Source organism: Natrix helvetica, assembly GCF_964273705.1.
Source record: "Natrix helvetica genome assembly, chromosome: 1".
In the NCBI taxonomy this organism is placed as follows: Eukaryota; Metazoa; Chordata; class Lepidosauria; order Squamata; family Natricidae; genus Natrix; species Natrix helvetica.
The window spans coordinates 255,823,156-256,067,548 of record NC_138548.1 but is presented as its reverse complement, the minus strand read 5'-3'; the positions used below and the strand labels follow the sequence as shown (position 1 = coordinate 256,067,548).

Sequence of the window (244,393 nt, the reverse complement as noted above, 5' to 3'; positions counted from 1 at the left end):
TCTTTTATTCTCAACTTCTGAAAACGGATACAGTTTGCAAAGGTAAGGGCCATATTTTCAAAGTATTAACCAAAATATGACACTTAGTAAGGCACATATAAATAAAGTGAACAGAGCTATAAAAGTTTACACCAATTAAAGAATTAGGAGAAGAAACTGAATAGAACATTAGAAACAAGAGCATTGCATTTTTACAAAGTGATAGCTTTGGCCTTACAAAGATTATAAAATTCCCACATTCCAAGTTGCCAACATCAAAGAAACTATATTAAAGCTTAGTTTAGTATTCTAATGTGGTCAGTATACTGATGTGCTTTAAAAAAAGTTGCCTTAAACAATGTTTATTCATACAGTCCATTTAAGTGCTTATGATACTGACACTACAATTGGTTATGGCATAGCTGAGCATTCCACATAATTACCTAAGGACGAGTACAGTGTTCACAATGAATGGACACGGCATTTCTAGACCTTCACAAAACAAAGCACTTGAGAAGCTTACTACAATATATGTATGTATGTATGTATGTATGTATGTATGTATGTATGTATGTATGTATGTATTTGTGTTACATACCTATTTCCCTGGCTCAACTGATAAGGAACAGAGCCCGTGGCTTAGTGGCTAAAACTCCTGCCTAAGATATATACAGCCCGGGTTCAAATCCCAGTAAGGGTATGGCTAGCTGATGAGAGCTAATTAGCTCGAAATAGATCTATCCTAGTCTCCCTTTATTTATTTATCAGTACAAATATCTCACACACACACACACACACACACACACACACACACACATATATATATATATATATATAAGACTGAGCAAACATTCAGAATAAGAACTATGGTTTATGCACCTTCCTTAAGCTCAAATGAGGGCTAAGGATCCTGTAAGATTTAAAGGCCACCCACTTTTGCTGCTGACACAAGTATTTGAGAGTTCTTGATCTTTTCTTGGCAAGATCTTGGATTCTGGCATAGCTGAAAAACTGGAAATTGGGAGAGTATCTCAATCCAATCTTTTAGGTACAAAAGCACCTAAAAGGAAAAGGATGCCAAGGTGACTAATTCCTTATACTTGGGAGTTCCTAGTGTAGTTTGTTGGACCTCTAAGCATGCTAATTAAGGCTGCTTAGTGCTTCAGGATTAATAGCAATAGCCCTTACCACTTCACAGTACTTTACAGCCCTCTCTAAGTGGTTTACAGAGTCAGCATATTGCCTCCAACATCTGGAACCTCATTTTACGCACCTAGGAAGGATGGAAGGCTGAGTCAACCTTAAGCCTGGTGAGATTTGAACTGCTAAATTGCAGCCAACCAGCAGTCAGCAGAAGTAGCCTGTAGTATTGCACTCTAACCAGTGCGCCACCACAGCACAACCTTCAGAAAGTGCTTCAGAGCATGCAGGTGCATGAATACAATATTAGCCTGCAGCATTTTAGAATATTGTCCACCCACCCCCAACAATCTTGTGATGATTTAAAGGTTTTGCAGGGAGGTACTATATTCACACTCCCTTGAGTTCCAAATCATTTTACAAAGATAACATCCGAAGTGCTGCACAGCCTTTGTGCCTATCCCATCTCTGTTCACTAAACAAATAATAGGCTCTTGTGGGCTCAGTGTGGGCTATGAAACCTCCAAGCAATTCCTAATTTGGATATTTGCTCATCAGAAGCAATTTCCAAGTAGAGTGCTCAGACAGTAGCATAGGTAAATTTCTCTGGAAATGTACCCTTTGGCAGAAGATGCAATTAGAAAGCTGCCACTGAAATCAGTATCTCATTGCTTTCTTTTGAATGATCCTAATCAGCACATATTCAGGACAAATAGCGGCCGGGGGGGGGGGACACACCAGAGAAAATGAAGGGGTAGAATCTTTAAAATTTCATGTACTTTGGAACTTTCAAGTTTAAAAAATATAACATGAGAAGACACATGAGAAGGAGGGGGTTGTGAGGTTGTGTTTTTTAAAGAAAAAAAACAAGTAATACTAAGATTTATCACAACCAGATCTTCAGGTATTAGGCGTTCTTCAGAAACTATTTATTTAACAGTTTTACTTTTCTCCAATTATAAATTCTCCCAGAATCAGGGGTGGACTGTTGGGGTTTTGCAGGGGTTCGGGAGAACCTCTAGGTAAGATTCTGTGCAGTTTGGAGAACCCCCAAATCCTGCTCCTGGCTGGCCCACCCACCCAGCCCCACCCCTCCCAGGAGTCCCCACGCAGCCCATATTGGATGCAGGTAAGTACAGGGTGTGCACAGAGGCTCAGGGAGGGCGAAAAATGGGCCTACCGGAGCCTGGGGAGGCCATTTTCGCTCTCCCGGAGGCTTGAGAAAAACCTCACCCACCATGGCGACCCCCACACAGCAACCAGGCAGAGAACTCCTTGCTAAAAATTTTGAAGCCCACCCCTGCCCAGAGTGACATACATAAGCTTAGTAAAATCAAAATAGCCTATAATTTCAGTTTTCAGATCTAGAGCAGATCTGTCTAAGAGGGAGAGAGAAAGAAAAGAGGAACAGAAGAATCAAATCAAGGCCACACTTCTTAAACCAGCATATTCTTGCTATGATTAGTTTCAAATTGAAATACTCAGGAAACAGCAATGTCAGATAAGGGCAGGAAGGAGCTGATGGAACAGATCTCTCCTCAGAGCTTGTAGAATAAATTTCTTTCTTTAGCCTGATAGGAGGGACCTTTCCTATGCTTAGATTCTTATTAAGTAATACTTCAATCAAAGAAATTTAACTAAAGAAACCCCTTTGAGGCAAACTCCACAAAGCAGCTCCTCACTTTTAGGCATATATTGGACCCGAGAAGCCATGAGGAAATAGCCTTTTTCCTGATGTTCAGCAATCTTCTGCAAAAGCGAATCTCCACCAGAGTGAAGTAGCTCACCCTGACTGCTCTTGATTGCTGATATCAAGTCAAAAACTCTTGCTTCTTCACAAGAAACCACTGACTTGAAACAAATCATTCCAGAGATCATAATAGAGGATGGCTCCATAGAGTGAAATGGTGCTGTTTTACATTGGCCTACCTCTTATTCTGCCATTCAGAAAGGAGCCTGCTGGGAAGAGGGCAGAAGCCATTGAATAAATTGACATTAGCAGTGCTTTGGAGGTGGCTGAGGGCCTGGTAATGTTGGAAGATCCATTTATATGTGATTAATGTTTTGGACTCCCCCAATGCCAGGCTCCTAGGATCTTCTCTATAGTTCATATAACCAACTAGCCATTTAATCATGGGGGGGGGGGTTTGCCTTCAGCTGTATTCTAGCCATTTTCCTGTAAGTATTTTCAAAATAGAAGGGAAATATTTAGAACTCCATGTACATTGGGAAAGTACGTCAATAACCAATTGTAAATAAAAACAGCTTTAGTATATGTTGGGACAGGTGTGAAAACCTCATACCCTCTCAAAAGATGAATGTGACTAGATATCCTTAATAGTGTGAACATTACAGCTTGGAGCATCTAACAGCTAAGGTGCACCTACGTTGAAAGTATCACTCTTTGTACAACTACAATTAAACTGTCTGATGCCAAACACAGGAATCTGTGTCAGGATCTTGCACATGCCATAGAGATTATACCTTCCAAATGTCTGCTTTGCAGTTACTACACAACGTGGAAATTATCTCCTTATTGTTTATACTATAGATGTACTTAATGCGATTTTGAATTCTTTTTGTAATATTTTGTTGCTTTTTCCCCCTTTTTTGAAGTTGCTCATAACTTGGTTGAATTGGGTGACCACATAAAAGTTTTAAATAAAGAAAGAAATATTGGTTAGACTGAAGGGATGTTTTGGCTTTTCCTTTATGGATTTAACAAAACAATGACATGTTGGCAGTCATTACCAGCTGCTATTCCTCCAGGCATTTTAGGCAGTCATGTCAAACACAAAAATCAATAGGTGCTCAAACAAACCTCTATGGAAACTTCCAAAAGGGGAAAGAAGGTTTTATACAGATAATCCTCATTTGCAGTTATGTTTGTGATGAAAAAGTAACATCACGATGGTGCAGTGGTTAGAGTGCAGTACTACAGGCTACTTCTGCTGACTGCCAGCTGACTGCAATTTGGTAGTTCAAATCTCACCAGGCTAAAGGTTGACTCAGCCTTCCATCCTTCCGAGGTGGGTAAAATGAGGACCCAAATTGCTGGGGGCAATATGCTGACTCTGTAAACCGCTTAGAGAGGGCTGTAAAGCACTGTGAAGCAGTGTATAAGCCTAAGTGCTATTGCTATTTATGACCAGTCCTCAGAAGTATAACCATGCAGACCTGTAAGGCAAAGAAAGCTTAAGTAACATCATAAGAATAGTCACAGTTTCATTTAAGTGACACCTTCATTTAACAACTGACTTGCTGTACCCAGTTGTGATCACTAAAATGCATATAAAGCATCATGAGGCTTTATTCAAGAGCAGACGATGCCGTAGGAGGTGTGCAGGGGAAGAGGCAGGAACTCTGCTGCTATCCTAAAAAAGGAGACAGAAATGAAGAAAAAGGGGTGCTTAACTCTAGTATTAATAAGGCTTTAAGATAAATGAAAGGATCAGCATTGCTTCTCAATATCTCAGCACCTTCACATTCAATTTAGTGTCTTTCGGGGTCAACCTCTGGGATAGACAGGACTAGAAAATCAGCTCCATAGGAAGACTAAAACTATACTTTGTTGAGATTGGCTATAATAGCAGAATCTTGTAAATCTGAGTATTCTGCACCTACCCTCTTTCTTATACTCCAGTGAATTAGGGAGATATCTGCCTGAGTCACTTCCAAATATTATCTTGTTTCCCAGGACTTAAATAATGTCCCAGCCCCTTTGTCTAAGGTTCTTGCATATTTTCCTGCCCCTTTCTCCCGATCCTTTAAATCATTGCTCTGAGAATTCCACAAGGAGTTTAAAAACAGTAGAATGGCATATTTAGAAAATATATAGAAAAAAATATAGATTGTTATTAAGAGTTTTACATAAAAACTATGTCAAGTAAAGAGGGAGGGGGGAGGTGCAGAAACAAAAGGTAAAAAGAAATAGGAAGAAGCTTCTGATATTCTTTGCAACAAATATAAATAAAAAAGATAATTAGAAAATTATCTCTTGCTCAATGATTACAAAAAAGCTCACTTTTTTCTATTATCAAGGTTTTTTTTCCTAATCATCAAAATCACAGGTCACAAGATTCCCCCCCCCCCCCCATCCATACAAAAAGTATTTAAGGAGTTTTCAATCAGCCTTAAATGTAAGTATTGGTTTTTTTCCTCTGATCAAAGAAGTTAATTTAGCAATCTCTGCAATTTCCATCATCTTCATCACCCATTCCTAATGGTTATGGAAGATTTACAGCAGAAAATTATCTGCATAAAAATGGAATTCGTTCTACTGAATACACATTCCATAAGTACATGTTCCTGTGACAATGTAAAACAAGTGAGGTAACTTGATAACTTCTATTTCAGAGTCTGTCTGGTTTCATCTTTCTTCCTCCAGGCTTATTAATAAAATACTAAGGATAACATGCTCCACTGTTCAAGCCATCTTCATCTCAATGCCATCAAGGAATTGCTTTCCCAGCTATTAGCAGGGGACTCATTTCATCCCATTTCTTTTGCTACCTACAGGTTTTATTCCTGCTGTGAAGGCTATGAGCCAACTTTACTGTTGTTAAAAAACACACTGGGAGAAGTAAGTGATTTAGTTCTGAATATCTCAAAAATTCTGGGGTAGTGGGATCTTCCATCTGTGGAATAAAACAGAACCCATCCAAAGCCATATGCAGCAAGTGTATTCTGGGCTAAAAACAAAATTCTGTGCTTAAAATATTAGCATGCATTCATTTACTTCTATCTAAAAATGATGCCCAACTCTCTCAAAAGTCTGCATGTTAAATCTTTTTTTTATTTTTTATTTATTAAACAAAAAAACCACACACAAAAACATTCTTCCTTACATCTTCCAGAAGGCATGTCGATTGGTTACAAATAAATTTCGTGCGTTACTACAATCATTCTTTATACTTCATTCATATTGAATTGTACATTTTAAATCAAAAATCTTTATACCATCAATATACCATCATTCTCATTTAACTATGCCTGTTAAATCTTATTACATCAGGATTTTCAAATAATGCTGACGATGGAGGTAAGTAGATTTCTGAGAGCCTAATGGAGGTTGGTGGAAAGACAAGGACTAGAGAAAAGATAGGGGGCTTTATAAAACAACCACAAAGTTTTCACATAGAACTGTTTATTGTTGTTCCAAAAATAAAACATATTGATTGTCAAAACAAAAAATGTGTGTGTGTGGGGGGGGGGGGGATACCATTTAATCAATACGAACAAGTGAATGAATATGTTCCTATCAGAGACATTTTCAAAGGTAATAATTTCTACATTGAATATCTATTTCCTGCCCAATGAGGAGGAAGGAAAAGCATTCCAAGAGTTGTTTTGCCAAGTTTGCCACCAACTGTGAATGCCAACTGCTCAAAAGGAAATTGCAGGCAATTCTTATATGACATATATTTCTTTTTGCTCACAGCTTTATAGGGAGAGGTGTACATCTCAGTCTCAAATGCACACTTAGAAGCACTAACACCTGGACAGGTTTTAAGTTGCTTCCAGTCCTAAATTTAAAGGATGAACATCATGCTTGGCTATTAAGAATAGAGTGTTTCAGATAAAAAGCCTCATCTCTGAACATTCTCTCCAGTGAGCATTGCCTGACATCCTCTTAGATTGCCATGGTGGCGAATATCTATAGCTCGGGTATGGGATGAGGGTGGAAGTTCTTTCGCTAAGCTTCTGGATTGGTTTCTAAATGTTTCATTGCCAGGCTAGGTAATATATTCCGTGGAGTTTAGGGGATGTCAGTGTCTGTGTTTTTCTATTTTTAAAGACTTCATGTGGTCAGTAGGTCTTGTGATGGGGAGGTCACATCAGGTGAGGGTTCCATCCATTGTTCCTTGTCTGGACTTCAGGTGCTTTGGATAATAGGTTGACCCCCTTCTCTCTCTGTGACAGCCCCTCAAATATTGGAACACTGCTATCATGTCACCCCTGGTCCTTCTCTTCACTAGACTAGACATGCCCAGTTCCTGCAACCGTTCTTCATATGTTTTAGCCTCCAGTGCCCTAATCATCTTTGTTGCTCTTCTCTGCACTCTTTCTAGAATCTCAACATCATTTTTATAGTGTGGTGACCAAAACTGGATGCAGCATTCTATGCGTGGTCTCACTAAGGCTTTATAGAGTCGTATTAGTACATCACATGATCTTGATTCAATCCCTCTGTGGATTGAATGTCTTGTGGTGGGTCCAATATGGGTCGCATCAAGTGAGAGTCTTCATCTCTGCAGAAGATGTTACCCAGCCTATTAATGAAACATTTGGAAACCAACCCACAAGTTTGGAGAACGAACCTCCACCTTCATCCTCTTGGATGCCAGAGAAAGATCTGATTTTGGTTTGCGAGAATTTCCACCTCCAGTGTTATTTTGTGCTTCTATCTTCAACCACTTGAGTATTTCTAACCTTTGATTATGTTTTTTACTGATTGCTTTTTAGCCTTTGTTACTTGGAATTGTACGTATTCTTTTACTATGTTAGTCACACTAGAAGCACAAATTACTTATGAGGCTTAAAATTTCAGTGGATTAACTTACTCAAAACTGCTCCCCTAAACCTGTATACATCAAAAGGGGATACTGTAGCCCCGTCCCTAATGTTCTGCTCCAGGGTGCCCTCATAAAGTAATAGGAAGATCATAATCACATGTTTTTAACTACATCTTCACATTGCTTGGTAACCCCGTCTTTTCACTGGATGTTTTGAATACCATAAGATTTTAAGTGGTCTTCTGTTATCTTTCATTTTCTTAAGTGTTCTTGATTATCAGGAAACCTTATGCATTTGTTCACATCTTACTCCCATTCAGGTATGTGGAGCATTTCTTTCCTCTGACTGGAATGAAAGAAAAAAACGGGGAGGAACAACAAGCTTCTTTGGAACAGGAGAATGCTTTATTTTTACAGTAAGTTTAATTTATTTCTGTAGCAATAGCATGTAGACTTGTACATTGCCCCATAGTGCTTCACTGCACTCTCAAAGTTGTTTATACAGTCAGCATATGGCCCCAAACAGTCTGGGTACTGATTTTGTTGATCACAGCAGGATGGAAGGCTGAGTCAAGCTCAAGCCCCATCAGGATCAAACTCCAGGCTGCGGGCAGAGTTTGCCTGCAATACTGCATTGTAACCACTGCCCCACCAGGACTCCATGGAGGAGAATATATTGGTTTATAAGTAATTTCTTTCAGTTTCTTTTATGCATTGGTCAGTCTGATCCAAATCTAACCCTCAGTATAACCCTCCAACCTAAGGTATGATGAAAATTAGAAAATAGAGTTCATATGTATTTTGGGGCTTCACATGAATCCTACAAAGAATGAAAACTGTTGCGTTGTTCCAAAATAAAACTATGTCCCTGAATGCCTTCCTAAAAGATGTGAGCCCTCCCCACAACATTACTTCATTGGATGTTTTTCTACAGTCACTTCCAGTGAAGTGCACCACGTTACGTTATGTATCTTCCCCTACAAACATAGAAATTGCCAGGCCCATTCCATTAACTGCTAATCTAGTTGATTCTCCTGAATCCATAATACCTGATAATTTTTCCTTCTCACAACATACTAATGTTCCAACTTTGAAACAGATAACCAGCTTAAGCCAAAATATAAATATAAAGCATAAAGGGGGGAGTCATTTTTTTGGGGGGGGTCTGATCTTGCTCTCTTCTTTCTGGGAAAAGGTCCCCTTCACTCGACCTAAAGAGCCACTCTCTGCCTACGTCTCAATCTGTTGCGTGAAGTGGCCAGAGCTTAACAAAATAAGAGAACAATATTTTTGAATGGTGTTTTCAGCAGCAAGGACAATAGGGGATGTGACAGTGACGGAAGGTTGGAATTTTTGGATAAAATAAAATGGGTTACTTTATATATTTGATAATTCCAAATCACGCCATAGCATGCCATCAACAAGTGGATGTGTAACATCAGGGACTTAAGTGCAGCCTGTGTATCTCTGCTTTAAAGCTTCCTATCCCTACAGAGTCCTTGCCAAATGTACCAAATAGTCACAATTAGGATATCTGTTAGAGTTTTTCTTAATCTGGTACAGATCATAAGCAGACAGTCTGAATTTGTTTTTGTTTTTTCTCTACAAAAACTGCTTTATTATTCATAATTAAACTCCTATTCTTTACTTGTAACCTTAATGCTAATTGTATGCTTGCTTCTAGTTTCCCACATTTCTGAATCTACAGGCTTCCCATTACTAAAAATTTATAGTAATGAGATGATTTTGTCCTAATTTATACTCTTTATCTCTAAGTTCTACCTCAATGTTCCTACTTCTATGTTTGTAACACTAGGTCTCCTTGTCTTAACTATTTCTTTAAACATTTTCTTTTTCCCCTGTCTTCAGCTCTTGTAGCCAGCCCGAGTCCTTTGCATGTAAAAACCCTTTTCTCTCCATAGATTTTGTTACGGGCTTTTCTCTCCCCCAGCTCTTACAGTCTTTCTGAACCTGGTTTGTAATCATGCTTGGGTTTATAGACACTGATCAGCCTTCTGTCCTTCTCTGTCTCTTAGCTGATCTTGCAGGGCCAAGAATGATAGTTTTCTTTAGCTTGAAGACCACTGTTTTGTCTTAGAGGCTTCTCTTTCCCACTTTTCTGATGTCTTTGGGGTTTGATTTCTTTTTAGCTAGTGTACCCTTGTTGGGTTTTGGTTCTGACTCCAGAAATCTTCTCTAATTAAGGAGAAGATAGGGCTGTTTTAACTCTCCTTCCCAGGCTACACCAAAACTCTGGATTCATAGAGGGAAAAGAAATGCCTATTTATTCTGGGTGGTGAATTCCAAAATATCCCTGACTGATATTATCTTTTCTTAAAAGGTACATCCTAAAATGGAGCGGTATGAATGGGTCTTCATCAAGAAGCCAGAACAAGCGAAAGCTCTACCTTGTCCCCAACACCAGCGTTCTCCATCTCCCTTTTCTTTGGGGAGGCACAGAACAACCAGCTCAAATCATCTTACTGTACCAAAGTTAGAAAGAATTCAATACCGTCTCTCTCCCTTCCTGGCAATTAGACACTTCAACTTGCCTTCCAAAACAGCCTCCATGTTTATGTCTGGAAGCCAGGAAGGCATCGTCATAGGTAATTATGCAAATAAACATCATGGATAATCTGTAGAGCACTACACACATTTCCCCAGATCAAATTTTGGTGCTGCTTATTTAGCATATAAATTCAACCACAGCTGAGCTGGGATGATCAACACCTACATATATTTTGGGGTAGAAAAAGGACATAAAGGAGAAGGTCACTATGGTAAAAGGTTATGATGAACTTTTGGCAAGGTTTTTTCTACCAAAGCATATGAAAGAGAAACGTTCATATGGAACCCGTTAAATCATCATCATCATTATGACCATCATCATAATCATCATCTCAACATACTAAAAAGTGGGACTTTCAATAAAATCCTTTGTTCCAGGAGTATTGCTATGTTTTCTCCCCCTTCCCATTTTCTCTTTTCTTTCTTCCTTAATCTGTCACTTTCAAATCCACCTGTCTCTGCGCATTTGCTCTTGACTACTTTTCTCACTCCTCCACAACATCTCACATGCTTGGCCTTGTTTCTTCCTTCTAGTTCCTAGCTCTTGCTTCCACCTACTCCCCTTCATCTAGTGTTGAACCAGCATGTCTGCCTCAAAATCTAAACATAGCTAATGTTGTGAGTTGCTTGGCTGACTTCTGGTTATTTTAAATACTTCTACTTTTTTTTTCTCCTGCTCTCATCTTACTCTTTGCTTATAAATTTGCCAGCAGACTCTACCTGAATTCAGCATTAGAGGAAGTGAAAGAAAATTAATACCTTTTCTATAAATGAGAGCAATACAAATGTTCTCTGGGGCATGAATGCAAAGCCTATCTCTCGTCGTGGCTCCTGCTTCAGAGGAAATCAGGCAAGCTATTGTTGTTGGTTTTTTTGTTAGGTGCTTGGTGATTTCTTATTAGCTGGAACTCCCACCTTACTCCTTGTCTCACCTTGCAGAACTTAATATTCTCTTTCTTGGCAAATGACAATGTGCCACCATGCTTTACCTGCTCTCTTCTGAAGTTTCACTAAATGCTGGCTTGGCCGCACTGCTTCTTGTTCAACAGACTGCCTGTTTTCCTGGCTGTGAAAAGTAACTGTGGGAAGGGAGTAGCTAAGAAGGAGATGATTCTAGATGGAGAGAGCACTGGTCAGTTCAAGGAGAGGAAGGTGAAACACTTGCTGAGGACCACAGGGTGGCATGAAATTGCTGCTTACGGTAGAGTCAGCATAAACCTCATGAAAGAGGTTTATCTCAAGCCACATTCAATTTGAATTTTCAAATAGAAAAGAAGTTGAGAAACACAATTCAGTGAGAATTAACGAAGTTCAGTCTTTTCTGTAAGAAGTGGATTGTTTAGAGTGAAAACTGAAGCTGCTAGCCAGTATATAACACTGAGATCTGATTATATCAGCAGAAAAGATCAGGGCCCATCAATTATTTTATGAGTTCATTTCATTAATTGGTTCTAGCTTTTAAAGTTCCAAATGCCCCTGGACCTGGCTAATTACAGGGCAACCGGCTCAGTTCTCTGCAGAACAGGCTTGAAAAATGTTGGTGTTCACAGGGGCATCTCATCATATTGCAATGCCTCTAAATTTTTTTCGTATGACATATTAACTCACAATATTACTTAGTTAGCTTTGATGAATTTGCCCAGTTGTAATTTTTTTATGAATACTGCCCCTAATTGTGAAAGATATCTTTATCTCTTGAGTTTTTAAATTAATTTTAAGCCATTTTTAAAAACTTGGCTTTATGGTTTGTACATTGTTTTACAATTTTCAGACAATTATACAAGTTGTGTCATTTTTATTTATTTTTATTTGTTGGTAAGTTCTTCACACAGAAAGATGGTACTTAAATAGCTATAGACAATTACGGATATATAAGAGGAAAGGGATTGATTTTTTTTTTCCGTTAAGGATTTTAATTAGTTGAAATCCTTAACCAAAGCATGATGATGTTATTCACTGATATCAGGCAAACGTAAGAAATAGAAGGCAACACACACACACACACACACACACACACAAAACTACCTAGTATGGATGGAATAATAAACCTTGGTGGCTTATATTCACCAAAAAGACTATTATGTACCTTGCAGAATAAGCCCTGATCTAAACAAGAATTTTGTGCTCATTGATGATGTAGTACTGGTGGTTATTGATCAGCTTGTTCTGCAGTACATACATCCAGAGAATACTGTACTGGGGTGGGTTCCTGCCAGTTCTAACCTCTTCTATAGAAGAGGTTCCACAAATCTACAGTGCCACTTAGAACCGGTTCCAGCTCGCTCCCTCCGCCCATCCTCACATCATCAAGATGAAGAGCGAGAGGAGGAATTCTGGGAGTTGAAGTCCACAGGTCTTAAGGCTGTCAAGTTTGAACACCCCTGGGTTTTTTTTTCTAAAGGGTTAGGGGTGGAAGGATCTTGTAACTTGACAGCTTTAAGACTTGCGTGCTTCAAATGCCAGAGTTTCTGAGCCAACATTTTGGTTGCTAAGCAAGAGCGTTGTTAATTGAGTTTCCCCAAATTTTACAAGCTCGCCACGCCCACCCAGTCACATGGTTGGCAAGCCACTCCCACCTAGTCATATGGCCAGCAAGCCACTCCCACAAAGGAGGCCACACCTACAAAAGAGGTTCTAAAAATTTTGAAACCCACCACTGTACTGTACTGTTCATGACAGCCACAATACATGACTATATTAGCAAAGATAGAACATAGAACATAAAGCAATAGAGTTGGAAGGGACATTGGAGGTCTTCTAGTCCAATCCCTTGCTCGAGCAGGAAACCCTATATCATTTCAGATAAATCGTTCTCCAGTCTTTTTTTTTTTTTTTTTTGAAAGCCTTCAGTGATGGAGCACCTACAACTTCTGAAGGCAAATTATTTGCTCTCACTGTTCGGAAATTTCTCCTTAATTCTAGGTTGCTTCTCTCCTGGTTAGTTTTCAACCATTGTTTCGTGTCTTGTCATTTGATGCTTTGGAAAATAATTTGACCCCCTCATCATTGTAAGAGCCCCTCAAATATTGTAAGAGTGCTATCATGTCGTCGTCCCCCAGTCCTTCTTTTCACTAGACTAGACATACCTATCTGTCTAGTCTAATTTATACCATTTATATCTAAAATTGCCATTTTTAGACATTTTTATGTATCTATAAAGTCATCATTTTCATGACGATATAAAAACTGTACCATGTCTAGTATAACAACACACCCATCTTCAGTTCAAGTCAATAACTGTTTAGATGCAAGTAACAGGGAAAGAGACCAGGGGCAATATCTAAAAACTCTGTTCCATAAGGTGGTGAAAAACATTTCTTAACCAATCATGTTGATTTTTTTTCCCCCTTAGGGGGAGGCGGAGGCCAGGCCCTGTATGTTGATGCTAATCTGAATCATGGAAGAACAGAACACTGCGAAACATTTGACAACCCACCTCTCTGCCAACAAAACTTCCAGGTCCAGCTACTGGAAGTTTGGGGATTTCAAAACCGTTGAGTTTCCTTTTCCTCCATATGATGGACATTTTTCATTAAGATGCCTCTCCAAAGCACTGCATGTCATCAGATGATGACTGAGAGATGGACATCTAAGCAGCAGGATTAGATGTTTAAATATTTTGGGTAGTTGCCCGTTAATACAGTCTTTTTTGGCCAGAATCTCTGGAGCATAACCAAGTACATATTGGATGATTTACATTTAGGTATAACTGTTCTGCTTGGACAGGATTAATTTTGAAAGGATTAATTTTGAAAAAAAAAAGTATGGAATTCCCACTGATCGTATGCCTGCTTATTCTGCTCATTAGATGAAATGTATGAAGCCAGAGATTATCCAAGAATGTTAATATATAGTTCGAATGTGCAGAAAAGGTCCTATGTGAGAATTAAAGAAGAGCTGAAGTCAGGTATTAAATTGGCCGAACAGTACCAAGGTATTCAGGTAGTCCTCAACTTATGACCACAATTGAGCCAAAATGTATGTTGCTAAGTAAAAAAATTGTTAAATGAGTTTTGCCCCATTTTGCAACTTTTCTTGCCACATTTGTTAAGTGAATCACTGCAGTTGCTAAATCAGGAACACAGTTGTTAAGTGAATCTGGTTTCCCCATTGACTTTGCTTGTCAGAAGGTTGCAAAAGGTGATTACATGACCCCTGCAACCATCGTAACTGTGAGTCATTTCTCAAGCATCCAAATGTAAACCATGTGACCATGGGGATGCTGCAACGGTCATACGTGGGGAAAAGTGGTCATAAGTCACTTTTTTCAGTAACTTCAAACAGTCACTAAGTGAACTGTTGTAAGTCAAGGACTACCTGTATTGTACCTTGGCAACTGGTGCTCATTGGAACTAACAGAGTAAAGGAAAGGGAGGTCAATAATTGCAGAATTAGTTGATTTTAATTTTGTTTCTATCTCCTTCACTGACAACCCTGAAGATACTTGAGCACTGCGGTACAATTCTAGTAATGGGAACATTATTAGAACATTTCCAATATTTCCTGAAGTGTTCACTTTTGCACTGGGTGCAAAGTGACCCTAAGAAATAAGGTACAGTGGCATTATTATGATATATAACTTTTATGAACTTGTTCTGCACACCTGTGCAACCCCAAATCTGTGCTTTACACTCAAGGCAACGAGTTAAGATCTTATCCCTATTGTCACAGAAAGACTTCAGAATATTTTGAAGGTGCCAGAGAACCTCTTACAAAGGAACTAAGACATCCAACTGAATGGGCTATTTTTAGACTACATGCTTTTATCAGCATGGCCCCTGAGCATCGCATCTGGCATGTATTACATTAAGAAATGTCAGGAAAAGATTTCCTGTTTAAAAAGAATAGAATTTTCCTTTCATGAGTTAATGCTTTTACATGAGAGACACAAACAGCACAGCCTGTCTGCCCAATTCACCTGCTTTAAAGATGAAAGAAAATAAAATTGTCTTTGGCCTTTTGGGTCTGCCAGTCATTTCATATTTCAGTTTTCTTTCAATCTTCAATGATGCATAAATGTTGCTGAACAAACATGGCTCCTGCCGTCAGAGATGTGCATTTAAAGGAAAGAGCAGCATAGTATGCCTGCCATCTGACACTTGCAAACATCATTGGTATTCAAAACATAGTAGCAGTGTATACACGACTATTCAAGTAAATGCTTAGAACATGTTGACTGTTGAAGAACATGACATATAATAAGTTTTAGAGTTTATCCAATAAAACAGTACTTTGTGCATTGTAAACCAAACATGGTGCCAAGGGAAAGTCAATTCCAGACCATGAAAGTTTATTCCACAATAAATTGCTTAGTCTTTCAGCAGTTACAAGAATCTTTCCTGTTCATTTGTTTATTTGTTTTATCCCTGGAAGATTTGTTTGCTGTCTATTTTTATTTTTCAACTTATAGTTCATGTTCTTGTGCTTCCTCTGCCATTTACTGAGCACATAACTGATCAATACATCCCAAGGCGACATTTTCAGAAAAGGAGAAAATGAACTACACTATAACAATGATGCCGTTTGTCTGGCCATCACTGAGGCTGTGAAGGCTTCATTGGTGTAAGATTTCAATCCAGGGATAACTATTAATAAAGGAAACCATCAAATACGAGAGAAGAGCTCCAAGAAAAATATGGTATCCAAATAAAGCATCCATTTCTGTTCATTTTCTAACAAGTGGCCATGATCTCAACATGGTCATCCTCGAGCAGAAAGATTACAAAAATCATTTTATTGTGAAACAACTGAGCAAAAATTCAATTAGTGTGCTCACATAATGGGCATATTTTAGTTATTGAATTAACCCATTTTCTGAGTTTCCACTGACATCAAGATGAACATTACTAATTTTTTGAATATTATGCAAAGGCAGCCAATAAATCTTTAAGGGACTGTTTAAGTGTGCTGTGGGAACACTGCTACTATTTAAGTCAGGAATATTTTGGCCTGAGAATTTTAACTTGGCCTTTTGAGTATCCTTCTATGTACTGGTCCAAATAAAGATAAAGACATTAATGCCTATAATTTTACCATGTATTTAATTATTGTTCTCTCCCTCATATTAACAATTACAATGTTTGAGGCATATTTGCCATTTTCTCTATATTTGTCAGTTTCAATCCACTATCACCCTCATCCCTTGAAAGAAGGGACTAGCTATCTAATAGTTAGTCAGAGACCTAATTCACTGATTAAGCATGGCAGGATCTGCCTCCTTCCTCTCTAAGGCCAAGTCTACTCCGGTGTCTTTCCTGGTATTTCATGATTTCACATTATTTTAGGTTTGCAGTTATCCAAATAGAGCCTGGGAAGAGGGGAAGACAAACCAACCTAGGTAGAATCAATGGCATGTTTAATGCATTTGATACCTGGGAGGGATCATTTTTAACACATACGCAAACACACCTCTTCACTGCTGAGAGCTACTTTGGTGTAGTGGTTAAAGACTAGGAGATGGAATTCTGTTTCGGCATTGGTCACAAAGCCAGCTTTCTGGGCTTTTCACTTTTCTCATCCCCAGGAAGGAGGAGCTGGTAAGCCACTTCTGAAAAGGGCAGGGGGCAATTGTCAGGAGTCAAAACTGATTTGAAGGCACATTTTTTTTCCTCCATCACTTTTCTGCTGCTGCTGGCTTCCAAACACCTGATCAGCAGGCAGGGAGCAGCAGCTGGAATCCACAGACCAATTTGGCAGCACCCTCCGTCCCACCAACTGCCTCCAGCACCCTCCGTCCCACCAACTGCCTCCAGCACCCTCCGTCCCACCAACTGCCTCCAGCACCCTCCGTCCCACCAACTGCCTCTGCCTCTGGCAAAGTCCTGAAGTGAGACCCATTCCATTCCTCTGGCAATGACTAGAAGACTGATGTTCTTGCAGTCAATATACTAAAAAGAGATGAAAGCAAAACCAGAAGGGGAAAAAAACCCAATTAGCCTACCTGTAGCAATAAGCAACAAGATAATGGTAAGAATATTCAGTGACTTAAAATAGAGGCAATAGAAGTAGACTAGGTATTGGTAACATGGACCACATATTTAATGGGCTCCATTTCGTGCTGACACAAGGATGTGGGTGGGCACCTTAACTTAGAGATATGGGGGAAACCCTAAATAGTCTTAGTCCTGACAATGAATACTATATGAATCTTTCTAAATGCACAGTATTGGCCCTTCTGTAGGCTGGCTGATGAGTGATTTTTAAAAGAAGTACAGTTGTGTTTTTGGAATTTTCAGAAAACAGTTTCTAAATTAAAATACCTGGTCGATAACAGCAACATCTTTTAATTCAGTGAGCACTGAGCTCAGACATGTTGGGACAACTGAATAGGAAAGAAATCTAAGCAATGTCATCTCGAATGCCTTAATTGGGGGGAGGAGGGTATTTTTAGTCTCTCTCCTTCCATGTAATGTTTAGCACTTTATCTCTCCTTCTTTTTCTTCTTTTCCTTCTCCACTCCTGGCAATTGCCTGGAGAAGTTCCTGCAATTTTTCTCAGAACAATTTCATTTGCCATTGCCTCCTTTCTAGGGCTGAGAGAGAAGGACTGGCTCAAGATCATCCAGTTGACTTCATTCCTGTCAAACGACTAGAATTCACAACCTCCTGTTTTCTAACCTAATGCCTTTACCACTAGACCAAAGTGGATCTTAAAACATGTACCAAATGCCCCTCTATAATTTACATTTTGTCAGTAAATATAACCACCTGTTGCTGTCAGCTGCCACTCACTGCTGTTCTTTTATGACTTTCTTTCCTTAGCATCAATGCTAACAAACAAATCATGGATGAAAGGAACAATATTATGCTCTCCTTGGGTCTGTTGCATTTCAAAACCATTTGCTCTGACGAAGCAAGCAAGGATTCTTATGCTCATTTGACAAGCAGAGGAACTAAACAGGGGAAACAGAGTCTTGCCCAGTCAGCCTCCAATGTCACTTTGAATGAATCATCAATTGATCAAGACATCAACTCATAATAATAGTTCCAAGGCCTGGTCAGAGAAGAGATGAGAAATTCAGATTCTTCAAAGCATGCAGAGATTCCTGAGGCAAAAATGTTCCCTTCATTTGAACAGGTCTAAATGCTTTCATAAAGTAGGGCACAGGCACAGGCATATGCCAGCATTTAACAAAGATAGCACAATTGGATGCTTGCCCTGCCTTAGGAAAGGCAAGAAGTGGCAGTTTACCCAAAAGTAGGACAGCCAAATCAAAAGGAGGACTTGATTCTCTTTCCCATTGTTGCTGGGAGGGAGGGAGGGAGGGAGGGAGGGAGGGAGGGGAGCTGAATGGAAGCAGGAGAGAAAGAAAAAGAGAGCAAGTGAAGACGGGGAGATACAGCATACAGCTATTCAGGGCAAACCATTCCTTCCATATGAGTGCTTATTGTCATGTGAATAGAAAAAAGCCAAGGGTATCTTCTTCCTGACTGTTAAGTATAGTTAAGAGCCCAGCAAAGTGCTTTGCTACCTTCTAAGATCCCATTAGCAACCCTTTGATAAAACTCCGTGCAGCTCCTACGAACATTTTATGCTGACCTTCCCTTTTGAGAAGATTGCTAAAAATATGGAGAAAACAGCAGCTTGACCAAGGTGGTCTATTTAGAGCTTGATCAATATGGCGAGCCTCAGAAGCTGCAGCAGGCCCCAAAGTCCTAAGGTGCATTAGGTAGGAGCGCATGGCATTGATCTGGGGAATCCTGCTCCAGAGGTTCTCCAGGTGACCTCCTGAGCCCGAGAAAAATGATGAATTCATGTAAAAGGGTTTTATGGCTAGCCAGCTAGAAAAGCACAGAATAGCTTTTCAAATAATACGCTAAGTTTTTTTGTTGTGGTGGTGGTGGTGGGGAAACTTACAGTAAAAGGAAGCAATGGAACAGAAATTCCTTTTAGAGACAAACAGCCAAGGCCAGCAATGCATTAGAGCTTTGGGAGCTGTAGACCTAGTACTTCTGGACAATGGTGAAATTCATTTTTTTAACTACTGGTTCTGTGGGCGTGGCTTGGTGGGCGTGGCAGGGGAAGGATACTGCAAAATTCCCATTCCCACCCCACTCTGGGGCCAGCCAGAGGTGGCATTTTCCGGTTCTCCGAACTACTCAAAATTTCCGCTACCGGTTCTCCAGAACCTGCTGAATTTCAGCCCTGCTTCTGGAAGATATATGATCCAACTGCTGTTTCCTTTGAGAATAGCTTCTAGAGAAAGCCAGAGAGTTACCATCCCTATTTCAAGACAAAATATGTTCTTTATGCTTGGGTAATGGTTCTTCTAAGCTATAATGTAATGATAATATAATGGTTTTATTTTATAATGATTTCATTCACTATACACTATCATGTAATGGTTTTATTTTGCCTGTTCTGTCATTTTATATCTGATAATTTGAATGCTTTTAATATTTATTATGCTGTAAACCATTCAGTCATTTTAAATGAGATGGACAGCAAATAAATATAACACAATAAATAAATAAATAAATACATACATACATACATACATACATACATACATACATACATACATACATACATACATACATAATGGTTCTGTTTTAGCTGTGGTTTGTAAACCATGCTTATGTCTTTGCATGGTGTGCTATATCAACTGCCCTTGAAGACCATTGAGAAGCTACAGATGGTCCAAAATATAGTGGAATGGGCTGCAATGAGTGTGCCATGCTATGCCCATGAGTGCCTGCTGCTTTATGAGTCCCACTGATTGTTAATGGCTTAAGGATGCAATTCACCTAGAGAGAACATTGGTCCTGATTATTCAAGAGATTGTCTATCTCCATTAGATTCTGTCCATCCAATATGATTGGGCCAAGTGGCCATGCTTCAATTAAACGATGCCATATATTAGGATTCAGGAACTTCTCTATTGTAGCATCTGCCTTCTAAAACAGTATCAACCTGGAAGATCAGGAGTTTCATCCTGTCAGCTGCTGTGCAAGTATTTGAAAACCTGGCTTAGCTCCTAGGCCTGAAGTTGGGCTAACTGAAGATCCTGTTAGTTTTGTTTTCCAGAAGTAAATTCCCTTTTATTTCATTTTATTGTTTCCCACTTGTGAAACATAAGCTGCCAGAGTTGCTGGGAATTGGGCAACCTCTAAATCCAATAAAATACACAATGTGTGTAATAAACCATAAGGAAGCAAACTGGTTTTTGTACCACAGATGGTCCACAATCTGCCTTAACCCCTAAGTGATTGGTTTTATTCTGGTTTAATGTTAAATGATTCTGGTTCAGCATTTTAACATAATCCCAATTAAGTCTGGTTTACCCAATGAAACAAAAGTAAGTAAACTATGGCTTAATGGAATTTAGGGCAATGATCATACAGCTAAATCATGTCTAAAAAACTAGCACTAATGATATTTTGGTAATGCAGGAAAGCAAACAAACTCAGAGAACACCAAGGACCTCTCACAACACACAAAGCCTAGAAACAGCCTGTTGGCTGGGTTGACATAGGGTGCTGAGATAGAACAGAGCTGGAAGGGACCTTGGAGGTCTTCTAGTCCAGAACCCTTCTCTGGCAGGAGACCCTATACCAGCGATGGCTAACCTTTTTCGCCTCATGTGCCAAAAGTGGGGGGATCACAGTGGGGGTCGTGCACGGGCATACCACACCCATAATGCTATGCACGTGCCCCCCCCACTGCACGCATGCATGCACAACCAGCACACCCCCAGCTTTTGGCATAGTTTTTTTGCCCTCCCCAGGCTCCAGAGGCTTTCTAGGAGCCTGGGGAGGGCGAAAACAGCCTTCCCTCACCACCACCCCTCCAGAGCTTCCCTGAAGCCTCTGGAGGGCGATAAACAGACCCATGGGGAACCCGGAGGTTCAGGAATGGTGACTTCCGGTTTGTCCATAGGGGCGATTTTTGCCCTCTGGAACCTTCAGGGAAACCTCCTGAAGTCCCCTGAAGGCTCTGAAGGGCGAAAAACGGTCCTACGGACAAACCGGAAGTCCATTCCTGGAGGGTGAAAAATGGTCCTACGAGCAAACTGGCAGTCTGTTCCCGAACTTCCTGTTTGCCCGTAAGGCTGGCTTTTCGCTCCTCCAGAGGGCGAAAAAGGCGTCAAAAGAAGGCTGAAGTCAGCTGGCCAGAGCATCACGGCCCTATACTATTCACCATCACTGCCCTGTACTATTTCAGACAGGTGGCTGTCTTCTTAAAAATCTCCAGTGATGAAGCGCCCTTGGTTTCTGAAGGCAAGCAGTTCCACTGGTTAATTGTCTTCACTGTTCTCTAGTTCTCTTCTCTACCTGTTGGATAACAAAGTTGTCGGCTATGTTGGTTAGGAATCTCTTTGATCTCCCACTTGCTGCAGAGTTTGTCTCCCAGTTGATAATATACTATTGTATTAGTTTTATTTATCCTTTTCTTCCCTATATTTTTTAAAAAGTTTTTGAGCTTCAATTCCTCCCTACCTTATTAAGATTTGCTTTATTTATTTGATTGGTCTTATTAATCCTGTGCTTCCTTGATTTCTAGTTCCACTCTTGTCCTCAGTATTTGCCTATTTATCTATCTTTTATCTTCTGTTTTGTGTCCTGTATTTTTTTTTATTTTCTACAGGGGTCTTCCCTCCTTGCGTATCGGCACCTAAGGCTTAAGTTATTGTCTTCACTTCCATCGTTCGCTGCTCTGGCCTCTTGTCATTTTGTCCTGTTGTTTTCTCCATTCTGTCTTTCGGTGCTTGGGTCTTTTCGGCTCATCTCACTCTGGTCAGCTCTCTTAGCCTGTTCTCTGATTGACTCAACTCGACTGTCTGATCTGTTCTGCTCAGGCGGCCACTCAGCTTTAGAGAACAGAGCTCTCTTAACTCGGTGCACCTCTGCTGCTGCGACTCCTCCACCTGGGGCAGGGCACTGGGAGGATACTGCAAAATCTCCATTCCCACCCCACTCCAGGAGAAGGATATTGCAAAATCCCCATTCCCTTCACACTTCTGGGGGAAGGATACTGCAAAATCCCCATTCCCTCCCCACTCCAGGGGAAGGATATTGCAAAATCCCCATTCCCTTCACACTTCTGGGGGAAGGATACTGCAAAATCCCCATTCCCTATCCACTTCTGTGGGAAGGATATTGTAAAATCCTCATTCCCTCCCCACTCCAGGGGAAGGATCCTGCAAAATCCCCATTCCCTCCCTACTCCTGGGGGAAGGATATTGTAAAATCTCCATTCCCACCCCACTCTGGGACCAAGTAGAGTATTTGCCGGTTCTCCGAACTACTCAAAATTTCCCCTATCGGTTCCCCAGAACCTGTCATAACCTGCTGAATTTCACCCCTGGGTAGGGCTGCTGTAGTTGAACTGCCTCTAAGTTCGCCGAGCCCTGGGTCAGGATGCCTGACTGCCCCCTCGAGCCGGACTGCCTAGGTTGGAGTATCAGGGAGTCTAAGAAATTACTAAATATACTCTGTTCCACCAGCCTTACTCTGCCTCCAACAGCCTCTCTTCTTGTTGTCATTCAGTCACCAGTTTGCTGCTCTCAGTTGCCACTTTTTCAAGCTCTGAGCTGCTTGGTTGGGCTCCTGAGCTGGATTTATCATTCTCTGTTGCCGGCTGCTTCCGAATCAGCGTACAGCCAGCCATTAGCTGCGCTGCTGCTTTGCTGGTGTTTTCCTCCTTACCCCCAGTTACTTCTTTTTCCTTTCTTCTTCAACTTTCTGCTCCTTTTTTCTCCCTCTCCTTATACATTCCTACTTAATGTAATAACTTCCCTCCCTGCGATCGGATGCTGCTTCCTTCGCTGCTGCCATAGTACCACAAATTTAAAATCAGGTTGGAAGCCAGTAAATAACTCCGTCACCACTGTCAAACTATTCACTAAGGCTGCATTACTATTACTGTTAATCTTCTCATCATTCCTATCACCCATCTCTTCCCACCTATGGGAATCCCATGACGGAAACTTCTGTTGCTTGCATCCTTACGATTTATATTGATATTGTTTCCTTATTGCTTTTTTGTAACTATCATTAAGTGTTCTACCTTATGATTCTTCACGAATGTACCTTGTCTTTTTATGTACACTGAGAGAATATGCACCAAAGACAAATTCTTTGTGTGTCCAATCACACTTGATTTCTATTCTATTCTATTCTATTCTATTCTATTCTATTCTATTCTATTCTAAATGCTTCTGTGGATCGGCCAGCCATCCTAAGAATCTGGGGACTGGGCTTGGCGGTCTTTACAGTGAAAATAGCGCATCTCGTAATTTACTTCATTTCATTTACAAGCAAGCATGGAAAAGTGCAGGAACTCCGCTCTCCAACTCTACCCCATTCCCACCTCTTCCGCGCTCCTTCGGTAGCCTAGAAACGAGAGAAGCCCCGCCCCTTCCATCTAGGCTTCCAGAGTATCCCCGAGAGTCGAGCCTCCTCTGCGCGCTTGCGCGGTTTCCATAGCGACCGGTATATACACAACAGCTGAGCCCGTGACAAGTGCCGGCGGCGACATGGCTACTGTCCCGAACGAGAAAGCGGAGTCGGCGGAGGAGTTGGAAGGCCTTCAGCTTCAGGCGATCATTGGCTTCAATGGTACCGGGGACAGAGAGGGAAAGATCGGGATGGCAACCAGGGAAGTCACGGTACTTCCTAGCTGTGAGAAAAACCCCCTCCCATCCTGCCCGCCATAACTATGAATACTTAAGTGGCTATCTCTTCTATATAAGGATTACTTCACGTACTGAACAAAAACAACAAAAATATAATATTTAGAACTTTATGTAGTCTGTCGATGGGGAAACTGGGACGATAATCAACATTTGGAATAGGAAGTTTGAATATCTATACTGCATTATTCAATTACATTGAGGCTGAACATGTGGAATGGAATATCATTTTTTTCTGAGAACTACTACTGATTTTATAGTAAAAATGCTTTTAACAAATGTAAAACAGCAAAGTACCAAATCTTATTGACTCCCAGATCTCTGTCATAGAGAAAGTAGATTTTGAGCTAGTCTATATGAATAAAAAAGATCTGAACACAAAGTTCTGCCTTAAAAGTTAACATCATCTATCCTCTAATGTTTGTATAAAATATAGCAGAATGGGTTAGAATCAGAGTATAGTATCAGAAAACAGAAAGCATTAGCAAGTAATGGAGGAGCACTGATTTAAAAAAATGGAGAGCAGTAAAATATCTTGATGAATTGCATGAATAAATCTCTTGCTGCTTCTGCGAGCTGTATAATATGGTCAAACATCAGACGCTGACCACACCAATTTTTTTAGTCGTTTTGTATTATGTCATAAAATTTATAATAATATTTACGTCATAAAATGTTTTATAAAATTTGCCAAATTTCAATTCCACGAGAATTATGGGTCCCGGATTTTGGATGCATTCTGTAAGTTGGCCTGCTTGAGGTACCTTGGTTGAAATTGTTTTGCCCTCGGATCCACCCTTTTGCTCAGTTAAAGATTACAGTCACCAGAGTTTTAATAGTATATAGACGTTCTTCCTCTAGTAACATAATAATCTTTGTATTTCTTTTGTTTTCAGGACATGTTCCCTTTGGTCTCATCTGCCATCCAGATCGAGAGCATCTTATCTATCCACTGGGTTGCACAGTCATTATTCAAAGCATAAACACTCCGGGTCAAGCTTTTTTACATGGTCACACGAACAATGTCTCCTGTGTCAGTGTTTCTCCAAGTGGAAGTTATGTGGCTTCCGGTCAGATCACGTTCATGGGCTTTAAGGTGGATAAAAGCTTCCTTTAAAAATGTACTTGATTCCTAAAGGATGCTAGTGTTTAAACGGGGAAGAATATGATTCTTTAAAGCAGGGGTGTCAAACTCACAGCTCGTGGGCCAGATGCGTCATGCGCTGGCCATCTCCACTGCCAGTTTAGCAAAGGGAGGGAAAGTTGCGATACGTCATGTGACGACGTGACGACATGCGTTTGACACCCGTGCTTTAAAGCCTGATCTTTCAACTCTGATTAACTATTTAGATTTCAAGTTGGGGTTCACACTATTACAAGTTCAGTTAGTTCTCATTTAGCAATGGAAATTCTGGTAGTTTTAATTGTCATCATTAAGTGAATCACTGCTGGTCGTTAAGCAGAGACATCATGTTGTTGCCAACCTTTGTGTCCTCCTGCCAGTTTTCCCATTGACTTTGCTCGTGGGAAGCCAGCAAAGAAAATCAGAAATGGCAATTATGACACTGTGACCAACATTATTACAAGGACCACTTGTAACTACCAATCATTCAGGGCCTTCATGTGTTTGAAGGGGTTCTGAACAAGTGGTTATTAAACAAGGACCACCTGCAGAATATTTCTGAAAAATCCTGCTGCATTATCTATATATCAGCTAGCATCAATCCAGTGTTGGATTTTAGATGACATTTTAATTGTCTAAACATAAACTAGATTATTAGCTTCAAATAGTGAAACTAGTGCAGAGAAAGCAAAACAGTTGAAGAGAGACAATAGCTTATATAAAACATCAAATTCAGCATATTTTGACTTGTCTTACTGACAAGTAGGCCTGAAATTGGGCTGTTCCCTTATTTTCAGTTATTTCTGCCCAGTGATAACTGTGAAGAAGCATTTTTTCATGTTACAGTTAATGTGACAACTGTGATTGTTCCTGGGTTGGTCAGATTCACTTACAATTAATCCATGCTTTGAGTAGGTAATTACTAAAGGTAGTTCTCATCTTACAATCATTCATTTAGTGACTGTTCAAAGTTGCAACAGCACTGGAAAAATGTGATTTATGACCAGTCCTCCCACTTGTGATTTTTGCAGCATCCCCATCACGATCAAAAATTTTAGTCCTTTCTAACTGGAATATATTTATGATAGTTGTGGCATGGGGGGGGGGGGTTCATGTGATTACCATTTGTGACCTTCCCAGCCAGTTTTCAACAGGCAAAGTCAATGTGGGAAACTGGACTCACTTAAGAACCCCATGACTTAACTTAACAATTGCAGCAATTCTACAACCTTGGGAAAGAAAGGTAAAATTGGGTGTAACTCATTTAAAACCACCTTACTTAGCAATGGAAAGTCTGGTTCCAGCTGCAAGTTAAGGACTACTTATTAATAGATTATTATAATGTATTTTATAGATGGTTATTCCTGAAGGGTATCTAAAAAGTCCAATTGATGCAAAATGTTGCAGCCAGTTGTTGATTTGTACACAACACCAGAATGATACAGATAGTTTGTATCTGTAGTTACTTTCTGGACACAATTCAAAATATTGTTTTTACCTCTTAAAACTTGAAGCAACTTGGCTCTGACTGACTGAGGAACAGCATCTCTTTTATGTAAACCTATGCAATACAACAACAAAAAAGAGCTTGTCGATCAGAAAGGCCAGCAATTCAGCGGTTCGAGTTCCTAGTACCGCGTGACAGAGTGAGCTCCCATTACTTATCCCAGCTTCTGCCAACCTAGTAGTTCGAAAACATGTAAAAAATGCAAGTAGAAAAATAGGGATCACCTTTGGAGGGGAGGTAACAGCATTCCGTGCACCTTCGGCGTTTAATCATGCCAGCCACATAACCAGAGAGACGTCTTCGAACAGCACTGGCTCTTCAGCTTTGAAACAGAGATGAGCACCGCCCCCTAGAGTCAGGAACAATTAGCACATATGTGTGAGGGGAACCTTTACCTTTATACAACAATACGTTCAACAACAGAGATTTTCCTTAAAATTATCCCATTTTCTGAAACCTGCAAGAATGGCCCTTTTTCCATACAGTATAGCTAACCAAATTCTGGAACACATTTCCTGGGAAATTGAATTTTACCTCTTGCTCTCCCACCTCCAGTTTAGAAAAGGAGAAATGACTGCCTTCTAAACAATGTCTTTTATGGATCTGTTAGGGGAAAGGCAGGTTTAGTTCAATACTAATTTTTGAATTGCTTCATAGCATAGGATCGGTATGACTTTGAGCAAATCATTTAAAAGGTTTTGATTTAGTAGCCAATAATGCTTTGTTGTTTTTGTATACCCATCTGGATAGAAGAATAGCTAGTACTGCAGTATTTAATAGTGTGGGTAGATCACATCAGGCCCTTCGATTGCCTTGTATTAATACATTATTTTTGAGCCTGCTATTTGTCTCAGAAATGGGATATGCTTGGCTAAGTTATACTTCCATTTGAGCTTTTCTGTCTCAATAAAATTGCAACTGTTCAAAAGACTGCCTGAAATGATGTATGCGGAAAAAACAACTTTATGGCCTTTAAACCTAGAATTTAGGATCCAAATAGCTTTTCTGTAACAAACTTGAGTTTTTTCCCCAAGTAATGCTGTTAGACTACATATTTATATTTTTACCCCAGGCTGATATCATTTTATGGGACTACAGCAAAAAGGAGATGTTGTCTCGGCTGTCACTTCACAAGGGTAAAATCGAACATCTGGCATTTTCTCCAAATGATCTTTACCTGATTTCACTGGGAGGCCAAGATGATGGGAGGTAAGACTCCTTTAAACATATGTTGCCTTCTCTTTTCTTATTTTTTCTAAAAAAGTCAGAAATCAGATATAGAGAAGACTACTGTCCTGTCTTGAATCAAAGTAAGATCTAGTTACTTTTCTCCCTCTCCGTCATGATTCCTTTGCTGTGGAGTTTCACCCCTCAAATGTTGTTGCGGATAATATTAACATCTTTCCCAAATCATGTCTTTTTCTGAAGATCAATGTAGCAGAGCTATGCAAAACATTTTATTTTATGCTCAATTTCCAAAATGTTCTGGAGAAAAAAAAAATTCAGAAGGCCAATGTAGCTTACTTTGCACTTGAAACAGCAATTTTGCAGAGAGGGTAGGACATCATGCTCAAAATAAAACCAATTTTAATGTATTCCCAATATGAAAATGAAATGGCATATGGTATTGTGCCATTTGTAGGTTTCTTATTGCATATACACTAGCAGACATTTCCATTGTCAGGATCATTTGCAGCTTTCTGTCTCTCCCTACATATTCCAAGGGAATGTGCAAAGTAATAGGATTACAGGTAGTCCTTGCTTACTGACTGCTCTGGTTAGCAACCATTCAAAGTTATGAGAGTTTTTAAAAAGCCAGATTTGCAACCAATTCTTGCATTTAGGCCATCATGGTGTCTCTTGGTCATATAATAACTATCTGCAAACTTTCAATTAGCAAAATTAACAGAGAATTTGGAAGTGAAATAGCAAGTCATGGTCAAGTAATGTCTTGCTTAACAACTGTGGTAAGTTGCTTAACAATGGATGTGGAAGTGACACTGTAAGTCTGGCACAGTTATGTGATTTTTCCACTTAGTGACCACAACACTTAGTGACAGTTGCCAGTTCTAATTGTGGTTGGTAAAGTGAGAACTACTTGTAATGATTTTAAAAAAACCACTATTCAAACTGATCATTTGAAATGACAAAGCAAATTGACAAGAGTTGATTTGTAACTGTAGAATGATGCAGCAAGTTTGAAGTGTGAATCCATCGTTTAGGAGCAGCGTGATGCATCTTTTAATGATTTTTGCCTGGTCTTTGCAGACTTTGAGAAGCATAATATATTTTTCTCTGTATATCTTTTGCCTACTCTCCCTTTCCCATTAGGTTTGCAATTCATGAAGAAAATTTGTGAATTTTTGAGAGAAAGAGGAAATGAGAATATCATTATCAGGGATTAAATACAAATATAATTGTCCAGGCAAGCTTACTTAGCTGAATGCAACTTACCAGCTATATTTTGTGCTATGCTAGATGTTCTGTAACCTGAACTGTGAAAATGAGAGGATTGTTAGAACTGTGTCTGGCTTGTTGGGTTATAAGTTATATGGACTTGGTAGATGCTTATTTTGTACATTATGCTTATTACCAAGAACAGTATTTCTGTATAGAAGATGCATGTCATTTGAAACAAAAAGCAAATAAATAGCATATTGCATTATTTCGGTTTGGATATAATGAAGTGAGATAATGAAAATGTATGTCCTGTATTGGCTTCAATTTAATAATGGGAAGTACTTTTTTTTTATTTGCAGTGTGCTTATTCAAAAACATCAATATGTTGTCAATATTCTCCACTTGTGGCTGGCCATATTTAATTTTTGAACTGGATTATAAATTCTACGAACAAAAGATTGTTACTGCATGACACGCCAGTGAACAGGGCAGATGAGATTTATTCTCATCCAATAAATTTATAAGAACAAGATTTAACTTGGGGAAAATGCTGCATTGTATTTCAGTGTACATGTCAGTTGCTTTAAATCAACTACATGCCTATCAACGAATCAGTTCAACCAAATATTGGATGTGGCCTCACAAAGCCCCATCTTTATTATAAAGCATAGATGAGAGATGTTCTCCTGGGGTGCTCTGTTGATGATGATATACATTTTTCCTTGCAGTGATCTGCACTGGTTTGTGGTACCCAACTTTTGTTTGCCAGGGATAGATACCCCAGCTGCTTTTTCAGGGGCAACTGGAAGCAGTGTGAAATTGTGATTGGCTTCTTTTCTGCAAAGGCTTTAATTGCATTGATAACCAATCTATATTGGCTGGGAGAGACCTAATTCCCCTCCCCTGCCCCAACTACTTGAAAAGTTAAATGAGGAACTGCGTGACAGATGGCAATCAAAAGAAATTCACAATCCAGTACCCTTTTCGACCATCTCTGTTTCTTGAGAAAGATTCATTGACCATCTCACATAAATTGGGAATTTATTTTGTAGCCAAAATTCATGTGATATGTATGATAAGCTACTAATTGGTTCTTGAAACCCACTATAAATACTGTTTTATTTTTACAGTTTAGCTAGTGTGAGATGTCCACCTTTCACCACACTGTTAACTAAGCAATTAAGGCTTACCGTGTTGTATGAATAAGTCATTAGATTGGCATGAAATGAATGAGCAATCAAAGTGTTACAATATTTTCTATTCCCTTCTTCTTTTTCTATTCAGCCCGTTTTCTCGCCTCTCATCTGGTAAGTGAGGCAATTCATTTGATTTGGAAAACTTCATAAACGTTCATAAAAAGTGGGACTGGAAAATGGGTTAAAATAAAACCCCACAGAGCACTTCTAGACCTCCTTAATGTTTCAGGGTTCCAAGTAATAAATCCATAGCAAGCAAAACTCTGAGGCAATTGGATTCCACCGAGGAATGTCTGCATAGTAACTAGACCCAATACAGCTACAACTGTGTTTGTTTGGGAGAAATGCTCCTCGAAGCACAATCGTATCAAGTTCAAAACAACTGTTCACTGAAGACAAACAAATCTCTTGTTCTTCTGACAGCATTGTGGTGTGGAGTGTCCAAAAGAAAGAAGCCATCTGTGGTAGTCCTGCTTCTGCTCGTAGTGCTGGTAACCCAACCACACTGGTATATTCCAACTGCAAGGATGAGATGTTCATCAGTGCGGGAAAGTATGGCTTTCTTTTTGAGGAAAGGCTATCAAATTCATTTCTTTAAAAATGTACTGTTACTGTTAATTGCATTGTCCCCAAGTTACTCACAGGTAGACCTTGATTTTTGACTGGTCACTTAGCAACTCCTTGAAGTTAGGATGGACACCTCCCAAGAGGTACTTGTAATCTGGTTCTGAAGTTCCAGTGGATGGCCTTCCCCCAGGGTCACATGACCACATTTTGCGCACTCAGTAACTGGGCCACAATTAATGGCCATGGTGTACAACATTTTTGCCCAAAACCAGAATTTCTGGTCTTCTGCAAGAACATTGCATAACAAACAATGGGTTTGCTTAATAACTGCTAATTTGCTTAACAACCACTGAAAGAAAGATGATAAAATTGAGTTGGTCATGTGATTACTCAACTTTATGACTGTCATGACTTACAACTGTAATGAGCAGGCTCCATTATTGTCATAAGTTGAGGATTACCTACAATGGAAAATGTATGAAGCCAAAGATATCCATGCTTTTTTCTTTATTATTGCTAGACAGTGAAACAGGTTTCTGAATGTCCTGCAGGACACTTAAGTGGACTCTATGAGCATGCAGTTCTGAAGGGAAAGTGCTTCAGTGGGGGGGGGGGGCGGGGGAGGGTTCGTATGACTGTAGCACTTACTTGCAACTCTTTAAAGCAGCAGTCCCTTTTCCTAGGACCATCTTCTGCCCAGCTGCTGTGAAATTGCAATGCCTTGCTATGTTTATGTCAAAACGCCTTTTTGCCTTTGCAGTGCTTTGGATTTCCAGCACTACTTAGATTTCCTCAGATCTGTTTTACTGATCAGCTATCTTAAAAAAGCTTAATTTGCAAATTATATGATTAATGAGAAGAGTTTACCTTAAGAATTCTAGAATGTTTGTGCTGAAACTTGTGGAATACAAAAATCATTGTAAAATTGTCCTACTCCATGGCATTCTATTTTTGGAGGAAAATTGTCTTTTACCATTCCTAGTGTGCCATCATCAGCTTTAGTAACCATTGGTTCCTTTGGGGTTTGCTGTATCTGAATAATTCCTACTTACATCAACTAATTGCACAAAGCTCCCATCAAAAATGTTGTAGTTTGCTAGTGCTCAATACTGGTAGTCCTCATTTAGCAACTATCTTGTATAGTAATTGCTTACAGTTATGACGGTGATAAAAAATTAACTTTGCCACCCACGCTCACTTTTATGACCTTCAGAATTCTGTAAAATGAAGGAAAGCTGAAATAAGATTATAAGCATAATCGTGGTTTCACTTAGCATCCGCTTTGCTAAATGACTGAGTTGCTGACCCCAATTATGGTCACTAAATGAGAACTACCAGTGCTGTAGTCAGGAGATATTTCACTCTTTTCCAAACTGCTTTAATCAATCATATAATGAAGCTATTTCACTCACAGAAATAGAAAATATTTAGACTCCCAACACAATCTCTTGGCATATATTAAGTTGTCACCTACTTTCTTGAAGTTAGGATAAGTGACTTTGGTAGTCCAGAAGAGAAACAGTAAATGCATCTTTTAGTTCTGCAGCAAAGTGTTTTGTATGATGTAAATCTATCTTGAGTTAATAATGAAATACATCCTTTGGCTTCAGTGGAACTATTCGAGTATGGGAACTGGATTTACCCAACAGAAAAATCCGACCAACTGAGTGTCAAACAGGGCAGCTGAAAAGAGTAGTTGCTTGTGCCATGGTAAGATATCTACTGATCTGTGATTTATAGTATGTGTAAAAATTGAGTCAGGTAAACAAAAAAAAGAAAAAGAAAAAAGAAAAAAAGAACAATTTATAGAAGATCTACTTAGTTTTGGAGAAGTGCATTTGACTTTAAACATCTAATTCAGTAGGATGAAATGTGTCCAAAGTCATTGGCTGTCACCTCCCTCTTAGATACAATTCAAATCTTTGGAGGGAGATACCATAACTAACCGTAGCACCAATAAGAACCAACAAAAGTAACAGACTCAGCAATAGTAATAGAACTTAGATTTCTATATCACCCCACAGTGATTTACATCCCTCGCTGTGTGGGGTACAGAATCAGCATATTGCCCTGAACAATCTGGATCCTCATTTTATTGACCTAGGAAGGATGGACAGCTGAGTCAACCTTAAGATAGCCAGGATTGAATTCCTGGCTGTGGGCAGAGTCAGCCTGTAATCCTGCATTCTAACCACCGAGCCAACATGATTCCGTTTTGAAATGATTATTACAAATACATTTTGAAATGATTTTTCTGGAAGATATAACTGCAGAGTCAAGCGGCTTGGTGTATCCTAGGAGGTACATTTAATTCTATGCCTCTGTTCTCAACCATCTTCTCAGGAACAGAGTAATACATGGTGTAACTAAGACCCAAACTCAAAAATACAGCCTATGGCCAGCCGCATGAAACTTTTCATTGCCGAATCTTTAACAGGAGAAAAAATCATACTGTGAAGTCTGTTCCAAACCAGAATCCTATCTGTAGTGCAGGAAGCTGGAAGCAAGCCAAACGTTGTTTTTGCCTCACTATTGTAAAAGTATTTCAACAGTGAAATACTAAAAGTATTTCCTAATTCTGTCTTGCTTCAGTGATCTTAAAGGACCTGAGCTTCATTTATTTGTTTGTTTGTTTGTTTATTCTGGATGAGGCCCCAGCCTTGTCTGTGAAAAGTCTAATCAAAGTCACCAGTGCCTTTTCCTTTTTGTTCTGCCTATATGTTAAAGCATAATTATAATGCGACACTACTGCTGGATCTTGCTATATTTTGAACTTATAGAAGGACCATGTGCTAGTCTTTTGCAATGGTGCCCTACTTTGGAAGTGTCGTCTTTGTGAAAGCAATGACCTTTGTGTGTGTCTAGACCTTTTAATTTAATTTTATTGTGTTTTATTCAATGTTGCAATTGCTTTTATTGCCAAGCTTATGTTAAATAAATAGTTCCCAGCTTTTTTTTTCTTTATGTGGATCCTTACATTGTCATTTAATGCTTTTGAGTACTATTGTATAAACAAGTGGGCAGTGAGATGCTGTGAGGATTTTGGTACTAGTCTTATGAGATCCCAACATTAATTCAATTTTATTTAGGGCCATCATCTTGTGGCCTCATCTAATTTTATAAGGGTTTGGCTTTCTTGTATGGAATCCTGGGATTTGAGATTTCAAGCAAGAATGGCCAAGCAATCTTGTGAGATTTTACTCATTTTGTGTGTGTCTGCAATGGTATCCAGAACACCTTTATTTTAAATGAATGATTGCTTTTTCCTTAAACGATGATTAGTAAATTTTCAAAAATCATCAATAAAAGATTTGTGGAAGGTGAGGCATACAGCAGACAAGTATAAAACAAGGAAATAGACACATAACATCAGATAGTTGGTATCTAGGTCCTTTTATATGCGATGACATCCAATTTTTATTCCTGTAAGTCAGGTATAAATAAGGCAGGGAATTTACGTTATAGAATATCAAAGCTGTTAACTCACCCCAATGAACAGTGTGAAGCATGGTTTTTAACCCATTTCCTCAACTTCCCTAGATGGCAGATGATGACAGCTATTTCTATGTTGGCACATCCACTGGTGATATCCTCAAAATCAATACAAAAAGCACACTGATGAGTAATTTTGGCCCAATAAAGGATAAACACAGCTTGGTAAGTGGTTGCTGTTTTCCAGCTTTTTCTTAAAGAGAGCAAAGTCATGCAGACAATATTATAAGTATCATAAGTTAAATACAACAGCAGCTAAATTTCAGCAGATGTCAGTTAAATGGAAAGGCTGATAAAATTCTAGCCATCTAGCTATTGGCAAAGCTTATGACTCTTTTTTATGAGCTATTTTTTACTGGATCACAGAGTGAGCTTCCAATTAAAAGAAGGAAGAATAACAACGTTAGTAGCCCTTGGGATGAGCTACTCTCTGATGTAGCTGTTTTCGAATTACCTAATGGAAGTTCATTTTGTTTTTTCTTTCCTTCTCGACCACTTACTGTGTTAGAAGGATATTCTTGATGAAATCCGAGATGTTTGAACAAGTCTCCTTCAATCATAGTGTTGCATAATAAAACATAAATACTAACAATTGGGGACATCAAGGGGCTTCAACCTTCAAGGAGATCGCTTGCCCATCTAATTTCTTACTGTCAGTTCTGACTGACAACATTTTTCTGATAATTTTGAGGCCAGTGTGGTGTAACGATTAAATTATTTAGCTAGGAGACCAAGGCTGTGGTTTACCTCATCCACAGAGGCTTACTGGGTGAATTTGGCCCATTCACACATTCTCAGTTCAATATACTGAGGGATGTTGTGGGAAACCATGGGAGGAGGAAGTGCTTATGTATGCTGCCTTGAGCTTTTGCATGAAGGGTAAATCTAATAAATAACATTTTGCCCAAGGGCTGCTAACATTGTTATTCTTCCTTCTTTTAATTGGAAGTGCCAGGGGCCCAAGCTGAGATTTTTATATGCAGAACAGGTGATCTGCCAGTAAAATGATATTGCAGAATACTTGTAGCAATTTACAGCAGGGGGGATGTAAAGTATTGTGCTCATTAGCATATGTGAATGAATGATTTAAAAAACCTAGCAAACTGGATAGATTTTGTGTCATTTTTCATATTGGTCTTGGTTTCCTTACAAGCATTCAATGAGCTGGTAAGGAATTCAGAAAGTACATGTATTGTCATTTGCCTCCAACGGTTGCAAGTTAATGTACCTCCGCTGGCTGCAATCCCACTGGGAAATTTCTCCCCATTGTTGGCAAAATTTATTTATTTGTTCATTTATTTATTCCAGTTTGCACTACTGCTGCAATCTAATTGAAACCATAGCAGTTCACACCAAAGTAAAAACATAATCAGCATTGATAACGCTGAAACATCCCTAGCAAATGCATTCAAATTGAAACTAAACCACTCATAAAAACTATATCAACCAGGCTAAAATACGGACTTTGCATAACTGGCATGAACAGAAAACCCAACATTTCAATGAGAAAAAGAAAACGAGGAAGAAAATAGTGTCAGGTTATTCTAATTAAGGCTAATAGCCTAACATTCAATATCTCGGTGTGCTAATGGTCACTTCTTAATATGACATTAAAAGTCCACAAGTAGTGGGACTTTTTATTAGATGTTAAAATCAGCAGCAAGGGTTAAGCTTAGATTTTGGTGGGGAAGAGAAAACATACCAGTGCCAATAACATATTATCTCTGTCATCTATACCAGAAATCTATATAGGACAAATATTATTTTGGAGTACAGATGTATGAAGTTCAGACTGGAAAAATAACACTGGAGACAGAATAAATGCTTCTTAATCCATACCATATGGCTCTTCTTAGCAACAATATGGGAAATCTTGTCATGGTTTTCATGGCCCCATATCCAATTAGCTCATACTTCAGCTTGCTGGCTGTAAACAATTCTTTTTATCTTGCTCAATATTGGGTAATGGCAATTCATTTATATTTTTTATCGTCATCATAATCCCTTTTCTTTTAAATATATTTTACCCAACCTCTGGATTCTAATCCAGATTCTAAAGGGCATTTTTAATAAATTATTTCTTACTTTTCCTTTTTTAATGTTTTAAATATCTCCTTAAACATTCTCCCATTTGTGCATTTTGTATTCTGTTCTGTCAGATTGTTTCAGTTGTTCTTCCTGACATCTAGTTTCTTTATCAAAAACTGATCCTGATTTACCTAAGTCTTACTTAGTTGACATTTCACTCACTGCTATGTATTCACTCTGTCCTTAGACTATAAACGTAATAATAGCAACATAATTCATTTTCAACAATTCAGAGGGAGAAATAAAATCCTTTGTTCGATGCACTGTAGTTCACTTTTTAACTTTAAAAAAATCCAAGAATTGAGATGGGGCCCTGCACCTTTGGAGAGTCTTGTGTGTTCAGAGAGATAAGAAAGATTAAGTCAGTGGAACAATTCAAATAATCAAGTAAAGATAATTCTGTCTGAATACATAATTCAAACAGAAGCTCTCTTAATTCCATATTCATCCCACAGAAGAGGATATGGTAACTTATATAGAGGGGTTTTCATTTCCTAATGAAGATATTCCTGCTCATCAGCAGGTCTACTTTGGCCAATACAAATCAAAGGTTTTTTCCTGGTGATGTACCATATACTCAAGGTAATGATATGGCCAGCAACTTGTCTGATTTCATTTGATTTTCCCATTTCAGTAACTTCATCCTCATTTTAAAAATGCAGCAGGGATTTTCCCATTTCAGTAACTTCATCCTCATTTTAAAAATGCAGCAGGGAAAACAAGTCATACTTTTAAAAAATTTATTTAAAGAAGCTCAGGTTATTGTTCTAAGACAGTTTTGCTTGTATTATTCTAACCTGCAGACATTCTCAGAAATGTCTTCCATGTTCCATGTTCTGGAACACAAGGAGAAAGCAAAAAATAATTTAGAAATGTATTTCCAATTTCAGAAATGGTAAGTAGCTCACTACTAGAAAAAAACTCAGAATTTCCCAAGCAGCCCAGGATGTAATGAAGGTATAAATGACTTGTAGCACTGTTCTGGATGCTTCAGACAGCCTGTCCTTGGAAAAAGACAGAGTTTGAAAATTAAAAGTAAATGCAATTGATGCAAGAAGAAAAATAAAATTCCATACATGGAATGGAATATACAGCCCTTTCATGAAAAAAAGCTATTTTACTCATGGTTTGCATCCAGGTGTGCTCCATTATTGACATACAATGTCCATTAGTATAAAGCAATGGATAAAGCAGGAGTGTCAAACTGTCAGCCCATGGACCGGATGGGTCACACACAAGCCACGCCCACCCCAGCTCCGTGAAACCAAAAAAGTCGTGATAAGTCACGTGACATCAATGTAACCCAGAGAGTTTGACACCCGTGGGATAAAGGAATATGCATTAGTTCAGAGATTCAACTTACAACAGTCCACTTAGTGACCATTCAAGGTTACAATGACACTGAAAAACATGACTTCTGACCGTTTTAACACTTATGACCATTGCAGCATCCCCATGGTCACGTGATTTATATTTGGATGCTTAACAACTGACTCACATTTATGACAATTGCAGCATCCCGGGGTCATGCGATCACCTTTTTGTGACCTTCTGGCAAGCAAAGTGAATGGGGAAACCAGACTCACTTAAAGAGCATGTTACTAATTTAACAACTGCAGTGATTCACTTAACAAATGTGGTAAGAAAAGTCATAGCATGGGGCAACTCACTTGACAAATCACTTAGCAACATAAATTTGGGACTCAGTTGTGGTCGCAGGTTGAGGACTACCTGTGCATGTATCTTATGAATCCTTCTGCCATAAAAAATGGGAAATGAGAAGAAATAGAGAACTAGTCTTGGTGATATCCAAGCTAGCAGAAGAGTAAGAGGCTGTTGCATGAAACTTCATATTGCAATTTCCATCTTGAATACAACTGGCTAATGATGATAGATTAGATCTTGTATTTACTGTTAAATCTTTATATAATTGTACAACTTTAACCCTTGGACAGTATTTTAATTATGAAGGCAGATGATGATTCTTGACCTTAGAATCTAATTATTAAGGATGCAAGTACAACTGTAATACATGTTTGTAATAGGGTGAGTCATTAACTTATCTGCTGAATAGTCCAGCATATGCAACCTATGAATATATACAGCACATGGATAGTACAGAGTATCCTCTGGAGTCAATTCATGTATATTTGAGATTGATTAATATAGCTTATTGAAGTATAGAAGAGAAAAAGAACAGAACATCACAGCTGAGCTCCATGAGAAAACACAATTCTCCCCACACAATTTTCAAATTATTTTTTAATATTTCTTCCCTGGTTTCCCTGGAATTAAAAACCCAAGACACATTAGTTCAAATCATTACCGACAGAAGACCTATTTTAAAGAGGGAATGGAATACTAAAAAAACCTCTTCAGCTTTACTGTATAATTGACCCTCCTTCTATCAAAATAGCAAGCACTAGATGAGGAGAAATTTAAATTGGTTTCTTAAATTTGTTATTCATCTATTCTGCGTTATTTTCATAGCTGTTCCAACTTATTTTTAGTATGAGGAACGGCACCAATATACACTGAAAGAAACAAATGAAAGGAAAATAAGTGATTTTGTTCCCCCAAAGGCTATGTTTTCAATGCAAAAAATGATTGAAATTGCTCAATCATAATTCTTATATGGATGTTTTGATCTCTGCAAATTAGTGGTCATTCATTATGCTCTACTCCTCAGATAATATTATGTTTCAGTGGATCTAAAAAAACATTGATAGGAGATGAATGTTGAATTTTATCTGCAATTTTTATAAGAAGCAACAGGAAAAGATTTGAAGGTGTGAAAAGTGATGCAAATCAATCCATGAACTCATATGCAGTATTACATAACACAACATTGATATAAATAAGTGCATTTCTGTAAAGGCGTGAAATATATTGTATAATGTTCAGCTGCTGGTTTTAGGCATGGAGCAATATCACTAAGGAATTAATGTAATTGGTTATTTCAAACTATACACTTCTAGAGTTGGCAGAGTTCATTATATAAATTCCAAATGCCTAAAAATTATAGACATTTGACTGTGAGCTGCATATTTTCCTCTATTATTGAAAATGTGTTTTGATGATTTGAAAAGAACACTTGTGAGATAACAAAAGCCATTCAAATGCATAATGGATTTCTTTTGCACCCCTAATACTCAATATAATCCACTTTTATTAAAATCAGTGAGATTCTGTCATTACATTAGTGGAAGGTGGAATCAAGATTTGGGTTTATAGAGTATAATTGTGACTTAGTGTTGAGATACATTATGAGACATATGGTTTACTTATAATTTCTTGTCTTATTCCTCGTCTGGTTTTATGTCATGTCCAAACCTTTACAGAACTCTGGAACAGTAACAGCTAAAAAGAAAAAAAACACAAATGAAGAATTGGCCAAACAATCACTGATAATAAGCTTTTGCCTTATTCAACAAACCATGGTTAAGGAAACATAGCTTAGTTCAAAGGATAAATGCAGAATGTAGAGACATGTAATACATCTCTTGAAATTACACCCTTTAAATTACTTTTCAGTGTACTGTAAATCTTGTGATCATTAAAATCTTTTTGAAATCAGTAAAATAAAACTCCTTTAAATGCTGATTACTTACCTTAGTTATTCCCACAGAAGGGAAATGATTGTTTGCTATGAAAAAAGGTTTATGGAGGTGTTTACATTACGTTAAACCACTTGAGTGAAAGTAATTAGAATATGGGATGCAGAGCTTATATTTCCTGCAGGGAAATAAGTGAGTTTCATTTTGCCTTGGAAGATGTCCTGTGCAATCAAGACTAGGATTTCTTTGTGTAACAGGTAAATAATAAAATAAATGTTAAACCTTCCAGCAGCCTTTATGTTTAACTCACAAGGGGCATAATAAAGTAGAAAGCAAAGCACTGCATCGTTGCTATAAGTTGCTGAGCATTCTCACCATTATAGATTATATAGCTGCCTATCTATTAGCAGCGATGTATAGAACAACCTTGAAATTAATCTGTTGGCAGTAGATTTTGTTGGAAAAAATGATAACTGAAGTATATTTTTGATGGAATAAAAAAAACCCTTGAATCCAAGTTATTTAAAATTGGTGTGCCTAGGGCAGTTAAAGCTGTATCTCCAAATGTAGTCAAAATCTGTCAATAGAGATCTTCTTAGTTTATCACCTGTTACATGGCAAAGCTGTGAAGACATTTCAAACTCACCTGATTACTGTGCTGCAGTGGATTAAGACAGGGTGGATGGGCAGTTGATAGTTTAGAGATTTCTAAAGCATGCTTGATCCCCCTAAGAAAGCTTTGTGTTCAAAGATAATCCTGCTGCTGGATAATTGCTGAAGGAAAAGAGCATTCCTCATCAGACTATTAGAACAAAAGCTGAATTCCACCCTAATAGGTGTAACCTCATATGAACATGAACATCTGTTCATTTTAAAAGGACATTTCCATAGCAGAATTTTAAAGAGATCATCCTTTACAGGCATCCTCTTGATGATACAGTGCTGTTATAGGTGGTCCCTTGCAATATAACGGAGTAGATGATGATGAAATAGGCTGGGTAGAAGTGTTAAATGTAGTTGGAAAGAAATGAAAGCTATTCAGTTCAGCTAGAAGCATGGAGCTTTACTGATATAGGTTTATGTAGTTTGCTAAATTTGTGGATAGTGAAGGAATTCTGTCGCTGAAAATAGTATCTATCAAAAAAAAATCAAGATGATCAGGAAGGAAGGAAGCTCATTGTGAGTGCTATTTGCTAAGACAGCTCTGGAAAGGATAATTGGATGCAACTCAGACACAAGTACTGAGATAAATTGATTAAACTGATTTGGGAAATTATTTTTAAAAGCATATAATGACAACAATCTTTATGCAAATAGCTATAATGGACTTCTGTCATTATTGTCTGCCTTTTTTCATGATTCACAAATTCATTTCCAAAAGGTAATAAAAGATAATGTTGTTAGTGTCTTTTGCAGCTTGTACATATGTTATCAAATAAAAATGCTACATCTGAAATTGTGCACTGACAAATGATAATATAGCATGGCTATCTTTACTCACAAGCTTCTAGAACCTGTGCAATGCCTGTTTGGAGATGCAAGTCACAATACGCAATCAGTCATGTTCAACCTTACATTCTATTGGCTTGTAACTTTCATCTCTCTAAAGCTAGTAGGGACAAAGTGTTTGGGCTTGGTGGACATATAATTCACATTTGAAGCATACTAGTTTGAGAAAGACTAATAAAGAACTAATGGATGCATGCAGGAGTATTCCATGATCTTTACCTCTCCTTTGTTATTTTCCATATGCACTCTGGCAGATTTATACATCTAATTTAGTGAAATGGTTGAATCAGTGACTAGAACTGGGGCCATTAAATCGAAGCTAAAATAAGATGGAGGTATTTGGGTAAGAGGGCCATTCAAGAGACTGAAGTTCAACTTCTTTTGAATCATTCATGCTCCCTTTAAAATTTTGCAAACTGTGAGCCCTTGGAAATTTAGATGTTACCGAAGATCCAGCAAAGTATCTTTCGCCAGCTACAGCCTCTTCTGGATATAGACTGGCTACAGCTAACTTCTGTTAAGATATTTTATGCAAGTTAAAGTTAGGACTCCTTTTTGGACAACTGTCCAGAAACTGCTGACCTAGTTGGGGCAACTGATTAGAACAATCTTGCCAGGGCTAGATTGAAAACTTAACTGTTCCTTACCTGTTTACACAATTTGAAATCTAGACATTTTAAAGTCCACATGTTTTCTCAGCCTGGCTGTACATTGGTTTCCCAGTAGTTTCTCTCTGTGGGCTTTTGCCATCCATGGGAAATTCAATGGGAAATGGGAATAGGGCCTCCATAATTTTAGCATCACTTATGGACTATTCCCCCTCCTAAAAACATTTATTGGCTCCAATTTTTATTTTGTTTGAACTAAGTTTTGTATTTGTATGAATTGATAGAAAGTTTTATTAACAGTGATTGTGGTGCCATAAGAAAGCTTAAAGCAGAACGTTAACGTTAATCATTTTCGTTGTATTTAAGTACAATGACAATAAAGATTATACTTATACTTAATACTTTTGCCTATTATAGCTTTCAAAAATTTCCAGATACCTGACCTTCCACAGAACTTTGGAGGAGGGTGGCATTGATAAAAAGCAAATGTTTCATTATGCACAAGTAAAATGCTTTCCACTAGTGTAAAATTGCCATTTGAAAGAACCCATTGTATATATTAGGTTTTTATAGGTTGTGTGAATCTATGTGTCATAAAAGTTAGTGCATTAAAGATAAAGTTCTAAACATCTTTCTTTATTTGATATCTTTAACTCCTTCTAAAATGACTTAATGCTATTATGTGTGTGCTTATTCACTCTTGGTTTATAAATTTTTATTTTAAATGATTTCTGCACATAAGCTTGAACATAACCGAAGGTGACATAAATATTGCAGAAATATGTCTATCCATCCATCTGAAGGATAAACTAGATTGGTACTCATGAAAATTCACTCCTTATTGACTAATCATTCAGTCACTGTGCTTCAGCCTCAGTTTGTAAAAAGTAAGATGATTACTGTTCAGGACTGTTAAATTAAATTAGTCTTAGAGAAGAGCCACAGATGCATAACATTTGAAGTATATACATGCTTAGCTTTAGGGAATGACTGATCTTTTGTATGACATATTTGTATAGCAAGATAACAAAACAGCTGATCTCAATAGATTTGATAGACGATTACTGATCAAACATAAACTCAGTTGCTTACATGCCATCTTGGTGAGCAAGAGGAATACTATATTGAATTAAGCTATCAATATATATAAATTCAGTGATTTGTTTAGCATCTAAATAATTTAAATGTCTTCATCTTGCCTTTTCTTAGGGAGTCACAGCTTTGCTTTTGCTGAAAGTGGGTGACTTGGTCATTGGCACTGGAGCTGGAATCTTAGCCCTTTGCTCAGGATCCAAGTATAAAATAATCAAGTGAGTTTCTGAATTTTCTTGGGCAAGGACATCATTATGTACAAGGTCCTTACAGTGAAGAGAACGGGTTATTTTGAGTCCATGGAGAGATCTCTAGGTGTATGAGCCACCTTATCAAAGCCTTGATAGGCTTATGCTAGCATACAAACAGAGAGAAGAATGGCATTCTGCTTTCTCCCTTCTCCATTTTTTTTTAAAAAATGTCCCTTCTAGGGAAATTGTGCACAGTAGCTTCAGGGATAACATACATTCTCTTTCCGTGCTCCCAAGTTCGAGACGTGTGGGATCTAAAACACATTTTAGTTCCGCTTCCTTTATGCTTTTCTTGATGTTAGAACTGTAAGGTATAGGTGCCATAGGATCTAAGATGAAATACTTTAGATTTATCTATCTGGGGGAAAGGAAAGCTTGATCTTTCCCAGGGTACCTGGGACATTCTTCAACAACAGAGGACTGCAATTTTGGAGGCATACAGGGCAAAAAATATGCCCACAGCATGCTATAATTGCTAATTTAGTGTGATGTCTTTCAGCTCAAAAATTCATCACTGAAGTACCAATTTAACATGCACAGATGCTAATTGTGCAATAAATAAAGCAATTTCCGTGAATAGATTATTTAAAATATTAGCAATTCTTGAGAAGTCAAAATTCTTTTTTAATTCATGAAATAACATTAATAAAAGAGGAAAAAATCCACACGATAATTACACTCTAACCTTTAGATTTAAAAATAAGAGTGGTTTTGGTGCAGTGCTTAGAATGCAGGACTGCAGCTAACTCTGCCCACTTCCAACAGTTCGATCCTGACTGGCTCAAGGTTGACTCAGCCTTCCATCCTTCCGAAGTCAAATGAGGATCCAGATTTTTTGGGGTGATATGTTGACTCTGTAAACTGCTTAGAGAGAACTGTAAAAGCACTGCAAAGCAGTATACAAGACTAAGTGTTATTGCTATTGCTAAAATATTCTGGATTGCTGAGATTGCTAAGATTCGCTATCATTGAAGGGAGAAAAGTTGGGAAAATTTAAAAAAACCTAGAGCTAGGGAAGATTGAATTGTCAGAAATCCATTTATCTTTTGTGCAAATCTTCTATTTTGTTTTACAGAAAAGTTCAGTTGGAAGGTGCTATTACGTCCATCACACCACGGGGCCAGGGACACCAATTTTTTGTGGGCACAAATGAGTCACAGATTTACCGATTCTCATATTCTGACTTTAAGGATGAGCTCATAGCCACTTGCCATAATGATGCTATCAATGATATAATTTTCCCATAGTAAGTATAAGTCAAATAATTTTTATCTCCCATACAAATGGAAAAGACTTTGTATGGTGGTTGTACCATAATAGTTTTCTATTTAGGAGGGTAAGCATGTGTTAATTAATCCTTCCCCTAATTTATAAAAAAAAATAATTGGAATTAACTAGTTAGTGAACTTTAGTCATTTGGAGACTCTAGCTATTTGGAAGATGCAAGAAGCAGAGCCAAACTATAGAATTTGTTGTATTGTCTGAAGCTTTTGTAGTTTTTCCACTTTTCAATGGTTACAGTATTCTGCTTTTTGTATCTGTTCACATAAATTCTGCCAGTAAAATATTCAGAACTGATGTTATGTAAACTAATCTTTCACATTTATTTTGATGAAAATTTGAACTGATGTGTGTAAGAAAGAAAATAAAATCATTTTCCCAGGAGAAATATAAGTATATTTACTTAAAAATCCAGAAAAAGTCTTCCCATATACGATTGGTGATTTCTCCCCAATCCCCCCTGATATTCATGGAATCAAATAGGAGCTCAGAACCCTAAGTATGTTTTATTAAAAAGTAAGGTGATCTAAAAAGAAATATAGTGGATGATGAAGAAATGGAAAAATAATGAGTGTAAAAAAGACACATTTTGCTGGTCTTATTTGATAAAACTCCCTTTAAATCTGTCTTACTTCTTGATTTCAAACATTTTGAATCATCAGTATGCTTCTGTTTTCTTACTTTATGTAAAATTTGACACACACTTCACACGATTCTAGATTCTATTTACAATTGTATGTCAATTTTTTTTTTGTCTGGCATGATCCCCAAAATAATTTGGGATGTATCTTTCCAAATTATCATTTAGATTAAAATATTAAATTTCCTCATTTTTTAAAAAAGAATGTGGATGATTCTTACAGCTGCAGTTTGTACTTGTTTATTTTGTGGATGCTTTTATTGTTTTAATGTTTCTGATTTGTTTTAATTCTTATATATTTTTATAATTGTAAGCCGCCCAGAGTCACTTGGTGGAGTTGGGTGGTTATCAGTGACGTGCGGTGAGGGTTATGGCTGGGGAGGCTGGTGACGTCATCAGGAAGGCGGGGAATGGGACCACGTGTGCAGACCACGTGTGCAGACCACGTGGTCTCGTTCTCCGCCTTCCTGAGTGAACATTAAGGGGACCGCGGCGTAGCATTACCTCCTCCACCGGCACCAGTCCCTTTCACCCCGCTCAAGCCTTGCCGCCTGCAGCCACCGCCCGCCCTCGCTGCTCCTTTCGTTGCTTGCCCGCCCGCCTCTAAGGCACGCCAAAGCCTCCTTCGTCCCCCCCAGCGTGCGCCCTTTTTATTTCCTGCGACACCCCCCCCCCATTTCGGGAAAGCTTTCCCCATTGCCTAGGGGGTGAGGGGGGCGGCTCCTCTCCCCCCACTCCCTCCGTCCCTGCCTCTCTCCTCAGCCCCAAAGCTCCGTCCACGTGACTCACTTCCAAGGCGGTGGCTGCTCCATCCCGCTCCGGCTCTGGAAGCGACCGAAGATCAGGCTGCGTCGCTCGCTCGCTCGCCGGACTGCTTCGGCGCCATTCTGGCTACCTTCGTCCATCCGCGCCCGGGAGATGCGGAAGCAGTCCGGTGGACGAGTGACCGAAGATCTCGCTCGCTCGCTCGCCGGACTGCTTCGGCGCCATTCTGGCTACCTTCGTCCATCCGCGCCCGGGAGACGCGGAGGGAGAAATGTTGTCGGCGCCTCCAGATGACGAACCAGTCGCTTGCTTTCGTCATTGGGAGGCCGATAACATTTCTGCCTCCACGTCTCCCGGGCGCGGATGGACGAAGGTAGCTAGAATGGTGCCGAAGCAGTCCGGCGAGCGAGCGAGCGAGGCAGCGAGATCTTCGGTCACTCGTCCACCGGACTGCTTCCGCATCTCCCGGGCGCGGATGGACGAAGGTAGCCAGAATGGCGCCGAAGCAGTCCGGCGAGCGAGCGAGCGAGGCAGCGAGATCTTCGGTCACTCGTCCACCGGACTGCTTCCGCATCTCCCGGGCGCGGATGGACGAAGGTAGCCAGAATGGCGCCGAAGCAGTCCGGCGAGCGAGCGAGCGAGCGAGGCAGCGAGATCTTCGGTCACTCGTCCACCGGACTGCTTCCGCATCTCCCGGGCGCGGATGGACGAAGGTAGCCAGAATGGCACCGAAGCAGTCCGGCGAGCGAGCGAGCGAGGCAGCGAGATCTTCGGTCACTCGTCCACCGGACTGCTTCCGCATCTCCCGGGCGTGGATGGACGAAGGTAGCCAGAATGGCGCCGAGGCAGTCCGGTGGACGAGTGACCGAAGATCTTGCTGCCTCGCTCGCTGCCTCGCTCGCTCGCTCGCTCGCTCGCCGGACTGCTTCGGCGCCATTCTGGCTACCTTCGTCCATCCGCGCCCGGGAGATGCGGAAGCAGTCCGGTGGACGAGTGACCGAAGATCTCGCTGCCTCGCTTGCTCGCCGGACTGCTTCGGCGCCATTCTGGCTACTTTCGTCCATCCGCGCCCGGGAGACGCGGAGGCAGAAATGTTGTCGGCCTCCCGATGACGAAAGCAAGCGACTGGTTCGTCATCCGGAGGCGCCGACAACATTTCTCCCTCCGCGTCTCCCGGGCGCGGCCGGACGGATGTATATAATATTATATATATAGTATATAATATTATATACTATTATTCCATGAAGAGAGGTGAGGCCCTGCCTCCCTTGCCTCTACTGACCGCACGTCACTGGTGGTTATAGAAATTGAAAATAAATAAATAAATAAATTAGTAACTGACAGGTAGAACTGCACTATTTTATAGATAAGTTCTGCTTGCCATTGATTAAATCAACTTGATTAAATCATTCTTGAGCCAGATTGGATCAGCTGACCAAAAAAAAGAGCTGACAAATAGCTGAAATCTGCTCCATTGGCTGTCATTTATTTATTGATACAAGTAGTCATCAACTTTTGGCCACAATTAGGACTAGAATCTCAAGTCATTTGGTGATGTGGTCATTAAGCAAGACACCCATGTGACCACTTCACTCAACAGCTGCAATTCCAGCACTTCCATAGGTGTCATTAAGTGATCTCCTGGGTTGTTAAGAATCTGGAGTCCCAGGTAAAGAGCAGGGTATGCCTAGGGAGAATAGGGAAGGCCCTGGGAAGGTTTGTTACTGCAGCCTAGCAAAGGATTTCCCCTCCACTTCCCCCACTCTTCAGGATTTTGACTCTGTCCCTACTGCCAAATGAAGTATTTTCTCCCACTGGATGGAAGGGAGGGGAAATCCTTCATTAGACTGGAAATCTCGGTTCTGGGATGAGCCCCAGACCAAAAGTGAATGGCACGGTACCGTGTTTCCCCGAAAATACGACATGTCCTGATAATAAGGCCATGCCACATTTTTCTGGTGGGGAAAAATATAAGCCCTCCCCTGCAAATAAGGCCCCTAGACAACCCCCCACCTCCGGCCAAGCAGAGCGCCACTCACCAACCTATCGGTATCCCGAAGGTGCCAAGCCACGGGAACCGGGGGGGGGGGGGAGGCAAAGGTGATTGTGTTGCTTGGTACTTTGGGATACCGCTAGGTTGGTGAGCAGCACTGTGCCCAGCTGAAGAATGGGGGGGGGGGGGGTTCCGGAAGATAGATGCAAACAATGAATTAAGTAGCTCTGCTGTGTCTCTACTGCCTGTCACTTCCTTGCCATCATCTCCCATTAGTGGACTGACTGTTTCGGCAGCCAGTGAAAGGCGCTCTGCATGGCTGGAGAGGGGGTTGCGCGAGCAGCTGTTCCACTCCTGCTTGCGTGCCTCCCAGCCTCACAATGCCCTGGCCCAGCTCTCTCTGCAGAGTCAGAGTACCTCTGCTACCGCCACCGCCGCATGGCTTTTTTGGCGGCTTCCAAACTGAGTCTTCCAGCAGTGGCCGCTCTGGGTGTACACTCTATGGTTGTACGCTCAGCCGGCAGCTGGCCCACAACAATAGAGAGCGGCCACTGCCAGAAGATTCAGTTTGGAAGCCGCCGAAAAAGTCATGCAGCAGCGGTGGCAGTGGAGGTACTCTGCCTCTGCGGGGAGAGCGGGGCCAGGGCATCATGAGGTTGGGAGGCGTACGAACGGGAGAACAGCCACTCGCGCAACCCCCTCTCCAGGTGTGCAGAGCGCCTTTCACTGGCATTTCAAAGGCGCCAAGCCGCAGGAGCTGCGCAGCAGCGAACAGGCACTCATACGGCTTGGCGATACCCCTAGGCACTGTGCCCGGCTGGAAAGGGGGTTTGCCGGGTGGCTGCTCGTGAGCGTGGTCGCTTCATGGCTGTTGTGTTGCGCTGCTGCGACAGCGCAACACAGCCATTCACCCATGAGGCTGTGCCCGGCTCATTGGGAGCCCGCTCGGAAGAGAGCAGCCACCCAGCAACCCCAAAACAATGAACCCTCCCCTCATAATAAGGCCCAAGCCATATTTTGTGGATAAAAAGAAAATAAGACCCTGTCTTATTTTCGGGGAAACATGGTAAGTATGAATGTATGAATTGGTATATACTATATAACAATGAAGGTTGCTTGATTCAAAGCTAAGATTGAAAACATTTATTAAACTAGAAGGAGTTAGTAAGATCGATCAGATAACTGTGGTGAAGAGAGAATTACTGTGCCTTCAAATCTGGGTTTCCTAGCAATACTGAAACTGAAAGAGGCTTTCAGTCCATGAACTTATTAGAATTAGAGGGATTGTCTTTGAACCAACTTCAAAGGGATTGTTCTGCAACCAACTTCAAAGCTGTATTTCAGCACATGGTTATAGGTTCAAAAGTTTTGGTAGAGAATGTGTCAAGCTGTTTTCCTTGAAGGAACCATCCAATTCTTGTAGTATTATTCCAGAGTAGACCAGAATTGTCTTTATCTACTCCAGCTTAATGGCTTTAGGCTCACCTGCTCATGCCACCTAGAAAGTAAGGCAGATACTACTGCATTTCCTGGAGGGAGCCCTGCAGTGACATGGGTGAAACTATTCAGAAAATATGCAGAAGGGTGCCTTGAATCCTGGACAAGAGAAAGTATCAGGCAGAGACTCAGACTAGTTTCTCACTGGCTTCCTATGGAATAAGAGGAAGGAGAAATGTGTGTTTAATTTGCAACACTATTGTATTCTAACTCATTATCAGGACAACTTCAAAAAGCAAACAGTACCGTATCCTTTGCCTTCCAGAGGTAAGGATCAAAATTTGTGACATTTGCCTTGCTATTAATTTCTAAATTATGAGAGTATTCTTTGGTTCCAAACATGCTAAAAGGAGGCAGATTTCATTCCTCAAATTAAAGCAGTTTTAAAGCAGCTAATATACAGTTATCAATTGCTTTATGTATGATTTTGAAACTCATATTTTAGCTGGAATCAAACTTTTCAAGTTTCTTGAATTTTCAAAAATTCTGGGTAAAAATCAGGTAAAAATCCAGTGGCTCTGTTGTAACAGGTCTATTGTAATTTTGGTCTGTTGTAATTTAGTTATTGAGATTCAATAGTAAATTGCTAAATGTAGAAGCAGCAATAGTCAGATCTGTTTTATTATTTTCACCCTATAGTGGTACATCTGACTTGTTTGCCACATGTTCCAAGAATGATATCCGTGTATGGTATACACCTGAAAATAAGGAGCTGCTACGGATTACTGTCCCCAACATGACTTGTCATGCCATAGATTTCATGCGGGATGGCAAAAGCATCATTTCAGGTGAAAGCATTTTAGACTGTCTGGCTTATTGAAGGACTGTATCAATCATGAATTCTTCTGTTTTAAGTAGTCATTCTGTCTAACCTAACCAAAATTATTAAGACCAATCCAGCATTTACTAAGTACTTAGAGTACTGCAAAATGGTTTGGCTGCATTAAGAGAAAGTAAGGTTTCAGGATAGGGATGAACTACTAAATTGAACTGTAATTCTCAATTTTATAATTTGGCATCATGAACTGCTCAATTCCTGCTGGTTTATACTATGCAGCCTTGTTCACTTAAATAGAAATTGCTGAAGCTCACCCCATGATAAGAGACAAAATATGCTTTATCCGTCATCTACATATTTTTCTTAAAAGGAGTAGGTTCTTCAAGTTATCTGCTCTTGAGATTGAACAATCAGCTGTACTGGCCACTGAGTTACAGAAATCTTACTTTAGGAAGGAGAAAAAGAAGAGATATATTGCTCTGAGTAAACTCCTTTTATTTTGTGTTAGCTTGGAATGATGGAAAAATCCGTGCCTTCACCCCAGAAACTGGGCGGTTGATATACGTGGTCGAGCATGCTCATAGTATGGGTGTGACAGCTGTGGCTACCACAAGTGACTGCAAAAGAATAATCAGTGGAGGTGGTGAAGGTCAGGTAAAGAGTTCCCAAACATGATGTGCCTTGCAGACTTCATCAACATGTATGTCTTTCTGCTCTGAATATAATATTAAATGATAATTCAGCCATGCTAGATACAACCTGGGTAGTGACTATTATTAAACATACTTCTATGTTTCATATTTCTGCTGCAATAAAAAAAAACAGCAACGGGTTGGTCACATGTATAAAAACCAAGCGTAGCATTTTTGTTAAAAGAGGGTGAGAGAGATAAATTAATGTTTAATGCTACTGTATGACAATAATTGATTTATATTTATGTACCACAAGTTATAATCCACAAATATCAAAATCTATGAATTGCAAGATCCTTCAATTTCATTTTGGCTATGAATGCTAAAGAATGTTTCTATTAGGTGAGAGTATGGGAAGTTGGGAAGGAAACCCGCAAGCTAGAAGAAGTAATGAAAGAACACATATCTGCTATTTCTTGCATCAAGATAAAGAAGAATAATCAGGAGTGTGTCACAGCCAGCACTGATGGAACATGCATTATCTGGGATCTTGTGTAAGATCACTTTTGCATAGAAGTATGGCTGAGTTATACTACTTAAATTCCTTTTCCATAGAATGGATAATTGGATCATAGACAGAGGCCAGACTTATATTGTGTGACAAAAGCAGACAGTCCTTACGCTTTCATGTGTATTAGAAATTTAGAAACTTGATTATTTCCTTCATCACAGATCAGTAGTAAATACAAAGTTGCTTTGGGTTAAAAATTGATTCCTGAATGTTTCCATGCAGTTTTCCTAGCATGATAGAGAAGCAGCATGTTTTTGCTGTGTTCCTAAATATTTGTGCAACTTCTTATATTAGGGGACAGCTGTGGCTCTCCACAGGGCCCTCCTCATTCAAATACTAATGAAGGCTAACTCTATTTAGCTTTTAGTTTAGTCATTTTTAGATTAGGAGTTGTTTGGGGATTTTTTTCTCTTTGGCTGAGGCAAAAATAGTAGAGTAGCTCCTAAGGCCAGGGTATTTAGTTAAATGTAATTTCAGAAGCTGATTTTTTTCCCCAGCCACTTCATGAGAAGGCAGATGATATTGGCCAATACTTTATTCAAATGTGTATGCTATCACCCTGATGAACATCAGCTTATCACAAGTGGCACAGATAGAAAGGTAAGAACATGAGACTAAAAGATTCATTCATTCATTCATTTTGTATACTGCTGCAATCCACGTTGGGTGGCTATAATAAATTTGAATAAATAACAATAAATCACACCTCGTTGCATGACACCAATTGCTGTAATTCATCACGGTAGAAAAGTAGTGTTGTATGACCTTCCTTTATTCATTTTTATTCTGGATTCTAGATTGGTTACTGGGAAGTGTTTGATGGAGCACCAATCAGAGAATTAGAGGGCTCCCTTTCTGGTTCTATCAATGGAATGGATATTACAACGGATGGATTGTATTTTGTGACTGGTAAGGGATTTTTTTAAAAAAATAACCAATCATTTTGAATATATGTTATTTCTCTCCCTACTGATAGAGTCTCTCCTTCTCACAGCAAATAGAACACGGAATGGAGGCCATCCAAAGGAAACACCATTGGTTGATAGGAGACCAAAACTGAAACTTTCTCTACCATATCTCCCTGCTAACTATAGTTCTAGGCCTGCCACTAAGCAGAGTGGTGACAGTTTTACATAGTCTTCTCTCTTCTTTATACCACAGGAGGTGATGACCATCTAGTAAAAGTGTGGGATTATAATGAAGGTGAAGTGCTTTCTGTTGGGATTGGTCACAGCGGCAGCATCACCCGCCTGAAGATCTGTCCTAACAATAAATTAGTTGTGAGTGTGAGTGCTGATGGTGCTATCCTTCGTTGGAAATATCCTTACATTTGTAATCCTTAAAAATATTTGCTACTTCTATTGTTTTTTTTTAAGGTGGTCTTTAAATAATTGTTCAACTTGGTACTGTTTTTTAAAAGTCGTCATTAGTTCAGAAGTGAATTAGTCTGAAAAAGACACCTGTTTATTATTACCATTGTCTTTATTGGTTTCAATTATTTAATTATATGGCATTTTGGTATATTTGTACTATGTTTGTAATGTATGATGTCTGAAATGTTAGTTAATATATATTGTCATGCTCCCTCCTTCACAGTGAATTAGAAGTTGTACAAATCTATTGTGTAAGCATCCTTAAATCTCTTTCATTAAAAAGGCAAAAGACCATAAAAACTTTACATTTGGAGCAGGTTTGAATATATACTGATTCAGTGATGCAGTGCTTCAATGATTGTGAATCCAAGCGGTCTCTGTCCAAAGAGGAATATTTTTTAAAAATCCTTATAGTGAGTTAGGTCTTCAGTTCCCCCAGTTGTAGTTCAGTCAGGAGTCTTTTGCAGACCCTACAACCAGCCTCTTGCATGCACTGCCTGTATTGTATTATACAATTCTTTCTCCAGGTGAGTCCCTATTCTGTATTTTCCCTCATCTCCAATAAATAGGAGTAAAGTAGCAGGATGTACCTGTTCAATCGTTATTTCATTCTCCCACTCAAAATAGAAAGAATACTGGAGAAAGATGAAGCGCCTGAAACAAATAGCAGCATGCCCTTGTGGGGAAAAGTTTTTGACATTTCCTCAGTTAACTGCCAAATACTCTCTATGAAGTGGTTAACATTTGCCTACAAATATGATTTAAGCTTAACTAATTCAAAGGTTTTGTCTTCGGTGGTATAATTAAGTAAGCAAAGCTCTGAAAGGTCTTGCTATTTTACACGGGGTGAAAGACTATGAACCTGTCATTTTTGACATATAATACTTTGCCTGCTTGCTGTGCCATTTGCAGTTACAAAGGAGCATCTATATGACATACAGTAGGATATTTCTGAAGAGTTCTTCTGAATAATCTACCACACCCATTAAATGCCATAGAATCAGTTGTTATGTAGTTTCTTTAAAACAAAAGATGTCCCTGAAAACTTTCAATTCCGAAGACAGCATTCTAAAATAAGTTCTTTACAGACATAAGCCGTATTTGACTTGATACGTTTTATTCTGGTTTCTGCAACTCTTGGATCATTGATATAATAGATGGATTTATGACCATCAGGAGAGAGAAAGCACTTTTAGTTTTCATCATATGAAAAATGATCTAGGCCTTAGGCAAGGCACTACAGTCTTCTAAGGGAGATGTGGGGATATAGGTGAGCACTTTTGAATCCTCTTCTTGACATCTAGACATTTTTGACATCCTCTTCTCAACATCTTGACAGTCTTCTTCTTGACATCCTGACAGTTGATGTCAAGGGAAAGAAAGCTAACCTCCTTCTTTTGATGGGCTACTTTGCCATTTGAAAGAAGGTTTAAACTCTCACTGAAGTGCGATAAGAAATTCTGCAATTTAGTGAGGTTTTCCTGTAATTTTAATGGCTTGCGGATAGAAACTTCTTCATTCAGAGTCACAAGCAGTCTGCTTGAATGGCAAATTTCAGAAAGGGTGTGATTTTCCTTACAACCAACTTTATTTGTGTGGTGACTTTACCGATGAGTTCCCAGCATGCATTGGTCAGTTATTCTGATGCTGTGCCTCAGGGGTGAAAATATTAATTAAACATGAATGTCCCTCCAAAATATTAATGCTATCTTAGTTAGTTAATTTATATGTCTGCTTAAAGGTCAGAGGATAGGTTTTATGCATTCCTGTTTCATAGTTTGATGAAAACACACCTAGTCCTGTGGCAAGTTGGCAGCTGCACTTTTCAGATTATCTCTGATCAAGTCAAGCAAAATTTCAGTGGCAGCTGCATTTGCTCAGTTGCTACATGTGCATACCAATCCCAGAGCCCTTAGATTTGGCTCTGCCTTCTTTTTCCAAGGAATATCTTTGTAATCCTTTCCCCTCCCTGTCATTATATTTCAGGGAAATGGGATTGGCTTGATTGGGAGGGAACATAAATAACTTTCAGTTTATGTTCTTTCTAGCTAATTTGGGATTATTTTTCAACCATCTGTGTGGTAAAGTGGGCTGCCCAGAGGTAACCTAGGCGCAAAAGTTATAAGAGCCCAAATTTATATTCTAGAAGATTTAAAACGTGTGATTTAAAGGGCGGGGGAATGGGCTGTGAAAACCAGATGACGAAATTGATCAGGTGACAAAAAGCATCTGTTGCCTCTTCAGATGCCCATTATATTTTTGACTAGCTCAACAAGTCTTCCTTGTGTTAACCAAATAGCAGGATGGAACCTTGAAAGCATGAAAATGTGGAGAGAGGAGAGCACCAGCCATGCTCTTTCTAATACCAGCCAAGGCATCCACTAGAGGGCAGCCAAACACTTTTTTATTCCATGTGGGAAAAAAACCTCCAATTTGGATCTTGATATCATTTCCACAACTTTAAATCCACTGTGTCATATAACGTTAATTTTACTTACTGACATCTTTAGGAAAACGCCAATCTGCCATTTGGCTTTTTCAAATTCTTGCCATCTCCAGAATATGTTCAGTTGATGTTATTCTGATGAAGGCTTGGCATTTATACACAAACTGTTCATGTTCCAACCCCTGAAAATACATGAATTCTAACAGGAAAGAAATGACAATAACAGCTTGTTGTTAAAGAAAACTATTAGTCTTTTTCTCATAATGCGTTGGACAGGCTTGGGCTCCCCTGTGGCATTAGCAGTGCAGGCAGCATGGGATGCATCTGGCTGCAGGATTATTGTCTACAATGAGCTATAATATCATGTAATGGCATTTGGAGAAACTCAGTGAGTTGGGGGAAGGCCTACTAGAGCAAATCCATGCCATTGAATTGGTATTCCCTGTGTTTTTTCATCTGTGCATTATAGGGCAGCACCTCATATATGGATTCTAGCTCCTTGCTTCTGAAGGGGTGAGCACAGGACTACGCTAGAAAATGCATGCTCTGTAGAGCTGAACAGCTGGGTCCCATCCATATTCATCACAGGCAAAGAAAATCACCCTAAACATAATGCATATGTTACCACAGCAGAGAGAGTAACTGTGCAAGCAGCTGACCTTTCATGTTGAAAAATCAGCGGAGCCTGTCCATGGCACTTTGGTGAATTGACAAAAACAGTGCTTGCCTGTCTCTCTCTACCATTCCTACTTCTACCAAAGCCATTTTTAAAGGGAATTACTTTATTGTATATAATTTACCCACCTCAGAAAGCTTTAAGAGGAAAGAGAGAGAGTCCTGCAAGTACAGTATTTGCTTCGATTCAGGCAATTCCTCTCCGTTCAGATATGGGTCTGAATTATTAGCAGGTCGCTGCAAGTTCTGCTGTTGCTGCCTTTGGGCCAACAACTCTCTTAAGAATGTGATAAATGTAAATTCCATTTGCACATAGCTGCAGAGAATGTGATTTTAAGAGTACTCTTCCAGACATAATTGACTAATATACCCTAAGTTTCCTTCCTTCCCCCATTCCTGGCTTGAACAAAGACACAGGTTAATCCTGTTATACTTGGCTCACCTGTATAATGAAGTGGGATACTCTGCTCATTTGGTGGATTATCAAGAAAGCTACTGAAACTGATTAGAATGAAGCTGGATTGCACCTGTTGTAAAAGAACCCTGTGGATGAGACTTATTCAGAGTATCTCTGCTAAATTAGAAATTCTAGATGCTGCTAAGAGATATGAAAGGATCTTTCATAAATCCGTAATCAAAATGATACTTAAAATAAGGATGGAAGGAAAGAACAAAACCTGTTCACTAAAACTCAGCTTCTGCAATACAGATCCACGTGTTCTAAAGTTCAAGGTTGACTATTTAAGATTTACAGACAGACATAGTAACAGAGAGAGTGCATCTTTGGTAGATTCTAAGCAGATAGAGGAACTGTGTCAGACACTACAAAGGAAGTTGGGAAGGGAGTCTTCAACCTTCCTGTATGGCTTGATAGGTCATGTATGGAACACCATAATTAGTGGCAATTCATCAAAATCAAGAAAGTGGTCCTGTTGTTTTATGCTGAATGTCATCTTTAACTTCAGAAACAGTAAATGGGCAATTTCGTGGGCTGAGATGAGCAGGAAGCAAATGTTAACTTTCACTGATTGCATATGGGGGAAAAAATAACCCCCACCAAAAACCTTAAACCCTGCTCCATATTCCAAAGAAGCCTCAGACCATATCACTTAACTCTTTGTGAGAAGGTCCAGTTCTGCCTATCCATAAATACATAGCTAAAAGGAAAAAAAAGCAAATGACAAAAGATTTCTAGAGGTTATGATGCTTGGTGTTTTGTGAAGGAAAAATGGAATGACAATTTATTTTTAAATGTCCCTCAAAACCAATGTTGTCATATTTAAGCACAATGACAATAAAGATTATACTTATGCTTATAAAAATCATGCTTGACTTCAAATCCTACTTATATTGTTTTATATTTTTAAAATATATTACTTGGAATCTTCAAAAAGAACTTGAAGAATATCTGCATTATTTCCATTGTTTTAACCTCGGCATTAATGAAAATGTTTCTGCTGATTTTGAGATATTAATGAAAATTCTGTATCTTAGGAATGTAGACCTAGATATTGATATGCATCTGGTAGGAATCTCTAGGAAAGACAAGAATGATTCACTATGTCTGCTATACTGCCTGATGAGGTCTAACCCCTATGGACAGAGCTTTTTGCCCACAGGCAAAAAAAGGAAAGTATCAAAATAGAAAGCTGGGTGCTTTAAGCAGCTGGCTGGTTTGTATCACTATCCAGAACATTAAAAATATGCTTTTTTGTCTCAGTCATTTTGGAAGTTGTTCATTGAATTACATTAACATTTGTATTTTATTCCACAAAGATAAAGGTATTTGATCAGAATAGTTTACTGCCCGGTGTTAATATCATTTCCCTCAATATTTTTTTTTCTACCACTGCTTCTTCCTCTAAAGAGATTTTCCCTTCCTCCATAAAAATTTAAGGCTTCCTTCAGATAGCAAACTATTATTTATGCACTAAGAACCACAATTCTCAGAACATAAGCAAAGCCCAATGGATCAGTTCAAAGTTTTATTTGATGTACCAATTTTTTGACAACAGTGCTAGCTGAATATACCTAGGAATATTACATGCTGAGACTAAAAGATAATATTCCTCCCTTGCTTATGATTCCACTACTGATACCTACTAATGTTGTATATAGTTTATTGCGGTCTTGGATAGATCTATCCTCCTTTTAAAAGCCAACCAAAGCAGTAGTTCCCTTCATTTCAGATGGCCTTGCATGTTGCAAAAAGGATTGTAGTGTAAAACAATACTTGTATAAATTGTATGAGAAGGACAAAATGACCTTCAAGTAGGTACTTAAAAACTGACCTGAAAGTGGTTTCAATTACTGCATATGCCTAAAGCATTTCCAATAACAAAATAGACCATACATACAATAGGTTAAGATCCAAGACTAAATGAGAGATGATAACTGATTAAAATAATCTAACTTCAAAATTATATGTTCTATTCTGGAAGCAAACAACAATTCATATTAAAACAAAGAATTAAAAGGAAAAAAACATTAATGAAATTTGACCTCTTTTCAAAAGTCACATATTTCCATATATTTGAATTATATAATACTTCTATTGAGCCACATAATAGTTTACCAAGAACATTCTTTGGAAAATTAGAAAGAGGCATAAAAATAGAAAAGGTATACAGTATTTTGATACTCATATATGTTATTTATACTACAAGATTTATCCATTTGTCTTCTGGTGAAGATGCTCAGATACAGTATCGGCAAAAGAACAAATAGTCTAATTATTACAATTGGACTGAGAAACCCCTGGATCATATAGTATGTGGATTGCCAGCCTCATAGTTATATTATTAGTAAATTTCCAATGTTTTGGTATTTTGATTTTGATTTTTCTTTTTTTGCATTTTTTGTTGCATGGTGGGAAATATGATTAAAACGAGTTTTAAGATTCATAAACACTATAAATAAAATATTGCAGTTGCAACTTTTTTTAAAAAAACTATTGTTACTGACTTTTGTTAAGTTCGTTGAGTTGCGCCATGGACAAACATGCACTAGACATACACATGAGAATTGGGAGAAGATATGGCTGAAATATAAATGAAAGGCAAGTAGTTTGTAGGAAGCTATTATATTAGATCATGACTGTGGCCATCTGCTCCCCTATTGTTGGAACTGATTGGCTCCCTGAATTATGAATGCGTTTTGCTATTCTTTCTGGGTATTGAATCTGGAGTCTTATATATGCAAAGTATGCACTAATATTATGCACTGCATTTGAAAGGGTGCTTCACAACTGCATAGCAAATACATGGCAGTAAATTCTTAAACCACAGAAGCAGCTACAGTTGAGGAAACTTTCCCAGGTCGGTTCCATATTTACACACATGCAGAGCTGCTTTGCTTTGTTGGCAATCCTAGTAGAAATACAGGTAATCCTGGGTTATGAGACTTCCCTTAGTGAATGTTCAAAGTTATGTGATAAGCTCCCCCTAACGTTGATAAACAAGTCCCAAAACTATGAATTTTGCAGCAGCACAGCCGTTGTTCACCTTTAGGAACAACTGCAGAGGCTCTGCAACATTGTTGTCAGCCAAAATGGAGCTTCTGAAGGGCAGATCCACCCCTTGGAAGCTCTGTTCAGGCCTCCAGAGACCTCACCCGGCACTTGCAAGCTAAACTGGAGCTTCTGAAAGGTGGATCCACCCCTCAGAAGCTCTATTCAGCCTGTAACGGGCAAGGCTTCCGGAAGCCCAAACGGAACTGCCTCAACTCCTTTAATGTTCCATAGATGGGACAATGAAACCAAAGTTCATGTTCTACCACTCCAACCCATAATACTTCTGTAAAGTACTAAATCACAACATTTTTTTAAAAGTTCAAATTTAGTTCTGATTGCATTCGGGGGTGGAATGCTTCTTTGAAGAGCCAAAAAAAATTCCTTGAAGTGTTCCAATTCAATGCTGGATTTAGCATTTGAATTTGATGCACAAATTCCTTTCAGAAAAGTAAGAGAAGAATCTTTCCCATTTCCATTCTCTGAGGGCTAGTTTCCACATTACAATCCAAGGCTGACCTAAATGTGCACTATTGGAAAGTGGGCAGGGTCCATTTTCCAGTGAGGGGTTTCTTGCTGTTCTCTGAAACCTTTTCTTGGTATAATAGTCTATTCACATTATCTCTTGAAACATATCAGCATGATACGAATAATGAAATGGAGCAACCTTCTCTCCTGCCTCTTTGCCTCTCTTTACCTCTGGACAGTTCTATCAAAGGCATTCAAAGGAAAAGACCAGTGAAAGGGCAATAATGCCTTGGAGAAGTGAGCAACCCACTAAGGGCAGCATGTTCATAACCAAATCTTCCTATCGCTCCAGATTTGCCCTGCAAGTGATCTGTTCTACAAACCACGCACTGAAATAGTGGAATTATTTTTATGGCATGTGTAAAAAATATTCAGCTTTATTTTAAAGTAATGATTAAAAGTACTGTTTAATGGATCAAGGAGATAAAATGCCCCAAAGAAAATCACTGCATTTGTGTAAGCTCTCAAAATGCTAGTATGACAATATTCCACCAAATGAATTCGATCATTTATCCTATTTTGGATTTGTGATTGTGCACATACGTATTATGCAGGAAAAATGCTGCGAGATTTTTGTTGCTAAACAGAAATTTAGATTCACGTCTGCATCAGCTACCTTGGTAGCCACCACACATAGTAGATATATTTTAATTCTGCTAAGGATCCTTTTTAGTCACAAAATTACAGTCATATTTCATCTTCCTGGTAATCAATGATTTCACCAATCCATTTCCTTCTATAGTTTCTAGATTCTTTTGATTCCCACCCCATTTATTGACTTCTCATATTTTAAGAACCAAAAAACAAGAGAAGTAGCATCTCTTTCCACTAATTCCCCAGTAAACTTTTCTCTTCTTCCTCTCCTTCTGGTTTCATCTATACTACTTAAGCAATTGTAAACAGACATCTATCCTAGTAGTACTTACTTAGTCGTTACATAACTAAAGAATTATGAAGGTCTGGTTTTTTTTTTATTTCTCTAATTCTGTTAAAAAAACTGTACTTCTTTCAATCTGACATTATACAAGAGTCCCAAGAAATACCATATTTTTCGGAGTATAAGACACAGCGGAATATAAGAAGCACCAAGATTTTGAAGAGGCAAAATAAAAAAAAAGTTTTTGCACTCTGCAGGCCTCCCAAAAATGGTCCGTTTTTCGCGAAAATGGGCCTGTTTCCCCCCCCCCAAATGGGCATGAATAGTCTTTAGGAGGCTTGTAGAGTGCTCCTGGGAGTGGGGACCCAAAACAAGCAAAAAATGGCCATTTTTTTGTGAAAACAGGCCTGTTTTTTGTCAAAAAAAGGCCATGCATAGCCTTTAGGAGACTTATAGAGTGCTCCTAGGGGATGGGGGGGGGGCAAAATTGAGCAGAAAACAGCAGTTTTTCGCTCATTTCTGCCCTCCCCAGCCCTCAGGAGCACTCTATAAGCCCCCTAAAGGCTATGCAGGGCCATTTGGGTGAAGGGAGTGAGGCAAAAAAATGCTGTATTCAGTGTATAAGTCGCACCCAGATTTTCAGCCTCTTTTTTGAGGGAAAAAGGTGCATCTTATACTTTGAAAAATACAGGTAATCCTCAATCATGCAGAACTTTATGATCCCTTCAATCAGCCTGAGTTAGTTACTCCATCTCCAGTTTTCTGACAACATATATTTAGAATCAGAACCCAATATTAATTTCATATAATCATAGCAAACTATAAATACGTTCATAGAAAAAAACCAAACCAACAATATTTAATTAATTGATGGCCTGACTCACACAATTTGCAAAAAAATGTTTACGCTTCTCCCACTGTGATATATAAATCGTTTTTCTTCTATTCAATCATGCTGGATTCTTGGAGACTGCCTGGACAAGTCCCTACAGTTTTCTTAAGGCCAGGTTGTCAGAAATAGTTTGCCGTTGCCTTCTGGCGAGGACTGAGAGAGAAAGTGACTGGCCCAAACTTACTCATTTGGCTTTATTTATTTATATATTATTTAATTAGATTTCTAGACCGCCCCCGCTCCCCGAAGGGACTTTATGGCCTAAGGTGGGATTAAAACTCATGGTCTCCTGGTTTCTGTATGCTTTAACACTACATCAAACCGGCTGTCATCTAAATCTTAATTTATGATTAAGCATGTAAGGTAAATTAATCTATGTATTTGTTTTATGGCCCTACTTTAATAATTTGCTTGTTTCCGGATCCAATTCAAGGCATTAGTTATTGAAGCATTTCATGGCATGGGTCCAGGTTATCTGAGGAACCATCTTACCCCCAATGGGATTTGCTTGCCCCACTCTCACCAGCAGAGCAGCCTTGTGGATCCCATGAAATAATTTAAGCTGGCAGGTCCAAAAGAGGTTTTTCTGCCTTGTCTCCGCCTTCCGGAGGAGCTTCTTTGGAGCTTCTGACAAGGCTTATTAAAGACTCTGCCAACTAGCCTACAGCCCCAATGGGGGAATAGCTTCCAGGAGTTGGTTAATGGATTAGACAGATCCCCCCCCCTCTTCCTCTCTACCTTGATCAATTGAAGTTTAACTAGATTTTAATTTTATGGTCTTTATTATTTTAATGTTTTATATGGTATTTTTATTGAATGACTGCAAGCCACCTAGAGTTGCCTCAGAGAGGTGGACGGCATAAATAAAATATTGTGGTAAACCTTACTGGAGAAGAAGAATAAATGATCTGTTTCACAGGATGTACTACATCAAAATGTGGTTTGCCTGCTTTTGATTTTTTTTTAATGTACTTCTAAGCATAGCTTGGTATGTCTTGTGAATGTAGCCAATTGCAATTAATTCAGCAACCACAGCTTAATGTGTTGCATGAACTCAATCAATACCTTCATTGAACGACTACTCATTTGGTGACTGTTCAGACTTACAAAAACACAGATCAAATGGTACTTGTGAACAATCCTCATACTTACAACTATTACAGTGTTCCTGCAGTCGCATGATTGAGATATGTGACCTTCTTTGTTTGTTTCCAACAAGCAGTCAGTAGGGAACCTGAAATCAAGGTCATTAACAAGATGGGGAAATCCTTCCTTAATGATGGCAACCAGAATTGCCATTGTAAAGCAATATGGTTTTTTGCTTTCAGGAGCATGTTTCTTCTTATAATGGCAGAAATTCTGGCCCCAATTAGGATTGCTAAATGAGGACTACCCATATAGAATAAACATAAGCCTTCCCAATTATGGTTAAAAGTGGTACGCAAAATCTGTGATTCATCTTCCAGTATCTTTTTTGTTTTTTGCTCCTGTCTTATAAGTTTAAGGATTTTTTTTTCCTTGTGCCACTCCAAAGGTGCTAGAAAAAAACCCAGAAACTTACAAAAAAGCTGCCAGTTTTATTCTTTTATTTGTATAAAATTGCATTCTGTTTTACTTAGGAATTCTGAGGTTAGGTTTCTAACATTTTCCCAGTTCCACATATGAGTACAAACACAGCAGTGTCCTAATTCACTGTTCCTCTCATTTAATTTATAGTTAATTTTATTAAGAGCAAGTTACAAAATTCAGAACATACCATATATACAAAGTTTTTTTTAAAAAAGAAATTGGTTGTTGTCAACTATTCTATCGTGACTTGATTTTTCAAGGCAGATAAACCTGTTATAAAGTCAGAAAATATTAAAACCATATACTTTCTAGCTCAAAGAATGAGCTAAGGAATGAGAAAAAGTCTTTAGATGTCCTATGTGTTCCTACCATTTTAATTCACTGACTCCATGAATACAGAGAAAGTTGTTTCATCTAAGCTTTTGCTCACTTCCTTAATGTATGTGATTTCCTGTCTTTTTGAAATTTTCCATCATAGATTTCATTATTACCTTTGAAAATGTTATTTGCCTTATCACTTCTGAGATTAAATTCTTATTAAACACTCTTAGTGCAATTCAATATCAATCTTTTCAGAAGAAAATTCTACTGCATTTAATTAACCTAAATCCCATAATGTTATAATACATTAATCTGTAGTTCATATTCTGGCTCACTTTTTTACTTACTATATATATAAAACATACATGCATGTTTGCCTGTAGCCTGCGCATAGGCTAAAGATTTTGTTGGGATCTGCAAATTTTAACATATTGCTTGGTATTTTAAGTATTTTAAATAACTTTGAGTATTAAATATTATTATATTAAAAATTACACTATAGGTAGTTCTCAGCGTACAACATTTCGTTTAGTATCACTTGAAGTTATAATGGCATTGAAAAAAGGGACTTATGACCATTTTTCACACTTACCACTGTTGCAGTGACCCCATGGTCACCTGATCAAAATTCAGATGCTTGGCAAGTAGACTCATATTTATGACAATTCCACTGTCCCGGGTCATGTGATCACCTTTTGCAACCTTCTGTCAAGCAAAGTCCAATGGAGAAGCCAGATTCACTTAACAACTGGGTTACCTACTTAACAACTGCAGTGATTCACTTAACAACTTCAGCAAAAGGTTGTAAAATGGGGCAAAACTCATTTAGCAAATGTCTCACTTAGCAACATAAATGTTGAGCTAAATTGTGGTCGTAAATCAAGAACTACCTGCATATTATATTGTATTGTATTGTATTGTATTGTATGGTTTTGTATTGTATTGTTATATTATATTATATTATATTATATTATATTATATTATATTATATTATATTATATTATATTATATTATATTATATTATATTATATTATAATATTATATTATATTATATTATATTATATTATATTATATTATATTATATTATATTATATTATATTATTATATTATACCATACACCATACCATACCATATTATATTATTATTACATTACATTACATTACATTACATTTCATTACAGTATAAAGAAATTGTGGCTTCATCCCCATGAACTCTCAATTGCACCTTTGGTTGCATCACGAGGCATATAAGGTATAGAGCCCTGATGGCAAAACTATGGCACGTGGAACCATTTCTGAGGTCATGTGAGGCACGCACGCGTTGGCCAGCTGATATCCAGCCTTGATTTCCGGCCATCTTTCACCCTGCGGAGGCTTCAGGGAAGCGTCCTGAAGCCTCCGTAGGGAGAAAAACCTCCTAACCAGAAGTCCGTTCCCAAACTTCCGGTTTGCGTGTTGGGCCGTTTTCGCCCTCCCCAGGCTCCAAGAAAGTGTGCGTGCATGCATGGGGAAGTGGTGTATGTGTGTGTGTGACGCCCACATGTGCAGGGGACACAGCGCGGAAGGGGCATTAAATTATGGGGGTGGGTAGGTGAGCGCGTGTGTGCTTTTGGCACTGAAGCGAAAAAGGTTCGCTATCACTGGTTTAGAGAGTCAACAGTTGGTTCTCTTAGTCTTTCACTCATTCATTCATTTCACTCATTCATTTCAAATACATCTAACTATGCCTAATGGTCAATGTATCATATGAAATGTTGAGGCTATCAAATCTGGGTGGAAAAATAGAGAGGACGGTTAGAGGACGGTTAAAGAGATATTGAAAAACCTTTTGCTGCTTTTTGTTAATGGTTCAAATTTATTATCCCTAATTAAATATGAGTTTGGGGTTTTTTAAAGGAGCAATTCTCTGGCAATGTAGTAAACTGAAGAAAATGATTAAAAACCTATCGGGTTTAATCTTCCCAAATTCCAAAGGACAACTTAAGTTCCTATTGGCTTTTCTTAGTATATATATGGGGATTTTCAAAGAGGGTGGTTGTTTTGATATAAGCTCTCTTTTCTCATATCGTGATGGAACACTCTTTTCAACTAAAATGCTCCGTTATGCAGTTCCGGATTAAAATCCATTTTTCTTTACAATTTAATTTTAAAAAAATTAGGCAAACATAATTAATTATCCAAGAGAAAATACATTTTGAAGATAATAGAAATTGTATGCTTTTTTTAAAAAAAAACCCACACACTCATTAAGGACTTAATAATAATGACCAGTTTAACATATTAAATCTTCTCATTCCCTATGGAGGGACATTTTCTCACATATAACTAGCCTTTCCAATATCGAATAAAATAATTCATTTTGTGTTTGATTAGCATTAAGAATTGATGGGACAAAAGACAGTAAAAATCTTAACACAAGAGTGGGAAACCTACTGCCTATAGGCAAGATTTGTCCTTTTAGTGACTTTCAACCTTTCAGTCATCCATCTTGAATAATCTCTCTTCTCAAGTTGACCAGCAACAGTTGGTAGTATGGAAGATTACTTTTGTAAGGGCAGGTTTGATAGCTGTCAGCCAGCTCAGTATATAATATAGCATCTGCTTGTACAGAAAGTTGTTTTTTATTATATAAATGTAGATGATATACCAGGACATCACTGGATGGGATCACAAAATATTTATATAGTAGAAAACAGTAGATAGAAAATGCAATCCAGTCAACTAGAATATTTCCAGGTGCAGATTGTGAAACAGGTGGTGAGTTATTAGTGTAAAATACATGGCTTAAACTTACAAAAATGAAGTGATTAGATGTGCCAGCAGGATTGGATTGAGTGCAGTTCATCCATATATAAGTTCAATGTAAAGAGTAAATTCTGTCCATTTAGAAGAACCTGACCTGAAGCATTATGGAAACTGACAACAGACTGTGAAAACTGAAGTGGGGGCAAAAAAAAAATCTAACATTTCAAAGAAGAAAAGATAGAAGTGGCTTTTAGAACAAGCAATCAGCATGGTTAGCCAAAGCAAGCCTTGGGCAAAGAAAGGCCTGTATCAGTCTAAATGCAGATTTTCAATGTCAAATATATATTATTGTAAGGAAGCATTCAGGACATGGGAATAGGGCAGTACAGTTGCGGATGCTGTCACTACCTTCATGTTTTCAGCATTTAAATGAGTGGTTTCCTGAACCTGCATGTGCCATGTCAGAAAAAGTTATAAGCTTCTGTAGATATAGCACAATGCTTATGCTAGATCCAAAGCATTCCTTTGTACTATACACCTGCATTGGATAACTGTTGTGGCCCAGCAGGATCCGGTTGAGCTGCTGATGGACTTGGATAGCGAGGAACCATGAGTCTGCCCTGGACGATGTAGAGGACCCTGTGCAGGGTTCAGACTCAGAGCAGGGACCAGAGAGGCTGGTTGGCCACCAGGAGGCGCCTGAGGCATGGCACAGTGGGGAGGATCAAAGGCAGTTTGTCCCTGATGCTAGATTGAGAAGGGCTGAGAAACAGAAGCAGCAACTCACAGAAGATGATTCAGCAGAGGTGGTTGTGGATTGGCCCCTCCCAAGAGAGATTATAGATGAGGTGTTGGGAGGGGACTTTTGCAGGAAACAACCTTTTGAATTAGTAGTTAAGAAAACCTATCTGTGGATTCTAGCCGTGTCTGTTTGTTTGGACTATCTGCGTTGCTTCATTTGACAGTGAGTTGTCTGGGCCCTCAGCCAAAGGATTCGTTATCCCCAGTAATTAAACAGTGGAAACAGCCAAGCCTGTGTTCTGGTTTATTCACAGGCGTGGGGGGGGGGGGGGAGGTGTCAGAACAGACAACTAAGGTAATTTGGATTATGAAGAACACAAGAATACTTTCAGATTCACTTGTTTTACTTATTGCCACAAAATCCTTGTGTATATCATGCCACAATGTAGAACACATTAAAACTAAAGGATATGCTAGAACTGGATTCTCTTCTGAAGAACTTTTATAATGAATGAGAAATTACCAGTGGATCTAATTTTAATAAAAAGCTGTGGTTTGAATTAGGAAGAGAGTAAGACAAGGGTGTTTACTGTCATCATATCTGCTTATCTGGCAAATGTGTAAGGATAGCAGTATTAAAAGAGATGATAGCTAAAGTCAAATTTGGAGGTCAAAACACTAACATTTAAGATGTGCACAATACTCTTTTTGGTAACAGAAAATAAGGAAAACTGAGAAAAGTGCATTATAAAATAAAAATAGAATGCTAACCAGGTCTTCTCAACTGGCATGCTTAATGATTTCACAGTTGACAGCAAAAAACTGAAGACAGTAAATAGTTTTGATGCCTTAGACTTAAGAATAAGTAACTATGTGTGATATGTTGGAGAGGTAAGGAACGATCATAAGAAAGAAAATGTCAAAATTAAATATGATTGTGAAGGATATTTTTGTGACACAAAGAATAGGTAAAACAGTTTTTTTATGGTAGCATGTCTATGAACTAGACAATTGAAAAGAATCAGAGAAAACTTACATAAAATTATGGATTTGATGATGGCTATTAAGAGTATAAAAGATTACAAGAAGAACAAAGCAATTGGTCTTGGATAAAATGAAGAATGTAGATTAGTTACTTTTAACAATATTTTTATTGAAATTTTTAGAGAAAGATAAATACAAGAAAGCTAATAAAGTAATATGGTTAAACAAAAGAAAAAGATAATCAAAGTGACTTTTTGCAGTAGTAACAAAGTTATTCCTCTGCCATCACTCAAATTACATTAGAGATCCCATCTACCCCATATCCAGCTCCTTTTTCAATCAACAAATCCAGAAATCACAATTTCACATTTTTCTGTATCCAGTATAAATTCTATAAGGGGTCTCCATTGTCTGGGTTAGAGTTTATTGTTTTATCCTCGATTAAACAGGTCAGTTTTGCCATTTCTGCTAATGCTGTCATCTCTACAATCCATTCTTCCATTGTTGGAATTTCAGTATTTCTTCATCATTGAGCATATAATAATCTTGCTGCAATTGCAGTATATAAAATCAATCTTCCATAAGCCTTTTCTAAATGATTAGCCATGTCCCAATAAGAAAAGTTCTGGCATTACCTTTAACTTTATCTTTAAAATTCTTTGTATTAACATATGTATTTATATCCAAAGTTTTTTTTGCAGGATTGTTACTCTTTTGAGATGATGATTAGCACATTAAAAATCACACTTTTGAGTAGATGTGGAGTAGTAGTTGAAAAATGGAGAAATGGAGGAATGGAGGCATACAGCAAAGATAAATGGATAGTTTCAGAAATATCACTGGAATGTGTCATTTTCGACAATCAAAATGGAGGGCTTTTGTCCATGCAATTACGCCTAGCCTGATGTCAAGTAACTAATTAAGATTTCTGAAAAATATGTGTCTAAACCTTATTTTTAGGACTAAATAATTTGAGGCAGTCATGAAAAATACTCAATTATGTGAGTTTTTTGTTTTTAATGTTGGTAGTTTCAATCAATCCATCAATCAATCAATTAAATTTCTGTATTTCATGACAGAAATATAACGGTTGTATAGGTGGTCTTTGACTTACAATCATGTGTTTAGTGACTGTTCTAAGTTACAACAGCACCGAAAAAAGTGACACATGATCATTTTTCACAATTATGGCAGTTGCAGCTCTGTAGTCACATGATGAGCCTCAGTGGCCCAGTGGTTAGAAGGCAGTACTGCAAGCCACTTCTGATGAGCCTCAGTGGCCCAGTGGTTAGAATGCAGTACTGCAAGTCACTTTTGCTGACTACCAGCTGACTGCAACTTGGCAATTCAAATCTCATCAGGCTCAAGGTTGACTCAGCCTCCTGTCCTTCCGAGGTCGGTAAAATGAGGACCCAGATTGTTAGGGGCAATATGCTGACTCTGTAAAATTGCTTAGAGAGGGCTGTAAAGCACTATAAAGAGGTATATAAGTCTTAAGTGCTACTGCTATCAAAATTCGGATGCTTGGCAACTGACATGCATTTATGACAGTTGCAGTGGCCCAGGGTTATGTGATCCCCTTTTGCAATTTCTGACAAGCAAAGCCAGTGAGGAAGCCAGATTCACTTAGCAACCGTGATACTAACTTAATTCAATGATTCACTTAACAACTGTTTCAAGAAAAGTTATAAAATGGGGCAAAACTCATTTAACAACCATTTGGCTTAGCAGTGGAAATTTTGGACTCAATTTTGGTTATAGATCAAGGAGTATCTGTAGCCTCATATCTGTGAGAAATGTTACATATTAAGATGAAAATAATGATCATATCTAGGCAATAGGATATTTGTAAGAATAGTATTTTATTTGACTAATGACTCTGTACATGAATGGAGAACCATAAAATGAATGAATGAATGAGTAAGCAAGTGATTTGAGTGAGTAACAATGAATGGGTGAATAAAATGGCAGCACCCTACCAACCTTGGCTAAAATTAGTCAGGGTTGTATCTAGTTAGTATTTAGAGGCAGACTTCCAGGGAATGGCAGGGCAAGACATGAATATCCTGGAGCAAGACAATTCCAAACCACAACTTTAGTACCAAGAAAACTATATGGAGATGCCCACGAAGTCACCAGCAATCAAATTGGGAAAATCTAGGTGATGAAATAAAAGTTACTTTTTTTGGTTAAGGAGACACTGTTGCAGAAGGCTGGAAGCTAAAAATATTTGTTTCTTTCTATGAAAAATATTTGTTTTTTTCTATGAAAAAAATATATTTATGACACCACTGTCTCCCATGAAGAACTGTGACCATCAAGCATTCAGAATATGTGTTGCTGCAGAAAGCCTGCCAGCTGCCTTTATAAAGGCAGAATCTCAATGATGAGGGCATCATCCAGCTCTGTTATCAAACTCCAGAGTGCCTATCATGTTTACCCTGCTCCCATTTAGAGCCAGCAGAGTTAAGATGGGGCACAAGAAACTGGCGTAAGGAGTCCAAGAAATGTAGACAAGCAAGGAAGTTGAGGAAACATGAAGGTCCACGGAATGCTGGAAAAGTAGCCAGCAAAGGCATGCTTCCAATCAGACCTGGAGTTGGACCTCCTTTCAGTGATACTTCTATCATTTCTTTCTAGCAGCACAAGTATGGGTTGTTGTTTTTAGGTCAATCCAATGTGCTTTTCCCCATAAACATCTGCATGCTATGTTCTGACAGTGAGAATAATCAATCAGTGGAATGGCTTGCCTCCAGAAATTGTGGGTGCTCCAATACTGGAGGTTTTTTAAGAAGAGACTGGACAACCACTTGTCTGAAATGGGATAGGGCCTTCTGCTTGAGCAGGGTGTGGTACTGGAAGACCTCTAAGGTCCTTTCAAACTCTGTTATTCTGTAATTTCTGTTTATCCTGTGCCAGTGAGTCTTTCAGGAAATAGCTAACAGGTTCCAAGAAGGACACAATCAAAGCAATCATCAGGGAAATGGGTTAGCTTTTACATTGCAAAGTCCAATATAGGTAGTCTTTGACATACAGTATGACTATAACGGAGCTTGCCCATTATCTTGTAAGGGTCATAAAACAGATCGGTAATGTGATTGACTTAATTTTATGCGCTTATTTACAGTGATTGTTAAACGAATCACCACATTCATTAAGTGCAGTTGTTAAGTGAACGCTGTGGTCATTAAGTGAACCAATGGTTTGTGATGGGTACAGTTTTGCCAAAAACGGGAAGTGTTTGTTTTCAGGAGATGCATCATAAAACAGTGATGTGGCCACACGACGCTGCAAGTGGTCACAAATGTGGCTTTTTTTGCCAAGCAACCAAATTTCAACCACGTGACTTCAGAGGGGGTCTGGCTGGTGGAACTTCGAATCTGAATCATAAGTCCTCTTTTTCAGGTCAGTTATAACTTTGAACAGTCATAAGTGGAGGACTATCTATAGCTCAGACACAATCACTTACATTTTTAAAAATCGCATATTGCTTTCAAAGCAATTTCCTAAGATAGTACAGAAACAGTTTAAAAACACAATCAAGAGTGAAGATAGATGAAATTAAGCTGAACTAAATATTGCTGCTAAAGCCACAAATATGCAAATTATTTGCAAATAAGCAGTTTCCAAGCGAGCATGACTACAAGACCTCTTCCAAGATTTCAAATTCCGTTTTTGGTTTGTTCTTATGGCAGGAGACAGCAACCATTGTGATCCACTAGTTTCACACACACCAAATTGTTTGTAGCAAAATGCTCAGATGAGGTGATGTGTCCCTACTAGGGATAACAAGTACAGTATAACGTAGCCACGATACATTGCACAGGACCTACCAATGCTAACTTTCTGAGGTGTGTCAATTGTGAGATAATGCTTTGCAACATATGTTTCATTAAAAGATCTTTACTTTTAAGCAATAAAAAATAGAATACCCAATTTACCTAATTTCCTGCCAGATATGGAAGCCTTTCAGTTATAACCTCTTCTCTTCTCTGCTCGGTGGCATCTTTCTGGAGGACTATGTTCTCAAGACTAGTCCACATATTAGATTTGGAGCTTCAAAAAAATGACATTCTGTAACATCCTAGGCTCTCCCTCATGATATCACCAAACCCCAAATCTTTATCCTTAGATTTTGACGTGTTGGGGAGTTGACAAACCTTAAGCTAGTTGCTTCCACCATGATTCAAGATGTCTCACTTTTACTTCTTACTAATTTATCAGTTGTTGGGGAGGGGAGGGGACACAACTCCCTTTTAAGCATTTTTAACTTTTTCTCAAATGAAACAGTTTGAATATAAAACTGCAGCTAAGTCAGGGGTGTCCAAACTTGGCAACTTTAAGACTTGTGGACTTCAACTCCCAGAATTCCCCAGCCAGCTCTGCTGGCTGGGAAATTCTGGGAGTTGAAGTCCACAAGTCTTAAAGTTGCCAAGTTTGGACACCCCTGAGCTAAGTATTAAAGCAGGGATGGGCATACAGTCACTCCTCATTCATTTTATGATGCCCTCCCTTCCCCTCAGCATCTCAAAATCGCAACACCAGAATCTTACTAGCAAAATGTACATTTTTGGAAGCTTCATTTCTTTCTTTTGCAACTAAAGCGGGAGCTAAATGTTGCTTCTAATCTGCTACTGCATTACTGCATCACCAATCTTGAGTTCCTATGGTCCCAGAAAACCCAAAATAGCAAGTTTTGAAATGGTTGCCTGCATTTTTAAGTTTACGTTCATTCTATCATCACTAACTTTATCCTTCCTGTCACCAATATTTCTTGTGGGAAACTGTAAGCTCCCTGCTGCCTAAACAAGGATCCATACATATTATCATTAGAAGACACTTTCTCAACTGAGGTTGCATAGATCCCTAGGTTTCTGTGGAAGGATGCTAGAGACTGTGATTTAAGGGAGGGGGGAAGCAGAAAATAAACAATTTTGAACTTTGCCTACCACACAATCCTAGCACCTGTAGGAGTAGGGAGTTTTATTTACTGTAGCTCAGCTTACTGATCATCTAACATAACACGAGCTGTAGATACACGTTTTATGCTGGGATTCTCTGAGACTTGAACATTATTTTAAGATAAGATGGAGAAAGGCTGAGATATCAGCCTATCTAAAGTAATACTTCCTTGGCAATTCATTCTAGGCCGCTCTCCTTGTTCTCACAAACCTGTCAGTCATTCTGCATCTCACTGGTGTCAAAGAAAATCAATATTTTAAAGCTTCCAAGAGGTGGTGCAAGTAACAAGCTTTCATCAGAGGCTTGACCTGATGCTTCAAGAAGTGATGTAGATGCCTTGAGCTTTTTGTGGGACAAGCATCAAGTCATACAGGCCACCCTTGATACCTGCTTTGAACATCTACCCCTTGACTTCAACCCCCACTCCCCAAATAACTTTAAGGAAGTGTGCATGCTTTCGCTGATAGCATAGGTAAAACCTAATGACTACACTACCGTGATTTGGTAGTGGGCATTTAATATACTGTGCAGTCATTTTGCTCATGGAAGGCAGATGCTGGAATGGCATACCCATGTCTTGCTATGGATTCCAAATAGTGAGTAGGTTTTATTTCATTTCGGCAAGCAACTAAATGAAAACATTTAGGTTGGTTAAGTTTACAGGGCCAGTGTGGTGTAGTGGTTAAGGCCTCTGGCTAGAAACTGGGAGGCTGTGAGTTCCAATCGCACTATGGACACTAACCCAACTGGGTTACCTTGGATCAATCGCTCAGCCCTAGGAAGCAGGCAATGGGAAACACTTAGGAAACATTGCCCAGAAAAAACACAGAAACTGACTGGAAGGTAAAATATGACTGCTTGGGTGTTCGCCTAATATGCCATGTCCGAACAAATATTCGTGGGTGAACATAAGGGCACGGGGACTTTCCCAGCATACTGGGTGAACTAGGCAGAGAAGTTGCCTGTAATAAAAGGAGGTCCTTGCCTGCTCTACTTCTCTTCATGTCCAAAATGACGCCCATCTCCTTCATCCGAGATGCGCTACAGTAAACCCAGCCGAGCAGAGCAAAATTCCCGCTGATTCACAGTCGCAAGCACATACAAGGCCTCGCCTAACACTCCGCCCCACCGAATCGATCGCGGAATTTGGCACGCGCGTGCAGCGGCTAAGCAGCCCCACAAGGAAGGGGTCGGAATATGAAAGAGGCAGATGAGACGGAACGGCGAAGGGCGCCCTGCCCCGCGACTAACTCTTGAGGGTAGCATCCTGTCGATCCGGCCTCGTCGATCCGATCCACAGGATGTTACTTAGCAGCAGCAGCAGCAAAAACAACAACGCTTCGCCCGCAAAACTGTAGCCTCTCCCGCGTTGAACCCGGCGAATGAGCGCCAAAACCGAAGGAGGCGCTTGTAGCTCGGCTCCTTCAAAGTAAAGCCTCGTCTGGCGCTCCGGATCCGGCGAACTCCGGAGGCGGGAAAAGCAACGTGCCCTTTGGCGCGGCAGGGCGCAGGAGGATGGCCGCCTGCCCCCCGCCATGAGCCCGACCCGCTCCTCTCTGTCTCCCCGCCCAGCCCTGCCCTGCCCTGCCCAGCCGGCAGCCGTGGGGGCCGGGCGAAGTCTCCGAGCTCACGGGAGGCGGAGAGCACAGGTAGCAAAGGAGGAGGAAGCGGCTGTCGGCAAACACTTGGCGGAGAAGCGGACCGCCGCAGCCGAGCTCCGATGGGCGAACTCGAGGCGGAGGATGAGCACGGGCCCGACACTCACACCCCTCTGGGGAGGGCCCGGACCTCGGCTCCCCATCCTGGCGGCACCGGGCGAAGGCGCCGAGCTGCGCGCGCTTTCGGCAAACTGGCTCGGCGGCTCCTGCAAACTTTGCGGGGGGCGCGGCGGCGGCGGGAGCAGCGGCAGCGGCGGGAAAGCGCTGAGGCGGAAGACGACGAAGGCGGCTTTAAGCGGCCGCCCGGCTCCGATCGCGGCCAAGCAGGTGGCGGTGGCGGCGGCGTCCGGCTAGGCTCGGGCGCGCTGAGCCCCCCTCCTGCGGCCAGTTCCGGGGATCCGCGCCCGCTCACCCCCGGCGCGCAGGGGCTCAAGAATCACGGCAACACGTGTTTCTTGAACGCCGTGGTGCAGTGCCTGAGCCACACCGAGCTGCTCGCCGCCTTCCTCCTGCTGGCTTTGCCCGATCCCCCGAGTCCAGCCAGAGCTGGATCGAAAGCCGCCACCGGAGAAGTCACTCGGCACTTGGCAGCGCTTCTACGCGCGCTCTGGACTCTGGAGTACACCCCGCAGCTGTCCGCAGACTTCAAGGTAGGGTCCACGGGAGACGGGAAGGGGCGAGCTATCCAAGCCTACCTGGATTGCTCGTTACCTATAATGGGTCCTCGTGTGTAGGATTGTAGGCTCTCGGTTGGGAAGCTGCGCAGGGAATCATTAATGCCTAAATATGTCTGAACGCTTGTGATCTACCTATAAAGTCCGTTTCGGGGCGCCGTGTTTTACTCCAGCCTTGTTAAGTGTCGGAACAGCGTGACCCTCTGCAGTCACTGAGCGTAATAAGATCGAGTTAATGTAAAACTCCGCCGGAATCTGAGGCAGAAACCAAACGAGTGTTTTTTTTATGCGTCGTTCCAACTCTGGCGGAGCCCTTTGAGATAAACAGCTGGCGGGAAACGGCTCCATTTACTTAACATTGGGAGGATCGCTCACTCGTGTTTTTCTCTCCCTAGCCGCCGCCACGCTCTTTAAAGTAAACCGTCTGTCGTTCCCGTGCAGTCAGATTTCGAGAGGGAGGAGTAGCAGCACAAACTCACACACCTGTGTACTAAGGACAGAATCATTGTCAACTAGAGGGAAAGAGATCTGTATTGATAATCAAAGGCCGGCCCAAGAGGTTCGCGATGGTGTTATTCGCGGTTGGGGAGGGGGGTCTGTTTTATTGGGAAACTAGTCTAGCCTGGAGGCTAAAAGTAGACAGATATTAAAGATACTTGCTTATCTGCTTTGTATTCTGTGCAAATGCAGTGGTTTATGTCGTGTATCTATGGAGCTTGGGTTAGGCAGCTGCCTGTGTTTTCCCCCCTGTCAGAACTAGTGAAAGAATAAAGTCTAAATCGTGGATGATAGGGAAAACTATTTTTTGCCACTCCAGGAAGGGGATGCCTAGTGATAGCTGTCATGCTTGAGCCTCTCCTACAATATCTACAGTTCCTGGCTCACAGGATCAACTTGTGCCACTCTGAGAACAGTCATTATAACTTATCCAGCAAGTGACAGGTTAGGAAAATGTGTGCTTGGCTGTTTCAAACAGTCCTATTTTTTCCCCATTCTGGGCAAAGACCATAACAAGGTATTGTGCTAGAGAGGTAAATATCAAGTACTGATTGTCTCAGAAGCTTTGCTCAATTTTGTAGTGCTCAACTTCGTCCAGACCTTTGAAGATGAAAAGGAGAGATTTATTACTAAGCAGGAGCCCTGCAACTCCCTGCCTGTGCTGAATCCCATATGATATTGGGGCAGCCAGGCAGATGAAGTACACCTGCAGGTTGGGAAACAAAAATCAGAGGAACAAGAGCATCAAGCTGGGTCACCTCCTTTCACAGCCTTCTTCTCCCAGAGCGCTGTGCTAATCTCAAGCCAGTGGGGATGGAGGGGCTTTTCATCACAATGTCCCTCAGGTGCTGCTTTTAGATCAAAAGCACAGATATGTGTGAGCAAGTCCTTCTCTTCTTCCTCCTCCGATTTCCAACTAGGCACAGATAATCAGGGCTCTTTCCTGTTACCTGAACTCATGAAGAGTGAGAGACCAAAAAAAAAAAACAAACCCCACAAGTAGAAGGAAAGAGGAGAGGTAAAGTCAGTCCAAACCAGTTGCTGAGAAGCCTCAGAGTAACAAAGAGATATTCATGTTTCCTAAGGAGGGGGTGGGAATCTTGTGTGCTGCTTGCCTTTGGGCTTTTCTCCTCTGCTTAATCAAGCAAGTGATGCTAAGCCTGCTCTGCAGGAACGTCCTTGGGAAACTACCGTAAGTGTCCTGAGCTAGAAGTTTGCCAGCACAGTTTGTTTACATTTTCTGCAATTCCTGGGTGGAGGAGGAAAAAAAATGGGTTGGTGACACTGCAGAGAAGGAATGTACAACTTCTATCAGCTTGAGGGCAGCACTAAGCTTTGCATAGCATATCAAGGACCATATCCCAAATGTGGTTGAGACTAGTATTCGCTGGAGTACTTACGACATGGAATGGGTCCTAAGCCTTTATATTTTACCTCTCCCAGGCAAAACTGTAAAATAGGACAAAGGTCCAGCCCAATCCCCTCCCCCCTCCCACAACAAGGATAACATGTTTGGATGAACCTTTTTTTTAACAGGGTATCGTGGGGTGAAATCAAAGATGAGTCAGGCATTCCTGCTGCAGTGAGATTGAGGATCAGTGGGAAAGACCTCTCATTCAAAAGAAGGAATTACAATTGGTGTGCACCCACCAATTGGAATTACAATTGGTATGCTGGAATTTCCTATTTGGGGAATAATGTGTTCTCTAGAAAAGTGGGCCTAGAAGATAGGATTAGGAAGGCCTCTGGGCTGAGGGCTTCCCATTTCTGTTTGTTTGTTGTTGAAGGTATTATCTGGCACTTTTTGTTAGCCGATTGGATTCTTTGGAGGTGAGCCTCTTCTGCCTCTGGAGCTCCTGTTTGGCTGTGGGCTGTCACAGGCTCTTTCAGCTTTGGTGAAATCTCTTGTTTCTAATTCCGCTGTTTGACAGTCCTGCTGATAATAGGATAATGTGTGTTTGTCTCTCCCTATTGATGCAGCAGCCTCTGTCAAAGGTGAAATTGTTCTAACTTCTTCCTGGTTTATTTATTTATTTATTTATTGCTCTGGGAAGAGTCTGTACGCTCAGTTGGATATTAGGTTACGGGCAAGGATTTAGAAATAGGAAACTCAGGTTTCAGATTCTCCAGACTTAGGCTTCTCAAGGGAAAATAGAAACAAGAACAATATAGATATTCAGTTTTCAAATGCTCTTTGGGAAGAATGTAAACAAGATGTACATCCCTTATTACAAGGCATCATGTTGCATAGCTGATTTATTTCTATGTTTTTTTTTCTTAAATCTGATAGTCAGTTTAATAAGGAGTTAGTTCACATGCAAAAGGATGGGAAATCACAGCCTTTGGAAACCTTTGGTAAATACAAAGGCGGTGGAAATTCAAATGGAAAGGCAACATTTATATAGATGCAAATAGAAGAAACTGAGGCTCAGAACCACTCATGTATCAAAGATCAAGGTATGGCTTACATGTGTGAATGAGTCATTAAAGGCCTTAACTCTAGATACAAATACTTGTATATTTCCAGAGTTCCAAAGATTAGTTTTTAATGGTGTAGGTTGCAGTCAGAACATGGAATATTCTATGGGAAATTGTAAGCTTCCTATTTTTGTTTTCCTATTTGTGGAAATAGTCAATGGTTATCTGACAAATGAGGAAGCTGTTGCTGCATCTACCTGACCATTTTTTCCACCTTGCCATATTTGGCACTCTGCTAATTCCTGGTGCAGCAATTTAAAGGTACTCTTAATAGGGTACTCATCCTGAAGATGGACAGGGCTAGGTGGGCAAAGTCCGTGGATTTAAGTTGTTTATATAGAAACCGATGCAGCCTGGAGCATTTGAAATCTAATAATTCAAATTTCATCTCTGCTGTGACTTTTCCACCTGGTCTCAGACAAATCTCTGATCTTGCCATCTGCAATATGGAAATAATAATAACAGCATCTATCTTGTAAGATTGCTGTAAGGTTATCACCAGACTAAAATTTCTCAGTTGATTTCAACCCTCTGAAGCTAAACATGCATGTGTGTAAGAATAGCATCACTATTTTCCACATAGGCCTACTTTTACGGAAAACGGGGTAGAATATTTTGTCCTTAAGAGTTACAGAATATACTACTAGTGACGACAGTAGCCAGAATGAGTAAAAGGCAATATGTCTTCAGCTGATGAAATGTGTGTTGGAATGTTGAATATACAGTAGATTGGGAGTGAAGCCTGCATTCTTAGGCATAATGACTTAGAGTGGATTAGTCCTATTAAATACAGGGAATCTTTTTTTCTAGGCTCCCTTTATAATTACCGACTCACACAGAGAACTGTAATGTTTCATTCATGCACTTAAGATTAAAGAAATGAATGATGACTTCCATTGCCATCACTTTCACCTCATGTGCAGGTTTGCACTGAAATCCACTGCCTTGCTCTTTCTCCAGGCAGAATATGGATATATAATTGGCTTATAATATATAAGCCAATTCTATGATCCGCTTTCTGTCAGCCTACACAGTCACTAGTTTTTTTCAAGGTATCTTCTTAGTCTGTGGCCTTTTTATGGGATTGATCGATTGGTTTAATCAATCTGTGAAGCAGTTCAGATGAAGACTTAGAATACCTAAAACTTGGAACTTAAAATTTAGGGTCTTGATTTCACATTTCAGAAAAGAAGGCAAGGTAATCAGATTTTCCCCCTTTGCTGGAATGTGATTTTTTTCTCCCCGTGGTCTGTATAATTTCTTACATAAATAACAAGACACAGTTTGGAAGGGAGGAGGGGAATGGGAAATTAAAATATTACCTTAATCTCTGTGTTCCAAAAGATGGAGTTAGATAACCTCCTTTTCAGCCCTAGGCCACATTTCAAGTTAGAGTGTTTGGTAGGAGGGGCCTTTGGCATATACACACCCTCTGTTTGTTTATTGTGATATTGAATAGTGAGGTTTGCTAAGAGCTGTGTTCCTAGGAAACAGCAGAGGAGAGGGAAGGAGATTGTGTAGGAAAAGCCAGGGGAAGAAGAGAGACCATTTCTCCTGTGCTAGGGCCATCCCAGGCAGTTTCACATTTATATGATGGAACACAACCTGCCCTTTGCTAATTTTATCAGAGTTTTTCTCATCTATTTCTGGATTATGAAGGACTTGGCAATATAACAACTGCACTGAATCATACATAGACACTTTCCGCATTGTCTAATGATCACTTGGGAAATAGCTCTTTGGGGACCCTCTTAAGTAGTCTTACCCTGGGAACACAAGGAAGATCTTTTTAATTTCTTTTCTTTTTATTTCTAATGGAGCAGGTAAAAAAAAGAGGATCCAGCTTCCTCGCTGTTGAACACTGCCTCCAGCATGGACTCACTTGGTTGCTTCTGCCGCAGTTTTTTTTTAAAAATCCTAAAATGCTAAATTGGATTTGAAGCTCTTGTTAGTGCATAGTGCTAGTCCTTCACAGCAACATTTTAAAAGTCAGGATATTTTAAGCCTAAGAAAGGAAATGTTATCCTTCCTCTCTGAGACTGTAGAACTCTCCTATTTGCTCTTCTGGCCCTTTCTGTACACAGAATTCCCCTACTGTGCTCTACCTCAGTTTTCATACTCCTATGAAATAGGAGGGCTTGTTTTTTCTCATCCTAGGCATATTTTAGTCGTGCTATGTGATCTGACTCTATTGTGCTGAGCCCTGGAGGTTCATCCACTACTGTTTTTGGTTTATTCATTTATTCAGTTTTGATGCCATCCAAATACAATCAACTCTGGGTGCCTCCCACAACAACAACAAAAGAAATAACAAAATGCAATATATCTCCCTCCCTCCCTCCCTCCCACCTCTCTTTTAATGCACCAGAGCTGTAAAATGATGGCTTGATTGAATTATTGTAATGTATTTGTATCATTTTATACCCTCTTTCCTCAAATGAGTACTCACAATGGCTATGAGTTAAAGCATAAAAGGAATTCTAACGCTGAATGGACAATTAAAAGCTTGGCAAAAAGAGAGGGATATTTACAATTATTGATGGAAGGGAAGATAGAGGAGACTTATCACAACTCCTGGGGGAGTGCTAAACTGGGTGCTAAAAATATGCAACTTTATAAAAAAATACCTCAAGGATAGAAAGTACATTTCCCCAAGTATTAGCCTATACTAAAGAACCATTTCCCCATATTACCATTCTTATTAAGCACTTTGTTCCAGATGCCTACTTGCACTGCCTTAATTGCTGACACCTTCTGTTGTATATGTGTGACACCTGAGTGTTTCTCTTTAAAAAACAGATCTTAATAAGCAACATATTATTTGTGCATTTTACATGTGGTCCTAGCTCTTGAAACACGAAATGATTCAATTTTACCATGATATATTACTTCTTTTTGGGGTGAATTTTATTGCAGGGGCCCCCAACTTCTGGGCCATGGTCCACTACTAGGCTGTGGCTTATTCAGAATTGGGCTGCACGAGTGGCTGGCCAGAGCTACGCAGCTAAACTTGCACAGACAGCGGGCCGGTGGGCAATCGCATGTGCAAACACTGTTGCTTATGGCCGCTACTCCTGCAAATCAAGCTGCGCACATATGCTCCAGCCCACCACTTGCACGGCCCAGTTCCCCACTCCACCTCCAATCAGGCTGCCAAGCCCCAAAGGTTGGGGACTGCTGTTGTAATGAATAGACAATGCCCATCCAAGTTTTAGAATAGTTCTTTAATAGTATAATTCCTGAAGTGCCAGTTTCCCATGTGCCTTATGCGCATGTAAGCCATGGGTACTAGAACTCTAGTGCCTGGACTGGGAGAGTGTAAATCTAAGGGTATGCAAATAATGATATAGGGATTAAAGACTGCTATGTGCTACAATTTAAATGTGCTTTTTCCTATAAGAGCCTGAAAATGTTCTCCTGTTTACAATGGTTTCTATGAACCCTTGGCATATTCTGATCGCACTGTGCCAAAAAATAGTTTACACTATTCTAACATTACTGTAACTGGAGAGCCAGTCAGAAAGCACTGGATGAATGAGCAGCTGGTCCCTGCCCAACTATCTGTGATGGTTTTAGATTTTCAGAACCTGGCACTCCTCTAGAAATGTCAAAATACGGTGCCCATAAACCTTATTGTGCCTTTGTGAGACTCTTTGGTTCATGTTTATTTATTGGCTGTGTTTCAGCTATGTTCATGGCAGTAATATCATTTTCCATTGTAATGCTGCTTCTGCTGACCTTCCTTTTTACTCTTCTGGCAGATCCTTTATCAGCAATAAATGAAGTACTTAGGGATAAATTCCACATTAGACATTCAGAAAACAGACACCCCCCCCCCAACAGTCCAGTAATTGTGGCTTAAATCTGTGGGATTAAAAAAAAATCCAAAATCTACAAATGTTTTTTTCCCTGCAGGATACATTCATGTTTAATACATTGTACTGTATATTCTATTTCATCTAGTTTGTTGGTGCTTCCTTGTCCCAACTGCTGCTTTTGATTGACTATTGTCCTGGCATTGTCTTCAGTTAAGGCTAAGAACCATTATTAGATTGTAGCATGGGTTGGCTTTAAGCAGATGATAATAGCAGCAGCATCAAGTTGCAAATATTAATCCTATTCATGTGCAACCTGAACTGCTAAAACTATGCAGATACTGTCTGAGAGTATTAACAGACCTCAAATTATACTTTCAAGTGTAAGCTTTGCTGAGAAAGATAAGGGTCTCCTTCCAAACCAATGTCTGTTGCCAATCAAGACAACAAATGTACACTCAAGAATCAAGGAATGCTTGAACAAAGCCACTACTCAAGCTTTTCATCCTCTATTATCAACAAGGTAAAACTGGCATTAGGAGGAGGAGGTGGATATGAAACATGCCTGGCAGGAAAGGGGGTGAGACAACAACATACACATTCCTGGACAACATGGATATCATGAAAGAAAAGATTGCTTTTGAAGGAAAAGTGTTGCTCAGGTCATGCTCAGCCCTATATTTCAGCTTTCTGTTTCCTGTCAGTGTTCTGTACTGTCTCTTTCCCCCTAACAAATGGGAGTTTAGGTTTAAGAACATTATTCATGCAGATTCCATTCTGGACCAGTGATTCTATCTCAGTCCAACCTAATTTGTAAGATTCCTTTTGTGGGAGGAAAAAAATAGGGAGCTTTATGTACGTCACCCTGAATTCCTGTATGAAAAGGCAGATTAAAAAAATTAGTAGCAAAATATTGTAAGAATTGGTTCTATTTTTAAAAATAATGTTACTAAAGATTATGATTACAGTAGCAAAAACTAATACAAATTTAAAAGAAGAAGAGTAGAAAGACTAAAAAGGGCAATAAAAAAGAGAAGAAAAAGAGGAAGAAATGTCGGAAAGAGAAAAGAAATGTATAAAGAAGTGACGTTCAACCGTCATCACAAGTGCAGACAATTTTAGTAACTTTTCTGTTGTCATTATCCCATGTCCCATCTCTTACGTATAAACAAGTAAATAAATTATTGTCATTCCAGTCCTGGGATCAGCAGAAGTCCCTTAAGGGAAACCAGAAATAACAATATATGTACTTTTAATCTTGATCAAATAAACTAACTTTATGTTCCTTTCTGATATTTGATGATTTGTTGCTGAATTTTGCCAGCATGATGCCAGGAAGGAGATAAAGCAGAGATACAGAGATTGTGTGGTTAGGGCATTAGTTATTCCAGAAAGGACAGAAGTTCACGTGTGTTGGTTATATCATTTAACACAATTTAGGATTGAAGCTATGTTGTATGGCACAGGCAGAATATCCTAGTACTTATAGTCCCCGAGAACCAATATCAGTCAGTGTCTGCAGTACTGACTTAGGTGGACTAGTAATCTGATAAGAGTATATACAATTTCCCATGTTATCCAAACCATGTTTTTGTCACACACTGCTTGTTCAAACCTATACTGAATCAGCCACAGTCTCCATAAACCTGGAAAACTAGAGATCACTATCTCAATTTCCCTATCTGGAAAACTAGAGATCCCTATCTCCCTAAGGAAGATGCATTAGGTGACACTTTCCTCATACTTTTACTTCCTCTTTGTTTATTTTCCTGCGGTCAACAGGAAGCACGGGAGTGATTGAAAATAAAACGGGAATCTTACTTAAAGAAAAAATATATATCATGGACAATATTTTCTTAAAGACTGGAATTTTTGTTTTTGAAACAAATGATTATTTTATGTACGGTAGCAATTTTTGATGAAATATTGATCAAAGCCCTCTCCTTTAAATATGCATTTGCACAGCCCAAACATCAACAGCCTTGTGCTCTATGGGTGTTTTAGGCTGAAGTCTAATAATCTGAACTAAGAATGTTATAGGTTGCAAGGAATTTAGGGACCTCTAATCCAGTAGCTCCATACTCCTATAATACCTCACATTGTTTAAAGTAAAGTAATCCATGTTTTTCAGAACTGTGTATAATAGCAATTTTGGTGATAATTGCCTGTTATTTTGCAATACATATAGCGAATGGGGAAATAGCTGACAAGAATGCTTTATTATAGCAATATTCTCAGGCAAGTCTGTTATTTAATTTTTGTTTAATAGAATGCTTATTTTGTAACCATAAGGTTTCAGCGATAAGCTACCTGCTGAGGCTTCACTACAGATAAATAACTGGAGGGCAGATCTGTTAGCACTCAGTATGCTGTGTAAATGTATTAACAATCAAGCGCTTGTTAGCTTTTAATTGCTCTTTAGTGTATCCATAGAGAATGGGCAAGAAGCTTTGCTTGAGGAGAGCATGGGGTTGAACTATGTACAGTATGTTGCCTTTTGGGGTATCATAGTGTGGTCCAGATTTAGGACTGGAAAGCAAGAAATAATACATAACTTGGGGCCTAGATGGTTGTATCCAGGCATCCTATCTGTACCTATGAGAAATCTTGGAGATCTTTGAAAGAGAATTTCATCAAGTGTGTCTTCCTCCACGACAGCAGCAGTTGAGTCGTATTGTGTAGAGTATTGCAAAATCCAGAATTGAACCAAGATATTTTACTGCTTGGTGTAAAAAAATCAAAATGCTAAAAAAGAAACAAAAGAGGAAACTCTGGCTGGCCATGAACATCATAGTGTAGGTCAGGGGTGTCAAACAGGCAGCCCATGGGCTGGATTTGTCATGTGGAGGCTATGCCCACCCAGCTCCGCAAAGGGGGAAAAGGTAGTGAAATGTCATATGATGGCAACATGATGCGTCAAATTTGACACCCGTGGTGTATGTAATAAACACCACTACTCTTCCTTTTTAAGAGAGTTCTAGTGCAGGGCCACTTCTGTCTTGTAAAACACATTACCAGGTAGTCCTTGACTTACACCCAGTTGCTTAACGACAGGTTGAAGTTACAGTAGTTACAACCTAGTTCTAATTGCCATCACCACATGTCAGGTGCCCACATATATAACTTTTTGTAGCATCCCACGGTTATGTGACTGTATTTTATATTTCTTTCTGAAAACTGGCATTTATTTCCTGTTTGGGACAAAACTGGCCCAGAGTGAAGAATTGATTCACCTGACAACTGCCAACGAAGTCATAGAATCAGGTCGGTCACATGGGTTACCCACTTTACAATCGTCATGACTTATGACCATAATGGCATGCTCCATGATGGCTGTGAGTTGAGATCTACGTGTGTTTCCTGAAAAGCCACGAGAGAATTCCTGCTAAATGTTGGACTGTTAAGTATCAGAAAAGAGACAGAAAAGCTAAAAAAGCTAAAATTCCAAAGAATGTTCTACCAGCCACGTGAGACAATTCCCTTCCCTTTTCTGTTTTGTATCTTCTTTTTCAGTTTACAACTCTAAAAATGTTTGTTGACTTCAGCACTGAACATTTGATGGTCTTTAATTAGTTTTCAAACTTGCCACCATCTTTTGCATCATAAGGTCAGCCATGCAGAGGGATGAAAAAAGCTACTTTTCACTAGTTTCTACTGTGCAATATGAAAGGTGCCTTTTCCCCTTCTCCCTTGCTCTTTTGAAATGGTCCTTTTCTTTCCTACCCCAACTGATTTTGCAGATTGCGAGAAGAGTCCATCTCCCATTTCATCAAAACTAAGTGAAGTGGTGCATTGTCACTACATCGGTTTGTTGATTTATAAAAGCAATAATGGCCATGTTGGCTAAAAGGAAAAAAAAAGCAAAATCCACAGAGTGAATACCTTTATTAAGCTGCCAAAAGTTATAAGAGATCAGTGCAAGTTTTTGAATTTCAAGAACTCCTTATCAAACCAAAAGGAAAAAAAAATGTGGATAACCTTTGAATCTCATCTGAAGCAGCTTATGGTGTTAGCTAGAACGATGGACAATCTTCAAATACAGTATACATGCATACTTATATGTATGTGCCAGTGATGGCTAACCTTTTTTGGATCGCATGCCAAAAGGAGGAGCACAGGGGGTCGTGTGCACACCCATAATGCCTTGCGCGCAACTCCCCTGTGCACAGCCAGCAACCCCCGCCCCGCTTTTGGCACACTTTTTTCGTCTTCCCCAGGCTTTCTAGGAGGCTGGGGATGGTGAAAACAGCCCCCACCCGAGGCCCTCTGGAGACTTCAGGAGCTTCCCTGATGCCTCCGGAGCTCGAAAAACCAGCCCTACAGCCAAATCGGATGTTCAGGAATAGACTTCCAGTTTGCTCATAGGGCTGTTTTTCGTCCTCCAGAGCCTTCAGGAGGCTTCCCTGAAGGCTCTGGAGGCAAAAACCCGCCCTATGGCCAAACCAGAAGTCCGTTCCTGAGCTTCTGATTTGCCCGTAGCGCCAATTTTTCACGTTCTGGAGATTTAAGGAAGCCTCTGGAAGGCGAAAACGCCTTTAAAAGAAGGTCGAAGTCAGCTAGCCAGCGTGTGCATGCACGCTGGAGCTGACAGGGCAACAGCTCACGTGCCCTAACAAATGGCTCCACGTGCCAACTGTGGCACACATACCATAGGTTCGCCATCACGGGTATATGCATTCATTTTCATCATGCTCACGTTACTGATAAGTCAGTGCAAGTTCTGCCAAAACTGCCAAAAGCAAACCTTCAAATTCTCCATTTTCTTTTCACAATCTCTTTCTGTGCCTTATTTCTGTATTTGCAGATTCTTGGCAGGCCCATGTCAGCTTCCTACATGCTGCAGTTAAATGAGCGTACAGAATTTATGGAACAATAGAACATGTGGGAGGAGGTTGGTATATGGAGGAGTGGGGAGATGGCAGAATATATCTTTAGTATTTTATTTGGGAGATACATCCTTGAGGAATGGAAATGCTTCAGTGTATAAAGAAATGCTGGAAAATCTCAGAGGATGGGATGCTAAGAACTGCCTCCAAACCTCTATTCTGTTTGTGTATGGCCAGAGCACCTGTTTGAAAAAAAGAACATGGGGCAAAGATAATCCTTCTGCCACCTTCTTAGATGGCTTGGACTGGATGTATTAGGATATCCAATGGTTATTTTAGTTTAACACATATAAAGGACTACGTACAGGTAGTCCTTGACATACGACCACAATTGAGGCCAACATTTCTGCTGCTAAGTGAATTTAGCCCCATTTTACGCCCTTTCTTGCCACATCTGTTAAGTGAATTAGTGCAGTTGTTAAGTTAGTGACACAGTTGTTAAGTGACTCTGGCTCCGCTATTGTCAGAAGTTCGCAAAAGGGGATCACATACCTTGGGACACCACCGTAATAAATATGAATCAGTGGTCAAGCGTCTGAATTTTGATCACATGACCATAATAGTTGTAAGTATGAAAAATGGTCACAAGTCACTTTTTTCAGTGTCGTTGTAACTTTGAACGCTCCCTTAAATGAACTATTGTTAAGTTGAGGACTGCCTGTATTAGGGAAGACTAGGCTTTCCAATGGCATCTCTGCCTCTCTTTCTTTTTTTTTTCCTAGCAGGACTTTGAACGGTTAGATGAGAGGCTGGAATTCTGAAAGGGTCACCTTTCCCAATACAAGAATCTGTTTGGTTGAGTTTTCCCCATCCATACATGTTCTGTAGGGAGAACGAGGCAGACAGGAACTGAGGCAAGGCAGGTTGAAGGTAACACAAGCTTTATTAACAGTATAACACGGCAAAATGTAACACAAACCTCGACCCAGCAAACAGCAGCATTTGACAGCTGACAGCCCTTTTTATACTAGAGCTGTCAGACGCTGAACCAATAGAATGGCTGCATTCTCCTGCCAGCTGGCTGCTCGTGTCTCAACCAATTAGGGACCGGCAATCATAGTCAATGGCGTCATAGCCTCGAGGACTTAACATCTCACTCCTCTCAGTTAGCACATGCATAATCAGCCAAATGTGCCAGCCGGCATCAGCTCCACCCAGATCGCCTTAGTTCAGGGGCGGTGGCCAAAGGAGGAGCCACTGGTAGAGTCCTGTGGAACATCAGGAGACTACACAGCTGAGTTGGTGGGAAACTTGACCGCCACGGGATTGACTGGATTCTCAGGTAAGCCTGGCAACAAGAATGCATCGGTAGGGAGTGTTGCGTGCGGCTCTGTCTGTGCTGGAGCAGCCTCTGTCGATATTAGTTCCCCGGGGCAGGATTGGGCCTGCACCGGGTGTTGGCCTGCTGCGCTAGTGGCTCACCGTCTGAGCTGTTTGATGTGTCGGTGCCACATTTGCCCGTCACTGAGCTGGACCTTATAAGAGTAGGGTCCAGTTAGTTGCGTGATTTGTCCGGGAAGCCACCTTGGTTTGGCCCCATAGTTTTGGGTGTAGACTGGGTCTCCCACATTAAAGGCCCATGTGGAGTTGCCTGCGAGGGGGCTTTTCTCTGCTGCATAACCGGGGTGTAGCCAGTCAAGGGTTGTCCGGAGCCGATGACCCATAAGCTATTCTATGGGACTTTGCTTGGTGATTGGGCACGGGGTTGTATGCTGTGCCAGAAAGTATTGGGACAGTTTGTTGTGCCAATTCCCTGGCCCCAAGCGGCCTAATGCCTCCTTAGCCGACCGGACTGTTCATTCTGCCAGGTCATTTCCGGCCGTGGGGAACGGGGCCGTCGGGGCTTGTCGTATGCCATGCTGACCTAAAAACATCTGGAAGGGTGCCGACGTGAACTGGGGCCCATTGTCAGTCACCACCATGGCAGGCAACCCATGGGTCGCGAATAGCTCCCCAGAACCCTAATTACGGCCTCCGAAGTGGTGGATGGCATGAGTGCCAGCTCCACCCACTTCGAGTAGGCATCTACGAGGACCAAAAAGTTCTGCCCTAATGGGCTGGCAAAATCCAAATGGACTCATGCCCATGGAGCCCGGAGCATATCCCATTCCCTGATGGGCACAGAAGGGGGAGCCGGTCTAGATTGCTGGCACTGCTGGCAGGTGGCTACCCAGTTTTCTATTTCTTGGTCAATCTTGGGCCACCACACGTAGCTTCGGCCCAAAGCCTTCATGCACACAATGCCCGGGTGAGCAGTGTACAGGCAACTTAAAATTGGCAACCTAAGCTTTGGGGGGAGCTACCACCCCATTGCCCCATAACAGGCACCCATTAAGGATGGACAGCTCATGCTGCCCTATATAATAGGGGTGAAACTCAGGATCTACTGGCCCCTGTGGCCACCCCCTGCGCACGCAGTCCAAAACTTGGACCAATATGGGGTCTGTGGCAGAGAGCCTGGCAATATCCCAGGCGGATACTGCCATGGCCAACTCTTCAATTAAGAGGACCGAAACTGTAGAAGCAGGGTCCAAAACAGGCGCTGGCAGAGGGCAGCGGCTGAGGACATCAGCGTGCCCCAAGTTTTTTCCTATATTCCTGGCCTATATTGTAGCTGATAATTATACGCCACTAGAAAGACTGTCCATCTGTACATTCTTGGACAAAAAATCTGAGGAGTCTGGCGATCCCCCGCCAGAAGACCTGAGGGGTTTATGGTCGGTCACTAAGTGAAAAAAATGACCATAAACATAATTGTGAAACCACTTTACCCCTGCTACAGCAGCTAGGGCCTCCTTATCCAGCTGACTGTAATTTCTTTCAGCTGCTGAGAGCGTGCGCGAATGATAGGCAATTGGGGCTTCTGAGCCATTAGGTAGGATGTGACTCAGAATGGCCCCAATGCCATAAGGCGATGCATTGCACACCAAAGTTAATGGGAGGCGATCACTCTATTGCACTAATAAAGATTTGGATGTAAGGACATCCTTAAGTGCCCTAAAGGCTTGGGCTTCCTTAGACCCCCAATGCCAGGGCATCCTGGAGTCCAGAAGCCTATGAAGAGGCTCTGCCAAAGATGCCTTATGGGGTAAAAAAATGGAGTAAAAATTAAGCAGCCCCAGAAAGGCTTGCAGTTTAGCCTTAGAGGAGGGCATGGGGGCTTTCTTAATTGTCTGTACCTTGGACAGAGTAGGGTGGATGCCTTTGGAATCAACTAGATACCCTAAAAATTCTACACTGGGGACTCCTATCCTACACTTTTCTTGTTTGGGTTTCAGCCCCGCTTGGCGGAAATGGGTCAGGACTGCTCTTAATTTATCGACAAGCTCAGCTTGATCCAAAGCGGATATAAGCACATCGTTGAAATAGGGTACCACCCCTGGCAACCCCTGGAGTATCTGCTCCATTAGGCTCTGGAAAATACCTGGGGCTACACTGACCCCAAATTGCAAGTGTTTACATTTGAAAGCTCCCCGGTGCGTTAAGATGGTTTGAGCCATGGCAGTGGCTTCGTCCACCAGGAGCTGCTGGTATGCTTGTGCCAAGTCTAACTTGGCAAAAAAGTTTCCCTGGCCCAAGGAATGGAGCAGATGTTGAAACATTGGCACTGGGTAACCCGTTATTAATGGTGCATTTAAAATCCCTGCAAATTCTAATACTACCATCCTGCTTAATAGGTATTACTATGGCGGTCTTCAAGGGGGAGTGGTCTACTGCTACGAGCACTCCTGTGCTATTAATTTATCTAGCTCTAAATTTACTTGGGGCCGAAGAGCAAAAGGCACTCTCCTGGGTTTTAGATGTATTGGCGCCACCTGTGGGTCCAAGTTAAAAGAAATGGAGGTCCCATTGTATTTACCAAGCTTGTTGTCAAATACATCTGCAAACTTGCTGGCCAGCGCGGCGAAGGAATCTGGAACAATGGAGTGGATGCCGGAGATGTTGAGCCCCAATGTGGAGAACCAGTCAATCCCCAGGAGGCTGGGCAGATGGCCATCTACAATTATGAAGGGAAGAGGCCCCTGGAAGTTATTGCTGGCTATGGTGAATGTGCCACAACCCACAATGGGTATTGGCTGTCCTTGATAGTCTCTGAGGCGAAGTGGGCACTGCCTGAGTTGAGCTTTGGTCAGGCTGGGCACTATCTGTTTGATAGTAGCCCAAGAGACCAGGGATTTGGAAGAGCCAGTGTCCACTTCCATCTTGCAGGGCTCTCCCTCTATGCGCACAGTCAGGTATATCTTATCGGTAGGCTTGGTCAGGGAAGCATGGCTGATAGCCCAATCAGGGTGCTGCTAGTCACCTGCGATGGCAAAGCAGTCTTCGCAGTGTTTGGGAAGTCTTTTTACAAATTGTCTAGACAAGGTGCGCTCCGGAGGTGGGTCAGCGATTGGCATGGCCGCTCTTGGCTAAATGTCCTTTCCTGTCACTCCAACAGCATATTGCGGCTTTGAACCTGCAGACTGACCTTGCATGGTTCCCGCCACAATTCAGGCAACCCGCCTGAGGTAAAAAATCAGCCTGAGTCCGTTTTTTCCTGGTGGCCAGTTTGAGGCGGCTAATCTCTTCTTCCTCGTCTGAGAAGTCTTCGTCATCTTCTTCGTGATGGGCAGCATGGCCCCTGCTGGCATGGGTGGCCGGTGGCAGAAAATTCTGAATTTCTGCGGTGGATTTGTCCGACATTTCATATGCCGTGGCTTCATCCACGGCTGCCTGAAGGCTCAGCTCTTTTCGTGCCAGCAAGCGTCGCTGAAGTCTGAGGTCTTTGATACCAAAGACCAGCTGTTCTAACAGCGCATCATCCAGCACAGGCCGCTTTTCCGAGGGAAGTCATGTAATCGCTCACAGGTTCCCCATCTCTCTGGCTCCTCTGCCTAAATGCATAACGTCTGGCTATGCGCAAGGGAGTTGGAGAGTAATGATTTGTAAGTTTCTCCAAAGGAGTCTCCCAAGACATCGAATGAATGGATTGAGGGGCTGCTAATGCCCTGGCTGTTCCAAATATCTCGTGGCCACATGCGCTGAGAAAATATCCTCTTTTATGGCCACTGGACAAACTGGTGAAGTCGTTTGCCTCCAGGAAGCACTCGAACCGCTCGAGGTAGGCGTCCCATGTTTCAGTGGCTGGGCTGAATGCCATGAATGCCAGTAGATTAGCCATCCCTAGAAGGACGGAACTTGAGGAATTAGCCTTGGAGCAACTTCTCATTGGCTGTGATTTGAGGCAGCTCTTATTAGTGACTTTGCTTTTCCTTTACCTCAGTCCTGATCCCACCTTCGTCGCCAGTGTTCTGTAGGGAGAACGAGGCAGACAGGAACTGAGGCAAGGCAGGTTGAAGCTAACACAACCTTTATTAACAGTATAACATGGCAAAATGTAAGGCAAACTTCGACCCGGCAAACAGTAGCATTTGACAACTGACAGCCCTTTTATACTAGAGCTGTCAGACTCTGAACCAACAGAATGGCTGCATTCTCCCGCCAGCTGGCTGCTCGCGTCTCAACCAATCAGGGGCCGGCAATGATAGTCAATGGCGTCGTAGCCTCGAGTACTTAACACCACAGGTGCTAAAGGCAGAGATGCATTGCCAGAAAGCAGAACAGTTTTCCTGCATCCCTTGAATAAGATGCCTTGGGCTTCAGAAACATTTCTATCCAGCTGACTGAAACGGCTTACTGAACGGAGTCCTCTTTTAGCAGAGAAAATTGGATTTTCCAAGCTTCCCCTCTGTTTTCAAAGGACAGCAAGTGGCTTTCAGTTTTGTGGTTCAGGGGGGGTTTGTTCACTTGGGAACGGAAGAACATTGGACTGGAACGGGAGCACCAAGTCGTAACTGCTTGGGAGAAAAAGAGTAAAGTGGCCCTGACAGACATGTAATGGAAGGGGGGGGGGGCGATCTCCTTCGGAGTTCTTAACAATGTAGAGTTAGTTGTCATGGCAACTGTTTGGCAAATCAGTGGCAGGCAGAACCTATGTTTTCTCCTGTTGAGCCCCACTAGGGATCAATTTAGCATCCTTGCTTATTGCGCTAGTATTAAATATGTTGCTTCTTTGCCAAATGTTGGTGGAACTCAAGATGTAAAGGGACGTATTTCATGATTTAGGGATTTGGGATCCCTTGGGAAATATATTTTTTAAATAGTGATTGATTGTGTTTTTTCAACAGGAGTGCAAAATAGCAGTGGCAGTGATAGGGTTACACATCATACGTTTTGGTTTGCTGTGACACCAGGGTGATATACTGTAATAAAGAAGCATATAAATTGCAACACAGACATTGATTAGATGTCAGGTGGACCAGCTTGGAACCTGGATTCAAATCTCTGTTCAGGAAAAGTAATGTACATCTGTAGCAGCAGAAGGGAAGGATTTGGCCACCTCAGAGCATTCCCAGAAAGAGATCCTGGGCCAAGAGACTTTATAGTCCCAAGCTGGGTGGGGCTGGGGGGAAGAGGTTCAAGGTAACAACACCTAAAATATCTCCGAATATACCCAGTAGCTTAAAGACTTTATAGTTTTATCTTGGCAAGTTTCGTTCTACTAGATAAAAACAAATAAAAGATTGGATTTGATTAGATCTCACTGTCTCATCTCAATTGGGTAACTTTAGTCTAGCCAAATGTGGAGCCTTCAAGCCCCAGATATCTTATCCTCATAGGGCAATAGCAAAACCTGAGCAGACTATGACTCACTGGATCATCTGTTGGGAGATATTTCCTTACCAGATTCCTTCAACAATGACAGAACCTTTTAATGTTAAAGTTCACTGGAAAAGTTGGGATACATTCAGAGATGTATAGGCCTTGAAAATAGCTCAAGTTGAACTTTGTAGCTGTAGTGGAATCTGCAACTAGAGTAGGAAATGGCGTTAAGAAACTGGCTAGCTTTGTGTCCAGTGGTGGGATTCAATTTTTTTTTACTACTGGTCCTGTGGCCGTGGCTTGGTGGGCATGGCAGGGGAAGGATACTATAAAATCTCCATTCCCTCCTCACTCAAGGGGAAAGTTACTGAAAAACCCTCATTCCCTCCCAATCAGCTGGGACTCGGGAAGCAGAGAATAGATGGGGGTGGGGGCAGTTAGAGGTGGTATTTAGCAATTTTTCAAACTACTCAAAATTTCCGCTACCGGTTCTCTAGAACTGGTCAGAACCTGCTGAATACCACCTCTGTTTGGGTTCCTGCAGGAGAAGGAAGTGACTTGGGGCCTTTATCTGGTTGTTCCCCAGAGCAGCAGTCCCCAACCTTTTTGGTTTAGTGGCCTGGCTGGGTGGGGGAGAGAGGACAATCGGCTTGCGGGAGCAATGAGCCAGCACACATGCGTATGCAGCTTGACTCATGTGATTGGTAAGCAAGTGTGCAAACACATGCACATACAGCTCAACTGCAAGTTGGGCTGCATGCACGTATGCCCTGGCCCACAGTCAAGCAAATCAAGCTGCACGTGCGTGTGGGTGCACCAGCCGGCCACTTGCACGGCCCGATTGTGAACAGGCCATGGCCCAGTAGTGCACCAAATTTTATAAAATTTGCAAAATTTCAATTCTATGGAAGTCATGGGTCGTCAATTTTTGATACACCAGCCCATTTGAGGTACCTTGTATAATTGTTGCCCTACAATCTACTGTTTCCCCCAACAAAAAGTTGGAATGAGAGTTTTCATAGTTTGAGAATTTTAGTAGTATATAAGTAGGCAAGACAAGATCTAGATCTCCGTTCCCGCTTGTTCTCCATACAAGATTTTTTCCCCCAGTAAATTATTCATGAAGAAAGTCTTATAATCTTCATTATGGTTGCTCTTGGTACAGAACGTGGATCTTGATGAATCGTATGCATCAGGCATGAAATGCTATAATCTTCGCTACCGGTTTGGAACAAGGAGGCTTCTGCGCATGCGCAGGGTGTCTTTGGTTATATCTGGGTGGGTGGGCGGAGCCTCCCGCCGTTGCCATTATTGGTTCGCTCAAACTGGGGCGAACCAGCAGAATACCATCTCTAGCATGCATAGTCCATATAACCATTTGTTTAGCCAATTTTGGGGAGGAAAGAAAAGATCAAGAATGTATTTTAATTCTAGAGCAACTTTACCATTTCGGATAAAAACAATAAGTCTCTTCACTTGTTTTCATTGCAGAATGTTGTCTCTAAATATGGTGCACAGTTCCGTGGAAATGCACAACATGATGCTCTGGAGTTCCTTCTGTGGTTGTTGGACCGCGTGCATGAAGACCTGTGTTCTGTTTCTTTTAATCAAAAACTAAAGATGTCTGGAAAGGTCAGTGATTGGCAGAGAAAGTTATTGTGTTACCCTGAAAGCTCACTAAACCTATTGCTAATATATTGTTTCAGGCAAAATAGACTCCAAATTATTAAAAAAATGTGAATGAAATTTGCTTAACTCTTTGTCAATCAGTGGAGTATGGCAACGACATTTATAACCAAGGGGGACTTCCAATATCAGCCTATTCCCTTTGTCGTAGTAAACTTGTATCTCCATGGAAAAAGTTATCCAATGGGAATAATATTTTCTGCTATGTAACCAAAGCATTGAAGATATAAAAATGGAATCTTGGTTATTGTTCCCAATTAATTATTTAGAACCAGGGCAGACATCCTAATACTCTCCAGGTATTTGGATTACTGTCTCTATAGAACACTGTTAACAGATTATAGATGCTGTCATCCAAAATCTTTGCAATGTAGCATGTTTTGCCACAGTACCTTAAAGCCTCAGAGAGGCTTGCTCCAAGGCATAAATTCCACATTTCTAAATGCTATTATTGTTCCACCCTCTGATTGAGGTGTTGTACTCGGACTTGAAGCTTAAGTCTACCTACAGCCGTGGGAACCTACAGGAGTAAGCCATTCTGTCTCTGCACAGCTATAGTAACTCACAGGTTGGTATATGGGAACCAATGAAGGGCAATCTCCCCCTAAGCCTCCTTTACTTTACTTTATTTAGATTTATAAACCGCTCCCTCTCCCCAAAGGGACTCGGGGCGGTGTACAGTCAGAGTTAAAAACCATATACATACATATACATAGAGGAGGCGATATACAGACTGTACAGTAATAATAAAATTAGAAACATTAAAATCTACCCGAAAATCTACCCCAAAATTAAAAATAACTGCCAGGAGGATAAGGAATAGGACTATAAATGGGCAGGCCAGCTAATTGGAACAGGTGGGTCTTGAGTTTCTTGCGGAAGGAGCGGAGATCAGTGGTGGTTCTAATATCATTCCAGAGGGTTGGGCCCATCACAGAGAAGGCCCTACTCCTGGGCACCGCCCGCTGGCATTGCTTGGTGGATGGCACCCGGAGGAGTCCCTCCCTGTGAGAGCGAATTGGTCGCAGGGATGTATGGGGTAGGATGCGATCCCGCAGGTAACTAGCCTTATAACATAACACCACAATGACAAAAATAAGAGTGGAAAAATTCGATATCTATCTAATTAATGTATTAGCAACTCAGTGCCTTGACAAGAAGTCTGAGGTAAGAAAGCACCAGCTGACTGAGATGGGACATCTGCCTTCAAACTGATTCAGAATTTTCATGGTCAGAATTTTTCTTTCTTTTTTCTTTTCTTTTTTGTTGCTAATTTTCTGACCTGAAGGGTGGAAGGGGGGGGGGAGAGATCTGTCACAGCTGTCTTTTATGTTATAATGAAATGCAAATATAGCAACTGATTAATGGAATCAAATGAGGACAGAAATGTGTGTATGTGTACAGGGGTATTTATGTGGACCATTTGGTTAGTAGGAATAATTTTTAAAAATGTAGTAATTTTGCAAGTATAACATTCATGCTACCGAGATGTACCAAGAGATGATGTCTAGCAAACAACAACAACAACACACACACAAAAAACCCTGTCATCCATCACTAAAACATTAGTGTATTTCTTTAGTCTTCATTATTAATTGTAAAAATCATTAAAAACTATAACAACAGAGCAAAAACAAAGACACAGTACGTGAGGAGGGTTAATGAAGCTACCTCACTAGTTCACCCATTACCCAGGGTCACCAGACTGCAACCAGGTCTTGAGAGACCTTCAGAAGATCAGAAGAGATGGGCCAACCTCACCTTAAGGGAGAAGATTCCATAACACAGGTGCCACTGCAGAAAAGGCCCACCATCCAGGGCTTACCAAATGTAGCTCCCTAGATGACAGAACTCCCTAGATGACATAACATGCACTCTCTGTTGGATCTGTGCAATGGACAGATGAAATTAGGGACAGGTCAAATAACCCAGTCCCTTGTCATGAAGGGCACTACCTTGAGTTGTTTATAAAAAACTAGCTGATAATCCACCATTGCCCGGGTATTTATAGACGTCGAAACGTTAGTCTGATAGGGAACCATTGAGAGGGGCCTTTCTTTCCCCTTACTCTCATGCCCATTATCCCTGCCCTCTCCTTTTTCCCTCCCATGACTCCTCTTTCCCTCCCTGTCTACGATCCTGACACTTTGTCCCGAAGCGTTTGCCTGACAGAGCCATTGAGAGGGATCTTTCTTCTCCTTACTCCCATGCCCATCATCCCTGCCCTCTCCCTTTTCCCTCCCATGACTCCTCTTTCCTGCCTGTCTACGATCCCGGCACATTGCCCAAAATCAGGTGCTTCCCCATTGGTCCACTGGTAGGCGAACATTATGGCTTGGCTTTCCAGAGGAAGCTGTGAAGGAACTGACATCACAAACAATTGCCACTCTAGGACACCACACTCACTCTCCTTAATGGCCCAGGCTCTCCCTACTCCCTCCCATGACATCACACTCATTCTCCTTAACGGACCAGGTGTTCCAGAGTTATGCTGGAACACACACCCACACACCAGGGTGTCTCCCCCCCCCCGTATTAATATATAATAAATAAAAAGCAGAAGATAGAAGAAGAAGATAATAATACAGGTGGGAGACCTCTCTTTCTCCCCCACTCTATCTCCATCCACCAACATCTTGAAATAGACCCAGAAACAAACTGATAATGAGTGCAGCTCTTGAAACAGAGTATGTTTCTCCATTACCATGTATAAGTGCTCACGCTGTTGCATGGTTGTTTCCTGTTGCCGTTGCAGCCCAGTTATAGCCCGGATGTGACTGTCCTTTGGCTGCTTTAAATTAAAGGGGGGGAAAACCTCCCTGCATCTTAACTTGCTTGACCTTTGCTAGAACCAGGAATAGCCTGTCTTTTAATTATCTGTGGTATAGTTACATACAGTGTTACTCCATTTCATTTTGTATATAATCAATTAAAAGGCAAAAGATTAACTAACTGGCAGTGTGCTTGTGGCAATGAAGCAGATGATGTATCTGAAGAATACTTAATATTCAATGATTACCGTATTTTTCAGAGTATAAGACGCACCGGAGTATAAGACTCACCAAAATTTTGAAGAGGCAATTTTTTTTTAAAAAAAAGTAGGTAGGTAGATAGGATAGAGAGGGAGAGAAAGAGAAAGAAATACAGTAGGTAGGTACGGAGAGAGAGAGAATAGTTAGGTAGGTAGATAAAGGGATAGAGAGAGAGAAATAAAGAGAGAGAGAGGGAGAGAGAGAGAGAGAGAGAGAGGGAGAGAGAAAAGTCTGAAAAGTCACCTCATTGCTTTTGTCAGCATGGCTGGCTGGGGAATCCTGAGAGTTGAAGTTCAAACATCTTAAAGTCAGCAAGGTTGAGGAACACTGGGTTACATGGTTTGATCCTGCAGGCAATGACCTGTCTTCTCTCATTCTCTGCTTCTTCCTTTCACTATGTAAATGAGTCCCCATCGAGTACAGCTACTAATCTGTCACTAATTACACTGTCAGGGAGTTTTCTGGAATGGTCTGGCAGCTGCTTTGCTGCTGGCAAAAAATAGTAATTAAAAAAAAAGGATGCGACAGAGCGAACTCTCTTGTCTGTGTCTCACATACAGCAGGCAGGTCATAAGCGCAGAGACTGAAATAGTGAAATGCTCCAGTGAGCCATACTATGGTGCGAATTTACCAGTTGTTGGGGTTTTTTTTTTAAAAAAAGTTAAAACACTAGACTACACCTGTCTGTACGTTTGCCTGAATTGGACAAAGGGCAAAGGATAATTGGAACACATTGCTTGCTGGATAAATTGTTTTGTAACTTCCAGAAGTGGATTGGGACAAAAGCAGAAAGAGTTTTATGACACTTGAAACACTAATATATATATATATATTTAAGCACATGGTTTTTTCTGGCCTGCCTTGATGCAGAAATACAAAGGCTATTTTTTACTACAAAATTATTGTTGTTCTTTTATTTCTGTGCTGCAAGAGATTAACAGGGCCCTCCCACTGGAATGCAATTGGGAGACTGTCCTGAATTATGGAGATGATGATAATGGACTACCCTGCAGGATTATCTTAACCATTCCTGAGGGGATGCATGCGAAGTTCATTATGTAAATGGCTGATGTTATTATAAAGCACTATTATTTCTGTTTATATCATCATCTTTAAGAGTGATTTATGGAGTAAATGCTCTGTCCGGTAATCAAGGCTATTTGTCTGGTTGGCTTGAGAATTACATGGAGGAGAAAGGAATTCGCAGACTCTCTCCTACTAATGGAATGCAAAAAGCCTGGGAAACCTAGAGCCAAGCTATCAATACTTTTCACAGTGACTTTAATTTTTTTGTATTTAAAACATTCTTCTCTGTAACATGATTTCAAGCAACATCTTCCACCGATTTCTTTACGGCCATCAGTTTAAATTGGTGTTCTTTAAAAAAATTCTCATCCTAGAGTATGTCACTTAGGAATGTTAGTTAAAGGCAGTCCTCCACTTATGACTAGTTACTTAACAAGTGTTCAAAGTTAAAAAATTCAAAAAAGCTACTTACCATCTAGTTACCATTGCTGCACATGGACAACAATAGTTGTGTGATAGCATTTTGGTGACTTGGCAACTGGCTCACATTTATGAGTGGTTGCAGTGTCCCATAGTTATGTCACTGATTTGTGATGTTCTTGCCGCGTTTTAGCAGAATTTGGCCCAAAACCACTCATTGGAAATGCTGGATTTGTTCAATGGCCATATGATTTGCTTAACATCTATGTGATTCATCTAATAACTGTGGTAACCTGCTTTACAACTATCATAAAAATTGACTCCAGTCAGGTGGTGCCTTGAATGTAATGACTTGCAACTGAAATTCTCGGGTCGTAAGTCAAGGACAAATTGACTTACGACAATTTGTCATAAGTCAATTTGTCCTTGACAAAGGTCCACAGTGGTCGTAAGTCAAGGACAAATTGCATAGCATCCATGATATTCTTACAGTAGTTTACTGTAAAGTGTATTTCTTCTCATTTTTTATTATTATTTAAATAATATACTGTATATATTTGCAAATAAAGCAATTTGTGGATAAGCAGATGCATAGATTTTTAACTAAATAGCATGAAAATTGTGCAATCTACAGATAAGTCAAAATGACTCACATTTTGGGGGGTATTTTGATTAAAAATTCAAAGGTTTGTTTATCTGCAGATGGGTTGTATGAAAGTATATAAAGGTATATATATATGTGTGTGTGTGTGTGTGTGTGTGTGTGTGTGTGTGTGTGTATGTGTGTGTATATATATATATATATATATATATATATATATATATATATATATATATATATATATATATATATATATATATATATATATATATATATATATATATATATATATATTCGTAGATTTTCATGGGTGTAGGTATGCTGGTTTTGTTGTATTCGGGTCTTTTCCCGTGTAAGGTTGAGATTGTCTTTGCAACGTTTCGGCAGGATCTCACCTGCCATCTTCAAGCGTGGGCTTAAAATGGGAACGGAGTTGCCGTCTTTCTGTAAGTCTTGGTGGGAGGGGATGGGGTGCTGGCTTTGTTTCAGTAAGTGGAATGATTGGTTGTGTGGTTGTATCATGATTGGTAGATTGGTGCAATCTACAAAAAACCCAATGGCTCCCTAGGACACACCATCTACCAGAAAAAAACACACACCAACCGCTACTTAAATGCACAATCCCATCACCACCCTGCACAGATCAACTCTGTAGCCAAGACCCTCATCTCCAGAACCAAACGCCTAGCCGACAAAGACCACCTGAAAACTGAATTACACAAACTCACAAATGTATTAATCTCCAATGGATTCCAAAGAAAAACAATCACCAACCTAATCCAAAAGGAGACTCCCCCAAAAAACCAAGACACAGAACAGGACAATGGCATCGCCCTCCTCCCTTACATCAAAGGCACCACAGATAAAATCAGCAAAATTCTCCACAAGCACAATATCAGCCTTCACCACTGACCAAAAACTAGCCAACATCTTAAGAAACCCCAAAATATATATATGTTGTTTTTGTGCTGATAAATAAATAAAGGGAGAAAGGTTGTAACACAATTACATACACACACACACACACACACAAACACACACACACACAAACACACACACACACAAACACACACACACACACACACACACACACACACATATATATATATATATATTTGTTTTCGTAGATTTTCACGGGTGTAGGTATGCTGGTTTTGTTGTATTCGGGTCTTTTCCCGTGTAAGGTTGAGATTGTCTTTGCAACGTTTCGGCAGGAGTCTACAAAATACCATGCAAAATCTGCCCAGCAATATACATAGGACAAACAAACAGAAGGATAAATGCACGCATCACAGAACACAAGAACGCAGTAAGAAAAAAAGAAAAAACTTCCTCCCTTTTCCAGCACCTTAAAGCTACAGGACATGAAATCAACTTTGAAGGAGCCAGGTTAATCTCCAAAACAGAACACCTCCACAAGAGAATAATCATGGAAGCCATCGAAATAGAGAAACACCCCCACAGCATGAACAAACGTGATGATACCTCCCGCCTACCAAACATCTGGAAACCAGCCCTAGCCAAAAAACGAACACCACCCACCACCCAAGCCGTTAAAATACAAAACAACAATGCACACACAGCCTGCACCAATCAGCACCAATCTACCAATCATGATACAACCACACAACCAATCATTCCACTTACTGAAAAAAAAAAGCCAGCACCCCATCCCCTCCCACCAAGACTTACAGAAAGACGGCAGCTCCATTCCCATTTTAAGCCCACATTGCTTGAAGATGGCAGGTGAGATCCTGCCGAAACGTTGCAAAGACAATCTCAACCTTACACGGGAAAAGACCCGAATACAACAAAACCAGCATATATATATATAGTCTCCCTTTATTTTATCAGCACAAATACAACACAAATATAAAAAGGCAACATTAAAAATAAAAATATGGGTTTCTGCCTGGATGGTTTTCTGTGATGAGCCGAAAGGACAGAAAGAGGGAGGAGTGAGCTCCCTCCCATATTGGGTCATACCAGGGGTTGTAACACAAACACACACACACACACACACACACACACACACACACACACATATATATATATATATATGACTTACGACCATAATTGAGCTCGCAATTTTGATTGCAAGTGGTGACAGTCATTAAGATGCTATTTGTGACCATGGTTGATTTTATGACCTTTTAGTGGAGACTGTTAAGCATCTGTTAAGCAAACCAGTTGTTTGTTATGGAGTGTTTTTTTGCCAAAAATCAGAATTAAACACTAGTTTCTGGCAAAAATGTCATAAATTGTGGTCACATGAGTGCAAGACACTGCAAATGATAGTAAGTGTGGGGTTGTTGCTTAGTGCCCCAAAAGCAATTGTATGACCAAAGGGGGGCATTCCCAGAACTATGTATCTGATCATAAGTAGCTTGTCTTGTATCCATTGTAATTTTTAACAGTTGATAAGTAACCGGTTGTAAGTCAAGGATCATCACCTATATAGGAAACATAAGTACATTTTTAAAGTATTACTATATATACCAGAGATGGTATTCAGCAGCTTCTGACCAGTTCTGGAGAACTGGTAGTGGAACTTTTGAGTAGTTCAGAGAACCGGTAAACACCACCTCTGACTGGCCTCACCTCCATCTATTCTCTGCCTCTTGAGTCCCAGCTGATCAGGAGTAACCTTCCCCTGGAGTGGGGAGGGAATGGAGATTTTACAGTATCCTTCCCCTGTCACACCCACCAAGCCATGCCACACCCATGAAGCCACACCCACAGAACCAATAGTAAAAAAAATTGAATCCCACCACTGATATATACCTGTAGATAAATTTGTGGATAAATTTAATCTGATTTTTGGGGGTGCATTTTGACACCTAATTGTCTTAGTTTATTTGCAAATGGATGAATCAGAAGACTGATGGAAATCCTCTGTATAAATCCCAGGAAGATGCAGAGATTTAGATTTGAAAGGCAAAAGGTGATTCAGAGAATGCATGAGAACATATTAAAGTAAATGCATCTTTCCTTGGTATCATCTAGAGCAGGGGTGTCAAACTCATGTTCTCATGGCGGCATCATGTGATGTATCAGGACTTTCCCCCCCTTCCCTAAACCAGGTGTGGGCGTGGCCAGCGCATGACATATCCGGCCCATGAGCTGGGAGATTGACAGCCCGGATCTAGAGGGTTAGGATTAGGGTTATGTGAGCCCAAGAGAAGACACAACTGCCTTATGGTGTACCTGATAGGTATTATCTACAGTACATGACTGTAAATGCTCGCAATTACATTTTCACTTTTTAGTTCAGATCTTTGCACAGTTCTAAAAGTTAATAAATATTACATTTGTACTGTATGTTACAGAAGGCTGGAGAAGCCCAAGTTCTTTGCACTCTCTCGTAAGATCTCAGGATGAGTAGCTTACACTTTGGCATTCTAATTTTACCCTTTATTGTTGCTTTCTCCCTGGATTGATATAGTGACTTCAGAAGGCCAAATGCAATATTCTACAGAGTTTAAGCTTTTCTAATTTGATTATCAACATTGATTGCATCCACCCATAATAATAAACTACAAACTCTAGTTTAATAAATGTGGAGAAACTGAACTGTTTACTGACTCATATGACGTGTTTGCTCTCTCCTTTCACATGAATGAATAAAGAAATCAGATTAACTTTCTGTGACATCCAAACTTGGTATTATGAATCATTTTGCCAAATGTTAAATTTTGTTAGCTAATTTTAAATCCTAGTTTTAAACTGGCTAAGGTTCCTGGTCTTGTGTCATGGTAATCATAATTTTGGGTTCAAAGCTTGCTTGAAGCTATTTTCACCTGGATTGTTTTATGGCTTGAATGAAGACAAGGGTGATTAGGCTCGTATAGAAACTACGAGCCTTGACTATCTTTGGCCTTGATAATGTAAGATTTCTGGCTGTTAACCCAACAACATTATCCATACAAGAAACACATTCAGAAGTACAAATTCTTTCTTTATTGTAAAGTTACATTGATAGAGCTTTATAAGAATGAAAGTATTTTTCCCCTCCTTTCTTTTTATTTTCCTCAAAATAGGAAGGGCCCCTTTTAAAATATTTCCCACGCCACCCCCTTTCTATGGGCTGACAAATCTTTTACATGCTGGTTGTCCTGTCTGCAGCTCTCCCTCCTGTCCCCAGGGTTTTTCCCATGTATTATCACACTGGCTTATTATGTACGAGCTGGTCACTTAATATAATAACTTGTTTTAAATGCTCATATTCATTGTATTTACTTTCATTTATATAACTACCCATCTCACATACATGACTCTGGAGAGTTCACAAAAAAACAAACATATAGATACAATTCAAAACAATTTGAACATCAATTAAATGTTTTAATTAATTTAATTTTAATTTAATTCAAAGTTAAAGAATTTTAAGTCAGCTGGGTGACTTTGGGCCAGTCACTTATCTCACTGTGTTGGGAGAAAACAGGAGGAGGAAGGCGTATTAGATATGTTTGCTGCCTTCAGTTATTTATAAAAATAATAAAGGCAGGATATAAATAAATAAAAAACACTATGTGGTAAAGAATGTGAGACTTTCTTCAAGATGTTCAAGTTTCTTTAACCTCTATAATTAGTCATATTGTAAGCAATGATTTGTATTTCTCTTCATGGCTTCATATTTTACATTAATCCAACTGTGTTTAGATATATTATTACATTTCCTTTTTTTAGACATAGCCAAGTGAAACTTTTGAAGGAAGGGTTATTTTATTAGATTTTAGGAAAATAAAATGTAACACATAGAAACAGTAACAACCTAAAATGTGTTGCGTAGAATATGTCTGAAACCAGTTTTATTTGTGCTGAGAGCAGTTTTTGTAACGCTGTCGGCAATAGATGAATAGGAGAATTTTGTTTTTGCAAACAAAAACAGGAAATAGTTATGAAACATTACAGGAAGTCTTGAAGGGAAAAATAGAATTGCCATGTTTATTCCATAGCAGCTAACTAGTCAACAACACAAAAGGAGGAACAATCGAAATAGTATACAAACAGCTAGTGGAACTGGGTTGATGCTCTTAAAAAAAAAATTAAAAACTGGGAAACTTTCCAGCTTTGCCACAAGGGATGATAATAATACTTATTCAGAAACAGCTGGTTTTCCAAACAAGTTACACATCCAACATTACACTGGGCCATGTTTTATTCAACCATGTTTTGTTGAAAAAACCAGTTGGATTGGTTCACTTAATCTAGATACCTTGTTTTACAAGCCAAAGTGACTAAGTTCATATAATGCATTAAAGCCAAAAGCAGAAAAAACACACTATGGCTTAGAATAACACATGAATCAAGTCTGTGTTGTACCCTTAGCCATGACTAAGATACTAAGTTCTGGATACAGAATTCTGAGTTTTATCCCATCACCACCTACCTCTTGTAGAAGAAATGATATTCTACACCTAGTTTTGATACCATTGGTTCAGAATAATCAGGGAAGCTCCAAAGTGCTGATTTCTGATTATTACCATTGATTTTGGGAGATAGGGGTGAACATGAGAAACGCCACATTTACTGAGTGGTATTTAATGTGACAACTCTACAGTATGTCAATTGGAGTTGTGTGAAATGGTGATGGTTGATGGGAATCAGTGAGTTATTTACTTAGCATTAAGGAACATAATTGGTTCCTAAGCTCATCAGTTTTGTTTTGCAGCGGAATTGTCCTTACACACAAACATCTGCTGATTTCACCATGCGTGCTTCAACTCAATAGCATAATTTGTTGGAGAGAAGCAAACGGTTGTCCCTGAACGAATGTCAAAGGAGTGAGTGTGCTGTCTCTGATTAACTTTGCTCATCTCAAAGAAATCTAAACAGGATTGAGTGTGGCTAGTCCTTGGATGGGAGTCTCCCAGGAAACTCTGGCACTAAGGACTAAATTGGCAAGTTGAGGAAACATCCTGGAAGAAGGCAAAGGCAAATAATTTCCACACTGTCACCGGGAAAACTGGGCGGATGTCCCCACATAATTGTCATGAGTTGAGCTTGACTTGAGGGTGTCTTTTCCTTTTTTCCACATAAACAACTGAGAAAACCATTTCCTTCCCGCTTCTGGCAGGAGGGAAAAAAAAGCAGTTTAGCAGTTCAAGCTGATTGTTTTGACTGGCTAAGGACAGAGACTATATAGATTTCTAAATGTATGATTAGCAGGTGTTGGAGCATTGCAGTGACATCATTGTTTATAGCTACCTCTGTTTGTAGGAAAATTCTGCACAATCCCCAAGTGTGGCTCTGGGAACATTAACTAGCATAAGGAAGATTTTGCTGCTTTTTCGCTTGTATGGTATCTCATCTTTTGCGACAGTACTGTTTTGTAATGACAGTTTTGGTGACACGATTCGTGCGTCATGGTGACGCCGTGGTTATAATGCAGTATTGCAGGCTAAATCTGCCCATAGCCAGGAATTCAATCCTGACTGGCTCAAGGTTAACTCCTTCTGAGCAGTGGTGGATTAAGGCTCACTGGTACCCTAAGCACTGAGGATGCCCCCCTCCTTTGTACATACTGTACAAATCTTCATTGGTTTTTTTTCTTTCTCAACTTCGTGGTGCCCCCTTGGGCCTGGTGCCCTAAGCATGTGCTTAATGGTTAATACACCACTGCTTCTGAGGTCAGTAAAATGAGGACCCAGATTGTTGGGATCAATATGCTGATTCTGTAGACCGCTTAGAGAGGACTGTAAAGTACTATGAAGCGGTATATAAGTGCTATTGCTAGTGCTGTGATTTTTTAAAAGTCATTAAGTACAGAGTTACTGTGTACTGTATTTTTCTGCTGGCCACATGATGATGGAAGTGTCTGCCAAACAATGCAGGCTCCCCCGTCTGAGAATCGGAGAAGAGCACCGCTCCTTTCAATCACTCATGACCGAACAGGAGAAACCTTTAAACTCTTTTAAGTAGGAAGAATTGAACCCTTTCCAACTTTAGGACTCTATGAAGATCTTGTAGGCCAGGGGTGTCAAACTCAAGACCCTTGAGCTGGATCCGGCCTGCGAGGTGCTTAGAACTGGCTCACAGGGCTGCCCTGGAAGCAGAGAAGGACCAGCCTGCAGAGCCTCTGCCAGAGAAAACGGAACTCAGGAGGCCCTCAATAGCAGAGCACTGGGGCAGTTGTTGCAGCTGAAAACGGAGTTTGGGAGGGCCACACGTAGCCCCCTCTCCCCGAGTTCCTTTTTCACTGGCAGAGTGCTGCAGGAGCTCCCTGCAGGCGCCCCTGACACAAGTGATGTCAAGCTGGCTATGTCCACTCTGGCCACGCCCACCCAGCACCGGAGGTCAAACACAACCTTGATGTGGCCCTCAATGAAATCTAGTTTGGCACCCCTGGTGTAGGTTCAATAATGATCCACAATACATTCCTCTAAAAATTTAACATTAGACCTTTCAGCTCACCAATAACTTCTGTTTGTGGCTAATTGTAGTGCTACAAAGGATTAGGAAGAAACTCGCCTGTTAACCTTTGTGTGTAACACGCCTCATTCATTTGTGTTTATGTGTGCCTGTTAATCAGATGCTTTTTATCTAGACAGCCTATCTGTGTACACGACAGCTATCAAAATGTGATTAGTAGGAAGCTCTAGGCAAATATGGGAGCACCAGAGGCAAAGTTTTGTTTCTTCTCCCCCAGGCAGGTATCTGTCTCTCATTTTACAACGTTTCCCTTGAAAAATCACAAACTGTGTCAGCAGATCTTCATGGCTATTGTGTTGTGTTCTTTAAGAGGGGGGGAAACGCCTGTAACTCAGGGGTGACAAATTTGTTACCATATTAACTGTAAAAAAAAAAAGAATATAAAAAAAAGAAAAAAAGCACGAATAAAAAAAAGAAAAAGAAAATAATAATAAAAAATCAAGCTAAAATGATAAAGTTAGTTATTTTAAAAAAAATAAATTGTGATATTCATGTATATTGATAGAGAAGCATAATCTTTAAGGATTTGTTCCCAAATTGTTCTCAATCTTTCTGAATTTCTTTGTGAATAATGGATTTTTCCACCTTTTTAATGAGGCTAGCTGCATGAAAATTAGAATTTAAAATATTAGGAGCCTGTTAGGGAAATGTTCCATCCAGGCAGTGTTCAGAACTTTTAAACAGATTTTATAATAACATAACTTAGTCTGCCGAAGTGTTCAGCTGATGATTTTTTTTGATTTCCAGGAAGGCCCAGGAAGATCCTTTTTCTTCTCAGCTCTTATCTGTTACTACCAAATAGGTCAAATATCAGTGAACAATTGATTCATTTTTCAGCAATAGCAACCAGCTTGAATTAAATGTGGAAGTCTGATATTACAATATGAGGAATGGTATAAAATCATGTTACTTGTTTTAAAAAAAGTCTCAATGGTTTCTAATTTGCTCGCTACACTGTCTGCTGATAGATGTTAACTATCTGGTTGTTTAACAAATTACAAATATCTGCAATAGTAAGGGGTAGAAGCTTAGTTTTAAAAGCATAACTTTTGGGTATTTATACTTTTCAAATTCTGGGTTGGTTTTCATGGATAGCATAAAAAGGTGAAGATGAATTCAGGGGCCCTTTAAATGCTGCCACTTATTAAGAGCTGTGGTGGCTCAGTGGTTAGAGTGCAGTACTGCAGGCTACTTCTGCTGATCACTAGTGCCAAAAGTTTGGCAGATCGAATCTCACCAGGTTCAAGGTTGACTTAGCCTTCCATTCAGAAGTGGAATTCTACCGGTAGCTCCCAAGATCAGCTAGTTCGCTCCCACTAGCAAGTGGATCCACCTGCCCACCCCTGCACTTTGCCTACCTTTATCTTCTCAGCTGTGTGGCAGTGCCTCAGCTGTTTTCCTTCCCAAGCAGTAATCCGGAAGGTAAGTCTTCTCTAAACTCTGCATGCGAAGCGCGCACCTAGCGAACCGGTTGTTAAACCGGTAGGATCCCACCTCTGCTTCCATCCTTCCGAGATGGGTAAAATGAGGACCCAGATTGTTGGGGGGCAATAGGCTGACTCTGTAAACCACTTAGAGGGGGCTGTAAAGCACTATGAAGAGGTATGCTAAGTGCTATTGCTAATAGAAGGTTATTATTATTATAATTCATGTAGATCTATTAGCTCTCTTTGAATTCTACTGCTACAGGAATTATAACATGTTCAGATTCTTTTTTTTTTCAGCTCTGATATTATTGTTAAGAACAAATGCTTCTTACTTGGAAGCTAACACATCCATATATTGTATAATCTGGGGAAATGCAGTAGTTGTTACACATTTTCCTACTGGAAACTTTTATTTATAAGTACTAACAGAGGAGGCTTTTATATTGTCATTTTCTGCCTTATTCCTAGAAAAAGTTGTCCAGAAAATATTATCTTAATATGTGAACCTCTTCTGTTATCGCTATCTTTCTTTTTAACTAAAATAAATCTTAAGGACATAATAGTGGCTATATACATCTGTCTGGAAGCAGTTTCTGGAAGAAAATAATAGTGACAGAGAAGAGGTCCAAAACACTCCACAAATGTAGCTTGAGAGATGGGTCAGAAGCAAGAGGAAGATCCATTCTCCCTAACCTGTTCCTGCTCTCTATTGCTCTTAACAATTTGTTTACATCTTGAACAAGATTCTCTGTCTTTATAGATTGCTCTTCAGTTGCAGAGTAGCCACAATGTGCCTGCAGAGGGTGAATGCTCAGTAATCCACCATGCTGAGTTAAGTGTTTGATAGTGCAGCCTCATATCTTGCTCTGCCTCTGGTTGTGATTTGCTCAAGGTAGAATTTGGGAATTGTGGGAATCCTGGATACCAAGGGTGCTGGTAATACTTTAGCTCATCCTGGTGTAATGTCTGCCCCTTGAAATAGGGCGACTTGTCAAAAGTTCTGGTTTGGGCAGTTCCTGCAAACCACCTCAAAGATCTGAAAAGCCATGTTCACGCTCTTGCTCCTGAATATTGCAAGGCCTGTGCAGCATTAGGACATTGAATGTTACATATTCAAAACAAACAAACAAAAACATCTGAATAAAGGATTGTAGGGAGTATACTTTTCTGCCAAGCATTGAAAAGGTCAGGTTAGAGCACATATACGTCCATTTTTAATGTATATATTTCTCCCACACTCTTTCTTCGGCTTTTCACATATTTGTTTGCACATCTTTTCTTTACACATGCTCACGCCTCTCCCTCCTACGTATGCAAGTACACAAACAGGCATTTTTAATATTCAGCCAAAGGAAATCCCCAGCTTTTATTTACGATAATTGAGGTTGGTGAATGTTTAACTTATTTTGATGTGAAAATATTGCTTTTATGAAGCAATTCAGTGACACTGAATTCCTTCTACATAAAGCTCCGCATTTCCCTAATTGCCAATAAAGAGAATGACTTTGAAAGGAGAAACTCTTACAATCTGTTTTTCTTATAAGTGCCAAAGCTGATTGTGGTTTGGGAAAGTTGCAAAGCATGTAGACAGCAGATCACTTTGACAGAGTCTGCAAATCAGATCAGAAAAGTAGATTGCAATGGTTTTATTATGGTCCTTTGTTCTGGGGCCATAATAAGCGTTCAGGAAGTTGGATAAATTTGAAAGAAAGTTTTTCAAATTGTACAATCCTGAGGTTCCTAAAGTCAAAATTTAGCACTGAAACCAATGTGACAGAGATATGATTTGCTTGGTGAAGATTCTCTGTGGTTTCAATTTCCAGAAATATAGTGACCTACATGAGCAATAGAAATGATCACCATGTGTTCCATCATGACTTTGAGCCTCCTCCTGAGTCCGGGACAAACCTTGTTTAGAAAGCAGAGCAGTCTTGAAGTTCAGAGGTTCCAGTATCTCAACACATCCATTAAATAGTTGTCTTTCTATGGGTAACTAGTATTTATTACAGTTCACCGGTCTGTCCCTCAGTTGATTGCATTATAATGCTCATAATATCACTCATTGAGGACTTTGTCCCGGATGCTAATTTAGTCCTGAAGGGAGATAAAAAGGCAGTTCTTTTCATATTTACTGGATTCTTATTTATTAGAGGGAAGCTTTGACTCTTTAGAGTCATTTGGCAAGAACATTAATGCTGGAGGCACCTTCAGCTGAGCCTTTTGTGGAAGAGGATTCCAAAGTAGAAAGGCTCACCCCGTGGTCATAATAGGATATGTGCGTGCATGTTGAGTTTGAGACAAGTAGTTTGAGAGGCAAGTCTATTATGGTTTAACTCCTTCCTCCCATCGTTCAAAAATGGGATCCTTATGCTTAACCCAAGTAGGTAATTTACTGTTATTGGTTTACTGGTTTACTTGGATTTGGCTCTAGCCCATTTTTGGACTGTAATACTATACAATTAAATTAAATCAATTTATGGTGGGATCTTACCTGTACCACTTTAACATACAGATAGCATCAAATGCTATTTTCAGAAATGGGATATATACTGGAAATCTTCCCATATTGTGCAGAAAATAGCTAAGATGCTTCAAATAACATCCAGTACTTCTGACAATATGCTTTCTCCTTCAATTTTTCCACAGCTAATCCTGGCAGGGAACACTGGGCTGAGAGACAATATTGACTCAAAATCACCTGATGAGCTTGCATTACTGAAACTTCCTGGGTTTAATATCATAAGCACGATACCTTAAATTACAACATAGTGCCACAAGCAGAACATAACACTGGCCCTCTCTGTTAATGATGGCATCAAGAGCAAGGTTTTTGGCAGTGTTGTTATATTGGGTGTAATGGTGCGTGGTGTAATAATGCATGGTAGATGGTAGCTCGGGCTCTTGCTGGTTTCCCCAAGGGACTTTTTTAATGTTCTTCTTCAAAGTCTCTTTAAACACCCCCCCTCCCAAATTTTTGGAGAGAGCAAACTAAGTACACTAGGACCAGTTAATTTACTTCAGAGAACTCTTCTCTGCTGCTGATGTACCAGATAAGATATAAATGGCAAACTATTTCCTTCCTGGCCTGGCCTATCAAGAAGGTGCATGCTAAAGAATAGAACCAGGAGTACAACTAGTTCCTGAAAAATTTTAAATATAGATAAAAGGACCAGAGATATGGAAGAAAATTCAAAAGGAAAGAAGGACAAAAAGAACGAACAGTTTCTTTCTGAATCTCCTGTGCTGAGGGTCTCTGTCTGTCTGTCTGTCTTTCTGTCTCTCTGTTTCTGTCTTTCTGTCTCTGTTTTCTCTTTCTGTCTCTATTTTCTCTCTCTGTTCTCTCTCTGCTTTCCCTCTCTCTCTCTCTCTCTCTCTCTCTCTCTCTCTCTCTCTCTTTTTCATGCATGCTCACAGTCTAAAACAAGTTTAGATAACTTCAATCTCAGTTAGCAAACTAAAACAGAATCTACCCTGCCCCTAGCTTCATTGTTCACTAGATTTCAGCCCAGTTTCTGTTACCTAGCGTTTTGGTCACAGCAGGCTTTCAGATGGCCTCCGTGGTGATAATACAAACATCAAAAATTGAAGATGAAGTATCTTCATATAAAAACTCATCTCAGAGAGAAAACCTTCCGTCCTAATGGGCTCATCGATGTTTGATTATTCCAGGCTTTGGTTATCTCCAACTGTTGCCTAGACTGAAAGGTCAACTAACTTTTCTTCAACTTTTTCAATCCGGACTTTTGAAATATGTTTTTTTCACATTCATTATGGAACATGCCATATTAAGAAGTGAACAAACTGCATTAAAAATTCATCTACCAATAAACCATAGGATTATTGTTAGCAGTGAGTTCTAGAGCATCTTGGCTTTGCCTTAATCAATTTGTGTGTGTGTGTGTGTGTGTGTGTGTGTGTGTGCGCGCGCGCGCGTGAACCCTGGTTTTTTCCCCAGATGCTGACAACCAAGAAACAAAAGAGGTGCCATGAAGTATCAATAGCATAATAGCTCTCTGTAACAGTGGAAAATTCCTGCTTTCAAAGATGCTGTCAGTTTTTCCTAGTGGATTCCCAGTTATTTGGGTGGGAAAGTTACACCATCCCCCCCCCCCTCTTTTGCTATCTTTCATTACACCTTTTGACGATGAATGCTGAAATGTATAAATTGGTGAATACAAGCAGACTGGGGGGAGGGATTCAACTTAAATGGAAAAAGAACCTGCATAAATTTATATGAAGGTATATTAATGACAGTGTGTCATTATCCAGAACATTAATGCAAATGTTGAATATCAACCTGTAAGTTTATTTCCATTACTTTCCATGGACTAATGCATATTCATACTAGAATTGAAGAGGTTGAAAGTTCTGTATTTGGCTGCATTGGTTAGCCTACCTCCTGCTGTGTAATAATTAACTACCATGACTGCTCTTGTCAGCCTAGTTGTTAGGATGTGAATGCGGTTTGTACAGTAATTTGGGAAGATGACTAATGCAGCTTGCTGGATGTAGCTGAGATTCCTTTTTTCTTGCAGTCTTTGCATTTTTATTTATTCATAAGCCATAGTTTAGCCACAAGGATCCTCAAAGCAGCCTTGAATAATTACACAATTCTATATGGGGTCTGCATGCATCTTTCGTATACATATAAATGCATGTGTGTATACAACAAAACGGACTACCATCAGGTAGAAAGCATCTGAAAGCATCAGCCTGAACAGTAGCACTAATCCAAACATGAGAAAAATAAATTTTTCCAAAGTCCATTAAAAAAGGAAGTTGTTACTAGTTTCCTAAAAAAAATGGACAGATGTATATTCAGGTTTTTTATTTCTGGGCACTACTACGGTGAGTTTTCCTATCACCACCCCAGAGACGTTCTACCAGATGAAATCTGTGTTGCTTGACAAAAACACGTAGCTGGGTCTGTAACAATGCAGGACCCTCAGTTGTTTAGGGGCAAGTTATTTCACCGGTATCAAGTCCCTGATGCAGTACGGTATTGAGTATACAACGAAATGTCATTTTGATGTATGCCGATTAGTGTATATTCAAAGTGACAATAAAGTTATTCCAAGTCTAAGCATGCATGCAGCTTTTTCAACATAGATACAAGGTGACATAAATAAGTGTTCCCTTCAGCAATCTGGATGCTATATCTGCTTCTGATACACCACACAAAGGACCTAGCTGTAATCTCAGTTCTGGATGCTCTTTTGCTTCCTTATGCATTTTTGAACCAATGTAAGGGTGGGAGTGGGATCTGGGCGAGAACCACTAGCTCTTCTACCTTTAATCCACGCTCCCCAAAGCATAAAAATATTGTACAATATTGTACTGCAGGTGACATCAGTAACAGGGAACTAAGGAAGAAAATCAGGTTAGAATCAGTAATACAAACACAAACTTTATATTGATATATTTTCTGCTGACTTGGGAATAGGTAAAATGCACTTCATATCAACAATAGGAAAAGATCTGTCTCTAACTCAGTATGTAATGTAGTTGCAGGAGAAATGGGAGGTGTTTGTAAGACTCATCATGTGTACTTTATCATTCCAGTTTATAACCCAAGTTCGTGCTAAAATCCACAAGTCGAATACTGCTCTTTTAGGAGATACAAGATCATAAAACCTGTTTTGGATCCTTTTTTAAAAAAAAATGTGTATTCTTTATATTTGTATTCAAGTGGAAAAAAACAGGTTGTTTTTTTTTTTTAAAAAAAGGATAGGTGCATTATTTGTAAGTATGCAGTTATGTAAGGTGGAAACTGGAAATTAAGTTCCTTCTCTCTCTCACCTTCTCTTGACATATGATCAAAGCTGAAGGCGATGAGAAAATATTTTAAAAACCAGTTCTAGGGCTTTGAAGTCATTTCCATCAATAAGAATTATTCTACTAGTTTGGAATGTCCAGAACTCAACTGCATGCAAAAATTATATTCAGCAATGATTCATTACAAAAGATATCTTGGGGAGGGGGGGAACATATGTTGCACTGAAGAAGAAATAATATCGGAAGGAGATATTGAGAAGTGCATTTTATGCCACCCAAGTGAGTCTGATATGGAGAAATACTCCTAGAATAAATTGGCCCTGAGAGGACGCTGCATTAATTTTTCAAGGGTAGAAATTCCAGACTTGGGCATTCAGCTTATAGTGCCTGTCTTGAACTGCATAGGTACCAGCAGTGATATGGGGATCAGATCTTCTCAGTGGAAAAAGCGTTATCACATGAAATCAGGCAATCTTTAGTTCTTCAGATCCAAATAACTGCAGGCGTAGAAGTGATTTGCATTACCGTGAGTCAGGGTGGGACAATATTTCAGTTTCAGTTTAAAATATCAACAGTTTTGAAATTAATAGAACTGCATATACAGAATCAGTTTGTTCTTCACTGCAGCAGCTACATGTATTTTCAGGATTGTCCAGCGGTATTACTAAGTTGAAGGCAGGTGCTGCTTTTTTCCTTTCGTATTCCGAAGCACTTCTTCTCAATTCAAACTGTAAGATAGCATGCCTTTTGCATTCAGCACACTCAGAAAGAGGCTATTGCTACAAAAACGTGCAAATTTGATGGTTTGCATTTTGTCTTCTTTGGACTGGAGAGCTGTGGCCAAGAAAGAGTGTGGAACATCTTCCACTAAGTTTTTATTACTCCGTTTCCATTTAATACATGCATTAAGCCTAAATGTGCTTTTTTAAAGAGGCAATTGGACTTTCTGTTTTTTCTTTGAAGACATTTCGCTTCTCATCCAAGAAGCTTCTTCAGCTCTTCAAAGAAAAACGTCTGTTTGAGCAAGGGGCTGGACTAGAAATGTCTTCAAAGAAAAACCAGAAGGACCAGTTGCCTCTTGAAAAAGCACCTTAGGGACAACCACAAACTGGATGACTGAAAATCTCCATAGATATATTAAGTCTATACTTTTTGGGCAGCAATGGCTTGATTTACTGTTTCCAAAATATAGTGAGTAAAATTTTTCTTTCCACAAGTTACTATAGGATAGCAACTTGTGGAACAGCTATTATAGGGTAGCTGTTGCCATCCTATAATAATCCCAAGCACCTGGGCTATTTTGCAGATAGTACAAGAGTATGAGACTAGAGTACACCTTTTTAACATTTCTCCTCCAGTCTTTTAATGATATAGGTTATAATAGTACTATGGAGCAGTGTTAGATTTCTAAGTATGGGACGAGAACTTTATAATCCACAGGTGGCTAGGGAGTTACTTATTTGGAAATAGAATGACAAACATAATCACAAAATATAAAAACTGACTTAAGTTAAAGGCATTGAGTACTTTGAAGAAGAAAGACAATTCATTCTTGTTCCAGAAGAATTATGTTTTTGCAGACAGGCTCTAAGCCAACCTCTCCTGATTTATGTACCCTGGGATTGTGTTTGTGGCCAAATAAAGTATTAAAATGGAATTTTGCCAACCTAATGTTTGAAAGGAAACAAAGAGGAAATTAACTGATAGCTTCACATAATTGTGTAGCTTTGAGGAAATTTTTATAAAGTTCCCATAAAATGTCATGGATATCATATGTATGTATGTATACAGAGGGAGAGAGAGAGAGAGAGAGAGAGAGAGAGAGAGAGAGAGAGAGAGAGAGAGAGAGAGAGAGAGAGAGAGCTGTAAAGGACCTTGGAGGTCTTCTAGTCCAGCCCCTTGCTCAAATAGGAGACCCTATACCATTTCAGACAAGCCCAGTCTCTTCTTAAAAACTTCCATTGATGAAGCATCCACAACTTCTGAAGGCAAGCTGTTCCCCTGGTTAATTGTCATCACTGTTAGGAAGTTTCTCCTTCATTCCAGGTTGCTTCTTTCCTTGATTTGTTTCCCTCCATTGATTTTTTGTCCTGCCCATTGGTACTTTAGAAAATAAATTGAGCCCCTCCTTTCTGGCATCCTCTCAAATACTGTTGTTGTTGGTAGTTGCGAAGTCGTGTCCGACCCATCGTGACCCATGGACAACATTCCTCCAGACCTACTATCCTCTACCATCCTCTGGAGTCCATTTAAACTCATCTCAAATAGTAAAATACTGCTATCATGTTCCTCCCTAGTCCTTCCTTTCTCTAGACTACCAAACCCAAATCCTGCAACCATTCTTCATATGTTTTAGTCTCCAGGCCTTTAGTCATCTTAGTTGCTCTTTGCACTTTTTTCAAAGTCCCCAGTCTGTATTAATATACAGCATCATAATATGATGGTCTAAATATAAAACCACTCCTAATACTAACTTATGCTTTAGATCAGGGGTGCCAAACATGTGTCGTTATGGCAGCATCACGTGACATATCAGGACTTCCCCCCCCCCTTCACTAAACTAGGTGTGGGTGTGACCAGCATGTGACATATCTGGCCCATGGGCTGTGAGTTTGACAGCCCTGCTCTAGATGGAGAATATTCTGTAGTTGGCATGTTAGAATCCCCAAAACCCTCTGCCTGCCTGCCTTATCTTACCTTATTGTCAGGGTTCCAAATAGCATCCAAAAGTAAATCAGAGACCAAGGCAAAGTATTGCTCAAAGTTCCAATTTATTAAGAGAACCATGCTGGCACATCTGGGAAAACCCGATTTTCTCTATCTAGTTGAAAGTTCAAGATCTTGCCCCCACACCCACAAGTCCATCACATGGTCCAATCTTCCACTGCCATGCTGGCAGTTCCACCCATCCAGTTATGGTCAGGTGCAGAGGTGCAAAGACAAAGGATGACCTTGGCTTTCTAGAAAGAATTTTGTTATGGCTACATGTCATCTCACTCTGTACAATCCTCCCTTCCATTTTCTCACAATAGAAAATGCATAGTAGAATAATAGAAAGTATGGCAGGCCAAAGATCCAAAAGAAAAGATGGCTGCAAGCCTGACACTTATCTTATCATCTCATCTCAACTTATCTTATCTATCTTATCATCTTAACTTAATATGTGTATGCAACTGCAAAGTAATAAAGTTATGTCAGATGAACAAGCCATTGACTGTTCACTTCAATAAATCACTATTCAATGATACATTCACTGTGTCTGCTGGTAGGAAAGAAATATTGTTCAGGTGCAGAAACCCCTCACATCCAAGCTAAAAAATATGAATTTGTACATGGATAAATATGAAAAGCATTTTAAATCGTGGTATGGAAATCAGATTATACCAGTGTGGCTCTTTCTGCCAGGTTTGTTATTGTTTCATGAAGATACAGCACATTGTTCAAAAGGGATTCCTGTCTCCTCATTTTACCTTGCTACTCAACCAGGCCAAATGTGCACACAAAATAAGCATTTCATCTAATTTGAATCAACTCAGTAAAACTAAGCAAATGAAGTTTTTTTTAAAAAATGATATGTTTTTATTGGACAAGACTTTCAGATCCATTGTCAAAAACATTAAATGGTTCATATGGAAGCTATAATATTAATGCTACCGGCATGGGACATCATCGTATCCTGTACTTGTTATTTTTTGCTTTTCCCCAGCTAGGTATCAAGTTTTGTTGCCTAGCTTCGACTAACTAGGCAACAAACTGCAAGACTGGATTTCCAAAAATACAAGAGCTTAGATATGTGGGATTATTGTAGAAAAGCTAAGAAATCCAAGAATTCCAACTAGGTCACATTTATAATGAAATTAAAGTTAGAATCGCCTGCATCTTTCTCTTTCCTCAGTGATGCAACAGATTGAATACTTGTTTTTTGGGGGGCATAACACCTAGTTTTCATCTGTTTCTTGTTCTCATGATAGACAGCTGTGGTATCAAGCTGTTCATTTATGACACACTGAGAAGTAGCTTTATTCAGAGAGAATAAATTGTCCTGAAACTGAGCGATGGTGTTTGTGGACTTGTAAGAACATTATTATGCACTATCCTTTAGTCTATATCAACTACAATAGCATAGTATGTTTTGCGCTGATGTTCTGATTCTTAGTGATTTTTCTAAAACACATTTTTTTGTTTTAAAAAACAGTGCTCACTGGAATTTCAGTTACACACTGGCCTTAGTCCATAAAACTTTTCTCTCTTGGATACTTTCCAGGAACTGCTTCCAGATTCGTGAATTTGGATGACTTACTTTGTGAAGTAGGAGAGTTCATGCTATTCTTTTCTTCTCTCTTTTTGTATTATGGATATCCTTTTAGCCTGAAAATTCAAAAGTAAATGCTTGATGCCATCCACTTTTAAGTTAGATCAGAGGTCAGGAAATGTGATCCTTCAGATACTGCTGAACTTTAACTCCCTGTAAATCTTAGGCTGGTTGGAACTACCAGGAATTATAGTTCACTAACATAGGTTCTAGATTTAAATACTAGAACTGCTTAGACTGCTCCTGTTCTTGAGAAAACCCTGAAAAACAATTGTTTAGGTAGATTGTTTAGTCTAGCAATCTGTGGTCATCATTGTAGAATGAAACTAATGGAATGCTCATAGGAATTACTATATTCGTAGACAGTTCTTGCTGTCTAATGTGTTTAAGATTAATTTTCTTTAACTTTATGTGTTATTTTCAAATGGCTAGCTGTGCTTTGAAGCAAAGAATTGATTTCCTATATCTGCTAACTATATTCTAAATTCTCCCTCCCTCCCTCTCTCTTTCTCCATCCATCCATCCATCCATAGTTAGAAACCGCTCATCTCCCTTATAGAATGAATCTGGGTGTTGCGGTGGTCATTATTTTAGAAATAATGATGATGGATTAGTGTAAGTCTTAAGTTTTCATACAGTGTATTTCAAAAAAATAGAAAAATCTGACCATAGCAAAAATGAAGACTGGCAGAAACAGGTTATGTTGCTCAGAAGAGGGGGCCCAAATTGTCTCTTATGCAGGGCAGGAAGGAAAAAGAAACACAGTTTACAGAGACACAAAAAGAGTAGTCAGGAAAAAAGGAAAATGGTATCCAAAAAAGAAATTAGCCGAAAAAAAAGAGTGAAATAGTAGGAAGCGAAAAAGAAAAATCCTGGGGAGGGTTATCCAAACAATCTATTGAAAAATGATAGAAAAGATTCAGAAGAAAAGATATAATACATATAAAAAGAAGAAAAAATGGGGTGTGGGGTGGGGAATCGAGGAACAGGGGATTAGTAAAATAAAAGGAAATATGTTAATCATGGCAATGGTATGTAGCTAATTAAGATGTGAATGAACTATACTAATATTATTGTGCAAATTAATTAAGTAAAATGTTTAATATAAAAAAACTGAATTTGAAGATACATGTTACTTGTAGAAAATAGATGGAAATGAAATGATAAATTTGGTTTATTTCTAAAGGGATAAAAATGACATTGTTTATGTATATAATAAAAATTAAAAGTTGGAAAATATGGGAAGAAAATAATACGGCTAAAATTGGAAATGGAAATATAATGTAAAATGAATTATGTATATGTGAAAATGTTAAAGGGGAAAAACCAGACAACACACTGTTTATGAAAGAATTTTAATTATATAACAAAAAATAAAAAGCTTTGTTTGGAAAAAGAAACACAGTTATTTTATAGCTTCCCAAATTTCTTCAATAAATGTTACATATTCTTGCATTGTGAATTTCCATGGGGGTATAATTTTTCTAGTCGTGTTTCACTTGATGCAGCCTGGAAGTTGCTAACAATCAGTATTTATATTGAAAGACTCCTCACTGTTCAAAAAATAAAAATAAACCAGAACCTGGTTCTAATAGAGGGTCTGTTGCCAGTACCTAGTAAGGATGGATGCTTGAACATGGAGCAGAAGGTGGCCTGATGCAATGGGCATGACTTGCTTTAATATGGTAAAAAGAAGAATGGGAAGGATGAGGCTGAGTTGGGATGTTGCAGAGAAAATGGGTTCATGACAGAAGGTTAAACATTTGTATGACGTTTTGTTTGAAACAAATGAATAAAACGAATAGCTCTCGCGCCTTTTGGGTACAGTGCACAAAAAAACAGAGTTCTTGATTAGAGACATAGTGATTCCTAATTAGATAAAGTAATGCATTTCATCTCTGCTGTATAATGAGATTCTTGACTAAATTTCTTTGATTTTAGTTTCACCCACTTGTCTTTTTGTAAAATATTTGCTGTGGCTAGCTAGCCTTACCTACCTGTGCTCTTTTTGTTGGCTCAAAAGAATAAAATTCCAGTATGTTGACAGTCCTCAAAAGGTTGGAGCAGTTTCTCAAAACATTTTATGAGTAATAAGATATCTCAGGATATTATATCATAGAGGTGGGAGCATGCATTATATGGCTATTAGGTACCGTCAATGACGATCACATTTGTTCATGCTTGCTCTGTACTTTTTTGCTTTGAGCTTAAGAGCAAATTGTGGCTATGGAATGTGGGATAGTAGTATGTCTTATATAATCACCTCCACAGGCCCTTTTAGATTGCTATGATCAGTAAAGATAGCTCATTTTCTTGTTTCATTAAGTAGTTACTTGATGACTATTCCTGCAGTACAGGAATTCTAAAGCTAAGGGATTTTATAAAATAGGAGGATGGAGGGCGCCTTCCTTGTCTTCCCTGTCTTTGGAATCTTGGAACAGAGGGATAGCTATTTCAGTTGAACCTATAATTAGGGATAATAATAGGTTATTGAGTTTTATTTCACCAACTATCTTCACCAACTTGATGGCAACAACTCAGAGAATTCCCAGCCAGGCTGGCCTTGGCTAATGCTATATGTTCTTTAAAGGTTGCTGTCTTCAATACAGTCTAGATCAGGGGTGTCAAACTCATGTTGTTATGGTGCCGTCATGTGACATTAAGGGACTTTTTCCCCTTTCACTAAACCGGACGTGGGCATGGTCAGTGTCTGACGCATCCGGCCTGTGGGCCAGGAGTTTGACAGCCCTGGTCTAATGAATCTCATGGAAGCTGCAAATACGTGAATTATGTGTGTATGGAAAAGGCTGAAAGCCATTTAAATAAGATGGACATGGTTGAAACAGTTAACCATGTAAAACCATGTTACTTCAGTTTAAATGCTCCTATGTGCACATGTTTGGGTGCACTGTTGCTATGTCGATAGAACCTTAATATAACACTGCTTCTTTGACCCGGTACTTAACACTAATATACAGTAATTGGAACAAGACAGGACATTTGGAAAGTTTATAGGATTATAAGCCTTAGCCTTAGTTACATTAAAATAGGCTTTTATTTTAAGTTAATTGCATGTATGCCAACATCCTGCCCGCTCTACTTCTGGCCTGAAAGATCAATTCTCATCTCACTGAAAAATAGCATCTGATTCATACATTTTGTTTTTCCAATTTGGAATTCAACGGATGTAAGAAAGGAACCTATCTGCATCTACAATACAGATGCAAGCAAAATTTAGGCACCCATGATCAAATTATATGTAGTAATGAGTCCCTAAGGGAATAGAAGCCTACACCACTTCTACATGGTAACAAAGTTAAACTTCTATTCATGTATTTGTTTACAGATTCATAATGAAAGAATAGTGATTATACCAGGCACCTAAGTTTGGACACATATTCAGTCAGTTGTTTATAACAAGTTTAGTCAGTTAATTACCTTACTGTACTTGCTTTTGAATTTTGTTTTTTCTACTTTCCGTGAAGAATTCTTCTAATTCAGAAATATTCTTTAGTTTTCTTGCATGTTTGAGGTCTCTTTACAATTAACAGCAGTATTCAAATCTGGAGAAAGATAAAGGCTATTCCAGCCTTTATCTTTCTTTTCAGTATTTCATGGTAGATTTGGAAGCATGTTTCCAATTTTTGTCTTTCTGAAACATGCAGCCTTTCTTCAGCTTCATTTTTAGGGGCACAAGCTTCCAGAGTATGATATTTAATTAGATCCATTCTACCTTCCACCATACAGCCCCAGAGCATATTAGATAGCAAAATGTTCTATTGTTGAAATGCTTCATCTTTTTTTATCCATAGGTACCCTGCGTTATTATTGCTGAACAATTCAGTTTTTGTTTTATTAGTCCAAAACTCCTCTTCTAAAGCATTTCAGGCTTGTCAGGGTTTTTTTCTGTTTCGTTGCATACTTTAGATCATTATTTTTGTGGTCAGGTTGAATAAAAAAAACAAAACCCTTGTCTCATGCAGATCATTGTTTTGTAAGCAACTTTAAACTATGGGGCTGTGGACAAGTATTCCAATGCCAGCTAAACTTTTTAGCAGGTTATTTTAAAGGCGCCCAGTGCTAGAGGCAACTATTGGAAGAAATGTCCATCTGGGTTCAGTTCCAAGTGGGGAGAAAGACATTTTGGGTCCCTTTCGGGAGAGGGGGCGGTATATAAACGCTAATACTAAATAAATAAATAAATAAATAAATAAATAAATTGGAAACATGGGGACTGCTTGGAAAGATGGTTTAATGGTGGACAGGACCACACCGTTTGAGGTCCTGGGTGAAAAAGAACACATGGGTGAAAGAGGGAGAGAGATTTATACCCTCTCTTGGGGCCCGCCTTGGAGCTTCCTGTTCCTGTGAAAGAAATGTATTCTGATTGGTTGTCAGACTCCCATGGGGCCATGCAGGGGTAACTTTGTAGTGTCTTGAGTCCCAAATTTGGTTGAATCTTGCTGGGTGATGTAATCTCCCCAGGTGCCTTGTGGTGAGTTCTGTTGCGAGATGGGTAGAGGGGTAATCCTATCATGTCCTGAGGGCCTTTTGTGTTGTAGATAAGCTGGCCCAGCCTTTGTCTTGTAGATAGGTTGGCACCAAAATATCTGGTGGGGCGGGGGGGGGGGCAGGGAGCTGATGCTCTGAGTTTGTCTTTAGAAACATGTTTCTCCTTTAGGGAAAATATAATATTCTTCCTTTTAAATATTTCCTAGAATATTTCATTTTCCTAGGAAAGGGGTAGGTGCTAACTTCCTACACAGCAAAGTAACTCCATAAAATTATGGAGCATCTTCCATGTTTCTCAGTAGGGATAGAATTCCTTTCTTTAAAAGCATTTTTCCCCCAGTGAACATCGTTCTTCATTAACGTATGAACAAGCTTTAATTTTCTTTCATCTGTTCAAAGGAGGACCGTGGCTTAACAACATGCACTTTAGCAAACTCCAGTCTGGCTTTTTTGGTCTTTGTGTTTTTCAGAAGTGGGTTTTTCTTGAGTCTTCTACTGCAGGGGCCACTTTCAGTCAGATAGCAACAGATTTGATATTGGTGTACCTTGATCTTAGAGCTCAGCCAGCATCGTTTTTGATGTTTTCCTTAGTTCCTCCTCTACCATTTGAACTATTTTTTGCAGTTTGGGATCACTTTTCTTTTTGTGGCTACATTCAAGGAGGTTGGCTATGTTCCCATGGACCCCGTGAGAGCAGCCATGCGCAATGGACATGAAACTCTTTGAAGATGGTTTTGCAGCCTTTGCCATGCTTTGCTATTACCTTTTTTATTTTCTGCTTTTCTTTTTCTTGTCCATGTTCGCTGCCCACAGTGACCCAAAACGCCTGAGTACTTTTCTCCATTCACATAGGCTCAGTGACTGATTATGTGATTGAAGACACTCGTGATGCTAATTAAAGCAAATAGCCTACTGGAGGGATCACTAAAATCCAATAATGTCTTTTAACTTCTAAGAGGTACCCATAATTATGTCCACACCATTTTCATGTTTTATTATTTACAAGACTATGTTAAATCATACATCAAACACAAAGTGCCTGCTCTGTGGATTATGAATAACAAAAGGTGGATGCGATTTACTTGTCTCAGTTTCACAGCAAATTGGAATTCTTTTTTTTAGGGAGGGGGGAAGTAGAGGAGTATCCATATTTTTGACTGTGTCAGTAATTTCCATTTTTAATATGTTGAAAATTGCTAGCTGAAAGCATTTAGGGTTTTTTAATAACCTCCCCCCCCAAAGAGTGAATGATTTTTCTTTTTAAATTCTCAAACAGCTGTTTAAAGAAGCCTGCAGTTGCTCAAGTAGATTGAGAGTTTAGAAAGATCAAAGTATTTGTTCACTTGTGAAGTTGTCATTGCCAGGCTAATGGTACCGTAGGCCTAATAAATCAATCAACTTCTGGAGTTTTATTAACAACTCTACAGTACAATGAAAAAAAGTATCACTGAATCAACTAGAATGATGCTCCAATTTCTGCTATATTCTGAGTGTTCTTTTTTGACTCTGTGAGCAACAGCATATAAGTTGTGGATGTTTGGGGAAAGATGTTATGATTAACTCTGTAGATGCTAGAAATTGTGTTGGCGTCTTCTTACATAGATTCGTGCAGTTTGGGCAGACATGCCAAAATTTTTGCACAACTGTATAGAGCTGTTGCAGAAAAAGAATTGGCTTACAATGTTAAAAAACTGTTCTGAATATATCAACCATAGCCTGTTTTAGCATAAACAGTGTTAGAAAATTTATTAGCCAGAGAACTGCTGTGCTTCTTGCCTGTTTTTCTTTGCATGTCAAGAGTCATCCACTCCTTTGCTTTTACAGACATTTTACAGCCTAAATAGCCTGATTAATGGCACCCTGCATTCTTTTCTCTTCATCTTGCTACATTTAAGAACCCCATTAAAAGATTATTCTCCTTTTATCTTAATGGGAAGAACAGCATAGCCCTTGGCATGTGAGGTCACTAAGATCCAATTCATGTGGTGCTATTTTAGGGTACTGGTGATGTTTTTTACAAAATCAAAGCCTAAGTCATAGCAGGAAGCAACCACGTCCGATATCTGGATTGCATCCTTAATTCCTGTGCCAGTGGACCAGCATTTTAATGGTGGTAGCTGGCTTATGCATGCACATGCTATTGCTGCAAATAGAAGGGTCAACTGTGTCAAAATAATTTGGGAGCGGAAGGAGCCGCATACCAATTGGACAATATAAAAATCCCTCTACTAGTCCTGGATACAAATGGGAAAGGTTGCTTTTACTCACAGTCATATAATTTATTCTATTAATAAAAAAGGACTCGTAGGCAAATATTTCCTCCTGAAACCATAGGGCAATTTGTCTCTTTCACGAACTTCCTTTTAAGACATTTCCTTTTGTAGTATGTACAACAAATTCTGTTCTACATTTATACTTGGTTCAACATAAATCTTCGAATCTGTGAATAGGAGAAAATAGGCAGCTTCTAATTTTACAGAGGAAAGTACTCACATCATATACGTGAGGAAAATGCAGAATAATGGGATGTTTGATGTCTAAGGAGACTAGAAGTTGACAAATGAAAGCAAAGAAGTTTATATGAGCGTTAACCAAGGCATTATAGATAAAGGTAAAGGTTTCCCCTATCCAGCTGATTCTGACTCTAGGGGGTGGTGCTCATCTCTATTTCTTAGCCGAGGCAGCCAATGTGGCCCAAAAATATTTCTGTGGTCATATAGCCAGCATTACTGCATGCCGAGCTGCACAGAATGCTGTTATCTACCCACCAAAGTGGTGCCTATTTATCTACTTGCATTTGCATGCTTTCGAACGGCTAGGTTGGCAGGAGCTGGCGCAAGAACAGTAGCTCACCATGTAGGATAGCACTCAGGTCTCAAACTCAGCATCTTTAACCACTGAAACATTGTGCCCACTTCAGGTATTATAAATAGGTTTAGATGAATCCCATGACTTGCAATACCTTACATTTGGTGATAAAAAAAGGTTTAAAAAGTATTAACTAAAAAGAGATTATCTCTGGGTGTGGCCATATCAAGGTTGTTTATTTTTAGAGCCATAAACCATAGCAAAGATGCATAACTAAATATGCCAGTTGTCCTAGCCAGCCACAAGTCTGTCAGTGTCTTGCATGCAGTATTTAGCTTGCTTATTATTTCTTTGGTAGAGAGAAAGAAGTAGCATTGAATATTTTAAACTGGTAATTAAATTGCTGTACCCACTCACTTATTTAGGATAATTCATAGAACATATTCATATGTGTGTGCGCATATGTATTTTAAAAACTCTACTGGAATATTTAAATTGACAGTTTTCAAACATGACATTTAGTTAGATCTCCCCCTTCTTTGGGGCAGATTTTTCCTATTGAAAGAGAGAAAGTATGAAGCAATGAAAAAACAATAATGGAAAGAGAGAGAGAAGAAAAAACAAACAAAGATTGACTGTTGAGATTGACTATTTCTTATCAAACAGTGATTTACCAAATATTTCTACCAGATCTGGAGTACAGCAGTTTCCTGCTAGTAGTGTAAAACTAATTGTTTTCTGACATTAATGGTCATTCATGATTTTTTTACCAGGTGCCAAAATCTGGTAGCCTAGTTAAGATGGCAAAGAGTTTCTACAGAGTGGAGTTTTAGAGCTAACAGGTATGCTTCCTGTTTATTCAATTTCTGTCTTGGTTTCTTCCACAGCCACCATCTGGACAGGAAGAGAACTCCACCAGTAGAAGTGCCCAAGCAACTGTTCAGCCTCCCAAGGGCCAAAGCTTTGTGCAGAATCACTTCCAGGCCCAGTACAGGTAAGAAACTAAGACAGAATTTCCCATATTACTACTAAAGATCTAACATATATACAGGTGAAACTCAAAAAATTAGAGTATCGTGCAAAAGTTCATTTATTTCAGTAATGCAACTTAAAAGGTGAAACTAATATATGAGAAGGCTCATTACATGCAAAGCAAGATAGTTCTAGCCGTGATTTGTCATAATTGTGATGATTATGGCGTACAGCTCACGAAAACCCCAAATCCACCATCTCAGAAAATTAGAATATTACATGCAATCAATAAAACAAGGATTGTACATAGAACAATATTGGACCTCTGAAAAGTATAAGCATGTATATGTACTCAGTACTTGGTTTGGGCCCCTTTTGCAGCAATTACTGCCTCAATGCGGTGTGGCATAGAAGCTATCAGCCTGTGGCACTGCTGAGGTGTTATGGAAGACCAGGATGCTTCAATAGCGGCCTTCAGCTCTTCTGCATTGTTCGGTTTCATGTCTCTCATCTTTCTCTTGGCAATGCCCCATAGATTCTCTATGGGGTTCAGGTCAGGCGAGTTTGGTGGCCAATCAAGCACAATAATCCAACAGTCATTGAACCAGGTTTTGGTGCTCTTGGTAGTATGGGCAGCTGGATAATGAAATCAGCATCCCCATAAATCTCGTCTGCAGAAGGAAGCATGAAGTGCTCCAAAATCTCCTGGTAGACGGCTGTGTTGACCCTGGTCTTAATGAAGCACAGTGGTCCAAAGTCCTGTTGCTCAGTGGTCCAAAGTCCTCTTTTCTGATGAGAGCAACTTTTGCATCTCATTTGGAAACCAAGGACCCAGAATATGGAGGAAGAATGGAGAGGCCAATCAAGCACAGTAATCCCACGGTCATTGAATCAGTTTTTGGTGCTCTTGGCAAAAGTTGCTCTCATCAGAAAAGAGAACTTTGGACCAGGGAGCAACCGAGAAGGACCTTAGATAGGAAATACAGAATGAATAGCACGTGATTCAATTCTATTTTGTTCTCCATAGTGAGGGGAGGAGTATCCAGGATGGATTGGCCTTGTCTTCTCTTTTTTTAAAATATTTTTTTTTATTTTCAAAACAAACACAACATATCCTTCTTTACATACTGTAGAAAGTGTATCAGTTGGTTACAAAAAGGCTTTCGTGCATCTTCCACAGTCAACAAACATAATTCATATTAACTCAGGTATTTTAACTCAGATATTTATACATGTTACCATCATCATACCTCTATTTTCATTTGACTATAATTGTTTAAATGTCCTTCACCATAAAATATACCAAGATTTAATACATAACCACATACTGGCATTTAATTTACTACTTCTAAAATCCTCCAATAACACTGAATCCTTATGTCCTATTCTAGCTAAACATCCATAATATTTAATAACAAAATTTTCTAATCCTCCTTTCCAAATCACTGTTTACAATTTACATCCAGTTTCCTTATGTTGTACCCATACCTATATATACGTTGTTATCATATAAAGGTTAATAAAAAATAACTAAGTTACATACAGTTAAGTCTAGATTATTAGGGGGGAAATGTTATGATACAGGATATAGTTAAATAAAGGATATCCACGGGAGGCACTAAGGAGCCCTTAAACAGGTTAGAAACCTTCTCGGAGGTTTCAGCCAAGGGCGAGGGAGGCAAGGCAAAGGCCAAAAAGGAAGCATATCTCCACCAAGGGGGCTAAAGTGGCAAGCTGTGAATCCAAACCCCCCAAGCCTAGCTCCAAGTATGAAAGGCAGAGGCACCAAGCCTTGGAGTGCATCTGCTACAAGGCCAGCAGCAGGAAGACCCCCCCCCCCCCCGTAAAGTATGAAGCAGATGCCTGGTCGCGACAAAACCCCTTTTATTAAACGAATATGAATTTCTCTCATTCACATTCAGCAAAAGCCTGGTAAACAGTCTTTCAAAAGTGAATTTATGGCCACAAACCTTATCTAGCTTGGAAAGCTGCCATGTAAATATTTTCCAAATGCAGTGCTGTGCAAGGAAACACTTGGCACAGAGTCTCTGAGATTCACAGGCAGATATTTACAGTCCTGAAATAAATGAATGAATGAAGAACGAATGAACAAATTGTTTCCTGCAAAAGCCCACTCCCCCTTTGCTCCTCTTTTGTTTCCTATGGGAGGGAGAGGCCATTCACCATTTACCTGTGGCTTTATTCCCAAGTTGACCCTGATTTCTTAGCTATTGAAGCTATTGAAAGGCAGTTAACATAACTGTGCATGACCAAGATGGTGTCCTGTCGCGTTTGAGGAGAGCTTCGGGAGATGATTGTCCTTCTTGGGGCTTGCAGGGGGCACCCTATCCCATCGTTGGTTCCGGGTCCAGGTATGAGAACTTCCTGGGACCTCGGGGATACCCTTGAGCTGCGATGTCCTGCCTTGTAGCCAGAACGTCGTGAGTGAAATGAGGCGGTTGGCGGTGAAAGGAGAATGGAGAGCGTCAGTGGCTGCCGGCATGGGTGTGGTCAGCGGCTGCGGCGGGACGCCCGGCCTGGGATCTCTGCAGCCGGCGTGGGTGGGGTCGGGGCAGCGGCAGGACGCCTGGCCTGGGGTCTCTGCAGCAGGCATGGGAGTGGTCGGCGGCAGCGGCGGTGGGACGCCCGGCCTGGGGTCTTTGCAGCTGCCGCTCCCCACTCTGTGGTGCTATCCCGATTGTTGCCCCCTCCACCTTGCTTATGGACATGATAGATTGGATCAGCGGGGAGTGGCTGAGGCAGCTGGCATTGATATTGACGTCAGCGGAAGATGGCTTCGGTAGTTGGTGTGGGCGTGGTTGGAGTGGGGGGGGTCCTTCATTGTGGCCCCCTCCAGTATCACCACTGTTGCCTGGGCCACCATACTGTGCCATTTGGCCATTTGGCCCCTCCTCCTGTGACCCTATGGACTGAGTCAACGGAGTGCGGCCCTGGCAACGGATATGAGCGCGGCTGGCGTGGATGGAGCTTGGCTGTTGGAGTCGTTGAAGTTGGAGCAGCCGCCGCTGCCGCCGCTGCCACCACTGTCCTCACCGCCGCCATCGCTGGCCACTTCACCACCTCGCAATCTATCATTGCTGCAATTTTGACAGCTGGCCGTTACTCTTACATACTGTCCTTAACACCGACCATTTCTATGATGGACAGAAGCTTCCCGCTACCCCCTTGAACACTGTTGGCTGCCTCCCCCCTCTGGACATGTCATCTCCTCGTGCCATCTCCCCATGATGTCATCCTGTTTGTTTGATGCCACACTCTCCTCTATGTTATACTGTGACAGAACTTTATTTCCTTTGGGAACTCCCCCTTTCCCGGGGATGGCCTTCTTGCCTATCAAGATGCTTCCTTAATGACGGATCTTGGGATCCCGAGAGATGGCATGCGAAGAAGAGATTTCTTAGGGGTTTTTTGCAGGGGTTTTTAAATCAAATTTTAAGGCGGGACGGGGGGGTTGATTCAGATAGCTCAGACAGGCTTGGGGAGGGCTCTGCCAGGGCACAGGCCAGAGTTAACTAATGGGCGCAGGCCGGGAGTGCTGGGAAGGGTTGGGATTCCGGGGGAGACATTGGGGGGTTCACCATCTCTACTGTTTGTGGGAGAGGCAGATATGGTGGGGGCCGAGGGCCAAATTATGTTCGGGGGATGCAGGATCGCTGTTTAAGAGTGATCACGCATTCCTACCCTCATCGCCCTTCTTGCACCCCCAGGTGCTCGGGATTACAGGACCCTGGTTTCCGTCTGGTGTCGCTTAACGCCAGGTCCATGGTGCATAAGGCTCCCCTCATTTACGACCTCATACAAAAGGGTAGAGCAGACCTGGTGTGCATTACGGAGACCTGGTTGGGCCATGAGGAGGGTGCTCCCCTTAGTGAACTATGCCCACCAGGCTTCCAGGCGTTTCACCAGCCGAAAGCCCAGGGCAGGGGCGGGGTGGTGGGGTGGCAGTGGTTATTAGGGAAAGTCTCGGACCTCAGGAGGTCACTGTGCCCCAGATAGGCGGGTGTGAGTCCCGTTTTGTGAAATGGGGCCTTGGAGTTCAGGTGGGCCTTTTTGTTACATACCTGTCCCCCTGCTACGTTTCATCGGCCCTGCCGGAGCTGCTGGATATGTTAGCTGGATTGGCGGTTGATTTCCCCAAGCTTATGATCCTGGGGGATTTCAATCTGCCTTCCATTGGTGAGACATCTGAGTCAGCTTGGGAGTTCATGGCTTCCATGACGGCTATGGACCTAACTCAGTTAATTCAAGACCCCACCCATAATAGGGGACCACACGCTCAACCTGATTTTTGTCTCTGGGCAGTGGATGAATGATCTAGATTTAGGGGATATTTCTATTCAACCCTTGTCATGGTCTGATCATTTCCTCATCAGGCTTGACTTCCATACTGCTACCCCTCGCCGCAGGGAGGCAGAACTAACTAGATGGTTCCGCCCCAGGCGCCTGATGGACCCTGAAAGGTTCCTGATGGAGCTTGGGACTTTTCCTGAATCCCTTGCTCACAACTCGACCGAAGCCCTAGTGGAAGCTTGGGATAGGGAGGCCACTGGGGCCTTGGATCGCATTGTGCCTTTGTGGCCTCTGACCCGGTGTCGATCCTGGGTGGCTCCCTGGTTTACCGAGAAGCTCCGGGAGATGAAACACCGGAAAAGACGCCTAGAGAGTGGTTGGAGGGTCAGCCGGTCCGAATCTGATCGAACACTAGTAAGAATTCACATTAAATCCTACTTAGTGGTGATAAAAACGGAAAAACGGCAACATTTTCCCGCTCTTATTGTATCTGCAGATAATTGCCCAGCCGCCCTGTTTAGGGTGACTCATTCCTTATTTAACCAAGGAACTGGAAAAGACCCCTTGCAGGGTAGGACTGAAGAATTTGTTCAGTATCTGCAGGATAAAATCTCTCAGATCCGGACAGGCTTGGACTGTGACTGGGTAGATTCGGGCGAGTCGACGGGGATGAATCTTGTGGAGACAATCTGGGATGAGTTTGACCCTGTGACTCCCAAGGGCATGGACAGAATTATGGGGAGACTCAGTGCTGCCACTTGTGTGCTGGACCCGTGTCCCTCTTGGTTAGTTTTGGAGGTGACAACTGGATCCGTTTCAGTTAGGTTTCAGGCCCGGGTACAGCACAGAGATGACATTGGTCGCGTTTGTTGATGATCTCTGGCGGGCCCGGGACAGGCTCCTCTGTCCTGGTCCTATTAGACCTCTCGGCGGCTTTCGATATCATCGAAATAGTATCCTACTGCGACGACTCGGGGGGTTAGGAGTGGGGGGCACCGTTTTACGGTTGTTCTCCTACCTGTCGGATCAGTCGCAGTTCGTGTTGACTCGAGGGCAGGAATCGACCCCAAGGCGCGTCACTTTTGGGGTGCCCCAGGGGTCGGTTCTCTCACCCCTCCTGTTCAACATATATATGAAACCGCTGGGCGAGATCATCCGTGGTTTTGGGGTATGGTATCATCAATATGCTGATGATACCCAACTTTTCATCTCTACCCCAAACCACCCAAACGATGCCCTCGACATGATGTCCCGATGCCTGGAGGCTGTGCGGATCTGGATGGGGAGGAACAGGCTCAAGATCAATCCCTCCAAGACTAAGTGGCTGTGGTTTCCGTCATCGCGATTTGTACATCTTGTTCCATCTTTGACGATAGGGGGAGAAATTTTAGCCCCCTCAGAGAAGGCTCGCAATCTGGGAGTCCTCCTGGATACGCGGCTTAGTTTAGAAGAACACCTGACGGCCGTGACCAGGGGGGCCTTTTACCAGGTTCGCCTGGTACGTCAGTTGCGCCCCTTCCTGGATCAGGATGCTCTGTGCACAGTCACTCATGCCCTCGTCCTTTCTCGCCTGGACTACTGCAATGCTCTCTACATGGGGCTGCCCTTGAAGAGCACCCGGAGGCTTCAGCTGGTCCAGAATGTGGCCGCGCAGGTTGTCATGGGGGTACCTAGGTGCTCCCATGTTACACCCCTTTTAGGTGGCCTGCACTGGCTGCCGGTTGTTTTCTGGGTGCGATTCAAGGTATTAATTATGACCTTTAAAGCGCTCCCTGGCTTAGGCCCAGGATACCTGCCACCAGTAGCTCCCACCGTCCAGTACGATCCCACAGAGTTGGCCTCCTCAGGGTGCCGTCGGCCAGACAGTGTCGGCTAGCGACCCCCAGGGGGAGAGCCTTCTCTGTGGGAGCGCCTTCCCTCTGGAATGAGCTGCCCTCGGAGCTTCGCATAATCCCTGACCTCCGGTCCTTCTGACGCGCCCTAAAAGTTGGCTTTTCCAGCAAGCCGGTCTGGCCTGTTAATTTTATCTAATTTTTAAAATGTTAGTGTTATATTAATTGGGTTTGTTTTTTGGATTGTTTCTAATTTCCTTTTAACTTTTGTAATATGTGTTTTTTAATGCTGTACATCGCCCTGAGTCCTTTGGGAGAAGGGTGGCACATAAATCCAATAAAACAAAACAAAACAAAGAAACAAACAATTCTTTTCTTCTGACAGCTCTGTGCACGCGCATACTGGGAATAGGCTCCAGCTGTTCCTCTGCTCACTCTGTCTGGCTCCGAAGGCCGTTAAGAACTGCCAGACGGCCTTGATCCCTCTGCCTCTGACACAGAGTCCTCATTCAAGCTTTACCCAGCATCCAGGATTGGCCCATGTTCCTCCCCAACCTCATTGTCCGACTCTGCTGTCAGCCCCTCTGGCAGGCCACAACATGTCTCACTTTGTGTAGTCAAAGCATTAGGACAATCTTGTGCACATTGTAGCTCTTGACATTTTTTTTTAATAGTAAGTGGATGTTGGAGAAAAGAAGGAAAGGAAGGTATTGCTGTCTCCTTTTGGATGAGACCCAAAGAAATGCTTCCATTAGCATATGTTTCCTGCTGTTGACACTGCTGATCTGGCAGTGAGGTGAAATCATTAGGAACTGAGGAACAATCCCCATCATGAGGCCGTTCTTCTAGGTCAGGGGCGTCAAACTTGTTGCGTCACATTGTCTTCACATGATGTATCATGACTTTCCCCCCCTTGCTAAAACGGGGAGGGTGGGGGTGGGGATGGGCATGGCCAGCGCGTGACGCATCCAGCCCATGGGTTCTGAGTTTGACACTCCTGTTCTAGATAATGCTTTAAAGCAGTGCTTCTCAATTATTTTCTGTCATGCCCCCCCTAGGAAGAAGAAAACATTTCGCGCCCCCCCCGCCTTAGAGGGACTACTCCCCGTAATCAGACTCACATAAGTTCTTATCCGAAAAATGCAAGCTAGCCAACAACGCATCCCCCTTCCCTTCTAGTCAGCTTCTCCCAGCCGGCGCTCGGGGACTCGGCTCTGGATCCCACCCCTGCCTCCGCACCGTTCAGCCGGAGCTCCCTGAACCTAGAAGCGGAACCTTTTCCGCAGATGAGCTGTAAAAAGTAGATTACGAGGATTCAATCCTGCCCGATGGGGGCGGGAAAAGACCATCAGGACAAAAGGCACGTCAAGTGCCACTGTGATCGTCCTCGCCACCCCCGTCGGGAATTGACTGTAGACTCAGACTTCCTACCCAGTCCACATGCTGGCTTCGCGGCACTTCCAAAGGCGCCACCGCGCCGCGTGCCTCACAAGCAGGACAGGGTATCCATCGACCCTTCAGAGGCTGTGCAAGGACCCGGTGATCGATCCGGAGCCGGCGGCCTGTCCCTTCCCCTTTCTTTTCTTCCCAGCTGCGCTGCGGCAGTCGCTGGAAGGTGGTGGTGGAAGCCCTCCCAGCCAGCTGCTGCACGCCCCCCTTTACGGAGCCTCGCGCCCCCCCTGGGGGGGGGGCGCCCCACTATTTGAGAAGCACTGCTTTAAAGGCTGCCGATTGCCAGAGCTTTCCATTGTTATGTCCTGTCCTCTGAAGCTGGGTGTTCTGAACCAGGTGAGCCCTTGGTCCCGCCCTTCGGAGAAGCAAGACTTGGCAGCAAGGGGAAAAGTACACAGTCAGGATCCTGGGTTTTTGTTTCAGTCATTAAAAGGTAGGTGAAATAGGAACAGTAATTTTTCTTCCTAAAAAAAAAAAAGGTCCGATACAAAAGTAGAATGAAATGTAAAGGCAGAGTCACGCTTACTGAACTGGGCAACAACGTGGCTTTGTAAACTTACACTGTGTCAAATTTATAGAGACTTTCCTAGATTAAATTTGCCTCCTTCTCGTGAGTCTTTCCTTTTGCGTTTAATTCAGAAGATCATCTGTGGGTTCTTTTCACTGGGGAAAATGATTAAATAGCTCTCCCGCTCTAGCTGTGATAGCACATCTTTCTTTGTCTTACATTAACTAAAAGTCTGTTGTGAAATAGCTCGGTCCATTCTTGAAAGCTAAACATGTTGCAAGCAACGTTCTGCTGTTCTGACACTAGAAGACTTGGGTGCCTAAAAAAATCTGGATGGTTCATAATGCATCCTTGCCTTCAGGGAAGCACTTAGAGCTAGCTAAGATGCTTCTGCTGTACCCTGAGCTACACAGATAAGCAGACTAGCCATGCTGCAAATGTGAGAAATCTTTTCAGAAGTGAAAAAAAGCTTTTAATTTGGGGAGGAGGTGACTTAAAATAAATACTATGTAGGATATGGGTTTTGGAAAGGCTAGGAACCCTTTCAGCTGAGTTGTCCTTGCTGGAGCCCAGTAAGACTGTTTCAGCTGCTGCAAAGCCACTTGATAGAAGGAAAGAGATGCCATTTAGACTATTTGTTCTCTGTGCAATATACAGACTGATGGAGCTTGTGCTCTTGTGGAACCAGTAGGAGGCTGGGAGCTCTCTCACTAAGAATGGTTAAATACTACAGCAATCCAGGCAAGAGATAATAAAGTAAGTGTCAGGGTTCCAAGTAATAGATCCATAGTAAGCAAAGCTCTGAGGCAGGTAGATTCCTCAAAGAATAGCTTTATTGGAAATATCATATTGGCACATATCTGTTGCATGTGGAATGCAGCTTGACCTTAGAGGAGTGAGCTCTGTAGGCACTGTGAGAAGTACAGTAAGTAAAATGGATTTATGAGAAATTTTCAGTGGTTCACATTAAATGGTGAGTTCGGATCAATTTGGACTGGCACTAAGAACCTAGGCGTAAGACTGCCTTCTACCAAGGAGGCTCACTTGGTGACTTTGGGCCTATCAATCTTTCCTAGTCCAACCCACTTTGCAAGACTGTGAAAAGCAGTAGGAGGGAGCACTGTGTACATCACCTTGAACTCCTGAAGTAAAAGCACAATATAAACATGACAAAGTTATCAACAATTCCCCTATCTGAGTGTAAATGATGCAAATTGTTATGGGCAGTTATGAATGTCATTTTATTAAACCATTAGGTTTAGGTCAGCTGAAGCCGACCTGACCTGACAATTTTTTCTTGGGCAAAGTCTGCCACTCCAGCTGTTCTGTTCTGTTTGTCATGGTAGTTTGTTTGTATCGGTTAATGGATAAGCTATCCTTCTTTGCCTCTGCATACCATCTGTTTTGGATACTGTCCAGTGTGGGATCCTTATCACATTTTAAATCTGCTCTATACAGTTTAGTGAATAAAAATGTATCGGGCTTGAAACAATACCCATTTGTTACTGTTTACCACATCCAGGTTGTTGTTCGAGAAACTGCAAAGTAAATAGAGGAACTTACTTAATAGGTCACATATGTAAAACAAGTTTAATGGCATGCAGTTGAATGATCACACAACCAGCTGGGACTTGAAGGATGTGCTATAATCAAGTATTGAGAGACTCAGTCAGGATTAGCCAGTTACTCCTGAGGGATGATCTTCCTAAAATGTTATTCTTCTGTATAGCATGTGGGTTAAGCAATTCTGGAAGTTGAAGTCCACTTTTTTTAAAGTTGAAAAACACAAGTCTAGACTACACTTTTGATTGACTGCAGTGGAGGACTACTAACTAAATACCCTTGTCTTTTAGCCATAAGTTATTTATAAAAATAATAAGGGTTGGATAAAAATAAATAAATAACATTCCTTGTTTTGGATATAACTGCTTATTTTTAAAATAAAACCAAGAGAGTTATTCCTATGTGCAATCTAATATAAGGGAGTGGCTTCAAGAATGATAGTTGAGTAAGGCTGCTGCAGTGAAAACAAGATAGCCGCTTATAAAACCTTAAAAGGACATAATGTGTGCTACAAAAAAAACCTTAAAAATTTCCGTTGTAGCGCACGTTATCCATTGCATGGGATAATATATATGAAGCCTTATCTTTAAAGAGTGATTAGAGAAAGAAAACATATGCACTTAAAAAACGCACGCCTCGGTGGCAAAAAAAAAAAAAAAAATCCCTGTATTTGTACATATTAGCAATAGCACTTCAACTTATATACTGCTTCACAGAGCTTTAGATCCCTCTCTGAGTGGTTTACAAATGTCAGCATATTACCCCCAACAATCTGGGTCCTCATTTTATTGACTTTGGAAGGATGGAAGGCAGAGTCAACCTTGAACCGGTCAGGATCGAACTGCTAAGCAGTCGTCAAGAGTTAGCGAACTATGTTGTTGCTATAAAGGCAAAATGTCTCTGCCATGCTCACAGTGGTGGGCCAAACCTTTTGCAGGAGATTGCATTCACCAGAAGCAATCAATCCCTTCCTTCCTTCCCACGCAGCTTATCGTAATGACGGACATTTCCCTAATTATTAATAATAGGTCACTTAAAATGCAATCAGTTCAGCAAAACTGTCTCTAGACCTATGCCATACTGGGAACCATCCCCTGCAGCAATGGCACCTCCCAAGCAGAGAATTCCAATTAACCCTCCTTTATGGGAAAACAGATGAGCCTCCCAATCTCCAGCCTTCTTTCTCAAGCCACAGACGTACATTGCTTCGCTCTGCTGTGACATTGCAGCCATCTCCATGGCAACCCATTGTACTGTTTGAAAGGGCGGCTGATGTGGTTCGTATCTATGCCGTAGGAATGCAACCACAAACATTTGCTTGAGTAGATTCTGGGAATTTACTTTTTTTCTGCAAATATGCCCCTTATCGACAACTTCATGTTCAATGTGAAGAGCTTGGAAAAAAAAAAAACCCTTTCTCCATATCACAGGCTCACCTTCTTATATTTGTAGAACAAAAACATACTTTTGGGAAGGAAATCGAAATGAACTGAGGTAGCAAATGAGCTTTTCCAATTGATTATTGAATTGGAGTCATTTGAGGGGATCCATGCCATTTGGTAGCATGAAACCTAAAGGTAAAGGTTCCCCTCGCACATATGTGCTAGTCGTTCCTGACTCAAGGGGGCGGTGCTCATCTCCGTTTCAAAGCCAAAGAGCCAGTGCTGTCCAAAGACATCTCCATGGTCATGTGGCTGGCATGACTAAACACCGAAGGCGCACAGAATGCTGTTACCTTTCCACCAAAGGTGGTCCCTATTTTTCTACTTACATGTTTACATGCATTCGAACTGCTAGGTGGGCAGAAGCTGGGACAAGTAATGGGAGCTCACTCCGTTACGTGGTGCTAGAGATTTAAACTGATGAACTGCCAACCTTTCTGATTGACAAGCTCAGCATCTTAGCCACTGAGCCACCACGTCCCGACTAGAGAAACCTAGAGCCACAGAAAAGACGGACAAAATTGCATTGCTCTAGTAGGGCAGTCACTGCTTCATAATACTGCTGTATGTTTTGAAATTACACTGACTAGTGAATAAAATTCAACAAACTGAGAATTGTTTGAAGAAGAAAAACTCTTTAGGCCAGTGATAGGGGGCTTGGTACTCTTTTGGACTAAAGTCTCCAACTATCCTTGTCACAAATTTGGAATCAACCACAATACTAACTGAGATCAAACGGAATTGGAGTCTTCTGGAGAGGACCAGTTCACCTATGTTTCAGAGCAACAATAGGTTTGAAGGTTATAGGGGCTATGATTAATGAATTCTCAGGTTGTAAAATTGTAAATTTTGAAAGGAACTCCAAAATCATCTAATTCAGTTCTCTGCTAGTGGAGGAAATCTTCTACTGCACATTCTTGACAATCTGTCAGAGTACAACATGTAGTGAATTTGAACCCAAACTTGGCAGTGCCAAGATCTTTCTTTCTTCATGCTGCTTCCTTTCTTCTCTTATTTATTATATTATATACCACCTCTATTTTTTACAAATAACTCAAGGCAGTGAACATATCCAGTACAATTCCCTAGTCCTGTTTTCCTCATCACCACAACAACCTTATGAGGTGAGTTGGGCTGAGAGAGAGTGACTAGCCCAGGGTCAGCAACTGTGGTTCTTTCATCCTTCTGCTGTGACTTCCTGTCACTGGTCAGCTCCACAGTTGATAGGGTTTTTGGTTAGGACACGTAGAGGAAAAAGGATGCCGCACTAGGAGGAGACTCTATGGTGGGGGAACCAGACTTCCAGACGGATTCAGAATTCAATGGGGGGCTTCTCGTTAGGACCTTTGTGGCTGTTTGAGTGTTTCAGGTTGCCAACCCCTGGACTAGCTCAAAGTCACTATGCTGGCTTTCATGGCTAAGGAGGAAATAGAACTCACAGTCTCCCATTTTCTAGCCTGGTTCCTTAACTACTAGGCCAAACTGGCTCTTTTTTTGGGGGGGGGGGGCTTCAGAAAACCTGTAAAACTAACAGAGGATCATCAGATGCCCTCCTTTTACTTATATTGCAGCAATTTTTGTACTTAATTTTTTTTCCTTATGGAATTTGTATTTTTCTTTAAATGAAATATTGGGCCCTTGCTAATTAAATGGTATAATTCTGCACCAGCTAAGAAGCACCACTCGTTTTTTGTGGAATTTCTTGTTGTTTCATTTTGTAACTTAAATCATCTTAACAGTTCCTATTGTGTTCCTGGTTTGTTCACTCACAGTGCCTCTGTATGGTCATTGTAATTTGCATATAAGACTTCAATAGCGTCTCCATCTTTTCTCTCAACAAAAGTTTTGGGTCTCCCCTTGCCATAGAAACTCTTAACAGACCAGCTGACCTTGGGTGCCCCTTAAGGCTCCTTTCCCACCAGACTGGTTAGAAGGGACATGCTAGGCATGCCAGATCTTTCTAGCTCCCTAATTAATCCCTTTCTCATTAATACTTATTAAAAAGGCTGCCTCCATTTTCAGTCAGCCAACTTGTAATCTGGGCATCAAAGCCTGCCTTTATGCAAACAATCTATTAATGTGTAATGCTGCTTTGCTCACAGATTACTGGCTCTGATGCACAACAAAGGAAAACAAGGCTGAGGCTTTGGTTAGATTTTAATTTAGGATGTGGGAAAAGCAACAGCACAGGAGGCGAACTGACTACTTAATATTCATGATATGCTTTACTAGAGAATTTCTTTAAAACATGGTATAGTATTGGGAAAGGGAAGTGGTTGTGGGAGATTTAATCAGGACTTCTTTTCAGTAGCATTAAGGAAAAAATCACCATGTACTCTCAATGCCTACTCTTCTGTTTTAATGTTTATCTGTTAAAAGATGCACTGGACCAAATCTAGATACTTCCTAGTCCAGCAAAACTATTTCTTAGAATGATCAGAAAGATATTGTAAATCTGAGGAAATCCATAAACCCAGCTGTTACTCTGTGACATACTGTCTCTGAACATCAATTTGGATATCATAAAAATAATCTTTGGTAGGCTGACCCCCCTTTTCCATGAATGTACTGAATACATTTTGAGAGCCATCCAAGAACCGTGCTTCCCAATTTTTTTTCTTAATCACCCCAAACCATTTATCAGAAATGGTTTTACTACGTACCAGAAAATCCTTATTTGAATAAGGATTGTGTGTCATTACCCAAGGAAAAAACCACTTTTACCTAATTTGGGGTAATCTTCCCAGATTTGGGATGCGCTTATCTAAAATCATGGCTATTGTTGCTCTATAATATGACAAAAGTAAATTACGCGCTATGTAAAGAAATACTTTGTTTTATCTGTCTTGAATTTAGTGCCAATCAATGGCAATGAATTCTACTATTATGGGAGATGGATTTCGATCTGCTTTGCATCACATTATACGTTTTTTAAACCATCTTCTTCATTTTCCCATCTACACTTAGGGAAAAATGGGCAATCTCTAATGTGCAGGTCGCAGGCAGTGCTGTTGAAAGCACTGTAAGACTGCATTACCAAATTAGGCAGCAGAATGACCAATTTCATGTCAAAAATTATGAAATAAAGGTGGAACGAGTACAAGGTCTCTGCAAGTCGGAACTCTCGCATTCCCATCCGTTTCCCCAGGGATTGAAATGTTGCTGGCATACAGTAGTTTAGTGGGAAAGTGGTCACATTTTAGCAAAAGGATTCTTTCTTTTTTCTTTCGTTTCTTCCTTCTTTCTTGATTACCTTTTTCTTAAGATTTGCCTTTTACTTTATGTAAAATCTTCAATAAATGTAAATTAAACAAAAGATTTTCAAAAAAAAGGGGGGGGGGGAGCTGAACAAGGAGTGCAAGGCTCTGCAAGATGAAAACTCTGCATTTAATTATCTCTCCCAGCTGTAAGGAAAAATATATGCCAAAATAGTTGGTTCTATTCTTTCTCATCCCATCATTCCATCACCACAGACTCTCCTATATTGGTCTTATAGAGGGATCTGTAGTGCTGCTCACATAGTTCCTGAAACTTTGTTTCATCATGACATTTAGAAGCTGGTCAGATCATGAAATGTTGGTTGGAATTAGTGTTTATCTTGTGTTTTTATTACTTGTGGGGTTTTTTGAGCTGTTTGGGCTTTTATTTTTGGTCAGCAAATAGGCAGTGTGGTTCTTACTGACATGAAGGAAACTCTTGAAGGTGCTGATGTTCATACTGTGCTGAAAACAGGCAAGGTGAAGCAAGAGACCCTGTGAGAACAGGAGCCAGTAGCAGTTGGTATGGTGCCAAGGGAGACTAAAGCACTGGGAGACCGCAACAGGAGAAAACTGGAGAGTGGAGCATTGGGAGAAGGCAGCCTGTGGGAGCCAGCTTGCTAGCCTAACATTTGTAGAGGAATAGGGAATAGGGAGACTAGAGAGATCTGTAGGGCACTGTGCTGTGGTACCTGGAGAAAGCCAGTGGATCCAGCTGCAGAAGAGGCCACAATGGAACTAGGCAGCCATGGGGATATCTGTAGAATGTGATGCTGTCAACGCCCTTCCCTAGTATCTGCAAACCTAGTGAGTAGATTGGGAGGGAACAGACTCAAGGTGAATTCTGAAATGATCAAGTCATGATGGGTATTTGGGTGTCCTGGTCTAGGGGACTTTCCATCTATAGATTGGATGGCGTAGCCTATCTATCTATCTATCTATCTATCTATCTATCTATCTATCTATCTATCTATCTATCTATCATCTATCCATCCATCCATCCATTTTATATGGCACCCACTTACTCAAAGAGACTCTGGGCAGCTTACAAACAATAAAAACCCAGTCTAAAAAATTAAAAACAACCCCCCTCTCGGCAACAACACACAGTCAAATGAGCCACTTGATGGGCTCCATCACACTCTGGGTTTCCCAAACCTGTTGGCATAACCAAGTCTTCAGGGTAAACAAAAGAGTATCAAAGTGGGGGCAGTTTAATTTCTACAGAAATGATATTCCAAAGAGAGGCAGCCACCACAGAGAAGGTGCTTCTTCTGGGTCCTGCCAGGTGTATCTTTTTAGGGATCAGGACATGCAACATTCCTTGGCTTCCCGCTCTAGTGAGTCAGGTAGATGAAACTGGCAAGAGATGGTCCTTCAGATAACCCAATCCCAAGTTAGGAAGGGCTTTAAAGGTGATGACCAGTGCCTTGAATTTCACCTGGAAGCAAATTGGCAGCAACGCAGCTCCCGTAGGAAAAATGATGCATGTCACACCTGGTTCTGCACAAAACTGTGTGGGCTGCTGTTAAAATGGGAAATAACTAAGGTGTGAGTGACTGAGTAGGGATTGTTGGTCTAGGAAAGGGTGTAACTGGCGCACAACCTGCAGTTGCACAGAGGCCCTCCTGGCCACTACTGCCACTTCAAGCAGAAGTTTTGAGTCCAGGAAGACCTCCCCACTGGGTCTGTTTGGGGCAGTACCACTCCATCCAAAACCGAAGGTGGCAATTCTCCATGCACCGAAGACTCCAAACTCCAAACTAGATCTTGCCAGGGCTCAGTTTCAGATTGTTGTTCCCCATCCAGCGTTTAACATCCTCCAAACTCTATGAGAGGGAGATCACGCCATTGCTTAACTCACTATGGGCGGAGACATATATCTAAGTATCATCAGCATATTGATGATACCTCAGTCTAAGGTGATGGATGATCTCATCCAGCAGCTTCATGTAGATGTTAAACTGAAGCGGAGAGAGTACTGAGACCTGCGAGACCTGCAGAGCAGTGGACCTCTCACTTTCTATCAAAACTGACTGAGAACAGCCACAGAGGAAGGAATTGAATCAGAAAACACGGATCTCCCCTCTTCCAATCCCTGAAGCCTGTCCAGAAAGATAACATGGTTGACTGTATCAAAGGCCACTGAGAGGTCAAGTAGAATCAAGGATAGATGAACTACTCCCATCCCTCTCCCGCCAGAGATAATAAAAAAGCACAACCAATGCCATTTCAATTACATATACAGGCCTGAATCCTGACTGGTAAGGGTCTCGATAATCTATTTCTGGATGAAATGCAACCATGCAACCACCTTCTCAATGATCTTCCCCAAAAAGGGAAGATTGGAGACTGGTCAGAGGTGAGTTCCTACCGGTTCGGACCAGTTTGGCTGAACCGGTAGTGGTTTGCCGGCCTGGGTCGCCGGAACCAGCAGCGACCCAGGCCTGCTACGCCTCCGAAACGGTTCTCTGGTCGGCGTGGCATGGTTTTTTACCCCATTGTTTAATGTTCTGCACATGTGCAGGCCTATTTATGGGCAACTGCACATGCGCACGAAGTTTGCGCGCAGACCAAATTGCGTGTGCACCGAACCGGCAGTAATGCCGGCAGCAACCCATCCCTGAGACAGGTCGAAAATTATCCAACGGTGTGGAATGCAGCAATGGCTTCTTAAGAAGAGGGTGGACCACAGCCTCCTTAAAATACTGTGGCACTACCCCCTTCTGTAAGGAAGCATTAATCACCACAAGAATCCACTCGCATGTCACTTCTCAGGAAGTTTTCATAAACCAGGAAGAGCATGGATCTAAAACACAAGTGTTTTATACTTGTGTTCATACGTTTTATTCAAGATTGATGCACAATGTGGGGGGCTTTTTAAATTCTTTTTGAAGAGCAGATGAAGAAAAACTTAATTTTCAACAGAAGATGAAATACAATACTGATTATAATTGTAAAAGCACTGTGTATTATGATTAATATATTTTATATTTGTATCTACACCAACTAAAGTTTGAAGTTATCATTTTCATATATTTTTACCTTTTTTAAAATTTCAGCACTCCCAATTTTGCTTTGCCCCTTCTTTAACTCTGGCTAAAGGTTCTGAAGAAGACATGAGCAGGTTTTTTTTTTTGCATTCTCAAAGGTCTCTTTGCATAAATGGTGATTTCTGTCAATAAAAGAGATAACTAAGCTCCCTCTGGATTTTACCGCTGTTGCTTTTGATTTAGTACCCTGATTAGTGTAATTAAAATTGAATAACCCCTTTGATTGGTGAATTGGTGTATTTCAGTACTGTCCTATAACTTTAATTGGATAGTAATAGAATGTTATAGTACAGTGATGGTGAACCTTTTTTTAAAGGAGTGCCAGAATTGTGCGCGTGCGCTCTAATGCACCCTCCGCATGCCCCCTCAATTGCCCACCCAACTGCCCATGCGCACATGATGACATGCGCATGCACCCCCTCGCCCAGGCTCCGGAGGCTTTCCTGAAGCCCTGGCAGGGCAAAATTGCCTCCCCCACCCCCCTAGAGGCCCTCTGGAAGTCAGAAACAGATCATTTCCAAACTTCAAGTTGGCCCGTTGGGGCCGTTTCCAGCCTTCGGAGGCTTTCCTGAAGCCATTTCCGGCTTCTGGAGGGCCTCTGGGAGGCTGGGGGAAGCCGTTTTTGCTTCAGGAGATGGTGGTTGTGAGCCTCGGGGCTCCCGGGTGGCCGATGTGCACAGGGCGCTGGGCTGGCTCCAGTTGCAAAATGTCAGAAAATTCCCCATTTTGCAAGGCGGCTCCCAAAGAGAATGAAGCGGGCGTGGGTGCTTCTTCCAAAAGCCGAGGGCCTGGCTCCTCTTCCTTCCTCAGCTGTTGGAAGAGCGCTGTGCCCATTTCATTCTCTTTGAGAGCCACCACGCTTGCCGCGGCGCGAGGCAAACATTGCTGGGGAGAAATCAGCAGGAGGGGGAGAAGAAAACAAACTTCTGCTAGGGATGCCTTCTCCCTCTCCCCCTGATTTCTCCTTGGCAACGCTCGCCTCACATGGCAGCAAGTGGTGTGTGTGTGTGTGTAACAGGGGCTGGCTGGGACCGATCAGCTGAGAGGCTGGCAAAGAAGCCTTGGTTTCCCCACTGCCATGGCTCTCAGAGGAAGAAGGCAGGGATGTTGGCTGGCATTGGCTTCTCTTACTTTTCACCACCACTGCCCCTCCAGGACAGAGCATTACCGCCCCCTCCCTGCTGGCTTCAGCCCATGTCCCGCCTGCCCTGCTTAGCTGGCTAATTGGTTGGGAAAGTGGCGAGGGTGCGAACGGCAATGAACAGTAAGGGAAATGAGCGCCAGCCAGCATCCCTGCCTTCTTCCTCCGAGAGCCGCGGCAGTGGGGAAACCAATGCTTCTTTGCCAACCTCTCAGCTGATCAGTCCCAGCCAGCTCCCATTACACACACACACACACACACACACACACACACACACACCATTTGCTGCCCCGCAAGGCGAGCGTTGCAAAGGTGTCCTGGTACTGAGAGTGAAGGAGTGGCGATGGTGAGGATGGGCAGGCCCGAGCTTCCCTCCCTCCCCACCCACCCAAGCAGGCTTCTTGCACAGCTCCAGCCCGCAGCTCTGATGAGGATCCGTGGTCCGGAGTGCTACTGCTTCCAGCCAGGATATATTCTGCCAGGCCCTTGGCGTATTTATGTGGGTACCTCGCCTCCCCGCCAGCAGCTCTTCCGCCAGCATCCCAGCTAGAAGCAGAAGTGCAACAGCTGCTGTTGGGGAAGGGACGAAGGGGTGGTGGTCATCTGTTCTCGCCACCGCCACCCCTACACCCCTGTTAACAGTGACTGTTGTGCTGCTGCTTCCAGCTGGGATGCTGGAGGAGCTGTTGGTGGGGAGGCAAGCTACCTGCATAAAGACGCCGTCAAGGGCCTGGCAGAATATATCCCGGCTGGAAGCGGCAGCACTCCGGACCGTGGATCCTCATCAGAGCCATGGGCTGGAGCCATGCAAGAAGCCCACTTGGGTGGGGAGGGAGGAAAGCCCTTTCCCATCCTTGTCACTACCGCCCCTGCCCCTTGCAGCTGTCACAGTGCTGCTTCTGGCTGGTGTGGAAGTGGCTACAGGGGCCGGATGGCAGCTCCTGCTCTTCCACTTGTGGCTGTAGCTGCTTTTCTGGGGCGCCCAAGCCGGCCAGGCACTTCGGACTGCAGATGAGCCATGGGCTGGAGAGCTGGGGCCACGCATGAACCCCACTAGGGTGGGGAGGTAAGGAAACCCTGACCACAGCTCTGCTCTGCTAAGAAGCGATGGCTGAGAGCCCCTCTCCATGTCTTTTGGCACGCATGGCCGTTGCTCTTCCTGTTGCTGGTTTTTGCGTGTGGATGTGCGCCAGGAACCAGATCACCAAATGGCCGACACACATGTGCAGCCCTGGAAACAAAAAGATCATTTTCTTAGCGTGCGCATGCACACCGGGCGGCTCCTCTTCTGCTTTCTGGCACGCCAATGCACGTGAAGACCAGCTGGCTGCTGCACCCAAACCGGGAAGAGCAACTGGTGATGGCTCCGCGTGCCAGGATAAATGGCTATGCGTGCCACTTCTGGCACGTGTGCCATAGGTTCGCCATCACGCTTATAGTAGAACTGTTATAGAAAACCAGCTGCAAAAGATAACCAGAATTGTATTATCTATACCGTAGTGACCTTTTCACAAGGACATTTACATATTTGTGCAGGCCCCACTATTTCTGAAGAAGGGGGTAAATAGCTTGCTTTCCGATGTATGGTGGCTAGAGTTAGGGTCAGTTCTTGCTTTGTATAGTTATAGCGCAGTCATTCTTCCCTTTTCTGGAATAGATTCAGCCCTGTGTGTTTCTTTTCCCCACCTGGCTCGGTTTCCTCCTTTTGTCTTTTTGGAAATGTTTTTATTTTCATATCAGGAAGCAGGTTTCATTTCTCATGTAACCTGCTAAGCAACTAATAATTCCAATGACGTCATCTTATTAAGACCTTTCAGTTGATTAGCTGTACCTATGATTATGAGAATAAATTTAATTTCAGATGTTTTTTAAAAGAGAGGGGGTTGCTTTCTTTGCTATGATAGGAAAGCTGAAACTGAATCCTTCTTACCTCGGAGATATTCATAATTTACTAGTAATTTTGAAGTGAATCGTTTCTCTCAATCTTCCTTTCTTCTCCTTTTCCCCTTTTCACCTCCCCCTTCCCCCCTTTTTAAACTTTAATTGGCAATCTCTTCCTGGAAGAACTTGAATGTATTTTGTAAAGTAACACATATTCCTATAAAATAGCAAACATTTATTGTGTTGCATGATTGACATCTGGTATAGGCTTGAAGTTTACTTTAGCCAGTTCAGTTTTCATTAATTGGATTATTGGAGCTATTCTCATTCCAGTTAGGCTCTTTAAATTCCTTTGACTAGAATTGTTAACTACGTGAGAATTCTTCAAAATGTAAATGCACCAGAGATCTGTGGATGCTTTCACAATTTGTCAATCCATTTGCATGAAGGGGAGTGAGAGTCTTAATTGTTTAAGTTCCAAAGATTGTCATTTAGTATGCCACATGATTTTGAAGGAAGCAGATGGTAAAAGTCTGAGTGTTGGTTTAACAAAACCTAGGAAAGAAAAGATTACTGTACTATTTTAAACTAAGGTGAAAATTTGCAAAATCGTGATTTAGTGAATAGCGCAGATGTGATTGATTTCTTAGGGCCATGATGACGAACCTATGGCACGCGTGCCACAGGTGGCATGCTGAGCCCACTCTGCGGGCACGTGGGCTGTCGCCCCAGCTCAGTTCTGCCATGCATGTGCGCCAACTGATTTTCGGGTCTCTGCCGCACATGTGCGGGGGGCGGGGTGCATGCGGGAGACATATGGACATGTGCGGGGGTGGGTGAACCGTGCACGCATGCGGGGGGAGTCATGCATGCATGTGCGGGCTCATGCGCACATGGGCAAGATGCACATGGGGGAGGGAGCACACGCATGGGTGTGTGTGCACATGCATTGCGTTATGGGCTTTCCGCGTGCTCTCGGCACTCGGTGCCAAAAAGGTTAGCCATCACTGTCTTAGAGTCTTTTCTGAGTTAAAATAGTTGTCAGGTATTACTAGGAATGGAAGTGAGAGGTGACTAATGGAATGAAGAGGAAAGATGGTTGAAATGTGCCCTTATTTGGATGAAACAGAAATCTGCCACTCTCTTTACCTGGATTTAAATGGGTCTCTATGCAGAATTACAATTCAGATGTTTTATTCCCCCCCCCCCCCTTGAAACCGAGGCTTTATTTCTGCTACATGCCCCAAAAATGCTTTGATCAGACAAAAAACATTTTGAGAGGAGCTCAGGTGTGCAGGTATCACCTCATTCGTCCACATGTTTCTTGTTTCGCACTCACTCGCACTGGAATATCACTCACATTACTTGCAGTAATTAAGATTTTGAAAACTGATGTGATTTAGAGAGCCCATGGAAAATATGTTATTAGTTAATTATTGCTTAATGTTGTTTTTATAAGTTTTAATATTATAGTATGGCTGTCTTATTGTATTTATTTCATATTGTTGATTACCGTGTTTTCCCGAAAATACGACAGGGTCTTATTTTCTTTTGTCCCACGAAATATGGCCTTGGGCTTATTATCAGGGAGGGCTTATTGTTTTGGGGTTGCTGGGTGGCTGCTCCCTTGCGAGCGGACTCCCAAAGAGCCGGGCACAGCCTCAGGGGTGAAGCAGCCATGAGGTAACCACGCTCACAAGCAGCCTCCCGGCAAATCCCCTCTCCAGCCGGGCAGAGCGCAATTCACTGACCTAGGGGGTATCACTAAGGCGCCAAGCCACGTGGCGCTCTGCCCGCCCCCCCAGTTCCCACGGCTTGGCACATTCGGGATACCCCCTAGATCAGTGCATGGAGCTCTGCCCGGCTGGAGAGGAGGGTTGTGTGAGCGCCTGTTCTGCCCCCAGCCTCACCAAGCCGTTGCACAGTTCTCCCAGGGCAGCGGCGGTGGCCGCCGCTACCACGTTCTGACCATAACTTCAAAACTTCAAAACTCCGCTGCCGAGTCTTCCAGCATCGGCCGCTCTAGGAATGCTCTCTATGGTCTGCCTGGTCGGAGGGGGGGTTGTCCAGGGGGTTTATTTTTGGGGGTGGGCTTATATTTTTGCCCATGTGAAAAATGTGGCAAGGCGTTAATTTCGGGACAGACCGTATTTTCGGGGAAACACGGTACCATTTGTCTCAGAGTCTGATGGGTGTAAATAAAATAAATCTTAGAGAAATACCAAAGGGGGCAGTTTGAAAGGCACATTAAACCATTTGGCCATCTTAACTGGAAATGGTCTCTTTATGACATGGGGATTCTTAGTCATGATTTCATGTTTAGGTCGTTCCACCAAATTCAATCCATGGGCAGCCTCTTAGCCACACTTATGGGTGTAAGATTGAGAATGAGTGCTAGCTAATTCAGTTTTAGGGCTTATTACTGTTTATTGCAGGGAGTAGCAAGTTACTGCCTATAAGACTGATTTGGCAGTTTTGAAAATTTGGGCTTTTTGAAGACCTTTTTTATTCTTTTGGCCTCCAATTTTGCCATTTTAGTTGTTTTGAAGTGATTTAAAAGGGCAGAATGGGTGACTTAACCTGACAGCTTAAGGCACTCACTTTACCTTTAAACCTCCTCTTTCCAAAAAAAAAAGGGGGGGGGAGGGAAGGGGAAGGGAGGGGAGAGAATGAGCGAGACATTTCTCCATCATGATGTTATCGGCTACTCTCTCTGTGATCCTAAGCGGGTGTTAAAAGCGCATAGAATATTTGGACCAAAAAAGGATGTCCATACCATTATTAGTGTAGCAGGCAAACAGTGAATTTCAGAGTATGGTGGGCTAAGTCGAACAGATCCAACTGAATATATACTTCATTTAAAACCTTTTCTCCCTGCTTTTCATGTGAGAAACAAAACCTGAAATTTAGCCAACAAAGATTATATGTCAAAGAAAAAGTCCATGAACTCTCTTAACATTATGAAAAACTTCCTTCCCTCCTCCCTCCCTCTTGGTGTGAAGAATCAATATAATGTTGGCAAGCACATTTGTGATTCAGTTTTTAAAGGTGCAAACTATGAGATCTGTTTTTCACTCTATCAATAAATTAGTATATTATCCCCTTGCCCCTGACCAAGCTATGTGTAGGGGGAGGGGGTGTTACTAATTAATAAAAGTCTTAAATACACTGTAAGCATAGATGTAAAAATACGAACCACCAATTATTACAGAAAGAAATTAACTAAAATACTATGGAGAAACCTGTTGCCAAATGATCCTGGAGTTGGTAAGAAAATGGTTACATTATTTTATGCTTGTATGCTACAAATCATTTTATATGGGTAAAAATGGAAATATATTGTTTGTTTGAAAAGTTGATTTAGTGTAATGATAACAATTCTAAATAGGTTGCATTGGATATTTATTGTAATAATTTTGCCATGAGGAATGTAATAAACAGAACCAGACCCTTCAGAGGTTGAGAGAGAGAGCCTGAAAGTTCATTTATCTAGATCTTACCTGACAGAGAGATGTAAACGTTGCATATATTATACAAGGCACAATGTAATATATGCAAGGCAGGTCTCATCAAAGTGCTACTAATTTTCATAGAAATATCTGTTTGCATGTTTGACAGGAGATGTACTCTCAGGTCTTTAGCAATCTGTAGTTTCCTTTTTAGCCCAAAAGTTGAAGAAAACTTCATACTCTAGAATACCAAATTAGAAGCCAGCTTTTTAAAAACTAGCATTGCCAAACTTGATGTCAATTTCTCTATTGATGAAGAATTTCTCTACTTTTTTTTTCTCTAGATCTTCATTGACTTGTCCTCATTGCCGGAAACAGAGCAATACTTTTGATCCTTTTCTATGTATCTCATTGCCCATCCCCTTGCGTCAAACCAGGTATGTTTGGTGACAGATCATATTTCCGCTCCTGTGTTCTCACTAGAACAGGGGTGTCCAAACTTGGGAACTTTAAGACTTGTGGACTTCAACTCCCAGAATTCCCCAGCCAGCATGGCTGGCTGGGGAATTCTGGGAGTTGAAGTCCACAAGTCTTAAAGTTCCCAAGTTTGGACACCCCTGCACTAGAATATACAGTATGAATTCCACTTCCTTTAATATTGCATACGTTCATTTACATATTTTATCATCTCTCTCATTCATATACATATTTTATCATCTCTCTCTCACTAATCTTTCTTTTTCATCTTTTTTTTAAATAAAAAAGTGATATTTAAAGTCATATTTTAAGAATCACTATTCTTGAAATGTATATTTCCAGACATATTTTCTCTTGAAATCTGCATTTTAAATATTTCAAATTTTAATGCATAGTACTTGTGCAGTAAGCTGATGAAGACAGACATTCCCATCTTTCTATTTTTAGTATGTCTGCATCCACAAGTGAATTTCAGAATTTCTATTGCTTTGTTTAAAATTAAGGTTTTACACTTAAGACATTTGTAATGTAAGCTTTCTTTTCTTTCTATCACACTAAAAGTCCAATTTCATTACAAATCTACATTTCATGTGCAAACTGCCTTGGTACAGTTTATTCCCTAAATCAGTGGTTTCAACCTGTGGTCCAAGGAGCCCTGGGGGCTGCGAAGTCATCCCAGGGGGTCCATGAAGGCTTGAAGAAAAGTTATGATTTAAACCTTGAGTTAAGTCTTGTGGGTCAGTGGACATGGTCCGTGGCCACATAAGGTATTTAAAGGGGGTTCGTGGTAAAGAAAAGGTTGAGAACCACCAGCCTAAATATTATTTAGGTGAATAAGAATAAAATTTATTGTCCTTGTCTGCCAAGATCTATACATCTGAAGGACTCAAAAATTCACCATTCCTGTTCTAAAAGTTCCCAAACTCCATTGAACTGGCCAATTTTTCTATATAGCCAGACCACAACTCCATTTATTACAATTCTCAAATTAGGAATTACATTTTATAACTGTATTTTTGTTCTGTTTCTGCAAGAAGAAACATGTTTTGGGAGGCTAGGTAGTATTCAGAAGTATTTTCTTTTTTTCTGTCCCGAAATCTCATCTTATTTCTTACAGGAGGACGAGAACTGTCTTGTTTTTTTCAGCATCACAAGCTGGGTGAGAAATACTGTCAGAAAAGGGCCATAGGCTGGAAATTGCTACTTTTTTGGCAGCTGGTTACGCACAGCAGGGAGTCAAGGCCCTGAAACTAGCAAAACTTTTTTTTTCCCATTGAGGGTACAGCCAAGTATTCATGAGCTCTAGGGAAGTCAGAAAGCTGGGAAATGAGAAGATGACAGCATTACAAGCATGGCTTTTAGAATTCCCAGGTCCTACTAAAAATATAGGTTAAATCCCTACCTCTTTTTAGTTTGAATTCTCAAGACACAGGGTTATAGAAAAGTTTTAGTTTTATAATGGTGTTAGTTGGACAAGAAGGGCTCATTACAAATCTGAATGCCAAAGATGAAGTGTGCTCAACCTCTTGAGAGCTGAACAGGAATAAATGTGTAATGGATTGGGCTGCATATGTCTGACAGCTCTACCCTGTACATGTTTCTTTGGAAATAAATCTCACTGTCTTCAGTATGTGCATTGCATTATCAAAACATAGCCTTACTTTGAGAAATGGAACCTGAATTGTAGATTAAATGTATCTTTTATATATTGTTCCCATCTTCTCTCTAATGTTATGTCATTTCAAGTCGTCACATTGTTCTCAAGTGTTCTAGGGTTCTGACTGTACTTGATGTATGTCCTGAGGAAATGGGAAAAAGGCCACCAGGAGCTCATAGACGGTGGAGGAACAGAGTCCTATTAATTTTATGATAACCAGCCCATGAAAGCTCATGCCTTAAATAAAATGCTTACTGTAGTCCCAAAAGAGGCTACCAGACTTTTTCTGAATTTAGAAGCATGTTGGTAGGGCTTTAGATATCTGATGTAGCGAAATCATTTCTATAGAAGCTTATGCTAGAATTAATTCCTTAGCTTTTAAGATGCATAGGATTTTTGTTCCCCTTGGAATTGATTTTTTAATAAAAAGAATTGCCTATGTAGTCTGGAATTAATTCTTTTCCAAATGGAGTCTGTTTAATGTCTGTTACTAAACAGCTTGGGAGGATTCAGTGTGTCCCTCTCTCTCCTTTATACCTTCCCTCCAACTTGCTTTCTGGTCTCTTTCCAGTCGTTAAATCCTTAGAACTCCCTCCAGATTCTTGGCTTTATCTATGCTTGCCTGGGCTTGGCAGCAAAGAGGCTAAACAATGAGTCTGTCTCCATTGTGGGGATTCAGCCACCTGAGTCCTTTATCAATGAGCAGAAAAAAAGAAGAAAATCTCCATACTTCTTTTCACATCACTTAAAGTGCTTTCTCCAAATGCCAATTTTATGGATATGAATCTTTGAAACTCCTGTGAGTTGTATTTCTAAATAGTTAGATAGGTTTAGAATTTGTAAATGTTTCCAGGGTAGCTCTCCATAGTGAAATTGGCACACTAGATATGCACTTGAATGAGTGGTGTGGAGGCCTAGTGATGTAGACACTCACCTCCCACTTGTAAGGTTGAGAGTTCAATCCTAAATAGCGGCAGATGTTTCTCTCCTAGGACACAAAGAAAAAACACAAAGAAAAAATATCTGCTGCGAACCCTGCATGATATCAGGAAGGACCTCCAGCCAGTAAATGCTCAGTCCCATTCAGTTGCCCTGACTCTACCCCAAATAGGGACTACAGGGTTGTACAAAGGGAGTTTATATCTGCACTTGAATATTAGAAACGAATATTGATCTAGATCTTAAGGCTTAGATCTAAAAGAGAGGGACACAGTCCGAGGTCTTCTATAAACCCAACATGTTGCTCCAAACAAACTTTAGAAGTTGTTACTAAATAATATTGTCAGCCTCTGCTTTGCTGCTTGCTTTCGGCTGCCATTGAAACGGGGAGGGGGGGAGATAACATGGTATTTGGGAGGGGAAGCTTCAGCACAGGAGTGAATGAAGAAGGGAGTGATTTTCTCACCATCTACTGCGCATGCTGCAGATAGTAGAATTGCCGCCAAGGCCAACCGTCCGGCATACCAACCTGATGATGGGTTTTGAATCTGCAGCCCACATGACACCTGTGGGGTGTGCGGATTGGACTGGGGGATGGGGTTACTAGGGGGAGGGAGTTGGGTCACATATTGATATCTATGATTACGCACGCTTTTGCCTCAGATCTTGCTTTGCCTAGCTGCTATCTACTCAACCAGTAAAAGTACTCTTAATTCTGAAAAATGGAGTTGAGTGGTTTCTTTCTTGGTTACTGATGGAGGCTGCCCTGACAAATATTTTTATATGGCAGAAGAAGAAAAGGGAATTTATATTTGCTAAGTAACATTATCAATTATATTTAATGTAATTGATTTAAATATCAATGAAATGAACTAAATTTGCTTTTTGTTCTGGCTCAGTGTTGCTGCTTGGAGCATAACTCTGCGGAATATCCAGTGGATAATATTCAGGAGACCTTCTTTGATCTAATAAAAGGGAGCAAATTTCTATCTTTAACAATAGTGTCATTTGTTTTTGTATTTGTTAGCTTTACATCTCACTTTTCCTTCAGGAATTCAAAACAGCATTAGAGTGCACCCCAATCTGATTTTCACCACTAGTAACACTCTTGTGAGGTGGACTGGGCCGAGAGAAAGTGATGTGCCCTCCATAGCAACAGCTTCTCACAAGAAGCAGTCTCCAGCAGATTCTTTTAACGCTTTCATAGTTTTCTTAATTCATATTCGCTTTTTAATTCTATCTTTCAACTTTTAATAAAAATTATTATTCAGAAACGATCTATTGCTAATGATCTCAATGGAAGAGGGAAGAGTTAAAGCCACCTTTCTTATCTATTATGCCCCTGATCCAAATTCAACCCATCCGTGGTTTGAAATTAAAGAAAAAAGCAGCATAGACTTTCATTTCAAGCAACACATTTAAAGAGAGCATAGGAAAGCACCCACTGAATGCTACCACGTAGAAGTTTTAGGAGAAATTCTTCACTGTGCAACCAATGCCAGGTCAAATCCATGTTCTGCTCCTGTCAGGAAAAGATGAACCATAAAACACATTAAGTAGAAGAAATTACGCCTCCACTCCATGTTTTAGACCTTAAGTAAGCATTAGATTTCTTAGGCTTCTGCTAGAATCAACAGATACCTTGAAGCAGCACCTGTTTTCTAGCTTTGCATTCTAATTAACTGTAGGAACATGAGATAAGACTCCTTGGTTTCTCCCAGAATGCTTGCTTGCTTTCCCATTTTTGCCTCCCCCTTCTGGGTCTTCAAATTCAACTCTTTGCATTTCTTCTCAGTACAAATTTTATATCTTATGGGCGTTGAACTGAAAATAAAAGGCAGGTTGTTTGTGAATTTTGAGTGTTGTAGCCATAACGTATTTGAGTGGGTGGGCAGGTTATAGGACAGAGTGCTGTAATGTAGCTCTTTCCAGCAATGTAGGAATCATTCTGCATATTATGCTACTGTGGATGTAGTTGTGTATTTCAGATTGCTCCTACACAATTCAAAGGCTATACTGCACATTATTTTTAATGAATAAATTTTAATATCCACGGTGACAGATACATTCTTAAAGATGCAGAAGGTGTCATTTTTTAGTGCTTTGAAAGGATCAGGGCTCAAAATGGGGGAGTTTTCTACCAATCTGTTCATCCCTGGTCCTCCAGTCGTATGTTTACAATACATGTGTTCCAAATCTCCATGCTCAAAATAGGTGATAAAAAAATTAGGAAACAATCCAATTCATTTCTTTGTTCATAAGCAATAACATATAACTAAACAAATGATGTGGCCAAGTTAAGGCAGAGGATAAATGAGTGAACAAACAAATGAATAAACAGACAGACGGACAGGGCAGACTGGATGTGAGTTAACTGTGAATCAGGGGCATTCTGAGTATTCCTCAATTCTAAATTCCCTTGTGTTTCCTTTTCTTCCAGGCCTTTGAATGTCACTCTTGTCTTCCAGTCCAAAAGCCAGCGATTTGTGCGTGTAGGCCTAGCTGTGCCTCTCTTCAGCACTGTGTCAAAGTTGAGGGAAATGGTGGCTGAGGAGGGCAAGATTTCGCCTGACCAGGTTAGCCAGACAATTGTCTCTCATGCTCTGTTACTCTGGGAGAATTCTGTACTGTGTGATTGGAACATCACATTTTTTGAGGTTGATATCCTTAACTGGTCTTTTTGCAGGTAATCCTGGTTGAACTAAACCAGTCAGGGTTCCAGTGCTCCTTCTCGGATGATGAGGATCTGAACTCCATTGCAGAAGGGGACAACATTTATGCTTTCCAGGCCCCACTCTCTTTTAGAAGGGGTAGCTCCTCCCGAATCTCAGGTACATCTTACAGTGGTGGTTAAAAAAACCACACAATACACTTCCATTATTTTGCAAATTAATAACCTCTTTTTATCTACAACAGTGGAAAGTCAAGGCTCTTACCAGTTATCTAAACCCTGTTTTGATAAATTATCATGGTTGTTGGAAATGAAAATGCAGCTTTTTCAGCTTCCTTTTTTTTGGCAGGAGCACATATTCAACGCATACTAGTTTCTTTTTCTTTTTCTGTGAACTGATTAATTGATGAATGGGATTGGACAAGAGCATTGGTAGGTCATATAGATCACTTTCATAAGCCACCTGTTACCCCTTAGGCCATATAATTGATCTACAACTATACCGACAAATAGACTAATTAATATATGCTAAAGTCAAATTATGAGATTATACTTTCTTAATGCACACTGCAGATCATACGTAATGCTCGCCTTTGCCATAGTCCACCTGAGCCAGAAAATAAATAATAATATAACTTCTAAAATGCAGATAGCACTATTTAGGCCTCACTTACCAACAACAGTTGATACTGGCAACTCTGTTGCTAGTGACATAGTTGTAAAGTGAAAATATTCAACTGTCTTGATGAGATCAGAAGCAGACCAATAACTTTAACTGAAGACTAGATCTATCCTTTACACTCCTCTTGTACTACCTGGCTAGCCTAGATTAGTAGTAGTCCTGTTAGATAGCCAATGGTTAAGTAGGCTTTAGGGGTATTACAGCTCTGTCACTTTAACAGCTTCTTATTAAGATTTGTACACTGGTGATTGCATCATGAGGTTATTAGGAAAAAAGGGTTTTTTTGTTCCTTGGTCAGCTTTATTGTCCACTGTGTTTGTTTGTGTGTCTGTGTCTCTTTGTATGTGTGTTTATTTTATCTTTGAAGTTGCCTAATTTACTGTAAGTTCTGTACAAGAAATGGAGTGGCTTCTGAAGAAAGTTATAACTGCAAGATATCTACAAAGAGAAGCTGTTATACAAGCTAATAAACTGAACAGCTACTTCTGTAGAAAATTGTACAAATAAAGTATTCATCAGCCAAGAATTGCTTTCTTTTATCATCACCCTTTCTCATCCTACAACTATCTTTTCTTTAAAGGAGGTTGCACAAAATTGAATTCTAAAACCAAGAGAAACAGGAATTCATGTTTTTCTTGCTCCTTTTTCTATTGCTTATGCCACAGTTGATTTTTTGTTTCACTTTTTCGGAAGTTGTTAAGAGGTCCTCTTTTCTCCAAAATCTATTAAAACATTATTATGTATTAAACTTTTTGTCACCCATCTTGCCGTGAGGCGACTTTGGAGAGAACATGAACTAATAAAGTAAAACACAGAATAATAATTCAAGTTTAGGGCCTAGAAACCTATGTCTGGCAATAGTCTCTTCCATAAAGGTAGGCCAGTGTTTTGTGTGGGTGACTTCCACTTTGTGAAATAATGTCCCATAAGAGGTCAGCTTGATGGCACATCTAGCACTTTTCTGAAAAGCACCTAGGACAAAAGTATTCTGCTCTGCAGGGCATTTGAAAGTTGAAATTGCCCAATGTTGTATTATTTATTGACATTTTAAATGTTTTTAATTTTTTTTATTGGTGTAAACCACCATGAGTTGTATGGTTTTGGTGGCATACCAGTCAATCTGTCGATCAATAAATCAATCAATCCATAGTATCTCATAGAGAGATTTTGATATCAAAGTACTTTAGCTGATCAATCCCACAAATACATTCTGAGGTAGTCCTAGACCTGTGATGGCGAACCTATGGCAAATGTGCCCAAAGGAGCCATGTTGCCTGGTATGTGCGGCGTTTCCTGTTCCTTTTCTGGGTTTATGGTGTGCATGCGTATGTGACAATCACCTGGCATTCGTGCATGCAGCAGTGCCGGAAACTGGAAGAATTGGTCTTCCGTTTTCTGGCATGAGCATGTGTAGTGGTCAACTGATCTTCACGCACTCCTGCATGCTAGTAACCAGAAGACCGGCTGGGCGGTGCGCATGAGTGTGCCGGAAACCAGAAGTTTATTTTCTGGTGTGCGCATGCCCACTGCGCAGCTCCTCTTCCGGGTTGTGTCCCGGACAAATGCATGCGAAGTATGCCCACGTATGTGGGTGCTCCCTTTTCGGCACTTGATGCCAAAAATGTTCTCCATCACTGTCCTAGACTATCAAAGAACTTGCTCAGTCTCAATCTTTCTTCTGTTTTTAGAGCTTTACTATTGGAGAATTGTGACATACTGAGTATGATACTTGTTCCATTTCTGTTTCTTTAAATATATACTGTATAGTTGCAGCAGTTTGCTCACTGCCTTTATCATCCCTCCCTGGGTTTTCACTTGTTCCTTATTACTACAGTATATAATGCTGAATGAATGAGCTAATACTTTGTAATAATATCAAAATCGTCTTATGTGTATTGCATATGCAAATTTGTAAGCTTTTTGCCATAGAAAATATCAATCCATACTTTATTAGTGAAAGTATTTTAACCTAGTATATCTTTTTCTCCTAATTAGCGTGCATTAAATAGTATTTTTGACTGACAAATTATGAATGAATGCCCAATTCCAAGGTGAGGACAGTATGGTATTAATAACATTAAACATGTTTTGCATGCTTCTCCAATTTTTTGCTCCTCCAGATAACATTGCAATAACTCAGATCTTTCTTAAGATTCTTTCTTTCTTAAGAAAGAGTCTTAAGCTCTTTAACTATAACATCCTCACCTTGTATTTTTGTTATTTTCCAACAGAAAATAACATTCTGTGATGTGGCTTGCAGTCTAAAGTAGAGATGAAAAAAACTGTAGATCAAGTGCTTTTCTCCTGGGGTCACAAGCAACAGAGGACAATTGCATACTATAAAAAATGATTAGAATTATGCAAACTGGGAATTCTGCCAAAATTTGCTTCAAGTTTGTTCCTCACTTTGCCTCAACAAACATGAAAATGAGTAGTTGCAAAGCTGAAGGAGTATTACACAGTATATAGATTAAACCTTAATAATTAAAAGTACGTTTATATTTATTTCTTGCCCAATCTAATCCTAATGAAACCATTCGTGTTAAACATGTTGCTGAATTCCTACACAGAATACCTGTATAATTTTAGAGGGTATGATGTGCAGAATTTGAAACCTTCTGTTTTAAGGTGTTGTGCAGCATTAACCTTGGTTGTGATTTTTAATATTGCTGAAGCTGTTGAATCCTTCAAAAACTATTAAGGAAAACCTATGAGTTTCCCATAATAAACTAGGGAGACCTGTATGAAAATATGACTTGGTTGGTTGTAATTACATTTTTCTTGGTGTTAGGTGTTAAAAGAAGAAAAGAATATTGTATTTAGAGGTCTTGGATGCAGATGGCTCAATAAATCTCCAGAAAACTAGAAATTCAAACCCTGATATTAGCCAACACTCTTTCAAAACTGGGCATTTTGAAAGGCTTCATCAAGCTTTCTACAGTCAACTAGTACACTTACTGAAGTAATCCATGTGAATACAGACCACAATATGATTTGGCTTTCAGGCTCATATTTTACTCATCTTTCATCAAAAATTAATAGTTACTTGCCCACTTCTCATTGCCCAGAATAGTCCTATTATTCAATAGAGTTCCATAACATTATTTTTACTCCATAAACATCGATAACTTCAGGGGTGCTACTCCATTGTAGCCTACCTGACTATCCTTTAGGCCTCCAAGGCCTATCTCCAAGATTGCTACTTTCTGCTGTCAGATGCTCCTCATCTTCACAATCCTCTATTCTTTTTGTTTTTTTGTGTCCTGTCCTTGGGCTCTGCCCTACTCGTCATTCAGTCAGATATATCAGAGAATGAAGACTGTCTTTAAAAGCATTCTCCATCCTTTCAGCCTTCTTCATCAGCTTTATCAACTGATACTCAGGTCAGACACCTTCATAGAAGTTCCCTTTCTAAAATGAACACATTTAATCAGCTGATTAAGCAAGCCACAGCAATGTCAATTACATTATCACGAGTAGCATTTTTCCTCGGTGTTCTCAACCGTGATGACATTAAGATGCACGTACTTCAACTCCCAGAATTCCCCAGCCAACAAGGACTAGTCCAGGCAGTCATCAGATGCCAAAAACTAACTCAGAGGCACACAAAGCCCTTACCTATAAGTTGAATGATATGGCAATGATCTGAAATACTGCTGCCACCATTTCACCGGGGCTTATGAGAACCTTTTTGGGTGCTGCTGTTTTGAATATACTCGATATGACTGTTGTAAACTAGGATCTTACTAGTAGCATTTTGTAATTGATTCCTGTGTGGCCAAAAAAAAGAGGGAATCTGTTCCTGTGACTCATACAAAAGGTTATTTTTAGCTTTCCTGAACTTGGCAGGCAGCCAAGCTATTTGTGCTTCAAAGGGTCAGACTTGAATCAAGATAAATTGGTTTTTCGGTTTGCAAATGCCAGGAGCGTAAGTGAGGTTTTGTTGTCAGTCCTCAATTGGTGGGAAGATGTAGTTAGGGTGGAGCCTATAAGGGATATAAGAACTGCAAAGAGAATTTAAATTTCAGGTTTCCTATCTGCTTTCCCTTTTAGAATGAAACCTAGGCATACAAATCAGTACAGCTTTCAACAAGTCCAATACAGATTATTTCTAAAACCTGAAAGTAGAGGTGGAATAGGCAAGGTGATTTCAGCATAAATGAATGCCTTTAAATTGCAGTAGAATTTGTTGGGGCATAAGTGAAATCTTTTGATAGGATTGACTTTAGCAAGATCCTCACTTTTTGCTTATTCCATGGTCAGTAAGAGACATCTACTGTTTCTTGAATGTGGGAACAGACAATGACATTTTCCACTTATTCCCAACTCATCAAAAATGCCTCCTCCCCCACAAAAAAATTACCCCAAATTTAGCCCAATATTATTGTGTCAAATCTCTCTAATGCTTATCTTCCAAATGCATATTCTGACACATAGTACCCAAATCAAGACACACTACACAGTCAACCACCATGTAAAACCTAACCTTACAATACACAAAAGGGGTGTCGGAAATGACAGCCAGAATCCTCCAACCGCTAGGAATAGCAATTAGCCCACAAACCCACAGGCACACTCCGCCAGGAATTATTCAGAACCAAAGACAATATAGAGAAGGATGAAAGAAACAATGTAATCTACAAAATCAACTGTAACCATTGCAACCCATTCTATGTGGGACAAACATCACATCAATTAAAAACCAGGATTCACGAACACCAGCTGGCAGTTAAACGCCTCAATCTCAAATCCTTAATATCTACTCACACCGACACCAACAAGCACCAGTTCAATTGGAACAACACAAAAATCATCGGCCTTGCTACCACTCGCCATGCTCGTGAGTTCATCGAAGCCTGCACTCCTCAAGCAATTCCAGCAATAGACACATTTACTTATAACCAGCCTATGAACCCCTCAGAATCCAAATCAACTGCACAGCCAACCAGAGACAACACTGACCTTCAACCAACCCACACAACCTCCCCACCAGCAGTTCACCTCCCAATGTCCCTGACTTGATGTAACCTCCCTATCACAAGACCCATCACAAGATTCCCTGATGACCCACACCTGACCCATCATAAGACCCTCACTTGACATACCCACAGAACTGCAGAAATAATGTTCTAAGCAGCAGAATATTGATCACTGACTATGATGGGAACTATGAAGAGAAAAATGACAACCCCTAAATTCCATTGAAGATGTTATCTAACCTGGTAATGAAACGTTCAGAAACCAACCCACAAGCTCAAAGAAGAAACCTTCACCCTTATCCTGACCTGTAGATATTCACCACTATTGCATCATATATTTATTATTATTGTTATTATTTTGTTATGATATACTTTATTCATTAAACATGAAACTCAGCCAACTGAACATTAAAAAATGCATTACAAATACCAGTGACTGGTGCTAATGGTTGATACGGTTTGCTGCCAGCATCCTAGGTATCAACCAAGTACCTTCTTAAAATATAAGATGTTCCGAGTAGCGCAGTTTTTTGCAGTTCTGCTGGTGTTATTGCAGAAAGCTGAAATTTGTTGATGCATCTTGTGAAATTCTTGGACAAGGTGCCAAGTGCCCCGATGACAAAGGGTATCACTGTTACATGCTTCATCCATAGCCGTGTAGTTTCGATGGCCAGGTCGCGATATTTCATGATTTTTTCTAGTTCTTTTTCTTTGACTCTGGCATCTCCAGGAACAGCAATATCAATAAACTGTACACTTTGGCCCTCTACAACCGTGATATCTTGCGTGTTGTGCTCCAAATGACGATCCGTTTGTATTCGAAAGTCCCACAAGATGTTCACTTTCTCATTTTCGATAACTTTTTCCACTTCATGTTCCCATGACTTTCTGGATACAGGTAAATCATATTTTTTACATAATGACCAGTGGATTAATTTAGCAACTCGGTCATGTCTAGCTTTGTAATCAGTTTGTGCGATTTAGCTGCATTTACATATTAAATGTGAAACAGTTTCGACTTTGTTATTGCAAAGTCAGCAGTTTGGGTTGTCAGTGGATTTTTGTATCTTCGCTTTCATGGCATTTGTTTGTAGTGCTTGTTCTTGAGCAGCCAGTATTAAACCTTCCATTTCTTTCTTGATAGTTTCCATCTTAAGCCATGTCCATGTCAAGTTGTCATCATATTTTCCTTCAATGTTTTTCAACTGCTGTCCATGCAAAGCTTTGGTTTTCCATCTATTTAATCTATCATCCAGCTGTTTATCCTTATATTCTGCCTTTGTTTCTGTTGTTTTTATGCTGTTCTCCATATTCACAGACTGCAGCAATTTTTCTGTACTTTGGTTCACATAATCATTCAAACTTTGTTTTTCTTCTTCTACAGTTTGATGGATTTGCAATAGCCCCCTACTCCCTATTTTTCTTGGCAAGTACAACCTGTCGATGTCACTTCGTGGATGTAAAGCGTGGTACATATTCAAAAGTTTGCGTGTTTTCCGGTCCAGGTTTTCCAGTTCAGCCAGTCCAGTTTATGATTCCAGCTGAGTAGTGTATCACTGGAACTGCCCATGTATTAATGGCTTTAATTATGTTTCCAGCATTCAGCTTTGATTTTAATATTTTGCTGACCCCCTTGATGTATTCCTTTTGCATTGACTCTTTGACTTTTCCATTCAAGATGTTATCTGTTTCCAATATGCCTAGGTACTTGTAATCATCATCCTTTGCTAATGCTTTCACTATATTTCCATTTCCCAGTTCTATTCCTTCTGTTTTTTTCCCATTTTTCCTCGCCGCATGGATAATATAGCACATTTTTCAAGCCCAAAGTTCATTTTGATGTCACTGCTGAACAGTTGAACTGTGTTGAGTATTGATTTAAGTTCAGTGGGGCTTTTTGCATACATTTTAAAGTCATGTATAGTAGATAGTTTATCTTGCCATGTTGGCTTGAGATTTGGTATCCCAGTTTTGTGTTTTGTAGGATTATTGTCAGTGGAATTAATGCAATGTTGAACAGTAGTGGTGAAAGTGAATCCCCTTGGAAGATTCCTCGTATGATGTTGACTTCACATTATTATTATTATTATTATTATTATTATTATTATTATTATTATTATTATTATTATTATTATTATATATGTGGTTAATCTTTGGTGAAATTCACAGCCTTTGGGACTGGTTGGTAGCTCAACAGCTCAAGTCCTAACCAAGGACCTAGGAACTGTTAAAATAACTTTAGGTTATAAGGTTATAAGCTATTCCTGTTATTATTATATACTTTATTCATTAAACATGAAACTCAGCCAACTGAACATTCAAAAATGCATTACAAATACAAGTAACTGGTGCTAATGGTTGATACGGTTTGCTGCCAGCGTTCTAGGTATCAACCAAGTATCTTCTTGAAATATAAATATGTTCCGAGTAGAGCAGTTTTTTTGTAGAATCGGAATGTTAAAGTCTGATAAATTTAGAATTTCCAAATAACGAGGTAGCCCTTTAGGTATTATTATTATTCTGCAACAGATATTCTCAGAGTTCCTCTTTCCCACCTACATGCTATGAAAGAGATGACTTCCTGACTTTTTCATAGCAGTAACCGAAACTTTTTTTCCCCATTTTTTTGTAGCTTAAGAAACTCTTGCCATCTAGATACATATCAGTGAAAGGTCCATCTGTGTAAGGAAAAGGACCTTAAACCAAGCATTCTGCTAACCTGCTGGACTTTTCACCTCTCAAAAAAGTGGGAAGTCTTAGGAAGCTATGCACACTGCTTGGCAGCCTCTGCTTTTTATCTGCTCTGTCTTGATTATTGATCAGACATGTTTGGGATGCAATAGATTGAATCTCTGTGTTCCAAATATCCTCTGACATTACAGATCCCATCACACTCCTAGGGGAGGGAATGTTAGGATGCTCCATTATAAAAATAATCATGTGGGAAGAATGATTGCATTATTTTTCACTGTATGAGTAAGAATTGTAGGGAACATTCAAACATGCAGGCTTCACATAGTCCAGAAGACTTTAATGCTTAGAAATATATTTGGAATTATCCCATTTGAGAATTTCTATAGCTCTGAATTCTTAGATGCTTGGTTGGGTTAGGAATCTGCAGAGGTGAACCTGACAAGGGTGACTTCAGGAAGAAGAGGTTCAAAAGCATTTATCTGAGCTGTGGGGCTGGCACGCATCTGTCCAGATGGCGGCATTTCTTTAAAAGAATGCGCTTGTAGATGCAAGACAAGAATGGGTCTGAAGACACAGTCTGGCAGTGATTTATTGTTTCTCTGGGCTAAACAAGAAGCCTTAATTGAAAAACATGAGAGGTGACAGTATGTGAGCAGATCTGGGAGATGGAATTTCACAAAATATCCTGCCTTTGGGACAGTCCTATTGCCAGCTTTCATTAATGGATTATGCAGCCTAAATCTGTGCGGAAGGAATGATCCACCTTGAAACTGAGGTACAGATCAAGTTGTCTAAGGTTAAGTCTAGGGATCAGGAATAGTAAATCCTAGTATATTGGTTGTTAGGGTTGCCCTACTGGAGGGGATCAGTTAAGATCATTTAGGCAAACATTTGTTTTAGGGAAAGACATTTATGCAATATTTGTATTTGTATGAATGTATGATTGGTTGGTCCTGACTTTTCTGTAGAATGTTCCAGAAACTGACAGAATCAATGTACTGCATCATAAACTGTTGTTTTATAGTCACAATTGCAGCCATGTGACATTACTTCGCTCAACTTTCCTGGGCTTGGAAACTGAACAAGATGGTATCTAGTTAGCATTTACACGGGATAATACTAGGAAATCCTAAAAGTATAACATAGACTAGAAGATTTAGAAAAAAAAAAACTTGAAGAGGGCAATATAACCACCTGTCTCACAAACAGCAGAACCATCTCACCAGTTCACCCATCCCCTGGAGTCCTCAGGCCTGCTAATGTAACCAGGTCTTGAGGGACCTCCAGAAACTTTAAAAGTGATAAGGTCAACCTCACCATAGAGGAGAGAAGATTCCACAGTGCACGCATCACAGCAGAAAAACCCCACTGCTTAGAGCCCACTAAATCCATAATATGTCTTTGCTGCTGGATCTGATAGTACAGGTAGATAAAATTGAGGCAATGTGGTCCCTCAAATAAGTCCTATGCCAATGAAGGACTTTAAAGATCAACACCAGTACCAGGATCCAGAAACCAATGCAGTTCATGAAGCAGAGGTGTCATATGTGTTCTACCAGAAGCATGCATAGCTGCTCGTACCATTGCATTTTACACCAAAGTTTGTAGTAGATGCTTCCAGGTACTGAAGTTGAAGTTTCCAGGCCCTATTCAAGGGTATCTGGCCCCATGTACAGTGTACTGCAATAATTTAATCAGGAGATGACCATGGCATGAGTGACTATGAGTGGATTCACCTCATCTAGGAATGGGTGCAACTGGTGTGCCAGACAGAGTTGTGCAAAGGCCCTCCTAGCTATAACTGCCACCTGCTTTTTGAGCAGGAGTTATGAATCCAGGAGGATCCTCAGATTATACACAATGTCTGCTTGCGGTACCGTGACCACATCCAGTACCAAAGGTGGGACTTAAAACCCAAAGCCACTCCATTTTGCCAGTGTTCATCTGAAGCCTGTTGATTTCCACCCAGATCCTCATAGCCTCCAAACACCAGGATAAAAGACAGCATCAAAGGAGCATTATCAATGTATAATCGATAATAGTATATCTGAGGATACCTCACCCATGGCAATGGATGAGCTTATCCACTGATATGTAGATGTTCAATAGAAAAGAAGAAAGCACAAACCCCTGTGGCATCACACAAAGTAGGGGCTGAGGGCAGGATCTTTACTCCTCGATCACCACTGACTGGAATTGATCCTGGAGAAAGGAAGTGAACAAGCCCATCACTGTGCTACCTACCCTTAGTGCTTTGGGGTGATCGAGAAGGATACCACAGTTGATATCAAAAGCTGCTGAGAGATCAAATAAAGATGGATGCAACTATCAGCCATAGGAAACCAAGAATAACACGAGTAATAGCTCAGAGTACTTTTTAAATATTGCTTGTAATAGCCAGAATCTTGCCACACTAAAGTATACTCTGCATGACTGTCTGATAAATGCTGTGAAAAATTAGGGAGGATCTTTTCTATATCTCTTTCTGCATAGCAACAATTCAAGACTGATATGTCTCTTTGCTCCTCCCTCTTGTAACTCATTGCTAGATTCTATCACATCAACAGAAAGGTTCCTGGTCCCAATGGCAAGCAGAGTTATTAACAATTGGAAGTATTAAGTTGTATAAACAGCACATGTGTGATAGATTCTACTGAACAAAGCAAGTTCCACTTTCCAACGGAGAGTTGTATATCTTCCAACTGTTTCTCTAATAGGTGGTGCCCCAATTTGGGCCAACATAAATAAGTTCCTTTGTAGAGCATATAAAAATATAATTAGGGATAGTCCAGAAAGGAGCAGCAGTTGGGCTAAAAAGGGGAAATGTTAGCTCTGTCATTTTGGATATTTACATCCTAAATCCTCTGCCTCAGTTCAGCCAGAGCTTTATCAAGTCCCAAAACAGATAGTGCTGGCAAGGTGAGACCACAGTATGCCAAATCATTAATTGAGAATAAAGAGATTATGCTAAACTTTACACCTCTGAATATAATTGGACTTCTAAGACTGACCCTCCTATTCAGAATTAGAGTGATCTTCACAGTAATGATGGATTGGGGAAAGTATGTTCAGATTCCAAACTTGTTTACAAACTAATTGGCTGGTCTATTGTCAGGGCATATTTTCCACTTTCTTCCCTATTCCATTAGAAAAATGGAAATAGGATTTTCTGTGAAAAAAAAAGTGATGCGTAGGGGTGACAAGCAGTAACTTTTAACATTGTGAGAAAGATCTCATTATCTGATTTATCCGCATTAATAAACTGATCTACTCAATGCAGGCAGTTTTTGTGCTGATGACCGATGTCTCTTTGAAAGTTTCATTGCGCTTAAGTCAGCTTGAAGCATTTGTACATGTTTTCCTTTTTTTTCCAGGTTGCCCACAGAGTCTCCCATCTTCTCCCAATTCTGCTGAGCCAGAGGGGCAGCGTTTGGTTCCTAATGGGGCCATGTCATCAGAGTTCCTGCACCATGGTGGAGGCGGCAGAATCCTGCTCCTTGTCTGTAATTTAGCCGGAACAGGGCAACAGGCTGTGAGGTAAGCCCTTGTACACAGGGGGGCTCTTTCTACAACAGGATCTTTCAAAAACAGGCACTTGACCTATTTTCTTGCAATCAGGGAAAAGAATCAAATGGACTTGCAGGTCCTAGGTAAAAAGCTGTGCTATATTCCTCCCGGTCATGTATTAACAAGATGATATCTACAGCTAAGCTTGAGTCTTTATTGTTTTATGGATGTGCCCATAGACTTTTCAACCCAGCAAAATGGAAATGGGTTGTCATTGATATCTTTCATGTTAGTGTTTAACTTCTCAGTCTAGCCTACAATGCTAGTGTTCCTTGGAGGTACCAGATAAAGTTGGTCAGGTATTGCAGCTTAACTAAGATACCTGTTTATTGTTCTTATAAACTATTTAGATTTTCCTGAGTAACATTAACATATTTCAGGTGCCCAAAAGAATATGAAAAAAGCAGAAAAAAAGCAAGCAAGCCTGTTATTTAAATATGCTTTAAAAAAAGACTATGCAGATGGCTCTACTTACTAGAAGACTGATACTAATCCTGCAATGTAAAGGAAGAAAATCCAATTATTAGCTGCAAGGGTGACACCTCTGCCGCCCAAGAGGTTTTGAGTTATTTCAGATTGCACAATAATAAAATACAAAAATTACAAGAAAGTCACATGGATAAATAATATAGTTATCAAAAATACAGTTGCAGACAATGGGACCCTTAGGTCAGATGGCATTCCACTTGCTACTGAGGATTATCCGAGGTTGTTTCAAAGTACTAATTTATTTTTAATTTAAAGGCGGTACTTGAATACCATGGCATTGATGAACAAATAATATCAGTTAGGTTTTGTAGACAACTGCTTAATATAATGGTTATGCAAATTTATGCCCCAACCAGAGATGCCAAAGAAGAGGAGGTTGATATGTCTTATGATCAAATTCAGTGTGTAAGAGAACATGCAAATAACAGAGTGGAATGTCAACGTTTAAAACAGTAAGGAGGAAACTGTAGTTGATTGTATGGCCTAGGAAACAGAAATGAAGCATGAGAACAATGTAGCAGTTTTTGCCAGTTCAATGATTTTTTTTTTCATCCTAATACGTTCGTCAAACAACCAAAACAAACCTATGTATATGGACCTCACCAGATGGAGTACTTAGATCAATTTCCCATATTATTGGTAGAATGAAGTGGGATAGCTTATTTATAACGGTAAAGGTGTGACCAGGAGCTGACTGTGGAACAGATCTAGAATTACTGGTGTGCAAATTCTAAACAAAACTAAAGTGGAAGAACAAGACAGCCAGGTTCCACAACATACTCTTGATCATATGCCCACCATTTTCAACATCAGGAATCATTGAAGTCCCATACTTATTGATAGGGAACCAAAAGAATAGTAGAATGGAATCAAAGGATTTGTTAAGGATGAGTGTGAAAAGAGATTGCCAAATTCCAAGAAACAGAAGAAAGGAAATTGAATGTCAGAATAAATGGTAGAAATTGCCAAGAAGAGAAGCCAAAGCCAAGAAAGACAAGTCTCAGAAAGAAATGTCAAGAAATTCAAAGAGCTGTTTGAAGAGACAAGAAGCAGTATTGCAACAAAAAAAAAATGCAAAGGCACTGAAGATGGAAACATGGAAAAGCAAGGAAAACCTTCCAAAAGATTTCTAAACTCAGAAGGAGACCCAACCTCACACAGCTATGCTATAAAGGATGCCAGTAGACAATAAATATTCAAGAAAAACAAAAAAGGTAGAATAAATATACTAAAATTCTGAACAGTAGAAGTGTCAACTTCCAAGATACCTTTGAAAATATTTTCTATTTACAAAAATTTCTAGTTCCTTAAAAATGAAGTTAAATCAGAATTCTAGTCATAACCATGTTAGAAGACTACAGGAATTGGTGGAAAAATCTGCAGAGATAACTCAAGGAGAATTAATAAGAATTCTCTCTAAACTGTATTAGCAAGTCAGGAGAGTGGCACAATGACAAAGATAGGGAAGATGTCGATCTATATATCAGTACAAAAAAAAGGAGACTTAACACAGTGCACAAACTAATGGCAACAGGCATGGCCACCTACCCTAGAATTGACAATTAAGATAGTGGAGTGATAGGCTTGTAGAATCAATACCAACAGTAACGGAATCAGCAGTCAAGAAGCACACAGATTAGCACTTGGCAGAGTAACAGTGAAGGTCTTGAAGAAGTATGTCAGATACTGTGATGTGTTTATGCCTACAAAAATCAGAATGGTGCAAGCAGCGGTCTCCCTGTGAAATTCTGCGAAAGCAAAAGTTGAACTTTGAAGAGGTAGGATAGAAAGAATATTGACGCTTTTGAACTTCAGTATTGGAAAAGATCCCTGAGTATACTACGGATAACCAAGAAAACAAATTTGTATAACAGAGTTCTCATTCAAGAGAGACACAAATGGCAAGTGTCATATTATCGTATTTTGGACATATTTTGTAAATATCCTGGTTTTTTCATTACTCTATATCGCTGGGAAAGATGGAAGGAAAGAAAAACAGAAAGGATGACACCAACAATGGATAGGCGGGGAGTCTGTGGGTGCATTGTTGAAAGATCTGAAAAGCCAGGTCATGGACACATTATCCTGGATAAAATCTTAAATGTTTCTGTTATGATTTGACAGTGACTTGAAGCCATTAAATCAATGGCTGCTACTTCTCATGCGATCATTTGTAGTTTTTGTGAAAAATCCTCTTTTGATCCCTCTCACTGGGTGTCAATGACAACTCACCACCGTGCCCAACTCACCACAGGACAACTCACTGCGGGACCAGAGTTACACAAATATCAAAGAAACAATGGCATAGAATCATTAAAGAAAGGACGCAAACAAAAGGACAGAATGAAATGTGAATAGCAAAAATCAAAATGTTTTCTTTTAAATTCATTTTAAATAATTAAGTAAAATTGTTAAATTGGTCCACAATGAGGTGTCCTGTGGTGACTTAGTCCTGACAAATTGTCATGCCCTTCGGGGAGAGGGGGCGGTCTAGAAATCTAAATAATAATAATAATAATAATAATAATAATAATAATAATAATAATAACAACAACAACAACAACCACCAGTTTCTGGAAAAAATAAAAGATAAAGTGGACAGTGAAAAAACTTGGTTATGGTTAACAGCAGGTACATTAAAGAAAGAAACAGAGTCACTAATCCTGGCTGCGCAAGAACAAGCTATCCGAACAAATGCCATTAAGGCCAAAATCTAAAAATCCTCTGATGATGCCAAATGCAGACTCTGCAAAGAAGTTGCTGAAACTGTTGACCACATACTCAGCTGCTGTAAAAAAATCACGCAGACTGACTATAAAATGCGGCACAATTCAGTGGCACAAATGATCCACTGGAATTTGTGCAAAAAATATAATATTAAAACAGCAGCAAACTGGTGGGAACATAAGCCTGAAAAAGTCGTCGAGAGTCAGATGGTCAAGATCTTGTGGGATTTTCGCATACAAACGGATAAAATACTGGCGCATAATACACCAGACATCACACTGGTTGAGAAAAATAAGGTTACAATCATAGACATCGCAATACCAGGTGATAGCAGGGTCGCCGAGAAGGAATATGAAAAAATCGTGAAATACCAGGACTTAAAAATCGAAATCCAACGATTATGGCACAAACCAGCAGTGGTAATTCCAGTGGTAATCGGCACACTGGGTGCTATTCCAAAAGCACTGGAATTACATTTAAAACAGTTAAAAATTGACAAAATCACCATCAGTCAAATGCAAAAGGCTGCACTGCTTGGATCTGCACGTATATTAAGAAAATACGTTACGACGTCCTAGGCCCCTGGGTGGGGCCCGACTAGTAATTAATGCCAAATCCGGCGAAACAACTGGCCGCTGTGATACACTTCTGTTGATGCAATAATAATAATAATAATAATAATAATAATAATAATAATAATAATAATAATAATAATAATAATAATAATAATAATGCGGTGAGTTGGCCATGGTGAGTTGTCCCATTCCCCTCACCGGTGTGGTGGTTGTTCTGTAGGATAAAAACCAGGTCCCCCTTATTGTCCCCAAAGCTGACAGAAGTGCACTAACAATACTGGAAGAAGAGTCTGCAGCAGAGGGGAACGGCTTTCATGCTGAAAGGTAGCTACTTGTTTCCCTCAGGATCCCCGATCTGCAGGGTTGCTGATTAGCAGCCAGATAAGCAGCAGCTGGGCTTGTTAAGCACAGTTTCCTTTGTGTTATTTGGCACAACACCTGGATTTTGTAATGTTAATGTTAAGGTCTGATAAAGCAAGTGTAGCATTAAGTTAATAGACTCAGCTTGAGGCAATTGAGTTAGGAGAGTAGTGGTGTTATTTCTGCCAAATCCCTGCTATGCAGCTGGCCTGGAGTAGGAATCCCGAGCCAGCTCTATGGTCTGGACTATATTTTGCCCATTTGGATTATGTGTGGTCCCCCCCCCCCTCACTTCCTTTCAAAAACACTTTTTTCCTCTTGCTGAAAATGAGGAACCACACTCAGTAGCACGGTTATGAGTTGCTCATGGGAGGGAAATTGAATGCCAAAGCACTGTAGGCGGATAATGAATTCACTGTGCACATCCCAAATGTCATTAAGTAAGTCTCTGCATACTTGCAGTGGCTAATAAACTATCATCGGCTGGAAACAGCTTGTGAGATGCTGAGCTTTATGGCTGATAAATTTGTCTAGCAATATTTCCATATTATTCAGGCAAGCTCAGCCCATCTTCCCCATCCTTTTTCATGGGCAAGAAGACCTTTTTAAACATTTGGTTCTTTCTGTTCTACTTTTTTTTTTTTAGTCAACGGGGGTAGTGCAGCCCAGCATGTAGAATAGAAAGAAAATTCATAGTTTTATAGTGATAGCAGAATTTGGCTTCTGCCACAGGAAGAAAGCAGATGTGCCTTAAGATTTCTATCTATTGTTGGGTTTTTTTAAAAAATGATCAATTAGATGTTTATGCCCTTCTGTAATTAAAGTTTTCTGGTCATTTCTTCTACATTGCAAAAGTATGAGTTTAGGTCTTTAAAACGGGGAGTATTCTGTTTGTGAAGGAAGACCTTTACCTGGTTTCTTTAAATTGTTTTAATGCCTGTGGAGTATTGTGAGTTGCACAAGCAAAGGGAGAGAACTTGAAGAGTTTCAGCCTGTCAGTTTCACTGTCAGGGGCAGAGAATTGCGAGAATTAGGCTGTTACCACCACAGTCTTTAAGGCCCAGCTTCCAATAGTACCCGAAGCCCTTTTCAAAGGCAGGAGTCAAGCATTTCAAATCTAAAGGTGGAGTTGTAGGCTCCCAAATCCCAAAGTAAAACATGTTTATCTTTCTCTAAAAGGAGAGCAAATGCTTTCAAAACAAAACAAAAACAGCAAAATAGATTAGGCATGTAAAAACAGCACTAAACTACCTACTATTTTCTAGGCTTGAAATTGGAACATGGAATTGAGTTACATTTGCTTTTAATTATAGAATCAAGAGAAATTGATTCAAGTCCATATGATTTTCTTGATGCCAAAAAAAAAAAAAACACAACCCAACCACACACTCTGACAATGCAAATCTTGCCTGCTCCAAATGTTTACCACAGATGGGCTAGCTAAGCCTGGCTTTCTCTAAAAACAATTATCTTCTTGATTTTGCAATACAAATATGGTTTAGTTTTCTATTTGGGCAATGTTCTCAGTCTGTAAGCAATCCTACCCCTAGGCTAAATTTTTGAAACTCCTTCCCTGCTGCCTATTTTTTCTTTTTCCCTAGAGTTTTTATATCATATCAATTTAAAAACATTAAAAGAAATTTCAGATCAGATGCTAACTAAATGTAATATTTCCAGGTAATATATTTAAATCAAAAGAGATACATCAAAATATTATCTGATGTATTCATGTTGCCCCTAGTTGTACCCATTTGTATACTTCAGAATTGAAATACAATAATACAATAGCAGAGTTGGAAGGGTCCTTGGAGGTCTTCTAGTCTAAACCCCTGCCTAGGCAGGAAACCTTATACCGTTTCAGACAAATGACTATCCAACATATGAAATGTTCTCCATAGCTTTAAATTTCTTTGGAAGCATCAAAATATGAAGGTAATCCATTCAAAACATATTTTCAGAGAGTTAAGTCTTCCAAATAATATGATATTTAGAGCAGAAATCCAAATGACCACTAGGTGGCAATACAGAGATCTAGAAAAGCTTAGCAGCAAAGCTCTTTGCTCCTGATGGGTTGTCGCTGGATTTTTGCAGGCCGGTTATGGTAGCCCTTAGTTATAGTATTGCTTGGTTTTATAATGACACCCTTAACTGTATTTGTTTACTTAGTTCCCTAAACTCTTATGCTTTTTTAAAAATAAATAATTTGTGTTGCTGACAAAATGCACACACACAAAAACCCCATTTATTAAGATCTGTTGAGATCTCTCCAAAGCAATAGAAGGATGATTAATACAGAATTAATGTAGATAATGAAACCAAAATTCATTAAAGTTATTACAGCATGTAGATTATACATAGATATGTGGGATACATTTTTAAATGGCTGGGTAGAAATTAGTGCTAATTTCATGTCTGAGTAATGCTTGAGATTGTTGAAAATAAGAGATGGGATATAGGAAGAAGGGATTGTCCTTATTGTAATTTAGGAAGAGATGAAAAGTTATTAAAACTTTTATATGTGTGGTGAAGGTTGGAAGTCATTTCTTTATATACTGTGTTTATTTTTCTTTGCTATATATTTACTTTTCTTTTTCTTTCTTTCTGTTCTTTATACCTTTGTCTACTCTGCACCTTTACTCTTTCTAATTTTGCATTAGTTTGTTAGTTTTTACAATTGTAACTATAATCTTTAATAAAAATTACCTGGGGCAAAAAAACTATTTAAAACATAGCATTCAACAAAAGATATGGATTATTACCTCACCCCACCCAAAAGGAAGAGATGGAAGAGGCACAGATTTGTTAAGAATCCTTTCAGTTTTATGAGTAAAGATAATATGTAATCTGAAAGCATAGTGGAAGTTTCTTTATTTGTAACTGCAGATTTGAAGAAATGATGTCTTGTGGGATTTGCTTTGTCAGGAAGATGGCTCACGATGCACTCTCCAATTAATGCATCTTATTATGGTTATGCAAAAATATTGTCCTCCTTATATTTTTAGGTGTTTCTCTTGCTTTTTCTCTGCACCAGATTTTTTTTAGCTTTGTGGGTGGCCTAATAATAACTTAATTATTTTAGAATGTACTTTGAACTTCATGTTTTCAAAAACAAATGTTTTAATCGTCCATATGTTCAGGGTTACATAAAAACAAAATTTCAGTTTTCAAGCTGGCATATGAGTAGTTTAATGATATAGTTCTCTGTAGGGGGGGGGAGGGAAGCCCTTGTTTTGCTTGTAAGTTTAATGTCTTTTGATGAAGGTACCAATTTCAGCGCTTGCTGTGTGTTGATACTTTTTTCAGTGGATGAGTATCATTTAGCATGGTTTGTCTTCATAGGTGAATGAAGGTTCAGGTTCTTGACTTACAACAATTTGTTTAGCAACATTCAAAGGTACAGTGAGATTGAAAAAAGTGGCTTACCATGAGTCCTCGCTCTTATGCCCATTGCAGCATCCCCACGGTGACATGATCAAAATTTGAATGCTTGGCATCCAGCATGTATTTATGACAGATACGGTGTCCCAGGGTCGCCATTTGCAACCTTCCCAGTCAGCTTCTGGCAAGCTGTGCCTGATTTTATGACCCTTTTTTGTCACCGTTGTTAAATGAATCACTGCAGTTGTTCACCAGTGAATCCGTTGCTAAGTTAACCGTTGCTAAAAGTGAATTGGGGAAGCTGGTTAACTTAGCAACGGATTCACTGGTGAACAACTGCAATGATTAATTTAACAACGGTGACAAAAAAGGGTCATAAAATCAGGCACAGCTCAATTAACACCTTGCTTAGCAACAGACATTCTGGCTTCAGTTGTGGTTGTAAGTCAAGGACTACCTATAATTAAAGCTTCACTTTCTCGCAGATGTCTCTAGAACAAATGTAGCGCCTCATCATGCATGTTTTCCCCCCCTAGGTTTGGCCCTCCGCTGCTGATGAGAGAAGATAGAGCCATGTCATGGGAACAGCTGCAGCAATGTATCATGGGCAAAATGCGCTATTTGATGAGAAGAGAGGCCCAAGTGCAGGTAGGTCTGTCCTGATACCTTAGTCAAATTGTGATTATAACAATTTACTAAGGAGAAGAGCGCCCAAAACTGTCTTGAGTTCATAGGCAGGAGACGGCTCTTCATCCCTTTATAAGTGCTTAAGCCAGAGCAAAACCTATTTTCTGTTTTACAGTTTACAGAGGATTATTTCCTCAAAATGATTTGAATCCATGCCATCGATTTTTGTAGTAAACACTCTTAGAACCTCCAAAGTAGGTAGAGGTCTCACCTTGTCCTCCCTTGTCCTAAGGAATGGCCTATGTTCACTCTTCGAAACGACAATGAAAAGAGTAATTACCATGCCAATGTTGCACTCGTGTTTGTGATGTTTTCTTAGATGTCAGGATACGAGACCTACTTAATGAGATTTTATGAACTGCGGTCTGATACAGAAGAAGCAATAGAGGAAAGGAAAGGGAGGTGAGGGGAGAGCTGGACAGGGTGGAACTGTTTTTCTTACTTTTGTAATTTAGAAACTTGTGATCGCTTCCTGAATTCACTTAGTGACAAATGAGTCATTTAAAATGTGATATGTTTCCTGCATGTCTCTAGCCTTCCAGAGGTTTTTTTAAGTGGATAGAGTTTTAATTAAATTACAGCTGGTGAAATCATAATCATTTGTCGCAAGGGACCTAAAATTAATTTCCTGTGCAAAATGAAGATTGATAATCAAATCCAGATTCAGGATAGTCACTTTTAGATGCTTGCTGGTTCTATTTCTTACACGTGATTATTGCTCTTTAGCCTCTCAGTGGAGAAAGTGCTTCTTTTGAATCTATTAATCTGCTCCGCTCTGCCATTTGAAACTTTTGGAAATAAAAAATTCAGGGATAATGAAGGAGTTTCATGTATTAGTCCCATGTACTTAGTTGAACAAATATTCTCAGGGGGTCTATAATTATAGCTTTTCTTTCCTTTCTACGTTCAGGCTGAATGTTTAATAGGAGATGATTTGTTTATAAATGAAGTAGCCTTATAGATAAGGAAATAGGTATTGCAGAGACTCCTGTGAGTAAGTTACAGGGACATGTAACACTTCATTTTCAGTTGAAAGTGATGCTTTGCAACCTGTACGTATCCATATGGCTGCTTTTAGTACAGATATCCCTTGCTTATTGACTGCCTTGTTTACTGATCCTTTGTAGGTATGATTTTTTTTTTTTTTAAACAAACAGCATTTACAACTGTCATAGCATCCTGTGGTTACATGAACGCAATTCGGGCATTTCACAAATGGCTTACAATAAGCCAAGATAACAGAGAAAGAGGAAGTAAAATTGTACATTGCAGTCACATAATGTTTTGCTTAATGACTGTGAGAATTCACTTAATGACCAAAGGGGAAATAAGGTCATAAGACTGTCATGTTCACTTGATTTTCTGCAATGCTTAGAGTTGTCAGACCAATTGTCCACTAATCAAGGACGACCTGTAAATTTTAAACAGGGAGTCTATTCATCCTCTTGCAAAGCTTCTCTTCCTATATGGTAGTCAAAGCCATGATTAGTTCTGGTGGGCAGGATTTGAGACATTACAGTGTATTGCTTAGTTCAGTGCTGTTTTTCTCATTCTCCTGAATGGCAACTGTTCATTTCAGTAAGGTACAAGCACTAGGGATTAAACTTATCCTGAAGATGCTTAGGACTGCGTGTATTCACTTACCTTGTTTCCAGATAGTTTTGAAAGAACTTACTAAGGAGTTGTTTGTGGATACCTGGAGATGTGTGTGTGTGTGTGTGTGTTTTGTAATCTGTGGGTTTTGCCCTTTGCCTGAAAGCAGGTGCATTATATTGTGTTTTAGTTTTATTTATATTTCTGTGGATAAACTACCAGTATATGATATTATAAGATGTAATAAGAGCAATAATAAACTTTTTTTTTACCATGTTGACCTCCAAAGCCCTCTGCGTGGTGACAAAATCTGTAGGAGCTACATTCATGTTAATTGTGGCAAAATCTTTAGGAGTGACTTTCATGTTAATTACACTTATAATATTGGCCTCAAGTTGGCATAGCAGATGCAAAATGTCACTGTGCTTCCAATGAAGCCACCAGGCACTGCATCATATATTGCTGGTGCACAAAATAGAATACTGTGATTTTTGTTCTCAGCAGTTCTTCTGGGCCCAGGAAATCTCAGCATCCATAATTTTTGTGGTAAGTTTAGAGATGCAATAATAAATTTAAGAATTCATTGCTGCAAAGAGATCACCTGTTGTCCTCTAATTTATTTGTAGATATTTAAAAAGTAATGGGTTGTCATGGGTTACTCAGATATAAATGACAATCATTTGTTCCTACTGTATGCTCAAAGGCAACTGGATTCCTTTATATATTTTGCATATAAAGCTCAGCTCTGCATAGGGGCTTCAAAGCTAACCCTGATGTGATATACTTCAGAGTAAGGAGATGCATTATAGGCATAGAAGGGATTTCTGGAACATCATTTTCTTATTAAGACTTTTGAAAGTTCAGTAATTTCAGGATTGCTTTATAAATAAAAAAAATGAATGTGTTATGTCTTTTGTTCTTTCATCAACGTATTTTGGAAGTTAAGGAAAGCTCTATGGATGTATCCACTTTGCAGCATTTCCAGTTGACCCATCAACTTCAATGACCAGTTACCCATCATGAACTGTTTGGAAGAAAACAATGCCCCTTCTTAAGTCAATCAGAGCATAGGACCACTTGATTCCACAGGGTGGTATTAAAACACGTCAGTAGCACATTAGTATGCCATACAATTTGTTTTATTAAGTTTTTTTTTATTTGCTCAGTCTTACTGCCAGTAAAAATGAAGTGACTCCATTCATTTCTCCTCCAGAGATTCCTACTTAGATAGACTCAAAAGCTGTGCTTAAAATCATAATCACTGAGTATTGCTGCATATGATAAGTCTGGTGTGCACAGAACTCAGTGTACTGCTTCAAATCTACAGGGTCTGTGGTGGGGAGAAGATTGGATTGGGGCACGGTGAGCTTCTTCTTGCATGGAAGAGTTATTCTCTACTCCGCCAAGAATAGATAATTTGGAAAAGACTGCTATGTGCCATGGATGGTGCATTTGGGATACTTCATAAGATTTGAAGGAACATTAACATACAAAGATAGTTGTAGGAACAACATGGTGGTGAAGTGGTTAAACAAGAACCAAAGAGATCCAGACTACTTTTAGCCATGGAATATCATTGGATATCTTTCGGCCAATCATTTTTCTGCTCAGTCCGAATACCACACAGAATTCTTTTTCTGCATCTTGGCGGGGGAGTATGGTGGAACAAAACGGAAAAGATTCCTACTCAGACTCCAGAAAACTGTTTTGTAAGCCACACGGAATGAGATGGATTAAATGACAGCTTCCGATATATTTTTATTTGCCATTCTGCATATGGCTTGTAGGAACAACTGTTCTGCATCAGCTAATATGTAAAAGACTCATGAAAAGTGGAGAGCCGGCAGCACACTTTCTCCACAGGGGAGCTGCCCCATAACTTCTAGAGATGAAATGCTAAGAGGGAGACACTTAGCAGGACCGCCTTGATCAAAAGAGGCTTTTGAGTGCCATAACTCTTCCTCACCTTTAGGCCTGTGAAACCTAAAGAAGTTGGCTTCCTATTTCCATCTCTAAATGAACTATTCAATTGCAGAACTTTGTTGAAACCAACAGGAACAGTATTTGCTTTCATTCTTATTTATTAGATTTATAACCTGCCTTTTTTTCTACAGGAGCTCAAGGCAATGTATATACTGCTTCCTTCACCTGTTTTTCCCCCACAACAATTCTATGTAGTAAGTTGGGCTACTAGAAAGTGACAGCCTCCAAGTCGCCCAGTGATCTTCTGTGAACTTGAACCTGGGCCTCCCAGCTCCTAGCCCTGCACCTGAATCACTACATAGCCATGGTTATCTCCATTACTTTCTCTACATAAAGAAGAAACCTCTGAGCCACATTTAAATAATGTTCAAATGATACCCTCACTATTGTACTACACTAGTTCTTGAGCTGAGAGGAAAGAAATGGTCCATAATTAGCAGGGTAGAGAGCCAGGGAATTTGATGCAAATATTGAGAAACTGTGTGTAATCAAAAAAGAGCAGGAGCCTAAGTCGTGTGAACAAAGACAGTAGTAAGAAGAGACTCAGAAGGACTCCTCCTGGATGGACTCACTGGGTGAGTCCAGGAAGGGAGGGGAGGAAAATCACAATCACTCTTGCAAAATTTGTTATTATAGTTTAAGTCAATAAAGTATGATTCTAATTTTCCCGTGGAGTTGATTTTCTGGTCTGGTCTACCTTATGAAGCTGATACCAGGTGAGCTTTTTTGGCTGAAAGTGCACTAGAATTTGGCTCTCCTCACTCTTAACCATTGCATCTTTCTGGCTGTCTGATTTTCTTATCCCATTGATGCTGCCCGTTCTCTTATTTAATCAATCTGTTTGTCCTTATTAACCCTAGAAAGAGAGTAAAAAAGAAAGTGAATTCATACTGGTTACTGTCAATCAAATGAAAATGGGGACAGCGCTTTGGTTTTGGGTGTGTTGAATTGGGGCTTTCTGGAGTTAGGCTTCAGTACCTGATGTCCTTAAATAACAAGGGCTTTGTTCCTATTCCAAGCCTGAAAAACAACCCACCTGGTAAAAATGCAGCCCCCTTTTCTTGAACTGAATATATATTTGGTCATGAGAACCCAAACTAATATGGTAGCTTTCATTGGTGCTATGAAATTACCAGGGCATTTTATATAGTGTCATCGGCAAACCTGGAAGTTTGCCCACCCCACCACCCCAATTCATTAAGCCTTTTAAAGCCTTAATTACAATACTTATTGCTTAGCCTCTTGGCGGAAAGAAGACACTCCTTGAGCTCCTGCTCCATTCAGGTGTCTATCACCTAGAACAGCGATGGCGAACCTTTTTGGGCTCGCGTGCCACAAGTGGGGGAAGCGCAGGGGGGTCGTGTGCGGGCGTGCCGCACCCATAATGCAATGCGCGACCCCCTCAGTGCGCATGCACGCACAATAGCCATCCCCCCATTTTTACATGCTTCCGGACAGTCCCTGAAGCCTCTGGAGGGCCTCTGGGGGGGCGAAAAATGGCTTTTAAAAATGGTGAACTCAGCTGGCCAGCGCACGCATGCACGCTGGCCAGCTGACAGGGCAGCGCCTCGCGTGCCCTGACAAATGGCTCCGCGTGCCACCTGTGGCACGCGTGCCATAGGTTCACCATCACTGACCTAGAATCTTGATCACTCCTTGGCTCTGGCTAAGCAGCTGCTTACTGTCTTTCTTATCTTCTGTGATTTCTTCAGTCTTAATTTTTGCCCTGAGTACCATACACCTTGCCGCAATCTCCTCTGATTCTTGCCATGCATCATCTAAGTAGTCTGGTTAGTAGTGTTGCAAAGAAAGCAGTTATAAAATTAGATGTTAACAGCATGACACAGACGTATTGTTATGTGAATTTGGAAGCCAATTGTAGGTTACTAGACAGAAAATGGAATGCCAAGATTTACAAGGCACTGACTGAGACTAGACAGGCGGAGCAAAAACAAATCTAAAGTACATGGGAAATGCCACTATAGATAGAAGGAGCGCAGATTTGTGACCCAGAGGGAGAAGCTTTCCTGTTTAGGAATGGAACAAACAAAATGTTAAAAAGTTACAATAGTTATATAGTTACTTACCAAGTACATCTAAATTATATTAAAGTAACCAAAATATCTTTACAATCCCCAAGGCATGTCACAACTTTTGAGCACCCCTAATGTTGGAAATTGAAAGTTGAAAAATTTGACATGCCCTATGACAGCTAAAGAGAAGATAAAGAACAACGGTCAAACTGGACATGGAGGGTGGGGGCGAAGAGTGGGCAGGAACATCCCTTTGGGATGAATCATTGGTAGCAAATGAGGTGAAAATGGTTTAATCGATCTGATCAAGAGAATCCTTAACCCTCTAACTAAGAAAGCTCAATCAGAAAAGAAGAACAGTGGTGGGTGAAAAAACCCAGTAGACACATCTTTCCAGGCTTCTACTGTCACCCCAAAATATACAAGCCCAACATACCTCTTTGCCCAATTGTATCATTTACTAGGGGACCCCAACATAACCAAAGAACTTACAAAGGAGCTTGGACATTTTACCCTCACAGTGCAATCTACTATAAAAGGTTGTCATGGGGAAACCCACCCCCATAACATTTTGGAATCTTAAAATCTCCTTTTGAAACCAGATTAAGTTAATTGGTTGTCTGACATTAAAGGCAGATGGTTGTGTTCTCAACATACCTTAATCAGGTAGTAACTATAACAAGGTCTGTGTTAATTTCTTTCTGAGTCGACCAGCAAATGCAGTAGATTGAGAACAGAGAAAGGAAGTATTTGTCCCTTATACAAATTTAATTAGCTGAATGTGCTTTTATAATATACAGTGATGGTTACTCCATAGAGGGATGATTTAAAGGGATCCAGATAAATCATTGGTAAATATCAAGGGCTATAATTGTAATAAATTTATAAAAACTTAACGTTTAGAATCTGCATGTAATTAAATCTGGTTGCTGTAAAAAATAATGAAAGTGAAATACTCTAGTCAAGTCCCTCTTTGGGTCTTGCAAGAAGCATCTCTCTGGCCACTATTATAAGCAGGGAGTTGGGTTAGAGAGATCCCTAGTCTGTTCCTCCACAGCATTTGTTAAATTTATGTGTTCTCTTAGAGTTCTGCATTGTAGAACTGATTCAGTCACTGAGGTAGCCTTCTTCTGGTGGGAAGAGTATTGGATATTCCCTGCATTTTAATAGCTCTATCACTCCCTCATGCCTTATGCTTGTATTTCCACCATCTACGTAAGATGTTTAACAAGCCCCTTTGTAACTAAGCACATTTTTTTTCTGGATGTGTGATTCTAAAGCATGCATTTCATTAAATTGGTTTAATTAAAATATGGAAGTATTTAATTAACCCTGTGCTGCTTTCATTGCTATCCAGGGATATTTAGAAGCCTAGCTAGCAATACCAGCTGGTCATTTGGAAGCAAATGGGTATGCCTGGCTACAATGAGGCCTTGGCGTAAATGTAGAGAATCCCAGAGAAAGCAAGTAGCAAGTGAGTTTGCCTAGACTTCTCTGATACTCCATCTGGGATGTGGAAAGAAATCCCTTAAGGGGGTCTTTTAGGAATGCCTGAAAGTAGGGACAATCTATAACCGTGAAATAAAAATGGGGGAATAGAGCCTCCTAAAAATGTCAGCCTAAGGTTTGTATCCTTATGGTGAGGAGAGCAATGTGCCAACGATGTTTCATTAAATCTCTTAAGCAGAATTAAATATTGGGTGACATGCTGAATTTCTAGTGGACAAGGGTAAAATTTACATGCTTTGCCTGACAGCTTGCTTCCTTTTAGGGTCAAGAAGAGAAAATACAGTATGTGCAACTGATCCAGTCAGACAGCCAAGATTGAAGAATAGCATAGCATAGCCCGGGTACTAGATTCCTAGAATTCCCAATCCAACATAGCTGGAGTTGGGGAAAATATTCTGGACAAGGACTTCAATATTATTCCTTTAGTTTGAGGAATTTGCCTTAATGTACATACACTACACAAACACAGACATAACGCAACTCTATTTCAAGATGATATTGTTCTTGCTAATACCCCAATAGAGGATCTCCAGCTCTTATTGAGGATTGCTTAGCCTCCGGACTTATCTGCAAAGTCATCTAAAGGAAATGACCTGGAAAACTTGTAGCTCTTAGCGTGGACTTGCTCTGTTCTCCCTGGGGAAATAGAGCATCTGTCTTTCTAGTAAATGCCCATATGCTTGGGTCCCCTATACTAAAGATTCGTTGTTCATCAGAGAGCCTTTGGCAAATGCATTGCAATTCATAGTAGTTTCTTGCTTCTAACAGCCCATGATGCTGATGCTAAGAATTTCAGTTCATTAATTCAAGAAGAGTCTTAAAAGAGACTCCTGTTTTCATCTTTGGTGGCATTATTTGCAATTGAATCTTCCTTGACATTTCTAATCTCCTGAACAGATTTGCCCCTCTTAAGAGAAGTCTACCTAGCGATAAAGCTTCAGGATAGCAAAAGACAGTACAAAGCACATCATTATTAAGTCCAGAGGAGCCCTGTTAAGGTTATTTTGGCACTCTAGTAGTCCCTCAAGATTTCTTTTTATTTTATTTTATTTTATTTTTTGTATCAGAATTTTTTTTCTCCAGGTCCACTTAACCAAGTTATGAGAAAAACTAGGTGGTCATGTAAGTGATTGCCACATATTCAGCTTACTTTTTCTGACTTCCAGGGATGACATTCATCTATTAGCTGTATCCTTCATTTTTGCCTATCTCGTGGAAATTACTTGAATCCAGGGGCAGAAGAAATCCATTCCAGCATGATTCTGTTCTTTGAAATAACATTCTGTGCATAGAAATGTGTTAATTAAAATATATGTAACCGGGTAATACCATTTCATCTTTAGCTCCAACTAGAGTGTGAATTTAATTAGTCCCTGACGTGACCACCAACTATCTCAGATAGAATTATTGTGAGATGGATAAGAGGTGGAAAAAGCAGGTTGCTAGTTAACCTCTACTCATGTCCTAAATTCACGAAGCATGTGTGTTGGAATTTAACAGTCTTTCTGAAATCTGTATGGGAAGAGTGGATTATAATCTGAATGCTGTTAGGATAATGGATTCACATTTGCCTTCTCATCAGACTACATTACTGTCTCTATCAAGGAGATGAGGGAGCTGGACACAAAACATATTGAAATTCAGAATGTATTGGCTAATCGGATGTGGCAAAAAAAGCATTATGGGAAGAGAGGGCAGAGTAAATTAGTCCATTTGTATGATGATGGGTAAATTGCAATTGCACTAGGGAGAAGGGGATGAATTGTAAAACAATTTTTCTGAAGGAACCAGAGCCAGGTGGGATTGCGATGCTACTCTGGGTCCATCTGCTATCATGAACATGTAACTTACTTTATTATCAGGCTCACACTCTTTGTTTTGAAATAATTAATTTTACTTCTACACAAACTACTACATTTGTGTAGAAATGGAGACAATTATAAACATACACTAAGATGTGGCAAAGTTTCGATCTTTCACTACTTTTAAGGTATCTTTGAGGGTGGGTTTTTTTCTATCTCTGTTTTGTTGATTGTGTTTTGACCCACGTGGGATCATTAAATGAGCTAAATGGCCAAATAAATTTTATAACTCAGTCAGTCAATGAATCTTTATTTATTTATTTTATTTATTTATTTCTTAGATTTTTAGACCGCCCCTCTCCCAAAAAGGGACAAATTACTTGTATGAAGGGACAAATTATTTAAAAATCATGTTAAAGTTCATGAAAATTCATGTTCACGGACCACTGATTACATTATGTGTTCAGGATAGTCTTATCCACAGAGACCTAGTGTTGAGTTTGCTTTTATGTTATATATTTTACGTAGCTTAGTACCTTTGAGAGTTTGAGATGCAGTTTGGTGTAGTGGTTTAGGCATCAAACTAGAAACCAGGAGTGTGAGTTCTAGTCCTCCCTTGGGCATGAAGCCAAATGGCTGACCTTGGACCAGTCACTTTCTCTCAGCCCTAGGAAGTAGGCAATGGCAAACCACTTCTGAAAACTTTGCTAAGATAACTGCAGGAACTTGTCCAGGCAGTCTCTAAAAGTATTATTCTAACTGATTAGCATTTAGGCTTAAATACTGTTCTATAGTGCTTTGCAACACTCTCTGAGAGGTTTACAAATGTCAGCATAATTCCCCCCAACAGTCTGGATTCGCATTTTACTGACCTTGGAAGGATGGAAGGATGAGTCAAACTTGAGCCCCATCAGGATCAAACTCCAGGCTAGGGGCAGAGTTTGCCAGCAAAACCACACTTTACCACTGTGCCACAGGGCTCTTAATTAGTGGTCCCTATTTGCTATACATGGGGCAAAAAAGTGGCTTTAAGTGAGAGTTGTTTCTTTGCAAAGAACTTCTTGGTGTCAAAGAGTCAATCCAATGGCAGGAATGTATTTGGTCATTTCCCAAGATATCCTCCTGCATCAAAAGGAATTGATCTAGAAAGAAATAAAAATATGTGCTGATTGACATCATTGGACAAGGAGGCAAGCCAGTAATCTTGTCTTGTATTTGCTTACTCTGGATCAACTGAATGCTCCATCTACTTTTCGTGCTAAGTGTGGATTGTTTCTAAGTAAGGAAAAGCATTGTCTGGTTCTTAAAAATCCTTAGGTGCAGGCATGACTCGAGGGTGTCCCTTCAGCAATATTTCACAACATGACTTATTGAGGGGAATAATCTTGGGTAACTGATCTGAGAAAGACCCCTTTTGCCTAAAGCCTAAGAGGGCTGGTGTGAGTCATAAAAGTTGGATTTGGAGTCAATGCATTTATACTTTGAATCATGGTTTCAAACAATATACACTTGCTCTGTATGCTCAAACCACAGTTCATTACTTTGAAAAACTGTTTCAATGTGTTTGGGTATCATATAATCTGTAAGGAAATTTTTGTGCCTGTTTACATTGTTGGGAACTAGCGTAGACATTTCCAGCTTAGAAAAATGAACATTGCATTAGTCAGAAAATATAGCTTTATAGAGAAACAGTCTGTGTTTGCTACATAGTATAATAGTATTTAAGTATCTCCTGGAATAATCTTGCTTGGCCCATTAAAAGATGCTTAGTGTGAGGTTAACCACAGAGCTTTCTTAAAACGCTACAGTCCTTGTTCTTCTTGTCCATGACCTACGTAAGCTCCTAATTTGAGAAATGCCTTCGGTAGGGAGAAAAGAACAAGATATTTTCATGGCTCATTATCTTCATTTTTCTTTTCAGGCTAGTGGGAGTCTGTTCCAGGTGCGAGTAGTTGGAGGATCTTCTCTGTGCAGCTATCTCTCTCCTCAGGACAGATGGCCACTGTATCATCCCGCTGTGGACAGGTAAGGAAGGCAAAGTGCTAGAAATTAATGACTAAATGGAGCCTGCAATCAAAGTTTAGGATTGAGAATCCTACCTAAATTATTTCCTGATAGAAAGCATCTTCTTTTTCTGAGCCACGCCTTTTTAAATTTGTCTAATTCCTCCTCCTTCCTTCTCTTTCTGCCTAAGCATCAAAAAGAATCCTCTGCATTATGGGAGAAGACAATTTGTTTATAAATAATTACTGCAATGTATTCACTTTCAAACTCTGTTGTCTTCTTGAGTAGATCACAGTTTGTATAAGCAAAATTCTCCATACAAATACATCATAAACATAATACGCAAAATGGGATGTTAAAATCCTACCTTTTACCAGTTCAATATACCTCACTCACTTGCTGAGATGGGTGCTGTAGAAACCAAATAAATAAATGAAAATAGTAATATACGAAAAAATATTCAAGCTGAGTTTTGGCAAGATTAGGGGAGTATCAGAAGAACAGAGTTGGAAGGGAGCTTAGAGGTCTTCTAGTCCAACCCTCTGCTCAAGCAGAAAACCCTATACCATTCCAGACAAGTCACTGCCCACTCTCTTCTTAAAAACCTCCAGTGATGAAACCCCCACAATCTCAGAAGGCAAGCCTTTCCATTGGTTAATTGTTCTCACTGTTAGGAAATTTCTCCTTAATTCCAGGTTGCTTCTCTTCTTGATTAGTTTCCGTCCATGGTTTCTTGTCCTGTCTTTTGGTGCTTTGGAAAATAGGTTGACCCCTTCTTATTTGTTGGTAGCCCCTAAAATATTGGAACATTGCTATCATGTCCAAAGGATCAATGTCCAAAAGTACAAAGGGTTTTGTAGTTGTAAGGCAGCAGCCAAATTTTCCTTTCTACCTCGGGTACTGCATGTATTTCTCCAGATCTATTCCAAGTCTTCTCACTCTGCTGATCTATACTCTCTTGCTGTGATGTTTGATTTTCAACATTAGTAATGCATTGGCATTGTCCACTGCATCCAAAGGCAATAGCTGACTTAATGGATAGAGGCAAAGCCATCTGCCAATATAGCACTGCCTGCCCATGTCTCAGCAGCTACTGCCCAATACAGCTACCTTCCTCTTCCTACTGACAGGAGTAGCCAGATAGCACCTGTATAGTCTTAATGTGTTTGTCGCTTTACAGTAACAAGACAACAACCTGGCTTTGAAGAATATACAGTTAAAAAGGCAGAATGTTTGAGAAATGTTTCTTTTGCCTATTGGAGCAGAAAGTAAAAGGGACAAATAAAATGGGATTTACCTCTCAGCCAGTAATCCCTTCGCACACACGCACGCAAACCACAACCACACCACAGTGTCAAGCAAGATTTTCTCTGCAGTGTTGTTGGTTGTTCATACTATCAAATATAATTCATTGGCTTATGCAAAGATAATCTTTTCTTTTACAAAAAGGTGGAAATGGTGCCAAGGGGGTTCTGGGAAGGAATGGGGGGAATGAATGTATGGAGTTTAATTAGATGGTGTGTGTGTGTGAGAGAGAGAGGGGGGGTGGAAGAGGGGGGAGGGAGGGAGGGAGGGAGGGAGGGAGAGCCTTCAAATCAGCATTGACTCCTTATGGCTGCCTGGACAAGTCCCTGCAGTTTTCTTGGCAAGATTTTGGAAAGGGTTGCCATTGCCTCCTTCCAGGGGCTGAGAAAGAGTGACTGGACCAGGATCACTCAATTGGTTTTGTGCCTAAGGCAGAATTAGAACTCCGTCTGGCACTTAGCCACTACAACCATCTGGCTCTCTCTATTTTTTTTTTGGGGGGGGGGGTTGCGGGGAAGAAGTTAAGACTGTTGCATTTTACATTCAGGATCTGAAAAATGGACCAGCATGTGGGACATCATTTGACTCCTTGCTTCCTGATTTCTCTAACTAGTGTGTGTGCGCATGTGTGTGCAGCCCAACTACTTGTGGAGGAATTTTATTATGAGGATTAAAAATGTAGATGATGAATGAGCTCTTGTGTGGGAGAGGTCTGCCCCCTGCTGACAGCTAGGCAACACTGACTCTCATCTGCGGTGTGGCTTTCTGTGCTGGTATTGGAGCCAAGGCCTTTGGTATCATAAGTCAAGGCACCACATGGCCGAGTCGATTTTAAAACTCTTTTTGTGGTGATTAAGTGAGCATAGCAGGTCATCTAGTGAATGGGGCAGTTGTTAAAGAAACATAACTGTCATTAAGCAAATCTATTCATTACCGTACTGGATGTTTTTTTCCCAGAAAGTGGCTGAAAAGACTGGAGACCTGCAAAAAATATCTTAAGCTGCAGTCCCATGACTGCGCAAGACTGCAACAACTCTAAAACTGGGTTGCCAAGCACCCAAATGGGATCAGGGAGTTTTGCACCACCACCAGATTCCACAACCGCTTTGTATGTTGTTGGGGGAAGTTCACTCATAACTTTGAACAGTCGCTAAGTGACTATTTGCTAAGTGAAGACTGTACAAGTAGTTCTTGAGTAACGACCACCATTGAGCCCAAAATGTATGCTGCTAAGTGAAATATACGTTAAGTGAGTTTTGTCCCATTTTACAACTTTTCCTGCCACATTGGTTGAGTGAATCACTGCAGTTGTTAAATTAGCAACCCTGTGGTTAAGCCAGTCTGGTTTTCCCCATTCACTTTGCTTGTTAGAAGTTCACAAAAGATGATCACATGACCCGGGGACACTGCGACCGTCATAAATGTGAATCAGTTGTTAAGCATCCGAATGTAAACCACGTGACCATGGGGATGCTGCAACGGTCGTAAGTGTGAAAAATGATCATAAGTCACTTTTTCAGTGCCGTTTTAACTTCAGACAGTCACTAAGTGAACTATTGTAAGTCGAGGACTACCTGTATATCTTTTTATGTAAAAAAAAATTTAAATGTAAACAATGAAGCAAGGGGGGGGGGGGACCATAGAGTTTCTTGATTTGTAAGTCTAACAGGAGCCATAGAAGTCATGCATAGGCCTGGAATCACAGGGGGTTATTCAGCAGGTTCTGACCAGTTCTGGAGAACCGGTAGTGGAAATTTTGGGTAGTTCAGAGAACCGGTAAATACCACCTCTGACTGCCCCCCCCCCATCTATTCTCTGCCTCCTGAGTCCCAGCTGATCAGGAGGAAATGGGGATCTTGCAGTATCCTTCCCCTGCCACGCCCACCAAGCCACGCCCACAAAACCGTTAGTAAAAAAAAATTGAATCCCACTACTGCCTGGAATATGTTTATTAGGGGTATCTCTGAATTTCCATATATCTTGAGGCTTCCCATCAGCCTCCACTGTGATTGTACTTCCTGACCCACAATTTTTCCATGGCTCATGAAATTCTCCAAGCTTTAATGAATCATTTATTTGAATCCCATCGCTCGAGGCTGCAACCATCACCCCCTCCCCCAACGTGCATCTAACAGCTTTCTTTTCTGACAGAGCACTGCAATTCGGAGGTCCCGGCGGCCCCGTTCACGTGAAGCTGGTAGTCGAATGGGATCTGACCACCAAGGAACGGTGAGTTTGTGTTGCAGACTGCATTTGTAAATGGTGAGAACGGATGGGTTTCTCTGACTATCCGTAAAAGGCAGAGACGTGGTTTCCCAAAAGACTTTCATTATAGCTCAAATTGCTCGTGATTCTTTCTGACTTCAGATACATGCATAGCATGCATGGAAAGAGAGAGGGAGGGGGAAAGATGGGAATTTTTTATTCCATTTACCTGGAAGATGCCAGGTTGGGGGAAATTGCTCTGTAAAATGTATACCTGGTATTTAACCAAGCCTATTTTACTACAGTTTCACCTCCCTGCCTCCAACATATTTTAAATATACTAATGCATGTATAATGTCTTGCTCGTTTTTTTTTTTTTTTTTTTTGTAATGTTGTCTCCATTTTGTATTTAATTTCAAGATAATATGAAACAGGATGAGGAAAAACAACAGTGTAGTTGACATTTTTATTCCATATTAGTAGCTTAATAGGATGGGTGCATGTGATCTCAGCTTCTCCTCATCTCCTAATGGCTCCATTACTTCCAGTGTTTTTTTTAATAGGTATCTCTATCAATTATGCTCACACAAAATGGCAGAATAACAGAGTTGGAAGGGACCTTGTAGGAGGTCTTCTAGCCCAACCCCCTGCTCAAGCAGGAAACCCTATATCATTTCACAAAAACAGTTGTCCAATCGCTTCCTAAAAGCCTCCAGTGTTGGGACACCTACAACTTCTGATTAGTTGTTTTAACTTTCTGGTTAATTTCTCCTTAGTTCTAGGTTGGTTTTGTGGTGTAGTTTTGATGAGATTAGGGCTTCCCCTTTCTTCTTGCTTGTTTGAGAGAATAATTCCCTCCTGCATCTACAGAACTATGGAAGAAGGCTGAAAGCAGGCACAGAGGGTGAAGAAAATGCCACTGTATAAAGTTCTACTGCAATTCCTCAACAGCTCACCAAGAGGCATCAGCTATTTTTAGAGTGGTCTAATAAGGACTTTCTGGAGGGGAGAAAGAACATGATCACTCAGGGTCCCTCTAAATTGAAAACCCAAATGGATAAATATGAACAAAATTGAAGCATTCCTGCCTCCTCTTAATATCTCATTTACAGACCCAGAATCACTGTAGTAGTACAAGCCAGGAATAGTTGTAACTCTGTATCCCCTTTGAGTGACACTTGATTTAGAGCAGGGATTGTCTGCATTTTTAAGTGAGGAGGCATTTGCTGTTGTGTGGAATTACAATAATACAATAGTAGAGTTGGAAGGGACCTTGGAGGTCTTCTAGTCTAACCCCCTGCCTAGGCAGGAAACCCTATACCGTTCCAGACAGATGGCTATCCAACATCTTCTTAAAGACTTCCAGTGTTGGGGCATTCACAACTTCTGGAGGCAAGCTGTTCCACTGATTAATTGTTCTAACTGTCAGGAAGTTTCTCCTCAGTTCTAAGTTGCTTCTCTCCTTGATTAGTTTCCACCCATTGCTTCTTGTTCTGTCCTCAGGTGCCTTGGAGAATAGCTTGACTCCCTCTTCTTTGTGGCAACCCCTGAGATATTGGAACACTGCTGAGATGTTGGAACACTGCTAATTGTAGGGCTGCCCTCCCAGATGTGATGGTAGCCAAGGGAAAAAAAGAGCCAGGGTTAAGATTAAAATCTTACTACCATGAAGTAACAAATATGAGCAACATTGCTTTGAAATGTAACTCAAATATAATACTTCTAAAACAGTACATTTTAGAAGAGTCGGAAATGCCGGTGTGTTGCAGAGCTTACTGCTCAATATTGGCTGCAACATTGGGGCCGAGGCAGGTTTTGACAGGTTCCGGAGAATCGGTAGCAGAAATTTTGAGTAGTTCAGACAACCGGAAAATACCACTGCTGGCTGGTCCCAGAGTGGGGTGGGAATGGGGATTTTGCAATATCCTTCTCTTGAAGTGGGGAGGGAATGAGGAGTTTGCAGTATCCTTCCCCCACCACACCACACCCACAGAACCGGTATTAAAAAAAATTGAATTTCATCACTGGGCTGAGGCTTGGGCAAGTGGCAGAAGACCACTAAGAGAGCGTTCTGTAGATTGTCTCTAGTGACTCTTATAGAGTTCTTCAATTTGCTTAGCTTACAAACTTTGGATGACAGTTGCATACTTGGGAAACAACAAAATATCAAACTGCTTCCAAAGAGCGGGAGATGAAAATGAAAATTCACTTCCTGTATTGCAGCCTCATCAAATTCGATGTTTTCAGAATCTTCTAACATCTCAGAAGAGCCTTGTCTTTGACACAAATTGAAATTCTCCTTCGTGAAGAGCACTCATCTGTGCTAAGAAAACAGTCCCCCGCTTGTGCTTTTGGGACTAGGTCTGTGTGAAATTCACACAATGCTTTCTCAACCCCTTGAATATTGAAGAGTTGGTGTAACTTTAATTGGGCTTTTGGAAAACCAACACAGGACTTGCTTTGAGATCTGTCTAGCTTAAATGAAGCTGAAGGCCCGCACAAAGTGCAATCCCCGCGGAAGACTGGAATATTTCTGACCTGTCCCTTTGCATTTTTGCAGCTTGTTTGGCAATATCCAGGAAGAAGTTGTTGAAGATGCAGAAAGTGTGAGAATGAAGCAACAGCTTCATCAACAGCAGCATAGCTGCACCCTGAATGAATGCTTCCAGCTCTACACTAAGGAGGAACAGGTACCCTTGGATGAGGGTAAAGGCAGGCTATAAGACCAACTTGGCATTATAGAGATTACTAGAACAGGACCATCTGTGCCACAAGGCAAGGTGTTTCTGAGCAGGAATGGAATGTCCATCTGCTTGGCCCTGCTCATGGCCAATATACCCAATGGGATTCTGGAAGAGGTGGGGATAGACAGCTCCTATCAATTGGGCTATTCAATCCCAGGCTCCTGTGTAGTCGTACCGCATCTTCCTTTGCAGCTGGCTCCAGATGATGCCTGGCGCTGTCCCCACTGCCAGGTCCTTCAACAAGGCATGGTCAAACTCAGCCTGTGGACACTCCCCGATATCCTCATCATTCACTTGAAACGCTTCCGGCAGGTGGGAGAGCAGCGCCACAAGCTCTCCACTCTAGTGCACTTCCCCCTGCGAGGGCTTGATATGGCTCCCCACGTGGCCAAGCGCAGCCGTGGCAGCAAGTGGGGCCCCTGGAGGCAGCCCCTGCCAGAAGAAGGCCAGTGTAATTTTCTCTACGATCTGTATGCCGTCTGCAATCATCACGGGAACCTGCATGGTGGACATTATACAGGTGAGTTTTCAGTAAGCAGACAGCAACTGTGATGTCTCTGGGAACTCTGGCTGAAAGGTAATGAATTGGGGTTCACTCCACCTCTCCTTAGGTATCCCCCCCCCTCTTCTCACTTGACCTAAGCATAAAAAGGTGTGACTTCTGAATCCTGCATGGCAAAATGAATAATTCTGTAAGATGAAGCATTAAGGAAAATTGTGGAAATTTGCATAGTGATGCTATATTCTGCTTCTGTGAATGGATGGAGAGGAACAAGGAACAATTTGGCACGGTTGAGGTCTCAGCAGCCCTGTTTTTCATTTCTGAGCTGCCTAATTTCGCATTACTTTAAGAAATGTCGCTGAATAGTGCATTTAGCAAAGATGTTCTTGTATGGGACGCTTAAGAACATATGAGATACAAGTAGTGATATGCAAACATTCCACTTCAAACTTCTTTGAGTTTGGATTCAAAACAGCTGTTTCCAGCAGCTGTTCCCCATTTGAGACAGGCTGTTTCTATCATTTTGGAAGGGCTTTTAACTTGAATCAGCTCGGTTTCAAGCTCAAAACACTTTCATAGTTATCAAAACAGCCTGTTCTCAAAGGCAGAACAGTTTGTTTCAAATGTCAGAAAACTGTTTTGAATTTTATAGGAAATGCTTCAAATCCCAAAAGGCTCAAATGCCAAACGTTGGCAATACCTGTAAATACAAGTAACCCATTAGTAGGAGTTGAGGATTTCCAAATCTTGTTTCAATCACATCGACCTTCAGAGAACAATGTTGCTACTTTCTAGCAATGTTTCCTCCTGACTTCCTTCCCTCTCTATAAGCAGAGGAGTTAAGCCTTTAATACACTGGTGAGGGTGTGGTGAATTTCTCACCACTGCCGAGTAAGAGAAAAGTTTAGAAGCTCAGTTCACTTTCCAATGTGTCGGTTAATATGGTCCACCCTCTTGTCTCCAGCTTATTGTTGCAACAGCTTGGATGGCCGCTGGTACAGCTATGATGACAGCACTGTAGAACCAGTCATGGAAGAGGACATCAGCACACGTGGTGCCTACATCCTTTTCTATCAGAGACGGAATGTAGTTCCAGGCTGGCCTGAAGGAAGCTCTATTAGAGGTTTACAATGGTTTCTTGACCCACCCCTTATTTCCTATGCATTGGTTGAATTCTATGTCATTTACTGATGATAGTGAGACATACCTAGACATGCTAAATAATTCCTGCCTTGTCTTTTAAAGCTCGATCCTGAAAGTCATCCTGATAGAAACCTGGCCCGTATTTAATCTAAAGTAACTGTTTGCAAACTATCTTTGGTTTGTCTGTCATACACAATATATATTCCCAACTCTTCTCCAAGAAGATTTGGGTAATCAAGAGAAGCCCTTTCATTACTTCTAGCATGTGACATTTCATTTTTATTGATTTGATTTGATTTGGGCAGCATGTCACATGCATGACTCTAGGTGGTTTATAATAAAAGTTGAAGGCAACTTGTACTTGAAGCAAAAAGATTATCACTTCCCAAAGCAATGTGTTTCTTCGTGGAATGGAGGATAGAAGGATATTAAATCATTGCCTTTCAAGGTGTCCATATATACACTTTGTTTCTCCAAAAATGAGACCTATCCTGAAAATAAGACCTAGCATGTATTTTACATATGTGCCTAATATAAATCCTACCCCCAAAATAAGACCCACTTAAGAGCCTGCACAGCCAGCCACCCTCCCATTCTGTCTGGTTGCTCGCAGGGCCACGAGGCGAGGTGGGGTAGTGGTGGAGCTATCCCATGCGTCCTGCACCAACTTAATTCAGGGCCCCTGCAGCCAAGTCATCTACGGCCCAACACCTGCCTTGTGATGGCAGCACCAGCAGCCATGCGCAGGAGCCCGTGGCTGCAATGGAGCAGGAGGCAGTAATGCACTGCAACTGAGAGACGAGGCAGGTGTCAAGATACGGATGGCCTGGCTGTGGAGACCCTGAGGTAAGCCGCTCAACCCCCCACCTCGCTTCGTGACCGTGGCACCAGGGTGTCGCTCGGACTCCTGCTCCATTGCAGCCGCAAGCAAGCAGAAGTGAGCCAGCAGTAATGTGGGCTCCTGCTGCACATGGCTGCTGGTGCTGCCATCACGAGGCAGGTGTTGGTGTGTTTATGGCCTGGTTGCAGGGGCCCTGAGGTAAGACGGTGCAGGGAGGTTGGGGCAGCTCCATCCCCCTGCCTCGCCTTGTGGTGGCAGCACCGCCTCCTGCCCCACCATGAGCAAGCAGAAGTGGCTTCCTGTACATAGAAAAAAATAAAGACACCTTCCAAAAATAAGCCCTGGTGCTTATTTTGGGGCCCATAAGAAAATAAGACTGTGTTTTTGTGTGTGTGTGTGTGTAATAATGCACACACACACACACACGTATATCTATATGCATGTACATGCACACACAGATAGCCAAATGAATTATTTCCTTCCCATCCCTTTCAGTTTAGCACACAATGCAGAGGAAAAGATTCTCTCCACAACACTTGCATATATTTTTCTTGTAGGATCTACAAGCTCTTCCGTTTCAGAGCATTGGCTGACACGGCTCAGTCGAAGCAGCAAACGAGAGAGCCTGGTGTCCTGGAGCTCAACAACCTGTCCATCTCTGCCAAAACCATCTCACTCTCCTACGCTCCTCAGTCACTCTCCTACCAGCCAGGAAAAAGGTATCCCAGCTCGCTTATTACCCTTACTTTCCCCAAAGTCATGTATGAACAAAGCTCATCTATCAGAACATTGGGTAATGTCCTCCTCTTTATTATTTCAAGGCTCCAGTTCTTTGGGCTGCTTCCTTTCCTTAAGTCTAGAACTATGGGTATCATCCTGCCCCAGAAAGCAATACCGTTTTAGTTCAGTGGTGGGTTCTAAATTTTTTTACTCCCAGTTCTGTGGGCATGGCTAGGTGGGGAGATGGCAGGTGCCTGAGTGGGCATGGACAACGTGATGTCACTCATGCACACGCCCACTCAATCACATGCCCTCCCACCTAGCCACGCCTACCGAACCAGCAAAAATTTCTGTTTTGCCAGCTGGGAGGCTGACAAAGAAGTCTCACTTTCCCTGCTGCCACGAGTGCTTCTTCCTCTGCTCCGAACGGTCCTTGCCCCACCCTACACACACACACACACACACACACACCAGTTGCCCTGGCAGCACTCTGGTGGTAGCAGCCAAGCGAGGTGAGGAGAGGGGCCGGATAATGAAGCAGAGAAGAAGCAAGAGCCGGCACTCCTTCGCAACAGCTGAGGACGGAAGAGGCACCTTTTCAACAGGGCCCCCGCTGGCGCCAGGCCCCGCAGCTTGGCCTGGCCCCGACATGGGAGGCACCCCGCTGGCAGAAGCTCCACATGGGCGACAAGGCAAGGGCGCAGCAGCAGGGGAGGCCGGCCGTTCCTCAAGCTGGCTCTTGGTGGAAGGAGGCAGGGATGCTGGCTCAGGGCTCGCTTCCCTTATCGCTTGCTCGCCGCTTTCCCGGCTGGGTGCCCAGCTGACCAGGCAGGGCCTGGGATGCAGCCAGCGGGGAGAAGGTGCACATGGAGCAAGATGGGAGGAGCCGCTGCCGCTCTCCTGTCCACGGAGCCGAGCGGGGTCCGCTTTGCACCTTGTTTGCAAAGCAGCTCACAAAGGGAACGAAGCAGGCGCAGTGCACCCAAAGCCACTGCTTCTTTGCAACAGCCGAGGACAGAAGAGGAGCCAAGGAACTGGAGCCTCCTGCATGTTGCACCCCACCTCCCAGCCTTTGCCTGTGCCTCCGCACTGTTTTCAGGCGCCCAGCTTGCCGGACTGCCTCTGTCTCCATCGAGGCTGCAATAGCGGCAGCTTTGGGAGATGCTGGCCGGCACGGAGGTGCAGGCAAAGGTTGACAGGGAGGGTGCATGCAACACACGGGAGGCTCCCTGCAGTTCCTGGTTGATGGGAAGGGGAGGCTAGGCTAGCAGGAATGCTTACCTGTGTGTAGGCAGGAGGAGGCAGTTCTGTAGATGCATGTGGCGAAGGTGAGGCAGGACGAGCATGCAAGTGGGCCGGTTTGAGGGCGTTGCCAGCCAGCCATCAGTACGGGTTCAGTGTCCCAGGCCCAATTACCACTACCAGTTCGCCTGAACCAGTGCAAACCGAGAGCAACCAACCTCTGTTCTAGTTACAGAAACTAGATTCTGTAGGTTTTCTTTTTAGTGCACCTTTTACTAGCCCCCATTACATACCCAAATAATTCTCAGACACTCGTGGTCTATGAGTGTAGTCAATTTAAAATAAGTAATAATTTCCAGGGCCACTCATTAGACTACTCTAATAATATACTTTTGAGTTATGGGAAAGCTCTGTTTCCATTGCCTTCTGGAGTCACTGTGGAATCACAGTATGGATGAAAATAAATAATTGATCCCAAATCAGAAAATTTTTATTATTTCCATCAGTCCATCTTTCTTTTAGTTTTTTTTTTATACTTGGGCTTTGGCATTAGCAGCAAGCAGATGGGAAATATGTCCTTTGCCACTAGACTATATGCTAGGAAAAGAGCATTTGGGTAATTTTTTTAAAAAGACTAAGAATGAAAGAAATAGATTTGAGAAGAAGGGAGGGGGAATATCTGACTTGGACTAAAATCTGAATTGTAGAACATGTGGGGGGGGGGGTTCATAAAGCTTTCTTAGCTTCAGAAATAGATGTTTTGCCAAGATGGTTGTTAATGTTTTCTTAAAATTAATTTGAATTCGGCTTTCGAAACACACTATTTTATTTCCACGGAACTCCTGAGAATTGCTGCCATTACTGTCTATGTTCTTTTCTAGGAGGATTTGAGTCTCGTCCCTTGGTTCGGGGTGTGCAGGGCAGAAGTGTCAGCCTGAAAGCTTTTTCTAATAAGGCCAAGCTGGGCATCCCCAAGACCTTACCCTTGCGGTGGTCCTTCACCTCCAAAGATTGGCCATCAGAGCCCTCCAGGGAGCTTGTTGACTATCTAGAGTCTGGCCGCAGACCTTGGTTCACAAAGGAGCCCATTGTCCCTCTCATAACTAAGGAAGGTGAAGACAATGAACTTACGGTCACCAAAGCTAATCCTGCTCTGACAAGCATGGGTCCAACTGAGACCGGTGGCAAAACAGCCACTGCCATGGAAAAATTAAATACTCTGAAACGGGTAGTGAAGCCAAAGGAAGAAACAGGCGAGCAGCCGCGGACACCCAAAAAACTGGTGCTATCTCTCAGCACGGTACCTCCAGTAAAAGATGAAGAACCTAAGACCAAAGCTAATATCAATGGGACCCTGCGCATTGGTTCAAGTGTGACCTCTTCCAGCCGGGGGGATGCAGAACAAAAGACCGGGCCCTGGCTTAGGGAGAAGGAGCCAGAGAGTGAGAAACAATCAGAGGGGAAGTTGGCAGTCTTCAGAGTTGGGTTTTTGCGAAAGGACCCCAAGCGACACAGTGAGTCTCCCAGACATGCTGTTATGACATCTTATACAGCCTCCTCTCAGGCATCCTTCTCCAATGGAACATTAAATATAATCCCTGGCAGCAGGACAAACAACGCCCTGAACCCCAGATCCACAGAGGGGCTGTCCAATGGACGGATCTCCCGTTCTGAGGTGGACATTAAGCGCGCTCAGAGCACCTGCAACAGCAAGGGAAGGAATGACTGGTTACTGAACAGGTCAACTACTCTCTGCAAGGCAAACAATGGGACCTTGCAGGCTTCCGTGCCACCGCTGACTTTAGAGGGCATTTCCTGTGGCACCTTCCAGCGGGCAAGGTATCATACAGCATCCTTGGGCAGGAGGATAATAGTGCCAGAATCCAGCTTCTGAAATGCCTAGCAGCTCTACCTGAAACAGCAGAATCATGTCAACATTTGGTGCTTCTAACTTCTCAGGCCTTTGAAGAAGCTCTGCCAATTGATAGAAAGCTTGGACGCTGTTTGCTTTCTCTTGGTTTGTTCGGACAAAAGTTACTAAACCCAAATGGTGCTGATGAACCTGTTTAGCCTGGATGTATGGATGCCGCAGGGATCTTGTAGACCAAGATGTTAAAAATGGGGGGAAGACAAATGTGGGGGAAGATGTTAAATTATTTATTCTGCAGTTTAACTGGGAGCTTTTGAAAGGATATGCTGCTTTGTAACAGCATTTATTTTGGTACCAAGGTGTAGAAAGGATAAAGAATCTAAACATTGCTCTATGCCAGTGGTTCTCAACCTGTGGGTCGGGACCCCATTGGGGGTCAAACAACCCTTTCACAGGGATCGCCTAAGACCATCAGAAAACACATATTTTCTTAGGAACCGAGACACCAATTTTATGGTTGGGGGTCACCACAACATGAGGAACTGTATTAAAGGGTCGCGGCATTGGGAAGGTTGAGAACCACTGCTCTATGCAATCATCCCAGTGTTTATATTTTCTGCAAAACTTTGGGTTTTACAGATCTATTTGTTTTTTTAAAATACCTAAAATGAAGGGTGAGCATTAACAGCTTTGGGAATCAGTGCAGCAAATGGGTAGGCTAATTTGGGAGTTGTCTATTCTCCAAGAGATGTGGGATAAATTTGTCCTTCTTGTGTTGGCTGAAAATGAACACTGGGGAAGCATCCTGGACTCCTCCGGTGTTTAAAAATATTCACAGAAAAAAAAACATGTTGGATAACACTGTTGATTTTCTTCTACCTGTTGGTGGTAATCAAAGCTAACTTTTTTGCAGTCTAGCTTACCTACCTCAAATTTTCTGGTAGTCATCCAGCCAAATGCCAGCCAAGTCTGATCCAGCTTTGCTTTTTTATGACAGCCAAGGTTGCATAGGTCCTGCCATCTTCTGTGACCAATATAACTAGAATTTTCTTCACAGGAAACATAAAAGGTGCTGTTTTTCCCATTATTGTGAATAGATTAAATATGAAAAGCAAAGGTGTAGAGGAGGAGCCAAGAAAAAGCTTCGACATTTCTAGAGTGCCTAATATTGTTGACATCAAATAAGTATAATGAACATCAGGAACAAATGTCAATCAATCAATCAATCTGAAGCTTGGGACCTTGGAGGTCTTCTAGTTCAACCCCTGCTCAAGCAGGAGACCCTATACTGCTTCAGATAGATGACTGTCCTGTCTTTTTTTTAAAAAAAAAAAAACTCCAGTTATGAAGCGCCTACAACTTCTATCCAGTTGGATATTCCAGAGACATATTTGAAGAAATGGGATAGAAAATTGGAAGAGGTAAATTTGGGGGTGATTAATGTAAGAAAGACAAAGCAAACTGTGCTTTGTGTAGCATACTTTACTCATACTTAGGAAGATGATAGTAGAGAACAAGAACATGGGAAGGGTAGAAAGCAAAGGAAGAAAAAGTCTTGAAAAAGGAAACACATGACTGTCACAGACGTTCAAGGCATAGAAGAAAGTATGTACATAGCAAAGTCCTCAATATTGTTAAAGAGAATGAGGATAAAGTTTTTTTGGATCCGGCAGGGCGTAGAACATCTATGATTTTAAAAGAGGGCAATTATAGTGGAGTGTAAAGGGTGGGAAACAGATAAAAAGAAAAGAAAAGGGAATCTAAGTAGCTATCGAAGCACAAGAAAACACAAAACAGCCATTGTATTAGGACTCTGATTATTCCCGTAAGCATTTTGGTTAATTTGTGTCATTTCATTATGTAATTTATGAAGGTATGCCACTCGCTCAAGGAAAGAAGCTCATGATTGGCATTTTATAGTACAGATCTCTTCATAAAAGAATCCATTAAAACACATATGGGAATAAATACGGCTTCACAAACCAACAGTTTTTTTGAAATTATTTCTTGGTGAGGGGTAGAGAATAGCAACTTAATAGGAGAGAGAATGTTGAAACTAAGAGGCATCGTACCCTGAGTAGTAATACAGTCTAGAGCAGGGATTCCCAATCTTGATAACTTTAAGATGTGTGGACTTCAACTTCCAGAATTCCCTAGCCAAGTGTGGCTGGCTGGAAAATTCTGGGAGTTTGAAGTCCACATGTCTTAAAATTGCCGAATTTGGGTGGGAATCCCTGACCTAATGTCTTAAGGTGAAATCATTCCTCGAGTACGTATTGCACCCTCAGCCTTATAAGAAGTTGTAATCTAAATGTTCATTTACAGCAGTTTCTAGGTGGGAGGACTTCATCTTCCACTATTCTTCACAGTGGCCATGCTGGCTGGAAAATTTGGGCACTTTATTTAGAGTCCTTTATTTAATCTGGTGCCTCTAGAGATGCTGGCCCTCAACTCCGTTCATCCCATCCAACACAGCCGGGGATAACACCAGCATAAAATTTGGAAAATTGAAATCCAGTACATCCGAAAGGCACCAGGCTGGGAAAGAGTGATTTAGATGCCATTTGCATTCCTTTGCAGGCTTGTCTCATCTCTTCTTGGACTACTGCTATTAATCTAGGCTGTGTGAAAAGACTGTCACCTCCTGTTTCCCAGGCACAGGGAGCTGGGAAGGGAGGAATGAATTTGAACTCATTAATTTACCTGTGCAACCTGGTGAACCGTGCTGTGCCCATTCTCACATAGCTGTCTGCTTCTGGCTGTGCTGTGTTGGTGTGGGGGATGGGCCAAGCAATCTCCAGCTCCTTGGGGTCTTTTTTTTTTTGGTTAAGCCATTGCCTAGCAACTGCAACAGGAGCACAGCAAGCCATGGCGTCCTCCAAGGCAGAGAGCAGCATTTTTTATGAGAGTGATGACTTCACCTTTGAAGACAGGAGCTCTGTATATGAGCTGCAGCTGGAGAGGCTGAGAAAAGATGGAAAGGTTTGTGTCAGGGCGAGTGGGAGACATCATTTCGGAGGCATACAATGAGCCCTTGGTCCCTGATGGTAGGTTTCAGCTTCTGAGCTTTAGTTACTAATTTCTGTTCACTTGGGCATGGCAAAGGGGCTAGGGCCGTTCTTTGCACAGAGAAAGCTTTTAACATAGTTAACTACAAATGCCACTGGCTCTTTGTTGGATGCAGAGAAGAATTCAAGCATGGTATTTAAAAGCAAAACCAGACTTTGGACTTTATTTAATCCTACCCAATTGCTATTTGTCACTTTTCTTGCTTCATCTTAATACAGAGGACAAAAGGAAGTTCTCTTCAAGGCAGGGGTGAAATGCTACCGGTTTGTACCGTTTCGCCCAAATCAGTAGTAAAAAATGCTACCGGTTCAGGCGAACCAGTATTTCTGACTCTCTGTTGGGTGACGATCAGCTGTGATGCGCAATTTATATTAGCTAGAATCACCAGATTTCTTGCTTTCTTGCTGTTCTACTTATCTTTGCAGACTCGGAAGGCTTTGAAATGTTCTTAGCGCTGTGCGAACACGCATGCATGCGCAAAGCACGCACCCAATAGCAGACTCACCGAACCGGTAGCAGACTTCAGAGGATTACACCACTGCTTCAAGATCCAAACTTTCTTTATCCAGAGAATCATTTTGCATAAGACAGGCAAGGGATCTCTAAAGTAGGGCCATTCAGAGCACTTATATGCATGTAAGAAAATATGCAAGCATGTCTTTTTATCCAATAATGCCAATAATTCTTTTTAATTGGAGAACGTTGTATGAAGTAAATGGCAATACCCAAGCACAAATACCCTAAATTGAAAGGGCAGTTGAAGACCTTGGTCCTGTCCAAGTGTTTTATCTTCTGTATTCAGCTTCCCCAGGAGTATTCTAGAGAGGACTCCTAGAAGCCCCTTGTTACAAATAGATATGTTAATGTTACAACTGTGAAGGGTGGTATGAGAATGCAGGGTGAAGCCCCAAGAGGGATCTATGTACGTTGGCAAAGGGGACTGAAGACAAGTATCGCAAAGGCTACAACTCAATTTTACAGAAGGGCTGCTGGATGGGGAGCATTTGAAATATGCCCTAGAGTCATCCATATTTATTGGCATTAATGACACTCATCCCTTTAGAGTAGGGCTGTCAAGCCCGTGGGCCGGATGTGTCATGCGCTGGCCAAACCGGTTTAGTGAATGGGAAACAAGTCCCGATGTGTCATGTGATGCCGCCCTGACGATGCGAGTTTGACACCCCTGCTGTAGAGTAACTTGATTCCAAACAAATGGACAAGTGAAACTGAGAAACAGGACATCTTTGTTTTATTAGAATATTTCTTTTTTTTGCCTACTCCTGTTGTGGCCCGCCAGTGGCCTGTGGAGTTGGCAGCAGAGTCGAACAGTGAGGAGGTTGGGGACGAATGGGCCAGTCCTGAGGGCTGAGGAAAGCCCAGACAAGGGTCCTGTGTCGCAGGTAGAGTGGGAGCTAGACAGCAGCGAGGCAGAGGAACAGCTGGAGCCTGTTCCCAGTGTGCGCATGCACAGAGCTGCCAGAAGAAAAGAACAATTAAAGCAGGGTCAACTTAAGAGTAAAACCACACCTTGAAGGTGATTAGCCCCTCCCATAGGAAACAAAAGAGTGAACAGGGAGTGGGCTTTTGCTGGAAACAGTAAGTTTATTCGGTCGTGTCAAGAGAGTAGAGTTCTGTTTGTAACTATAATACAATACAATAATACAATAGTAGAGTTGGAAGGGACCTTGGAGGTCTTCTAGTCCAACCCCCTGCCTAGGCAGGAAACCCTATACCGTTTCAGACAAATAGCTATCCAACATCTTCTTAAAGACTTCCAGTGTTGGGGCATTCACAACTTCTGGAGGCAATCTGTTCCACTGATTAATTGTTCTCACTGTCAGGAAATTTCTCCTCAGTTCTAAGTTGCTTCTCTCCTTGATTAGTTTCCACCCATTGCTTCTTGTTCTACCCTCAGGTGCCTTGGAGAATAGTTTGACTCCCTCTTCTTTGTGGCAACCTCTGAGATATTGGAATAATGCTATCATGTCTCCCCTAGTCCTTCTTTCTCTTAAGCTAAACATACCCAGTTCCTGCAACCGTTCTTCATATGTTTTAGTCTCCAGTCCCCTAATCATCTTTGTTGCTCTTCTCTGCACTCTTTCTAGAGTCTCCACATCTTTTTTACATCGTGGCGACCAGAACTGAATGCAGTATTCCAAGTGTGGCCTTACCAAGGCATTATAAAGTGGTATTAACACTTCACGTGATCTTGATTCTATCCCTCTGTTGATGCAGCCTAGAACTGTGTTGGCTTTTTTGGCAGCTGCTGCACACTGCTGGCTCATATTTAAATGGTTGTCCACTAGGACTCCAAGATCCCTTTCACAGTTACTACTACTGAGTAAGGTATCACCTATACTGTACCTGTGCATTCCGTTTTTGTTGCCTAAATGTAGAACCTTACTCTATAAGAGACTCGGTGCCAAGTTTTGCCTTGCCCTGCATTTGGAACTAGTTATTTGGCAGCTCGCAAAACGAGATAAGGTTCGTATTTGATAAACAACCCTCTGAAAGGCTTTGCTAAGCCTTATGGACTGTGAATGAAAGAAATTTACAGTCATGTAAATAAAAGGGTTTTGCCGGGACCAAGACTCCGCTTCTTGCTTGTTAAGGAAGCCTGGGTCAGAACAACTCCTAGCTGTGACTGGAGATATCTGGAGCCTTTTCCACTTTATTGCCTTTGAAATGCGTGGTGCTACAGCCCTGAGAGGAGTTAGCTAACTCATCATTGCTAGATAAACTTGTTCCAAATCTTCTCAGAATACATGGAAGTCTTGTTTCCTGTGATTTTGAAATTATCAACAACAGTGCAGCCTAAAAGGGCATTTTGCCTTTCCCCCCCTTGCATTCCCATTTCATTACGTACTCATATTTAGCTTGCACTAGCATGGCAATAATTCTTTGTGTGTTCTATTCCCTAACACGTATTTCTAGCCTATAATGAAGAATCGCCTTTGGTCACTGTTAAATTACATTGTTCTTTAGAGGCTCTGGCTCTAAGCTCTGTAACCTTTGGGTATTTTTCTAAAATATTAGCTATCCCATCGGTTTTGCATCATCTGCAGATTTGATACTATTCATTCCCCTCATCACTTAATTCAAATTCTTAATAAAAATATTTTAAGTGGCTGAATAAGAGGGGAGAAAAGGTCTGTTTACTGTTTGGATGCACGTAGGAGTTTTTCCCTTGGGTTTTCCCTAGCCAGGAAGAAAAGAAGGCAAAAAGATGTGCCATGTGACTTCATTGGAGAGTCATGATCAGTGGTGGGTTTCTACCAGTTCGGACTGGTTCAGCTGAACCGGTAGCGGTTTGGCAGCCTGGGTCGCTGCAGCCCAGGCCTGCCATGCCCCCGAACCGGTTCTCCGGGCGGCACCATAGGTGCCACCATCTTGTTTTTTGCTTTAATTTTTACTGCACTCTACATGCCACCCAGCGTGCATCGAACACGCACACAGCATGCCCATGAGTGATCTGGCAGTAGTGCCTGCCGGAACCCACCTGTGGTCATAACTTCAGAGTAACCAACATCAAAATGGTTTACAGCTACTCAAATATCACCATGAGCACATTGGATTTGAAATCTCCCTGCCTGCTAAACTAACTCTTACTTGGTTGGATCTATGCCAACAGTCCACATTGCATCTTTGAATAGATTACCTGAAAATCTTCCCTTCGCCTTTTAACTAATTTTAATCTCTTGCCTCCTCTTAAAATTTTTATTTTTTATACGTACTGTTTTATATTTTAACATTTTATTGTACACCGCCCAGAGTCCCTCTTTGAGAGAGGTGGAGGGGTTCAGAAATGTGCAAAGTAAATAAATGAAAGTATAACTCTCACCTTACCTGTTTTGAACTGGTAAAACTAGAGCTGGATGTTTGTATTACATGTCAAATGTTGCCAGAGCAACAGCTGCCCCATTGAGCTAAGCTAATGCCAAAAGACAATACCGTCTGAGAGCCAACTGAGCATGCCTGGTACTGCTTCTAAGCCACTAAAACCATACTTCAACAACATACTGCTTTGTATGCCCAGAACTCTGCCTCACAAATAATACAGTGGTTAATTGTGGCATTATTGTCCCATAGGCTGTTGCCTTTCAGAATCTGGTTTTGTAGAAGCCAGGTCACAATGTTGAGATTTAATGCAGGCACTTTAGCTCTGGGAAAGCACAAGAAAGGCACTGAAACGTGGGGGAAACGGGATGAATCACCAGACGAAGAGGAGAGGACCAGTTTTCTCAACCAGCTCCTCCTGGATAGAGTTCTTCATGGCCCAGAGGATACTGTAAGTATTCTAGGGCAGGATGCTATTGCTTTACAAGGAATGAAGAAGGAGGGGTTTGTGCAACGCATTCACAGTGAAGAGGAGGGAAAATAGGAAGGATTGCACATCTGCAAATTTCACAAATTTCCCTGGATATATAGAACTGATGAGGGTTAAATCTGCATGCTTTTGAATGCAGCTATCAAAGGTAACTCTCCAATTTCATTAAGAATCTTGATTGTAGTAGCAAAATCTAATGCAAACTAAACTTAGTGAAAATAGGAGTAAAACATGAAAAAAGAAAGAAAATATAAGAAAGAGAAATTTATATAAACAATGTAGTAGCAATACAGTGGTGGGTTCCAGATCCCATTGCAACTGGTATGGTGCAATGAGGCCCGCTCTCTCCCACATCCACGCACTTAGCATGCGCTTAGCACACGTGCACACACACTTATGTGTCCTTACCTCCGCGACGCTCCAGCTGCTCAGCGGAGCGTCATTCAGGTGCCATACACTCTGTGCGCGGAAGCGTCGAAGAGCTCAAATACAGGTAAGGAGCTCAGCAGATGGGTGGGCCCTCCGGAGCACCGTACTGGAACAGTACCCGGTGCTCCTGGCAGGCACCCATACCCCCATACCGGGGTGTACTGCCTGCAACCCACCACTGTAGCAATAGCACTTAGACTTATATATCGCTTCACAGTGCTTTACAGCCCTCTCTAAGTGGTTCACAGAGTCAGCATATTGCCCCCAACAATCTTTTACCAACTTTGGAAGCATGGAAAGTTTGAGCCCCATCAGGATTGAACTCCAGGCTGTGGGCAGAGTTTGCCTGCAATATTGCATTCTAACCACTGTGCCACCATGGTTCTAGTAATTCTTTTTTTGAACTTACCAGCATTTATCTCTTCATCCCATGTTCTATCTTTTATGTATAAACAAATATATAAAACACCTTTTCAGTCCTGGTGTCAGCAGAAAGTCCATTAAGGGTTGTTGGAAGTAACAATATACCTTGTTTAACTTTCATCAAATATACCATCTTTATGCTCTTTTCCTTCTAGCAGTATAAATCTTTATTTTATACAAATATTGTCATTGTTTTAGATATTTCTTCATTTCTATTTTGTCCCATCACACAAAGTTCTTCAAGGTGTTAGCAAGCCTTTTTTTGGAAAGCAAAGAGGGAAAAAATCATCCAGGTCATTCTCTTGGTTTGCCAGCTGTATTTCCCTTTTAAAATTTAAAACCTCAGCCTGTTTCATTTTTAGATCCAGTGAAGCATATTTTTCTAAGCTATTAATTTGGCCTGACAATTGCAAATCCACTTTCACTGTCATCTCTATCATGACAGATAAAATTAGTTTTACATTCATTGTTTCGTCAATAACATCTTTTGGCCATAATCTAGCCATAGAAGCAGATATTATTACTGCCATTGTTGATATTGTGGCTACTATTTTCTGATTCCATTCTTCAAAAGTCTCCATTACTTTTTCTGTCATAGCATTTTGCATTATCTTTCAGATCTGTATCTTTCCTCTAACCTAAATTTTTTTGTCCCTCTAACGTCCTGTTTTTGAAATATGAAATTTCTTGTTTATGTCATATCTGGTAAAACCCATAATTTTCTATGAGAAGCACATTGTATTTTATAATTAATTATCAACTCTTATTGTAAAACTTAATTTTCCAACTTTTTTGATACAGTTAGTCCATTTACAATTTTCTACGATCAAAATCTTATTTACAATTTTACTGTTTACTTCAGATTCTTTAAATTCTTAAGGTCATGATTAGAATTGGCACTGAGCCATGGTGGCACAGTGGTTAGAGTGCAGTACTGCAGGCTACTTCTGCTGACTGCCAGCTGACTGCAATTTGGCAGTTCAATTCTCACCAGGCTCAAGATTGATTCAGCCTTCCATCCTTCCAAGGTGGGTAAAATAAGGACCCAAATTGTTGGGGGCAATATGCTGGTTCTGTGAACTACTTAGAGAAGTCTGTAAAACACTAAGCAGGTATATAAGCTTAAGTGACTGACTTCATAAACCACTTAGAAAGTGCTGTTAAGCATGTAAAGTGGTATATAAGTGCTATTGCTATGTGTTTTTTTCACTCAGGATTGAAAGCAGACATGCAGTACCTGGTGGTTTCAAATTTCAAGCTGTCTAATAGTGTAGAAGTAGCTAATGAACAATTTCAAAAAGTGATTAGAAAGTGAGGTTGTGAACTTAGTGTTCTTTAAAAGTCTCTATTGGAGATGCAAGGTAGTTAATCCTGTAGTTTCCTGGCATTCAAACCTATGGAAAACCACTGTACTGCAGTTTCCTCATGAGAAGCACATGACCGGCGATCATGTGGACTATTTCTCATCCTCTCCATATGAGGATCCAAGGAACCCATCCACTTCCCAGTTCATTGATCTTTGCTGCAGTAGCACACATCACTTTTACAGAGTTCTCTTCATGACCATGAGCTCCAAGCCGAAAGGCTGCAAATTAAGTTCTGGCAAGCAGTCTTTGTGGCACGAAACACAATGAGCAAAATCTTAAGAAATACAAACTGTTGTCTCCTACAACAACTACTCCCCTTTCCTTCTATTTATTCCCCAGCCAGGGAAGGCCATTCAGCATTCACGTGTGCTTCGCTTCCTGAGTCAACTCATTGTCCTCCGTTGTTCACCTCTCCTAACTGCTCTATGCATACGTGCATCTGGACAGGACCCCACTGTTCTTCCTTCTCACTCATATCAGCCTCCAAAGGCAGCTGCTTCTCCGGTGGCTGGGAAATGGTGGTCGGCCCTGGCTAATTCTCTGTGTCTGATGCAGAGCATCCATCAAAGTCTTCCCCAGATTCCAGAACTGGCCCAAGTTCCTCCCCAACCTCCTCATCATCCGAGTCTGCCACTAGCTCCTCTGGCAGCTGGTCGGCACAACAAGTTCAGGGTTACTCTTTCCTCATCTCCTCATAACATAGAAAGGTCATACAATGCAGTGCTCAATACCATGATGGAAAATGGAGCTGCATAACAACTTCTGTCATTCTACTTTGAGAATATGAGGTTGAGGTTAGGTTCAGAGGGAACTGCCATCTATTTGGATATTGTAGTTCTTTCTTCGCCCCTCTGCACAACAATTTTGCTTTCCAGGATACATAAAAGGTGGTGATCCCAAGTTTTAATGACATCTTTTACAGTGTAAGGGCAGAAGTAAGATATATCATATTGCAGCTGTTTATTCAGAGGTTGGTAGGTAAAGAATAACATAGAAACCATTGCTAGGTCTTTATACTCCCTTGCTGAAAATAACCAAGAGAAGAATAAGCATTACCCACAGACATACGCAACTACATCTTGGGTCCTAACACACAAACTTTAGAAGTAAATATGTATCTGTGACACTTTCCTGACTATCCAGCTACCTGTTGAGGAATGGGCCACTGCATCCCAGTACTTTGTCTGCCTTCTGTTATAGGAGTGTTTTGTAACTGGTTACAACCATGCTGGCAATTATATTGTGGCAATGCCCATAATATGGTTTCCAAAGATCCAATATTCCCACTGATCCCCAAAGCTGAGAAATCCCATACTACATTTCTCAATGATCATGATGTTCTGGAAAATACATCATCTTGAAATCAGTATGATGCTAAAAAAATAATGTGCAATATGAAATTTATACGGATTGTGGGCTTTTAGCCTGCTATTAAATGTTTTCAGATTCCAATAATCAGTTAAATTCTGATTCATTAAAGACACTTATTTACGGCAACACAATGACCAAAATAAATATTCAGTTAAGATAGCATCATTCTCTTCTTCAGTTGCCAAATAGTTGGAGGGAAAAGTCTGTTACACAGGGCTTCCTCCAGTCTTTAGTATTTTGATCTTGGGAATTATGCCAGCTATTGCTGTATTAATTAAAGGATATGCGAGAAGAAAAAAAATATGGTAACCCATAGCCTGGCCAAAGAAGCCAATAATCTGTTCAAAACTCTGGATTTCACAGGCCAGTGCAGACAGCCATTGTATGTCTTATTTTTTTTCCCCCATCCATGTTCCCATTGTTCTACAAAGCTTAACACATTCACATATACACACCCCACACACCAAGCTACAACACACTTATTCCTTATATAATGGTCCATACATATGATAGCCAACTCAGGAAAGGTTATAATTCTCATGCAGACCTCACTTTCATCATGTATCACACTGATCACATTCAACTACCATTCTTCAATGCTATAGTCAAAGAGAGTATTCCATAATCCAAGCCTATGGTACTCTCCTTATTACATATTTTCTCTAAATCAACAAATGCCACATTTCTCAATGACCTTTTGGCAGCAAAACATTAGTCTGTGCACTTCCTGCCTGGCATAAAGCCATACTGCACTTCCTCTTTCTACTGTTTCAATCATATCTTCCCAGCACACTTAACTCACCCTGCTAAAATTTCCACATTTCACTCTTGGCTAATTTTTCCTTTATAAAGAGAAATGATGACAACAGTCTTCCAATCATTAGGCACAAGAATAGATCTAGTTTTCACATATACTTTCACCAGATCCCATCGCTGATTCAAAAGCAAACTACATTCCTATTCTATTTTCCCAGTTGCACCATCTATGCCTGCAGTGTTACTGTTTTTCAATATTCTCATCTAAGCTATGACTTCCTTTTCATCATTATCTTTTTTTTCTTGGACCCTACCATTTATAGCATTAATTTCCCTTACACTGTTTGACTTATCATATCACTTCCACAGAAATATTTAAACTTTTCCTAACATTCCTTCAACTCAGTTTCACCTCAGAGATAATTTTATTTTTAATTCCATTCACTTTGCTGGAGGCTTCTTTTTTAGTTCTTTAGCCGTCTCCAAATCGTTTATTTCCATCTAAATTGTTCTCCAATTTTCCTCTATTACTCTTAACTGTTCCTTGCTTATTGCAGCTATTCTTTTCTCTCTCATTCATTACTTTACTTTAAGTCTGATTTTCTGCAGCATTTTAATGCATTTTTCCTAATCTACAGCCTTTTTTTCCCACTTAATTGTTCCATCTAATATCATTTGTCATGCTTTCCATTAGTTTAACTCCACACACACCTCTGGCACTCTATAACATCTTTTCAGTCTCTCCCAAGCAGTTTTCAAATTCTCTTTTTTCACATTTTCCATTCCTGTGTCATTGAGAGTTTAATCTATCTTTTAATACTTTCCTACACAGATATATTTTCTCTCCTTGCAGTTGTTCTACCTTCAATTTAGATATTTTCATTTATTTATTTTATGCTATGTTCACTCCCCCCCCAAAAAAAACAGATGCTTTCCTGAGTCTATTAAAAAGTGTTCCTTTCCATATACAGAATCTCTCATCTTCATCCTTGTATCTTTTACTAATTTTCTTAATATTCATAATAAACAATCTTTCATGGCTCCTAACAGTCAGCTTCCCAACATTGATATCACAACAGAGGTGGTATTCAGCAGGTTCTGACCAGTTCTGGAGAACCGATAGCAGAAATTTTGAGTAGTTCAGAGAACCGGTAAATACTAACTCTGAGTGGCCCCACCCCCATCTATTCTCTGCCTCCCGAGTCCCAGCTGATTGCGAGGGAATGGGGATTTTGCAGTATCCTTTCCCTGGAGTGGGTGGAAATGGAGATTTTACAGTATCTTTGCCCTGCCACACCCACCAAGCCACGCCCACCAAGTCATGCCATGCCCACCAAGCCACGCCCACAGAACTGGTAGTAACAATTTTTGAATCCCACTATATCACATCCATATTGATGGTTGTACAATTTCCTCCATATTCGTTCATAACCCTTCTACCATTACTATTTATTAGGATGTAGCATGCAACTATCAACATCCTTTGAATTCCTACTTTGTACATTGTTGCAACAATCTAGAATGCACCAGTTCATGCTTTCCAACATTCATATCAACTCCTTCATTCATAACTAAACCTACATCTTCACTTCCTTGCATGTATTCATCACCTCCTCTGCTCAGGATCAAACCATCTCCATTCACGTCTATTACCGTATGTTTTTTTCCTCTTTCTCTTGGATTACATATACACAACATATCTTTTTTTCCTTTCCTTTCATTGTGAATTACTGTTTTTGCTACCTATTCCCTTCCATTCCAAGTCACAACCTTCCATTTGCCATGGCCATCACCATATGGGTCCATACTTACTGATCTGTGCTGCTTATGACTTTAGAAATCTAACTACCTTTAATAAGTAGCTTTAATAATACCCTTGCCACTTGGAACATGCTCTGCTAATAGTAAAGCAATGGTGGGTTGCAGGTGGTATGCCCCAGGACGGGCGTACCGGAGCCTGCCCGGAGCACTGGGTATTGTTCCGGTATGGTGCTCCGGATGGCCACCCGCCTGCCCGAGCTCCTTACCTGTCCTTTAAAGCCTTCAGTCCTTCCACACATGCACATAACATGTACAGCACCTGTGCGATGCTCTGCCGAGCAGCTGGAGTGTCGCGGAGGCTTGCGGAGGCGTCGGTGGAAGGTATGATGCAAGTGTTCATGTGGAGGAGGCCGGGCCCCGTTGCAACTGTACCGGTTGCAACGGGATCCGGAACCCACCATTGTAGTAAAGACAGTGTCCATGGATCATGATGGACTTTGTTCAGTATACTACAAGGGCAACAAAGCCTAGTTTTACCCCAGGTATACTTAGATCCAGTGCAAACTAAGTTCTCTGCTTTGGAGACTACCTTGCTAGCCAAGATATTGTTGCTGTCTTCCTACCAACAACGAGGTCTTTGAAGTAAATCAACACATAATGCACTTCCCTCTGTCATCATGTTTACTTATATAAATAACTCTAGACATTAAATGGGGCCAGTAGGCAGTCATAACAAAATATAAATGATGATAGTCATAATTTAGAGATTCGTTTGAAACACTTATTTGCTTGAAAAATCAAAAGACGAAAGGAAGCAGGGGACTGATATACATTAGAGGAGCTTTTAGGAAAACCATTTCAATTCTCTTATGGTTTTTTTAAAAAAAATGTTCTTTGAATGCGTAGCTATGTTCAATTGCAGTCTTCTTTTGTTTGTCAACTTTCCAAATACCTCTTATCAGCTGGAAAAAGTTGCTTATCCTTGCCCTGAACCAACGGAATCAACATCTTGGTCATTCAATATTAGGGATCATAATACGTACATAGAATCAGTAAGGTATCATAACATCCTTAGTAAACATGGATAGGATTTGTGAAATTCTTTAAATTAAAAAAAAAACGGCATATTTCATAAATGTTTATAATTTCATACACTTTTTATAGGGCTAGTATAATTCCTTTACCAGAGGTGAGTTGCTCCTGGTTTGGCCCGGATCAAGTTAACTGGTAGTGGTGGTGATGGCAGGAGGTTCCGCCCACCTGGCCGGACACTTCTGCGCATGCATGCATGAGCGAACCGGTAGTAAAAAAATCCCCAACCCATCACTGTCCCGTACCTATACATCAAATACTGCCAAGGTAGAAAGGATTTGATCTTGGCAAGCTCTGTTTTAATGGCAGGAGACAACATAAGAAAAAGGGTTTCATATTTCATGTCCTTTCAGACAGCCCCTGCATGAACAATGAGCTAAAATGTTTCTTTAAGGTTAGACACATAAGAAGACAGGATGTCTAGCGCAACACATATTTTTTTTCTTTCAGAGAAGGAGCTCAAGTATGATATGTACGTACATTACATCTTCTTTAGAGAAGAAATGAGCATTGATTATCACAAGGTCTAAAGCAGGGCTTTTGTCAAATGAAGGATCAGAGAAACATTCAGAGCAGACTTCTTTCCAAACAAATGAGCTTCTTGCTGTTTTATTTATTTTAGTTAGAAAACATGATAAGGAAAACAAATACATTTATTCTTGTCATAGGTTCAAAAATGCAATTTGTCAAGAATTATCCCTATCATTTGACAGAGCATGGCAGTTGCCAAGCAATGGGAAAATATCTGAATATATACAGTCAGCTATTTTCCACACATATTTTACTCACTGACTATATTGAGCCATTTTCTGGGCATGTAGAATACATTGAACCACAAACAACCCCAAAGACCTGGATTTGAACAGTTGCAATAAGCTAAAAAACAAAGGGCAACCAAATATTTGTATTAAAGATCTTTAATTGACCCAAGTAAGCATGTTTTCTGAACATGGCTCTACTTACCCTTCCTTTTACACCAGCCTATTATTCAAAATTGTATTGGATTGCTGAAGTATGATTTAAAATAAAATTTTATCTTCAACATTTGTGTGTCCACCCATCTTCTGGATCAGTGTTTCTCAACCGTGGCAACGTTCAGCTGTGTGGACTTCAATTCCTAATACTGCCAAAGTTGAGAAACACTGTTATGGACAGTTTTTGTATGTGAAATGAGAGGCATCAGCCTTTACTTCAGGATGGCCTTTTTTGAGCCAATGCTGCGAAAAAAAAAAAGGCTTCATAATAAAATTTATTAAGCGATTTTACCAAGCCCATTTTGTAGCCATAATGGGTTTAAATGGGTAATATTTTATTCTCCCCTGCGTGAAAAGCTACAGGGCTGATATTATTATTATTTTTTCATTCATTTTAAACATTTATGTGTCCACTCATCTTTTAAAAAAAACAACTCTGGGCATCTTACAACAACAATATTGATCTCCTGTCAACCTCACTCTTTACCTGTAGCAAAATCACCAAGTACCCAAGGATTGAGGACTTGCAATCATTATCCTTATCTATAACAAAGGAAAATGGGTGATCAATCTCCTCAACCCAATCAGCAAGCTCTATTAAGACACCTAGAATGGAAACTCCAGGATGGCTGGAACAAGAGAACATACTTGCAGAAGAGGAACCCAGATTTAGATTTCAAAGCACCTCTTAATTTTATACCTTGAGCTAAACTGTGGGAAAAACTGAAGGCCTTCTTGACTGACTGATATTAATCTAATATGTATGCTTCATTGAGGGACATAACTCAAAATATGATGCATCCCTCGGGCCATCTCACCTATGGACCTGGAACAGAAGAAGGTGTAAAGCATTAAGCAAGGTTGCATATTGGCCCCAGTCCCATTCAACTTCTATATAAACTTCAGTGGCCCATCTCCTTGACACAGACTTTCATTCCCCAAAATTAGCTGGAAGATACATATCTGTTTTACTCAACGCAGATGATGCAGCAATACTCTCCTATTGGCATTAAAAGAGCACTGAGAACACTGACATGACATTGCAAGGAAGACCAGCTAGAAATCATCAGAAAACCAAAATCATGGCATTTGGCAAAAGACCCAAGAAATCCTGGGGGATACATGGCAGATGACGGAGAAGGTCTCCTGATTCACATATCTGGGAGTAGACTTCTTCCAACAGTAGGAAACCCCATGGGATCTACATTGCTAAAAACAAACAGAGAAGCTCATCTGCCATCCTTAGATTCCTCAAAACAAGAGGTGGCCACTACATTCCTGCGGCACTCCTCCAATATTCAAAGTCAAGCCAATAGCACAATTTCTCTGTGGAGCCCAGTTGGGCCAATTTTGCTGACCAATTTACAATTAGTCAGGTCCAAATTTCTAATATCAGCTTTTCAATACATCTCTAATGCTCCCCTGAGACTAGAGACAACCCTCATGGAAGTAGAGGCCGTGTTGAACAAACTCAACTACTGGCTCAGACTAGCCTCCTCCCGGGCTTTGCCCCACCAATTGTGAGGGATGATTTTCAGTCCATATGAAAAAAGATAATGACTACTAAATTTTCATCCTTGGGCTTCTCCCCAGGTCTTCTATTCATCATGGGATACAATCAAGTCAAAGCACTTATTAACAGCATGTAGCATACACAGAACGCCAATTAGACCTAACTAGGTCCCCAATCTTTATTGCCACTGAGCACAACAGATATTCTGCCTCTCCCAATAGCATACTTAACTAGCTTTGAAATTCCTAACCAACCTGAGGGCTTTTACTCTGGCACAGTCATGCCCTCTCCTCAGCTGTCCTTGAAGGCCAACACAAGAAAGGGTGTGTGGGTGAGAGAGAGAGAGAGAGAATGCCCCTGTGGCTTTGGACAAGCAGAAACAACAGAACGTGCACTTCTCTAGTGTCTGTAGTACATTTATAGTAGTCTCATCACACCATTATTGCATAAACATTCAGGGTGCACAGGACAATTTTACACTTCCCTGCTGTTTTCAGACATCAACCCCGCTATAACATACAATGTTGCCAGGTTGTGCACAGCAGTGCTTAAAATCCATCAGAAACAACTTGCGCTATAAACCTGTTTTAATGAGCGTGTAGCTTGTTATTTTAGAGTGATTTGTATCGTTATGGATTTAGTTTGCCACGCGTCTTTACACACCCATCCATTGTTCCTATCCTTGCTTTCAGATTCTTTTAAAAATTCCTTTTAGATTGTTGTTTTTATATTTCTTACATTTTGATATGTCATTTTTAGTTCTGATTTATCTTTTACGCTTTTCAATTCTTTATACCCCTTTTGCTGGTCTTTGGCTATAATAATGGTTTGATTTGATTGATATCTTGAATATATTATATTCTGTCAACAGTTTTTTTTAAAAAAGGTTCCTTTTTTCTCTGTCCTTTAGAAATCCCTCCTCCACAGGCTGATCTTTCTGGCTAAGATCTCGCCAGACCTGGCTGATAAAAGGTATTTGGCCGGTAAGTAAAAATTCTTCCTACTGTTTTCTTCAAGAACATTTTGAAATCGTCGTCAGAAAGTTTTAGAATGGAATGTGTTGATTTAATAAATACACCCTGAGCTTCTGAAAGCCAGCAGCTGACTTGAAAGGTCCTTCAAATACACAAAACGCATCCAAACTCTTTGGATGAGTGTAGAGCAGTGTAGGGCAGAGGAAGTTTCCAACAAATAGCCCCAGGAGCAATTTTCCCCCCTGCAGAATGTGGACTCCTAGCTCAGACCTTCTTTTGTTTAGTTATATCTCACCTTTAATATTTTTATAAATAAGTCAGGATAGCAAGTATACCTAATTCTCCTCCCTCCTTCTATTTTGTCCACAACAACCCTGTGAGATAAGTTGGGCTGAGAGAGAGGGACTAGTCCAAGATCACCTTGCTGGATTTCATGGCTAAGGTGGGACTAGAATTCACACTTTCCTAATGTTTAGTCTGGGGCCTCAACCACCACATTGAAATGGAACCTCAATTAATCAACTGATGATCAGATATCTTCTGTCTTTAAAAATGCAGCAACTTCTGAGATGTTTCTTGTTTTGGGGGGGTTGCTGCTCTGCTTGTGTTTTTGCACCCTCCTCCCCCTTGCTGTTTTTAAAAGTAAGCACTAAGTTTTGTGTGGATAAAGGGGACAGAAGCCTATGATGTTATAGCATCGCCAAGCAGCCCCATTATTTTGTGAAGGAATTTGTGCTTGCCTCATTTCTCCTCAGAGTACTGGGAACAACTGTTTCTGAATTTGCAACGCCAGTATTGTCAGGGAGTAGGGGTCACCGGCCTCTTGCTTCTCTACCCTACCTACATTATACACATACTAGAGGTAAGCTCACATGTGTGTGTGTGTTTATCTCTGTGTGTATGTGTATATATCTCTGTATGCGTAAAATAAGCAAAAATGCAATGTTTCTAACACGAGAATTTTGTGGGAATGCCATTCACGTTCATGAACAGTTTGAGCATCCATTTATAACTTTTTCAATACTCCCTTTTATCTCCACCATTATTCAAGAAGCCATTCTTATTCAAGATGGTGTCATTGAGCTTTCTTGCAGTAAGTTGGAGTAATGAATAGGAAACGTTTCAAGTGAAACTAGCAACTGCTTCCATTTTTCCTCTGCAGATACAGTAAATGTCACATAGACTGTGAGAGAAATCTTGAAGAATAGACAGAAGAGTCTTGAAGACAATGATCACATAAGAGAAATCTGAGTCCAAAGCAAGAATATAATTTGAGAAAGAGTCTCAGACTTGACCCTATTTAGCTTTCTTGAAAATAAAGGCAGGAAGAGAAGAAGTGTGTCAGGGTTCCTTGCAAAAATCAAATCCAGAAAGCACACACAGATAACTGTTTCAGCTGGATTCATTAGCTTATTTTTATACATAATAACAGATGAATAAATTTACAATACCAACAGTGGATTCTCCAACATGGCAGTAGTTACAGGCAAAGTACAGGGAGAGGAGAGATTGGTTTCAGTTCAGAGTTTAGAGCTTAATTTAGACAAGACCAGACTAGTTTATGTTTCCTTTTGCACAGACTCACAGCTACATAGATAAGCCACGCCCAGGCTCCGAGCCCTCTGGCATGGCTCTCAGTCACCAAATAGTTCCCATTGGCTGACCCAGTTGCCATGCCTATACATTGGCTGACCTTGTTACCCTGTCCTATTCCGGTGAGCTCCCAATGGCTGACCTGTTGCTTTGTCCTATTCCAGTTCATGAATATTCTGACAAAGTATATAGATTCTGTCACTGTAACCTTATAATAAAAGTAGTTTTAGCAACCATAACTTTGACCCTTTGGTTAAATGCCTGTGGAGATTCTCAATCATCTAAGTCATGGTTGTCCCAAAGATTCTTTTTCCAAAAGGCAATTGGACTTCCTTGGGATTTTTCTTTGATAATGTTTCATTTCTCATTCAAGAAGCTTCTTGGGTGAGAAGCAAAATGTTTTCAAAGGGAAAAAAGTTCAGTTGCCTTTGGTTTTCCTTTGGGACCCTTTGGTTAGGACTACCTTAAAGACTCTGTCAGTCCTAGATTAGTTATTCCTAAGGAACTTAAACTGGTAGGAGAAAACTGACTTGCAACTAGTTTTTCAGAATCTGCACAAATGAGTGGAAATAAATATGTACCTACACTTGTTCATGTTCATTGCACGGAGATTGAATAGACTGTTTCTCAAGATTTCAGAACAAGAACCTCTACTCACAAAATCAGATACAATAATAGTGTCTTGTGCCTGAAAGGATTGCTGAATACAGGTAGTCCTCAATTTACAACCATAATTGAGCCCCAAATTGCTGGTGCTAGGCGAGACGGTTGTTAAGTGAAATTTGCTTCATTTTACAACCTTTCCTGCCATAGTTGTTAAGTGAATCACTTAAGTTTTTAAGTTAGTGATATGATTGCAAAGTGAATCTGGCTTCACCATTAACTTTGCTAGTCAGAAAATCGCAAAAGATGACTCACCTCCACCCCAGGATACTACAACTGTCATAAATATGAATCAGTTGCCAAGAGGTTGCATTTTGATCACGTGACTATGGGGATACTGCAATGGTGGTAAGTGTGAACAATGGTCATATCTCACTTGTTCCAGTGCCGTTGTAACTTTGAATGGCCATTAAATGAAGTGTGTTGTAATTCAAGCACTACCTGCAAGTGGAAGTAAACGTGGAATGATCGCAACATGTAAAATACTTATCCCGCTCTTCTTATTTACATCTTGGGGGGGGGGGGAGTAAACTAACTAAGTCACAGCCATTTTATCACACCACGCTACCTGGAGTCTAACCTCTTGTAGTTTATCGCCCAGAGAAATTGTTCCTGTTTAATTAAAACATGAAAACTTGTATGCTAGAACAAGCTGCTAGAAAACATTTGGTGAGGCAGAGGAAAAATGACCTTCTTATTAAAAGGAAAAATAGAAAAGGAAAAAAAAACCCAGGGAAAGCTGTTGTTGCTTATTCCATTAAGTCCAGCTAGTTGCAGTCTAGATGAGAAAAAGAAAAATATTCCCCTCCATCCATCTGCTTGGGTGCCTGCTTTACTACCTAGAAAAACAGCTTCCTTGTAAGATTAGATCTTCGACAGCCTACTCCCAGCAGAAGTCATCTGCTGAAAACTGCACTAGATCTCAGGATCTGGTGTTTAAGAGCAAAGCTGTCATGAGGTTGCATCATGACCAAGGAGTAATTTCAAGGAGGATTGCCTCTCTGGGACTACCTTAGGCAGGTCTTGGAGAATATAACATCTTTGAGAAAATCAATTACTATGCATCATTCCATGGTGTGTTTTAGATTGGCGGCTATAACAGACTTTTACAGGTGTAGAGGGCTGGTTAAAATGATCTCACCCTCAAGACCCTGATTGATTTGTGGAATAATGGAGGCGATCCGTTTACACTATAACTTCCAAACATTTCTTTCTTCACAATTAGTCCCTTGGTTTACTGTGGAAACCGAAGCAGGCAGGGCATCAGTGAAACAAAATGGAGAAATTGTCAGGATAGATCAGAGCGAGCCCAATTGAAGGCTCATTTGGAGACCCACTTCAGAGCATTGGTAATAGAAAAAGAGTGCTTATTTCTCTGACATCAATGTATCCATACTGAACAGCCAACGTTCTTACATGCTGTGAGGCATCAAGATGTGAGAAGAAGTGAGAATCTGGAACAATGGGTGGCTCATCACAAACCATTCTTTGCAGAGAAACTTGATAGGTTGAGTTTGATTTATAATTCAGTGCTGTACAAATCCTGTAACTTCATTAACTATCTACTATTTTGAATTGTTTTCAGATGGCAGACAACATGTGTGGAAGGATGAGGATTATTACCTGCTTACATGCACCTTGTTTTTTCTAAATTGCAAATGAAAATTTCTAAATCGCAAACGGGAACTGATCAATAGTCCTTATGGGGGGCCAACAGAGAGGGCTCTGTGTGCCACCTTTGGCACACGTGCCATAGGTTCACCATCACAGCTATAGAAGGTAGTGATATTGACCCAGGAAATATAAATGTATATGTTAGCCTCATTCAATTTCTGGAAAGGTGGAGGACTGTAATCTCAGGGGGTTGTAATCCCCTGAATTGATACTATGTATCTGGACTGAATTGCTAGGAGGAGAAGGGACTACAAAACTACTTAACTATTATTCCACGGGTGTCAAACTCGCAGCGTCATGTAACGTTGCCGCCACCTGATGTTTCATGACCTTTTTTCCTTTGTGGAGCCTGGTTGGGTGTGGCCTGCGCATGACGCATCTGGCCTGCGGACAGTCAGTTTGACACCCCTGATAATTCTACTCTATCTTAATGGAGAGACCTATCCCAGAACCTAGATGTAGCAATGCTAACACTTCTGGCCCTCTTGACAACTTTTAATTCTTCCGTCCATAATTCCAGAAAGGTGGGATTTAACCTCCAGGGTAGCAATTTGCAGTTTTCTAGTTGTTCCTGGTGTACTGAGGTGGTGCTGAGATGTATGTGTATATGTCTATATAATACTTAAACTGTTGATCTAGAGATGCCCTACATAGTTCTTGTTTCCCATGCTGTTCAACATGCATTTGTCTGAAGGCACAGGGAGAACCATTCAGAACTTTGAAGTGGGGTGTCATGAGCAAATTATTCTTTGTTTACTTAGAATAGTGCAACGAGTACATTAATCTTGAAGGTTGCTTAACTCCACTAATGGCCTGGATGAAGGGAAACAATCTGAAACTAAACCCAGGCAAAATGGAGGCTCTCTTGGTGAATAGACAATTGGCTGTAGAAGAATAAGGTTCAACCTCTTTAATAAAAATTCATCCTTTCCGTGAAATAACAAATCTTCTGCTTGGGTGTATTCCTTGGTTCTCAGCTGACACTGAATTCACTGGACCCCACTATTGGATGCTTTTTCCACAATTTTGGTTAGAATGCTAGCTTTGATTGCCTTGAAGCTACTAAGCTTCGGTTACATTCCATCTTGCCTATGGCTGTATATGCTTCAGAGCTAACTGTTGGAAAAAGTTCTGCAAGTTGCAGCTGATGTAAAATGCAATGGCTACCCTATTATGTGTGCAAGATACAGGGGTCAGATGAATGGTATGTGCCAGAGAGCATCACTAAATGTCTATGGAGATTCTCAGTCATCCAGGTCATGGTTGTCCCAAAGGTGCTTTTTTTTCAAGAGGCAACTGGATTTTCTGATTTTTCTTTGAAGATGTTTCGCTTCTCATCCAAGAAGCTTCTTCAACACTGTCTATATGCCAGAGTTACAAGTCAGGTATTGTTTTTATGCCTAAACCTTAAAGAGTGCTTTTCCTGTTAGGAACTCAGTTGGTCTTTAAATCTGAAGAAGAGGTTCGTGTTTCTGGCATGCAGAAGAGAGTCTCTCAGGTTGCTGAAGTGCTATGGAATGTATTCGCCTGGCAGCTGCATTTAGCCCTAAAATAAGTGAAGATTGCTAATGATTCAGAGGTCAAAAGGGCAATTCCCTCCCCACACACTTTGACTATGCCTATTTTTGAAGTAAAGGATGCACATCTTTAAACAGGCAGGGAATAACAATAAGAAAAATGAGCCTCTTTTTGGCACTTACATATTTTTGAGGTGTGAAAGGAAAGATAATGTAGTAGCTTACATTTCTTTCTTTGTGATAGAGATAGTTCATTTGACTGGCAAAGGCTGGAAAGAGATTTGTTCCCATGCAAGATTGAAATTTTTGAAAATGGGCTGCTTTGCTTTGACATGGATGCCAAACGGACCCTATTGCTCTTCCTAAATATCAGATTGTGTTACAAGAGCCTGCTGGGTTCTGTTTTTGGAGCTGTGAATGTTTGTCTCTAGTTCATGTTCCTTTTTTGTCCCTCCATATTTTGGAAGTGAGAAATGCTGCTATTTGATCACCTGGTATGTATTTTCTGTAATTTAAAGAAGAGTTCTGAAGGCGATTGGTTGAACTTTCTGATCTCTGGTGATGACTGGGCTTTGAAGTCTCCAGATATTCTCGTGAGATTCTAATTTTCATTTGAATGAATTGGGCTAAAGCCTTTTATTTGTACAGTTGCTTTTTCATTTTTTGAAGCTTTTGTCCCAGCTTACAATTTACTTATATCTCACTCTTCTACCTTATTTTCAAACATTTGAGAAGTCACATTGGCTGGATTGTAAATTAGGCCTTTTAAAAATGCCTTTTAGTAGCAAACAACTTGCTCTCCAAATAACCTCTTTTTTAGTAAATTAAGTGATATTGTTTAAAAGTTGTCTGCTTTCATGATCAACTTAACCACTGGAGGCAAATAAAAGAGCAAAAATCGGTGATCTTGTGAATACTTGCAAGGAAGAGAGTGTCTTGGGCACAATGCTTTTATTCCACAGATAGTCCTCAGATTACAACCATTTGTTCAGGGACCATTCAAAGTTATGGCTGAATGAGTGGGACTTATGACTGGTCCTCAGAATTCCAGCTGTCACAGCATCCCTTTAGTCATGCATTTGAAATGGGTGCTCGCTGCCCATCTCACAAATATGATGTTGCAGTGAGTTGTGGTCGCAATTGTGATTTCTAACATAACCAGCTACCCATAAACAAAGTCATTGAAGAAACTGATCAGAAGTCACTCCCACTCCTGCCACTTTTTCAGGTGCTCTGTGGGTCTATAACAATTCATCGCAGCCAACTCATCATGGCCAACTTGCCACGGCCAACTCACTGCAAGACAACTAATGGAACAAGAGTTACACTAATATCAAACAAATGGTGGAAAAGAACAATTAAAGAAAGGATGAAAAAGGAGAGACAAAATGAAATGTGAATGAAAAAAATTAAAACAACATTTTATTTATTTTAAATAATTAAATTGAATTGTTAAATTGTCCAACAGTGAATTGTCCCATAGTGAGTTGGTCATGGCCAGTAGTCCTATAATGAGTTGGTCATGGTGAGTTGCCCCCTTAGTGAGTTGGTTGTGCTAGTTGGCCATGGTGAGTTGGCCATGGCAAATTGGCTGCAGCTAGTTGGCCACAACAAATTGTCCCATTCCATAACTTGCTTGCCTGGGACTCCTGTTCTTCCTGCTTAATAACCTGGGCAGTCCTGGGGTTATGATGGCAAGTCACAAGGATCGTGGGGATTGCTATCACTAAGCAATGCAGCCATGTGACGTGCTGCATTATGGCCACATTGCTTAGTGGTGGAAATTCTGTCCCAATTGCCATTGTAACATTATCTGTATAGTAACTGGAAGCTAATGAGAAAAGTCAGGGACAGTTTTACAAACTGAGCTAAAAATTGTCTGTTTATCAGTGTCTATCAATTCTGCAAAGAATTTATATTAACTCTTGTCGACAACTGATAGGATTGAATGCTGAATGTTTTAACTAGACTTTAGACATACAGTGTTGTACACATGTAAATGACTATGAAACAATTGAATCCCCATCTTTGAGGTACCATTAATGAAACAACTGTCTGAACAGATTAGCTGCTTAAATACTGTACATACAAATTGTTTAGATGAAAATATACCCATTTGTCTAAAGTGCATTAGAAAACAGACACTCCATTTAGCAAATCTGCAGTCAGGTCATGTCTCAGCTTTACTCTGTATGTAAGAAGCATTTTCTAATTTTGCAGGGTGGTTAGAGATCATTTTGTTGAGGATCCCATATTGATTACTTTTCCTAACCTAAAAGAAAGATGATGTGTTAGAAACAAATAGATGCCCTTATAACAAATGAATCTGAGAAAAAAAATGTCTCTATAATAGATACTGAATACACACTCACTCTATGAAAATAAGTTACATTATTTTTTCATGGTTATTCCATGCTTTTTTTCTTTTCCTTTTCCCACTATTGGGAAACTTGGATTATGGATACTTTGTTGAATAACCTCTCTTCTAACCTCAAGAACGTTTGTGGACAATCTAACGTCGATAAAACATATACCATAGATAATATGTTATATTTAATTTTTTATCTAAAAATTATTTGAACTGCATTTCCATATTACGTCTCTGGGTCTTCTTACAAACTTCAAAATCTGAACAGAAACTGATTTTACTGCTGTGATTTCTTTACAATGGCAGACTCAGTTTAGATCTTTTAACAAGTCATGTTTTTGGACTTGTTTATAATACTGTTGTTGGGCTACATGAGAACAGAAAGAATCTGGCATATGATAAACAATATTGCTGATTTTAATTAACATTCATTTCTCATATTAACTCATTTGAAAGGCTTATCTCATTAGTATCTGAACACGCCTTCATTTTTTAATAAAGGAACTTGATCATGGAGATGGTTTTTTAACCCTAAGTCTCTCTCTATCAATATAAGCCACTAGTGGATATCCGTGCTTCATGATGAAACTATGTGATCAGGCTATGCAGGAGAAATTCAGTTCACAATCTATTGGTTCAGTGGTTGAAACACGTAAGGGAATATTGTAGTGGTGGGATTCAATTTTTTTTACTACCGGTTCTGTGGGCGTGGCTTGGTGGACATGGCATGGTTGGTGGGCATGGCAGGGGAAGGATACTGCAAAATCCCCATTTCCTCCTGATCAGCTGGGACTCAGGAGGCAGAGAATAGATGGGGGCAGGGCCAGTAAGAGGTGGTATTTACTGGTTCTTTGAACTAATCAAAATTTCCGGTTCTCCAAAACTGGTCAGAACCTGCTGAATACCACCTCTGGAATATCGCTCCCACCGTCTTGAGTCCAGAAGCAGTTCCATAGGTGGAAGGTGTAGACATTTTGGTAGGGTACCAATGTTTACTATTGTAGGGAGCCCCAGACCACTCCTGAGCGAAGGAGTGGAACATCTGCCAGTTTGAACTGAGGTAACGGAATGTGAGGCAACTGGCAGTTGGAACAGAGTTCGCTCAGTGATGGTCAGTGATTGAAACACATAAGGGAATATTGCTCCCGCAGCCTTGAATCTGGAAGCAGTTCCATAGGTGGAAGGCACAGAGATTTTGGTGAGGTACTGACATTTAGTACTGTAAGGAGCCCCAGATCGCTCCTGAGTGAAGGAGTGGAATGTCTGCCAGTTTGAACTGAGGTAACAGAATGTAAGGCAACTGGCAATTGGAACAGAGTTCTTTTCAGATGGGTAGGGGGAGTAGAATATGTAGCTCCTTAGCATCAGAGCATGTTAATATAAGACAACTGGCAGTTGGAACAAAGTTCTTTTCAGGTGGGAAGGGGGAGTAGAACTCCTTAGCATCGGAGCATGTTAATTACTGTATAAGAAATACTAATGATCTGATGGTCATTTGAAAAATCCTTTCTTAGTGAGCACCTAGAAGCCAAGAGGAACATATGTGCCAAATTTCAAGTTTGTAGGCTTTATAGTTCTGGAGATTTTGTGATGAGTGAGTGGTATTTGGCTTTTATTTATATAGATTATGAGCAATATAAAACTATCAAACATTGAACCCAGAACTGAGATTAAGAAAGGAAATTCTACTGTATTTTGCTATGTGAAAATAACAACAAAATAGGGAGGAAGAGATTTTTTTTTTTTGCCACCTGTTATTATGGACGCAATATAATTATTGCAGTTGACTGGAGCAAGTTAGGAGTGGTTAAAAAGTTAATTTTCAGGTTGTAGGAAAAATAAAAACCAAAGCTGGATTGTTCTTCCTGCAAGAACTGTGAATGCCGGATCATAGTTTAACCTGCCCTAAATGGGGTGGTCACATTGTATGGACAAGCGGGACAGAGTGGAAATAAAATAAACTCGCTTCAGAAGCAAGTAATGTATTGTAAAAGCTTTCAGCTTCGTAAGTGTGGCAAGGAACAAAAGGGAGTAGCTCCCTCTGCTGGCAGAAAGACTATCATGTGCAAGAGATAAAAGGGAGATGGCGCAAGGAGATCCTATTTTCTAAAACTGCAGCATGTGTGTTTACTCAGTTGATTCTGAATGGTAGCGGCAGGGAAAGAAAAAGATTGGAAGTTTCTCCTCTGAGAAGATTTTATTATTTTATTTTATCATTTTAATTTAGTTATTCAATTTATATAATTACTTAGCTGGGGGGGGGGGGGAGCAATCATTATCTAGTTGCCCAGTGGATTTGCTTGAATCATTGCTATGGAGAGTCAAAGTTGGAGGAGCCAAGGAAGGTCTGGCTCAAAAGGAGGGAGCCAGACAGAGTTGAGGAAAGTCTTCATGGGACTTTATGCAAAGACAATTGCAGTGAGGAAACTGGATTGGTTCAATATGAACTTTGTTCTTTCAATGTGCAAGCTGTATCTGTAGGATTGCTGTGCGAGAGGAAAGACTTTAATTTGGAGCAAACGTCCTTGCAGGTCCCTGGAGGATTCTTCACCCTTGAGATTACATTAAATTGCTTTAATTTAATCTTTGTGCTTATGTTACACCAGCTGTGGACCTGTATACTACATTTTAGAAGTAAACGCTGCAAAAAAGTCACAAGAAGTGGGATAGTTCATTTTTTCTTGATGGATGCTCCAGAAGGGAGAAAACCATTATTTAGTAATGATTTAGTAGGGTTACTAGATACCTGAACCAGCAGAGGAGGACAAGGACAGTCAGAATGGGGGGAGGGGGGAGAGAAGGGGGGAGGTGAACACAATTCTTGGCATCTGTGACAAAAAGTACATCCCAAACCTATATTAAAAAAGGAAAAAAAAAGACTTAGGGCTGCATGTGTAGGAAATTACCTTTTCCAGCATCAGAAAGATTGGTCTTTTAATCACAATATTTTTTCCAACAAATATTTTTTTTCATTTTTTTTCAAGAACATATGCTAATGACAGTATAGAATCAATCAGGCATGTGCCAAATTTCATTGTAGAAAAGTATGGCATGGCATGCGATTTATAAATTGCAATGATTGTAGTTTTGAAGAGGCTGAATTAAAGCTGATCGCTGGAATCAGGAAATAAATAAGGTAGAACTTGGCTGTCTCATCTGTCAACGGATGAAGGAAACTAAGCAGTAGACAATTTACAAGGTCACGACACAAAATGTTGATTGACTACTGTTGTGAAAGCAGCTGGACAATATTTCATTATAAGGCTATGCTGCTGGACAGAGGACATGAGGAGAAAAAGGTGCTCTTCATTTCCATATTATTGGTTGGCAAGGAGATTCTTGCTTGGTTTCCTGCCATAAATTGTGGTAACATAAAGTCAGCAGATCATTTAGTGCAGGATGTCTAGAGGAGGAAATGGGCAGATGTCCTAATAGTTTGACAACCTTTCCCTGTGCAATAAATGATCTGGGAACAGGCTCACTGGAGCAAGATGGATGTTCTTCTTCAGTGGCATGAGTTACTACTAATGTGATTTTTAGCATGATTTTTTTCTTTTAGTCATCCAGTGATGTGCTCTACTCTGTCCTAAGAGATCTGAGGGACATTGAACAGCAGAAGAGGTAAGCCATTAATTCTCTTAAAGCCCAAGGATTCCCCCCACCTCATAATTCTAATGAAAAGATTTGCTTTGACACCCTAAAATGCATTTTGCGCTTGTGGGACACAGAACCCAGCTTTTTAGTGATGAAAAAGTTTGGCTGACAATAATTGAAGGACTTGTTCTTTTGGTTTCCCAAAAGTTCTTGCTCATTTGTGGAGCAATCTTGGTCCAGCTAATTAACTCACACATGTATGAAGGCATTAGAGGACCATTTACGTTTCTTATTTGACAGAAAAGTGAGATTAATATATAAACTGTAATTCTGGCCAGACTTAAAACTCCATATGTGCCAGAGGCCTGGTTCTGAAAGAAGATGGGCCACTGACATAACAAATGATATGCTATTACAATGCCTAGTGTGAATTTATTTATTTATTTATTTATTTCAAGATTTATAGACCGCCCCCTCTCCCCGAAGGGATTCGGGGCGGTGTACAGGCATCTCATTAAAAACCAAATACAAAAGATAAATACTCTTAAATACCCTTAAAATTGAATTAAACCTAACAGTCATGCCTTAAACCTAACTGTCATGCCTTAATAGAGCTTTTCTGCCACCAAATGGAACCATTTCCCCTGCTGTCATGGATGACATCTGGTGCCTGAATATGGAATATTTGGTTAAATGACATCCACATATTTGTCAACATGCTACCCAACATTCAGGGTGCCAGATTCTTACAGGAAAACCCTGATTTCCCCCAAGGTTTATATTATTACATCTGAGAATACATTTTTGCATTATTTCCCTCTTGAAATGCCTTAATTTCTAGAGGAAAGAAGGAATTCTGTCTCTTAAGGTATTATTCATATCATTCTGTGTGTGTAAATCTTTGGATTCCACTGCATGTTTCTGCCTGGAATGTGGCAACTTAATTGCCTTCTGCTCCAAAGAAGAAATTTGACTACTTTATCTTCTCCAAGCATAAGGAAGTGCTTGTCCTCTCTCACTGCTACTTAACAATTTTGTCCTGATTCACTTTTTTTGGGGTGGTGGTGGTGGATCTATTTCAGAGTGCTAGTCCTGGATGCCAAGATCCTGGTAATGTCCCACAATCTTCCTGCTCGACTCTTCCCACAGTGGAGCTATAAAGTGTTGAATCTACCAGAGAGATACCTGAACTATGAGACTTCTCGTGAGGAGCCGGTGGAGGCTACCATTTCTGAATGCCTCACTGCACTCTTGAAATTGGGCAAACATCTGCTAAGGTATCCCAAGGTATAACTTCTTCTCCAGCTGTTTCCAGAATGACCTTGAAAACTCCTTAAGCCTCTTCCATGTCTATGGTTACCACCCAAGACTTGAAACAGTGCTAGTAACACAACCGTCACAGATTATTCACCCAGTGAGACCCACTTCTCATACACCTAAAGACTTATGCATTAACCAGTCCTCACCACTAAACGTAATAAAATTGAGGTCCGTTATTGGCATTGCTAATTGGGGGTTGGGGGCAAGATGGAAGTTGTGCCTAGCAAGAGAGTTCCAGGGAGGAAAATGCTATTTATAAAACAAATTGACATGGCTGCCCAACTCACGCATGGTGACTCTGGGCATCTTCCAACATTAAATTTTCACAATGTAAGAACCAATAAACACCCTACCCCATCCTCCGGGCAGTGTCAACAACCACACAATCACACTAGCCACTTGATCAGTTCCATATCACGCTGGATCCCCAGGCTCACTGACAAAAACCATGTTTTCAGGGCTTTGCAGAAACGTACCAAGATGAAGGCCAATCTTATCTCAGGAGAATGATATTCCAAAAGGAAGGATCGACCACAGAAAAGGCTTCCCCCCCCCCTTGGCCCTTCATTTTATGTGGTGGTCCCACACCTACTCTCAGAAGCATGCGATATAATCATGCAAATACCTGTCACAATACAACATGGGGGAAGAGGATAGGGGCCTAACTTTATGGAGGTGGGAAGGGAGACGCAGAGTCTGTAGCCATGGCAGTCTATGTCTCTAGCATCTTTTCCTCCAAGAGTCTCCAGCAGTAAGACATGGCTGGGGAGATGTGGTAGGTGGAAAGGTGTTCCCTGATGTTTGGGACAACTAAAAAGATGTAAAGTGGTCCCCTACATCCCCCTCACCTTTTGGTCTTTGTCCTGGGCAGAATTAAGCAGGAAAGCCACTGGAGGCAGATCTCTGGCTTGTGAAGGCTCAGGAGCTTCATTTGTTTCCCACAGTTGCCTGGGAAATACCCTTTCCTGCTCTGGCCTCCCAGATATTCTGGGGCAAACAGTCTAAGAATTCCAAACCAGAACGGCCCATGATTGCATCACCTGGGAACTTGCAATTTCAATTTATTGAAGGCAGCAGATTAGGGAGGTGCCTGTAGCACTTTTTACTGTGGGTGTGATAGACAGAGACTCACTTTTTACTTCCCCCCATCCCGCTCCATGAATGATAACTATTATTTCTTCCTGGTGGATATTTTCAACTAAAGTATAGTAGAAGGGGTTTTTTTTTTTCCTTTTCTTCTCCACATCTTTTCCTTAACAGTTTAAAAAGTATTTGACCTGGCAGCACTGCTATCTAGGAGCACAGCTATTCACTGTCCTGATGATTCTTATGGGAAGGATGCATCTAGATTTGGGGCAGACAATCCCTCTATCCCTTGACACCAACACAGCACCTACAACCACTACAATTATTTGATTGATGCTCCTATTCCTGCCCAGCTTCACCTTCCAAAGCAAGAAGAGGTGTTCCAGATGCCTTTGTTGCTTTTCCATTGTATTCGCTAGCAAGCCAGAGCGTTTTCCACAACAGGGTTTGCCACTGTGTTTATTTGCACTTGCTGGGCTGTGGAAAATTACCTGACTAGCCACTGCTTCTTCTCTCACCTTCAGAGCCCTAAGAACCTACCAGACCATTTCTTGGAAAAAGTCCCAGAGTTCATTGTTTCCCAAGACACCATTGGTTTCCTCCTGGAGTGTCAAGAGTTATTGAAACCAGCTCAGTTCCTGCATTTATTTGACTTTCCTGTGAATATCCAGATGGACTCAGGTATGTGGTAAACTGAAGGGAGGAGGAAAACCTATGGTAATTTTTCACTGTGTGACTTTAAAGCCGGGTTGAGGAACCAGAGGATTATAATGCTACAGAACAACATATTCCAACTCATTACTGGCTACGCTGGCTGGTGCTGGTAGGATTTATAGTTTATCATCTGGAGAACCATATGGCTTAAGATGATCATTGCATAAAGTTGTCATCAGCCTAATTTGGGAGCCAAATTAAGCCACAGCAGTAAGGTATTATATCCTGAAATCAATCCACATGCTACTGGGGGATTTTCATATTAAGCAGAATGAAAAATCAGGAAAAGATTTACCAAACTCACTTGGATAAGCAGTAATGGCAGGCTGAAAAAAAACAATTAGTAGTTATATTTCTCTCTTATGCACTAGTAGCTCACTGCTGCATAAGTGTAGTAAAAAAAGTCTTTATTGCAAATAAGCATCTGCTATAGCGTGAACATTAGTGTAAGACTAAACACATCCTGTCAAAACCTGAACTAATCTATGACGTCTTACATTCTGATTTTTATAACTGCACCAATATGATAGATACCCAACTGGGACAATTTCATTCAGAGGAATTTATGGCACGTATAATAGAATCCTAAGGACGTCATTGTGTTTACTGTGCTCAATGGCCCTTGCTTGCATAAGATTATTACAACCATAAATATTTTAAATTGCACAGCTTTGAAATAACAAGATAGAGTGCTGAGTGAAAAGAGAATCTTGTCACATTACTTTCTTTAAGCTTTGAGGCTAATTATGATAAATAACATGGCTCTTGTGCATGGTACCTGTCAGCTTATAGGCCATTCTAATTAGCTATCTTCTTTTCTTTCTGGGGCACTAGAGCACAACCTTAAAATCTACATAGTTTTCAAGGCAATACCACTATATTATCAAAACCAACGATAAGCAAAGCCATGTAAAAACACTAAAAGAAATATTGGAAAATGAACTATGGAAGCCAGCTGGCTCCTGATACTACATATTCATCTAGATAGGGTTCTGCAGAGTGGTGTAACTTTATTCCTATGAATGATAAATCATTATTTCAGAAGCTGAAGGTATGCTTTTAAATCAAAAAGAAGATTGAAAGGAAATAGCCACTTTGGCGGATTTTGTAAAGGTGTGGTCAGTTTTGCAAAGCTGTGATGCTACAGAAATGTTTATCATAGGTTCGGTCTTGTGCATACCTAGCCTTCAGATGTATGATCAAAGATCTGCAAAGGCTGGAGAAAGACACTGGCCCCAGGTACCCCATTCTGTGCAGAAGATCGGATTTAATACCTAAAAGGAGTGACTGAGATTTGTCAGTTAGTAAAAGTAATCCAGGTATCAGCTTTATTTACATGCTGTGTACCAAACCCCCTTGATTTTCCCTTTTGGAATCACTGTGGAACACAAACATTTTGTGGGTTTTCTCTGATTTGGAGATGAGAGAAATACAGTTAATGGTTCCATAAGCATGGAATTCCACCTGTATACAATTGCCCTTCCATTTCTTTGGCAAGTACTTCCCATTCCTCCTATTAAATATAAATAGCACTAATAAATGTGAACTTAGTGACTAGAACTCCAAGTGGCTCTTTAGATTCTCCCCCCAACTCCAAGATAATTCCCATAATTGTTAGGTTTGGACCAACACTCAAAGGTACTACTTCCTGTGTCTGGGGCTTCCCACCCCAAATTTAAGATTTAGGCTTGCAGTTACAAAAAGATAACATATTAACAAAGGACAAAAAGACTAAACAGGATTCAGAACAGTTTGATTAAAGCCAACAGGGATAAAAAAAGAAGTATCCAAGATCCATCAACTGCCCAGCCATGCAATCTTAAAGAAGCAGCTTTTGGCCATTACGTGAACAGAACTTTTGCTTTTTTGTTCATAAAAGCACTTGGGAGACAAAAGCTTGTATGGATGCTGTCAGCCTTCTTTCCCATGCAAGTTACTGTAGAGAGTTGTTCATTTAGGTAAAGTTCTCTTAAAATTCATTTATACCAGTAGGCTCTAGGGGAGTGATTGGGACTGGTTACTTTTTAGGACTAAATGAAATGTAGGAGCCTTTTAAACAAGTGGTGATCTTTCCCAGTGTTGGAAAAACCCATTTTCTCATAAGCATATTTGTCTGGTTTCTCTGCATTGGCTCCCAGTAGTATCTGGCAATTATGGCTCAGGGGAACAAAATCTTCCCTTTTTATAGTGCTATAATCCCAATCTGATTCGCTCCCCATAGTATTTATCTGGGAAAAAAAATATCCAGCTCTGATTTAGAAGTTCTCTTGAGTTCTGTGCAGTTGGAGAACTAGAAGGGCATTAAAACATTAATATTGCTCTCTGTAAGACAGAGACAGAAAGAAAATAGAAAGATAATCAATTTACCCTTCCGAGGGGAAAATAGAGCCACTGTGGGGACTTCAAGTTGGCTAGGCCAGAAATATTTTAGCTGCTTCACTATAAATATATATATATATATATATTTTGCCAGAAGCTATGTTGAGATTTAAACATGTGTCCTACGAGTTCCCACCTTCCTTGGGGTAGTGCAAGCAGGCCAGGCAAGGTGTGAAGTTACAATAAAACCACCTTTCCCAAATTTCACTGTATTGTTTTCATTGTTCACTTGTGGGTATTTTTTAAGAGGGTTAAAATTACATTAAAGGAAGGTGTAATGGCCTTCCTAAAAGTTTAGAAACCCTTGATCTATCATGTATTACAGCAATAGTTGGCAGAGGATACACAAAGGGAATGCTTTTGGTGTCTACGTTCCTGACAAATAGCAGTAATTACTTCCCTCACATTAGGGTTTTGCTATAGTACAGAATTCTTGAGGCGGTGGATAACCTAGAAATGGTATTGTGTATGTGACTATAATTCTGAACACTGAAAAACAAATCGTCAAGCGGCAAGACACTGAATCTTTTATTCTAAGCCCTGCATTAAGGGAGCACAACACAAATTAGAATGGCAATTTAGTCCAAGAGTCAACGCAGGAAAAAGTGGCGAGATTGACTCTTTCCCCCACACTTTGCTGTGGCTGCATGAAACATAAAATGCTTAATGAATGTGCACACATCCTCCATATTTATGGAGATTCTCAGTCATCCAGGTCATGGTTATCCCAAAGGTGCTTTTTAAAAAGGCAAATGGACTTTTTTCCCCTTGAAAAAGTTTTGCTTCTCATCCAAAAAGCTTCTTCAGCTTGAGAGAAACAAACAAACAAAAACAAAAAAAACGGGAACGGAAACAAAAAAAACCTCCCCCCACCATCCAGTTGCCTTTTAAAAAAGCACTTTTGGGACACACAGCCACTCTTGGGGACACACAGCAGGACCCATTCTAACCAAGGTTGGAAGCTTACCTCATTCCCACATAAGGCAGCTAACATGTGGGGTTTGCAGCCATCCAGAATGATGGTGTGGGATTGGCATAGCATAAACGAGACTCAGACGTTCATTAACATTTTGCCCACTGTAGAGACAAGAATCAGAATCAATTCACCCATAGAGGCGCAGGCCTTTATGGAAAAAAATAAAACACTCCTAGAGAAAACACCAGACACTACAACGGACACGCAGGACACGGGAGGGGCCAGAGCTCTGCCAGTGGAGGGAGATGGGGCAATAGCAAGAAGACTCAGATCACAAAAATAAACAAGAAAATCATATTATTATAAACTGACCGAAAGTGATAAAGGAATTATACTTGGATTTTATACTGTAATGTTTAATCTGATTGAATTTAGTAATAGAATTAATATGCTGATTGTAATCAATTATATACCAATGCATTATATATAAATGTATACTATGGGTATGGAGGGAGGGGCGCCTTTCACATTTTGCAACTGCCAAAATTTGTAGACCTGTCCATTTACCCTTTTCCCTATAAATGTTGAAAACCCAATAAAATTTTATTATAAAAAAAAAAACATTTTGCCCACTGTGGACATAAGATTGTGATGCACTTGTGTGCTTGTGAACCAACATTTGGCTTTGGCATGTCATTAACAAGGGCTTTCTTCAGAGCAAGTTAGTTCTCCAATTAATGTAGTCCTTGTTTTGGTCAAAGGATTTGTGTTTCGAAGTGATAATCCAGCATCCATTTAAATTCTTCATAACCTGCAAGAAGGTACAGTATGACAATATCTCCCCACCCCCTGTGGTCTGTGATACACGCATGATCCTTTCCGGTGCATGAGTAGAGGCACAGGATGTTAACTGCTAGTTAGACTAACATCTCTGCTAGACTATAGAATTGCTTTTATGTGCTTGCCACACTAACATCACTGGCTGTTGTAGTACAGGTAGTCCTTGTTTACCGACTGCCTCATTTAGTGGCAATTCAGTTACGGTTGTGATGACAAAGTAACTTTGCAACTAATCCTTGCAGTTATGATCTCAGCAGGTCTTTGAAGCAAAGGAAAGCTAAGATTGAAGGCACATCCACGGTTTTACTTAGTGACCACTTCACTTAAAGATTGAATTGCCAGTCGCATTTGTGGTCGCTAAATGAGGACTACCAGTAGAAGTACCAGGTTTGAATGTTAACTGTACTGTATATAAGCCCTGGTTGGAGCAAGCTAGGGTCAGACTGCACAACACAAACAATATTAATAAAAATAGACTAACAGCTTAACTCAAGACAAGATTGATTGTAAAAAATGTTAACAGTAAGAATGAAATTTTCCAGAGCTCCTTGGTTGCAGTCCATCACTCTGTTGCTTTCTAAAGTCCCTGTGAGCTATGAAAGAAACAGTTAGTCAATAATTTGCATCTAGTGACTTTGCTTAATCGCTGTAACCTTATTTAGATGCTGCTAAATTAGCTAGACTGGGAAAGAAAGAAAGTTTAATTCCGAATAAGGATACAAAATGAGACAAACTCCAGGAATAGTGTTGAACTATGTTATGTGTGAGGGGTGTAGGGTGTGGGGGAGTAGTTAATGGTTGGGTAGTCAGCATGGACAACAATTCCTGGCAATGTGGAGATGCTCATCCTTAATGTCTGCAGAACGCTAACAAGTCAAAAGAAAATGTTACTTCCACTAGGAAGTCAGAATCACAATTGATTGTGTCAAATCAATTGGGACAGTCCTGAAGTGGTAAACAACAATGGAGTGGAAGTGATTTTGGTTCAAGGAATGAGTGGCACATTTTAAGGCATTCAACAACAGTGATAGGAAGAAATACTTACCTGTAACAAGCATTCTCCATCAGGATTTGAGTAATAATCCCCAACCTTGGGACTAGATGATTAACTAAACTTGGGCCAGTATTTTTTTTCCAAGAACCAGGTCATAAAGGCAAGTGCATGTGGACATACTCAAACATATATCCTTCCCTCATAGTTATCTTTTATCATTATATTAATGTGTGAATGTCATCAAAGTATATACATTCTCCCATGGGGAATGAAAAATCTGTGTATCATCTCTCTCGTGTATCTTAACATAAAAGTTGGCTGTCTTCACATATGCTAGTAAGAAGTGTGTTATGTATCTCTGATGCTCGAAAGCTTGACATATAGCTAATGTTAAGCAACAAAGCTCCCTTAAGCAGTTATGAAGGACAAATGCCACATGGGTGAAGCTGGGACTTTGTCCACATTGGCAGCATTCGCTTGTATACTAGAATGCTTTCTAATCCTCGATGGTGTTCAGGATTCTTCTCCTAACCCTCTGTTTCTTTTGCCTCAAAAACAGACACCACACATCCTTTGTCAGATCGGTTAAAACTCCATCTTGATTGGGCTGCTTTGAAGGAGGTTTTTAAGGAAAAAAAGTCTTTGTGACGTCTGAAACGTAGTATTGATAGAAATGTCAGATGGCATACTTGAAATTCCAATACCGAAGAATGATAATCAGTGTGGACTACTTGTAATTTTTTTTTGCGATAATTGATTTTTTAAAATAAAATATGCCTTTTCTCTTTCAGAATTAGTATCTATGATACTTTCAATTCAAATAAACATAGCCCTGTATATGTTTTGTCTCTGACAAATCCTCCCATTATTTCAGTCCTAATCATTTTTTTCTATCAATTTTAAACCTAGAGGATACACAGGAAAGGAACCCACCTTTCCCCAATTAGTATGCTATACAAAACTGTGAAAATCAATATAGCTTGATCCTAGTAACACCCCGTTTCTTATTTTCCCAGCTTGAAAAATTGTATAATATTAAAGAATGCTACTAGTGATATCTTCTGGACCAGAAATAAGGAGAAAGTGCTAACTTGTACTTTTTTACCTTCATGTTTGTATTTGGGGGACAATCAAATATATAGATTCCTCAATGATGAATCATTGCCACAAGGAACTATAAAAGCTCCAACATTATCTCAATTTCAGAAATCTTATTTTGATAGTAACCCAAAAATTCCACTTCCCATCTTGTATAAGACACCACTGAAAGATGGATTACATTTCTCCTTCCCAACCCTATTCACGTACGAGTCAACTTCTGTGTGCGATACAAAATATCAGCCGGTATTTACTCCTTTAAATGGAAGACACCAGGAAATGATGAAAGTTCAGAAGGTAAAATAGCAGCCTCACACTTTCCTAAAGAAATTGTGCTGGAATCCTGCCAGTTCCAGATACTCAGCTTGTAGCAGTTGACCTTCAGATCCAAAACAGATGGAAGCACACAGCAACATGTCAGAGTCATCTCATTGAACCACAGAGGCCTCTTTGAACTAATAAATTCTAAGTGTTGGGTTTTGTTTTTAGGTCTAAGATAGTCAGGAGAATTCCTCTGGAGTTGGAACATCAGCCCATGATGGGATCTGGCAGTGAACCCGAGTCCCAGGCTGCTTACCATGTTCCTGAAGAGGAAAGAAATATAATTTTTCCAGTAGAGTGGAGGGAGGGGTCACTGAAGGGTTATTACAGCCTGATTGGTCCATTTGACTGAGAGAAAACTTCTTAGCCTTCGGCTTCTCCCGTTGGCTCCCAGTTTCCTCTCAGTCAAGAAGGTCCAACGACGTATTTTTGGTTCCCAGTGCGACTGTGAGTAATTGAGGTGATCAAATTGGCAATTCCAAATTCTTAAAAATTATTGATAGAGAAGAGAAGCAGAGCTGTGCCCAACAAACAGCCCTTCGCTGTCTCAGATAGGCAGGGAGAGCAACGAGGAGCGTCCTCCTTTCCTTGAATTCCCTCCCTGCTGGGCTTTCTCCTTCCCCGGCTGATTCCTGGGGCCTCGGGCGTGCCGGGTGGATCGCAGATCGCAGACTCTCCCCCGCCGACCCTTCTATCAAGCCGCAGCGCCGGCGGCCTATTTGCCGTGCGTGAAGACCGGCAATTCTTTAAATTCGGCTGCGCCGCCTCCCCCGGGTCAGCGGAGCTCTCGGCGGCGGCGCGAGCGAAGACCGGAGCGCCAGCGGCTCTTGCCGGGCGTGAAGACCGGCACGAATCTTCCCCCCTACACAAAGAGCTCTGAATTTGGGTCGGCTGGCTTGCAAATTGCGAGGGGAGACAAGCGGCGGCACGCGCGCCATTTTAGCGGCCGCCTGAAGAGACGCAGGACATTAAAGTGAGCGGCGGCCATTTTGAACACGAGGCGGCAGTTACAGGCCTCACTCAAGCCACCGACACTCGCAGGCCCAATCTGCACGTTCTCATCAGTGCGGGGCCTAGCAACTGCAAGGAGCTCAATCTACATCTGAAGCCTCTGACACGTGAGTGGGGCGATGGCAGCGCGTTCTGAGGGAGCTCAAACGACAACAGCCCAGACCCAAGAGGACAAGTCAGGCCCCACTGCCCCAGCCAGGCCTCGAGTTCCCAGGCCTACTGCGGAGGATCGCCCCTCCAGAGCCCTACAAAGGGATGAGCTTAGGCGTTCCAGGGCAATCGAGAAAGCGATTGAGAGGGCGGAAAGAAAGAAGGTCAGGGATCCCAATCCTAGGTCTAGATCCCCCAGACCTGAGGCTCCTAGTCATTCCCCTTCTGTCAACAGGGGATTCAGCCCTTCTTCTCCCTCTTCCTCTTCATCCAGATCTGCTAGGAGTGAAGGACGGGGGGCCTCTCCCCCACCCCCAACTTCCCCTGGGACAGGGGGCTTGGATAGGAATGATCCTTTAGAGGGCCCCTCTGCAGGTCCCTCCCGGGGTAGGAGGTCCCACAGGGATTCCATTCCCCATGACTACGATTCTGATTATGACGAGGAGGATCTAGAACACCTTCCTGAAAATCTAAAGAGATTAATTTCTGCAGCCATTTCCAGGGGAATAGCTCAAAGAGACAGACCTTCCCGGCATAGGATTACTCCATTCAGCAGGGCCAGGTCTAGGAATTCCTCCCCCTCCCTCATGAGCGAGGTCTCCTCTAGGGGGGAGGCCAGTCGTCAAGACGACTGGGGTTTCTCTGAGGAAGAGGAAGCGGCCTCTGATCAGCCCACTTCTTCCAACTTGTTCATCCAGGCCATGTTTAAGCCCCTACTGAAGAAGGCTAGGAGGACCACCAAGGTGGGCACAGGGGATCCCACAGTTCCCCCGCCCAGGGATCCAGACATGGTGATGTTCTCAAACACGGCCACCAACAAAGAGGAGATCCCTGCTCCTCCTCTGTTCTTGGAGGTGGCCACCAGTCAGTGGGCCCGACCTTCGAATTTTTCCCCTCCTGGCAGCAACGATAGGCGGGCTTATAATATGGAGAAGGCTTTCTTACAGGCAATCCAACTTCCGGCTATAGATCAACCCATAGCTGCCCTGGTCTCGTCCTCCCCGGTGGTCTCCGGGGATGCTGCGGACAAACTTAAGCCGGAGGATAAGAGGGCGGAGCTTACCCTGCGGAAAAATTATAAGGCTTCCGCTTGGGCAATGCGGGCGGCGGCTGCCGCCTCGTATTTTAATCGCACAACAGTGATGTGGCTCCGCCAACTCCAGGATCGTATCCCGATCCAGGATGATCGAATACATCAAGACCTGACCAAAATTATGGCGGCCTGCCAGTATTCGGCCGACGCGACCTTGGATGCCATGCGTTTTGGCTCCAGCGCCTTGGCCACCTCTGTGGCCTCACGACGGCTCCTTTGGCTTAGAAATTGGCAGATCGATAATAAAGCCAAATGGGATTTGATAGCTGCCCCTTCACGGGTCCAAATTTGTTTGGGTCTGCCTTAGACCCAATTCTAGTGGAGAATAAGGACAAGAAAAAGGTAATGCCTACCTCCACTAAGAAGTCCGAGACACGCAGTCACCCATATCGCAGGCCTCCTTTCAGAAACTATGACAGGGACCAGGAGTCCCGTTTCCAACAGTACAGGCAGGATAGGCCATTCAATAGACAAGGCTTCCAAGACCGCTCCAGATACCAGTCTCAGTCCAAGCGGCCCTTTCGCGGGGGGGCGGCCGCCCCTTCCGCAGAGGGAAATGACTCAAATCCGAGTCATCCCATAGGCGGCCGCCTGGCGTTATACGCGGACAAGTGGGACCAGATTACAACAGACGGTTGGGTCCGGGCGACCATTCGCCACGGCCTAAGGTTAGAGTTCCTCTCCTATCCCCCGAGGCGCTTCAAAGTTTTCTCCCCATCCCGGGATCCGGAACGCCGTCATCTCATGGACCTCGCCGTTTCACACCTTCTGGAAATCAGAGCGGTGGAGGTCGTTCCGGAAACGGAGAGGGGGCGGGGCTACTATTCAAATCTATTTGTAGTCCCGAAGGCCTCGGGGGGTTGGAGGGCGATTCTCGACCTGAAGCGCCTGAATCAGTATCTAGTTTACAGGCGCTTCAAGATGGCCTCCCTAAAATCAATCTTGCAGGGCATTCGAAAGGGGGATTACATGGCCTCGGTGGACCTGACGGAGGCCTACCTACACATCCCCATCCTTCGGTCTCACCGTCAATTTCTGAGATTTTCCCACAAAGGCAGACACTATCAGTACCGGGCCCTGCCATTCGGCCTGGCCTCGGCCCCTCAGACGTTCACCAAAGTCCTGGCGGCTCTGGCTGCTTACCTGAGATCCATCCCAGTCAGGCTCCAGTGTTACCTGGACGACGTCTTAGTGCAAGCAGGGTCTCTTCCCAGGGCCAAGGCAGACCTCCAGCTGACCATCCAATGGCTCCAGACACTAGGCTTCTCAGTGAATTTCCCCAAGAGCCATCTATCCCCATCCAGACGGATTCTGCATCTAGGGACGGTGATAGATTCCCAGTCGGGGTGGGTCCGCCTGTCCCCAGACCGCTTAGACAGTCTGACGCAGTTGATCAGGTCAATCAGGACAAAAAGGTCCGTTTCCACTCTGACATTATCACGGCTCCTGGGGAAGATGGTATCCTGCATAGGGATAGTTCCCTGGGCCCGCCTACATCTGCGTCCCCTTCAGTGGGCCTTAATACCAGCCCAAAGGAGAATGTTGAGCAACTCTCTACGACCGCTTCGCTTAACGTCGGAAGTGAGACGCTCGCTCAAGTGGTGGATGTCCCGAGCATTGCGACAGGGGGCCTCTATTTGGGAGCCGGAGAGAGTACAGGTCACGACGGACGCGAGCCTTTACGGCTGGGGGGCCGTGATGGGGTCCGACATGGCCCAGGGACGTTGGACTGCCTCGGACCTCAGACACAATATAAATTGGCTCGAACTCAAGGCCGCGAGACTGGCCCTCCGGACTTTCAACCGCCAGCTACAGGGGTGACATGTCCTACTACTTACGGACAATGTAGCGACGAAAGCTCATGTAAACCGGCAAGGCGGGACTCATTCCCGAGCCCTCTGGCGGGAGGCACAGACATTAGGCCTATGGGCGGAGAGACACTTGGCCTCCATTGCGGCAGAACATATTGCGGGGACGTCCAATCACCAGGCAGACTGGTTGAGCCGGGCGACTCTGGACAACGGCGAGTGGCAGCTAGATCCAGAGTTGTTTCGAAAGATCTGCCTCAGGTTCGGCAACCC

At 40.8% G+C, this 244,393-nt stretch overlaps 4 protein-coding genes across 5 annotated transcripts in view; all 4 read left to right on the top strand.

Moving 5' to 3' along the window:
* LOC309397773 (TBC1 domain family member 24-like) overlaps nt 1-14,165 on the top strand; it is a gene marked incomplete at its 5' end in the record, with an annotated part of 18,590 nt that extends 4,425 nt beyond the window's left edge. The window contains 5 exons of the mRNA XM_081964104.1: nt 1-42; nt 5,638-5,701; nt 7,955-8,050; nt 9,976-10,240; nt 13,555-14,165. The exon at nt 1-42 is cut by the window's left edge and continues 117 nt beyond it. Coding sequence (XP_081820230.1) covers nt 1-42; nt 5,638-5,701; nt 7,955-8,050; nt 9,976-10,240; nt 13,555-13,700 — 613 coding nt within the window. The 3' untranslated portion in view covers nt 13,701-14,165. The remainder of the gene's footprint in view (nt 43-5,637; nt 5,702-7,954; nt 8,051-9,975; nt 10,241-13,554) is intronic.
* A 9,495-nt stretch (nt 14,166-23,660) lies between these two features.
* Nucleotides 23,661-53,269, top strand: CFAP52 (cilia and flagella associated protein 52). The gene is made up of 14 exons (XM_081937244.1): nt 23,661-23,761; nt 24,732-24,931; nt 27,538-27,674; nt 30,485-30,613; nt 32,239-32,338; nt 34,169-34,285; nt 43,092-43,192; nt 44,301-44,471; nt 50,041-50,189; nt 50,688-50,833; nt 51,214-51,365; nt 51,880-51,982; nt 52,180-52,291; nt 52,544-53,269. Exons 1-14 carry the CDS (start codon nt 23,680-23,682, stop codon nt 52,723-52,725), a joined length of 1,881 nt encoding a protein of 626 aa, XP_081793370.1. The 5' UTR covers nt 23,661-23,679; the 3' UTR covers nt 52,726-53,269.
* Nucleotides 53,270-74,702: 21,433 nt separating this feature from the next.
* USP43 (ubiquitin specific peptidase 43) lies at nt 74,703-202,911 on the top strand. Its single transcript, XM_081969798.1, has 15 exons — nt 74,703-75,310; nt 95,145-95,285; nt 127,574-127,680; nt 151,892-151,984; nt 157,061-157,196; nt 157,307-157,451; nt 169,021-169,183; nt 177,279-177,390; nt 188,271-188,374; nt 191,810-191,887; nt 194,424-194,553; nt 194,800-195,127; nt 196,074-196,232; nt 197,651-197,812; nt 199,937-202,911. Exons 1-15 carry the CDS (start codon nt 74,723-74,725, stop codon nt 200,947-200,949), a joined length of 3,459 nt encoding a protein of 1,152 aa, XP_081825924.1. The 5' UTR covers nt 74,703-74,722; the 3' UTR covers nt 200,950-202,911.
* A 5,104-nt stretch (nt 202,912-208,015) lies between these two features.
* Nucleotides 208,016-239,432, top strand: LOC309398754 (testis-expressed protein 47-like). Of its 2 annotated transcripts, XM_081965937.1 has the most exons (8): nt 208,016-208,282; nt 218,918-218,990; nt 219,737-219,843; nt 230,356-230,417; nt 231,473-231,677; nt 233,321-233,477; nt 237,567-237,626; nt 239,199-239,432. In XM_081965937.1, exons 1-7 carry the CDS (start codon nt 208,127-208,129, stop codon nt 237,602-237,604), a joined length of 798 nt encoding a protein of 265 aa, XP_081822063.1. In that variant the 5' UTR covers nt 208,016-208,126; the 3' UTR covers nt 237,605-237,626; nt 239,199-239,432. The 2 variants fall into 2 exon arrangements, with proteins under 2 accessions (XP_081822063.1, XP_081822062.1); XM_081965936.1 differs by lacking the exon at nt 237,567-237,626.
* Nucleotides 239,433-244,393: the final 4,961 nt, after the last annotated feature.

What these genes read in the sequence shown, in the direction of transcription:
- CFAP52 (XM_081937244.1), top strand. Translation starts at nt 23,680, where the DNA reads ATGGCTACTGTCCCGAACGAGAAAGCGGAGTCGGCGGAGGAGTTGGAA. An exon ending in GGCGATCATTGGCTTCAATG is followed by an intron (nt 23,762 to 24,731) that starts GTACCGGGGACA and finishes TTTTGTTTTCAG; the next exon opens with GACATGTTCCCTTTGGTCTC. An exon ending in TCCAAGTATAAAATAATCAA is followed by an intron (nt 43,193 to 44,300) that starts GTGAGTTTCTGA and finishes TTTGTTTTACAG; the next exon opens with AAAAGTTCAGTTGGAAGGTG.
- USP43 (XM_081969798.1), top strand. Translation starts at nt 74,723, where the DNA reads ATGGGCGAACTCGAGGCGGAGGATGAGCACGGGCCCGACACTCACACC. An exon ending in AACTAAAGATGTCTGGAAAG is followed by an intron (nt 95,286 to 127,573) that starts GTCAGTGATTGG and finishes TTTCTTCCACAG; the next exon opens with CCACCATCTGGACAGGAAGA. An exon ending in GCAAGATTTCGCCTGACCAG is followed by an intron (nt 157,197 to 157,306) that starts GTTAGCCAGACA and finishes GTCTTTTTGCAG; the next exon opens with GTAATCCTGGTTGAACTAAA.
- LOC309398754 (XM_081965936.1), top strand. Translation starts at nt 208,127, where the DNA reads ATGTTGAGATTTAATGCAGGCACTTTAGCTCTGGGAAAGCACAAGAAA. An exon ending in TTCATGGCCCAGAGGATACT is followed by an intron (nt 208,283 to 218,917) that starts GTAAGTATTCTA and finishes TCTGTCCTTTAG; the next exon opens with AAATCCCTCCTCCACAGGCT. An exon ending in GACATTGAACAGCAGAAGAG is followed by an intron (nt 230,418 to 231,472) that starts GTAAGCCATTAA and finishes GATCTATTTCAG; the next exon opens with AGTGCTAGTCCTGGATGCCA.